Source organism: Pleurodeles waltl, chromosome 9, assembly GCF_031143425.1.
Source record: "Pleurodeles waltl isolate 20211129_DDA chromosome 9, aPleWal1.hap1.20221129, whole genome shotgun sequence".
Classification (NCBI taxonomy): domain Eukaryota; kingdom Metazoa; phylum Chordata; class Amphibia; order Caudata; family Salamandridae; genus Pleurodeles; species Pleurodeles waltl.
The window spans coordinates 464,594,920-464,883,277 of record NC_090448.1 but is presented as its reverse complement, the minus strand read 5'-3'; the positions used below and the strand labels follow the sequence as shown (position 1 = coordinate 464,883,277).

The 288,358-nt window shown below is 44.4% G+C and overlaps 1 protein-coding gene across 1 annotated transcript; it reads left to right on the top strand.

The window, feature by feature from the left end:
* Positions 1 to 54,655: 54,655 nt before the first annotated feature.
* Positions 54,656 to 251,862, top strand: LOC138259506 (tumor necrosis factor alpha-induced protein 2-like). Its single transcript, XM_069207293.1, has 12 exons — positions 54,656 to 54,756; positions 161,544 to 161,669; positions 168,511 to 169,162; positions 181,090 to 181,204; positions 185,615 to 185,737; positions 192,640 to 192,740; positions 196,239 to 196,337; positions 205,657 to 205,786; positions 220,872 to 220,994; positions 221,515 to 221,670; positions 229,157 to 229,278; positions 249,181 to 251,862. Exons 1-12 carry the CDS (start codon positions 54,741 to 54,743, stop codon positions 249,320 to 249,322), a joined length of 1,905 nt encoding a protein of 634 aa, XP_069063394.1. The 5' UTR covers positions 54,656 to 54,740; the 3' UTR covers positions 249,323 to 251,862.
* Positions 251,863 to 288,358: the final 36,496 nt, after the last annotated feature.

Genomic DNA, 288,358 nt, shown 5'->3' with positions numbered 1-288,358 from the left:
CATATTCCTCATCGTCTGATAAAGACCAATACTGATCCTCCTCAACTAATCTACCTTTCTTATTACATTCTTTCCAAAACTTAGATAATGCTGACTTAACACTCTCTCCAACTTCCTTTGTGATCAACCTCTAAATATTCTCATCCTGAGAATATTTGCTTGATATATCTATCTCCTCAGTCATAGTTATTTTATATCTTTAAATCTATTTATTTCCATTCCTTTTCCTTTCTCCCTTTTTCTTTTTTAATATACTTATTATAAATCAAACGATGTCTCTAACCTAGGGCTCCCCTAAATACTATTTTTTATTTTTTATTTTTTTAAGTCAAATTTCCTCATTAAAAAACACTCTTCACTCAGTAAATGTTCATCTGCAACGGCTCTCCGTAGTCAGAAGCCCGTTACCGAGCATCAGCACCACGTGACGTGCATATGTCGCTTTTCAATCACACAAGCTCTATTCCCCTTGAAAAGAGGAAAGGAAGAGTGTCTGATGCTCACCAATGAGTGCGCATCGCTAACTGTGTATGTGTCTCTGTTTTGAAATAAAAAGCAGAGCACGCGTCTACCAGAGTGCACGCGCCGTCAACGAGAGCACATCTCTGTAATAAAACAGAGTACGTGTCTCGTTATTGTAAAAAAATGCCAGCTCACGCGCTCCAGGAGCAATGCGTCCACTGCCAGACTATTCACGCGAGCAGCTTGCACTCGCATAAAAGAAAAAAACAACCATTTCCTTCACTTCGAAGGTAAACCGTCTCTCCTCCTTTTTTTTTTTTTAAAACACCGTTAGCGCTCTCAGTTAGACCCACAAAATAAAGGTGAAAAAAACTCCAAATGAACGTATTAAACACAACTAAAGAATATTAAATACTGAAATGTCCTGAACACCAAAATTACCCAAAAATTGGGTAAAATACTTATAATTACTCATAATATCTCATACATACATCAACATCATTAAAATTCCATATTACAACAAATCATTTCTAATATAAACAATAAGACTACTTATCTGCACAGAAGCAGCAAACAAAAGAGGAAGATGGCTGCTGCTGTGGGACTATATGGACTGTTTTGGTTCTATGTTATTGTTACATTATTTGGTTCTCAAGTCTTTAAATGAGCTGCACAGGAGTGGTGAATAAAGGCTGAAGCATAATGCTACCCTCTTGTCTTGACATAAAATCTTCCCTGACAGATTTGTGTATTGCTGCATTCCTGTGAGCTGGGTGGGACACACTGGAGGATGGAAGGAAGGGACCCTCTTTTTACACTTCAAAAGTTTGCTCTTTGATTCAGTGATAGATCACTAGGAAGGGGCCTGGACACATCTCAGGAAAGGAGATGGGGCTGTTAGGTGAATCATGAATTATAGAGCTTGGAACCTAGGACTAACCCATTGATAGACCTAACATCCAGGTATGAACTCTGGTCACTCCTATCAATTGCGTTGTAGGCAAATTAACTTAGGAGTCTTGCCTGCTGTGACAGACGTCCTATCATGAGGAAAGAAGAAAAGGAGAGGTGGACTCTTCAAAGGAAACAGAACCCCAACATAAAACTTCAAAGACTCAGGCCCTAAAACACATTTGGATGTCTGGAAATGGACTATAAGAAGGAGAGGTTGAGGCCAAAACCTTGTCATGTGCCAAGCAGCCAGATGAGCTGTGTGAGAAGGGGGAGCTTTGCAAGACCTATACCTGTGACCAAGACTGGGAGTCAAGATCTGCTATTCTCCCTGTTAGGTGAGAGGACACCACCCATGGGAACCTAAATCGCCTGCCCTGCAGCATGGAGTACCAGTGTCAACTGGCTTTCCAAGACTAGTGTGCCCTGTGAGGAAGATTAGAGTGCCGGAGGAAGTGAGGTCCAGTGGGGAGCCCCACTGAGAGTACTCCCTTGGTGAGGTGTGAAGAGAATGGCTGCACACTAATTAAATCATTGCCCTTGTGCTGGAATAGTACATCGACCCACGTATGCCAGGTAAGGGATGCCATGATCTAAGCTATGTGAAGAGTGCTGTGCTAGAAGTGCCAGGCCTGCATCGCCACACCACAATGACCCTGTAAGCCAGAGGGGGTAATTGTTGAACTTATTTAGGCCAGGGGCATGAGACTTCTGTCCACCAAGATAAGTGACCCCGTATGCCAGGTGGGGCCTCTGTAGTGAGGGCGATCGCATTGAAATAGTATGTGCCCGATTGTGAATAACGTGGCAATCCTGTATGCCAGGAGGGGCTGCTGATACCACTGTGGCCAAGTGTTTGGGTCATGGCCCAGATGAGAGGATTACTGCAATGACCGGTGGATCTAGCCCACCAACTGCACCTGACCAATTCCCCAAGGATTGCAAAGATTCCACTAAAGACATCACACTCTCCATGGTGCTCCAGTCAGGAGCCGGAGAATTCCCCCTTTTAGCGGAAGTGTAACATATGACTTACCACGTGTTGGTCAAGCGGGAGCACCCCGGATCGCTGGACAAACAGGCAGCGCTGCTCGGAGGAGAGAGCCTGCTCCTGCCGGATGCTGCCATGTGAACTGCATTTTGCCTGTATTTACCAAACAGAATCTTGACTCAGGAGTGCTCATGGAGCGGGCACTTGTTGCACCACTGAACACTTTCGTACCACAGTAAGACCAGAACTGGGCCTCTGGGACCAGAAGGACCGCCTGCAAACAGTGCTGCTGCACCATATACACTTTTTTCTAATAACTAAGGTGTCAAAGGGGAACTCTTGAGTCCTACTAGTACACATCCCATGGATGTGGTCACCAGTGAATGAGGAATAACCCCAAACAGGTTGCAAGGTAGGGAGTGGGGCAGGAATTTGCTTGACAACTACTAGAGCCCCGTCCTCCACAGGAGTGTTTTCACTTGTACTGTGTACACTTTGAGTAATGAGTCGTATTCATTTACATGTATCTACACTTTCCCCCATGGGAGTCTTTGACTGCTTGTCCACAGCTACCACTGAGAGTCAAGTGCAGAAGGGGTACTTGGCTCAGTTGCTTGGGATCCATAGTAGGTCAGGCCCCTTACATCAGGAGCTAGGTAGGAGAAGTCATTCTGAATTTGAGTGAGGCTGAGAGGAGGTATCTGGTAAGTCTGTTGAAGTTTATGTGATTGTTAAGATAAATGTGTCCTATGTAGTATAAGGCTACGTATCTGTTAATGAGGTGTTAGAAGAGTGCTAATTTGTGAATAGAGAGCCAGCAGAGTTCTTTGAGGTGCGCAGTGATGTGCGTGTGGAGTGAGAGGTTGATGGTGGGCCTGGCCTCTGAGTTTTGTATGGTCTAGAGTCTTCTGGTCAGTTGAGCATTGATTCTGGCATAGAGTATGTTGCAGCGTGCTGGTGATGAGGGCTTATGAGACAGTTGTTTGAAGATCTTCTTAACCACTGCTAGTTTATGGAAGCAGGAGGCAGAGACTGGCCGGTCATGATGAGTTGGTTGACAATTAATATTCCAAGGTTATTTGCATGGGTTGCCAGGAGGAGTATGAGTCCAAATTCGTCAGGCTACCAGGTGGAGTCTGAGAGCAAAGGGACTTTGCACTCAATTGCTACTTCTGTTTTGTCTGTGCTGAACTGGAGGCAATTGATTGTCATCTATCTGGCTACTTTTTCCGTGTATGCAAAGAAATTGGTCTGGGTGATTGGCATCTTGTCTGCGAGAGTATGAGCTGGGTATCAACAGAGTAGGATATGACGTTGATTCCATGGGCACAGCTGATGCTGGCAACTTGGATGATGTAGGCATGGAACAGTGGAACTTTTCAGATGAGGTTGTTGGAGTCCAAGGTGAAGGACTCCAGGCTCACCTACTAGGTGCAGGCTGTTAAGATGGAACCAATCCAGCAAAGTGTGGGTCCTTAAATACTGGGTTCCTGCAGTCAATGGATGAGGATCAAGTGGGAGTTGATGTTGAAGGCTGCAAAAAGGTCCAGTAGAATGTTGTCAATGGTGCAGTCTCTGCACTGTGGTGGGGCCTGAATCTGGGCCGAGTAGTGTTGAGTAGGTGGTTGGTATTGAGTTAGGTGGCTAGGCATTTGTTTATCATCTTTTCCACTACTTTTGCCAGATAGAATACCAGGGAGATAGGCCAGTAGTTACCTAATGCCTTCTGATCTGTTGAGGGCTTCTTGAGGAGCAGTGTGGGAGGTTTCTTGAGAAGGAGGAGTACTGCAGAGTATTTCCAGGCATCCTGATAGGTGGCTGTGGTCCTTTTATCGAGAGGTCAGAGGGTGATCCGTGGTATATGGACTGTATGGCCAATGCTGTTCCTTGAGTGGTGATGGTGGGAGAGGGGGTCAGGTTGGTCTTCTGGATGTTGGTTGCTCTAATCATAAGATCTGCAAGAGTAGCAGGGTGAGGTTTGGGTTAGAATTTGTTGCAGATGCTGGTGATTTTCTTCCTGAAGAATCGGGAAAGCTGGATGCAGAGGTCATGATAGGGGGTTAAGCTGGTGGAATTTGCTGCTAGAAAGATGAAGTCGTTAACTATTACAAAGATTTCCTCAGTGTTGCTGGTGCTGCTTTCAGTGTAGTCAGTGAGTGCACAGCATTTGGTGGCTCTGATATGATGATGGTAGCGTCTAATGGCAGATTTGTTGCCCTGACTTTGTTTCAAACTGCATTCAAGCTGCTTTCAGCGTTGTTTGATGAGTCTGAACTCTTCCATGTACCAGCTTGCTTGCGTTCTGGTTCTCGTGGCTTTGTTGGCTTTAAGAGTCAAGGGTGTCTGTGCAGGTGGCCATCCAGGAGTTGAATTTGGAGGTCGGTCAGGGGAGGTTGTTGTTGTGTCAAGGTCAGTCGTGTAGGAGCTTGGAAGGCCAGGATGCTTCTGAGATCTTGTTCCATTCCTGTTGTAAAGATTTGGCAATGGTGTTTCTGCAATAGTGTGGGATAGGCTTGCTGAGGTTGATGAGGGTGTGACCTGACCAGGTGATTGTTATGGGCTTGTCTACTGTGATATCACTGAAACTGGTGAAGATGGGGCAAGGAAGTGTAGTGCCTTTCACTTGCTGGGTGAGTCTGATGTTGGACAGGTCCTCAAGGTGATTGGTTGTGGTGGTATCAGTTAAGTCATCTAGGTGTTAGTTGAGGTCATCGAGGAGGATGAAGGTGTTGTAGTCAATGATGGGGGCGACAAAGACCACAATGGTGCACCCAAAATTGATGTATGGTCCAGCGGGATGCTAGATGAGATTCCTGCTCAGGGTATAGTTGGTGGTGGTGAGGAGTTTGAAGGACAAGTGCTCCATGATGCTGGCGGTGCATTCTGAGATAGTGGAGTACTGAATGGATTATTTGAAGATAATAGTGATTCTGCCTCTGAGTCTCTTTGTCCTGTCCTTTCTTGAGATCTTGTTTCTGGGCAGGAGGGGAGGTGCCATGGAGATGGTGGGGTCGCCAAGGGAGTCCACCAGATTTTTCAGGTTTTGGTTAGGAAGAACATATCTGGTGGTTTGTTTAGAAAGGGAACAAATGTTGAGGAGTATGTAGGTCAGGGAGGGGTGCAATGTGATAGGGTTCAGATGTGTGTGGTTATGTTTGTTGAGTGTGCAGGGTTTTTCAGGTGTGGGGGTTAGGTGGGTGGTGGACAGTGCAAGTGAAATGGCAGCTGGTACAGGTAGACAAGAAACAGGAGCAAAAGATTTTTGGCTGATATTTCCTGCTTCACTGCAACTAAGACACCAACGGTTTTAAGACCTGGGCCAGTATTTTATCATGTCCTAAGAGCCAGAAAAAGTGTTTCAGTTGAAAATCATCCTTAAGCCAGTTTTGTACATAAAGATTCATTTTTCTGTCTAAAACTGAATAAGACAAAAGGGAGCTCATGGTGGACAGGCCGACAGGTATTCACATGGGCACTCATCTAATCCCATTTTGTGATAGGCATCTTGTTATAAATGGGGTTTCTGGTTGGCTAGGGTATGCGCCTAAGACAGGCAGAACCCACCACTCTAATTAGGGCAAGTAGGTTACACACCAAAGATAACCTGTGCTCACCCCCTTGGTAGCTTGGCACAGAGCAGTCAGGCTTATCTCCAGAGGCAATGTGCAAAGCGTTTGCGCAACCCATTCACAACAGTGACACTATAAATATACCACAAAAGAGACTCCACATGTAATTGCCTCTATATTGTATACATCTCACTAAACCAAAGAGCGGCATGAGTCATGAAGGTTGCACATATAATGCAATTACTGGCATGATACTTGCTATTCTGGCAATGCCAGAAGCAAAATGATAGTCAACATATTCTCAGGGTGGGAAATATTATAGTACAACCAATACATCGCTGAGGGCCTGATTACAACCTTGATGGATGGGCTACTCTGTCACAAAACTGATGGATATCCTGTCAGCCGTAGTACAAGTTCCATTATATCCCATGGAACTTGTAAAACAGCGAACGGGCTATCTGTCCCTTTTGTGACGGAGTAGCCCATCCACCAAGGTCATAATCAGACCCTAAGTGTCATCGAACAGTATGAAGCACGATAACTGGGTACGTTATGCAAGGATGGCCACCTCACTCGTTTCCAGCTACTACCAGACTCAAAAATGATGTACACCACAAAACATTAGTGCAGGAAGTGTAACAGTAAAACACATATAATGCCCAGAAGGCGAACACAGATGTAGGCCCACCTGTCACCCTATAAGGAAGTTTACAATAATTCTGAGAGAGACCCTGTTGAAAGCAGGGCATCCGAGCATCTGGTTTTGGAATAAAATGCAGATGCTCCCTCTCAGGATTTAGAGTAATGTGGAGGGGGAGGGGTGAGGAGCCTTGAGTAAAATGTTTGGACTGCCCAAGTCTGAAGTACTGAGAGCAGACTCGCCCCCCGCCTTTCCTGAGGGCGTATCAGCACTGAAGTGACCACCAACATTGCCCTGGTCTGCACAGCAGAGGGGAGAGAAGTCAGGGGTGCTCCTTGGTGCAGGATTATGACTATGGCTCCAGGAGGCTCTGACTTGTCCTTGTGCTGCAAGGAGGGTGTCTCTTACACTATGCAGCTGCAACACAAGAGGCCCCTGGCACTGCTCCAGGTAAAGGGAGGAGAGTGTAGGAAGCTGGCCCGGTGTGGTGAGCATCTATGATGTTTTCACCTTATACCCGGCCCGGGTATCCCCTATTAGTGAAGTGTAGGCAGTGTCTAGAAAGCCAGGGCTCTCCAACGTTAGCTATGGATGAGCAGCCAAGACTTGTCTAGGAGACATTCAAAACTTATGCAATACCACTACAGTCACATAGCACTATCACACATAAAAGAACCACATAGTGTTAAAAAAATAAAGGTACTTTATTATGGTAACACAAATACTAGAACATTACTAGGCAGTTACACCAACTGGAGGATAGGAAACACACTAAATATATAACAATCAATGAGAAGCATAAAAAAAGCAAGCACTGGCAAAAGTATTAGAAAGTAGTGTAGGCCCTAGGGAAGGACCAAAGTATATACTAAATAAGTGTAATGCAAGATACAGTCCCCCACCCAAGGATGTGGTGAGTACCAGAGTGATCCCCCGAATTCAGCAGAGCAGAGATAAGTACCTGGTTTTCCCCAAACCCAACAGGAGGACTTTAGAAAAGGATTGTGCAAGACCCCGATCAGACTGAAAGAACCTAAAGGTGGATTCTGGCAGAAGAGGACCTGCAAAGGAAGAGGACCAGGTCCAGTTCGTGATGGAGTGTCCGGTAGTGACAGGAGCCACTACCCACACTTCTGTGGATGCAGGACTAGGTCGATGGGGGGCAAAGAAGACCAGCTGTGCAGCACAGGAGCTGAAGAGGAGTTCCTGAAGTGATGTAGATGGTGTCCCATGTTGGCTGTCAGGTTGCAGTGGATCAGTGGTGCAGGAAGACCACCAATAAGCCTTGGCAAATGCAAAAAAAGAGGAAGACGAGTTGCAAGGCTGAAGAGGATCTGCAAGGCCCAGGGGACTCAAACCAACGAGGGAGTCTGGGATGACCCTCAGCAGTTGGGAGAGTCATCAGAAGAGAATGCAGTCCCCACAGGCAACCGACTGGCAGCAGGCACAGCAAGTCGCAGTGAGGCCCACTCAGCACACATGAAGAGGAGTCCCATGTCACTGGGGCAGCAAAAAGGAGACTCTGCTTGGCAGGAAGAAGTGCTGGGGGACCGGGCTACACGAAGTCTGAAGATCCCTTGGAGCAGGAGCAAACAAGTCTTGATACCTGCAAGAGTCACGGTGCATAGGGGTACTATCCTGCAAGAAAAGGCAAGAGCTTACCATCTCCCAAGTTTGTTAGCTGGTAGAGAGGACCAAGCAGACCACTCCAGATCACCACCTGTGAAGCACTATCCACGCAGTTCCAGAGGATGGCAGATCCACGCAGCAGGTCATTGTTGCAGTTGGTGCCTGCAGATGCAGGGGAGTGACTCCTTCACCCCAAGGGAGATTCCTTCTTACTTCTTGGTGCAGGCTGAAGTCTTGTCGACCTCAGAGGATGCACAGTTGGGGAAATGTTGCAGTTGCTGGAAGGTGCCCGAAAAACAATGTTGCAAATCGGAGTCGCTGCTGGAGTTGCAGATTGTCGGTTCCTGAAAAGTCCAGTTGTGGTTCCAGTGGCCAGAAGATGAAGTAAACAATGCAGAGGAGTCCTGGTGGAATCTTGCATGTCAAATCTGAGACTCACCCAAGAGGAGACCCTAAATAGCCCAGGAAGGGGGATTGGTCACCTAGCAAGGTGACCACCTATCAAGAGGGGGCTGTGACGTCACCTGCCTGACCTGGCCACTCAGATGCTCCCAGGGGCCTCTGCACATTTTGAATTCAAGATGGCAGAATCAAGTGGCCACCTGGAGGAGCTCTGGGCACCACACCTGCAGAGGTGATGGACAGGGCAGTGGTTACTCCTCTTTCTATTGCCCAGTTTCACGTCAGAGCAAGGACCGGGCGTCCCTGGACTAGCGCAAACTGGTTTAAGCAAGGAGGGCACCAAATGTGCCCTTCAAAGCAAACCGCTGGCTTGGGGAGGCTACCCCTCTCAGGCCTTATAACACCTATTTCCAAGGGAGAGGGTGTTTCCTCCCTCTCCCACAGGAATCGATTGTTCTGCCTTCCTCTGCCTTAGCTGATCAAGCAGCAGGAGGGCAGAATCTGTCTCAGGGGTAGCAGCAGCGCGGGCTGCCCGGAAAACCCCAGAAGACTGGTAGGAGCAATGATGGGGGGCCTCTAAGGAGCTCCCAGAGTGCATGAAATCATACAACCAATATTGGCAACAGCAATGAGGTATGATTCTGACATGTTTGATACCAAACATGCCCAGGTTCGAAGTTACCATTATATAGCTGGACCTGTGTCTAGTACACTGATAAAATGACTTCCACGCTCTCACGAAGTCCAGTGTAATGGAGCTAGAATTTGTAGGGACACCTCTGCTCATACTGGGGTGCCCTCACACACAGGGACCTGCACCCTGCGCTCAGGGCTAGGAGGGCCTACCATAGGGGTGACTTACAGTGACCTGGTGCAGTAACCTGAGGTGAAAAGGTGCATGCACCTTTTCACGCAGACTGCAATGGCAGGCCTCCAGACACATTTTGCATGGGCCCCATGGGTGGCATAATACATGCTGCTGCCCATGGGGAACTCCTGGTGCCCCAATGGTCTGAGAACCTAAGTACCATATACTAGCGACTTATATGGGGGCACCAGTATGCCAATTGTGGGGTGTGCAAGGTCCTAAGCAACCAAATTTGGAGGGAGAGAGCACAATCACTGGGGTTCTGGTTACCAAGATCCCAATGACAACAGTCCAAGCATACTGATAGCAGGCAAAAAGTGGGGGTAGCCATGCTAAAAGGATGGTACTTCCTACAGGGAACACAATGTAGCACCTCGATGGGAGACCTTGTTCAGTCTCTTCCCGTGTGCCATAGGCTGTCTCATTGTGAGTGCGTGGTGCATTTGCTGGGAAGATGGCCCAGGCTAGTGGTGGCTGATCCCAGCTTCAGGACAGACCCCATGAGTTGATCAGAACACGGCAAAGGAGGCTTGGAACAGCACACTGCTGGGGTGAAGAGCCAAAGTTGCCCTTCTCAGTCCTTGCATATTGCGCTACAGGCAGATGAATCACTTGGTTCGGCAGCGAGGAGCACTATCCAACACTCCTTCCTGGGGCAGTCAAGGTGATCAGAGCCACACGCTGAGGGAAGTTAGGAGTGTTGAGGCATGTGCTAGCTTCAGAGAAATGAACAGCACTCAACACGCACTGAGAAGTAATAATGGGCTGCCCACGTGTGCTAAGAAATTCAGGGAAGGGGCTAAACAGCGCTCAGGAGTAATCCTTTAAAGCCCCGGAGATTCCTTAGTGGGCAGGAGGGACTAACCAACAAGCCCCTTGAGAACATTGATACCAGGGAGAGGAGCTGCAGACAGAAGGTGGAAACACAACAAAGCCAATAGTTCCAGCGGCAGTTCCTCCTGGCAGTACCCCAGTGCCTTGGGGGGACCACAGTCAGGAAGCAGCTGACAGCAGGGCAACAAGCAGAAAAGCAATCCATTGAGTCCTTTATGCCACCCGGCAGACAGCACGGCAACAACAAAAGTCCATATGAGTCCTTTTAGTAGCACAGCAGTCCTTCTGACAGAGGTTAAGCCCTACTTTCAAAAGTGCTAAAAAATCATGGGCTCAGAGCCCAAATACTTATCCTCAAAAATGCCTTTGTTCGGGGGGTGACTTCAAAGGGACCCTTTCAAGTGTAACACAGCCCCTTTCAACCCAGCCCTGTCTCGAGACATCAGTAGGGAGTAAATCAGCCTATTTTGTGAGGCAGGGACACAACCTACTGACATGTAAGTGCACCGCACCTCCCACTCTCCCATCCCAGGAATACTGTCAGCATGCAGATGCGCCCAACCCACCCTGTGTTGTGACTGTCTGGAAAGTAAGCACAAAGTGTAGCTGTCACTCTGCCCTAGACATGGATTGGAGTCAGGCTGCAAACCACTAGAGTTATAAGCACAGAGAAATGCCCATTTTCTAAAAGTAGCATTTCTAAAACAGTAATGTAAAATCCAAATACACCGGTAAGAAGGATTTCTCACTACCATTCCAAACATACCAAATATGCCCAAGCTACTCCTTTCAGATCAGAAATTACCACCTAAAATATGTAAGGGAATTCCCAATGCAAGCCTGTGAGAAGAGCAGCCCTCTTAAAAGAACGTCCTACCTTTTACATACACAGCACCCTGCCCATAGGGCTACATAGTGCCTACCTTAGGGGTGACTTAGATGCACAAAAATGGGAGTTTAGGCCTTGGAAAGTATTTTGAATTGCCAAGTCAATGTGGCAGTAAACTGCACATGCAGGCACTGCAGTGGCAGAATGAGACAAGTTAGAAAGGCTACTTCTGTGGGTGGCGCAATCAGCGCTGCAGTCCCACTTGCAGCATTTAATTTACAGGCCCTGAGTATATGGTTGACCACTTTACAAGGGACTTACAGGTAATTTTAATTATGTCAAATAGATGTAAACCAATCTTACCAATTTTTAGAGGAGAGAGAACATGCACTTTAGCACTGATTAGCAGTCCTAAAGCCAGCAATTAAATGGTCAGAAAAATAGGAGGAGAAAGGCAGAAAGTCTGGGACGACCCTGCAGAAAGGGTCATTTCAAACACATCTTCTCAACTCAGAACGTTAGAGCACCATGTTGTTGTTGTAGCCATCTTTAATGCAAGGAATCACCATAAATTCAAGACGCTTTGAGCCAGCCATGAAGTGTTCCACCTATGAGCACAACACACTGTTTTCAGTCAGACATCTGCGGCAATCAATAATAATAAACACAAATAGTTTCTTTTAAGGAAGTAAGTAGAAAATATCTATTAAATCAGTACAACACCAATGAATATATGGACACTGCACCATAAAGGCACTGCAATGGGATACAGTTAGGAAACAGAATAGCACAAACAACTGTTGGCCAGTCAAATGCCTGTGGAGAAGATGAACACAGGGCTGGAGCCAAAGCTCCTCTTTTCATTCTACCTTATAAAGCTCTATCTTGGTGATTGAGTTGGCTAACCAGTCAAAGCTCTCTAACCAGATTTAAAGAGAACTTTAATTCACACTCAATTAAATTCTAAAGATATATTTTCAAAAGTACAAGATAAAAACCCAGATCTCTTTAGTGCTTGTGGAACTAGAGATCTGTGTATTATAGTCTCTAACTTTCAAACAATGTAAGCCACTTCCTCTGTTTGGCTCTGACCTCATATTGTGAAGTCAATTCTTTTTGTATTTGTTACAGACTTCACAATGTAAAATCCCTGTTGGCAACTGTATTTGTCAGAGTTTACAAGGTAAATTCCCTTCCAACTTTTTTTGTTATGTAGTTATAGTTACACTTACCCTTAGCACAGCCCCTTCCTACTACCTTTGACATGATAACTGTTTCAGAAATTTGTCTCTCATTCATACCTATTGGAACAACTTAATAGGAACCTTATACAGCTGCTGACCAATTAAATGCCCATAAAGAAAACAGTATCAAAATAGGGCAAAGCTAAAGCCCCTCCCCTCGAAACTTCTCCTTAAAACTTCTGTGAACTGAAACTCAGAGCTAAAGCTGTTTGTAGCCAGACCTCAAACCAACCCGGAAACTAGTGTGCCCCACATCTTATGGGCACTGGAGAAAAGGGTATTTCCTGAAATGAACATCCAAGAGAAACAGGACGATGTCCAAACACGTAATTACATGACATAGGGGGTCATTCCAAGCTTGGCGGGCGGCGGGAGCCGCCCGCCAAGCGGGAACCGCCAGAAGACCGTACCGCGGTCAAAAGACCGCGGCGGTCATTCTGGGTTTCCCACTGGGCTGGCGGGCGACCGCCAAAAGGCCGCCCACCAGCCCAGTGGGAAACACCCTTCTACGAGGAAGACGGCTCCGAATGGAGCCGGCGGAGTGGAAGGTGTGCGACGGGTGCAGTAGCACCCGTCGCGAATTTCAGTGTCTGCTAAGCAGACACTGAAATTCAAAGTGGGGCCCTCTTACGGGGGCCCCTGCAGTGCCCATGCCACTGGCATGGGCACTGCAGGGGCCCCCAGGGGCCCCATGACACCCCTCACCGCCATACTGTTCCTGGCGGTCAAAACCGCCAGGAACAGGATGGCGGTGAGGGGGTCGGAATCCCCCATGGCAGCGCAGCAAGCTGCGCCGCCATGGGGGATTCCTCAGGGCAGCGGAAAACCGGCGGGACACTGCCGGTTTTCCGTTTCTGACCGCGGCCATACCGCCGCGGTCAGAATGCCCTTAGGAGCACCGCCAGCCTGTTGGCGGTGCTCCCGCCGACCCCGGCCCTGGCGGTCAAGGACCGCCGGGGTCGGAATCATCCCCATAATCTAACAATTAATAAGGTATTATAGAGCTGCTGGGAATACTTGTATATCTGAGAGACTTCCTTGATCTAGAAAGCCAGGGCTCTCCAACGTTAGCTGTGGATGAGCAGCCAAGACTTGTCTAGGAGACATTCAAAACTTATGCAATACCACTACAGTCACATAGCACTATCACACATAAAAGAACCACATAGTATTAAAAAAATAAATGTACTTTATTATGGTAACACAAATACTAGAACATTACTAGGCAGTTACACCAACTGGAGGATAGGAAACACACTAAATATATAACAATCAATGAGAAGCATAAAAAAAGCAAGCACTGGCAAAAGTATTAGAAAGTAGTGTAGGCCCTAAGGAAGGACCAAAGTATATACTAAATAAGTGTAATGCAAGATACAGTCCCCCACCCAAGGATGTGGTGAGTACCAGAGTGATCCCCCGCGATCAGCAGAGCAGAGATAAGTACCTGGTTTTCCCCAAACCCAACAGGAGGACTTTAGAAAAGGATTGTGCAAGACCCCGATCAGACTGGAAGAACCTAAAGGTGGATTCTGGCAGAAGAGGACCTGCAAAGGAAGAGGACCAGGTCCAGTTCGTGATGGAGTGACCGGTAGTGACAGGAGCCACTACCCACACTTCTGTGGATGCAGGACTAGGTCGATGGGGGGCAAAGAAGACCAGCTGTGCAGCACAGGAGCTGAAGAGGAGTTCCTGAAGTGATGTAGATGGTGTCCCATGTTGGCTGTCAGGTTGCAGTGGATCAGTGGTGCAGGAAGACCACCAATAAGCCTTGGCAAATGCAAAAAAAGAGGAAGACGAGTTGCAAGGCTGAAGAGGATCTGCAAGGCCCAGGGGACTCCAACCAACGAGGGAGTCTGGGATGACCCTCAGCAGTTGGGAGAGTCATCAGAAGAGAATGCAGTCCCCACAGGCAACCGACTGGCAGCAGGCACAGCAAGTCGCAGTGAGGCCCACTCAGCACACATGAAGAGGAGTCCCATGTCACTGGGGCAGCAAAAAGGAGACTGTGCTTGGCAGGAAGAAGTGCTGGGGGACCGGGCTACACGAAGTCTGAAGATCCCTTGGAGCAGGAGCAAACAAGTCTTGATAGCTGCAAGAGTCACGGTGCATAGGGGTACTATCCTGCAAGAAAAGGCAAGAGCTTACCATCTCCCAAGTTTGTTAGCTGGTAGAGAGGACCAAGCGGACCACTCCAGATCACCACCTGTGAAGCACCATCCACGCAGTTCCAGAGGATGGCAGATCCACGCAGCAGGTCATTGTTGCAGTTGGTGCCTGCAGATGCAGGGGAGTGACTCCTTCACTCCAAGGGAGATTCCTTCTTACTTCTTGGTGCAGGCTGAAGTCTTGTCGACCTCAGAGGATGCACAGTTGGGGAAATGTTGCAGTTGCTGGAAGGTGCCCGAAAAACAATGTTGCAAATCGGAGTCGCTGCTGGAGTTGCAGATTGTCGGTTCCTGAAAAGTCCAGTTGTGGTTCCAGTGGCCAGAAGATGAAGTAAACAATGCAGAGGAGTCCTGGTGGAATCTTGCATGTCAAATCTGAGACTCACCCAAGAGGAGACCCTAAATAGCCCAGGAAGGGGGATTGGTCACCTAGCAAGGTGACCACCTATCAAGAGGGGGCTGTGACGTCACCTGCCTGACCTGGTCACTCAGATGCTCCCAGGGGCCTCTGCACATTTTGAATTCAAGATGGCAGAATCAAGTGGCCAACTGGAGGAGCTCTGGGCACCACACCTGCAGAGGTGATGGACAGGGCAGTGGTTACTCCTCTTTCTATTGCCCAGTTTCACGTCAGAGCAAGGACCGGGCGTCCCTGGACTAGCGCAAACTGGTTTAAGCAAGGAGGGCACCAAATGTGCCCTTCAAAGCAAACCGCTGGCTTGGGGAGGCTACCCCTCTCAGGCCTTATAACACCTATTTCCAAGGGAGAGGGTGTTTCCTCCCTCTCCCACAGGAATCGATTGTTCTGCCTTCCTCTGCCTTAGCTGATCAAGCAGCAGGAGGGCAGAATCTGTCTCAGGGGTAGCAGCAGCGCGGGCTGCCCGGAAAACCCCAGAAGACTGGTAGGAGCAATGATGGGGGGCCTCTAAGGAGCTCCCAGAGTGCATGAAATCATACAACCAATATTGGCAACAGCAATGAGGTATGATTCTGACATGTTTGATACCAAACATGCCCAGGTTCGAAGTTACCATTATATAGCTGGACCTGTGTCTAGTACACTGATAAAATGACTTCCACGCTCTCACGAAGTCCAGTGTAATGGAGCTAGAATTTGTAGGGACACCTCTGCTCATACTGGGGTGCCCTCACACACAGGGACCTGCACCCTGCGCTCAGGGCTAGGAGGGCCTACCATAGGGGTGACTTACAGTGACCTGGTGCAGTAACCTGTGGTGAAAAGGTGCATGCACCTTTTCACGCAGACTGCAATGGCAGGCCTCCAGACACATTTTGCATGGGCCCCATGGGTGGCATAATACATGCTGCAGCCCATGGGGAACTCCTGGTGCCCCAATGGTCTGAGAACCTAAGTACCATATACTAGCGACTTATATGGGGGCACCAGTATGCCAATTGTGGGGTGTGCAAGGTCCTAAGCAACCAAATTTGGAGGGAGAGAGCACAATCACTTGGGTTCTGGTTACCAAGATCCCAATGACAACAGTCCAAGCATACTGATAGCAGGCAAAAAGTGGGGGTAGCCATGCTAAAAGGATGGTACTTCCTACATGGAACACAATGTAGCACCTCGCTGGGAGACCTTGTTCAGTCTCTTCCCGTGTGCCATAGGCTGTGGCATTGTGAGTGCGTGGTGCATTTGCTGGGAAGATGGCCCAGGCTAGTGGTGGCTGATCCCAGCTTCAGGACAGACCCCATGAGTTGATCAGAACACGGCAAAGGAGGCTTGGAACAGCACACTGCTGGGGTGAAGAGCCAAAGTTGCCCTTCTCAGTCCTTGCATATTGCGCTACAGGCAGATGAATCACTTGGTTCGGCAGCGAGGAGCACTATCCAACACTCCTTCCTGGGGCAGTCAAGGTGATCAGAGCCACGCGCTGAGGGAAGTTAGGAGTGTTGAGGCATGTGCTGGCTTCAGAGGAATGAAAAGCACTCAACACGCACTGAGAAGTAATAATGGGCTGCCCACGTGTGCTAAGAAATTCAGGGAAGGGGCTAAACAGCGCTCAGGAGGAATCCTTTAAAGCCCCGGAGATTCCTTAGTGGGCAGGAGGGACTAACCGACAAGCCCCTTGAGAACATTGATACCAGGGAGAGGAGCTGCAGACAGAAGGTGGAAACACAACAAAGCCAATAGTTCCAGCGGCAGTTCCTCCTGGCAGTACCCCAGTGCCTTGGGGGGACCACAGTCAGGAAGCAGCTGACAGCAGGGCAACAAGCAGAAAAGCAATCCATTGAGTCCTTTATGCCACCCGGCAGACAGCACGGCAACAACAAAAGTCCATATGAGTCCTTTTAGTAGCACAGCAGTCCTTCTGACAGAGGTTAAGCCCTACTTTCAAAAGTGCTAAAAAATCATGGGCTCATAGCCCAAGTACTTATCCTCAAAAATGCCTTTGTTCGGGGGGTGACTTCAAAGGGACCCTTTCAAGTGTAACACAGCCCCTTTCAACCCAGCCCTGTCTCGAGACATCAGTAGGGAGTAAATCAGCCTATTTTGTGAGGCAGGGACACAACCTACTGACATGTAAGTGCACCCCACCTCCCACTCTCCCATCCCAGGAAGACTGTCAGCATGCAGATGCGCCCAACCCACCCTGTGTTGTGACTGTCTGGAAAGTAAGCACAAAGTGTAGCTGTCACTCTGCCCTAGACATGGATTGGAGTCAGGCTGCAAACCACTAGAGTTATAAGCACAGAGAAATGCCCATTTTCTAAAAGTAGCATTTCTAAAACAGTTATGTAAAATCCAAATACACCAGTAAAAAGGATTTCTCACTACCATTCCAAACATACCAAATATGCCCAAGCTACTCCTTTCAGATCAGAAATTACCACCTAAAATATGTAAGGGAATTCCCAATGCAAGCCTGTGAGAAGAGCAGCCCTCTTAAAAGAACGTCCTACCTTTTACATACACAGCACCCTGCCCATAGGGCTACATAGTGCCTACCTTAGGGGTGACTTAGATGTACAAAAATGGGAGTTTAGGCCTTGGAAAGTATTTTGAATTGCCAAGTCAATGTGGCAGTAAACTGCACATGCAGGCACTGCAGTGGCAGAATGAGACAAGTTAGAAAGGCTACTTCTGTGGGTGGTGCAATCAGCGCTGCAGTCCCACTTGCAGCATTTAATTTACAGGCCCTGAGTATATGGTTGACCACTTTACAAGGGACTTACAGGTAATTTTAATTATGTTAAATAGATGTAAACCAATCTTACCAAGTTTTAGAGGAGAGAGAACATGCACTTTAGCACTGATTAGCAGTCCTAAAGCCAACAATTAAATGGTCAGAAAAATAGGAGGAGAAAGGCAGAAAGTCTGGGACGACCCTGCAGAAAGGGTCATTTCAAACACATCTTCTCAACTCCGAACGTTAGAGCACCATGTTGTTGTTGTAGCCATCTTTAATGCAAGGAATCACCATAAATTCAAGACGCTTTGAGCCAGCCATGAAGCGTTCCACCTATGAGCACAACACACTGTTTTCAGTCAGACATCTGCGGCAATCAATAATAATAAACACAAATAGTTTCTTTTAAGGAAGTAAGTAGAAAATATCTATTAAATCAGTACAACACCAATGAATATATGGACACTGCACCATAAAGGCACTGCAATGGGATACATTTAGGAAACAGAATAGCACAAACAACTGTTGGCCAGTCAAATGCCTGTGGAGAAGATGAACACAGGGCTGGAGCCAAAGCTCCTCTTTTCATTCTACCTTATAAAGCTCTATCTTGGTGATTGAGTTGGCTAACCAGTCAAAGCTCTCTAACCAGATTTAAAGAGAACTTTAATTCACACTCAATTAAATTCTAAAGATATATTTTCAAAAGTACAAAATAAAAACCCAGATCTCTTTAGTGCTTGTGGAACTAGAGATCTGTGTATTATAGTCTCTAACTTTCAAACAATGTAAGCCACTTCCTCTGTTTGGCTCTGACCTCATATTGTGAAGTCAATTCTTTTTGTATTTGTTACAGACTTCACAATGTAAAATCCCTGTTGGCAACTGTATTTGTCAGAGTTTACAAGGTAAATTCCCTTCCAACTTTTTTTGTTATGTAGTTACACTTACCCTTAGCACAGCCCTTCCTACTACCTTTGACATGATAACTGTTTCAGAAATTTGTCTCTCATTCATACCTATTGGAACAACTTAATAGGAACCTTATACAGCTGCTGACCAATTAAATGCCCATAAAGAAAAAAGTATCAAAATAGGGCAAAGCTAAAGCCCCTCCCCTCAAAACTTCTCCTTAAAACTTCTGTGAACTGAAACTCAGAGCTAAAGCTGTTTGTAGCCAGACCTCAAACCAACCCGGAAACTAGTGTGCCCCACATCTTATGGGCACTGGAGAAAAGGGTATTTCCTGAAATGAACATCCAAGAGAAACAGGACGATGTCCAAACACGTAATTACATGACATAGGGGGTCATTCCAAGCTTGGCGGGCGGCGGGAGCCGCCCGCCAAGCGGGAACCGCCAGAAGACCGTACCGCGGTCAAAAGACCGCGGCGGTCATTCTGGGTTTCCCACTGGGCTGGCGGGCGACCGCCAAAAGGCCGCCCGCCAGCCCAGTGGGAAACACCCTTCTACGAGGAAGCCGGCTCCGAATGGAGCCGGCGGAGTGGAAGGTGTGCGACGAGTGCAGTAGCACCAGTCGCGAATTTCAGTGTCTGCTAAGCAGACACTGAAATTCAAAGTGGGGCCCTCTTACGGGGGCCCCTGCAGTGCCCATGCCATTGGCATGGGCACTGCAGGGGCCCCCAGGGGCCCCATGACACCCCTCACCGCCATCCTGTTCCTGGCGGTCAAAACCGCCAGGAACAGGATGGCGGTGAGGGGGTCGGAATACCCCATGGCGGCGCAGCAAGCTGCGCCGCCATGGGGGATTCCTCAGGGCAGCGGAAAACCAGCGGGACACCGCCGGTTTTCCGTTTCTGACCGCGGCCATACCGCCGCGGTCAGAATGCCCTTAGGAGCACCGCCAGCCTGTTGGCGGTGCTCCCGCCGACCCCGGCCCTGGCGGTCAAGGACCGCTGGGGTCGGAATCATCCCCATAATCTAACAATTAATAGGGTATTATAGAGCTGCTGGGAATACTTGTATATCTGAGAGACTTCCTTGATCTAGAAAGCCAGGGCTCTCCAACGTTAGCTGTGGATGAGCAGCCAAGACTTGTCTAGGAGACATTCAAAACTTATGCAATACCACTGCAGTCACATAGCACTATCACACATAAAAGAACCACATAGTGTTAAAAAAATAAAGGTACTTTATAATGGTAACACAAATACTAGAACATTACTAGGCAGTTACACCAACTGGAGGATAGGAAACACACTAAATATATAACAATCAATGAGAAGCATAAAAAAAGCAAGCACTGGCAAAAGTATTAGAAAGTAGTGTAGGCCCTAGGGAAGGACCAAAGTATATACTAAATAAGTGTAATGCAAGATACAGTCCGCCACCCAAGGATGTGGTGAGTACCAGAGTGATCCCCCGCGATCAGCAGAGCAGAGATAAGTACCTGGTTTTCCCCAAACCCAACAGGAGGACTTTAGAAAAGGATTGTGCAAGACCCCGATCAGACTAGAAGAACCTAAAGGTGGATTCTGGCAGAAGAGGACCTGCAAAGGAAGAGGACCAGGTCCAGTTCGTGATGGAGTGTCCGGTAGTGACAGTAGCCACTACCCACACTTCTGTGGATGCAGGACTAGGTCGATGGGGGGCAAAGAAGACCAGCTGTGCAGCACAGGAGCTGAAGAGGAGTTCCTGAAGTGATGTAGATGGTGTCCCATGTTGGCTGTCAGGTTGCAGTGGATCAGTGGTGCAGGAAGACCACCAATAAGCCTTGGCAAATGCAAAAAAAGAGGAAGACGAGTTGCAAGGCTGAAGAGGATCTGCAAGGCCCAGGGGACTCAAACCAACGAGGGAGTCTGGGATGACCCTCAGCAGTTGGGAGAGTCATCAGAAGAGAATGCAGTCCCCACAGGCAACCAACTGGCAGCAGGCACAGCAAGTCGCAGTGAGGCCCACTCAGCACACATGAAGAGGAGTCCCATGTCACTGGGGCAGCAAAAAGGAGACTGTGCTTGGCAGGAAGAAGTGCTGGGGGACCGGGCTACACGAAGTCTGAAGATCCCTTGGAGCAGGAGCAAACAAGTCTTGATAGCTGCAAGAGTCACTGTGCATAGGGGTACTATCCTGCAAGAAAAGGCAAGAGCTTACCATCTCCCAAGTTTGTTAGCTGGTAGAGAGGACCAAGCGGACCACTCCAGATCACCACCTGTGAAGCACTATCCACACAGTTCCAGAGGATGGCAGATCCACGCAGCAGGTCATTGTTGCAGTTGGTGCCTGCAGATGCAGGGGAGTGACTCCTTCACTCCAAGTGAGAGTCCTTCTTACTTCTTGGTGCAGGCTGAAGTCTTGTCGACCTCAGAGGATGCACAGTTGGGGAAATGTTGCAGTTGCTGGAAGGTGCCCGAAAAACAATGTTGCAAATCGGAGTCGCTGCTGGAGTTGCAGATTGTCGGTTCCTGAAAAGTCCAGTTGTGGTTCCAGTGGCCAGAAGATGAAGTAAACAATGCAGAGGAGTCCTGGTGGAATCTTGCATGTCAAATCTGAGACTCACCCAAGAGGAGACCCTAAATAGCCCAGGAAGGGGGATTGGTCACCTAGCAAGGTGACCACCTATCAAGAGGGGGCTGTGATGTCACCTGCCTGACCTGGCCACTCAGATGCTCCCAGGGGCCTCTGCACATTTTGAATTCAAGATGGCAGAATCAAGTGGCCACCTGGAGGAGCTCTGGGCACCACACCTGCAGAGGTGATGGACAGGGCAGTGGTTACTCCTCTTTCTATTGCCCAGTTTCACGTCAGAGCAAGGACCGGGCGTCCCTGGACTAGCGCAAACTGGTTTAAGCAAGGAGGGCACCAAATGTGCCCTTCAAAGCAAACCGCTGGCTTGGGGAGGCTACCCCTCTCAGGCCTTATAACACCTATTTCCAAGAGAGAGGGTGTTTCCTCCCTCTCCCACAGGAATCGATTGTTCTGCCTTCCTCTGCCTTAGCTGATCAAGCAGCAGGAGGGCAGAATCTGTCTCAGGGGTAGCAGCAGCGCGGGCTGCCCGGAAAACCCCAGAAGACTGGTAGGAGCAATGATGGGGGGCCTCTAAGGAGCTCCCAGAGTGCATGAAATCATACAACCAATATTGGCAACAGCAATGAGGTATGATTCTGACATGTTTGATACCAAACATGCCCAGGTTCGAAGTTACCATTATATAGCTGGACCTGTGTCTAGTACACTGATAAAATGACTTCCACGCTCTCACGAAGTCCAGTGTAATGGAGCTAGAATTTGTAGGGACACCTCTGCTCATACTGGGGTGCCCTCACACACAGGGACCTGCACCCTGCGCTCAGGGCTAGGAGGGCCTACCATAGGGGTGACTTACAGTGACCTGGTGCAGTGACCTGTGGTGAAAAGGTGCATGCACCTTTTCACGCAGACTGCAATGGCAGGCCTCCAGACACATTTTGCATGGGCCCCATGGGTGGCATAATACATGCTGCAGCCCATGGGGAACTCCTGGTGCCCCAATGGTGTGAGAACCTAAGTACCATATACTAGCGACTTATATGGGGGCACCAGTTTGCCAATTGTGGGGTGTGCAAGGTCCTAAGTAACCAAATTTGGAGGGAGTGAGCACAATCACTGGGGTTCTGGTTACCAAGATCCCAATGACAACAGTCCAAGCATACTGATAGCAGGCAAAAAGTGGGGGTAGCCATGCTAAAAGGATGGTACTTCCTACAGGGAACACAATGTAGCACCTCGCTGGGAGACCTTGTTCAGTCTCTTCCCGTGTGCCATAGGCTGTGGCATTGTGAGTGCGTGGTGCATTTGCTGGGAAGATGGCCCAGGCTAGTGGTGGCTGATCCCAGCTTCAGGACAGACCCCATGAGTTGATCAGAACACGGCAAAGGAGGCTTGGAACAGCACACTGCTGGGGTGAAGAGCCAAAGTTGCCCTTCTCAGTCCTTGCATATTGCGCTACAGGCAGATGAATCACTTGGTTCGGCAGCGAGAAGCACTATCCAACACTCCTTCCTGGGGCAGTCAAGGTGATCAGAGCCACACGCTGAGGGAAGTTAGGAGTGTTGAGGCATGTGCTGGCTTCAAAGGAATGAACAGCACTCAACACGCACTGAGAAGTAATAATGGGCTGCCCACGTGTGCTAAGAAATTCAGGGAAGGGGCTAAACAGCGCTCAGGAGGAATCCTTTAAAGCCCCGGGGATTCCTTAGTGGGCAGGAGGGACTAACCAACAAGCCCCTTGAGAACATTGATACCAGGGAGAGGAGCTGCAGACAGAAGGTGGAAACACAACAAAGCCAATAGTTCCAGCGGCAGTTCCTCCTGGCAGTACCCCAGTGCCTTGGGGGGACCACAGTCAGGAAGCAGCTGACAGCAGGGCAACAAGCAGAAAAGCAATCCATTGAGTCCTTTATGCCACCCGGCAGACAGCACGGCAACAACAAAAGTCCATATGAGTCCTTTTAGTAGCACAGCAGTCCTTCTGACAGAGGTTAAGCCCTACTTTCAAAAGTGCTAAAAAATCATGGGCTCAGAGCCCAAGTACTTATCCTCAAAAATGCCTTTGTTCGGGGGGTGACTTCAAAGGGACCCTTTCAAGTGTAACACAGCCCCTTTCAACCCAGCCCTGTCTCGAGACATCAGTAGGGAGTAAATCAGCCTATTTTGTGAGGCAGGGACACAACCTACTGACATGTAAGTGCACCCCACCTCCCACTCTCCCATCCCAGGAAGACTGTCAGCATGCAGATGCGCCCAACCCACCCTGTGTTGTGACTGTCTGGAAAGTAAGCACAAAGTGTAGCTGTCACTCTGCCCTAGACATGGATTGGAGTCAGGCTGCAAAACACTAGAGTTATAAGCACAGAGAAATGCCCATTTTCTAAAAGTAGCATTTCTAAAACAGTAATGTAAAATCCAAATACACCGGTAAGAAGGATTTCTCACTACCATTCCAAACATACCAAATATGCCCAAGCTACTCCTTTCAGATCAGAAATTACCACCTAAAATATGTAAGGGAATTCCCAATGCAAGCCTGTGAGAAGAGCAGCCCTCTTAAAAGAACGTCCTACCTTTTACATACACAGCACCCTGCCCATAGGGCTACATAGTGCCTACCTTAGGGGTGACTTAGATGTACAAAAATGGGAGTTTAGGCCTTGGAAAGTATTTTGAATTGCCAAGTCAATGTGGCAGTAAACTGCATATGCAGGCACTGCAGTGGCAGAATGAGACAAGTTAGAAAGGCTACTTCTGTGGGTGGCGCAATCAGTGCTGCAGTCCCACTTGCAGCATTTAATTTACAGGCCCTGAGTATATGGTTGACCACTTTACAAGGGACTTACAGGTAATTTTAATTATGTCAAATAGATGTAAACCAATCTTACCAAGTTTTAGAGGAGAGAGAACATGCACTTTAGCACTGATTAGCAGTCCTAAAGCCAACAATTAAATGGTCAGAAAAATAGGAGGAGAAAGGCAGAAAGTCTGGGACGACCCTGCAGAAAGGGTCATTTCAAACACATCTTCTCAACTCAGAACGTTAGAGCACCATGTTGTTGTTGTAGCCATCTTTAATGCAAGGAATCACCATAAATTCAAGACGCTTTGAGCCAGCCATGAAGCGTTCCACCTATGAGCACAACACACTGTTTTCAGTCAGACATCTGCGGCAATCAATAATAATAAACACAAATAGTTTCTTTTAAGGAAGTAAGTAGAAAATATCTATTAAATCAGTACAACACCAATGAATATATGGACACTGCACCATAAAGGCACTGCAATGGGATACAGTTAGGAAACAGAATAGCACAAACAACTGTTGGCCAGTCAAATGCCTGTGGAGAAGATGAACACAGGGCTGGAGCCAAAGCTCCTCTTTTCATTCTACCTTATAAAGCTCTATCTTGGTGATTGAGTTGGCTAACCAGTCAAAGCTCTCTAACCAGATTTAAAGAGAACTTTAATTCACACTCAATTAAATTCTAAAGATATATTTTCAAAAGTACAAAATAAAAACCCAGATCTCTTTAGTGCTTGTGGAACTAGAGATCTGTGTATTATAGTCTCTAACTTTCAAACAATGTAAGCCACTTCCTCTGTTTGGCTCTGACCTCATATTGTGAAGTCAATTCTTTTTGTATTTGTTACAGACTTCACAATGTAAAATCCCTGTTGGCAACTGTATTTGTCAGAGTTTACAAGGTAAATTCCCTTCCAACTTTTTTTGTTATGTAGTTACACTTACCCTTAGCACAGCCCCTTCCTACTACCTTTGACATGATAACTGTTTCAGAAATTTGTCTCTCATTCATACCTATTGGAACAACTTAATAGGAACCTTATACAGCTGCTGACCAATTAAATGCCCATAAAGAAAAAAGTATCAAAATAGGGCAAAGCTAAAGCCCCTCCCCTCGAAACTTCTCCTTAAAACTTCTGTGAACTGAAACTCAGAGCTAAAGCTGTTTGTAGCCAGACCTCAAACCAACCCGGAAACTAGTGTGCCCCACATCTTATGGGCACTGGAGAAAAGGGTATTTCCTGAAATGAACATCCAAGAGAAACAGGACGATGTCCAAACACGTAATTACATGACATAGGGGGTCATTCCAAGCTTGGCGGGCGGCGGGAGCCGCCCGCCAAGCGGGAACCGCCAGAAGACCGTACCGCGGTCAGAAGACCGTACCGCGGTCAAAAGACCGCAGCGGTCATTCTGGGTTTCCCACTGGGCTGGCGGGCGACCGCCAAAACGCCGCCCGCCAGCCCAGTGGGAAACACCCTTCTACGAGGAAGCTGGCTCCGAATGGAGCCGGCGGAGTGGAAGGTGTGCGACGGGTGCAATAGCACCCGTCGCGAATTTCAGTGTCTGCTAAGCAGACACTGAAATTCAAAGTGGGGCCCTCTTACGGGGGCCCCTGCAGTGCCCATGCCATTGGCATGGACACTGCAGGGGCCCCCAGGGGCCCCACGACACCCCTCACCGCCATCCTGTTCCTGGCGGTCGAAACCGCCAGGAACAGGATGGCGGTGAGGGGGTCGGAATCCCCCATGGCGGCACAGCAAGCTGCGCCGCCATGGGGGATTCCTCAGGGCAGTGGAAAACCGGCGGGACACCGCCGGTTTTCCGTTTCTGACCGCGGCCATACCGCCGCGGTCAGAATGCCCTTAGGAGCACCGCCAGCCTGTTGGCGGTGCTCCCGCCGACCCCGGCCCTGGTGGTCAAGGACCGCCGGGGTCGGAATCATCCTCATAATCTAACAATTAATAGGGTATTATAGAGCTGCTGGGAATACTTGTATATCTGAGAGACTTCCTTGATCATGTGTGCCACCTCAGCCAGCAGTATCATTTTAGCCACAAACGAATTGCATTCCGGGACATATGGTTTCATTTTTCAACATTGTAAGCATGAGCTCCAAAAAACTAAAATGCAAAATGCTGTTGGATAAAGTACAAGACTGGCTGAAGGTGTCACTTGTCAAAGGGAAATGGGTAAATGCACGAACAAAAAAGTAATATGAGAGATGCAAATAAGCCTACATCTATGACAAACTGCTCGGAATTTTAGAATAAAAGAATAAAACAAAAAGAAATCATGTAAACCCTTCAGCTGCTGGGCCTTCCCCCGCACCCACCCAAGTCCCCCACCCACCCTCTCCCCCCCAGTGCTGAGCCCTTTTTTGACTATTTGGGGAAGTTCACGTTTAGGCCCCCTTAGCTTTTTGTCCACATAAGCTATCCATGGCAAATTTGAGCTGTTTTCTTCCAACATCCTGGGGATTATGAAATGAACCCAGAGTTTCTGGATTCCCTGAATTATCCTAAATACAATTAAAATTAGTTTTTAGGGGGGAAATGGGAAAAAGTGCTGCAGAAAAAAGCATCTGCTTTTTCTCTGCAAATGGTATAAACAAAGGGTTTGTTGTGCTAAAATCACCATCCTCCCAGCTTTCAGGAACAGGCAGATTTAAATCAGAAAAACACATTTTTAAACACAGTTTTGGCATTTTACTGAGACATACCCCATTTTTACTATTTTTTGTGCTTTCAGCCTCCTTCCAGTTAGTGACAGAAATGAGTGTAAAACCAATAGTAGATCCTGGACAGCGAAATATTTCTTAAAAGTAGACAAAATTCTGAGTTCAGCAAGGAGTCATTTGTGTAGATCTTTCTAGATTTTCTTATGGAAAGTAACAGTTGAAATAAAAAAATATTGAAATTGAGTTGAAAAAACAGCCATTTCTATCTATGTTTTCTCATGTAACTATGGCAGATTTTTTAGAGCAATATACGGTTATGTCGGCTGGGGATATATAGAGCTTGCAGATTCATCAAGAACCCAAAGTACACAGACCCCATAAATGAGCTGCACCTTGTAATGAGTTTTCATTGTGTACCGGGTACACATCAATTCATTTGGTAAAATATAAAAAGTGAACAATAGGTATCAAGGAAACCTCTGTATTTCCGAAATGGGCACAAGATATGGAGTTTAGAAGCAGTGGTTATTTGCACATCTCTGAATTCAGTGCTACCCATACTAGCAAATGAAATACAGGGCATTTCTCAAAATGACTTCTTTCTTACACACTTTCTTACATTTGGAAGGCACAAATGTAGAGAAAGATAATTGGTACTAAAACTTGTTCTTCTATTCTGTGTTCCTACAAGTCTTTTGATAAAAAGTGTACCTTACTTGTGTGGATAGGCCTAGTGCCCGCAACAGGAAACACCCCAAAACACAATGTGGACACATTAAATTTTTCCACTGAAAACTGACGTGATTTTGGCAAAGTGCCTAGCTGTAGATTTTGGCCTCTAAATCAGCCGGTATCTAGGGAAACCTAGCTAATTTACAAATTTTTTAATACTAGACACCAAGGGAGAATCCAGAATGGGGTGACTTGTGGTGCTTTCACCAGTTCTGTCACCCAGAATCCTTGCCAAACCTCAAAGTTTGTCTAAACAATACATTTTCTTCACATTTCAGCAATAGAAAGTTCTGGAATCTGAGGCATGCCACAAACGTCCTCCATCCAGCATTCCCCCTAGTCTCCCAATAAAAATGGTACCTCACTTTGGGGGGTAGGCCTAGTGCCCATGAAAGAAACGCCCCAATGCACAACATGGTCAAATCACATTGTTCCAATGAAAACGGACGTGTTTTCTGCAAAGTACCTAGCTGTGGATTTGGGGCTCCAGTTCGGCCGGCACCTAGGGAATCCTAGCAAACCTATACATTTTTACAAATTAGACACCTAAGGGAATCCAGAATGGGGTGATTTGTGGGGCTCCCACCAAGTTCTGTCACCCAGAATCCTTTGCAAACCTCTGAATTTGTCCAAAAAAACTCAACTCATTTTCCTCACATTTCAGAAATGCAAAGTTCTGGAATCTGAGGGGAGCCAAATACTTCCTTCCACTCAGCATTTTCCCCAAATCTCCCGATAAAAATGGTACCTCACTTGTGTGGGTAGGCCTTTTGCTCATGACAAAAAACGCCCTAAAACACAATGTGGACACATCACATTTGTCCAATGAAAACGGACTCGTTTTTTGCAAAGTGCCTATCTGTAGATTTTGGGCTCTAGCTCAGCCGGCACCTAAGGAAACCTAGCAAACCTATACATATTGTAATAAAACTAGGCACCTAGGGAAATTCAGAATGGGGTGACTTGTGGGGCTCTCACCAGGTTCTGTCATGCGCAATCCTTGGCAAACCTCAAAATCTGTCTAAAAAACACATTTTTTTCACATGTCAGTAAGCAAAGATCTGGAAACTAAGGTGAGCCACATAAGCTTCCTTCCTCCCAGTATTCCCCCTAGTTTCCCAATAAAAATGGTACCTTACTTGTGTGGGTAGGCCTAGAGCCCGTGAAAGGAAACGCCACAAAACACAACATGGACACATCACATTTTCCCAATGAAAACAGACGTGTTTCGTGCAAAGTGCCTAGCTGTGGATTTGGGCCTCTAATTCACTGGGGTCCTAGGGAATCCTAGCAAACCTATACATTTTGTTAAAGTAGACACCAAGGGGAATCCAAAATGGGATGCCCTGTGGGGCTCTTATCAGGTTCTGTCTCCCAGAATCCTTTGCAAACCTCGAAATTTGTTTTTAAAAAACACGTTTTCCTCAAATTTCAGCGATGCAAAGTTCTGTAATCTGAGGAAAACCACAAACTTCCTTCCACCCAACATTTCCCCAAGTCTCGCAATACAAATTGTACCTCACTTGTCTGGGTAGGCCTATTGCCCACGTCATAAAAAGCCCTGAAAGACAATGTGGACACACCCCATTTTTCCAAATAAAACAGATGTGTTTTATGCAAAGTGCCTAACTGTGGATTTTAGACTCTAGCTCAACCAGCACCTAGGGAAACCTCGAAAACCTATACATTTTGAAAACCTAGACACATAGGGAAATCCAGATTAGGGAGGCTTGAGGGGCTCTCACTAGGTTCTGTCACCCAGAATTCTTTGCAAACCTCACAATTTGGCTAAAAAAAATATTTTTCTCACATATCAGTGATGCAAAGTTGTGGAATTTGAGGGGAGCCACAAACGTCCTTCCAACTCAGCATTCCTCCTAGTCTCCCGATAAAAATGGTACCTCACGTCGGTAGGCCTAGTGCTCGTGACAGGAAATGCCACAAAAAACATCGTGGACACATCACATTTTTCCAAAGAAAACGGACAAGTTTTTTGCAAAGTGCCTAGCTGTGGATTTTTGGCTCTAGCCCAGCTGGCACTAAAGGAAACCTAGCAAACCTATACATATTTTAAAACTAGACACCTAGGAAAATCGAGAATGGGGTGACTTGCGGGGCTCTCACTAGGTTCTGTCACCGAGAATCCTTTGCAAACCTCAAAACCTGTCTAAAAAACACATTGTCCTCATATTTCAACGATACAAGCTTCTGGAATCTGCTGGGAACCACAAACTTCCTTCTACCCAGCATCTCCCCAAGTCTCTCAATAAAAATGGTTCCTCACTTGTCTGGGTAGGCCTAGTACCCGCAACAGGAAAAGCCCCAAAAGACAACGTGGACACATCACATTTTTCAAATGAAAATGGATGTAATTTTTGCAAAGTGCCTGGCTGTCGATTCTGAACTCTAGTTCAGCCAGCACCTAGGGAAACCTAGCAAACCTATACATTTTTTTAAACTAGATACATAGGGAAATCCAGAATAGGGTGACTTCTGGGGCTCTCACCAGGTTCTGTCACAGAGAATCCTTTGCAAACCTCAGGATTTGCCTAAAAAACAAATTTTTCTCATGTTTTAGCGATGCAAAGTTCTGGAATCTGAGGGGAGCCTCAAACTATCTTCCACCGAGCATTCCCCCCAAGTCTCTTGATAAAATTGATACCTCACTTGTGTGGGTAGGCCAAGTGCGTGCAACAGGGAAGGGCCAAAACGTACTGTGGCAATAATGATAATTGAGGTGAGTGTACTAATTAGTCCTGGGATCTGGAACCATTTAGGGAAACCTACCAAACCCAGACATTTCTGAAAACTAGACACCCAGGGGAGTTCATGGAGGTGTGGCTCCTATGGATTCCCCAAAGTTTTTGTTACCCATAATACATTGCAAAGGTGAAACGTTGAATATAAACATTATTTTTCCTTGTATTTCTGTTAAGTAAACTACAAGAATATGCATAGATCCACCAACATCTTACCACCTAGCATTCCTCAACTTTTCCCAATAAAAACCCTACCCAAGTGATGTGCCTGGGCCTACTACCCATGACAGGAATGGATCACATAAGGGTAAATGGTAGTCCTTGCATGAAGGCTACTGTTGACCCTGGAGTGATCTATTCCTGATGTGGACACTAGGCAAAGGCACACAAGTGGGGTTCTGTTTTTATCAGGATAAGCAGGAAAATACTAGGTGGTAGGAATTATGTGGGTCCCTGCACAATCCTGTAGTTTAGGTGACAGGAAATCAACATCAAGGAAAAATTGTGTGTTTTTAATCAAAGTTTTACTTTTGCAGGGTATTCTGGGTAAGAAAACTTTGTAGAATCCACACATTGCACACCTCCATAGACTGACCCAGGTGTCTAGTTTTTAGAAATGTCTGTGTTTGGTAGGTTTCCTTATATCGCCACCAAGCCTAGTACCAAAGACACAGGTCTTACAAAACCAGGCTGTTTTGTGATAAGTGATTTTGATGCCTCTACAAAACATTTTGGGCCATTCCCTGTCGTGGTCACTTGCCCACCCACATAAGTGAGGCAACGTTTTTCTCTGGAGACTTAGGGAAATGCTGGGTGGTAAGAAATTTGTGGCTGCCTGCAAATTCCAGGACTTTCCTTCATGGAAATGCTAAGGAATATGTGTTTTTAAGCAAAGCAGAGGCTTCTGGGTGAAGGAAAACAAGTGAGACCACATGACTCCTGCACCCTTGGTCTCCCCTGGTACTTGTATGTTAAAGATACTCCACCACTCACACTGGTTGGTTTTAGCACATCCAGAAATTATGGTGTCAAAGCATGAATACTTATCAAAGTATCTGAATATTGAAACTAAGCCTTCTGAAGGTGAACCATAAAGCCACTTCACCGCACCAACCCCTTTATGGTCTATTCACACGCCATTCACACACAACACACAACACTTTCATACCGTCGGCCACGGGCACAATCTAACCAATCACTGCACTCACATCAACTTACCGCTGCCAGACAAGGGCCCATGACATTCATACGCCACAGGATGGAATAGGTTTCACTACATTTTACCACCTGTCAAGTAACCGCCTACTTCTTCCTGAACATTACGAAGGCATGCATCAGGAACCTTTACTAATGGCTCCCATGACAGCCGCATAAGGCTCAGGAAGACATGTTTTTCATGCGCCTTTAGCACAATCATTGTGTTAAATCCAAATCCTTCCTGTTTGTGGAGCCAAGTTGGAGGTTTCTGAGTATGCCTTGTGAGGCCTATGCTTTGAACTTAGCAGGCATATCTACCTTTGAAACTAAGGCAGACATGCTGGAGAATATTCACAACGTTCTCTAATGAGAACGTCATAAACTATAAAAGAGGGTATAGTGATTGGCACACCGGGTAGTGCATGAGAACGTAGCATATGTCCCAGCCACCATTAGGTACACTTCTGTGACTGTAATGCACTTATTATACAGCAAACTGAACATCTACTAAATTCTGATGGAGGATGAACATGGTAAGCAGGTCAAACACTGACCCATATGTGTCATTGTCCTTCAGTGCCAGCGTGGCACAAATGGGTTTGAATCCATAAGTGTAGATGATGTGCATCTGTACTACATTTACTATTTGCGTTCTACCTGTGCAATATCCCTAAAAAAGCACACCTATCATAAGATTTTCCTACCTGTTCATGTCTCTTGCTCATCAGAGTCCTGACTAATCCTGTATAATTGCAAAGTGAACCTATACTAATGCCTTCCACCATTAGCTACTTGAAGCTCAAAAAAACTTCCAGTTTGTGGATGCAAGCTGTGGGTGTCCATTTATGCCTTGCAAGGCCTATTCCTCAAATTGAGAGAGGATATCTACCATTAATATTAGGGCACACATGATGGTGAATACTACCTAAGGTCTCTAAAGTAAAAAGCCAAACAAATATTGTGTGTGACTCATTCACCAATACCTCTACTTTTGCTTTGAAAGTGAAGCTACAAATTGAGTTTGCACACTTTCAAACAAGTAGAAATTCTGGTGAATATGTCCCACAAGACATTTGTTTGACTTATTACACTTACTCTGGTTCTCGTTGGCAATCAGGCTGGTGCTTGTGCAGCATACGTAAGTTCCCTAACAAGCACTTCAAAATTCAGTCACACCTTTAACATTTTGCCACAAAGGGTACTCTGTGACAATGTGGCATATGTTCTGTCCATTAGTACGTGCAGTGTGGGGACTAAAATGCACGTTAATCGAACGGAACACTTACCACGTTCTGACGGCGGATAAAGGTATCGGGCAGGCCATAAGGAAGTCTATGATTTCATGAAGTAGATGAGCTAAAAAACTTTGGCTGATTGCTTAACAAAGCAGTAGTCCATGCACATTCGGTATCCATGCACAGCCACTGACAGGTTTACCCAACAGGAGCTCCACCTCAGTCAATTTCCCGGAACTTTGCTTTAGTATGATACAACGTAAAGCAAGAAGGGAAACAGAGGCCTGGCTGAGATGGGCACCAGGGACAATAATAACAACTCTGCTGCCGCTTTCCATGCTTTTAGCACACATTACAACAACAACATGGACAATCCTTTTGGGTGTTTTAGGAATTCAATCAGCAAAGTGCTGCTCTTACAGCCTTGCCACATCCTCCAGAACATTTGAAGTGGAGGCTGCTGCTTCTGTAGATGCAGTGAGGATTTCAATCACAGACAACTGGAAGTCAAGGAAAGACATGAGTCTTCCTGTGGTTGTCTGACAATAAACAACATACGCACTGTATGCTGCCATCTGGATCAGGTGGGTAAACAGTTTCTTGTCCCAGGGCGAGTTTCATGACACACATTGTATGGTTAAAGAACCTAGTCGTTCTTGTCCACTCTGCCCATGTACTTATAGTAATCAAGTATACAGGTGGGCTTGTGGACTTCGGCTATCTGACCCCAAACTGTGATGATGGAAGTGCTTTCATCATGAATTGTAGTGAGCACATACACATCATGCCTATCTCAGAACTTGACTGCAACCAGTTCGTTGGAATGCAACACAGTACTCTGGGATTTCTGGAGCTTCTTGTTAGCAAGCTCCTGTGGGATTCTTTTGCGGTTACAACGGACTGCACCACAGGCCACAGTGAAGCTTTGTAGAGCTCACCGAACAGCTCTTCTCCTGTATAGAAATTGTCCACATAAAGGTTATATCCTTTGTTAAGGAGTGGCTGGACAAGTTCCCATACAATCTTCCCTGTGACCCCTAATGTGGGAGGGTAAACTACAGGATTTAGCGTGGAGTTTTCTCTGTATACACTCTCAAGCTGTACACATAGCCAGAAGAGCGCTCAGCCCTTTTGCTTGCAATGTACTTCCTGAACAGAAGCTGCCCTTTATACTGGATCAAGGACTCATCAACTGGTATATTCTTTCCAGGAGTATAGATCTCTGAAAACTTAGCAGACAAATGTTCCACGACAGATCAAATTTTGAACAACCTGTCAGGGTCTGGATGGTCCCAGGACAATGCAGCAGAAGTGTAATTGAAATGCAGCATGTGCTGCCATAGCAAAAATCGATCTCTGCTCATGTACAGTGTGAAGATGGGGAGTACCCAAACTGTGCAAGTCGTCCAGTAGGACTGCAAGGTGGGTTTCTGTACTAACCCCATTTTGAGCGAAAGGCCCAAAAATATCTTCAACTCTGCCAGGAAAGTCAACTGGCGAGCCCTAGAACAAGGCCCTAGAGCGCCTCCATTTTCCCTCTGGAGTTGTTCTGCATGCAAATTTGTTTGCCACTCAATTTGCTGAAGGAAGTCAACATCCAGAAAGAGATGGACTTAGTCGACTGGCAAAAAGTTGACTGTATCGACTTTACATCCAGTGTCACCAATAAAAGATGGAATTTGTGGCTGATCTAAATTGGGGGGTCTGCCAAGAGAGCACTCTGTCTGTGCTTCCCGCCACACTCACCTGCTCTCTGGGTTGGGCTAACCCACTGTTGTTCCGCTGCACAGACTGTGCTTGCGAAGGGACAGCATGACTCCCTCATCGTCTCCCTCAGAATCACTGGAAGAGGTGTCAGTGGATGGGACTTCTCCAACTGAAAAATCACTCCCAGATTCTGCTCCATTGTTCTCTCCCTCAGATGCTGTCTCAGTCCCTGATCCTGCCTCAGAGCTGTCCGCCATAACCCGAGTTACGGCTTCAGCAGCAGTTATACAATGAGATGCCATCTCTGCTACTGCCTAAACTGTCCATCTAAAACACTAGCCTACGTATGTGGAAGATATGGTCACAAAATTGCTAGTGGGTGTGTGTGATGTGTGCAACAGTAAATGTCAGTCACCTTACCTTCGCTTCTTCCCCCAGTAAGCAGGTTCTCTGAAGACACTGAAAAAAACAAAAAAGCAACACTATTACTTAACCTTGCCACATACCAATCATCACAGCCTTTATTGCTAGTGGTGCCCAGTGCAACAAGTGTTTTTGCCACTTCCCTTCCCATGAACTTCTCCTTGGATTCCCTTACTACCAACCAACAAAATTGCCCTTATCTCTCCATAGCCCTCTTTTCATTTGTTTTAGAGTGCAGATAATGGCTGGCATTATTAATCCACTCAGCTATTCACATAAAATACAGATCTGCTCTTTGCACTAGGCATATAAATCTTCTGTGCTACTTTATGGCGTCAAAACTGCCACTATCCAAAAGTCTGATCCCTTTCTCTAGCAGGAACATAATCATAAGAGTTATCTTGACATTTGTTTTACTACCTAGAAGATATATATATATATATATATATATATATATATTAATTCTTCAACAGATGGACTGATAGCCATCTGACGGCTGCACCGATCCCATCACGTATCTCCCAAGTCTCGAAGTCAATTAAGTCCAAAGCGCTCGTATTTAGTTCATGAATTTATTTTTCTTATACAGGTAATTCAGAGTCCCAAGTGAGATGTCTGTCAACGCGTTTCGGCAAAACGCCTTCTACTGGACAGTGATATATATATATATTACCTAGTGGCAGTCGCCACTAGGTAGTTATAGTTAGGACCTAGATTCTGTAGAAAGAACAATTTTTATTTTGCTAATAACTATGACTCTGTTTGATAAATCTTCAAAAAAAATTCAAAACTTATACTTTGCTAACTTCAGCTTCAGTCTTGAAAGTTTTGTGGTGATCTGTCAAGCTGGACTAAGAAAAAGGGGGGGCTCAAAATGCGTTTTTCCCATTCATTTTTCAATAGGACCTTTAGACACAGCTACAGCCTGCTGAAATGAATTACACCAAATTTGACATGAAGCTAGATTCTGTTCTACAGATCACAATTTTGGTGACTTGGTGTAAATCCATTCAGTAGTTTTTGAGAAATTTAAGGCCAAAATATATAGATATATAGGGACGAGGATCCTCCACGGATCCAACCGTCCCCGTGCTGATATCTGATTGACTGCCAACACTTCAGCAAGGAAGTGTTGGCAGCCACATTGGGACTTGGTCTCAGCCGAGTTCCAGGAAAAAAAAAAAAAAAAAAAAAAGGGTCCAGGGTAAAGTCACCCTGACCCCTTAGAATTGTTGTTGAGTTCTGAGGCACCCCGCCAGGGCTAAAAAACATATTTTTTTATAAACATCAGAAAAATGCACAAATGGATCCTTGGATTTTTCCGAGATTTGTTTTTTTAAAACATGGTCTCCAACACTTTTTTTTATTTGTCCTCGGGTGGGCCCGGTCTGGGGGACATCATAGAGGAAGGGGGCACACGGGCCCACCCTTTTGGGACTTTAATAAGCCCCTGGGACCTCCCCGGGGCGAATGTGAAAATAGGAGCAGGGGCCACGCCCCCCTGTGCCCTGATGACCACCACCCCCAGGGCAAATCTTTAAAAAACTAAAGGGGGTCCCTATGGGACCACAAAGCCCCAGGGGCCACCAACCCCTTGGGTAATTTTCATTGGAGGGGGCCACACAGCCCCCCTCGTGGAGCCACTGATGGCCCTGGGAACTGCCACCTCCCAGGGCCGGCTCCTGCTATGTCCCAGGGTGCTTACCACCAGGACTTAGCTGTTTGCTGTGGCTTGGCTGCAGCGCTGCAGTCAAGGCTCAGCAAACACTTGGGGTTTTGACAGCGGGACCTTTAAATCAGGTCCTCCTGCCAAAATACGAAGTTTCTTCTCTGTTCCCTGCACACCTGCAGGAGACAGAGATAAAAAGCTTCAGCAAGCAGGGAGCTGCTGTCAAAGCAGCTCCATGCTCGCTCAAGCATTGGCACTGCAAGGGAAGCCTTAAGGCTTCCCCCGTGCTGGCAGATAGCCCATAATGGGTTAAAAGAATGAAGAAACAACCATAGAGCATTGGGGGTTCAAGTCCAGCTGGACTCTTCTTTTTTTTTTTTAAAGAAAAAAACATATATATATTTTTTTTAAATAACACATAGGGGGTCATTCTCTTCCCCCACCAAAATACCGCTCCGCGGTCGAAAGACCGCTGAGGGTATTTTGGGATTTGCCCTGGGCTGGCGGGCGACCGCCAAAAGGCTGCCCGCCAGCCCAGGGCAAATCATCCTTCCCACGAGGACGCCGGCTCAGAATTGAGCCGGCGGAGTGGGAAGGTGCGACGGGTGCAGTGGCACCCGTCGCGTATTTCAGTGTCTGCATAGCAGACACTGAAATACAAAGTGGGGCCCTCTTACGGGGGCCCCTGCAGTGCCCATGCCATTGGCATGGGCACTGCAGGGGCCCCCAGGGGCCCCGCGGCACCCCCTACCGCCATCCTGTTCCTGGCGGGAGACCCGCCAGGAACAGGATGGCGGTAGGGGGAGTCAGAATCCCCATGGCGGCGGAGCGCGCTCCGCCGCCATGGAGGATTCACAAGGGCAGCGGAAAACCGGCGGGAGACCGCCGGTTTTCCGCATCTGACCGCGGCCGAACCGCCGCGGTCAGAATGCCCTGCGGGGCACCGCCGGCCTGTCGGCGGTGCTCCCGCCGACCCTGGCCCCGGCGGTCTCTGACCGCCGGGGTCAGAATCACCCCCATAGATTTTTGAGTTTAAATGACACACAAATATCTCATTCAAATCCTAATAAAATCTCTCTTTCTCCTTCACTTTCTTTCTCTCTTTCGATCTCTATTTCAATCAATTTCTCCCACTCACACACCCACTCAGACACTTACGAACTCGCTCGCAGACCCACTGAGGCACTCCTGCAGCTACTCACAGACCCACTCACACACCCACTCACAGACCCACTCAGACCCTCATGTACTCACTCACAGCCCCAGTCAGACCCTCACGCACCCACCCATAGACACACTCAGACAGTTACGCAACTACTCACACACCCACTCAGACTGTCACACACCCACTCACAGACCAAGTGACACCCTCATGCACCCACTCACAGACCCGTGCACTCTGATGTAACCACTAAAACACTGCTATACACACTCTCACATACAGACAATCTGACAGCCACTCTCACCCCCAGAAGCACCCTCTCACACCTATTAATATACCCAGAGAGGCCACGGACAACTCCTGTTGCGTACAGCCAAAGGGCAATATGCAGCATGGGGTTGGGTGGGTAGTGACTGGCGGCAGGCCACCACTGCACATGGGTGAAGGGCGTGCACAGTGTAAGATTGGGTGGCCATAGGGGGTTGGCCACTGGGCCTGGCCACAGGCCAGACCCTCTGGCCAACTGCTGTCATACACAGCCGAAGGCTGTGCGTGAAAGTGGTTGGATTAACATTTAGGCCGTTATTATGACATTGGCGGTAAGTGCCGCTTACCGCCGTGCTGACTACTGCCAACATACGGCGGCGGTATACCACTACGCATATTATGACCCACACATAGAAATGCGGCACTATACAGACACCCACACAAGTCCGCCACGCCAAAGGTCAGTGATACCAAAACCCACACCGTTACGCCAATAGAAATACGCCCACAACATTATGACCCACGAATAACCGCGGCGGACATTCAACCATGCTAAACCATTGGCAGTACATACCGCCGTCCTCAAAATACACACACACATACAAAACAACACCACATTGGTCAATATAAACTACACACACCTGACATACATACACACACCACACCCACACACCCACACCAATATAAAACACATACCCACATTACCCACAACCCTTTACCACTAAAAACAATTTACAACAGAGAGAGAGACACGTCAGGAGCACCCACAGAACCAGAGCCGCAGAACACCATCACCCATACACCATCCACAAAACCTCACAGCACACACCCCAACACATCACCCCACACACGCTCACACACACCACACACACTACACCCATGGCACCACAAAGACACCCCAGTTTATCTAAGGAGGAGCTAAGGGTCATGGTGGAGGAAATCATCCGGGTAGAGCCACAGCTATTCGGATCACAGGTGCAGCACACATCCATTGCTAGGAAGATGGAGCTATGGTGAAGAGTGGTGGACAGGGTCAACGCCACGGGACAGCACCCAAGAACCAGGGAGGACATCAGGAAGAGGTGGAACAACCTACGGGAGAAGGTGCGTTCTGTGGTTGCAAGACACCAGATAGCAGAACAGAGAACTGGTGGTGGACCCTCACCTCCTCCCCCATAACTAACAATATGGGAGGAGCAGGTTTTGGCAATAATGCATCCTGAGGACCTGGCAGGAGTAGCAGGAGGACTGGACTCTGGTAAGACAAATCTTAACTACTTCCCCCCCACCTGCAAGCCATCACATACCCCCACCCCTACCCTAACCCCCATCACCCCACCACCTCACATACACTCCACCATCACAACCTGCCCCTCCCAGTACCCAGCACTGCATGCAACAACAATGCATGGACACCACTCACAGCCCTGCATGGACAACCATCACCACAGCATGCACAGTAGTGACAATCACTTAGCCAACCAAATTACAACTCACACAGGCCAAAGCAGCCTTGGTAATAACAACCATAGAGAGAAACACACCCATGCACAAGATGTCACATGCAGTAACAATAACACTGCATTTACATACCCACAGGACCCCCACACAACGTCACCGGAGAGGAGGTGGCAGCAACATCCAGTCCCCCCACGAAGAGGTCCACAGTGATGACAGCAGCTCTGCATGCCTGGATAATGATGACCAACTTGGCCCATCAGGGACCTCTGGACAGTCGGTTACCCAGGCACACTCCCATCCCACCACAGAGCCTCCCCCCTCAGGAAACACCAGCACAGCATCCACCCAGCGGGCCCACACCACTGTCCCCAGGACACGTCGATCAGCAGTGTGTCCACCACTACAGGGATCCCAGGCAACCCCACAAACACAGGAAGATCAGGGACCTTGGGTCAGTGGCAGTGGGTACACAGTTCAGGGGACAGAGGCACAGGACAACAGGGAAACTGGGAGGACTGCTGTGAGACAGGGGGAGGACAGGCCCAGGGATCTGACTCTCCACGAGGCACTCACCAACATCCTGCGAGCATACCACCATTCCAAGGAGATCATGGGACAGATACTAGCCAAGTTGCAGGAGACCCAGTGGCAACAGGAGGGACAGTACCTGGGGATCAGGGAGGACCTGAAGGACATCCACACCACCCTGGTCACCATTGCAGGGGTGCTGGCAGACATGGCCAACACCATGAGGGAGGCAGTGGCACACCAATGGGCCCCTGACACTAGCCACACCGATGAACAGCGTTCCACCTCTTCTGCCGCTAGTGGACAGGAGGCCCCACCATAGGAACAACAGGCCACCAGCATCCCGCCCCCTGCACAAGGAGAGTCACCCCGCAAACGGTCCCTGCAATCCAGGCAGAAGTCAGAGAACATTGCCAACACCCCTGCCAGGAAATAAGACTCCCCTGATTGTCACCCTTGTGTCGCACTCCGTCACCCTGTCCACCTTGAACTAACATTGCTCCCCTTCCCCTTCCTATGCCCCCTTGGACAATGCACCTGTGTATCCTGGACTTTGCTCCACCATCACCCAAGCCCATTGCACATCCCCATTTACTTCTCAGCACTAGGAAATAAACACCCTTGGAAAAAAAAGTATGGAGTATGTCAAATGATTTAAGGATGTATTTTTTTAACAATCAGTAGACATTGCAAAGAGACTGTATAGTGATGTATACATAGTTATGACATGTAATGTGCTGCAGTCAATACACCAGGAGCTCCAGGAAAGCATAAATATCTGCAAATAGACATGTTTAAGGGTACAATAAGTGGCCTTTGTAGTGGGAACAGCAGCCAGCCAGAGAAAATTCACTTCACAAAACAGCAATCGAAGGTGAGGTTACAGTGCCTTACCTATGTGTCACTGGAAGTACTGTTGTATTATAGCTGTTCTGTTGTCCACATCCTCTTCCTCTGCCTCCTCTTCGTCACTGTCCACAGGCTCCACCGCTGCCACACGACCATCTCCAGCCTCATCCTCCAGCAGAAAAGGCAACTGGCATCTCAAGGCCAGGTTGTGCAACATGCAACGATGATCTGGCAGACCTTCTTGGGTGAGTAGCACAGTGATCCACCTGTCAGATGGAGGCACCTGAACCTGGCCTTCAGGAGGCCAACAGTGTGCTCAATGATCCTCCTTGTTCGCCCATGTGCCTTAGCGTAATGTTCCTCTGCCCTTGTCCTGGCATTCCTCACTGGGGCCAGTAGCCATGAGAAGTTGGGGTAACCAGAGTCACCTGTAAATATTGAGAGATACCTGTTAGCCAGACACTCACCCATAGGGCCAACCCCACACCCATATACCAACAGACACTGGGTGGGGACCATGAGCTCACCTATTAGCCACACCCTGTGCCTCTGGAGTTGAGCCATCACATATGGGATACTTCTATTCCTCAGGATAAAGGCACCATGCACAGACCCAGGATACTTTGGATTCACATCGGAGATGTACTGGTCCGCCAGGCACACTATCTGCACATTCATAGAGTGAAAGCTCTCCCGATTTCTGAACACCTGTTCATTTCTCCGGGGGGGAGGACAAAGGCAATATGTGTAAAATCAGTAGAACCAATGATGTTGGGGATATGTCCCGGTGCATAGAAGTCAGCCTTCACTGTGGCCAAATCCTCCACCTGGGGGAATACGATGTAGATGCCCATGTGTTTCATCAGGGTAGACAACACTCTGGTCAGCACGTTTGAGAACATAGGCTTTGACATCCCTGCTGCCATGGCCACTGCCGCTTGGAAGGAGTCACTTGCCAAGCAATGGAGCACTGATAGGACTTGCACAAGAGGGGGGATCCCAGTGGGGTGACGGATAGCTGAGATCAGGTCTGGCTCCAATTGGGCACACAGCTCCTGGATTGTGGCCCTATCAAGTCTGCAGGTGAGGATAATGTGCCTGTCCTCCATTGTTGCCAGGTCCACCAGGGGTCTGTACACGGGGGTATGTCTCCTTCTCCTATTCATCCTCAGCAGTTGAACTCTAGGGTGAAAAACATTGAGCAGATGGTCATATTCAAACATATCCTCAGAGTAAAATGCCTTGCATGTTGTGACAGTAAGAGTATGTGAACATGTAGTTCCGTAAATGTGCCTATGTCTGCTGTGTGATTCCCCCCTGAAATGGCGGCCGCCTGACCTGAGAGGAGGGACAAGTGGAAATGAGGTAATTCTGCTGACGTTGTGCGCCGTTGCAGGAGGTGGTCGACGACCGCCGTGCAACACCTCATTGGTTATCATTGGGCTCTATGGGTTCCAGTAGCCAATGGTGATGTACGCCGGCGGTGACGGTACGCACCGCCACGGACGTGACCGCCATTTTCTATCTGTTCATTCATTTGCTACCTGACCTCCAACAGGAGAGGACCTACACTGCAAGTGCTGCTGTGACCTGTGTCTGGAAGCGACCATGGTTCGAGTGTCTGGGGAAAGGGCCCCCGCCTTCACTTCAGAGGAGTTGGAGAGACTGGTGGATGGGGCCCTACCCCAGTACCGTTTACCTTATGGTCCTCCAGACAAACAGGTGAGTACACTGTGAGCACGATGCATGGGGCATGAATGCATGGAGTGCTGTGTGTGTAAGCCTCATGTAGGGGGGGTGGCTGAGGGGTCCTGGGCAGAGTGCTGCATGTATGGTGGTCAATGTCTGTGCGTAAGGGAATGGAAGGGATGTGGTGGGCCATTATTGTAACAGGCTGGATGGTATGACTAATACTTTTTTCTATATCTCTTTTTCTGCAGGTCAGCGCCCATCAGAAAAAGGGTATTTAGCGTGCCATCACCAAGGACGTGCGGACCCTGGGGGTCTTTGACAGGCGGAGCACCCACTGTCGCAAACGGTGGGAGGACCTGCGCCACTGGGCAAGGAAGACGGCGGAGGCACAGCTGGGGATGGCCTCCCAACGAGGAAGGGCTGCCCGTCGTACCCTGAGCCCCCTGATGTTCCGCATCCTGGTGGTGGCCTATCCGGAGTTGGATGGGTGCTTGAAGGCATCACAACAGCCACAAGTGAGTCAGTACAGTTTCAGAATCAGAAAATTGCACTTGTTGAGGTGTTAACTGGTTGGGGGATGTGGGTCTGTGGGTGCTCCTGGGCCAGGATGAACATGGAAGGGTAGGTTCCATGATGGGCAGGTTCTGATGCACTCCAACCCCAAATATGCTAGTGGGCATCTACTACTGGGCAGGGCCCTGTGGGTTTACGCTGTGCTGCTATTGGAGTTAGGCATTGTACTCTATGGCTTGTTGACTAGCATTGTAACTGGTGGTGCATGGCCTAGTGCATAGGGCTGTTCCCTGTGTGTTGTGTACACCAACGGTGGTGTTGTTGCTGGCTTTGACCAAGTATATCCTCTGTCTCTTCCAGACCCCTTTTTGTTTTGTCACCCTGTCCTTGTGTGCATTAGCATCATCTAGGAGGAGCAGAGGCACTGGCGACGGAGGGAGCTGCATCCCACATGGTTCATGAGACCGAATCCACCGACGGTGAGGGCACCAGTGGGACGAAAGGCGAGGGGAGCACCACGGTGGAGGCAAGAGGGGACAGTTCGGAGAGTGACACCTCCTCCGATGGAAGCTCCCTGGTGGTGACAGACACCTCTGTGGCCACCCCAACTACTGGTACAGCCGCCACCCCCTGTACCATCACCACCCTCTCAGCAGCCCCTCAGCGTGTTTTCCGTGCCCGCTCACCCAGGCGGGTAGGCATCTCCTTCGCCCCAGGCACCTCAGGCCCCACCCCAGTCAGCCCTGCTGCCCTCAGTGAGGATTCTATTGAACTCCTGCGATCCATCTCTGTTGGACAATCAACCATAGTGAATGCCATCCAGGGGCTGTCAGGGCATTTGCAACAAACAAATGCATTCCTGGAGGGCATTCACTCTGGCGTTGTGGCCCAACAGAGATCATTCCTGGCTCTGGCCAACTTCCTGATGGCAGCCATTGTCCCTGTCTCTCGCCTCCCCCCTCCAACTTCTTCCATCCAGTCCCATTCCCCTCAACCCCAGCCTATCCCAAGCACACCTTCAGACCAGCATGCACCCAAATCAACACACAGATGTGGCTCAGGCAAACACAAGCACCACACTTCATCCCACAGGCACTCACACAAGCCCCATCCAGATGCAGCCACATCAACACCCACTGCCTCCACTGTGTCCCCCTCCTCCTCCTCGTCCACCTCCCTCCCAGTAGCGTCTCCACTCACACCTGCATGCACTACATCCTCATTCACAACCTCCATCACGCCTATCACTACAGGCCCCTCACTGTCAGTCACCACCCCCACATCCATGCACACGACCCCTGTGTCCTCACCCACTGTGTCTGTGCCCCCTCCTCCCAAAGTACACAAATGCAAGCACTCAGACACCCAACAGCCATCCACCTCACGACAGCATCCAGCCCATGCACCTGCACCCAAACACAGCAGACACCTCCTACTACCACTCCCTCTTCCTCCACTCCCAAACCTTCACCCTCTTCCAGCCCCAGTGTCCCTAAAAAGCTTTTCCTCTCCACCCTTGACCTATCCCTTGCCCCTGCCCCCGTCCTTCACTTTGGGCCAGGGTAGTCAGGACCCAGGCTAGCACCTCAGCCACCAGGTCCATGGTCACTGTGGTTTCTGCATCCACTGCAGTTGTGAGAGGCACCGTGAAGACAGCCATCCACACAGCCAGTGTGCCTGCACCAGCTGCCAAGGGCAAGGAGGCATCACCAGCTGCTGAATGGTTCCATTCATAAAAGTTTTATGAATGGAAAAAAAAAAAAAATACAATAAAAAAATAAAAATGTTAAATACATGGAAGGGAAAAAGTTAAATGCAGGAAGGGAACACCAGCTGCCAATGGCAATGACAAAGGCACAGGCGCCGCAGGCAGGATGGATATGGAGCCTGGTGCTGGAGCAGCATCTGGGCAAACAACACCAGCCATGGCACTTCAGCCGTCCGAGGCTGCGGGGGATGGGCTGGAGCCCCCCCACACCACAGGCAGCGCTGCTGCCAGCACCGCCAACAGCACTGCCACCGGAATCACTGCCAGCACCACTGCCAGCACCGCCACCTGCACCGCCACCAGCACCACTGCCAGCAGCAGCAGCCCCGGTGGGCAGCCGTCCGAGGCTGCAGGGGAAGGGCTGGAGCCTCCCCCCACCACTGGCAGCACTGCTGCCAGCCCCCCAACGCCACCACTGAGCAGCCGTCACCGCCGGCGGGCAGTGTGTAGTCGTGCCTCCATGGGCTGTAGTGCGTCCTGGTCCCTGCAAAAACTGTAGGTGTGACACCCAGGTGAGGGACTGTGACTTTGCATCCTCCAAGACCTGCATCACAGGGCACAAGGACCCCTCCAGAACCAGTAGAAGAAGGCATCCACTCACCCCCTCCTTGCCAGGATGGAGCACACAGGGCACAAGGCCCCCTCCAGAACCAGTGAAAGAAGGCATTCACCACCCCCTCCTTGCCAGGATGAAGCACACTGGGCACAAGCCCCCCTCCAGAACCAGTGGAAGAAGGCATCCACTCACTCCCCTCCTTGCAAGGATGAAGCACACTGGGCACAAGGCCCCCTCCAGAACCAGTGGAAGAAGGCATCCACTGGAGAGACTGTGGCCTTGCACTCCCCAGGACCAAGCAGTGGGCAAACCACCCACTTGAGAGTCTGTGGCTTTGCACTCCCTGGGACCAAGCAGTGGGCAAACCACCCACTGGAGAGACTGTGGCTTTGCACTCCCCAGGACCAAGCAGTGGGCACACCACCCACTTGAGAGACTGTGGCCTTGCTCTCCCCAGGACCCAGCAGTAGGCAAACCACCCACTCGAGAGACTGTGGCCTTGCACTTCCCAGGACCAAGCAGTGGGCACACCACCCACTTGAGAGACTGTGGCCTTGCTCTCCCCAGGACCAAGCAGTAGGCAAACCACCCACTCGAGAGACTGTGGCCTTGCACTTCCCAGGACCGAGCAGTGGGCAAACCACCCACTTGAGAGGCTGTGGCCTTGCACTCCCCAGGACCAAGCAGTGGGCAAACCACCCACTTGAGAGACTGTTGCTTTGCACTCCCCAGGACTTCGCAAAGCGCATGTAGCCCCCTCCAGGAGCAGTGACGTTGTACCATCTTCCGGCTGAGGTGCCCCCCCTTCCCCTTCTCCCTGAGGTGCCTGTGTGTTTTTGACCTGATGCCCCAGCAGTGTTCTCTCCGTATTGAGGCAGGAGTCAAGTGGGGCCTTGGCCTATGTGATATGGCCCGGTGGGCCACGTACATTTTGGACTGGGCAGTGTCCCTCCATTTGTATATATTGTAGATACTGTTTTGTGCTTTGAGGACGTATTTCTCAAAATGTGTATTACACTGACTTTACGCACTTTCTTTTGTCCTTGCGTTATTCCTGAGTGGTACGGGTGGATATGTAATGTTGTTGCATCAGTTTGTGTGTATGGTGTTGTGGGTGGGGGTGGGGGTGTTGTGTGTTGCGTGTGTGTGTCACTCTCTTTTTCCTCCCACCCTCTCTTGTGTGCTAGGTGCGGTACTCACAGTGGTCGTCTTCACCACCGTTCGTGTTCCTGGTGTAGGAGGAGGTATATCAGCATGGGTAACACCTGTAGCTCGGGCTCCATGGGGTCGTGGTTCTTCCTTGAGTGTCCAGAGGTGAGCCATTTCCCTTTTGTGTAATGTTTCCGCCGTGCTTTCGATGGCATTGGTACCACCCCGGAAAAGCTGGCGGATTGGCTTGTTGTAATAGGGTGGGCCGTACATTATCTTCCGCCTTGCTGTTGGCGGATACCGCCGCGGGTTGCTACCGCCGTGGCGGTCGGTGTGTTAAAGTGGCTGTCTGTGTGGGAGGTTTACCAATGGCCTGTTGGCGGTATTACAGACGCTTTATCACCGACCGCCAGGGTTGTAATGAGGGCCTTAGTAATGAAATTAACTATACGTTAAGAAAACCATAGAAATTCACTGAAAAATCAAAGGTTACAGGGACGTTATAGTTAGGAAATAGAATTTTTTTTAAACATAGAAATTCACTGAAAAAAACAAAGGTTAGGGGGACGTTATAGTTCGGCTCACATTTTAAATGTACGATACTGTAGAAATTCGCCAGTTATAGTTATAGTTATCTCAAGTAACTATAACTTGTGCCTTTAGGTAATTATGACTTGCTCTCTCGCCATCCACAGTTTTTTTGTCAAAAATATTACTGCAAATATGACATTGATATTATCAGTGATGGTATCAAAGATGCCATAAGTGCCATAAATTGTGGGCAATTAGCAGTGCATGGCGAAGACTTGAGTTATAACTACCTTAAGGCACAAGTTATAGTTACTGCACTGTATGGCACTCTACTCTATACCACTCTATGCCACGCCACTCTACCTCTACTCCACTTTACATCACTGTACCCTGCACCACTCCACTCTATGCCACTCTACTCCACTCCACTGTACTCCACTCTACCCCACTTTATGCCACACTACTCTTGTCCACTATAGTTTATGCAATTCTACTCTATGCCACTCTATGCTACTCTACACCACTGCACTCCACTTTATGCCACTTCACTCCACTCCGTGCCACTCTACTTCACTCTATGCCAGTCAACACGACTCCATGCCACTCTGTGCGATTCCACTCTACTCTACACCACTCTACGCCACTCCACTGTACTCTATGCCACCCTACTCTATGCCATTATACTGTACACCACTCCACACAATGCCACTCCAAGGCACTCCATGCCACTCTACTTTACACCACTTTACTTTACTTTACACTACTCTACTGTATGCCACACCACTTCACTCAATGCCACTCCCCTCTTGGTGACTCTACTCTACGCTACTCCACTCTATGCCACTCCACTCTACTCTATACCACTCTGCTCTATGCCACTCAGTCTCTCCACTCTACTCTACGACACTCTACTCCACACTCCACTCCACACTCCTCCTCTTAATGATACTCCACTCCTTTCCATGCCACTGTACTGTATGCCACTCTATTCGACACTATTCTATTCTACTACACTCACTGCTCTTCACTCTATCCCACTCTACTCTACACCACTCTACTCTACACAATTGCTGTAACCTATGCCACTCCACTTTATGCCACTCCTCTCCACTCCATACAATGCCACTCTACTATGCCACTCTACTCTACTACTGTACTCCATTCCACCCCACTCTATGCTACTCTACTTTACACCACTCTACTCTATACTTCTCCATGCCACTCCACTCTATGCCACTCTATGTCACTGCACTCCACACTATGCCACTTCATTCCACTCTATGCCACTATGCTCCACTCTACATCAGTTGACTCTACTATGCCACTCTATGCCACTCCACTCTACTCCACACCACTCCACTTTACTCTACGCCACTCTACTTTTTGCTACTCTACTCTACAGTACTCCACTCCACACAATGCCACTCTACAGCACTCTATGCCAGTCCACTCTATACCACTTTATTCTAAACCACTAAACTCTATGCCACTGCATGCCACTATATGTCACTCCATTCTACTCCATGCCATTCTACTCCATTCCACCCCACTCTATGCCAGTCTACTCTATGCCACTCTACTCTACACCCCTTTAAACCACCTCTCTCTATGCCACTCCATTCTATGTTACTCCACTCTACTCCATGCTACGCCTTTCCTTATTATGCCAGTCTACACCACTCTATGCAACTTCAGTCTACACTATGCCACTCTATTTAACTCTATGCACCCTACTCAAGTCTATGTCTTTCCACCCCATTCTACTGTGCCAATCCACACTTCTCCCCTTCATGCCACTCCACTTCCCTCTGAGAACATATCTGCCCCCTTTTCTACTTTTTCTACTTCTGACGAATCTTTTTAGGAGTTCTGAGGGATAAGGAGAAGCACAACAATAATTCCAGTTACTTTATAGTGTAACCCATTCGTCACACATTGAATGTCAGAGACGGAAATTAAAGTTCAAAAATGTTATTACAAATTCAAAGCCAGACTTATATAAATTAGCCTCTGAAACATACTATACAAGTATAGAATTACTAAAGGCGAATCAAAGCGTCTAATCTGGTTAAATCGTACAAGCATAAGACATACCAATAATTCAGTGGCAGCAATACAAAATATAAGAAAAAGTACTTGATGATCGGAGTCCAGATTACGATCCTCCTGTCTAATCATTGAAATTGAATTAAATCCAAATATACTAATCAAATGAAGGTAAAACCTAAAGATTTCTCTGGCAAGGTAGGGAATAGAATTATAATCAAAAGTGCCAGCATAACAGAATCCTCAGTGAACGTTCTGCGAGAGAAAGATGTGCACAGGATATAACCACTTCAGCCAAAGTGAAGTATAGAGATTTGTACCCCTCTGAGTCTCTAGGGCTACGCTCTAGTCAAAGAGTAAAATGGTTCTGCTTCGCCTAACTGAACACCACTTTAGACCTTGCAGAACGTTCAAGAGTTTACATCATTATCACCAGTAGTTTTCCACCTTCCACACACAGTTTTGAATTTGAAACTCCCACTAGACTTTCATCTCACAAACCAAATAGCAGGATGACCTTAGTTGCCTCCTTTGTCCAGGAGCAAGAGGAGAGTTTGCCTTCATATTCGCTAGTTAGCACTTCTTATCCTTGCCAACATATCCTCTCATACCCCTTAATCTCCAACCAACAACAGGCCTTTCATTAACTGTAGACCTGAACAGACTCACCTGCAAATAAAGAAAATGCAACACGAGCAAAACTCAAAGTAGAAGGTTAAACAAGAAGACATATATCAGGCCTTCTTAAGCCAATTAAACATAGAATTCAATGCATATTTGAATACATAGCTATATGTGCAATTCTCTTCATAAGTACAATAAATGATGAATAACTGTAATGATAGAACATTTAACTATGATACCATAATCCCAATACATTGAACATAGGTGCATATTTGTTATTTTCCAGTCAATAAGTGTAATCACAAAACACACATACAACTTCTCTACCTTTCTACATATAAGTACACCTCAAAAATATAACTTTTTGATGCACCACAAAAGCATGAGTACATTTGAACGCATAATATATATGTAATTGATTACATGTTCAGGTCACTTCTGGAATGCATAAAGGCACAGCCAAGTTATGCTCTCTCACCTCCATGCCACTGTACACCATGCCACGTTACTCTAGGCCACTCTACTCTACACCACCCTACTCTACTCTACTCACTGCCACTCCACTTTGCTCTATTCTATTCCATGCCACTGTGCTCTACACCACTCTACTGTAATCTATGCACTCCACTCTATGACTCTCCACTCTACTCAACTCAACTCTATACCACTCCACTATGACACTCTACTCCACCACACTGTACTCCACTCCAACTCTATGTCACACTACTCTCTGCCACTCTAATTTACACCACTCTACTCTACACCACTCTAAGCCACTCCTCTCTATGCCACTGCACTCCACTTTACTCCACGCCAATTCATTCAACACTATGCTACTCTACTCCGCTCTACACCAGTCTACTCCACTATGCCATTCTACGCCACTCCACTCTACTCTATACCACTCCATGCTACTCTACTCCACTCTACTCAATGTCACTCTACTGCACTCTATACCACTACACTCTACACCACTTTACCATACTCCACTTTACGGCACTCTACTTTACGCCACACCACACCACTTCACTCCACTCTATGCCACTCCACTTTAATTGGCTCCATTTTGCCCCATTCTATTCTATGCCAATCCACTCTACTCCACCCCACTTTACTCCACCCCTCTATACTACTGTACTCTATCCCACATTACTCTATGTCACTCTCCTCTGTGACAATCTGCTATATGCCACTCTACCCTACTCCACTGCACTCTATTCTGCACCACTGTCTGTGACACTCTGCTCTACTCCACTCTACTCCACTCTACTCTATGCCACTCCTCTCTAAGTCACTCTAAGAAACTCTACTGTATGCCACTCTACACCATTCTAATCTAAGCCACTTCATGCCACTCCACTCTATTCTATGCCACTCGACTCCACACAGTACCACTCTACACCACTCTATGCCACTCCGCTTGATGCCATTCTAAACCACTTTCCTCTATGGCACTTTGTGCCACTCCACTTCACTGTTCACCACTCTACTCTAAGCCACTCTACTCCAAGCCCCTCTACTCTGCACCATTCTAACACTTCTCTCTATGCCACCTTTGTCTATGCCACTCCATGCCACTACACTCTATGCTACTCTATTGGATTCAGCCTCACTCCTCTCTCAGTCTGCTCCATGCTTCTCCACTCCACTCTGTGCCACTCTATGCCACTCCACTCTTTGCCACTCCACACTGGATAACTCTATGCCACTCTATGTCATTCTACTCTACACCATATCACTCCATTCAACTCTATGCAATGCCATTCCACACAGTACAACTCTTTGGCACTCCATACACCACTCTATGCCACTCTATGCCACTCCCCACAACTCCACTCTACTCTACTGCACTCTACGCCACTCCTTTCCATGCCACCCTTCTCCGTGCCACTCTATACCATGCCACTCTGTGAGAAAATGCCTCTTTTTTACATGGTTAGCCCCCACTTTTTGCTTGGTATGTGATGTAGCCTATAGGTTGTTAGGCCAAGGCCCCTGCTAACCAGGTTTCCGGGGTCAGAGCTCTTTCTCTAAACTGTTGTCAGGCATTGGTACAATTGGAGACACCTTTAGCTGCCCCCATAAGCCCCTAGTAAATGGTACTCAGGTACCCAGGACAAGAGGTACTAAGGATAGGCCTCTGAGGACAGCAGCAGTGATTGTGCCATCATCTAGGACCATACATTCAGGTGCACCCAGCACTGCAATTGCAAACCTAAAATGCAAGCTCAGCATGGCACACTGCCTGCGTCCCCTGTCCACTATACACACCCCTCTGACAGCCCTTCCAGCCCCAAGCCAAGGTGCACAATACTGCATGTGAGGGCATACCTGCATCAGCAATATGCTTCCACTGTGTCATTGCTAAGCCTGGGACATAGTGAGTGAACACAGCGGCCATTTTAATACATGTGCTGAACACTGGTCAATACTAGTTACACAGCTACATGATGGTCACTCTGAACCCTGGGTTGTTTTTTATGAAACAACTCAGAATGATAAATCCAAACTGGTACCAGTATTGCATTTATTATCAAATGTACCCAGGGATTCAGCTTAGAGTTGCCCCCTGCAAACGTTAACTACCCTGGCATGGTTGCTAGCTGGTCACATCAAGCATGCCACCTCCAGCCACAAATCTGCTGTTCTGGGGTGAGGGCCTCTGTCCTCTTGAATGTAGAACAAAGTCCTTCCTGGGTGGAAGTGCTAATACCCCCTCCCTCAGGAACGTGCACCGCCCTGTTGGTGAGCTTCAATGGGCTTACAGCCTATGAAACTAGACCTCCAGGCAGATGGTTGCCCCCATTGCAAACCCCCACATTTGGCTGGAGCAACAGCGGGAAACTCAAATAAAGGACAGGAGGAGTGGCCCTACCTAGCATGCACCACCCCTAATGTGTTACATGTGAGGTGGACTCTCCATTTTGTTTTCCTCATCTTGAATGAAAGGAAAATAGCCAATCAGGTGTAGGGAAGTCACCTCTGCCAACAGGAAGTGGTCACTTAGTGGGTGTAGCCACCCTAAGGTAGATGACCCATTGGTCACTGTCAGGTTCCCCATAAAAATGCCCACTAAATACAGTATTTAGTGGGAATCCGTGGACCAAGAAATCAGATTCAACAAACAGAAGAAGACCAGCACCAAGAAGATCCAAAGGCAGATGAAGTGTGGACCTGCTGCACAAAGAAAAGGTGCCAAAGCTTGGCTGCTGCACCCAGGACCCGACAATCGCCGCTGAGGAGCTGCTGGGCAACTGGACTCTAAATAACCCCAGAGGAGGACCCCCAGGCTTAACAAATTCACCAGAGAACTCCCTCCAGAGTGGAGGTACCACTCTAAACCCACACGTAACCAACAAGCCAGTGAGGTCAACTTCACTGACCAGATAATAACTCTAGAACCGGATGCTGCAGCCAAACCAAAATTCACACAAACAATGGTGAGGACAAACCCTGCCAGTGTGCCAAGTTTGGTGGCACTGGGCCCTTCAGCAGCCAAAGTGTACCAATACCCTTGGTATTGGTCACCTGATTTCAGACATCAAGAAAAACAGCCCATTCGGGGCTGTAAAAGGACCAAAAGGAAGCCCTATTTGAGGGACTTCAGAAACAACCTGGACCTCCTGCCAGAGTGCCCCGTTGTCCTGCAATTTACCTTTGAACTGACCTACCTCCTGCTTCTTAGGGCATCCTTGCGCACATCTCCTGGCTCACCGATTCGCACTGCACCCGGCCACCCTGTGCCTTGCACCGAAGATCCAGCTGTGCCCCAAGGGTCGCACACCTCTTGTGACCTCGAAACTCCAAGAAGATCCCAAGGATTCACCTTTGAACATACCTGTGCAGTGCTTTTCCGAGTGGTCCCCCACAATGGCCATGCAACAGCTACGGAGACCTTTCCCTGCTCCTCCCGCTGGAACCGGGAGCCACCCAAACTTGTCTAGCTGGCACAGTCTGACCACCGATGGCCTCTACCAACCTGCAAAAGAAGAACTTGGTAAATCTAGTAAACAATTTTATGTGCATTTTGAAAGGTTATCCTCCATTGATTCCTATGGTGCGTAATAACGCACAAAATACTTTTTGTTAAACTTCAAAAATTCAAATCTTGAAAAGTACCTAACCAAATTTAATGATCTTTGTTTTAAAAATTACATAAAAATCTGAAGTATTTGCATAAATTGATCTCAAGTTATTTCTTAGAGTGTGTGAGTTGCAAGATTGTTGCTGTGAGAACAAATGATTTGCACTTCTCCAAGATTGGCCTAACTGCTCGACCAAGCTTCCATGAAATTTAGAGCATTAGGTGGTCTAGTTTTGACCCCTGTAAACCAATGTGTGGTTGTCTGGACCCCTTCACATTGTGCCTAGCTTTGCACACTACATAGAGGGCCAGCCTCCTACACACTCTACTCCACCCCACTTCATTCCACCCCACTCCATGCCACTCTATTCTACACCACCCTGTTCTATCCCACTCTACTCGTCCCGACTAGAGCTACGCTGCTATACAATATGGTTAACAGATATTGCCAAAGCCAATAGCCCTCACAAAGGCGAGAATTTTTGCCTTTGCCAATGCTTGTCGGATCTGCATTTCCTAGCCTTTAAACCTGGGTTGGCTCTGTAATTCATCCTTCTGACAAAGGTAAAATGAATACCAATGTTATTGGATGGTACTAAATGCATGAATTTGCCTGGTATTTTGTGGAGGGGTGGGGGGCTTTATAACCATTATCAATTAATGTCACACAGTATTACAATGCTCTAAATTACCTCAAATGTGGGCAGCCCTTTCGAGGGTAGTGTAAGGCTGAGCGTTTATGGCGAAGGCTGGTTGGCGTTGGGGGTACTAGGAAAAGCGCGAAATAGTTCCTCCGCGTCCATCTTTATGTTCTATTCACTCTGCAAAAAAAGCATCTGTGATTCCCCGGGCACAATTTGCCTTCTTTTTTTTCATCTTGGAATTTTTTGTTTTATTTATCTGGATGCAGGCTTGGCAGCAGAGGCCGCCAGGAGAGACATTACATAAGGGTGGGGAGGACGGGGCGTGCCAGGGAGGAGCCAGGGGTGTGTGTGTATTTATACACCGAGACACCGCGCGTGGTAGCAGAAGGAAGAAATCACAGCAGGGAGTTACAGCCAAGAGCGCCACCATGACGTCCTGTCTCAGTGAGTAACGCCGTGACAGGCTCCGGCTCCAATGTGTGCTTGTGAACGCGCGTTATACATGCACAGAGAGACGCCGTAGCCTGGTGTGCTCTGTGCAAATCCAAGGTTTGCAATGGCGTTCTGTTGACTCACTGAGCAATTTCAATACTTTCTTTTCTAATAGTGATAAACCTCGTATACTACTCTTAAAAAGTACGTTAATCATTTCGCATAGAACGATAGTTCACCACAATATGTTTCCCTTGGCGCTAAATAGTCGTGTGCTGAGCTACTTTATGTGACTGGTATGTACTGTTGAATACAGAAGATAATATGTTCAGTGAAAGTTTGTTGCTATCAGAAGAAATACGATGACAGTCGGCAGTGCATGTTAAAATACAGTACTTACTGTAGAAAATAGTATTACAATTTAACAATCACTTAATTACAAAATAATAGTTTATTTGAAATTATTCCGCTTACTTTTTTCCGCGGGCCCCAAAAACAAAATGAATACTAGTCATTCTCTGGCGGCGTCATATATCATATTATTGCTCAACTCGCATATAATGAATCCCTTATTCTCCGTATTTAAATCACGAATCCTTTTGTAGATGTAAAGGTTTAAACACCGACTCCCGCGCGAGGACTGTAAGCTGAGAGCTAGTAAAAGTGAGACACACTGTGTTTTGAGTGTTTCACCTCATGTGGTGTTCAAACGTTTTGTTGCCAGAGCAATGAAGCGCCCGATACAAGCGGATACTTTACTGTCCAGACGCCGTTCGTGTATCATATAAATAGCTACGTTCGGGACTGTGTGCCAAAGCTAAGCATGTCCGTCCTCAAAGAGCGCCAGCTCAAATCCGCGAGACCCTGGCACACTCTTACTATGTGCGACAGAGATTCAGGTGCAAGGTTTCATAGGCGACAAGATCGTGTCATCTTGACCACTCTCACCAAGCAGCTGTAATTGTGAGTAGTAGGTCCCTCACACCACTTGGACCCGGTGCAACTGCATTTACTGCACGAATGCAGTTGTCAGTAACTCCTCACAATATTTTTCAGGACGTGCATTGTTTTGAGTTACACCACTTACACCTTTCCTACCTGTTCAATGGGCACTTGTTTATAAAGGTGGTGTTGTATACTTCTTCGTATTGTATAATGTGTGTACCGGTTATATCCAAGTAAACTGAATAATACCATATCCAATACACACTTTACTGACAAAACACTGCAGTGTTCATTTATTTACTACAACAATTCAGTAATTGCCTTACCACAGTTTATGAGTCTGATACTACTACAAATTTGGATCAAATAAGGAATAATAACAATGTTCGTACACGTTGTTTCATATTTAAAGGTTAAAAAAGACTCTAAAACACACATTTCTATGATATGATAAGGTACTGTCTATTTTTTTTTGTGGTGACATAAAAAAGAAGAAAATCCGTTACATGTGTTGTAATCTGTTTAAGGCATATTTAATGCGGTATATAAATACGGATAACAAAACCTATATTTATTTAGTCATTGTTTTGATGTGTAGCGCCTGGCTTCTCTGCTGCCTTCGATAATGTATATGAAGGCTGGACCACATGCTGTGCACACATGTATCCTCCTAGTCGTAATTGGAGAGGTGATCCTTTTTACCACGGGATTTTGTTCCCGTGACGAAACACGTATTGGCTGGCTTGTTTGCATCTCAAGATATGTTTTGCATCTCAAATCATGCTGTGAAGCTATAATAATCGGATCCTTTGATGACTGCATCTTCAAGAGAACTGTTCTGCATATTAAACTTCGAAAAAATTTGACATGTTATACATGGATTGATGTACTATATTATTTGTGTTTGCACTTATACCTATGTTGTAACTGTTTTTGAGTGCCTCACATTGGTAATTTTAGTTGTTGTTTACTTTGTAAACGGTTGAGGGATGGGTGTAGTCCCTTGTGAAGGCACCATTTGGTAACTTTGTGGCCGAATTTTCATTCCTCGAGCGCCCTTTTCTCCCACTAATCTGCACCCTTTCTCTTTGTCCTCAATTCCGACAAGATGGAAGTCCTCATCTTCGGCTCCACCCCCTCCGTATGGGATGACTCCTGGTGGCCTGCCACTCTCGGAGCCGCTCCAACTCCCACAGACCACGCACGCAACCTAGAATTCATCTTGGACTCTTTATTATCTATGACCCAGCAAGCCTACGCCATCTCCTCCTCCTGCTTCAACACCCTCCGCATGCTCCGAAAGATCTACAAATGGATACCCACTGAAACCAGAAGAACAGTCACCCAAACCCTGGTAAGCAGCAAACTGGACTATGGCAATGCCCTTTACTCAGGAACCACTGCCAAACTCCAGAAGAGGCTGCAGTGCATCCAGAATGCCTCTGGACTCCTCATCCTGGACATCCACAGCCATGTCACAGACCACCTGAGAAACCTGCACTGGTCTCCAGTCAACAAGAGAATCACCTTCAAACTCCTCACCCACGCTCACAAAGCACTGCACAACACTGGACCAGAATACCTCAACAGACAGCTCTCCTTCTACACCCCAACCTGGCATCTCTGCTCCGCCGATCTCACCCTAGCAACCGTCCCACGTGTATACAGAACTACAACCGGCAGTAGATCATTCTCGCATCTCACTGCCAAAACGTGGAACACTTTTCCCACCCACCTGCGCCAGACCAAAGATCTCCTTACCTTCAGGAAACTTCTCAAGACCTGGCTGTTCGAGCAATAGCAGCACCTCCCCCATTCTGCCCCTCCTTCCTCAGCTCCTTGAGACCCTCATGGGTGAGTAGTGCGCTTTACAAATTCCTGATTGATTGATTGATTGAAGACTGGAAGCGTGCCGAGATCCGTCCACTTCTGAAGAAACCCACAGCCGACCCTATGGATCTAAAAAACGGGCAAACAGCAGCCCTCATCCTACTTGATCTTTCAGCTGCCTTCAATACACTATCTCACAGCACCCTCTGTGCCAGACTCCATGCAGCAGGCATACGCAATGAAGCCCTTCAGTGGATACACTCCTTCCTGACAGGCAGAACACAGAAAGCCAGACTCACGCCACACCTTTCAGAACCTAGACATCAGCTGTGGAGTACCCCAAGGATCATCGTTGAGCCCCATGCTGTTCAACATCTACATGACCCCGCTCACCCCTGTCATCAGGAACTATGGTATGAACATAATCTCCTATGCAGAGGACACCCAGTTGATCATCCCCCTGACTGAGAACCTCTCAACAGCCAAGAAGAACTTCAGGGATGGGATGGAAGCAGTCGCCACCTGAATGAGGGAGAGCTGCCTTAAGCTGAACTCTGACAAAACTGAGATCTGGATCCTGAGAACTTCCTCCTCAACCTGGGATGACTTCTGGTGGCCGGCAACACTCGGCAGGCCCTCAACCCCCACAGACCACACACAAAACCTCTGCATCATCCTCGACTCAATGCTCACCATGACCCGACAGGTCAGCTCCGTCGCCTCCACCTGCCTCCACACCTTCCGACTCCTACGGAAAATCTTTAGATGGATACCAACCGACTTCCAATTTTATTTGGCGCATTCTAAGGTGAGTTCACCTCGTGAAAAATGCTGATCTTCTGCTGGAAGTTAAAGAATCACTTTTGAAAGAAAATGGTTTCCACTCATGTTTTTGTACGGAAATTATGATTAGTGGTCTAGAAGCTATAATGTGGACACTTTTTCTATACATTCACAAATATCTTCCATCTCCATTTAGAAATATGTCTCTCTCATATGCTCAGTAACATCTGTATTCTATGACAGGATGGGAAGTGAGAATTATGCTCTCTGTTACCGTTGCTTTGATTAGAGAAACTTGTTAAAAGTTGACCAAAAAATCTACGATTTCTTTGAACTGTATCTTTCAGTTACAAACTTTTAACCACAGATCCACCAATCAGCTCACTCAGTGTCCATCTTTTGAATGAGCTGATTATGATGATCCCTTAGAAAACCACAGGGAGTGATTTTTGGCCCAAACTCAAGAGATCACCGTCAAGGAGCAGAAGGTTTTACTCCCACCTTTGGACCAACCTATAGAAGATGAGTCTGTGGAAGTATACATGGCAGAATCTGAAGGGTCTCAAAAGAAGTAGGTAAACTCAGATGAGTCACAGGAAAAAAACAGTAGTCTGATCTTTACTATCTCACTTCAGCAAACCTAAGAGAATAGCTGATCTGGGAGAGAAATGAAATTCACTGTCAGCTCACCTGTATCCCAGGAAGGAAAGCCTAGAAGTGATGTTTTTACCGGAAGAAATCATCCACCCTCCGTCTTCGGAGAGTATTTTACATATACATTACTGTAAATACCTCATGTACTTTATCACACAGTAATTACCATGCAATGTAATTTACCACGCATGTAATTACCATGCATACCTTTATCATGCAAGTTTTTACATCGCATGTTTCAAGTATGAGATAAGTAAGTGTAGAGGGGTAAAAACGTGGAGAGGGGGTTCAAAATGAACATGGCTGTTGGGGGTTTACTCACCTATACAAAATGTAAATAATAAGTAAAATAAATATTGTGTGGTAGGGGTTACAGTTTTAGCATGGGCGTTAGAGGATTGACTGCACCAAACTAGAATTATTATCTTTAATTAAGATGATGAAGGGTTTTACATTAAAAAGTATATTTAAAAAATGTATTTATAAATGAATACTTGAGTATTTTTGTTTTTCACTTGAATAAAGTAGTATTATTTATATACTATCGATATTTCACTTTAATGGGCAGAATGCAAAGTGTAAAGGGGACCAGGGTGGGAAGTAATGCAATATTTGGGAACAATATTATTATACAATTAATACTATAGTATTTTTTTGAAAAAATAATACTACATTATTACTATTTATAAAATATATCCAACAAAAGAATTGGCATTCAATAATAAGGAATTTTAATTTTTGGGAACAGGATGCAAAAAGTGTAGGGGCCCTTGGTGTAACTTAATACTGGTGATCAATAATAATTAAAGATGAATACATTATTATTTAAAAAATAATAGTAGAGTATTAATATTAAAAACCTATCAAAATATTTTATTTTTTAATGATGGGATGCAAAGGGTATAGAACTCAGGGTAGAGTTAATTTGGAAAGCATATTTCTAGAAAAAGAATTAAGATTTTATAACAATAAACATTTCACATTTAGGGACAAGCTGCATAGGGTTTAAGGGTCCAGGGTTGGAAGAATTTTAATATTGGTGAACACTGTTACTTAAAGATTAAAACTAAAGTATATTTTTTGATTAATTTCTTGGAAACTTTGCTCCTTTTATTAAATTCCCAAAACTGTTCGAATCTAGGCTGGCTTTTTCAATTTAGCTTTTACATGCATTGTTCCAACCATCATCAGAATTATTAGTTCATTATCCTTACTTTAAGCAGGTAAGGGGGCAGTTCTAACATTCAGTGTGGGATGTTGCTGCTCTTCTGAATCCTAACCTGTTTAGATGGCCAACTCATGTTTCCTTAAAATAGTCTAAAAGTGGTGATAATTGTTCTTCAGGTTATATAAAGTATGGTGATTGGTGATTGAAGTGTGCCTATGTAGAGATCATCAACTTGAACAGGAGTAACAAAAGCTAAAGCACTTCATTTTTAAAATGTAATATTGCAGGTTGCTCTCGGACATGTAAAGAGCTGCAAGGGATGTTTTTTTAAATTCCTTTCCAGATTGTCTGAGAAAAATTATACATGTCTCAATTTGGGTTTAGGGTATATTTTTTAATTGTAGATATCATGGCTAATTAAAAGTCTAAAATTATTTTCTTAGGGCTTTGGTTATTATGTTTTTCTTCAAGGTTCCAATATAAGTGGATGCTTGCTTGTCCAATAGTAAAGCATAGATTAAAGGTATTATGCTTAATATTAGAGTTAATAGTGGGTATTTGGTTGAACGGACCTGGTGTTAACTTAAATGTTCTGCCCAGCATCCAAATAGAATTAGTTTCTAAAAGATGGACGTGATGAAGAGTAGCCAACATTAGAATTCTTTCAGTAGAATGTAGGTTACCATACAAAAGAAAAGACTTGTTATTGAAAGTTTCTTTAAGATGGGTAGAAACATCGACATCAGAGCATGTTTTTGGTTAGGTGGTTTCATCTCTACTTGCTTGTATTTTCAAATAATTATTCTCTCCAAATTTATGGTAGGAGGTATATCTGCAACAATGTGTGTAGGTATATTTTTGGAAACCCCTTTAAAACTGAACCACAAGGTACATTGGAGGTTGATCCAAGGAATTTAGGGCCTGATTTAGATCTTGGCAGATGAAATACTCTGTCACAAAGGTGACGAATATTCTGTCTGAGGTATTATGATCTTCATAGGATACAATGTAATGGTAATACAGGGGCTGGGATATCCATCATGTTTGTGACTGAGTATTCCCCTCTGCGAAGATCTAAATGAGGCCCTTGATTTGTTGTACATTTTCCTTGCATCTATCCCAGTTGCAGATGTAAAATGGTCATGTTTTGAGCTACATTTAATAAATTTGCCCACACTTACTGGTCTGCCTCTGCAACATGTCGAAAAATAATTTACACACCCCCAGTGTACCAATGGTTCAGTAAAGGTACCCTTGAAACATAAAAGTCTGTTTGCCCTTTTAGAAATAATACATGAAGCTTTAGTCATGCTCTCCATTCTGTTTAAAAAAAATACAAAACAGGGAAAATTACTAAAAATGTGAATCATATACTTATTTTATTTAAAACAATACTATACCAGTGGTTTACAAATGTTTACCTTTTTCTTGGTGTTGCTTTCATTTTGTCAATTTTCAAGGGAGAAGCAGATGTGTTTTTTACTGTGTTAGTGTACTTGTTCATCAGATCATCACCAAATTATGTGGAATGAAATGCAAAATGCTTATTTTTTCAGATTTTTTGGAGTTTAAATTGTTTTCCTTTTTGAACCTGTGAAAGAAATAGACTGAGCGGCTTATTATGATTTTGGCGGACAGAAAACCCTGTCCGCCGAAGTCCCAACGGATAGGTTGCGGCCAGCGTTGCAGCCTCCTCACCGGGCCCATTACGAGTTTCCCTATAGGTCAGGGGCAGAAACACAGTTTCTGGCCTGCTGGCCCAGCGGGAAATGGCCTACAGCATTATTTCCGGTTTATAATAGAGCCAGAGGCAATGCTGTAGTGGATGGGGTGCACCAGCACCCATCGCAAAGTACACTGTCTGCAAAGCAGACAGTGAACATTGCGATGGGGCTTTCCAGGGGGGCCCCTGAACTGTCCATGCCAAGTGCATGAGCGGTGCAGGGACCCCCCTGGGGCACCCTGCAGCCCATCTCCATCAGCCTTTTCATGGCAAGGTTACCGCCATGAAATTGCTGGCGGAGAAGGGGGTCGTAATCCCAGCACTGCCCTAGCGGATTAGGACCACCGGCACTGCCAGATCATTATGTACACAAAATCTGGCTGTGCTGGCTTTCTGATCGCGGCGCTACTGCCACAGTCGTAATATGGTCCTCAGACCGCTGCATTGCCGACCACTACCACGATGGCGACCACCACCACAATGACCACAGAGGGTCGTAATGAGGCCCTGAATGTTTACATGAGTGAAGGAGGGGAAAAAGGGGTTATTTTGGTTTTAATTTGCTGTTAGTTGAATAGTTTTAATTGGTAACACTGATTATTACTATTTTACTTTTATTTACCTTTCTTTTAGAAAATATGTTGGGTACAATATTTCCATAAATTTCAATGTTTTTCTTGTGCTGTGCTGCAAATTTGAACTTCTTCCAGGAAAACCAATGAAGAGGTCTCTGTTCTTGTTCATTTTTTTACAATTTTGATTATGAATGACTGAAAAAGAAAAGTTAGTCTTTACAAAGTTCACCTTGTTTTGGTAAAAAAAGATGAATTAGTAAATCTGCTAAAAAAAAAAATACCCTATTAGTATTCAAGGAATGTTTAAAATGATTTGCACTACACTGTATTTTCTGTACTTGGTAGTGGTTGTTACTTGCAGGAGATATCTGTCAAAAATTGGTTTTGTAAAAAAAAAATATTTATGAGCAGTGTTTAGTTCAGTACCTGTCTGTGATGTTTCAATCAGTGCATATTGAACTTTCATGTGTTGGTAGATAGGTGACTCTCCTTTGAGGCAGTGTCTCTAAAGTATGTCCTCTTCAGTTACTTGTCACCAGAGGAACGAAGACAAAATGAATAACCGTCTTTGAATATGTATTTTGACTAGCATCTCTTTTTTCAATTATAAAACATTTTTCAGCAACTACATAAAATTTTACATATTTCTGACTGAAGCAACATTTACTTTGTTTAAAAGAAAACATGCTGTGTAAATGGTTTGACCTTACTATCATGAAAGGGGCAAAATCTTGCTTGTGTATAACATGTGTAATATAACATGTATGCTTTTAATAAAATGTAAATAAAGTGTTTTTGGTTGTTTGTAAAATGCATTTTAACCAAATACAATATGTTTCATATTTTAGACATTTTGCATTGTAAAAAAAGTGTGGTAAGAACTTGTGTGGTAAAGGTGTTTCACATAGACTTACACTACAACTCATTGTAAAGTCTTGCATTGCACAGGCTGCGTTGTATAGTCTAATGATGCAAGGTAATGCGTGGTAAAATTTGAAATTTAGTCGAAGTGGACTCCATCCTTCAAAACAGCAGCATACATTCAGACAATGCTTCATAGACCATTTGATAAAGAAGTATGAAACCCCTTCATGGTGGAATGTCTCTGAGCCACACTGGGGGACAAGGTGGATTGCACTACTGAGATAGACTCCTGTATGACCACCTTCCTAAGCAAGATTACCAAAATCTGTAAGTATGCCCTACAATGTGACTTGTAATCTTGCCAGGATTAAGAAATGGTGAATTCACTCACTAAAAGTTTAGATTTGGCTCTAGCAGCACTGGAAAACACATGTATGGTATACCCGAAAAATACTACTATGGTAGGCCTGGAGCCATTTGTCATCTGAGCACTGCCAATTTTGCAGTCTCTACAGAGAAGCCCTGTTTCATACTGATAAGATTGGACCCCAAGTTGGGGGACTTGGCGTCTATTGAGGCAGCTGTTTGGTCAAAGAGTTGAACAGATTCATGAACATGTTTTCTGTGCTAGACAAGGTACAACTGTCACTGAAAACAGTCTTTAACTAGGGATAGTTTTACTGGGAAAATTGCAGTGAAAGGTGTACATCTGGCTTTTACAGTCAGCAAGGTCCTCAATTAAAACAACACAAATGATGCAGTTGAGACCAAAATCAGTTAGCATCCTCCTTGCCTACCTGCTCCAAATAGGGCAGGGCTCACCACAGAGTAGGTTCCAGAGGAGCAGGAGCATACCAGTTTAAGCTACGAGTTGAAGATTATGGGCCTCATTATGAATTTGATGGATGGGAAAGCCTGTCCGCTAAGCTCCCAACAGGGTGCCTGCCGCCTTCGTGGCGACCACCCCCCCAGACCTATTAGAATTTTATTGCTAGTTCAGCGGGCGGAAACTGAGGTTTTACGTCCTCCGGCCTAGCAGGAAACAGGCTACAGCATTGTCTCCAGCACATAATCGAGTTGGCGGCTATGCTGTAGTTCGCTGGGTGCACCAGCACCCTCGCAAGGCAGACATTGAACATTGCGACGGTGCTGGGCAAGGGGACCCCTGCACTGCCCATCCCAAGTGCAGGTGAAACCACAGTGAAAAGGGTGGCGGAGTACAAGGTCGTAATCCGCAGAGCAGCGCTGCATGCAGCTCTGCCCCGGAGGATTACAATCTTCGCCACCACTATGCAATCGGAATCATGGATCCTGGTGGTGCTCAGACCGCCAGGGTCTTTATGTGGCGGTCGCACATGCCACAGCAGCGGCGGTAATGACCACCACCATAAGGCGGTCTTAATAAGGCCCTATATCCTTTATGCAGATGATATTGAAGGGCAGAACTCTAGAGGTCTTCCTAGCATGGAGCACCATCACCTGATATAGTTGGGTGTTACAGATGATCTGGGATGCATCTAGTAATCTATGCTTCCCAGTACAGGTGGTCCTGCAATGGCACATAACATTTTCTCAAAAAGATACAAATCAGATAGAAAAGTAAGAGACGTATTACACAAAGGAGCCATTGTTCCTATATGCTGCCAATGCAGAGGGGTTATCAGCAATGTCTTTCTTGTGCAGAAGGACTGCACATTTCATTTCGTCATCAATTGAGGGAACCTGATGCCTTCTTGCTATACAGAAGTTTCAAGATAAAGGGAATTCATCATCTGAGGTATGTTTTGGGACAGAGCAGTTGGATGATCCAACTGGACATAAAAGAATTGAATGGTACAAATGTGTCAGAACTTAGTAGCTCACACTTTTTGCCCACCAATAACATTTTGTTTTGATCAACGTCTGACTGATTTGGTGGTGTAAACAGAGCTAAAAATTTGTGGTGCTTCCTTTTAGTCTATTCTCTGCCCCTTGGCGTTTTACTAAGGCGATGAGACTAGTGTTGGAATGTACCAAGTCACAAGGGTACAGCTGATAATATAATGGGATAACATGACCATCTTATCGCAGACTTAACTAAACGCATTTTACATCTGCAATTAGCAACAGATTAACTGTAAAGTTAAGAGTTTGTTATCTGTGATTTCAAATCAGCTCTGTTACCTTTGAAGGAGATAGAGTTCTTGGGCTTCAAGATAAATTCAATGAATGGGATACTGAGTCTTCACCTATCAATCAGTAAATTACTGAACAGTATTACATTGACTATTCCACCCAATACTCTTGGGTATTAGATAATAATAAAGTCATTAAGTTTCCTAAAGCTTGACTATCTAATGCAGAGCTATCCAGAAAGCAGCAAATATGATGCTGTTTTGTCTCCTGTCCTGTAAAAAATTTCAGATATGAAATCCTTGGATGTTGACAATACTTTTTTCACACCAAAGGGGGTTACGTTTGTAGTAACCCGGAGGACCAAGTCTTATATCAGATCAGTTACTTACCAGTTCTTTTTGAATAACCCAATACTGTGTGCAGTGAACTGTCAAAATGAGTATATGGATATTATGACAGTGCTTAGACCAATAGGGCCAAAACAGCACTTACTATCCTATGTTTGGCCCTTTAAGACAGTGTAAATGGCTATGATTGCTCAGTGGATGAAATTGACTGGTGTCAATGTGGATCACCTTACAGGTCCTTCAATCAGAGGTGCCATGGTATCTAAGCATGTTATTGCTGGCATACGTTTGGAATAAATCATGTGAAGATGGACTGGTAGCAGGAATCGACATTCAAAGCCATAGTTGATGCCTATGCTTTAAATTACAAAATCCTTGCCCCCAAACCTGTCAAAGAATGCAAACATTCCTAGCTTCCCTGTCTGAAAGTTTTAATTCTATTAAGGACACATAGGTGAGGATTATTCCTACCACTAAACAACAACTAAATGTACAGTGTTATTAAATTGATATTTTAACTTACTAATGTTATTCACTGATGTTTTGCAGAACTGACCACGGTGTAAGTGTTGTAATGTAAATTTGATAAGTCGATCGACTGCAGTATTTATGTATGCAATATCAGAGTTGAAGCTTTACAGGATTAACATAGGAAATATGGCACCCTTGCTGTCTGCAGCAAAAGAAAAGAAAAGAGGTGTTAAAAGCAGGACCTCTTATGGACATGGAGTGATTTATGGTCATGATTGTAGTTTAATTATATGGTTCATTGAAGTTGTCATTTATAGTTCTTTTAACAAATTGATTAAATAAATGCAGTGGGGAGAGAGAGCATAAGCTTTGCCTCTGTGTACTTAATAGAATTAAAACTTTCGGACGCAAAAGCTAGACTATTTAGCATTCCCAACAACAGCACTAGCCTGTCTCTGGTCCCTGGTGTTCTACTGCAGCTTTACCGTGGAGTGCTAATTGGCAGCTAAAATACTAACATTAATTGTTCATGACATATAAAATACCCCTCTTAATAGACTCAGAGCAGTTCAAAGAAAAAGGGTATTCTATGCAGCAATCAGAACTAAACAAGCAAAATATGGGGTTTAATCATGTCATGGAAATTGTGGTTAATGCTCCAGAAAGGAGGACATGCTTTCTGTAAGTTCTCAACATCTTCCATATCCATCTGGAAAAATGTCTGCCTGCTGAGTGAAAACTTAATTTCCAATAGAAGCAACAGCCTGTCAGATTCTTCTCCTGTGTTCTACTGAAGCTTCTTTATAGGGTTCTAATGAGCAACTTAAAAGCAAACATTCGGTATTTATGACAAAAGTGACCCCAAACACCAGGTTGATGAAAGAGGATTCTTTAGCTGAAAGGCTTGCCATTGGAGCAGATGGAATGAGCACTAAACTATTATTGCAGATATGAATCTAGCTGTTTGTGAGCAGAACTATGGGTTTTAATGGCATGTATGGCATACCTTATTTTCAAAGGGCTAAAATTAGGTAATGTGAGTGACCCCATCCGAGTCCAACACACCCCTTTCTTAATGAGAGAGGTCACTACCTAAAATTCTCGCAGGCCTTGTCCAGATCTATTTTCTCAGACTATGCATCCTCTCTGTCATTTAATACCTCCATGGTTTTAAAACAGTAACAGTTAAGTAAACATAAAAGTATTTAAATCGTCCATTTAAAAGCCTGACTGTAGATATTTCATATGCAGAGGACAATATTTGCATACAGATCTCGTATTAAAAATGAGTTAATTTGTGCATCCTTGGGTAGTGTGACCCCTCCAGAGAAGTTGCTGTTGGACATTTTTCGTTTTACTTTCCCACTTCCTTTGGTCAGCAGTTGCCCTTTCTTCGTGCATTTGCACTGGCTTCAGAATCATTTTATTCAGAGTTAAAAATGCGGAAATGATAAAGCACATTTATAAATATGCATATTTATTGTCTATAAAAATGTGTCTTTGTACACCTTATAAATTACTACATCCAAAATAAATTAATTAAAACAAATATTAATATGAGCTAATTATGAGGGAACTATTTTAAAACAGAGTGAAACCTATTGCATACTGTATCATTTTCTCAGACTGAGAACAGTTTAAATATATAAGACAATCAGTCTGAAATGGATGATTTAGAGGAGTCATTTATGTGTGCACAGAAAAGTAAATGACTGTAAGCCCATCTTCTTCAAAAGCAGTTCTTCCACTACAGGCACAATCTGTGAGCTATGTAGCTGAACACTCTTGTTCTTCATCTGAACTTGGTGATCTTTACACACAACTGTTAGGGGGAAGAGGCATTGTGATATGTGGGTTTATACTCTCATAAGGATTCTCTCGGTACTCACTGTGAATGTTATGAGTTGATATCACCCTGCTGGGAGCCAATCAAAAGACAACACTTTGGTAGTATAAGGGTGTCTGATTTGTTTTGTTAACAGTGATTTCATAGTGGTACAATCATCATTTAATAGGCATTATAGGCATAACTATGTCATAGAAACACTAACATCATTTGACAATACTGCTTTTTTACTTCATCACACCCTTTCAACTATGCATTCTGAATCACAGGATCCTTTTAACACTTTACACTTAGATGAAATTTGAAGTTAATGTATTTTATAATTTTTGATTAAAAGTTGTGTATTGAATTAGAAAAGTAACCACTCGTTATTAATTTATTTTTCTAGGAAATCTATGGCCACTGATAGTTAATGGCATAAATAACATGCAGATGTTTAAAAAGTTAGTGGTAATCTTTCTCGAATTTAAAAATAGGAGTAAGATGGAAGTTTACCCTGATCTGTATGTCATAAACAGTGATGAAAATGATTAAAACGGAGTGACAAATACAAAAACAAAAGCTTTTCGAACTTTGCTTGGCTAATTTAGAGTTTGTCGGACAGGACTACCCTGTCTACAAAATGCACGGTTCCCCCACTCTGTTTAGAGAATAAAGAATTTCCAGTTTCCCACCAACAGAGCCTCTCTTGGCTGAGCTGGCTGAAACATTTGACTGATGGATGGCTGGACTAACATTGGGCAATTGGTCAAAGAATATCCAATTGTTCACCCTATTAGAGAGGGATACAGACATAAATTACTGCTGTTCCTGTACACCAATGAAAACCTGGCACTCCGAAATATGAAAAAAACTTTTTTTGCATGATTAAATCCTGTCCACAAAACTGCTAAAATAACTTTCCCTTTGCAGTGACCCTAGAGTGAGCATAAACTGTTGTTTCTATCCATGTACCATTCCCTGCAACACACTTTCTGCAGTCACTTCCTCTCAAACTCTTCCCTGCAACCACCACCCATCCTGTCAGTAACATGACTGGATATAGACGTGAATAGAAGTCTGGAAGGTAATGCTGTCTCTAGTCTCAAACAACCACACAAGCCTGGCACTCGACCAACAACTTGAAACATAAAAAACACTAGAGCAAGCACATTGCTAAGGCAGCTTTGCTTCTTGGCATGAGTAGAGGATGCAATGTAGTGTAATGCAGCCCTTGTACATTTGCTGAGTCTGAGTCCCAAGATGGCTGCCAGCACTTCCTGGTTGAAGTGCTTGCAGCCAATCAATTTCACCCTTAAATATGTGCAGAGGCTCCACTCAGATATCTATATTTCTCCTTTCTTTAATGACTCCAAAACTACTGAACAGATTTATACCAAATAACAAAAAGGGCTCTTTCTGGACCAAGAGCTAACTTTCTGCCAAATTTGGTGTAATTGCAAGGGGAAAATGCATTTTGAGACCCCCTTTTGTTCGGCCCTCACTTGACAAATCACAACAAAACTTTCCAGGCAGCAGCTGATGTGATTGGCATACTACTTTTGAACATTTTGTAAAGATTCGTCAAACGGTGATAAAGTTATTAGCAAAACAAAAAACACTTCATCTATAGAAACTAGGACCTAACTATAACTAACCTACCTACTGACGACCACCAGTAGGTAATATATGTGTGTGTGTATGTATGTATATATATATATATATATATATATATATATATATATATATATATATATTCCAAAGCAAATGGTCTAAAAGGTGACACACTCTTACTGCTGGTGCCAGCATAAGGGTTAAGACCCCAACCCTCATTAATTGCATAGTAAAAAGAGATGAGGCTGCAGTCCCGCAGGCTCCATTAGCCAATCTCAATTTAATAATTAAGCAGTATTACACAAGGCACCAGAACTCATTTTGACTCTTCGTCTTCTTCACAGTGGTTTGGTCTGTTCTGTGCATTCATTGTTGTTACTACCCTGGCTTTTATACATTTTTTATGCATTCTGGGATTGGTAGTCCAATGCGTATCAAACTTGAAAGCTATTGTTTCACCTGTAACTTCAACCTAATTGCTGTTAACACTCTGATGGATAACTTCAAGTCTTCATTCCCATGAGGCACAGTGCTGATTTCTGAAGCAAATCTGATTACATGTTCACCATTAATTCCACAGAGTCAGATGAATAGTCGAAACGTGTTGGGGTGTCTGGTGTAATAACGCTTAATTAATAAATGGAGATTGCCTAATGGAGCCTCCAGGAGAGCAGCATCATCTCTTTTTGGTATGATATATATATGTATATATATTTATTCTTTGGCTTTGGCACCATTTGAAGAATCTTCACAATGTTTTTAAAAGTAGTATACAAGTTACTTTAGCTGCTGTCTGGAAATATTTGTGGTAATTCGTCCAGTTGGGGCCAAGAAAAAGGGGCTGGCCCAAAGTGACTTTTCTGTATTCTATGTTTAAGGGGGTTTTGCAATCTTTTTACATGGCTACAGCCCAAACCTCTGAACAGAATTACACCTATTTTGGGAGGAAGCTAGATCTTGGTCTGCAGGTCGTGCTTTTTGTGATTTGGTGTAAATCTGTTCAGTAGTTTCGGCATTATTGAAATGAATAAATACAGATATCTAAGGAGACGGATCCTCCACAGATCCGCGGGTACTCCTGTGTACCCACAAATCCAAGCAAAAAGCAAGGCCCTGATTGGCTGGCCGCAACCTGAAATGAAAGGTGTGGCTGCCATTTTGTTTCTTGGCTACGTCCCCCATTGTAAGAAAACATAAATAAAAACACACCTATGGGGTCAGGATAGAGGTTGCCTGACCCCATAGGACACATGGAAGAGTCTCTGAGAGACCCCTCACGGGCACAAAAGTGTCCAATTTTTTTGTGTGGAAAATCCATGGATCCACCGTGGCACACAGCACGACCCTCCAGTGTAAATCTGCAATTGATCCCCGGATTCAAAGCGCAATAGAAAACAAAACTTCACCCACTCACATACTATACCCCCGCCACAGTGGGGGGGCTTGGCTGCAGGGCTTGGCCAATCTCCGCTGCGCATGGCCAAAGGCTGTGCGCAGCTGTAGTTGTATTAACACATGTTAATTGTTTATTACTTTCCATTAAAAAAACATGGAAATTTACTGAAATAAAAACTAAACCATACATTTAAAAAACATAGAAATTCAGCAGTTATAGCTATACCATGGGGTATAGTTATATTTAAATAGTTATACTTAACTATACCTCGTGCCATTAAGTAGCTTTAGGCCTCAAGTTATAGTTCCTTAACATAAATATAACTATAAGTTTAACTACAACTTCTGAATTGCTATGGTTTTGTATGGGTAAAACGTCAACCTAACTATAACATCCCTGTAACCTTTGCTTTCTTCAGTTTTTCAGTATATATATTTGTCGGTTGTTTTATTTATATATATATATATATATATATATATATATATATATATTCACTGAAAACAACAAAGGTTACAGGGATGTTATAGTTAGGAAACAGAATTTTAAAAAACATAGAAATTCACCTGTTATAGTTGCAGTTATTTCAAGTAACTATTACTTGTGCCTTCGGCCATGCATGGCGAGGGTTGGCCGCACATCCTGGCCTAGCCTGGGCCCTGCAGCCAACCCCCGTAACCACCCAACCCTGCGCCATGCACAGCCTTCGCCCACGCGTGGCAGGGGTTGGTCGCTGGGCCAGGCCTGAGGCCAACCTACCTATTACCACCTAGCCCTGCACCACTTAGAATGAAACATATTCTGACAAATTGAAAAAAATATATTTGACAAGCACAAACAGTGAGATCCCCTTTCTGAATGTACCTTACATATGTGAAGTTGAAAAGAATTTAAAAGTGAGAAATGACAACTGAAACACCTGGAGTGGAACCCTCAACCTTCTTTGTGAGAGTCTGTGACCTTAACCACCAGACCACTGATAACTCCTTAGTTTGCACTTTACATACATCTCTATGACATTTAATCTAAAGATGGTGATGGGAAAAAAACATAAATGTTCCATCACTAGGAATATTTAACATTCAAAACATGGTTAAATAAACAGACACACTGCCATGAGATACTGGGATTTGAACCATCAACCTATTTAGTGACAGTCCAAGAGCTTTACCAGTAGACCAGAGGTGAATGTTTTGCTGTGTATCAAAACGTAACTATAACATTCCAACCAAACATCTTGCTAGTGTCATGCTTTGACGTCATTGAATGGAAAGACCATTGAAATAACCACCTCTCTCTCTTTGTCTTCCATCCCATTATGGGATGAAAGAGAGAGAAAAGAGAGAGAAAGTTAAAGGACCATGGAGGGAGCCTCAGGGCCCTCGGGGGTCCTATCCAGCCCCCTGTGTCTTGCAGGCGTCAGCACGCAAGGATCTGTTTTAAATAGCAACTCCCTGCGTGCGAGGGCAATACTTTTGTCTCTTGTTAGCAGGCAGAGAAAGAGATGAAAACTATGCTTTCATCAAGCGGGCGCATTTTGATAGCTCCCTCTTGCTGAAACTAGTGTTTGCTTTAGATTGGCAGGAGTTCTCACAACTACCACCAAGCAAAAGCAACAGCTACCTCCCGAGGGTGGGTGCCGGGTGAGGTAGCAAGAGCCATTCCTGAGGGATGGCGGTCCCCATGGTCATAAATGGCTCCAGGTGGGGGGCTGCATAGCTGCCCTCCTTATATTGCATTTGGCCTGGGGAGGTAGCAGTCCCCAGAGCGGCAGGGGGCTGCATGGGCCCCCCGCATACATTATGAATTCTTTACCCCAGAATGGTGGCGGTCCTCGAGGCGGCAGGGGGACACACGGGACCCCTGCATGCATTACTAATTCTTTGCCCTGGGAGGTGGTGGTTTCCAGGGCATGGTGGGATTCCACAGGACCCCCCTTTATATTTCTATTGTAAGTTGCCCAACTTGGCTTTGGTTGTGATAATCATGATGTGGCAATGTTCCGGCTCCCAGGGAGTCCGAGGAAACGCTTTATAAGTGAAACCACTCCCATATTGAAATTTGCAAAGCCAGCAGATATATTTTGGTGCATTGTGGAACTTGTACCCAGTGTGGGAGGAATCATCTCCGACAGATGGTATAAATCCACGTGCCCCGTGTAACCAATCGGAATGTGTTTTAATGTATGAAGAACACCTGCAATATTAGACTCTTTCTGGGAATGGCATTGAGAAAGGCGAATCTTCACCAAAACGCATCTGCCCAATATATTAAATGGATCTTTTAACCCTCAGAGTGCTCCTGAATGTTCTTTTTTGAGCGTCATTGTTGGTGATATATACACACACATATATATATATATATATATATATATATATATATATATATATATATATATACACATATATATATATACATACATATATATATATATCTTTGGGTTCCTTTATTGCACAAATTTCAGTAGGCTCAAACCCATATTTCCCATGTCCCCATGGCTTTAATATTGTCAAGGCTCTTAGGATGATGCAGCATGGGGGACAATATTATGTGTCAAGGTTATCTATATTATACAGAAAAATACAAATTAAGTGACACATTTGCTGACAGTATTATTTTTCTCAATTAGAGAGAAACAAAATGTTTGCAAAATTTGCAAAAGTACTCTTATTATGTGGCAAACGGGGTATTCAACTGTTTTCTTCAAAGTGCAGCCAAAAATGGAAACACACACTGAAGTTAGACTGGTAGATGTTGTTAAACTTCTTGAATAAATAGTTATAAATCAGTAGGCAATGGTAATGGTCAGTGGATTTAGGCGATTCAGTGGCTGCAGCATTTACTGTATAGTTATGAATGTGTTCTATTTGCCAAGTAGTTGTCCACAGTACTTGCAAAGTGTGCAAATATTACCAAAAATGTTGTTTCTAACTCAAATAGATTAAAATAATACTGCTGGAGAACGTGCACATAATATGCACTTATACTGCATAGTTTGGATAATGTTGGCACGTAATTTGATACTCCATTCCAGTATATTCCTAATAGCCCCGACAAAGTTAAAGCTCTACAGAGGGGTTTGAGGGCAACCATTATAACGATGAAATTCGTATTTCACAGACAATTGTGAAATATTTGCCATATTTCACGGTTCTCTGAGAAATATGGGTTTTAGCTACAGTACAGCAAAAACACTGTTTACCTTCTGGTGTTTGAGATGTGTCACATCCTTAAATGTGTGCAGCTTTAAGATGAACATGCGTGTATTTATATATTGGTGACCTTATTGCTATGTAGTTCAGGTGTTGAGACCAGTAGGCATTATTGGGGTAGAAAACCAGTATATTCATCAATACAGGACATGATCTGCAGACATCAAAGAAGCTTGAAATCCTCTCCGCTATAGCAGTTTTGAAAAAATGTGCACCTTTCAATTTTGTATTTTTTATTTTCAATCAGAATAATAGATGCCTTGAGTATGCTGAAAATATTGAATTTGTCCATTTTATAACTGCGCTATCTTTTACGTGACCCGTTTAGAAATTGTGCACGGATGTTACACCTTATTTTTTTTCCAAACCCACGTAACATATAACGTATATGTTACGTGGGTTTGGAAAAATATAAATATAAAATATAAAAATATATATATAAATATATATATATAAAATATAATATAATATAAAAATATATATAAATATAAAAATATATATAACGAGTTACAGAACTATATATCATAGCGTCAAATGTATTCAACTGACAAGTAGGTGCAACGAAAATGATTTGACATCCTCCGTACCATTGGTTATTGCTCTTGATATAATGCCCTTCGATAATAGATTGTGTGGTTCAGAAAGAGAGGCCATGTGTAAACAAAAACAACCATACTACATCTCTTTAAATTGTTTGACTTCGTTCTTATCCAGGAGATTTGACAAGATGTGCGCAGCAACAAAACAGCCTTATAATGGGAGGAAAATAGCAAATCTGAGTTGAAGCAGGCTTTGCTTAGTGCGAGGGAAAACTAATTCCCACTGTGAATATCATGTAGGCATACAGAGTTTACCACTACCTAAACAGCTTCATAACAAAGTTCGTTCCTCCAAACTGCACCTCATAAAATAAACAGCATTCCACTTCGGCTCTTCCCTAATCTTCAGCCACAAGACCAACATCCTGATTTTAAAAAAAACATAAAGTGATTCATTATCAAGGTAAGAATGCAGAAGAATGTGGGAGTTTCCAATGCTTATGTAATGGGACTGCATTGATATGAGTGCCAGGACTCTAAGGAATCCTAGCTACATGATTGGTAGGTGGCCATGTAACCTGTCAGAGCGAAGGGAAAGATGAGAAAGTGGAAGGAACAGGACAATCGGAGGCGAAAACCAACTGGATGGAGTAAATGAGCAAGTTAAACACTGATCAGCCGCATTTCCAGAAGGAAGGAAGAGAAAGTGGGGCAGAGGTAGAAATAAGGAAATCTGACCCTCCTCGGGATCCAATGACATGACCAGAATGTTGCATGGTGCTCACGCACCCAAGGTGCACTAAATGCAAGGATAAGGGCCTTGCTGAAATCAGTTTTAGTCTTTTTGGTCAAAAGCCTAACCTTTGTATACAGAACACCGTGAATATAGAAATATGGACTAGCATATTTTAAAATCTTCAGACCTCATGCCCTTACAGATGTAACCATTCTGCTTCACACGCCATGAACAAACGAATCAGTGCTAGCTATCACAGTTGTACATCCCTCATGCCCCCAGCTCATTACACGAACCACAGAGTACATCTCCACCAAGAATCGCTGGTCTTTGCCATTGTTGAAGAAGAACCTTGCGGAAGCATGTCGCATAGATACTTCACACCACACCAGCTCTGGACCCAGTATTCCACGGAGCTTCATCCCAGCACCAGTTCGCCAACCCTCCTCAAAGATCTCAGAGGCCCAGGCAAAGCCTGGGTGCTGCAAAGGGCAAGTTCAAGCGCAGTTGAGCAGCGTCTTCATTCATCAAGCAAAAAAAAGCATTGGCAAAGCCAATAGGTCTGCCCTAGGCCGGAGCATTGGCAAATGGGTTGGGAGAGCGCACATAATAGGGAAGGACAATATGAGATCACATGATGGGAGAGGATACAGAATGGCATATGGCACAGTGTGGAGGAAAGCTTACAATTGTAGAGAGAGCAGTACTGGTGAGTGCCGGATAGGAGAGAGAATTTGCAGACAAAAAGCACAAAATGAGTGAAGACCACATAATCAGAGAGATCTGGAGAGGCATGCACAATCGGTGAGGGAAAAATGGGATATAAGAGAGCACATGATGGGAAGGGCACAATCAGCAAGAGCGGGCACCATTGGTGAGAAAAAACCATGTAGAAAAGAGACTATGATAGGAAGGGTGCATAGGAGAGAAGAGCACCAGATGGGACCATGCACAGTGTGAAAGCATATGGACAGCTTGGAGACATGAGCCGTCTTCAAGGAAACACAGGCCTGCGCCCCTATTGTGAGGTTTTTTTGTTAGACTTTTCATCCTTGGTGTGGTCTCAATTAACTTTTTGCCTCTATTCCCCAGGTTTTTGATGTGTGCTGGACTCTGATTTTGCTGTTTGTGTTACTCTGGGCACTTTACCACTGCTAACCAGTGCTAAAGTGCAAGTGCTCCTTTACAAAAGGTGTATATAATTGGCTTATCCATGATTGGCATATTTAATTTATTAGTAAGTCCCTAGTACAGTGCACTAGAGGTGCCCAGGGCCTGTAAATCAAATGCTACTAGTGGGCCTGCAGCACTGATTTGTGCCACCCACATAAGAAGCTTTGTAATCATGTCTCAGACCTGCCACTACAGTGTCTGTGTGTGCAGTTTTAACTGTAAATTCGACTTGGCAAGTGTACCCACTTGCCAGGCCTAAACTTTTCCCTTTCTTACCTGTAAGGCACTCCTAAGGTAGGCCCTAGGTAGCCCCAAGGGCAGGGTGCAGTGTATGGTTAAGGTAGGACATATAGCAATGTGTTTTATTTGTCCTGACAGTGAAATATTGCTAAATTCGTTTTTCACTGTTGCAAGGCCTGTCTCTCTCATAGATTACCATGGGGGGTACCTTTAAATATGATTAATGTGTAGATTCCCTTTGGGAGCGGATAGACATGTGGAGTTTGGAGTCTCTGAGCTCACAATTTAAAAATGCATCTTTCAGTAAAGTTGATTTTAAGATTGTGTGTTTGAAAATGCCACTTTTAGAAAGTGAACATTTTCTTGCTTAAACCATTTCTGTGACTCTGCCTGTTTGTGGATTCCTTGTCTGGGTCAGCTTGACAGTTGGGCTGTTTGGACCTCTTTCTAGACAGGGACACAAAGGGAGCTGGGGTGTAGTCTGCATTTCCTGATGAGCCACCTGTTCTAGGAGGGAGGGGAGGAGTTGTCACTTACACCTGAAAAGGCTGTGCCTGCCCTCACACAATGCAGTCTCCAACCCCCTGATGTGTGTCTGGGGCATGGCCTGGGCAAGGCAGGATTTCACAAGCAAGAGAGACTTTCCTTTGAAGTAGGCCTACTTCAAAGGGCAAAATGGGTATAAGAACTGCACCCAAAACCACAGACTTTAGAACACTTCTGGAAACCAAGAGGAACCTCTGCCTGGAGAAGAGATGAAAAGCTGAGGAAGAAGAGCTGCTCTGCCTGACTGTGCTTTGTGGAGCTATCCTGCAGCTGCTGCTTCTGCCAGAGTAAGAGGGCAAAGACTGGACTTTGTGTGCCTTCCATCTTGTGAAGATCTCCAAGGGCTTGATTTACAGCTTGCCTCCTGTTGTTTGAAGTCTCAGGGACAGCAAAGACTTCTCTCTGCCAGCACCTGGAGTCTCTGGAGAGACTGCTACTCTGCCCTGCGGTGCCCATCCAGTTCCTGTGACCCTGAATGGAGAAGCTGGCAGCCTAAAAAAGATTGATGCAACTCCGATCTGCGGCTGGGAAATAGAAGCGCTGCCGGCTCCGCGGTTGAAAATCAACGCTCGCCTGCAACGTGACTGAAGAATCGATGCACGGAGCTTTAGAAACGACACGCAATATCGCCGACGGAGGCTGGGAGATCACAACCCACGCTGCATGGTTTTCGGATCATCATGTGGCTGGATTTCTGACATAAATACCACTGTGCGTGTTCAAAACAACACAAGGCCTGCCCAGGCCCGAGAGTGCTGACCGGATTGACGCATAGCCCTCCTGCGGAGAGGAGAAACGACGCACCCGACCCGATGAAAGGAGAAACGGCGCAAGGTCTCGCTCATGAGTGAAATCGACACATCGCAAGCCCTTTTTGTCTAACACTTGCCCGTGCAGGGTTATTTTTGATGCACCCAAGGTACATTTTTACACTAACAGTGTTAGTATTTGTTTAAAACTACATGAAGACTCTTTTTGCTTTTTAATTGATAACTTGACTTGTGTATTGTGAATTTTTGTCGTTTTGGTCTTGTTTTGTTTAGATAAATATTCTCTATTTTTCTAAACCTGTGTTGTGTCATTTTGTAGTGTTTTCATTGGATTGCTGTGTGTGTTGGTACAAATACTTTACACCCAGCACTCTGAAGTTAAGCCTACTGCTCGTGCCAAGCTGCCAAGGGGGAAAGCAGGGGTTAGCTGAGGGTGATTCTCTTTTAACCTGACTAGAGTGAGGGTCCTTGCTTGGACAGGGGGTAACCTGACTGCCAACCAAAGACCCCATTTCTAACACTTTTTCTATATTAAAAGGAATTCCAGAAACTGATTAAAACAAGTGAAAGATTACATTGGGTGAAAGGTGGGCAGGCAAAAGGAAAGGTGAGAGATAAAAGTAAAAGAAGAGGGTGACAAACAAGTGAGAAGGGGAGCTTAAAATGGAAAAATTAGAATCATAGATTCGGTAAGAGAACTAAATAGAAAAGAGATGTTGGGAGAAATAAAGAAAAGCGAGAGATGGAGAGAAAAAAAATGATGGGGAGGGCAGACAGTACAGCCATAGAGTGAGGGTGATATGCACAGCAACAGAGGGGATGACTACGGAGATTGAGACGGAGGGATGGTTAGGCTTGTGCATTTGGTGCATCTACATGCAGGTCATGATAGAGTATGGGAGGGGATACTGCCTTGGCAGTTGTAAAAAGTATTAGGAAAAGGAAACCTTAGGCCTGGAGCCATGGCACTGAGGTGTGCGACTTAATGTAAGGGATGTGCACACTGTGCACAAGCAAAACTCCCTCAGTAGTAGTGAGGACAGCCAATGGCTGACCAATTTGGCTAAGGTGCCTACATGGTTGGCGGAAGCACATGTGAATGACACAAAGCCAGACTAATAAATTAATAGGGCTGACTGAAACCCCCTCTATGCCAGCTGACACTAAACTTTGGATTGCTTTGTTTTGTAAAACTGTATATTTGGAGAAGCTGTCGGCTATTGTCAACTTTATAAAACGCCATGAGAGGCATTAGGCTTATATTTGTTGGCTTTGGCAGCACTGTTTCCATTGCTATACTTTTGTATGACATTTGCGTTCCAAGATGGCCACCTCAATTGAAAGCAACATGTTCTCCACGTTGTAATGGTAAAGAATGCATGAGAAGTATGGAAAAAACTTTGCAAAATTCCCACCTTTGTGTATGAGTGCGGATGCTTGGGCAACCATGTTCGACTTTTGTTATACTTCTTGTCAAAAACGTTTGAAGATTGTCGCTCGTACCTGCGCATGCAGTGCTTGAAATGGAAAAAATAAAGTGCAGGTACTCTGTGCTTGTTTCTGAGAAGTGCCGGTACTCCAAAAGTATTACGTTTTTCTTGAGATGTGCCGGTACTCTCCCGCTCAAAATAGAAAAGTGCTGGTACTCAGTACCGGACAGTACCGGCCAATTTAAAGCACTGTGCGCATGCATACTCACGCTCGGGAGGCCATCTTTGAATACCTTGTAAACTGTAGCCCTAAGGCAATAGGCCTGGCCATATTATAATCGAGAGAGCTTCTGCATAATTGAGTTTATGTGTGTGGTTTAGAGCAAGAGTGATTGAGTGCAGGGATAATGAATGTGTGAATGAGTACATGGTGCTGTAGATGAAGGGTAAAGTGCTCGCTGTTTGTAAATAATTGAAGGGTCGTAGAGGCAGGTTTCACCGAGGTTGCAGGCAGAGGCAGCACAAAATTTCTAAAAAGCAAACTATCAATGTTATGGCAGTGCAAGCATTACACTGGTGTGCAGGAGTGTGCTAAAATACCAGCTGAGAAAAAAATAACTACAGAAGACTTCTATCAACTTTTGTGAAGTGTTGACAAAACACATTTAATGAATGCACACAGCACCATATATTTACTGACAGAGTCAGAATCGTTTAAATGGTAGTACTCGCTTAGGCACTAATAAAAAATAAAAAAAAAAACAAGAACCGCTTGGGGGAAAAAACATCTGATATACTTTGAACTATGCACACAGGTAGACTAGACCGTTCGACAATTTCTGACGGGAGCGGGTACAGGATCAGATCAGGAGCACTGGCAGCAAATCTGTTAATGTTTTACTCCATTTCAATGTAGCTTTACGTAAAAGACACTGACACAGGGTCTGGAGTAAACATAACCGTACCAACGACACAGCACTTTTTGGGAGGAAAATACATGGGGTGGGAGATACAGCCATTGCAAGGCAGGGAAGTCTTATCCTCAATGTTATAATGTGGTATACAACAACTCTCAAATTCTCAGAAAATAAACATGACTGCCCTGCCTACCACAAAATATGCACCTCTGGGCATCTTGTGTATTTTCCTCTTTATTGACTTCGCAAAAGTGTTGACAGATCTGTCTGACTTTCTTTTACAAGTTACCCAGGATTTCGGAGCATTTGGATCGAACTCATATTTTCTCCCAAGCAAGAAAATAAAAATACTCTTTGTCACAGTGTTTTATCAAAAAACAACTATTTTTTTACACAAAGAGGAGAATTTGCTTCTCAGACTGGTATTTTTATTAAGCCTCGGCGGAGTTCCAGTGCGGAAAAAGCTCTGCTGTGCTACACGGAGTTCCGAGAGCGGTGGAGTTTGGCAATAATGTTTAGTAATGCGTTCCAAAGCATGGTCATCCATTTGCCAATTGTACTTCACAGAATGAAGGTCTGTGGGTACAGAATAGAAAGATAACAGTAAGTCCGGTTATTTTTTTTGTAATATGGATTTCTTTATTTCTTTGCAAGGAATTCATATTTTTCTTAACAAAAGAGCAGAATATATTTCTACCTCTCTCAAAGTTATGCAAGGGCTGCCTCTTTTAGAGATTACGTTTGAAACGCACAATAGATATTCGTACCAAAGCGACACCAGCATTTTGTCTGTTAAAATAAAAATACCGATCTGTGGAGGAAAACTCTTCACGTATTATTCAGCACCTTTCAGAGAGTGTTTACAAAATAGTGCAGCAAGGTCCTGTTACTGCCTGAAAAGCTTAACAAGGAACACATTGAGAGCCATGATGACGCCAGCTTCTTTAAAGATGGTAGTGCAAATTGTGCAAGAGCAAAATGCTGACACTTAGATAAGGAGAGCCAGTATCTGAAGTGGGTGGACAAGTACGTAATTTGTAAATAAAAATGTGCCGGAGCCCAAAGCCCTCCTCTTAAACATGCGGCTGCCGCAATTAAATTTGAGAACACGGAATACTCAGGCGGCTTAGTCCTGGAGCCATCTCGGGCCTCTTCAATCCATATGAAGCCACTCCCTGCCCTTCGGCTCACTCTTGCAGCTTTCTGCCCTCTCCCATTGTGACGCTTTTTCGTTTTTCTTTTCCTCCATCTTTCCCATATGCTTTTGCTCGCAGCTGTAGTGTCGTGCCAGTGACGAAACTGGTCTCTGGGCACTACCATTGAAGGGAAATATGGAGGGGCGTTGAGTTCTTCTCCAATAATTTCCCCTCAGTTTATAGCCTTGGTGAACCCTGCCTCAGGTCATGTGACCGGGTCTATATAAAAAATCCAATACGGTGTCGTGTGTATTTATTCTGCCGAGTGATGTTTATCACCGACACTACATTTTGGCGACAAGGGTGTCGCGCACGGTGAACTTTGCACCCCGTCGTGGCCGCTCTTATCGCTGTGCTCGTGCCACGTGGGCTGCAGCAAAAAGCCTACCCTTGGACCACCGAGCCCCAGCCTGCTGCCACGGACTCCGCAGCTCACATCTCACATGGAGTGTTCTCCCCACCTCACCGCTTCAAAGCCTGCTGCTGTTGGCTTTCTCCACCTGGCCCCTGAGTGAGTATTACCTCACTGTTCTCGGTCTGGCCACCCCGCCCACCGAGTTTCCTCTTCAGTCTGGCACAGCCACTTGCAGTGTGTGCCGGCAGCTTCTGTAGCGAATGTCACACAACTTGCACTTCTACAGCTGGGCTCGCCCAAGAACACAGTGTTTATTGTGCTGACATGCCCATCTCTTTCAGTGCCTGCCATCTCTTACAGTGCCTGCCTTGGCAGCTGTCCTGCATTATTGCTGCTGAGCCCCACGCCGCTCCTGCTGCTCATCCTTTTGTGGACCCAGCCTACCGTCCAGGTGCCGCATGGTCACCCCTCTGCACGCCTTCTACCCAATAGACCCTCTCTCCTCCTCCACTATGTCAGTCATTCCGCCTGTTGAACTTTTGTCGTGGAGGGTGCCCCATCTTCCCAGGCTCCAAAGTGGAAGGAGTGGGTGACGAGAGTCCTGCAATTTTTTGAGGCGACAAAAGTGGAAGATGCTCAGAAACGGGCCCTGCTCATCCATTTGGGAGGGAAAGAAATCTACAAAATCTAAAAAAACCTAGTTGAAGATGCACCCAAGACTCACATCACTTTAATAGCGGCCCTCAATAGACATTTCGAGCCTATGGCCAATACTGATTACGAGCGGTTCGTTTTCAGACAAGCCTGACAACACACAGAAGAGTCTATTGACTCTTTCCACATGAGACTGCGTGATTTGGCCAGCATCTGTAGGTTCGCGGATGAAGCAGAAGAGATACGGTATACATCGACAAAACTCAGAGAACGCATTCTCGAGGAGTCCGGAAGGTCCTTGGCCGACATCCTCATGATAGGACGCACAAAAGAACTCTCAAAAGCCCGAGCGTCACATATGGAGGTGGCACTACAAAGACCAGTCAAAGAAGAGTCTGTCAACGCAATGGCTATGCCACCAAATAAAGCAAAACATTGTGTCTATAAGCCACCGTCAAGAACATGCAGCCACTGTGGCGGTCTACCACACAGGCTAATCGAATGTCCGACGAAAGGGAAGAAATGTGTTGGTTGTGGGAAACTGAATCACTTCGTCAAAGTATGCAGGCCAAGTAGAACCCGAACAGAGAATGCATCCATCAACGCGACGACAAGCAAATCCGAACACGGCAGCGACATGGATGATGACGAGCCAGAGAAACACGTCATTCACTCCCTGTTCATAATGGGGAGCACCACGCAGTCGTCAAAGAAATTACCCAAATGTCAGGTCAAAGTGGGTAATCACAACATCTTAGCAGTTGTGGACACAGGAGTGTCAATAAACATCCTTGCAGCCAACGAGTACGTTAAAATGAACCCACTCCCAACTCTAAGCAAAGCAAAGGTCAGAGTATACGCATACGGACAAAACACGCCACTAGCTCTGAAAGGAGTGTTTCATACGACCATCACCTATGAGTCTAAAACTGTCAGTACTAAGGTATGTGTGGCCGAAGAAGGACATGGAATATTGTTGGGTTGTAAAACAGCAGAAGAATTAGAGGTGGTCGTTTTCACCTTTGGTATACATCAAGAGTCAGTGGAAGTGCTCCTTACACAATACCACAGAGTATTTGAAAGGATGTGGTGTTTGAAAAACAAAGAAATAAAACTGCACATTGACGAAACAGTCCAACCAGTCGCATTACGCCGTGGGCATCACCAATCGTAGTAGCACGGAAGCCAAAGCAACCCGGTGAAGTCCACATCGACATGCGCCTTCCCAATGTAGCCATCCGACGAGAGAGACACCTAACACCCACGATAGATGACATAATTGGAGAAATAAGTGGCTTGTGTTGGTTCTCAAAGCTAGATCTCCAGTCAGGATACCACCATCTAGTGTTGTCCAAGGAATCACGCTACATCACAACCTTCTCCACACACGTGGGCTTGAGGCGCTATAAGTATTTAAATTTTGGAATATCCAGTGCAGCCAAAGTGTTTCAAAATACCATACAACAGCTACTAGTAGGTTTGCCAGGCACCATCAATGTCAGTGACGACATACTAATTCATGCGCCAACCTTAGCTGAACACCACTCCAGACTCAAGGGTGTCCTACAGAAGATACAAGAATCAGGTTTGACCCTTCACTGCCAAAAGTGTGAATTCCTAAGGAATCAAATACAGTTCTTTGGGTACGTGTTCTCTGCAGAAGGGGTAGCACCTGACCCGGCGAAGGTGCAAGATGTCAAGAACTCCCCCCCCATTCCTGTGTAACAGAAGTCCGAAGCTTCCTAGGGGTGGTCGTTTTATTAAAGATCTAGCGTCATTCACACAACCTCTCAGAATGCTGACTAAGTCATCGGAACCCTGGATCTGGGGCCCAAGTCAACAACAGGCATTTGAGACAGTTAATGACGCCCTGTCTAGCGACACCATCCTACGGTACTTCGACTCAAAGAGAGACACCAAAGTCGCTGTTGATGCTGGCCCAAAAAGTCTGGGTGCAGTGCTGTTCCAAAAGCAAGATGACGATGACTGGGCTCCGGTAGCTTTTGCCAGCAGATCCCTCACGGAGACAAAACAGAGATATTCCCAAATCGAAAAGGAAGCTATCGCGGTCCACTGGGGATGCAAGCAATTCCATATCTTTGTCTATGGCCGCCCCTTTTTGGTAACCTTTGACCACAAACCCCTCATACCTCTGTTCAAGGGCACTGCCTCCAAGCCCCCTGCAAGAATCGAGAAATGGATGCTCCAACTGCAGGACTATTGATGCCAACTGGAATACCGTCCAGGATCAGACAACCCCGCAGATTACCTCTCCCGACATCCCCGAGCAGCCTCACACCATGAAGTATGTGATGCGGAAGAAACTGAAGAATACGTCAGGCTCATCTCTGACAGGTCCAGACCACTGCCTCTTTCAGTGGAAGAAGTAGTCCGAGCGACAGCCGGAGATGAATGCCTCCAGAAGGCTCTGCAAGCCACAAGGGACAATCAATGGTTCCAAGTCAAGAGACAACACTCGACCATGACAGTATCTGCTCAGCGCACCTTAAGGAGCCTATATTACGTACAAGATGAACTAACAGTAGATGCTGAAGGGTGTCTCCTTAGAGGGTGCCGGCTGGTCCCCACATCTCTCACGTCCAGGGTAGTACAGCTCGCCCATAATGGACATCAAGGAATTGTTAAGACAAAAAATCGGCTAAGGTCCAAAGTATGGTTTCCACTTATGGATGAGTTGGTGGAAATATGATAAAAACATATGAATGGTGTCAAGCATCAGGGGAACCTAGCCGACCAACTCCAGTAGAAATGGAGCCGGGTCCTACATCACCCTGGAAGTCAGCCAGCCTAGACTTTGGGAGCCTACCGGATGGTCGGCATACAATGGTCATGATCGATTACTTTTCAAAATATCCAGAAGTCGAAGTCCTCCCCTCTATCTCAGCTGAGATAGTCATTCCCTGCATCGAGAATATCATGGCCACCCATGGACTTATCGCAGAAACCAAGACAGACAATGGTCCACAGTTTCAGAGCCGAGAGTCAGCTGGGTATCTAGAGAGTGCTCGCGTTCGGCATAAACAGATCACCCCACGGTGGCCACAAGCTAATGGTGAAGTCGAATGTTTTATGAGGACCTTGAACAAGGTGATACGTATTGCACATGCTTGTGGGCAGCCAGTAGAGCACGCAATATATTCATTCCTAAGGAACTACCGTGAGATACCTCACTCTACAACCAACAGAGCACCGGGGCATGTGGTTTTTGGGAGAGCAATCATCGACTCAATACCATACCACCAGTCCTGGGTTCCTAGTTCTGTGGATCAAGACAAAGTGCATGAACGGCGTTTGGCCAACAATAGATATGCCAGTATTCGCAGAGGAGCTCGACCATCAGACCTCAAAGTGGGTGATCTAGTACTGCTCAAAGAGCTATCCCCCGGCAGTAAATTCCGCATGCCTTTTGACCCTTCCCCGTGGCTAGTCGTGAAGCGGCATGGATCTTCAATAGTAGGTCGACTTGGCACGGATTTTTTGACACGTAATATGTCGCTGTTTAACCCCTTCGCTGCCAGGCCTTTTCCCCCTCCTGTGCAGAGCCTTTTTTTGGCTATTTGGGGCAGTTCACGCTTAGGCCCTCACAACTTTTTGTTCACATAAGCTACCCACGCCAAATTTGCTTCCTTGTTTTCCAACAACCTAGGGATTCTAGAGATAACCAGACTTTGTGGGTTCCCCAGAAGGAGGCCAAGAAATTAGCCAAAATACAGTGAAAATTTCGTTTTTTTTTCTCAAAAAAATGGGAAAAAGGGGCTGCAGAAGAAGGCTAGTGTTTTTTCCCCTGAAAAGGGCATCAACAAAGGGTTTGCGGTGCTAAAATCACCAGCTTCCCAGCTTTCAGGAACAGGCAGACTTGAATCAGAAAACCCAATTTTTCAACACAATTTTGGCATTTTACTGGGACATACCCCATTTTAACGATTTTTTGTGCTTTCAGCCTCCTTCCAGTCAGTGACAGAAATGGGCATGAAACCAATGCTGGATCCCAGAAACCGCAACATTTCTGAAAAGTAGACAGAATTCTGAATTCAGCAAGGGGTAATTTGTGTATATCCTACAAGGGTTTCCTACAGAAAATAACAACTGAAAGAAAAATATTGAAATTGAGGTGAAAAAATCTGCAATTTTTCTCGACGTTTTACTCTGTAACTTTTTCCTGCAATGTCAGATTTTTTAAAGCAATATACCGTTATGTCTGCTGGACTCTTCTGGTTGCGGGGATATATAGGGCTTGTAGGTTTATCAAGAACTCTAGGTACCCAGAGCCAATAAATGACCTGCACCCTGCAGTGGGTTTTCATTCTATACCGGGTATACAGCAATTAATTTGCTGAAATATAAAGAGTAAAAAATAGCTATCAAGAAAACCTTTGTATTTCCAAAATGGGCACAAGATAAGGTCTTGAGGAGCAGTGGTTATTTGCACATCTCTGAATTCTGGGGTGCCCATACTAGCATGTGAATTACAAAGCATTTCTCAAATAGACGTCTTTTTTACACACACTCTCTTATATTTGGAAGGAAAAAATGTAGAGAAAGACAAGGGGCAATAACACTTGTTTTGCCATTCTATGTTTCCCAAAGTCTCCCGATAAAAATGATACCTCACTTGTGTGGGTAGGCCTAGCGCCCACGACAGGAAATGCCCCAAAACACAACATGGACACATCCCATTTTTTGACAGAAAACAGAGGTGTTTTTTGCCAAGTGCCTACCTGTAGATTTTGGCCCCTAGCTCAGCCGGCACCTAAGGAAACCTACCAAACCTGTGCATTTTTGAAAACTAGAGACCTAGGGAAATCCAAGATGGGATGACTTGTGGGGCTCTGACCAGGTTCTGTTACCCAGAATCCTTTGCAAACCTCAAAATGTGGCTAAAAAAACAAATTTTCCTCACATTTCGGTGACAGAAAGTTCTGGAATCTGAGAGGAGCCACAAATTTCCTTCCACCTAGCATTTCCCCAAGTCTCCCGATAAAAATGGTACCTCACTTGTGTGGGTAAGCCTAGCGCCCACAAAAGGAAATGGCCCAAAACACAATATGGACACATCACATTTTTTCACAGAAAACAGTGCCTACCTGTGGATTTTGGCCTCTAGCTCAGCCGGCACCTGGGGTAACCTAGCAAACCAGCATATTTCTGAAAACTAGACACCTAGGGGAATCCAAGATGGGGTGATTTGTGGGGCTCTGACCAGGTTCTGTTACCCAGAATCCTTTGCAAACCTCAAAATTGGCAAAAAAACACTTTTTCCTTCCATTTTGGTGACAGAAAGTTCTGGAATCTGAGAGGAGCCACAAATGTCCTTCCACCCAGCGTTCCCCCAAGTCTCCCGATAAAAATAATACCTCACTTGTGTGGGTAGGCCTAGCGCCCGCAACAGGAAATGCCCCAAAACGCAACGTGGATACATCACATTTTTTGAAAGAAAACAGAGGTGTTTTTTGCAAAGTGCCTACCTGTAGATTTTGGCCTCTAGCTCAGCCGGCACCTAGGGAAACCAACCAAACCTGTGCATTTGTGAAAACTAGAGACCTAGGGGAATCCAAGATGGGGTGACTTGTGGGGCTCTTACCAGGTTCTGTTACCCAGAATCCTTTGCAAACCTCAAAATTTGGCTAAGAAAACACATTTTCCTCAAATTTCGGTGACAGAAAGTTCTGGAATCTCTGAGGAGCCACAAATTTCCTTCCACCCAGCGTTCCCCCAAGTCTCCCGATAAAAATGGTACCTCACTTGTGCGGGTAGACCTAGCGCCCACGAAAGGAAATGGCCCTAAACACAATGTGGACACATCCCATTTTTTTTTACAGAAACAATTGGTGTTTTTTGCAAAGTGCCTACCTGTAGATTTTGGCCCCCATCTCAGCCGGCACCTGGGGAAACCTACCAAAACTGTGCATTTTTGAAAACTAGAGACCTAGGGGAATCCAAGATGGGGTGACTTGTGGGGCTCTGACCAGGTTGTGTTACCCAGAATCCTTTGCAAACCTCAAAATGTGGCTAAAAAAACTAATTTTCCTCACATTTCGGTGACAGAAAGTTCTGGAATCTGAAAGGAGCCACAAATTTCCTTCCACCCAGCGTTCCCCCAAGTCTCCTGATAAAAATGGTACCTCACTGGTGTGGGTAGGCCTAGCACCCACGGAAGGAAATGGCCCAAAACACAACTTGGACACATCCCATTTTTTTTACAGAAAACAGAGGTGTTTTTTGCACAGTGCCTACCTGTAGATTTTCGCCCCTAGCTCAGCCGCCACCTAGGGAAACCTACCAAACCTGTGCATTTGTGAAAACTAGAGACCTAGGGAAATCCAAGATGGGGTGACTTGTGGGGCTCTGACCAGGTTCTGTTACCCAGAATCCTTTGCAAACCTCAAAATGTGGCTAAAAAAAAAAAATGTCCTCACATTTCGGTGACAGAAAGTTCTGGAATCTGAGAGGAGCCACAAATTTCCTTCCACCCAGCATTTCCCCAAGTCTCCCGATAAAAATGGTACCTCACTTGTGTGGGTAGACCTAGCGCCAACAAAAGGAAATGGCCCAAAACACAATATGGACACATCACATTTTTTCACAGAAAACAGTGCCTACCTGTGGATTTTGGCCTCTAGCTCAGCCGGCACCTGGGGAAACCTAGCAAACCAGCATATTTCTGAAAACTAGACAGCTAGGGGAATCCCAGATGGGGTGACTTGTGGGGCTCTGACCAGGTTCTGTTACCCAGAATCCTTTGCAAACCTCAAAATTTGGCAAAAAAACACGTTTTCCTCCCATTTTGGTGACAGAAAGTTCTGGAATCTGAGAGGAGCCACAAATGTCCTTCCACCCAGCATTCCCCCAAGTCTCCTGATAAAAATGGTACCTCACTTGTGTGGGTGGGCCTAGCGCCCACGGACGGAAAGGGCCCAAAACACAACGTGGACACATCACATTTTTTCACAGAAAACAGAGGTGTTGTTTGCAAAGTGCCTACCTATGGATTTTGGCCTCGAGCTCAGCCGGCCCCAGAGGGGGTAGAAATGGCCTAAAATAAATGTGCCCTTCCCCCCGGGGAGCGACCCTTGCCTACGGGGTCGCTCCCCTTGCGTGACGGCGCAAAAAAAAAAAGATCCCCAGTGCCTAGTGGTTTCTGCCCCCCTTGGGGCAGATTCACTTAAAATCGGCCGATTAGCCCCCAAGGGGGGCAGAAATGGTCTAAATACAATTTGCCCCTCCAGGGGAGCGACCCCTGCCTTAGGGGTCGCTCCCCATCTCATAAAAAAAAAAAAAAAAAAAAAAAAAAACACAAACAACATTTTTTGCCCTGGTGCCTAGAGGTTTCTGCCCCCTCCCGGGGCAGTTCGCCTAATAACAATAGGCCGATCTGCCCCCGGGGGGGCAGAAATGGCCTAAATTAAATTTGCCCCCCCACACCCTCCGGGGAGCGACCCTTACCTACAAGGTCGCTCCCCTTGTGTGACGGCGCAAAAAAAAAGATCCCTGGTGCCTAGTGGTTTCTGCCCCCCTTGGGGGCAGATTGACCTAAAATCGGCCGATCTGCCCCCAAAGCGGGCAGAAATGGCCTAAATACAATTTGCCCCTCCAGGGGAGCGACGCTTGCCTAAGGAGTCGCTCCCCATCTGTAAAACAACAACAACAAAAAAAATCCCCGGTGCCTAGTGGTTTCTGCTCCCCTTGGGGGCAGATCGGCCTAATTAAAATAGGCTGATCTGCCCCCCTGGGGGGCAGAAATGGCCTAAAATAAATTTGCCCCCCAGGGGAACGACCCTTGCCTAAGGGGTCGCTCCCCTTACGTGAAATTCACAAACAAAAAAAAACCTCCCTGGTGTTTAGTGGTTTCTGCCCCCCTTGGGGGCAGATTGGCCTCATAAAAATAGCAGAAATGGCCTAAATATAATTTGCCCCCTATGGGAGCGACCCTTGCCTAAGGGGTCGCTCCCCACACCTAAAACAAAACACAAGACAAAAAAAAAAAAAAATTATCCCTGTTGCCTAGAGGTTTCTGTCCCCCGGGGGCAGATCTGCCCCCCAGGGGGGCAGAAAATGCCTTAAAAAAAAAGCCCCCCCTGGGAGCGACCCTTGCCCAAGGGGTCGCCCCCTTATGCCAGTTTAATTATTATTTTTTTTAAATCCCTGGTGTCTAGTGGGCGTTTTGACAGCCGCATTGCTTTCAATCCGGCTGCCAAAACACAGAGAGAGACTTCAAAGGGAAGGAAATACATTTCCATCCCTTTGAAGCCTCTCTCGGCCTCCCCCACGTGATCTGAAGAGAAATGTAAAGCATTTCTCTTCCGATCGCGCTGGAAGCTGAGCTTCCAGCGCGATGGGGGAGGCTCTGTGACAAACAGCGCACGCTCGCGTGCTGATGTCACAGGGGGGTTGGGGGGGTCGTGGGTGGAAGGGGAAGGGTTTCCCCTTCCATCCCTGCCTTTGGGGGGGTGGGGGGAAGCACACAGAGGGAGCGAGAGCGCTCCCTCTGGGCTGTTTGCCGAGGACGTAATGGTTACGTCCTTGGCACAGCAGCACTGTGCCGCAGGACGTAACCATTACGTCCACGGCACAGAACTGGTTAAAAAGTTTTGCTCCTCCAATGCACCTCGTCCAGTTGAAGTGTCCTAGGAGCCAGTGGGTGGTCAGCCATCCGTGTACGAGGACAATGATGACAATGACGTTCCTTGTCGCGAGACAGTTGGTGACAACCTGCCCGACGCTTTGTCGGAAGGTACACCCGCTAACAACGAGACACTCAGCGCCAGCAGGGGAAGTTCTGAAAGCACCAGGTACTATCTGCGCAGTAATCCTGCTCCCGCAGTGAAGCTACGTGACCATGTGACTGATAGCTAGCTGTTCAAGATATCTGTAATTTATGTAGTTGTGTGTTTTTGGGAGGAATGTAGTGTCGCGCCAGTGACGAAACTGGTCGCCGGGCACTACCATTGAAGGGAAATATGGAGGGGCGCTGATTGGATCTTCACCGACAATTTCCCCTCAGTTTATAGCCTCAGTGAATCCTGCCTCAGGTCATTTGACCGAAGCTATATAATAAAGGTGGCCAGGGGGCGGCGTTCATGTGTGACGACACAAAGGATCGGAACGAGGGAGAGAAGTGGTGAAGCACATCGAACGCCCCACGCCGGGTCTATATAAAAAACCCAATACGGTGTTGTGTGTATTTATTCTGCTGATTGACAGTTATCACCGACACCACAGCAGCAAATGCTTGAGGCAGAAGAAAAACCCCCGGCCCTCAAAAACAAGTGCCGCTGCTCAGCACTGGAAACAACAAGCAAAAATTAAGCACTGGGGTGGACCCATTCCCAGATGCTGACTGCTGGCATTGGTGGGAGCAAAATGTGAATGACAATGAAAAGTACCTATGGCTGAAGAGAGCGGACAAGGCCAATTTGAATACATGTAGTAGTTAAAGATTTAAAAAATAATAAACAGCAAACTAAAGGTCTTGTGAAAAGATGGCCTGGACCATATGTAGGCAAAAGATATTTATTCCCTCGATAAAGATGTTAATTTATAACACAACAAACGATCAGACACAGAACCCCAACTGCCATTCTGCCAATTCCCTTCATTCCTTCCACGTTCTTAGAAGAAACTAAACGTATACATTCCTAAAACATCAGAAATTCTAGAAACAGAATTAAAACCCAACACATCTTTCCTCCTTACGAATTAACAAAATCAAAATATTAATAAAAACATACTCTAGGATTATATGAACAAATCAGTAATAAAAATAGAAGCGGTGGTTGGATACAGAAGAATGTTCAATAATTTAACATTACAAAATCCTGAAACTTTGTGGGAAGCCTCCTCACACCCAAAGGACTCAAATCATGTTTATATTTGAAATCAAGGTTATCGTTTACAGTGGGGTCGACACCCCCATTCCTCACACAAATATTGTTGCTACCATGTTGTGCTGAATGATTTCAGCTGCTTCTTTGTGACCTAGTTCACACAATGCCGGATGTCTAAGTGAACACTGCACAATTAATATATGTGTATGCTTGCTGGGGGAACAACTGAAATTAAGTTGAGAAACTGCTCTGGGACAAAGACTGGCAACAATATAAACATGCGTAAAGTGCGGAGCACTGGTCCCAAAAAGTCATGCACAATCCAGTGAGCCAATGGTTTAATGGGACTCACCCAAATAAGCTAGTAGCTAAAGTGTGTATGTATGTCTATTTTATGTGTTGGTTGGAGTGTGTCATGATGAAAGTTGTGCTTTCCAAAACATATAAAGCTGTCTGGCCAGATAGAAATAGAGGCCTAGAAAGATCTATTCTCATTAATTGTTTAAGTAACAGGTTATGTGCTGCTTTTTACAGTCTACCAGCACTGGCTGTGTGACATCACAATTCAAGTGTAGTATATTATTAAAATAGAGGAGTTATGTAATTCACAAATTACTGGTAATGATAGTGTACTGTACCCTGTATGTAATACCAAACACATATCAGTCATTTGTTTAAGTGTGATTCCAGACTCATTCAAGCCCGTTTGGTGCATTTTGTATGTCAGTTGAGTATCTCCGAACATGTCAACCTTTCTGGGCTATGAGATCTGCTGTAGCGTTATGGCGGCCTTTCCCTGTGGCATGTGTTTTCAGGGATGCTGTTGTTACTCACAGGTGCAGCTCCTCCGCTATGGCGGAGGAGCGTCCCCCCGCCATCAGCAGTATCTACAAAATGAAAAATAAAAACGATAATAAACAGTGTTTATTGTAGTTTTTATTTTTCAGGGCGTGGGGCCACGGGTGATGACAGGGACGGAGGGGGAGTGCACAGCAATCCCCTCAGTGCGCATGTATGTTGGGCTGGCCGTCTCGGGCTGGCCAATCACAAATGCGCACTGGGATCTCTCTCCAACCTGGTAACACAGTGCCGGTTTGGAGACAGCAGGCAGAGGCTCCTATTCTGCCTCGGAGTGCCAAGCCAGGGCACTCTGGCAAATCCTAGCACTGCTATCCTGCGAGAGCAGTGTTAGGATTGGTCGTAGGCCAGGCTGGGAGCCTTATGTTGTTGTGCCCCCCTCGCCACTTTGCCCCTACAGGAGCTTTGCTTACTCAGGTCCTCAATACGAGAGCCCCTTTAATACTATGGGACTTTTACAGAAGTTGGAATTGCAAGTTTTTTACTTTCAGTTGGAGTTGGCAACTACTGAAAGCAGCTACATGTATCTCCGGCTTTATGGTGGTGTGACTGGAGGAGTCACACCTGTTGCTGAGCTCAGGGTTGAAGGGGCGTTGTTTTAGAAGTAACTTAAGGGTTAAAAGCACCTGCTGCAGAGTTCTTGGGTGTCCAGTAGTTTTCAGGAACAATAACATGTCAAGATAACTCTGATGATTAATACCTTCTGGACAGAGATAGGAGTTTTGTATAGTGGCAGTTTTGTCTCATCATAAAGTAGTGCCAATGGTTAATGTGACTGGTGCAAAGAATGTGTGTCATGTAGATCACAGAGCCGTTTGTATGTGATTAGCTCGGTGGGTTACTGCTTTTGTCACAGAGATTATTTTGTTACTTGCGGTTCATAAATTGCAATCCTAATATAGCATAGTGAAGTATGAACTGTCATCGAAGAGCTGCATGCAAACTGCAAGGTGCAGGTTAGAACATTATACTTTTTTCTCCAGTCTTTTACTATCCTAATGTTGCAAAAAAAGGGTTTGTCTGGGTAGAAGTACATTGTTATTGGTAAATTCAAGGTCAGCCAACGTGACATGTTTGAACTCCTGAGTTTGTGGTTTTCCAGACAAAACACTTCGAAAATACACTGACATGTGACTCCTACACCTTGTAATCCTCATTGTCTTATGTAACATTTTCTATAGATTGTTTTACACACCAATGATTAATTGCCTCTGTATAATGTATGCATGGTATACACTGGCATGAATAGCATTATAAAAACAAATGAAATACATGTGAGAAAAAGGCTGTGGAGAGACAAGGGGGCACTGTTGGAGGGTAGTGGTGAGAGATTTGCTTGAAAATGTCACAGGAGGGAAGGCACTGAAAAAGAGTGTCTCACTGGGCTCCCACCAGCACTAAAGCAGGCCCTCCCAGCTCAGGGTTAAAGTCCAAGAGAAAATGAAGAATTATCAGAGGAATCAGACCCTGAGTTAACGATTAATCTGGTGAGCCCTCTGGGGCCAACTAATAATGGGTCAGATGTTTCCAGCCCCGTTGTTACTGGTGCCCCTGTATCAGTAAATCCAAGGGTGGAGAAAATTTGACTGCTTTCTGAGGCCTGAGACCTGCTATAAGAGTAATTTATTAGGGTCGAGCCTGCGATAGTATGCACTAGCATCTAGAAAAGGGCTTGGTGCCCACCCGTTGCTTAAAATTTGTTGGATTGCATGGCACTCTTCTTTACATCCTTGTGATTGGTTATGGCTGGAATATTATTATTTCCATTCCTTTACGAAGAGCATGGACCTAGCACTGATTGATTCAGTTTAAATAGTGCACGTCCATTGCTCCCACTGTGATTGAGGTACTATTTTCTTCTTTTAACTTCCAGTGCCCTGAAACAGAAGGCGCATGATTGGCATAAACATGCCCAGTGGGACAAACAAAATTGCAAAGTTGTGTTTTATATAGTTAACTTTTATTTTATTTTGCCAAATCTATTTTTGTATTACTTTGCACTCATATATATATATTCTTCTACTGCCCTGCAAACAGAAGGCGCATGACTGGCAAAAACGTGCCTAGCAAGACAAATAGAATTACAAAGTTGTATTTTCTACAGCTAACTTTTTTTTTCGCTAAGTCTACTTTTCTCACTTTGCACTCATGTTGTTTTTTGTTTTTGCTCATGGGTACTGTACTCAAAGATGAAAGATGATGATTCTCTTGTTCTAAATATTCCAAAGCAACATTATTTCTTTCCTATGTGTAAGTTTCAAAATTATGCTTCAACACATATTTCTCTGGTACACCCCAGTCCACTCCACTCAAGTTCAATCCGCCCCACTCCAATCCAAATCATTCACTCCAAACCACCAAAATCCAATCCTTTCAACCCACCCCACTCCAAACTGCCCGACTCCAATCCAAAACAATCTGTCCTACTCCAATATAGCAATCCAAAACAATCTGATGCACTCCAATTCACAACAATCTGCCCCACCCCAATCCAAAACAATCTGCCCCAGTCCAATCTATCCCACTCTAATCCAAAACAATCTGCCCCTCCCCAATTCAAAACACTCTGCCCCACTCCAATCTACCCCATTCCAATCTAAAACAATCTGCCCCACTCTAATCAACCCCACTCTAATCCAAAACAATCTGCCCCACTTCAGTCTACCCCATTCTAATCCAAAACAGTGTGCCCACCCCAATACAAAACAATCTGCCCCACTCCACTCAGCCACACTCCAGTTCGATACGCCACACTTCAGTCAACCTCACTCCATCCTAATCCACCACACTCTAATACACCCAACCCACCCCACCCCACTCCAGTCGGCCCCCTTCAATTCAAAAGAATCTGACCCACTCCAATATAGCAATCCAAAACAATCTGCCCCACCCCAATCCAAAACAATTTGTCCCACCCAAATCCAAACCAATTTGCCCCACTCCGATCCAAAACAATCTGCCCCACTCCAATCTGCCCCCTCCTTTCCAAAACAATCTGGCCCACTCCAATACAGAACAATCTGCTCACTCCAATCTAAAACAATATGCTCCACTCCAGTCCAATCTGCCCCACTGCAATCCAAGCCACCACACTCCAATCCGCCCCACTCCAGTCCAAACTAATCTGCCCCACTCCAATCCAAAACAATCTGCCCCACTCCATCTGTCTCACTCCAATCCAAAATAATCTGCCCTAGTCTATTTTAAAACAATCTGCTCCCATTCCAATCTGCCCTGTTCCAATCCAAAACAATCAGCCCAACTCCAGTCCAAAACAATCTGCACCACTGTAGTCCAAAGCCATCTGCCCAACTCCTATCCAAAGCATTCAGCCTCACTCCAATCCAAAACAATCTGCCCCACTCCATTCCAAAACAATCTACCCCACTCCAATCCAAAACAATCTGACCCTCTCCAATCTATAATAATCTTCCCACTCCAATCTGTCCAACTCCAATCCAAAACACTCAGCCCACTCAATCAAAAACAATCTGCCTCACTCCAGTCCAAAACAATCTTCCCCAAACCAATCTTCTCCACTCCAATCCCAAAAAAATCAGCCCCATTGCAAATCAAAACAATCTGCGCAACTCCAATCTGCCCCACTCCAATTCAAAACAATCTGCCCACTCCAATCAAACAATCTGCCCAACTCCAGCCTGCCCAACTCCAGACTACACTTCTCAAATCCAGTCCAGCTCACCCAAATCTATTCCACCCGCACTATCCTAGTTCACTGCACTCCATCCCAATTCACCCCACTCCAACCCAATTCACTCAACTCTAATCCACCACAGTCTATCCCACACCAATCCCATCCACCCCAATCCAATCTACCCCATCAACCTACCCCACGCCAATCCATTCCAATCTACTCCACTGCAATCCACCACAATCCAAACCACTCCAGTCCAACCCACCGACTATAGTCCAAACCACCCTACTGTAGTCCCACCCACCCTACTCCATTCTAACCTATCCCACACCAAACCACCGCATTTCATTCCAACTCTCCCCACTCCAATCCAACCCATTCCAATCCAATCCACCCCACTCCAGTTCAACACCCCCAATCCTTTCTAACCCAATTCACCCCACTGCAATCCACCCACCTCAGCCCAGTTTCTCCCACTCCAATCAAATCCAATGTAGTCCACCCAGTCCAATCCAGATCACTTTAATCCACCCCACTCAAATCCAACCAACCCCACACCACTTTAATCTACCCTATCCCACTCCAGTCCAATCCACCCCCCTCCACACCATTCTAACCCACCACATTCCACACCAGTCTAATCCACCCCACTCCAATTCAATCTATTCCACTCCAGTCTTATTCATCCCACTCTAATCCAATCCACCCCACACAATCCAATGCACCTAACCCCAATCCAATCCAATCCACCTCACTAAAACCAGTCCACCTCACACCATCCCTCTCCACCCCACTCCAGTCCAATTCACCCCACTCAATCCAACTCTCTCCACTCCAGTCCAATTCACCCCACCTCAATGCATTCTTCTTCACTCCAATCCAAACTGCCACCCCCAATCCAGAAGAACCTACCCCACCCAATCCAATACACCCCATTCCAAACCAATATTCCCACTCCAATCCACCCATCCAGTCCACCCCACCACACACTAATTCAATTCACCCTACTCTAATCCACCCCATCTACTCCACCCCACTTAAATCCACCTCACCTCACTCTATTTCAATCCACCCCACTCTAATTCAATCCCACCCACTTTACTTCAATCCACCCCACTCTACTCCAACCCACACCGCCCTACTCCAATCCACCCCACTTCACTCTTCTCCAATCCACCCCACTCTACCCCAATCCACACCACCACGGTTCAGTCCACCCCACTCTAATCCAATGCACTCCACTCAATCCATCCCACCATGCCCCAGCCCACTCAATCCAAAACACTCCATCCAATCCACTGATTTTTGTCCAATCCACTCCACTCCAAACCACCTTAATTCAACCCACACAATTTAATCAGTCTCACACCAACCCAACCCACCCCATACCTGTCAAATCACCCCAATCTAGTCCACCCACTCAATTCAACTCACCCCACTCCAATCCAACCCAACCCACTCCAGTCCTGTCCACCACACTCCAGTCCAATTCACCCTACAAATCCAGTCGACTCCAAATCCAATTCACCCCATTCTAAGAAATCCACTCCACTCCAATCCACCTCACCCCACACCAATCCACCACACCCCAATCCAGTCCACCTCAGTCCAGTCCACCACACCCCATTCTAATCCACCCCAATCCAATCCAATCCAAACCAATCCAGTCCACCCCACTCAATCCAGTCCGTCTCACCCCACTCCATTCCACCCCACTGAATTCCACCTACTCTAGTCCAATCTACTCCACTCCAGTCCACTCCACTACAGTCTACCCTGCTCCAGTCCAATTCACCTCACTTCAGTCCAATTCACCCCACTTCAGTCCAATTCACCCCACTCCAATCCACCCCACCTCAGTGCAATCCAACCTACTCCGCTCCACCCTACCGCAGTCCAAAGTCCAATCCACCCCACCCGAATTCAATCCAATCAATCTCACTCCAATCCACCGTACTTCTTTAAGTCTACCCCACTCCACTCCAATCCACCCAAGCTCACTATAGTCATATCCACTTCATTCTAGTCCACTCCACCCCACTTTACTCTTATCCAATCCACCTCACCCCATTCAATCGACCCCACTCCAATACATCCAGTCCACCCCACTCCAGCCCATCCACCCTACTCCAGTCTATCCACTCCACTCCAGTCCTATCCTGCTCCTGTCCAATCCTCCCCACTTCACTGCAGTCCAGTCCATCTCTCTCTAATTCATTAAAATCAGTCCACCGCACTCCAGTGCACTCCAATCCTCCCCACCTTGTTCCTGTCTAATCCAACTCACTCCAATTCGCCCCACTCAGATCCACCCCAATTCACTCCACCCCAATTTAATCCATCACACCCCAGTTCTGTCACTTTAGTCCAATCCACCCACCCCAATCCAATCCAATCACACTATTCCAATCCACCCACTCCAATCCATCTCACCCCTATTTCAATCCACCCCACTCCAATCTATCCAGTCCAGGCCAATCCATTCCACTCCACTACGATCTACCCCACTCCACTCCAATTCACCCAAGCCCACTATAGACCAATCCACTCCACTCTTGTCCAATCCACCCCACTCTACCCCAATCCAATCCACCTTACCCCATTTCAATCCACCCCACTCCAGTCCTTCCCACTCCAGTCCATCCCACCCCACTCCAATCCATCTACTTCACTCCAGTCCCATCCACTCCTGTCCAATCCACTCAACTTCAGTCCAGTCACCCAACTCCACTTCACAAAATCAGCCCACCCCACTCCAGTGCACTCCAATCCTCCCCACCCCGTTCCTGTCTAATCCACCCCACTCCAATTCACCCCACTCAAAACCACCTCATTCCACCCACCCCAGTCTAATCCACCCCATGATAGTCCTATCACTTTAGCCCAATCCACCCACCCCAATACAATCCAGTCACTCCAATCCACCCCACTTCAGTCCAGTCCACCCAACTCCAATTCAATAAAATCAGTCCACCCCACTCTGGTGCACTCCAAGCATCCCCACTCTGTTCCTGTCAAATCCACCCCACTCCAATTCACCCCACTCAAAACCACCCCAATCCACCCACCTCAATCTAATCCACCCCACGATAGTCCTATCACTTTAGTTCAATCCACCCACCCCAATACAATCCAGTCACACCACTCCAATCCACCCACTCCAGTCCATCTCACCCCATTTCAATCCACCACACTCCATTCAATCCACCCCACTCTACTCCAATCCACTCAACTACCTCAATACACTCCACCCTATTCCACCCCACACCCCTTCACAATACTCTCTGCCACTGACACATTGAACTCTTTTCTTCTCTACTCAACTCTACGACACTACTCCCCCATTTCACTCTAGAAATCTACTTCCCCACTCCACTCTACAATACTCCAAACCACTAACTTTTAGCCATCCTGAACAATAGCCACACTGATGTGCAACATGGCAAAAGCACATTGCCAAAGCCAATAGCTCTTGTGTATGCATGACCTATTGGCCTTACTAATGCTTGTATCTTTTGCTGATACACTTATTTACAAAGATGCTGTTCTACCTCATGCGCCCAGCAACTCCCACATACCTGCTCCTCCTTTTATCCTGTTCAATTTAGACATGTTCACATTCATTGGTCATTCACAGGTGCTCGAACCTTCAAAGTAATGACAGATCATACCCTTTGACCCCTGGCCCTACAGGCTTACTACCTATTTCAATTGTTCTACCTTTATCTCTCAGTTTGTCTATGCTTATCACCTTACATTCGATCATTGGCGAACAAAGGAAAACGCTTTTTATTTAAATTACTTTTTTATAGCTCGAGAACTCGTTTCCAAGCAATCAAATAGAAGGCATTTCTGTGCAGGCAGTAACGTGCATGGGTGGGAAGCTGACGTTTAACAACAAAAAAATACTGATTAGGTGAAAATAGAGATACGAAATTAGAGAAAGGGGAGCACATCCAGCAACCATGTAATACTGTCAACTTTTAATAGCTGGTGTTGATGAAAGGCGAGATAAAGCTTGCGACCCATTAAGCAAAACTGCATTTCATTCGCAGACACCTTTCTCATGACGAGATTTACCAGAGCTCTCGGATTCGGACTGCAAACATTTAGGGGCACAAGCCTTGGCATGTGTCATATATCTTATACCTGTGATTCTAGGTGTGTTTGCAGCCCTAGTGAACCCCTACATTTGAGTTGTACCTGTGATCAGGTACAACTCAAATGTCAGGGTTCACTAGGGCTGCCAGGGGCGGCTGGCAGCAAAATAAATTGGAGGGGTGCAAAAAGCTACAACATACACACATAACCTATCATACACACATAACATACACATATAACATGCACACAAATATAAATATAAAAAAACAACACTTACCTTACTCGAGGTCCACGTTCTGCGGCACATTCTTGGCGTGCCAATCCCACAGCCAACTCCCTCATCCAATCAAGACACTTTTCATACAGTTAATTTGAGAAGGGACCTGAAATGTTGAAAACTCTTGCTCAGGTCTATATTCCAGCTAGGCCTCTTAGATCCTCCTCAGCTAATCTGGCTAAAGTTCCAACTATGAGGAAAGCCAGATGGGGAGGAAGATCGGTAGCCTATCAAGGCGCGTTACTCTGGAATAGCCTTCCTCTCAAGCTGAGAAACAACTCTCAAGAGGTATTGTTTAGAAAAGAATTGAAGACATGGCTATTTAAAACTTAAATCTGAATAATTTTGTGTTTTTTAAACAGTATATCATCATTATGGCTGTATAAGCGCTACGAGGCCGTTGGCAGTTGGGCGCTATATAAATCTTTTTAACATAACATAACATAACATAACATAACATAACATTAAGCAGCATGAAAAAAGAGTCTTGATTGACTGGAGCAAGCTGGCTCAATGCTCCAAATGGAACTGTATGTCTGTGCCTTCTCTCCAACCCAGCTGTCCAAGACAGCTGGGTTGGAGAGGTTTAGATGCACATGCAGGTTTGGCCGTAGCAAGGTAGCTGGCCAAAACATCATGCACACTTCAAACAAAGGGGCCACTCCTCATTGCTGGCAATCATTGGCAGCAGTGACCCTCTGGCCCCACCCTGCCCTCACACTTTGTTTGCTGGCAGAAAGCATCAAAAATAAAATAGTTATAAAATAATTTTATTACCAATTTATTTTTTACACTTTCGTCACAGCAGTGCAGGGGGGGAACGGTCCCATGGAGGAACCGCCATTGCCTGTGATCTGTAAAATGAATGCAGTGGATGCAGATTTTTTTTATACAAATATTGCCCTATTAGCTTCTGTTATTTCATAAAAATTAATCCTACCAGGGTTAATTTAACAACACGAGTCACAGGAAAAAAGAACAGCGTATCAATTAAAATAAGAAAGGGTCCAAGCGGACCTGGAGAAATAAGGAAATAGTGTCATAGACTCAGGTCAGCTTCCAACTGACTTTGAATCCAACAGGATACTTACTGTGTGACCAGTGGCGGCTGCTAACTCATGAAAATGGTGGGGTGAATATTTGACCCACTGACAGGCTGTGATAAAAGCCAGCCAGCAGTGACCTTAGGCGTAACACCAAAGCTCTAAGTTGTGGTCCGTTTTAAACAGTGATTATAAAGGGCCACAATTGAGAGATTTGGAGTTGAGGCAGAATGCACTGCAAATTTCTCACAGTGCCTGCCAGTGAGTTAACTAAATTTTAAATTAAAAATAAAAAGGTTGTACTTACCTACTGCCTTAGTGCTCGGTGCCCCTCTGTCTTGTTGTCAGTATGTGGCTCCAGCACAGCCTCCCAGTGCCTCAGCTAACTCCCCTCTTCCAATCTAGATGCTGCTCTCATGCTACTTAGGCAGCATGAGAAAAATACCAGAAGTGACTGGAGCAAGCTGGTTTGACGCTCCTTCAGGCACCAGGAGTCTGTTCCTGCTAAGACAGCTCTGGTTGGCATGTTTAAAGTGGGCATGTCAGGCTGTCGCAAGCCAGCCGGCCAGTGTGACATGAACACTTTAAACTGAAGTCCCCAGGGTCACCTTTCCTCCCTGCTGCTGACCCCGCCCTCATTCTCTGCTGCTAGCATGAAAAATTAAATGGTAATACATTTGTTTTAACACTTTATTTTTCATGGTTGCTGCACTATCAGCGAGTTGTGACGCTCCTCCACCCTAATAAAAGAACCGCTGCTGTGTGTGACATCAAATTTGTAATCACTATAGAGCACAATGTAGAGATGATAGTGTAAGGTAAAGGATGGCACTCTATAACAACCTAGATCACTAGCCTCAGCATTCCACTAAACCACATACTCACACAGAAGACCCTTTCAAGATGTCTCTTACCTGGGAAACTTAACACACCAAAAGTAATTTGTTCGGATATGCGAAGTGGCAGCATGCAGGAACGTAACAAAGGCCCCAGCAGCCCCTGCAGTGCGGGGGTGCACCAGTCCTCTAAGGGATCCCCAGCCCATTCAGGGGCCCCACATTCACCCCACGGACAATGTCTATGTCTGTGAAATAGGTGAGCATCAGGGGAACCTCATCACTTTCTGCAGGGGGGGGCATCATTTTGCGTTATACCACTGGCAGCATGTCCCAAATGGGTTCACCACTGGCAGAAAAGCTCAGTGAATTACACTCACTCCTGACAACTGCTTTGATCTACAGGTCAGAATACTAGATCCTGGCAGATCTCTCAACTCAACTGAAAACTCGCCATACAAATATTTATTCCTACCAAGCATTGATTAAAAAAAAAAGGTACTGTCATTATCTCCTTACTTGGTGGATACTACCTCAAATTATAGAGTCTGAGGTACTATGGCCCAAATAACAGATCAAACACTTCTACAGGTGTAGCTTGATTCAATTCAAAATCTTTATTTGGCCTATAACGTACATAAAACACATCAAAAATAAATACAATACATTAAAACAAGGTTAAAGGAATAAAATCCTCATGGCTTCCCAATTCATATTTACTACAGTACATACAACACATTTTCTAAGATGTATGGCTCCTCATTTATAAAGTGCAGTGCTAAAAATCTAGGAGATTTTCAAGTGCAAGTATACAATGTAAGGCTGTTTTAAACCTCAAACCTTTTACAAAAGGAAGATTGGTTTCAATTAGGCTCTTCTCAACCTTTCCTAAATGCTGCAGAATAAAATAAAGTGTTGTGTGCTTTGCATAGATACACCACCTCAAGGGCAAGGGGTCGTGATCAAATCGTTTTTTCATTTCAGGAAAGGCAACTAGATGATGTGCAGTGCAGTGACAGCCTGATTGAAACATATTGATGCTGAATATTTGTCACCCACCCCAAATAAGGTTGACATCCTTCCTGAAAACCATTTGTCTTATATGGAACAACTATATGTTTCCTAACTTCTTCACACATCCTACATTCCTGTCGATAGTTTAGGGAGGAAGTCTTTTTTCGACTCTTCTCTAAAGGAAAGTTTTTTTTAGGATCTTGCTTAACTGATATATTGAACAATTGGATACATTATTTGTTTATGTATGGGAGCCATGTAATTTTAAAAGCATGGTCTAATGCTAAGCAGTCTAAAATTATATATTTAGTAAATCCAGTGTTGGTTTGAATAAATAGACTGTCAGAGCAAAAAGGGTTTCAGCAAGCGTAAGTCTTCCAAAACATTCAACCCCAACCTCCTTGTGAACTATAAACGAAGATGCAGAGGCAGGTGTACACAACAATCACCGGAGGAAAAAGCTCTCTTCAACTTAAAGAGGGTTATTAGGATCATAACCCCACAAAGCCCCTCCAAAGGTAATGGCACACAACCCTCTCGCCTTGTATATTTCAACCACCGACCGATCGAGTGCCAATTCTACATGCTAATCTAAAGACTTCCCCACATATTTGTCTCATCCTCAGGCAATTATTTGAAACCTGTTGTAAACAAGATCCTTTATTGCAGAATAAAATCCCCAATTAACAGAAAGATTTCACATTCACAATGGGTGAACCGCTGATAAAATAGGTTCTACCTTTCTGTACTTTCCCTCTACAGATCCATTGTGTAGGTTTTTGTTTTGTTAATCTTTGTTTTCCTAGCTTCCATAAAATTCCCAAAAGCACCCATCAGTCTCTGTAAACCAACAGGCGTCCTTGATTACAGGACAGCATCGTCAGCATATAGTAAAACAGGGCCCGGTCTGCAAGGTCTGAAGGTCACCGTCACCCCCCAGTAAAAAAAAAAGTGAAAACAAGAACCGGGCCAATACACACCCCTGCATGATTCCCCTCGTAATCTTAAACCGGGGTGAACATTTCCCATTAAGGCCTAATCGGACCATTGAGGACAGGTTCTCATATAATTGCACGAGAAAAACAACTATATCCCTCCGGCTCCTAAGGATAGCAATGTCGACCAAAGAATCAAATGATCTGACAGATCAAAGGCACTTCTTAAATCAGCAAAGTATAAATAAAGTGAACCTTCCTTAGGTTTTGTATTCTCTCCCTAAAGCAATTTGAGGTTAATACATTGTTCCATTATTCCCAGACCTTTCCTGTTAAAACTGAATTGTCCTCAGCCCACTCCTCCAATGTTTGCAAAAGACCCTTAACCATTATTTGGATGAGGAGAGAGGTGGGGTGATAGCATTTGGGGTCAGATTTATTTCCTTTTTAAAAGATTGGCACAATAATTGAAATAGCCCAGGAAGGGGTAATTGGGCCCTCGGCAGTCGCATTGAGTACCCTAGTCAAAATGGGGACCTACAACTTTCTCAAAGCTTTAAAAGCATTAACAGGTGTCCGCCTGGTCCTGGCGCCTTCCCCCGCTCGTATCTATTGCAAATAGGAAATCCTCCAGAGTAATAGGCAATGGTGACACAGTTTTAAGTAATTCTCTCTTGCCTTTGTCTGGTGTTAATACCTCCATATGGGGGCCAAAAATGGCGGAAAAATTACGGACCCATGAAGGAGCATTTACTGTACACCAGAACAATGTTGAATCATTAAACTCGGCAGCTTTGACCAGGTTGAATCAGGTCTCTTCCTGGAAAAACCTCTTCCTAGCTGTTCGTACCTGTTTATAATTCTTATGCAGATCTCTAATGGCTGAATAAACCCTAAGGGATCTGTGAAGTTTAGATGCGGCGTACATGAGTGGTCGAACCATCCTCGTTCACGAAATTACGTGGTCGTGAGAGTCAGGTAAGTAATACATTGAATGATATTGTTATTCACTCAGAAGCATCCCGTACGCCTATCATGGTCAATCTCCTTACCAAAACAATAACTAAACTCTTCAGGATTCAATGTTATCAGCTCCTGCATAAATCTTCCTGGGTTGATTCCTGCCTACTTGATCCTAACACCTTTAGGCCTGAATGGAGTGACATTTGTAACACATGCAGCTCCTCTGGCTTCTTGTACCTGAATTATCAAGGAAACTACTAAGGACATGTAGTTACGCACCGCTGTTGGGACAATATTAATGGACTTAACCAAATTCCTGGCAGAGGAGGAAATCAAGGCACAATCAATAATGGTAAGGGCAACCCTGCCAATAAATGAGGGGATAGGTTCCTTTGTATCTACACATCTGCTTTCTAAACGTATGAGATCATACTTAAAACGTAAGGAATTCAAAGCTTTCCCATAGTCATTATGACAGAAGTGCAAAATCCCAATCCTTTCAGTATTCGTTATACCTCCATCCCGCCTTGCAGAAAGGGGGCATTTCTGAATATTAAAATCACCTACCCCAAAAACAACATACTTACAGTGGACCACCCACAGGAGTATCTTCATCCCGGCATCTAATGCATACACAGTGTCACTACGGGTGGAATCAAAGATCTTATTATAAAACTTTAAATCCGAGAACCACATGTTACAGTCTCCATATCCGCTGCATGTTCACAGACATGCAGTCTTCAGTGTTTAAGGGTAGAAACAGGCTCTTGGTGTAGTACTGCCTGTATCTAGGCTTGTGTGTTCAGGGTTGCCATAAGGGTTGTCAATTTCTGTCACTGATACACTTATTTACAAAGATGCTCTTCTGGCGCACTCACAGAGCAATCGATGTTTACCCACCCTAATTTTTATCCCATATAGCTCAGTCATGTTTGCATTCCTGGGTCATTTGCCTGGGCATTGATTCATCAAACTTTAGGGAGCAGCAGCGGTGACACCACACAATGGTTGACTGCAACGAAATCACAGCTTTTACCTCTTGTCCTACCCTTGTATGCTTCATATTTATTGCTGAGGTGCTACCTCAGGGCAAGGAATGGCAACCTATAAATGTCAATAGGGCCTTGCATCCCTGTTGTTTGTACAAGCATTTTAAACTGGGTTTAGTAAAGCAGTGACAAAGGTACCAAACAGCAAGCCAGGAGTTGAACGTTCTACCCTTAATTACGTCCATGGCCCTGCTTATACCTTTCAGTTTCAGCTTTTTCACTCCTTACATTGATTCACATGAGGAAGAAAGAAAAATGTTATCTTCTTTATTACTGTTATTTAAAGATCTCTTTTGATAGAGCTGTAGAACTTGACTGCAACCAACCTAAAGAGAAAGGAACCTCAGAGGATAAGAGAGTAGGCTTCTGATAAAACACCAGTCAGTTTAAAGTGGAGCTATGACATATTACAAAGGGAAATAAAACCACAAACAATGTAATGCTGTCAACTTTATGTGAACAGGTGAGGTTGCTGAAAGGCAATCTAGGGCAATCATGTGATTTCTTGTGCCAAATAGCATGTGGTTCATAGAAGCCCTTCACATGACATGAATTCCCAGGTTTCGAGGGCTGCACACATTTAAGTGTGCAAACCTTAAAATTAGCCATCATTTGCAATTTTGCTTGCAGAGTTCTTGCAACATTTTCAGCCCCAACATTTAGTAACATCTGTAATCCGTAGAAGGAGTGAAGAGGTGATAGATTTTTACATAGCAATACTGGAACCTTTTGCATCTTTTTTGAAAATAAATGACACCTACCAAGAATAATTTCATCACGCATGCCACAAAAAACAGAACAATGTATATGTGCATAAAATACATTACTCCATAATAAAGGGCCCAAAACAATTAAGAACATTCTGTCTTGGATTTAGGGCAGATTTTCTATTGGCTTTGCATCCAACGGAATTCTATCTGATATCATAATAACATTCACTATCGAGCATAGTGTGGAGCACATAGCACAAGGCCCTGAATCATAATTCATTACAATATTAATCACTAAATGCTTCACTAAACTGTGTGATTTTCTGTCACATGCTATCACCAAGGAGAACTAAGGCACCATAGGTAATTTGCAGGGTAGAGTGAAACTGGGACATCTGCACAGGTTTCTATAAGTTCCAAGACATTCTATGACAACATTACAAATACAAAAAAATGTTATTAACTGTGAACCCCTTTTTAAATAAATTGTGAGAAAAGGAGGCAGGATTTGCATGATAAATTTAAACAAAATCTGTACCACAACATAAATTACTAGCCACAATGTCCACTAAACTATGTGGTTTGCTGCACACTATACACAGAGGAGGGGAGTTCAGCAAGTCACTTGGCTAACTCATAATGACCTACAGGATCAAGTTTTAATGTCCTTTTTATACACACTATGGAGCAATCAAAATCACTTCTTGTTCAATATGCAGTCCACTTAAGATTCTACATATGATTTTTTACTATCCATTACTCATTGTTCTTACCGAATCAAATTAACAGTTACCTACTTGGCTATGTACAGAGAACATAGCTAGGCCTTTGTACATACTAGCAGACATTTTGATCTTAATGCAGTCACCAGCAGAGGCTTCTTCGTTTTAACTTCACATCTTCTATCATTAAAATCCTTTATGGCTTTTTCACACAGTCTGAATGTCTTCATTACTTATTGTAATCCCCACACGTTATCTCTTCTTTCTTTATCCACCTCAGGTGAGCCTTAGTGTTCCGCTTTCAGCCTCTGAAGGCCTGAAATGGACTCAAATCAACAAGCCTTTATGCCAACACTGGTGGGTACAGAACTTCCAGGCAATACTCTCTTGACCTTATAGCTATTTATGTTCCTTCATTAATAGATTGGTTAAAGCTCCCTATAAAACTGTTAATGTCAGGATGATATAAGCCTGTGGGCCGGTGTTCAATACTGTTAAAGGTTCATAAACCATCCACTTACTTGGTTACTAATTGAACAATTTATCAGTGATTAACATGTTCATCAAACCCTCTCTCATGAATTTGCTTTTGCTAAATCCAATTACTTCAGAGACATCTGAATATGAATTATTACTACTAGACATTTGTATAATTGCAAACTACAAATGCCATCAGATTTTAAGGAGTTTTCCCAAAATGCAAAGCCTTCATACTGTCCAAACCAAAACATTTGCAGGGTAATGATAGTAAAGATAAAAGTGATAGAAGTAATAGTGGGGCTTGCAAATCTTTTCACTATCACAACATCTGGCATAACTCCAAAGTAGCCTCTCGTCTGTGTCCACAAGCAATCTGTTCTCAAAGTTTTTTAGATTTTCTGGTGGCCTTCATTGTTTAAAATAACCCAGATCTCTCTTAAGCTTTCTAAAGGAACACCTCTGGACCTTCTGAAAACAAACCTTCTGTGCGTTTACTCTAACTCTCCAGAAAGAATGCAATTCAGCTGGCAACTGATTTATCTGAAGCTAACCTTTTGTCAACATCCACATCCATGGACGTTGGTCCTCATTTAATTCACTGCCTGGATTCCAATTCTAAAAGTTGATTTTCATCTAATATATATGACAAGTTAAACATCCGTCAATTTTCAAACACCATCCAGAGAATATAGGATAGTAAGCAATCTGTGGGCATCTTTAGTAGTTGGTGCATTATTCTATATCAAAACATACATTATTACTTTGAAAATAGACCTAATCACTAATCTGTTTATACACATAAATGGCTATCACATTCAAATTAGGACTCTTTCTCAACAGCCTACACAATACTACTGCTAAGTAAAGTCTTTGCAGCCTCTAATAATGAACACTGGGCATTAGCAATAACAATTTAATTGCCACCTTGGGATTCATGTTGCACTTAGTTCATAATTATATGATTCAGCGATAATTACACATCCCTTACTCATCTAACTAATCTAAGCATAACCACACATTCCTTTTCACATTCATTGGGCCATAAACAAAGGTTTCTTTTTTTAATATAAATCTCATTTTAACAGTATGGTAATACCATTTTCCAATGATCCTTACGTAAATATTCAGTAAGAACTAAAATGCTTGCATTTGTTCATTGTTCATTGGTTATTGGCCTTTCCTCAATGGTCCTGGTCTATCCCTTTTTGTACGTCTTACCATAAATTCGTACCTGTAATGTCAGTACATATTTGTTGAAGAGTAATTTAGCATTTTTCTCTTTCTGTAGCCATAATTCTTTCCAAAATCACTAAAACAATTCTCATTTTTTCTTCATGTTCATCTCAATTTGTCCCATAGATTATCATGTAAATTTGAAAACGTAGTTAAAAACACATTTCAAACCTTCAAAACTGCAGCAAGGTATACATGTTTCCATCTCTACAGTGTACCCCCCAAAATGCCAGTAATTGTGGAAATTCTTGCTAACTACACCAGCAGCCATAAGTTAAAGAAAGTGAAGTTCCAACATACAAAGATGTACCACGTTAATGAAGCATGTCACAGGAAAAAATAATAAATGAGTAGTTAACTAAGATAATTTTTTACATAATAAGAGCACCTACCATCAACAGAGACTAAGGAGAAAACCCTCCAGGTTCAAGGCCATCTATCCAGTTGGCTGTGAAACCAGCATGATTATGTATGTTGTCATATACATAGAATTATAGAAGGTACATGTAAATAATGGGGTTATTTTCAATTAAGTGGTTCCAAGTGACATCAAATAAAAGGGATTTGTCAATTATGTTTAAAGAGGGGGTTGCATATCATGTCACTAGGGAGTTGTTGAGAGAGCTGTCTGTGATGTCACTAGGAATGCAAAGGAGTAAAGCGCCACATTATTGACAGATGACCATCACAATTGTATGTGGTATATGGCTCACAAATCCCTGCCCCCTGTGCAGCTGATGTCCTGCATAAGTTGAGCAGGTATAGAAGAGTGACATGAAGACATGCACAGCATGCCCCCATCTTACTTGGCCCTCATTTCCAGCACTACCTTAAAAACAGTATCTGGTTTCCTGCCTTCCATTATCCTTTGACAATCCCTTGAGCCATCATTGCTAGAATCCTCCCCTCAAACAAATATTCAAAGAAATGTGCCTCAGTAAAATAAAAAGAAATCTACCTGACATGTTGCCATCTACACCATCCCTTCCCTCTTTCAACCCATGCCACCCATTTTCCTCTGTCCTGTAGAGTTAGGAGCCAGATTCAGGTCTTGGGCATCTCTGAATGCTGCTGTCTGCATGGAATGCTTTTCCCTCACAGCAGGTGGCAGGGAGCTTTCTTTTGTTTTCCTTGGATCTGACCAAAGAGAGGTGGGAGAAAGCAGAAGATGGAATGGAGGATGGGGATACAATGTACCACTACTTTGATAAGGTTTCTGCACAGGCGGTCGAGGCAGGGAATTGACATGGAAATGAAGGTGCCCCTGTGATATCACAAAAGTAAAAAAACTGTGTTGTTTTTAACTATTGTGATGTTATGATAGTGAATATCTGGATTTCAAATACTATGAAAGCCATACACCATGATAATATTAACTACAGAGAACAGGGCAGTGAATATAGCACAAGGTAGGGAAGGCTATCAAATATAAATCACTAGTCACAATGCCCCACTAAACATCTTCCTTCTTCTCTCGCTCTTTCCCACTAACTCTCAAACTAAGAAAGAGAGTGAATTTGTAGGGGTTCGAGAAATTGTAAGACTTTTGAAAGATGAATGAAATTGTATGAACAACATGCAAAAATAATGACATCTCTTGAAACATATTTTTTTCTTCTTCAATTGTGGTAAACAAAATAAGCAGAACTATTTTTGTAAGAGGAAAATCCCTCATATTGCCTTTTTGCTAAACCTGTGAAGATTTTTCACTAATATTGATAACTGTAGTGTCGCACCTGCAGAGGTCCTCTTCCCGCCTCGGGTTTAGAAACCACAGGCGCGCTGTTGAGGCACCATCACAAAGCTCACCCTCAGATGTCGACTAGATCTTTGCACTTGGTGACGGAGAAAGTAATCAGAATTTGACATTCACAAATTAATAACATGACACCATAAACAATTTCTAAACACCTTGAACAATTCAACACTAAATCAAACTCCAAACTGAATAAAGTTTTAAGCTTTATTACAATCCCAAAATCAATGTCACATAAAAGGTGCACAAAACTAAGGGCCTCATTATGACAATGGTGGTAAAAACTGGCTACCGCCGCAGCGACGGCTGCCAAAAGACCGTTGCCGCGGCTACCAGCTGTCCGCCGTATTATGACCACAGGAGAAATCCGGCTGTGGCCATGCCACCGGATGGCGGTAAGGTGGCGCTGCTGCCAGCAGCAGCACCATGCCAGTACACCGCCGCCGGCCGTATCATGACCCATAATATGGCCTGTCGGTGTTCTGCTGGCGGACGCTGCTGCTGGCAGCAGCGCCCCGTCCAGTCTCATGCCAGAGGACCCCCTGACTACAGGTAAGTTGGGTGCTCCGACGGGGGAGGGTGGTGGGGGTTGTTGTGTGTGTGTGTGGGGGAATGTGTGTTTATGTCTGTGCGTGCGTGTATGCAGGTGTGTGTTGCGTGTCGTGTGTGTGTGCTTGTAGAGATGTGTGAGTGTATGTATGTTGTTCTGTGAATGTGTGTCTGCGTGTATGAATGTAAGTGTGCGTGGATGTGTGTGTGAATGATGTATGCATGCATGGATGAATGTTGGAATGGTTGTGTGTATGTGTGTGTGCGTGTGTGTGAAGGGAGGGGCGTATATGAAGGGGGTCTGGAGAGGAAAGGAGGTGGGGGGAAACCTGGGGAGGGGGAGGGGTGCAGGTAAGACCCCATCAGTGACAGGGATTCCCTGTCACTGATGGTGCCTACCGCCATGGTTTTCGTGGCGGTAAGGATGCCACGAAAACCATGGTGGTAGGCGGGGTCATAATCCCGCTGGCGGGCAAGTGATGGCGGCTAGACTGGAGAGTGAAGTCTCCAACCAGGCAGTCATTACCGCCATGGTGGTCGGTGTGGTACATTGGTGGTTTGGCTTTTGCCAAACCGCCAATGTCATAATATGGAGAAAAGTACCACCAGTCAGTTGGCAGTACTTTCCTCCATATTAACGCCAACCGCCAGGGTCATAATGAGGGCCTAAGTTATAAATATACATGAAAACCATAGGCTGACTAAAACGTCTGAAAGATTCAACCTGCTAAACATTAATACTGTTAAACACTCCAAAAGAATTATATAGAATAGCAACAATACCATGTGAACATTATGATCAGAATTCAAAGCAGACAATGGTGACATCATTAAATCATCAAAATAAGTTTTAATAATCAATTTCAGAGCTGGGTCTTTCCTATCACTAACCAAAATTGGGAGCACGTGTGGGAATGGGCTCACATATGTGGACAAAAGCAAAAAGTAAAATAAAGACACAAACAATTTGGAAAAACATCAAATTAGGGCAACTAACTTTAAATATCTGCTAGTATGCGTGACAAACTACAAAATACCACATTTAGTTATCCCTCTCCTCATGAGACAGCATACAGGATGATTCCACAGGAACGGTCACCTTCCTCCAGCATCAGTTGACAGCAGCATCAGGCTGCACATAGGACAATTCAGCAGTTCAGAATTGGTTAGCCGTAGTAATACTGAAACTGCATTTGCAATTATGACTATGATAAGAAAACTCATCAGGGAACTTAGAGAAGAGAATGGGACAGCAGACTTAGGACAGAAGTGGACATAGTTCTGGACAGCTTCAAGACAAGACTGAACTAACTCCAAGTTCTTCACTAATTAAAACATACACAATTCATTCATTGGTTCTTCAGGTGAGCACATTTTGGGTGTCAGTTTCAGCATCCTATAGAAAGCAGGGGTGCCAATAAGTTTGTAACGTTTAAGAATATTCTCAGCCGAAGTGCAATGCTGACCGAATGACTTCATATAATTCTGACAAAATATTACATTTTCTATTAATTTATTGCTGCAGTTCCTTTCTCACATCACACAATAAACTAAACTAATATTATTTCACATGAGCACTGTGAATTTCCTGTCTGGTTCAATATCTAGAACAAATACTGATACTTTAACTAAACTTGAAACATTATTTTCTCCCGCAATACAGTAGAACATTCAACATTACATTAGCAGCCTATGAAAATAATTCAGTTCAAAGGAGACAGAATAAAAAAGTAATTTTCCATTGCTGCTTGCGGAATTAATCTCCAGGCTTAGTCAAGTTAAAAAACCTAAATACACATTAATATCATTAGTATATTATCAAACCTATTGCACACCTTACAATCAAATTAAATATGCAAAGCAAATTATGTAATTAAAAACATTATTCATGTTATGTTAAAGCAATTTTACACGTGGATTTACTTTCTACACATGTGGAAATTAATTCCATTTAATTTGATAAAAGTGTGTTTAATTCATGTTCATTTAATACTCATAATATATTTTATTTCTACTGTTTCTATGTTAAAAGAATACTTTTATGTTAATATTCGTTAATAATTCACACATTTATGAATGCACAATGATTTCATGTTAAATGTGAAGTCAAAATTCAAATGGTAGGCACCAAATGTCCATCACAATTTAAATGTGCATATTTTCATTTCCGCGTTATTTTTTCTGTTAGGCTTTTGAAACTGCAGATTTATTAGTTGCCATATGCTACTTCTGTTTATTAATACATGTTGCTTTCTGTCAACTGTACAACAAAAACAGAAGAATTTTGCTAGAGTGTTAATTAAAGGAACGAGTAATTTCACAATTTCACTAACTCCAAAATTAAAACTTTTTTGCACCTCACTGGATGAAGTTATAATTTCTCCCAGTAATAATAATTTTGTTGTGGTGGGAAAAGGAAATTAAAACTAGTGCCTTGGGTGCCAATCATTTATATGGAGGTGAGGTGTCGCTTTTGAGAGAACACATTTAAAGCTTATAAATGAAAATGGTGAATACAGAAGTGTCTTTAAGGGGACCATAAGGGAGACAAAGACATTTGAAAATGTGTTGTAATTCATTATTCTGAGTCTTCGTTTTCTTTCTCACAGTACAACCACTCTGAGGTTTGTCACAATGAACAGACAGGATTTGCCAATCCTAACTAGTGAAAACAAAAATTTAGCAAAATATACCTACTCCCTTTCTCTAGCTTTTATTTCTCCAGGGATTTCCAAATATGGTTCTTCCCACATATTTTCTGAACTACTAAGCTGGTACAGACTCAGAAAGGATGTAACAAAAAAGAACAACATCGACCACTTGTAGGCAAAAAGAAGGCACAGGTGGCAGTAGCGAAGAGGTCACCAATCAGCCACAGTCTATTGGTGGACATGAGGGTGTGCAGAGAAGCCCAGATGTCACTTGCAAATGACCTCCTGGCAACCCTCCAAAAGGCTGAAAAGGAGGTAAACACACTTGAAGTGGAGCAACCCCACAGCAGACTAAAGAGAACTGTCCCAGAAGCCAGATATGTCAGAAAGTCTGTAAACCTGATCCAGAAAAAAAGCAATTCGACTTATTTAAAAAGCGACATATCAAGACAGAAAGAGAGTGATGGCCCATAGTAAATTCAAAGTATTAAACTTTACCCCTAAAGGTGAGAAACAATGCAAGAAAAGCACAGGGAGACAAATGAAACAATTAACAATTGAAGGAAATATTGACAGAAACCCACAACCATGCAAAAAGACCACATTGTCTTGCCAAAGAAAACAGAGGAGAGAACCTAGTACAAGAAGTATTATGCTGCCCAGCCTCCACTGCACCCTGAGAAGAAGGCTACTAAAATTGCATCACCTTATCTCAAATAATTTGGCCCACTGATCCCAGTAGTTGAAAAGGATCCTTAATTAAACTCACAGAGCTAGTCCCAAGAAGGACAAATCCCAAGGCAATCCCCAAGATAGACTGAAGCATAAACCTCAGCATGTTGTGAAAGAAACTCATCCAAAAGGCAAGAAGCGAGCAGCCCAACCCGTCTGGCCACTCAGAATCAGACACACATTTTAAGCATAGACAGTCTGTTTTCTTTTTGAATGCAGTAAGCCTCAACCCATGATCAACATGATGCATGCAGGTCAAAACAACCAAGCTCCATATACCACATTAAGCTGCAGGAGAGGTGGCTCTAGGAACAAAGACACTCTCAGTTGAGTGGGGCTAGACAAAAGTATCCAAGCTGATGGACAGCCAGGAGGAGAAAGGGACTGAACAAGGCCCAGCTAGATAGGCTACCATCACCAAGACGTTCACCCTGACCACCTAGAGTCCCACAGAAGCCCTGACAAAAAAATTATCATAAATGGAGAACATAGAAAAGACAGCCCAGTCTAGCCCATAAAGTGGCCACAGATCCCTATCCTAGTGAGAGCTCAACAAAGGGAAAAATGTAAGTAGCAATACAACCTGCACCGATGTAAGATATTAAATCACAAAACCCATAAACTATGTCTTCAAGAAGAAAGAAATGGAATCAGGTAAGACCTTCCACAAGCAGATTAAAAGTAGACTGTGTGCTGGTGATCCAGAGCCACCCTAAATTCCAACTCTGTGCATAAGAAATCGGAGATTGAGCCCAATAGGGTCCCAAAGGCCAGAGCCTGAGGAGCTACTCAGAGACTCCAGGCATCTGAGATTCTGATGCAACCCACAGTCACTGTTAGCCAACTGCAGGAAACTCTGGCATACATATCAGTTAAGGAATCAACACAGAGACATGAAGGAGGAAACCAAAATGTACAATCCTGTCCTGGTGCTGTAACAAAAGACATACAACGTGGAAGCAGGAAACACCAGCTGCAGAATGAGGCAGAGAGCCCTCTCCCACACTAGATATAAAAGTATTCAAACCTGCAAAACGTCAGCAGCAAGCAAAGATAGACTTGTAGCAAACAATGCACCAGACGGAAGACAGGCGGACGGACAGAAAGGCAGGCCTCACTATGAATAATGAACCAGGGCATGTATTGTTAAAATGAGAGTCAGGGAGGTTTATCAAATAAGCTATGAGGGACTCTTTCATGGGAACATCCTACAGGATCGTGGGGAGACCACATATAACACCCGTCACACTTAAGTTTTCTGCAGACCATCTACAAGTGTGAAAGATACTCCATTATCTGACACATATCAATGACCGATAAAGAGGCTTGCAGCACGATAAAAAACATGATGCTCTGGGGAACAACAGAAGTTGCAGGACACTCCGGATGACACAGTCACGTTTCAAACGTAAAGCACCATCCTGCTGGTGCAACAATGTTAATTACCCCAGAGATAAAGGTGACAAAGTAACAAGCGAAAAAGAAATGCACATGCCAACCCTGAAATATTCAACAATCCAGCAAGTTGTCCATTACAAACACTAGAAGAGCCATCAAGAGGGAGTGGAATCCCTGCATTTTTTCCCTGGACCTTGCAGCCTGGTTTAGGGTGCAGAACTTGACCAGAGACCTTAAAATGTTTGAACAGCATTTGCCACTTGCGATACAGAAAGAACCGAAGCTAAGAACACGCCAGAGACCGGTGAAAAAAGAAAGAGAGAACATACAATTAGTCATGTTCCTCTGTAGCTGACTCCAGTGGCACACTTCAGAACGGTTGAAGAGTTTACACTGTGTCACATGGTACACTTGAAATAACGGAATTAAAACTATTCAGTCAGCTAACTCACGTATTTTATGGGGACACCAGCAACATGTGGTCCATTACATGTAAATTCGCAGACCCAGCAGGATGCCTACTCCAGCCTACAAAGCCATCCCCTCAAGGCACAACATGCACAGACATACCTCAGTGTAGGCCCCCATGTGTCACAGCGGGGACATGCACACAGGCAGTGTGCAGTACCAGTGGCTAATAGCAGCAAGTCTTCACAGAAAGGCAGGGCAGGAGCCACCCTCCGGGACACAAAAGAATCCATATTGAAGGCATAGGCACTTCTTTCCATGCATCCCCGACACTAAGACAACAAAGCAACATAAAAGGCATTCAGCGCCATTGACAGATCAAGCAGCAGCAGACACCTTTGCCAACCCATGAGCGTGAACATGTTGCCTTGACCTGACATCACCGCCCACCTCAAGGCACCTCACAACTAGCAGCCAGTAGGAAAAGCAAAGTACCCAGCAGCTCGAAAGGGTGAGAGGATATCATTCCCGCTCATCAAAATCTTTCAAGATCCCCTCCATATTGAGGTTTGGCAAAGCAACAATTTGCTGGCCAGGCAGACAGGAGAGAGAAAACTTATGCGCTGCTGTCCCGGGAAAACCAGTTCTGCCCTACCCCAACCCTTCAATAGCCCCTCCCCTCTCTCCCCTGAGAGAGTGAACTCATGTCTACTGCTTTCGGGCATTTCCCATAGCCCTCAAACGCAATCACTGTTATCCCCGCAGCCAGAGGAGAAATGCGACACCGATGACTACAGGTACAAGGGTGCCTGGGGAAGATGGCCTAGGAGTGCGTGTGGGGCAAAGAGGTATGCTGAGCAGGACTGCGCTACACAATGAACATACACCAACTGCAAGAACTGACATGGGCCTGCAAGAGAAAATCCACAGAACAGCACAGGATGCACAAAATGAATTAAACTTACAACCTCTGAAGGTGGCATAGACACAGCACATAATGCACAAAGTGACTGAAACAACCACTGAAGGTGGGAAAGATGCAGCACAGAATGCATAAAGTGAAGGAAACTTACAACCACTGACGATAGGAAAGAGACAGCACAGCATGCTCAAAGTGAATTACACTGACAACCACTGAAGGTGGGAAAGGGATCCGACTGTCAATGAGTCAGAAAAACAGCATGTCAAGTAGGGACAGTCATTTTATAGACCCCTGGAATACAATGAGCTAAAGATATGGCCTATGTATATATTTTGAAAAACTTTTGCTTTTTAAGGGTAATGATATGTAAATAATGCCTCTTGAATGGGACAAACTTTATTGTTTAAGGACTGGTACAAGGAAGATGGACAAGGAAGTAATGCACTGGCCTGCTGTAGATTGAGGAGTGAACCAACTCTGTGATCCCCATTTTCTCATGATTTTTAAGAATCTAATGACACATCCGTTTCATAGTTAACGAATGGGTAAAATCCATAGGCGTCATGGCTTCCATGTTTCAAAACGCTATTTCATTTCTATACTGATGTCTTGCAGGCTATGTTACATTTAATTTTGGGACATACCACAGCAAGTTCTTCTTTGCCATCACAGTAGTTGTTTAAAATGTTTTATTTCCAGTCGTGGTACATAACTTCGACTTTCCACACAGTGTAACATGTGCTATGCGTGCAATATACTCTATCCCACAATTGAGACAGGCAGATGTCGAAGAGCAGGCATGGTGTTGTAATTTCGTCACACCGCCGGATACAAGTGTCTCATGGACATCGATTCACTAAAATGTCTTGAGTAGTGGAATAAATATTCTACACCTTTTGTCCTCCCCATGCCATCATAGTATTAACCACGCCAACCACTCTTAGACTCTCATTAGCTTAATGTTTGCTGGTAATTCTCTTGGCTGCGGGCAGGGCCGCTAGAATTATGTGACATAGGAGTACCAAATTATGTGGCAGGGTTGACTAAATTATGCGGCAAGGAAAGGCAAATTATGCATCTTAATGCAGCACATTTTGTGATAGTATTACTACATAATATTCTCATTTTTACAGCTGGTAACACTGTCTAGAAAAATATGTCATCTGTTTAGTACCAAATTTAGCACCCAAAGTATAGTGATAAGCAACTGAAAGATGACCGAGAAACCATTGGGATGGACCTTCTGCTGCTCAGGAACAGGAATCACCATAACTTTAGTAAATTTTGATCCGTTTGAGTGAGAAACAAACATTTTCTGTTAAAATCTGCAAAATGTGTAGCAGATGATGGATTATGTGGCAAATGTGCAAATCCTTAATTATGCGTAAAATGTCGCAGAATCACATAATTCCAGTACTCCTGGCTGTTAGCAAGGAGTTATAAATAACACAAAGCTTGGTTCACTATCTCTGTCTGCCAGTGCCTTCTAAACCTTGGAGACTAGGAGTAGTAAGGGTGGGGCTATGGATGCCAAACTGCAAGTGAGGTTTGGCACTTGCTATCATTGGTGGCCCCTAAATAAAGTCCATACTGATTCTGCCTTGTTTCCATGGTTCCCTGTGGTCAGGCCACTTTGTCGTTCTCAGACGTTTTTTGCCTTCATTCCACCACCTGCAGGTAGTATGCGTTAATGAGAGTCCCACACCAGGGTTTACACACACAAACTTTAAAAATCAAGCATTTCTGTAAGGATTCCGTCAAACAAGCAGCATGCACTGGAAAAAAACATCATGTGTCCTTTCTTTCATAGAAAACAAAAAGCTCACAAAAATATAAGGTAGGAAGTCAAAGTCTCTCACAGAGTTCAATGTAGTTAAAATAAGAGTTTCGGCTGTGGAACACAAGAAGTCTTTTTAGAGACGCTCATTGATACTTTATATTACTCACTCAATGTGCTTAGCCTGGAGCTTTTATACCTTAAGCCTTCTACCCTTTTATTTTACTCTCCGAATTGAAAACAGATTTACACCTGATTCCCCACTTACCCTTATGCTTGATTACTCCCACAGTTTTAGACATGTAATTGCATCCCTCAGTCTCAGAAAAGTGGACTGAAACTCTCCACCTAGCTATTATGGTGTATTTGCATTGTTTGCCTAGTTTTCTAAAATGTTCATGCAAAGTGCACTTGTTGTTATTAGGTTTCTTGTAATGCACTCCATAGAGTGGCTATGTGACACCTAATCATGCTAAAATGATAACTGCCACAAGACCACAGCTGACACAGAATCGAGGGAAAAGCTCTCCAGTTTCTGAGGTTCATGCTTGTGTCTTTTTTTGCATATAATAATTGTACTTTTATAAAGGGATATGCAGAACAATAAGTCAAAAAAATATAAAACTGGGCTTGGATGAACTATTCACATATTGACCTGGAAAATGTGAGAGCTGTGCAGTGTAAACCCATTTTTGTTTGAACACACTCAAATATAAAAGTGACTGAATCACTGGAAACGAAACACAGAACTTCTAAACTATGGCCCATATTTATACTTTTTTAGCATCGCATTTGCGTCATTTTTTGATGCAAAAGCAGCGCAAATGTACAAAATACAATTGCATTTTGTAAGTTTGCGCTGTTTTTGCGTCAAAAAGCGGCGCAAATGCGGCGCAAAAAAAGTATAAATATGGGCCTATATGCGTACACACACAGTCCCAATTGGCATATATGTGACCATCACCTTTTGTATCCTGTAGAGAGGCCAAGAAATGGATGAAAAAACTGCATTGCAAGAACTGTTAGAAACTCGCCTTGCCCGCAATTCAAGAGCTCTCAGTCACACTTCAGCATGAACATCAATGTGCACCCTGAACCCACCCAGACACTTAGGCCCATATTTATACTTTTTTAGCGCTGCATTTGCGTCATTTTGTGACGCAAAAGCGGCGCAAACTTACAAAATACAATTGTATTTTGCAAGTTTGCGCCGCTTTTGCGTCAAAATGCGGCGCTAAAAAAATATAAATATGGGGAGAGTGCACGCTATAAGACAAGTATGTGGCATGATAATAAAATGACAGAATTCCATCTAGGAAAAGGAAATACACATAGGAAGTAAATTGACATTTACCATTCAACAATAAATAAATAAAACTGCAACATAGACATGAATATACGGCTGGGGAGAGATACATTTATCCTTCTCAAAATTAGTTTTTATTTACTTATTCACACACAAGGAGAGCGAGAGACGTTCCTAGTTGCGTTCTCCTACACTAAATATATCAAGCGCAAAAGGGCAACTAGCCTATGAGGGATGTAATATATATATATATATATATATATATATATATATATATATATATATACCATAGGAATGTATTTAGTGAATGTAAAGTTATGTTCCATTTGAAAGGTATTAGGTCATTGTCTATAGTCCATATTCTAGTTACAAATATGTGAACCTGGACTGTTATGCATTCTTCTGCTAGAGCTGATGCTGAAGTGCCCTATAGTTGGAAACATTGAAACACATGAAATAGGGCAAGGTAATTCTGGGGTCGAACAAACCCCTACTGCAGACACCAGAGACACTACGCCAATTTCCGCACTTGTTCGGTCAGATCTTTCTAAGATCGAAACTAGTATCTGGCTTTCCTCCTGTGTCCAGAGTTCTGAAATTTGTATTGGGGGTGCAAATAAGAAGGGCAAGGTGATTGAGACCAATTTAGCCACGGATTTAATAGACCCCAGTAAGCATGGATATTCACCACCATCTCAGATACTCGAACTGCTCACGTCACCCCCCGATTTAGATGGTGCAAGAAATATCTTGGGCGATACTGTAGCGGGAAATCCAAACGTGACTGGTCTATATATGTCTGAAAAGGGTATAAAACCTCCCCACGGCACTCCATTTGCAAGAGAGAACCTTGTGGCTGAAGCTCCCCAAGACAAATCTGATGGCCTAGATACCATTCTTAGTTGGAATATTACAGGGTTGGAGAATAAAATGAACAACCCTGAATGGGGCAAATTTATAGACAAACATAAAATATGTCTTTTCCAAGAAACGTGGGCACTGGAGCCCAAATACAGAATTGGTTATAAAAGTTACTGGGTCCCAGCAACTAAGGTGAATTCAGGGAGACCCTCAGGTGGGCTGCTTATATGGCTTAGCTGTTCCCTTAAATGTCGGATTGAAACAATTGACTTGGGCTGCCCCGATTTGATGGGTTTATCAATACCATCCCTTAGTGAGAAACCACTTTTAATAATCAATATTTATAATAGGAGCCTGGGTAGCAAATATGAGTCCGACACATTGACTATTTTGGACAGCTTTCTCTCTTGTAAATCACCTTCCCACTTTATTCTTATTGCAGGAGATTTTAATGTCACTTTTGAACCCTATTTGCTGGCCCAGGAACTATATAAAGATGAAGATGCCTACTGGGGTATCCCCCAACTGGTATCAAGCAAAAGACCAAAAATAAATAGATTAACACATCAGGTTGTGGATATTACACTGGCACATGGCCTGCGGGCCTGCAATGGTCGTTCCCGCTCGGACCCTAATCTTCACCCTACATTCAGGCGCGGGACACAGAAGAGCCAGATAGATTATATTTTGCTTGACATTCGCTTGTGGGGCTATATGGTGGACATGAATATTGTAGAACATGAGGAAAGCGACCATGAGCCATTGATTTTATCTCTTAGGAATTTATTACCCCTACTTGAAGTCTCCTGTCACAAGACTCACGAACAACAGCTCGCACAGACTAACAATAGACGAAATGTTAGATGGGAATCCCTGAGCACCGACACAGCCATCTTGGCATCTGTGTACAGGCAGTTGGTTGGCTGATCACATGGATCGCATATCTCAGCCTTTAGAAGATAGCGGTGGGCTTATAGCAGCCCACACACAATTCTTTAATTCTCTAAAAAATCTTTTTACTAAAGAGTCTGCAAAAGAAGTTAAAAAGAAGTGCAACGCAAGGTGGTTTAACGCTGCATGCAGGGAAGCACAGCACAAACTGCTTAAAGCTTTAAGAGGAGGCCAGTTAGATCATATAAGGGAAGCCAGGAAAGATTATAAACAGGAACAAAGTAGAGCCCGTAGGAGATGGGATGAATCTAGAAGGGTTTCCCTCCTGGAGTCTGCTAAAATAAACAACACCTCGAAATTTTGGAAATTGGTGGCTGGTGCCAGTGAAGAACCTAATCGTTCGCCTGGTGCTTCAATACTCCCTGTAGAGTGGACAGATCACTTTTCCCGATTATATTCTGGGATCACCGGTGTTACTACCAGGGAAGTGAGCCATATCATGATTACAGAGACCCCCAAAATTGAATTTACCTTGGCTGAAACCAAGGCTGCGATCGCTTCACTGAAATGGGGAAAGGCCCCTGGCCTTGACAAAATACCAGGCGATCTATACAAGACAAACCCAGATATATGGGCCCCATATCTGAACCTCATTTCCAATGCGGTAACTGCAGGAGCACCTGTCCCGAGTTCCTGGATGGGAGCAGAGATAGTTCCCATCTTTAAGAAAGGTAACCCCTCTAACCCTGTCAACTACCGCCCAATCTCCTTACTTGACAACTTCCAAAAACTTTTTGCAAAGCAAATTCTGTCCCGTCTAGAAGAATGGATTCTGGAAACCAATGCCATTTCTGATCTACAAGCAGGGTTTAGGCCAGCAGTTTGCACCATAGATCAGGTGCTAAGATTTTTAACAATAAAATGGAAGACTGTGGAAGTAGGAGGGGGCAACCTTTTTGTAGTTTTTATTGATCTCAGAGCCGCGTTTGATTTGGTCCCCAGAAACCAGCTATGGCTGACACTAGCCAATATGGGTATCCCACACGGTCTCTTGAAACTTATCGCCCGACTACACGAGAATACTTATGCACAAATCAGGAGCGATAAGGATGGTGATCTAACAGAAGCAGTGGCTATTGAGAGGGGAGTCAGACAGGGGTGTGTTTTGGCCCCTACTCTTTTTCTTCTATACATAAATAATTGTATTAAGTATTTAGCAAATTGCACTAATGATTCCCCAAAGCTGGCCAGGATCAAAGTTCCATGCCTACTTTATGCAGATGACACTATCCTCCTGTCTAAATCCTCCATGGGAATCCAGAATCTGGTTAACCAGTTTGGGGTATTCTGCAGAGATTACGGGTTAGATATAAATGTTAAGAAAACCAAACTCATGATATACAGTGCCTTGAACAAGAAGCTTAGAGCAAACATAAAGATGGATTCAATTGACCTGGAGAGGGTAATGGAATACGATTACCTGGGCATCAGACTATCTGATAAGGGCAGCTGGGATGCAGCCATAAGGAAAGGGGCACTAACCATCAGCCAAAGATGTGGAGTGATAGGACGTAAGGCTTGCACAGCAATAAGCCCCCCCTGACCCTTATCTCTGAAATTTATAAAGCCCAAATCCGTGCCGCGGCCCTATATGGAGCGGAACTTTGGGGATCTCACAGACAACTGGACACTCTTCAAAGCAAAGAAAATAATTTCCTTAGACACATATCCAGACTAGGGAAGGGCATGCTCCCCCTAAGACTGGACCTGGGTCTAAATAGTATTAAAGATACAGCATACTTAAGACCACTTCTGTACTGGGTTAGACTATGGAAAACGGAAGAACTCGAACCCTTCAGTTCAGCAGTTAAAGAACTATTTCCACTTTGCTATGGATGGGAAAAAGTACGGTGGTTAAGGGAGATGAAAGCGGCTTGGGTTAAACTGAATTTATCCCATTATTGGGAGAATCCCGAGATGATTCCTGGTAACGCTAGACGCCTGATCAAAGACCGATATTGGGAAAAAATTCATGAGGAATCTCTCGGCTCAATTGGGTTAGGTCGGCTGACAGCAGAGTTTCTGCTGGTCAAGCACGAACCTCTGCCTGAAAGCTTCCTGGATCTCCCTATACCAGCCCGTGCCCTCTCTTTATTACTTCAGTTCAGATATGGAACATTGGCAGTTAACAGCTTTACGGCTTGCTGGTCGACTAATAGTCCTTTATCTGACAAATGCATAAACTGCCATCTATGCAAGGAAACTTCTGAGCATGTCCTATTTTTCTGTCCTTTGTACAAATGCCCTCGAGGGAAGTGGATTATTCGTCTGTGTAAAACACTGCCAATACAAAACCGAAACAGTGTATATAGAATTTGTAAATATCACACTTCCATGCTGATAGTGAGTTCTGTTTCAAAATTTTTGGCAGCAGCATGGAAAATCCGCAGTAGAATCATTACAGATCTTAATCCACCGGTTGAAGAACGGTCTAGAAGTTAGCGAACTAGCACCTTGTCACAATAGTCTGGGATTTTAAACAAAATCATTAGTGCGATCTATCGAGGATATAAGACTATGGGGGTGATTCTAACCCTGGCGGTCGGTGTTAAAGCGGCGGCCAACCCGCCAACAGGCTGGCTGTAAAAAATATGGGATTCTGACCCTGGCGGGAACCGCCAACACAGACAGCCACTTTAACACTCCGCCCGCCACGGCGGTACAAACAAACAGCGCGGCGGTCACCGCCAACAGCCAGGCGGCAGCCAATGTACCGCCCACACTATCACAACTCACCAATCCGCCACCTTTTCCGGGGCGGGAGCACCGCTGATAAAAACACGGCGGAAACAGACTACGGACGGGAAAACGCTCACCAATACGCACTCCAGGAGGAAGGAGGACAGCATGGAACCCGAATTAAACATCCTACCTGCTCTCGTCTACCTTCTCATCTACCACGAGTACGAAGTCCGGCGCAGACGACAACGGTGAGTACTGCACCTACGACACACGGGAGGGGGGAGGACGAAAGGTTACGGGCACACACATATGCGCCCCCCCCCCCAACTATGTACACACCAATGCAGAGCAACAAGTCACAGTGACACCACCCAAACACCCCTGAAAAATGCTAGGACATAATCAAATTTGGAATAAATATTTATGTACCAAAAAGCTCCTGAAAATTATCGTACAACCATGAAAGATATTCACAACAAAACTAATGACATACACATCAGTGTATAACTGAAGTAACAAGTCCTGCACATCCTACGAATTCATCATGTCCGTGGGCCAAAGTTTTGAGAAACAAGGGCAAAGCCCACACAGGAGACCTGAGTCCTTTGGAGAGAACACTGCAGGGGCATCAGATGTAAAAACCACAGGCACCTCAGGGGGAAGGGAAGGGGGGGGCACCACAGCCACATGAGTCCACGACGCCAGATCCACGAGGAGCCACCATGCCCACTGTACCATCCTGGGGAGTGCAAAGCCACAGTCTCTCAATGTCTCTACAGTGGGTGGGCTGCCCACCGTACCATCCTGGGGAGTGCAAAGCCACAGTCTCTCAATGTCTCTACAGTGGGTGGGCTGCCCACCGTACCATCCTGGGGAGTGCAAAGCCACAGTCCCTCAATGTCTCTACAGTGGGTGGGCTGCCCACTGTACCATCCTGGGGAGTGCAAAGCCACAGTCTCTCAATGTCTCTACAGTGGGTGGGCTGCCCACTGTACCATCCTGGGGAGTGCAAAGCCACAGTCCATCAGGTGGATGACAGTCTCCACTGGTCAAGGAGGAGGCATGGTGGGCACAGTGAACCATAAACAGTGATTGAGACGGCGGTGCCCAGCGGAGCGGTGCTTGAGATGAAGGGCCCAGCGGAGCGGTGCTTGAGAAGAAGGGCCCAGCGGAGAGGTGGAGAGACAGCGGTGTCCAGCGGAGCGGTGCTTGAGAAGAAGGGCCCAGCGGAGCGGTGCTTGAGAAGAAGGGCCCAGCGGAGAGGTGGAGAGACAGCGGTGCCCAGCGGAGCAGTGCTTGAGATGAAGGGCCCAGCGGAGCGGTGCTTGAGACGGCGGTGCCCAGCGGAGCGGTGCATGACAGGAAGGGCCCAGCGGAGCGGTGCTTGAGAAGAAGGGCCCAGCGGAGAGGTGGAGAGACAGCGGTGCTCAGCGGAGCGGTGCTTGAGATGAAGGGCCCAGCGGAGCGGTGCTTGAGAAGAAGGGCCCAGCGGAGAGGTGGAGAGACAGCGGTGCCCAGCGGAGCGGTGCTTGAGAAGAAGGGCCCAGCGGAGAGGTGGAGAGACAGCGGTGCCCAGCGGAGCGGTGCTTGAGATGAAGGGCCCAGCGGAGCAGTGCTTGAGACGGCGGTGCCCAGCGGAGCGGTGCATGACAGGAAGGGCCCAGCGGAGCGGTGCTTGAGAAGAAGGGCCCAGCGGAGAGGTGGAGAGACAGCGGTGCCCAGCGGAGCGGTGCTTGAGATGAAGGACCCAGCGGAGCGGTGCTTGAGAAGAAGGGCCTAGCGGAGAGGTGGACAGACAGCGGTGCCCAGCGGAGCGGTGCTTGAGATGAAGGGCCCAGCGGAGCGGTGCTTGAGACGGCGGTGCCCAGCGGAGCGGTGCATGACAGGAAGGGCCCAGCGGAGCGGTGCTTGAGATGAAGGGCCCAGCGGAGCGGTGCTTGAGATGGCGGTGCCCAGCGGAGCGGTGCTTGAGATGAAGGGCCCAGCGGAGCGGTGCTTGAGACGGCGGTGCCCAGCGGAGCGGTGCTTGAGATGAAGGGCCCAGCGGAGCGGTGCTTGAGACGGCGGTGCCCAGCGGAGCGGTGCTTGAGATGAAGGGCCCAGCAGAGCGGTGCTTGAGATGAAGGGCCCAGCGGAGCGGTGCTTGAGACGGCGGTGCCCAGCGGAGCGGTGCATGACAGGAAGGGCCCAGCGGAGCGGTGCTTGAGATGAAGGGCCCAGCGGAGCGGTGCTTGAGACGGCGGTGCCCAGCGGAGCGGTGCATGACAGGAAGGGCCCAGCGGAGCGGTGCTTGAGATGAAGGGCCCAGCGGAGCGGTGCATGACAGGAAGGGCCCAGCGGAGCGGTGCTTTAGATGAAGGGCCCAGCGGAGCGGTGCTTGAGACGGCGGTGCCCAGCGGAGCGGTGCTTGACAGGAAGGGCCCAGCGGAGAGGTGGAGAGACAGCGGTGCCCAGCGGAGCAGTGCTTGAGACGGCGGGGCCCTGTTCAGCGGTGCTCTTCTCCACGGCGGGCCCTGTTCAGCGGTGCTCTTCTGCACCGCGGGCCCTGTTCAGTGGTGCCTATCTTCACGGCGGGGCCCTGTTCAGCGGTGCTCTTCTGTACTGCGGGCCCTGTTCAGCGGTGCTCTTCTGCACCGCGGGCCCTGTTCAGCGGTGCCTATCTTCACGGCGGGGCCCTGTTCAGCGGTGCTCTTCTCCACGGCGGGCCCTGTTCAGCGGTGCTCTTCTGCACCGCGGGCCCTGTTCAGCGGTGCTCTTCTCCACGGCGGGCCCTGTTCAGCGGTGCTCTTCTGCACCGCGGGCCCTGTTCAGCGGTGCTCTTCTCCACGGCGGGCCCTGTTCAGCGGTGCTCTTCTGCACCGCGGGCCCTGTTCAGCGGTGCCTATCTTCACGGCGGGCCCTGTTCAGCGGTGCTCTTCTGCACCGCGGGCCCTGTTCAGCGGTGCCTATCTTCGCGGCGGGGCCCTGTTCAGCGGTGCTCTTCTCCACGGCGGGCCCTGTTCAGCGGTGCTCTTCTCCACGGCGGGCCCTGTTCAGCGGTGCTCTTCTGCACCGCGGGCCCTGTTCAGCGGTGCTCTTCTCCACGGCGGGCCCAGTTCAGCGGTGCTCTTCTGCCCCGCGGGCCCTGTTCAGCGGTGCTCATCCAGCAGGTCAAGGGAGCCAGACCTGGCCTGGACTCCCGGCTCAGTCGCCCTCGGACCGTGACGTTTCTGGACCCTTCGGGGACGGACTCCTGGCCTCCTTAGTGTCCTCCTTCCCAGCTGGGATGTGGCATGTGGGGTCCACCTTCTCCACGCTCCTGCTGCCCTTCCGCTCCTTTGATGGGGCTCTCGGGCCCTTGCCTCCCCTAGATGGTGTGGGTGGTGAAGTGGCCGCACATTGCTCCTTGGGGGCAGCCCTGTCGGTCCTCGCACGGCGGCCCTTGTTTTTGCGGGTCCTCTTGCCGGGGGGGGGGCTGGACGTGTCCTTGCTGCTGATCGATGTATCACTGCTGGCAAAGGGTGGGCTCCAGAACCCATGCACAACAGTGACACCCGAAGCTGGGCTGGTGGTGGCTGCGGTGCTCTTGGGACTCTTTGAAGATGGATGGGGGAGCTCGTCGGGGGGAAAGAGGTCAAGGTTAGCCAGGAAAAGTTTTTTAGGGCCAAGGTAAAGGGTAGGAGAAATGGAGATGGAAGTGGAGGTAGAGGAGGTGGTTGTAGGAGAGTCAGGTGTGCTGTCATTGGGTGAAGGTGCTGGTGCTGTAGGCTGTCGTGAGGTGGATGGCTGTTGGGTGGGTGGCTGCCTGCGTTTGTGTGTCTTGGAAGAGGGGGTGACAGACACAGTGGGAGAGGACACAGGGGACGTGTAAATGGCAGTGGGGGTGGTGACTGCACGAGTGTGGACTGTACTGGAGGGTGAGGTGGTGATGGAAGCACTGGCTGATGTTGGGGTGCATGCAGGTGTGAGTGTAGACGTCACAGGGAGGGAGGAGGGAGACGAGGAGGAGGGGGACACAGGGGTGGCAGTGGCTGTTGGCATGTCTGCATCTGGGTGTTGCTTGGGTGAGTGTTTGTGGGATCTGTGGTGCTTGTGTTTGGATGAGCTGCTCTTGGGTGTTGAGGTGTGTGCAGGCTGGTCGGATGGTGTGGATGGGATAGGCTGAGGAACAGGAGACAGAGAAAGGCTGGAGGCAGTAAGAAGAGGGAGGCTGGAAACAGGGACAATGGCTGCCGTCAGTGCTGAGGCCAGAGCAGTGAACGCTCGTTGATGGGCAGCCTGACCCGAATGAATGCCCTCCAGGTACGCATTGCTCTGTTGCACCTCTCTTTGCACACCCTGGATGGCATTCAAAAGGGTCGTCTGCCCAACAATGAGCGTCCTTACCAGGTCAATGAGCTCCGCACTGAGGGCAGCAGGGGCAACAGGGGCAGGGGTTGAGGTGCCTGGGGCGAAGGAGACGCGCGCCTTCCTGGGCGAACCGGCACGGAGCGAAGACTGAGGGGCTGCTGGGAGGGCGGGGCTGGTGCGATGGGTGGCGGCTGTACCTGTAGAGGCGGGGGGCACGGATGTTGCCGCCACCGCTAGGGAGCTCCCATCCGAGGACATGTCGCTTTCGCTGCTCTCACCAGCGGTCCCCGTCGTGGTGCTCCCCTCGCCCTCCGGATCACTGGTGCCCTCGGTGTCTGTTCCTGGGCCCACCGGGGCCTTGTGTCCTGCAGCTCCCTCGTGCTCCGATGCCTAATCTCCTCCGCCTGATGATGCTAATGCACACATGCACAAGAAGATGAAGAGAAAGGGTGGGGGGAGAAAAAAGAAGACCAGGTTGAGTGCATGCAATCTCAACACCGTTGGCGGAGAGGACAGACACAGGAGCCTAATGCACTAAGCCGCGCATTCGGGGTACACTACTCAGTACTACTGACTAGGACAACAGGCCAAGAGACGTCAAACGCGCACATGGGAGATGCTGGACCTTCAATGGCTGTACTTGTCACCCTACCGAGGTGGGGGCCGGGGGCACAGGGCCATGCCTAAGGAAGAGGACTATACTACAGAAAGCGCCCTGGCCTAATGTCACCCACAGCCCTCCTCCCCCACCCAGACGCCTCCACTGCGCAGAAAGATAGGAGAATGTGCTGATACTCACCCCCTTGTGTCTGCTGTGATGTCTTATAGCGCCCATCCAATTCTGGGTAGGCCACCGCCAGGATCCGGGACATCAGGGGGGTCATGGTGCGACTGGCACCCCTCCTAGGTTGGGAGGCCATCCCCAGCAGTGTTTCTGCGGTCTTCCTTGTTCCGCGGCGGATGTCCTCCCACCTCTTGCGGCAGTGGGTGCCCCGTCTGTTGTGGACCCCCAAGTTCCGGACTTCCTTGGCAATGGCACGCCAAATCTCGATCTTCTGATGGGCGCTGACCTATTTGACATGTACAGGGTGGAAAGGAGGAAATCATCAATGACCTGCATGTTAGATGTGATTGGCCCCCCCCACCAACTTTGCCAGATGGCACATGCTCTCATCTGTCGGGCGTTGCACTCCTCATTCGCCCCCCACCCCACCAACTTACATCCACCCCAATCCACACAGGCATAGCCCATTCCATGTGCACCCGGTGTACTCACTTGTTGGTCTGGAGGACCGTAGAGTAGCGCATACTGGGGGATGACCCCATCCACGAGCTTCTCCAACTCTTCAGACGTGAAGGCAGGGGCCCTTTCCCCAGTCGCAGCAGCCATTGTATCTTCCAGACCGAGGTCACAGCAGCACGTGCAGTATAGGTCCTCTCCTGTGGATGATCAGGTCTCGAGTGATTAAGCAGATAGAAAATGGCGGTCACGCCCGCGGCGGTGCGTACCGCGACCGCCGGCGCACTTCGTCATTGGCTCCTGAAACCCATAGGCTTCAATGTTAACCAATGCGGCTTTGCGCCGCGGTCTTCGACCGCCTAACGCCACGGTGTGCCGCGCCAGCGCATTGACCTCACATCCCATTGTCCCACTTCACAGGTCAGGCAGCCGCCATTTCAAGGGCCTACGTGGCTTAATTTTGACTGCGACACACAGGCCTAGGCCTTGCATTGCCACACATACACGCCTTTCAACCCATTGCCATTCTTTAACTGTGCAAGCTGTCTGTACGTACCTGTGGTTTGGCTGACTCTGTGCTCCATGTTGTCCTTCCTAGGCACCGTCCGCTGGGACTTGGGATGAGAAGGAGGAATCCTCGCGTGTACCGACCGCTGGTGGACCTGTCGACAATGGAAGAACGCCATATAATACTTCGATACAGACTTGACCGTGCCACTATCCATGAACTGTGTGCCCAGCTGGAGCCAGCCCTGATGTCCCCCATCCGCCAACCCACAGGGATTCCCCCTCTGGTGCAGGTTTTGTCAGTCCTCAATTTTTTGGCAAGTGGGTCATTCCAGACCACAGTGGCCATGTCATCTGGAATGTCTCAGCCTATGTTTTCAAAGATTTTGAGTAGAGTGTTGTCTGCCCTGATGAAACTCATGCGGAGCTACATCATTTTCCCAGAGGAGGGTGACTTGCCTACAGTGAAGGGTGATTTCTATGCCCTTGGACATATCCCCAACATCATTGGTGCCATTGATGGGACCCATGTGGCTTTGGTACCCCCAAAAGACGATGAGCAGGTGTACCGAAACAGGAAAAGTTATCATTCGATGAATGTCCAGGTGGTCTGTTTGGCTGACCAGTACATCTCCCATGTAAATGCCAAGTTCCCAGGGTCAGTGCATGACGCGTATGTGATGCGAAATAGCAGCATCCCCTATGTGATGGAGCAGCTACAGAGACAACGTGTGTGGCTAATAGGTGACTCTGGTTACCCCAACCTGCCTTGGCTACTGACCCCAGTGAGGAATCCCCGGACTAGGGCAGAGGAACAATGAGGCCCATGGGCGAACTAGGAGGATCATCGAAAGGACCTTTGGCCTCCTGAAGGCCAGGTTTAGGTGCCTGCATATGACTGGGGGATCCCTGATGTACTCACCAAAGAAGGTGTGCCACATCATCGTGGCCTGCTGTATGCTTCACAATCTGGCATTGCGACGTCAGGTTCCTTTCCTGCAGGAGGATGGTGCAGATGGTGGTGTTGAAGTAGCTGTGGAGCCTGCGGAGAGTGAAGAGGAGGAAGACTCAGAGGACGACACAGACAACAGGGACAGAGTAATAGCACAGTATTTCCAGTAGCACACAGGTAATAATCACCCATGCCATTTTACATTTCCTGAAAGCCTCCTGCATCTCAACTTTGTCGGTTTCCCCCCAGACCTATGAACATGATGTTTGATTTTCCCTTCCCTTTTCTGTGCTGTATGAGCCACTGCGTGACCTCGGCTTGGTTGGCCCATGGACTAATGCTAAGTTACCTCGGTATGTGTAATTCACAATGTTCACAATACGTAATTGATATGTAATGTGTCATACATTTGTAAATAAGACAGGCTGAGTCCTGATTGATTTCAGTGCAATGTGTGATTTATTATTAGTGCATAGATATTGGTACATGATAGTGAAACAGTGATGGGTGGGGGTGGAGTAATGTCCATGGCGGAGTCCAGTTCTCAGTCTCACAGGTGCATTGTCCATATGCCTGTGGCAGGATGGAGCAGGGGCAGTTCAAGGTTTGACAGGGTGGCAATGTGGGACAGTGGGAGGACTTCAGGGGGTATGTGATGCTGGCGGGGGACTTGACATCCTACTCTGTCGTTTTTTTTTATCTCAGGCTCCTTTTGCGGGGCGGTTGTTCTTCAGCAGGAGGTGGGGTTCTGGTGGGCTGTCGTTGTGGTGGGGCCTCCTCTCCACTAGCGCCGGCGGAGGTGGTAGGCTGTTCCTGGCTAGTGACAGGGGCCCTGTGTGATGCCACATGGTCCCGAAACGTGTCCTCTATGCGGTTCAGGGCCTGGACTATGCTCCCCATAGCGGTTGAGATGTTGCTGAGTTGGTCGCTGAACCCCATGTAGCGTTGCTCCTGCTGTGCCTGGATCTCCTGGAACCTGGCCAGTACCGTCGCCATCGTCTCTTGTGAGTGGTGGTAGGCAGCCATGATGGTGGTGAGGGCCTCTTGGAGAGTGGGTTCCCTGGGCCTCTCCTCCCCCCCCTGTCGCACAGCAGCCCTCCGAGTTGCCCTGTTTCCCTGGGCCTCTGTCCCCTGGACGGTGTGCCCACTCCCACTGCCCCCAGGTCCCTGTTGTTGTTGGGTTGGTGGGTTACCCTGGGGGCCCTGTAGTGGTAGACACACCGCTGCTTGACCTGTCCTAGAGACAGAGGCATGGGCCCGCTGGGTGGGAGCTGTGCGGTTGTTCCCAGAGGGGGTTGGGTCTGCAGTGGCCTGTGTCTGGGTGAGGGGAACCGACTGCCCAGAGGTCCCCGATGGTCCAGGCTGGTCGTCAGGTTCCAGGTCGACAGAGCTGCTGTCATCACTAGTGGCCTGTTCCGGGGGTGGGATGGACATTTCTGGTCCCTCCTGACCGGTGTGTTGTCGTTCGGGTCCTGCATGGGGTAAGAGGGTATGGTTATTGTTTCTGTGTGTGCATTAGCTTGCGTTTTATAGGTGCCCTTGTCCCCCAGTGCTGGCATTCCCTTGGGGGAGGTGTTGTGAGGGTGTTTTGTGGGGGGGGGTGATGGGTATGTGCAGTGGTCATGCTTAGGTAATGGGTGTCCATAGTTTGGGAGTGGCATGCAGGGGTTGGTGTTGGGTGGGTTGTGCTGGGGAGACATTCTCAGGGAAGATGTGTGCTGGGGGGTTGGGGGTGAGGGTGGGGGTTAGCATGATGGGGGGGGGGGTGAAGTGGTTGGCCTTGTACTTACCAGAGTCCATTCCTCCGTGTACTCCAGCGAGGCCATCAGGATGCAGGATGTTGAGTACCTCTTGCTCCCATGTTGTGAATTCGGGTGGAGTGGGTGGGGGTCCCCCGCCAGTCTTCTGCACTGCGATGTTGTATCGCGAGACCATCGAGCGCACCTTCCCCCGTAGGTCGTTCCATCGTTTGCGGATGTCCTCTCTATTTCTGGAATGCTGTCCCACCGCGTTGACCCTGTCCACGATCCGCTGCCAGAGCTCTGCCTTCCTTGCTATGGTGGTGTGCTGGACCTGTGAGCCGAAGAGCTGGGGTTCCACTCTTATGATCTCCTCCACCATGACCCGGAGTTCTTGGTCCGAAAAGCGTGGGTGCCTTTGTGGTGCCATGGTGTGGTGTGTATGAGGTGTGGGGTGGTGTATGTGATGATGTGTGTGTTGGTGTGTGGTGCTTTGTGCTTCTATGTGGTGTGTGTGATGTTGCGGTGTGCCTCTGTGTGTCTGGCTATCTATTCTCTGATGTGTCTCTCTCTCTCTCTCTCTCCTTCGTCTCTGGTTTTTGTTGGTAGGGGTTTGTGGGTGATGTGGGTGTGTGTTTTATATGGTATTGGATGTGTGGGAGTGGTGTGTGTATGTGTTTCAGGTGTGTGCCTTTCAAATTGTCCAATGTGGTAGGGGTTTGTAAAGGTGTGTGTATTTTGACCGCGGCGGGGTCTACCGCCAATGGAATACCGCGGTTGAATGACCGCCGCGTCGATTTGCGGGTCATAATGGGATGGGCGTATTTCTGTTGGCGTGGCGGTGGAGGTTTGGTCTTCTCCAGTTTACCGCTGGCCGCTGATGTGGCGGACTGCAGTGGAGGGCGGATTTTCGGAGGTTTTGCAGTTGTGGGTCAGAATGTCCGTGGCGGCTGACCGCAGCCGCGGCGGTATTGTGGCGGCCTTCTGACCGGCGGTAAGCGGCTTTTACCGCCGAGGTCAGAATGACCCCCTATATCTCTGAGCATGTTGTCTAGTGGGGCACCCCAATTGAAGTGATTCATAGCTCCCTAGCACATATAATTTTACAAATGGCAAGATGCAATGTATCTGATCAACTTATTTAAGAGAACTGACTAACTTAGGGCTCCATTTTCCACTGGTTGACTTCTAACTTTTGCAAATAGGAGCTATTGTATGTAGTTTTTTATGTTTTATTTTATGTATAAATCTGTCTTAGAATAGTTTATACGTTTTTAACAATTGATTCGTATTATTTTAGCATTTAGCGTCTTGTATAGGGTAAGATTCAGACACTATTTTAAGAGTCTTGTCTTAATTATTTATGAAACTTTTTTATGTAGTTTTATGAACCTTTTTTCTATATAAGCAGTGTACTAATTGCTAAATGTCTCTTTTTTTTATTCGATGGTCTATGGTTTTTATCCTTCTGTATGTATGACTATTTTTTTAATTTCTCAAATGGCCCAAACTTGGACCGAATAAACTATTGATTGATAGAGCTGATGCTGTTGTCAGTATGCGGAGGGGTTGATGATAAAGAAAATATATATTTGGAATATACTTTGTCCTGGATTATTCATGGAAATATGCTACGTAAATTTGTCAACAAGATGGTTATCAACCCCTGGACCCACTGACACTAAAGGTTTCCTGGATTATATCTCCATAACGACAATAATTGTGGTCTGGAATTTAGCCTAAATCTTGATTTTCGCAACTTCCTTGCGGGAGCATTAAAGAATCATTTCTGCTGCTTTTTCACTGTTTCTTTTGGTTGTCGACGGCCTACGAAACTACTTCAAGCACAGAGATTGCTTTAAACAAAAAAAGAAAGGAAGCTGTTGCGTGAGCCCACAATTTCATTGTTCTTTTTGGTTGTTGGCGACCAACAAAACTACTTCAAGCACAGTATTTACCTAAAAAAAAGAAAAGCAGCTGCATGAGCCCGCAAGCAACTGAGGCCGGCGCATGGTATATTTATTTTTAAAGGAGCACATAACTGCTCGTTATCATGCACTTTGGTGCCACACGTACCTCTTTCAAGGATTCCCAGCACGTTCATCGGAGCGCATTGTGGCAAGGCTTGTCTCCTTCTACAAGTGTGGAACGTTAAATTCTGGGGGAAGCGCTCATCGTCATGAGGTCACGTTGCATGACCTGTACATACCTCCATTTTTAGGGTCGAGTCTGCATAATTAAAAAGGGCTCGGTGCCCTGTCCACGTCACGTCAGCGTCTGTCATTGGCTTGTGGGCTTGCCTGTTAGAATCTGCTTGATTTCATTAGTGGAAGGCATGCACATGTCATGCCTTTTCAGGTGGAAAGCCGTCCTCGAGCACATGGGCCAAGTACAGAAAACATTCGAGGCTTGCTGTTTTCTGTCTGGCTCGTGGACTACTTTCGCTTGGCAGAGGTCGAGCGCTTTATATAATATCGGCCCTGTTACACAGTTAATTGCACTTTTTCGGGTTACGTACATAAATGCACTTTTGCCGATAGGTTTCATTACCAGTGAAAAGTCGGGTTAAGAGTTTACAACGCTATCAGCTCTAACACGAGCAAACGCGAGACCCCTTGCATTGCAAATGCTTGTTGTTTGTACTGGCAAAAGGGGATTGCAGTTGCTTTCAGTGCTTCCCGGCCCCTGGCACAGGATTTTAGTATATCGTGTTGTTTCTTCAACAGTAGTACACCGCACACAAGTATTTTAGATGGTTTCACTTTGTTGTCATGGACAACATTTACATAAGTTAACAATTCTGTTTCAGTTACATATACACTAGTGACTAATTCCATTTCTCAGGCATTATTATCAGTGTTAACATGGAAACTAGCTGAGCCAAATCTAGCACCACAAAGGTGGGAATTACTTTCAACACTCCCAAAGAATTTCTGGCCAATCCAGGAGACCCTATTATTGAATGCTCTGAATGGCAGGAACATTTTTTAAAGTATATTGACACATTGAAATGAAATTGTAGCATTTAATCACCTGAGAGGAAAATAATTCTTATGCATTGTTTGGGTCCTGAAGGGCTCCGAGTATACAACCAAATGCAGAAACCGGGGAGAGCAGGTTTTATTGACGTATTCAAATATGCTATACTAAACCTGGATGATAATTACTCTCCCGAGGTTTGCATTGCAATTACGAGATGGATATTCTTTAATAGAAAGTAGTCCATTGAAGACTATGTATCGGTTCTCAAAACTCTTGCTGGCCCTTGCAGATTTGGTAGTCTGCACAATGAAAAGATACGGGATCAAATAGTCATTTGCACTAAGAACAAAGGAATCCAAGACAGACGTTGGATTGAAGGGTACTCAAGTTTAAAATACATTATAGCTTTGGTGAAGAGAACAGAATTATCAGAAAGGAGTGCCAGAGTTATGTCTTCTCAATTTGGAATACCTACAGTCAATAAAATATCAGAAGTGAAATAAGGGAAAAATTTAAACCTAAAGAACACTTATGACCACACTAATTTCAATAAAAATGTCAACTAAGACAGTTGAAACAACCGAGATAAAACTACAACCTTTACCTGCTACTGCTGTGGTAACAGGGCTCATAATTTCAGGTTTGAAAAGTGTCCGGCGAAATCAGCAAAGTGTGGTATGTAGGACACTTTGCAAGGGTGTGTAAGAAAAAAGGGAAAAGGAAAGCAGAGTAGCTTGTCAAACAGAAACTGATTCTGATTCTTAAGGAATTAAATTGAAGGATTTTGAAGAGTTGCACTCTAGAAAGGAGTACAAAAAGAAAAATGCTCTGAATAGCAGAAGCAATGATAGGAATAAACCACTGCGCATTATTAATTTTTGAGGCATTCCTTTACAGGTAACTGCTGATTTAGGATCACTAATTAACATCATTGCTTGCAATATATGGGAAAACAATTTTGTAAATGTTATTGGTCCACACTTGGAACCCACAGATGTGACTCCTGAAAGTTTTGTGAAAGAAAAAATAGACATGTTGTGGTATAGGTTACTTGTATTTGATTTTAAGGACCGGAGAGCCACATTCAAGCATCATATTGCAGCTAATATTTCTTCATTTTTGGGATGGTAGACCAAAGAGCACTACATATCATACTTGAACCTAACAGACCTGAGCAAGTCCTGGCAGCATGTAACAGTGAGAAGTTGGTTCTGTTGCGTAGGCTCTCATTATTCTAATGAGACTACTGGATTTTGAGCGGCACAATCGCCCATGGTGTGGGAGACTAAGTCTAACCCACTGCAGGTGACACCTGCTGCTCCAATCCGGGTTTTGCTCCGGCTAACTAGCAGTGCCTCATCTCTACCCAAGGATAGGGATGACTGGGCAGCCGAACGCAGGACATACTTGGCTTCTCAGTGAAGTTGTGGTCACTCACGTCTCATCCGTTTCTCTCATTTACAATTCAGTCTCATATATAAATGACAAACAGAAGCAGTATATGTTTAAAAAATGAGTTTAATAAAATGACTGCATCTTAGATAGTAATGCATGAGCTGCAATAACCAAGACGACACAACATGACAGTATTAAAATTGTGATGAGAAGAGTGAAGCATAAGCGGTGGGAAGTTGGTTCTGTTGCGTAGGCTCTCATTATTCTAATGAGACTACTGGATTTTGAGCGGCACAATCGCCCATGGTGTGGGAGACTAAGTCTAACCCACTGCAGGTGACACCTGCTGCTCCAATCCGGGTTTTGCTCCGTCTAACTAGCAGTGCCTCATCTCTACCCAAGGATAGGGATGACTGGGCAGCCGAGCGCATGACATACTTGGCTTCTCAGTGAAGTTGTGGTCACTCAGGTCTCATCTGTTTCTCTCATTTACAATTCAGTCTCATATATAAATGACAAACAGAGGCAGTATATGTTTAAAAAATGAGTTTAATAAAATTACTGCATCTTAGACAGTAATGCGTGAGCTGCAATATCCAAGACGACACAACATGACAGTATTAAAATTGTGACGAGAAGAGTGAAGCATAAAAACAACGCTATCATGTTGTCACTATAATCAATGGACTAGCTTCTACCTAGGCTATGATAGAGCACAGCATGTTAAGCTCTAATTCTGCCCTTCAGGTTCCCCTGGGAAGACATCAACCCACATACCTGAGCAAAGGCCTGCAGTCTGCGTTAGCATCTGAAACTAAGCATTCGGCAATCAGCATACAGTCGTGGTTCCCTGGCTGGAATCTCCCTCTAAATTGTAAGGGACAAGGAAGTGTTTTGATAATAAAACAGCTGATGTTCTGAGAAAATGTCCCAACGTAAGGATGTGTGGTTTTTTCGAATGTTGGAGACTAAACTTCTATCACGTTCACCTCCAATGTACCGTGCTGTAGCCTTGGAAGAAGCACAGAGTGATGAAGAATGTCTTGTTTGAGAACTGAGTGCTGGCCTAGGCAAAAACAGTTAGTTAAATGGAAAATAAAGCAAGACCGTAAAAATGGTTAATGTAACAATAATAAGACGAAGCTGAATAAAATATATCTAGGTTAAAGTGCACAGGGGCCTAGTGTGTTAAAATAATGTACATGGAGCTATAACTAAATTGGCTACACAACAGTTCTAAGTGACTTCCAGGACATGTTCTATGGTAAGATTGGTCAATTGAAAGGTTTTACACACTGTATCGGACTAAAGTCATCAGCTACCCCTAAAATTCACAAAGTGCGCAATGTTTCAATCATTGTTAGAGAGGAACTCAAATGGAACTGAATAAGTTACAAAAAGCAGGTATTATTGAACCAATTGAAACATCCAAGTGGATTTCTCTGATTGTTATAGCAAGATAATCTAATGGGAAGATTCAACTTTGTGTGGATCTTAGATGCCTAAACGATAGTATAGTAGTAGGCAACTCCTACTACCTAGGATTGATGAGATGCTTTCATTAACCAGGGGTGTTAAATGGTTCTCGACCATCGACCTTTCCTCTGCATATCACCAAATTTCTTTACATCCATCTAGTAGGAGTGGCACTGCATTCTGCATACCTTTTGGATGCTGCCAATTTCACTGCATGCCTTTTGGTTTGGCCTATATGGCTCCTGTATATCAAAGACTTATGGCACAGTTATTTGGTGATATGTCGGGGATTGTGTTTTTCAGAATGACATTCTCATTATGGGATGAGGTAAACAGGAACATGATAATAGATTGGGAAGTGTGCTGAAAGTTCTGAGGTTAAAAGGATTCACAGAAGGATTGTCCAAGTACAAATCTGCAGAGAAAAATATCACCTCTCTAGGACATGAAGTAAGTGGTCATGGGATAAAACCGAAAGAAACATTAGTTGATGCAATCATCAACATTTCACTTCCCAGATCCAAGGATTATTTGAGGTCATTCTTGGGTTTGACAGAGTTTTATTTAAAATTTGTGGACACATTTTCAGATAAAGCATATGCCATGAGCGCATTATTGAAAAACAAGGTTAGCTTTAATTGGTCTAATGTGTGTCAACAAGATTTTGATGTAATTAAAGACGCCATTATCAATGCACCTAATTTACAAGGTGTTGATCCTGTTGATAAAACCATTGTAACCACTGATGCAAGTGTCAAAGGTTTAGGTGGTGTTCTCACCCCATTAGATGGAAACAGTAAGGAATTCGTTTTAGCTTTTGCTTCCAGGTCATTAACACCTACAGAGGAGGAGTACTCTGTCTTCGAGAGATAGACCTTAGCTTGTGGTAGGATTTGGAGCACTTCAGAAAGTTTTTGTGGGGCAGGAAATGTACCTTAAAGTCTGATCACAAACCTCTTAAAAGTTGTTAACCACAAAGGGGTTATTTGGAGCAACAGCGAGAACGTCAAGATTGTCAACAAGATTGTAGGACTTTAGATATTAAATCCAGTTTGTCCATGGGGCAAAGAGTTTAACAGCAGATTTCCTAAGGAGGATGTCTTTACTATTAATGGAGATTGATAAAGGTCAGTGGAGTGAATACTCTGTGGCCAACATTTTACAGGTAAATACTTTGAAAGAAAGTTTGGACCAGAATCAATAGATAAAGGCTGAAAAACAAGACAGTGTGTTGAGTGAGGTGAAATCTAAGGTGGTGAATAGATGGTGTAATGTGAAAAAATAGTGTATAAGTGATGATTTATGAGGATGGATTTTGGGACGTCAGGGATGAATTAAATATGTCAAATAATTTCCTTGTATGGGGAAGAAACAAATCATACCTCCCAGAACATTAAGGGAAAAGATTATACATTTATGCCTTGAAAGACGTTCAGGCATCATCCGAGTCAAAAGAAAACTTAAGGTCTTATATTGGTGGCCTGTTGTAAGATTTGCAAGTATATGTGTAAGTTGATGGGTAGCTGACAAATCCCCAAAAACATTTAATTCTCCTAACAAGTACATAATAATGGTGACAGACATGTTCTTAAGGCGGTTTGAAATAAGTATTACAGAGAAAGTTGACACTAAAACAGTAGAATTTCTTTTTAGATAGCGTGTTTTGAGAGGAGGATTTCCAGCATCCATTCGCTCAGACAATGGGGCGCAATTCAGATCTAAAGAAATGATTGATTATCTTAAAGCTTGGGGTATTAGTCAGAAACGTACAGTGCTTTATCAGTGGGAATGGTATCTGCTTGGCTCATTCTCAGGTTTACCTGTTCTTTTAAATTTGGGAATGCATCAAAAGCCATGCATGCTGCATGGGACAATCCACGCAACACCCATAGAAATGCTTCCTGGTGCAGAATAATGAAATGCAGTGATTTGTGCCATGTTACATTAGTCGTGATTTATAATTCATGAAGCCAGCACGGCAACTCAAGGTGGCCGTGCGCAGCTTCATAAATCTCACTTTTCATTTGCGTCGCTGTTGCACCATGTTGCAGGGTGCAAGAGTGATGCAGCAATACCTCTTAGTTCGGGGCATGAGCAATATTGATCTACATTTCTTCCAAATAATTGTATTTGTAAATATGAACATTGCTTTTTGAACATATGGTAAACAAATGTTAAGACTTTTATGCTAGGTTAATCTCAATTGTAGTGCATTTTCACAAATGTTAAAGAAAAAATTACTTGTCAACATGTAAATTTACATGACCAAAAGTTTTCCCATAATATTAATGAATTGTCTGTTTTGTTCATGTGAGAGCACGGGAGTGTGGGGGATCTACTATCTTGCTGGGCTGAACTATAAGGCAGATGTGGTAAACTGTAGGAAGACTGAGTTCCAAATACTGTTCTGCAAAAATATCACACCCAGAATATAGGCTTCCAAAATATTAAATGGGCAAGTATATAAAGGTAAGTTTGGATCTACTGGTCTTAGCTCCTTATATATGTACTTTGATGATGGATATCTATCTTGAAGGTATGTAAACGTAATCTATACTTACATTATCTAACCCTAATGATGCTTTTGTAGTTAGATTTAAGACTGTGGTATTTTTGTAGCACCATATTTTTATGCTTGATATCTTGGCATACTACCAAATGTGAATTACTTAGTCCTCAGCCATGCTTTAAAGATAGGAACTGGTGTCATGGACCCACTTGCACTGAGACCTGTGATGTGCTGTGATGAATCCTATTCCATGGGTCAGGTGCCAGAGGATCACCTTTAACTGGCATCTTCAGGAGTTTTAGGGAGAGTACTTTATAGTTTGCCTTTTGTTCCTCATTCACCCTGTTAGACATGCTCCTTTTTGTATGAAAGGTAGCAAGGGAGTAGGACCCCTGCAGATGGTTTAAAACTAAAAGCTGTGATGCTGTCTCAGTTTTAGAACCCTTGCTGAACTAATAAACCAATTATATTCTCAGAAAATATATTGCTAAATATAAAAATGAACCCAAGCACTGTTATGTTTTAGTTTGTAATATTCATTAAAACATATTAATTACGTAAATTTACGCATGTATTCAACTAGGTGCAGGCTTCAAGGAGCACTAAGAATTTACCCAAACAAATCCATCCTAATAATTTTTGCTTGTGTATTCAGTAGTCCACAAAGGAGAAGCACACATGGTACTGTATGCTTTTCAGATGGTGTTGCTCTGTGCTTTCCATGGGGTGATGGGGATTTTTGTGTGAAATGCTTGTTACCTCCTGGAGCATAAACATTACTGACACTGTGTCATGATGGTCACTTTAAGCCTGTCCTGGTTTTTCAGCTAACATCCTTAAATATCTTGTGACGTATTGGCTCATACTTATGATGTAAAAAGTGAAACTATAACGACCAACATTCTCAGTGTTGCTTGGGAAAAAATTCAGAACATTCTGCAGAATATCCCTGTCCCTACGAAATGGGGATCCAGAATAGCTATGCCTCAGGGTATTAGGAGATTCCTATAGCATGGTGGGGTGCTTCTCATATGTTATGAGCGTTTTCCATAGTGTGATTGTTGTTATGAATGTGGGCTGTCTCATGGTGTTGGTGTGTTCTCAAAGATTGCCTGGTACCTTCCATCAGTGCCTGGTGCTTCGATGAGGGCTGTACATCTATATTGGAGAACTAATGGTGAATATGAATGAAAGACACAAAGGGAAAGATTGAAATAAGAAATAGTCCAAACAGTGCAGGGGAGAGGAGAGGATATGATAGAGACTAGAGAGCACAAGAAAATATTTTTAAAAAATGGAGAGACATCACAGAGAGTGTAGTGGGATAGGAGGTCTATGAGAGAACAGCACACAAAAGGAGTGAGGTGAGTCACATCACTGAGTGCAAGAGAAGAAGAAGAAGATGGATATTGGAGCCCATAAGGGGGAATGGAGGGATAAGCAAGACTACAGCAAGAGTTGTGAGGAGATAATGTATGTGAGAATTGAGAGCATAGGGAAATAGTATGAGAAGCACCTTGCAGTATTGGAAGAGAGACAATTGCTTTGATGTCTCACTAGTAGACAGTGATGGATTGCAGTCTCTGCTGCAGTTTCCACTTGCATGCATGCATGACCTACCCATGACCTTAGACGATAGGAGCTAAATAAAAGTGTGCCCTGAACAGAGGCAAGAACTCCACATTGGTTGAGTCATGATGAGATAAAGACAGCAAATTAACAGATAGGAAACAGGGGCCTTGGTCTCCTTTCTGCAGTAGCTGCAACTTTATTGCAGCTACTGCAGAGACACCGTTCGGCATCAAACTGAGTCTCAGCAACATGAACAAACTGCTCCAAATGTAGAAAGAATAATCAATTCGCAAGACACTGCTGGCCAAACGAACATACAAGATGCATGCACAATGTGCTACGTTTCTTATGAAGGATAATAACAGGAGCGATCAAAAAGAGGGAGAGATACCTGCCATCTCAGCCATTAAAAGATTTTAAGGTTCCTCAGTGCCAGATTGTCACCCACAGACTGGCGATTGTCATACTCATTGACACAGGTGATGTTATAAATGAGAAAGACATCATTCAGTGTTGACAAGACCCAATGTCATCTCTTGTCCACATATTCCTTTACAAGTAACTAATCAATCCTACTGGAGGGTGCTTCCTGAGCCCTCGTACAAGATGATATCAACATGTGGACACTAATTGACTACTCAAGAGCAGACTATTCATATTAATTTCACACACCATGTGACATTGATAAACTCTAATGAACAAGGCTTGTGTTGCCTCAGTGGGGAGCAGATCCACCTACACGTTGACCCCACAGGTGCTCCAGTTGTACTGACTCACCATCTGGTGCCATTGTAAATCCAGTAATTGACAGGAAATGGTGCAGCTGGAAAAAGCATAGGCCCCCTCCTCCTGGGTATCTCAAAGGGTCAACAGAGACCTTTGTGTGCTTCCCTTTGCTGTTTTGAGGGTATACACTAGACGTCTACGAGTTAAGGCATGTTTTTTTATAGCAGAGCTCAGAAAAAAGGCAGTAATTGCCTCTTTGTGTTTCTGCTCTCTGCAGTCAGAAAATTTGCATTAGCTTAGAGATAGTACTATTGGATGCAAGAGGTCAGGATGCCAAGGAAGTGCACAGATCCCATCTCAGCTGCCACAGCCTAGAAAACTAGTTCCTAGGCATCTTGATCCCTGTAAGTCAAATGAGCCAGGCAACATTAGGATATGTTTAACTTCTCAATTGGGGCATCATGCACAAGAGACCTCTCACAGTCATGTTCACTGAACTTTTGGCAGACAGCAATGATTCAAAGTTTTTCCCCGGACTAGACTTAACCGATGTATATAACTAATTAGAGTTAGACTATGATTTCTGAAATTTCACTGCTTTCCGATTGCACCTGGGCTCCTGGGGACACCAATTAATTTGAAGGGCTGACTTGAGTTTTTTTCAGCAGTCAAATAAGTAGTAGGCTATCCAAGACCCCATTGTCAAAATGAATACAATAGGTGGAAGAAAACCAACAATGGACCTTCACCTCTCTAACCAACATTGTAGCCTTAATCTTGGTAACTCTCAAGGGTAAGGTCTGAAACGATGCTGCGTAACCTGGCACAATACCAAATGTTTCACACAATGTTTATAAAAAATGGTCATAGCCAAGACCAATTTCCGGTAGCAGGCATGGTTTAATGAAATGGATGACATAGTGGTACAAGAAATTAAACTATGTCACATGCCATGCTTTTTGATCCCCAGACTGATGCAACCCTGATAGCCCACTAAATGAGCCATGAAGAAACAAAGAATGGGACAAGGTCAGTATGAACTTCTGCATCTTTCTCAATAGAAGACACATCCTAGAGTATGTGAGTGAATGCTCCAAATACTTACTGTCAAATTTTTTAACGCCACCACCAGTGCTAAAATCACCCAGAGGCTCAAGAAGGTAATGAACACCCAATGGCCTGCCCATTGTAATCCAAACTGGCTGTTGCCCCAACACCCCATTATAAGGAGGAGAAATACAGGGCTTATTTCATCAGGGAGGGATTGTATACTAGTTTATATCACCCTGATATCTGCAGGCCAGGAGAGCTGCAAAATAATTCATGAATACTATTGTATCTAGATGTTATTTTACATCGACACAGAACTACAAGAGAACACTTAAAGGCTGTTCGCCAATTTCTGCAAGAGTGTTATAACATGCCTCTATCCACCACCTTGCAGCACCTGCTGCTATCCTGATAGGAAATAAACTGTAGGGATCCATCGTCAGTTGCCAATCTTGGGATCTCTTAATCTATAGTCCAGTACAAACAGAGGAGTGTTCCAAAAGAGAACTTGAATGCATGACCATAAATCTCAGGGACAAGAGATTGATCCTTCAATTGGATGAATGAGTACTGATGAAGAACAGCAGCACACAAGGTAAGTAGAAAAAAAATCTTTTAACCCCCAACCACTCAAAATTACTGAAAGGAGGAAGGCAATGTTCACTGCCTACAGGACTGGATCAGGAATAACTCACATTATAATATGTGGAATTCTGTAATCCCTGTATAAACTTCAGTCTCTGATTTCTTTGTAATCACGATTTTTGACACACCCAGTTCTGGGTTATAAAGAAAAGCGTCAGAAATTAACTATCATAAGTTATTACAGTTGAGTTCTGATGTCACAATGCCTGATGCAAGAGCCAGCATTGAGGTGAAAGGCAGGTCAGGATACTAAGCATAACTGAGCAGCTGTTTTAAACCAACGAAAACAGAATGTCTTTCTTCTTCTCTATTTTAATAGCTTACAGTTGCAAGTAGAGAGAATATGTTTATATTTTGCACTCATTAGAGGAAAACTAGACCCTTTGTGCATGTTTTTACACATTCAGAGATACTGCAGCTTTTTTTTAAAAGGACTGTCTTGCATTGAACTGGTTTTCATATCTGTTTGCCACTAATATCTAAACGTTGTTTTATGTGTTTAATTCTGCACTAGAGGTTATATTTGTATCCCTCATGTGTGCAAACATGTTCATTCTTTTATATAAAAGAGATATGCAACAAGGTTGTCAGTGGTTTGTGAGACAGGGGATGGTATGGCCATGTATTATATGGGATAAAGTACCTACTGGCGTTCATGATAAGGATATTGCAAGTCACAGTGGAGTTCCATGACCCTGTAAAGGAGCTCAGCATTTGGCCTTATTCCCCTATATGATAATAGAACTCCTTTTTGACGTACAATACCCTTATGATGTACGGCAGGTGGTGCTTTATCCCTTATATATTGTGATTATCTAGGCATGGGGAATTCCTCAGCTACCAACCTTATTTGAAGTCAACAGTCATCTTTTTAGCAACATGTTTTATGGGGAATAAGAAAGCACAGTATTTGGCACCACCTAGTGTTGTTTCAGCATTAGCTGAATCACAGAGGAATTGGTCTGGGTTTCCTTTTATGAATTAAATGCATGTTCTAGTAGGAATGTGGGGACCCAAAAACCAAGGGGCAACCTGGCAAATAGCCCTGGCTGCCCTTCCCTTGTGATGACCCTGCCTAGAGCTCAGCAGCAGAACCTGGAGAGACAGAAACAGAAACACTGCACCTTTAGATAATTTCCCATGACCTTTCCCAAAGGACCTGGGACAGCCAGAGCCAATAACAAGGTAGGAAAACCCCAGCCCAAAGGATCAGCCCAAGGGACATTGCAACCTTAACCTGAAATCTGGTGGGGAAGGGATGTAATGGCATAACATAAAGGGATCATAATGGCTCACCAGTCAGTGGACTAATTCACATATACAGGAGCAAACACTATACACCGAAGATGCTTGGTTTTATGCCCCAAGCTAAAAAAGGGGGTTTCCTGTGCAGGGATGGGATTTCTGTCCTGTAGGGATTCTAGGTGGTTAAATGATCAGAGGGCAGGTGGATGATTCGAAGGCTGTGAAGAGTTCAGAGATAATGGCATCACCAGCCCACCCTTAAGGGCCGAGGGGCCACACCTCCCGCCTTTTTCTCAACTTACAGAATGTCTGCCAGTTTGAGGAAAGTTCAGCCTGACAGACACTCTTTATGTTCAAGTCGGGCAGCCAGGTGCTATACATGTGCTAAATGCACAAGCACCTGCCTGCCTGAGGTGAACTTTGCTGGGCTGAAGATGGCACAGCACCTGTTCGGCGTGATCTCTTCAGCTTCAAAAAGTGCTTGGAGGTCCTTCCCCTCATGAAGAGGGGGAGGGTCACTGATAGCCACAGACCTTAGTATGTCAGGTTTAAGCCCTGATGTGCCCAAGGCAGAGTGTCTATCACTGACACCTTGTCACAGATTGAGGTGGGGTCCGCAACTCTCACTGACACATTCCACTCTGTGTAGAGGTAGGGACTGCTGCCTCGCCCCGATTTAGTATGTCAGTCGAGGCCTACATGCAGTTGTCAATCGAGGCCTTAGTGCTTTGATCAGTGCTTAATTTCACACATACCATGAGCATGGTTCCAGTCGCACTAGTGTTTGCAAACATCAGAAGATTGAGTTCAGTGTCATTTCAAGGCTGCTTATTTGTATGGCTTGGTACAAGGGGACTGAATACAGGGGTGTAACATAAGCTCTCAGAGCCCTGCAATGCAGGGGGGCACCTCTCCAGGAGCCCCCCCAACACTTCAGGCAGGCCCCTATTCAGGCTGAGGTCAATGAATATATGTGATATATGGGAATACAGGAGACCCTTATTCTATTCCGGGGGCGCATCATTTTGCATTACCCCATTGTTTGGCTGTGGAAGGACACTGAAGATACCAGGGCATAAATGGCAATAAATGTTTTTAAATAGCTCACAATGTTTAGGCTTGTAGATCAAATGAAGCAATGACTGTGAACTTGCGGCATCTGTAAATATGTTTATGTTCATGCCAAGGTTCTCTTTACACAGCTGTGATTATGCAATGCCTTTTACATTATGGTCACTCTCCATGTACAACTGTGCTGTTCCCTGTTTACACAATGATACTGTCTATGCAGTTGTGTTATTATATCAGTGATTGTCAATGCAGGTCTTTCATTATGTCTGACTAGGTCATTTAGATGTCAACAGGAAATTCACTAGGGGATCTTAATGCATGCATTTTATTGCCCAATGGACTCTCCATTTAGTTTTATCCTTGGTCCTCAGTCGTTGAAGTAAGATACTATGCCTGATTTCCTGTTCAGTTGTGTTAATATATAATTAATTTATAGTGCAGATTGAAACGTTGTTGACTCATATAGCCGGAATTCTGTCTGTACTTTCAGCAGGGCTTGATGCACGTGAAACTGGAATTAATTACTCAGTACTGGGGAAATATTTAAAGAAGCTATTTTATTGCATAAAGGTTATGTGTCCTGTTTCACTAACCTTGTTTATAGATGTGTCCTTGGACGGTGTTGGTGTCACTAGTTAATGATCATTCAAGTAAGTTTGTTTTGTTTGTCCTCAATTTATAAATGGCCTATATTAGTTAAGATTACCCAAGCCTTAGACCACATTGAATATGAGAGCATTGACTGCTCAACAGCTTTCCTGCTGACTCTGAATAATAATATGCTTCATAGTGTAAACATCTACATGATTATCCATGGTCCTGATAAGGGCAGGCCTCTGATCAGGTCAGGGTTCTAGTTTTCTCCAGATTCTGTTTGCAGAAGGGTTAAGATTATGGCAATGCCAGGGTACTGATTATAGCAGGGCTCTGACTATGCTGGGGGTCCCATTATCCCATGATTCTAAAATATCAAGGCTTTGATCGTGGCTGGGTTCACATTGTGCTCGGGTGTGAATTAAAACACTTCGAAATCTAGCAGTGCTTTGATTATCTCAAATGTCTGATTAAGCCAGACATTTTTTTAATAGGAGTATGTTTCTGTCATGGTTTCTGGATATATGCGTCCAGCCGTTACTTAACACTTCCAATCCCTGAGCTGATTAGTTGTCCTTCCTGAAGCGGTGGTCTAGAGATAGACTAGCAACAGATACACTATTGCCTGTTCTAGTGCCTTTAAGAATAGCCAATATAGCCCTATCTCACATGAAAATAATGTTGTTTCTTTTTACAGCCTTGCATCATCAGATTGCATGCAATCTCAGAGGTCTACGCTGTGTTCTAAAAGCTTGCATGAAAAACTCCCCTGTCCCTTTCTTTCAAGTGGCCTTCTCCTTACTGTCCTGCTTCTGCAAGCCTCCTCTCTCTGAGCACAGCCCACTTTATCACGTGCATCTTTTGGATAATCTGCAAATTGCTTAAAAAATCACCTAACCTTCTTTGGAAGCCATATACACGCTATCTAATTATATCTAATGTTTTGTGTCATCTAATAATCCCACCAATCATTTGCATAAACTAACTCAAACCACTCCCCCTCCACTAATGATGAGACATAACTCCTATTAATTCAATCCACCAGAAGAGGCTAGAGTAAAGGCATGACATGGTTTATTGAGAGCACAAGACTGAACCCAATAACCTCAGGATTCATCAGACACCTTCAGTTCCAGAGCAGCGTGCTTCCTGCTGTAAAACATTTCAATGCCTCAGAGATAGCAAGCAGTATGCAAATTAAATTACAATACAGTACAATATAAAAGACGTTTGTTAATTCCAGGGCTCTAAAAAGGGTAGGTCTGTGAATGTGACAGCACTCTCAGTACACTAGGGTTCTGATTATGCCAGAGTTGTTATCATGGCAGGGCTTGGCATATGTAAGAGGTCTATCGATATCAGGGCTCTGACTCCATACTGTGTGTGTGTATGTAGTATGTTCCATAGTAAGTTCAATGTTATGCCTGTGCTAAAATTCTTATGTTTGTTTCTTATTATGGGCCTCTGAGTTGGAACCTCTTTATTGTTCAGGCATAGCAAACAGCTACACTGCATGCTGTTACTTTGGTCCTGATTTAGGACTTGATGGATGGAATACTTGTAATATGGTGGACGGGATATCTGCCATGTTTGTGACGGAGTATTCTCCTCCGCCAATCTCTAAATCTGGCCCTTCGTCTTTAGAGAATGTTGCTTGTTTTATGTCAGAATTTCGAGCTCACAAATAGCATAGCCACAATATTAACATCTCTCAAAGGGAAAGAGATATAGGTAAGCAGAAAGTTTCTATTCTTAACTCCAAATTGTTGTACCTTAATGCAATATATGTAGTCAAGATGCTATATGTGAGGTTAAAAAATAATAAATCTATACATAATTGTATAAACTTAACTTCATGTTATTTTTGCTTTTGACATTCTGGCTTCTATATTTTTGTAGTGCAATACCTAAAAACTCACCATTCTGTTGGAATACCAAGCTTGTGATGCTGCCAGTGGCTAAGCAGCTATCTGTGGATTCAGGACACAACCAATATCATTTCATCTTCTCCACGTCAGAGACCTATGTGTTCTTGAGCAAATCGCTTCATTTATTTGCAAGGTTCAATTACCTGCTGCAATTTTGAGTCCTAAACCTTTCTATTGTACACCAAATCAATTACTGGCTATTTATATTTTACGGGAAATTAACTCTTCCTATTAAAGTCAGTCAATATTTTGAGTGCTTTGCACAAATATAAATGTTAGTTGGTTAACAAGTTGAACTTATTTACTTCTGCCAGTTATTCATCAGTTCTTGGTAGGTGTAAACTGTTTTACAGATGTGGAGCCCTCCGTCACAGATGCAGACATCTCTGCACAATTATTTTGGGACATTACTGAACGTCATAATGCATGGTTATACTTGGATGTTTGTGAACACCCTCAAGTTACTTTTCCGAATATTTACTAACATCTCACATTATCCTTTCCATTCAGGAAAGTGTCAGATCTTTATTTCAGCCAAGGGCTGGCATACATCCATGCCCAGGGTGCGAAGAGAGGTGAATTATCCCTAAATCAGTAGAGGTGTAGAAAAAGGCAAACATGCTTTTAAAGGATGCCCTCGTTTTGACAATGCCACTACTGCAGTCCCCAGCCATTGTTGCACATCCAGGTGTATCCGAAAGTAGAACCTGCAGTTCCAGCAGTGAAGCAGGCAAACAGATAGTATCAATTATGAATTTACCCTGGTTTGCACAACAGCACATATACAGGAAGTGACTGTGGACTATTTTCACTGGTTCAGTATAACCACTGAGATGCTAGAATCCTGGGACAGGTAATCTAGGACCGTCCCACCAATTGTGGAAGACTGACCTTCTTTCACAGCATATGTGCTTTTGTGGATGCCCGTAATCCCCTAGAGACGTTCATTGCCAAATAGCTGCACGTCTTCTGCATGGTTGCAACTTCCCCCTCCCATCCCTTGGTGCAGTGGATCAATAGTCTGGAGGCTTTCAGCTAGCTGCCAACTTTTCCTCTCCCACTTCAACTACTATTAACTATCTCGTCTACAAACTGTCCACGATTCCATCTAGGCAACTTTAGCAATCTGCACTGACTGTAGTTGGTATAACAATGTATTTTCAAGCTTCTGTGCATCACTTTCAAGGCACTTTCCACCCTTTCTTTAATCACATTTAAAGTTTCCCCTTGCATTTCATTCCCCGAGTAAAAGATAACAAATGTTATGTAAGTACTGTTTTAAGATTTATGCAATCCTCAGCTTGGGTCATTCGAAGGTAGGGATGAGGTGAGGCGGCAAAGTGGGCTTACTAGAGAGGAAAGGAGAGGGGACAAGATTGAAGTATGAAAGAAAGTGACTTCTGGTTTCTAGTATCTCATCGGAGTCAGTGTCAACAAAGCAATAGCACTTTGTACATAAAATTAGAGGAATGTTATTGATTTCTCTTTTTGGTATGGAGAGGACATAATTATTTTATTTCTGCATCATGCCCAGGATTACCACAAACAATGCATTAGTAAGCACGCACACATGTGGTAACCTAGCTCTCAATGAAAAACCACACCGCATATCAACATTTCCAAATTGCAACAATCTGTAAATGACGGTCATTTTTTTAAATACCCGATTTTCTATCACAACCCATCCCTACTTCGTAAAACATTATAGTGACATTCAGTTAAGGCGTACTTCAACCCTAATAATTTTTTTAACGTAATCAGAGTATCTACATTCCTGGTCATAACAGCCTGCAAAGCTTAATTTTCATTTTTCGCAATTAAAAAACGATATTGACAGATAATAATCTGAGCGTTTCATAATCAAAAGCATAAATGATTTTCCCTCTGTGTAGGAATTGCGGTTAAGGAACGAGGGAAACTGTTCCTTTCCCAATGTGTTGTCGTGTGATGAGTTGTAACAGCTGCAGAATATCATATGTCCCCAACTTGACATGCTTCAGCCGGAGCTGACAAACCCAGCCAAAAGACTGCCCACTGCAGAAACGTTGTTTAAAGGATTCGTAAAAGTTTTACGATGCTGAACGTATTCAATGTAATATATTGTCCGGGTATCAATATTTCTTAATTCCTACATATTAGACTGAAATGCCTAATCTACGAAAGGGTTTTCCAATCTATGGAAATGTGTTTTATGGGCCATGTTACCTCTTTACAGGACCAGTGGAATTATATGACTCTCCATAGTATGCAGCAGCATTGACAATGTTATGCAGCAAACACATTCAAATTATGCATTAGTTATGCATTGCCACTTTCCTTTAAAACAAATTTACAGAATAGCATAGAACATTTCACCTCATTCATGCACATATTTCACTAGGTGGTAATTTAAGAATCAGTGCATGGAACCATCAAAAGAGTTGCAACATATTTGTGATTGTTTTAAAGTCTGAGTATCCTGTTGAACTAACTGCAGCGTTAAAAATAGTGTCTTTGATGTGAACATGAATTTGCGTTAATAGTAAAAAAAAAAAGAATCAAAAAAACAATAAGACGCAAGTAATTCTACCCACCCTGATCAAGTGCGTTTAAGTGCTTAGGGGTTTTGTTTTCAGATGCAAACAAATGCCTTACCCCTGTCTAACAAAACATGGATGCTTACATTAAATGGGCACCTTTCTTTAGGGCTAATTTCAGCAATGACCTGCGAAAGCTGACTATTTACTACTTCACAAAGTGTCTGGTTTGGCATTCCACTGTGTGAAGCAGTGTTAATAGCTATGGATCAGTTTGAGCTAGAAACACAATGCTTTTGTTAAAATTTGCCTAGTGGGCACTCAAAAGCGTGTTATGTGGTGAGAATTGGCAAATTCACTTTCAAGCTTAAAATATGAAGGCTATATAATCTTGTTGCCATAGCTATATCCAATAGCAGAAACTCTGAAGAGCAAGTGATTTTAATAGGCTGCCATTATAATAATGACTGGGGCATGAAATTTACTGAAACACAACTTGAGTTTTGGATAGCATTATCTTTAAGGTCTATACAGAGCTTTCCATCTTTTACAAAGCAGGTGCAATGTACAAGAAACCTATAATGGCACTACTGGTTAGGCCACTATAAGGGCACTGCTGATCCTTTGTCCATTGTATCGCAACTCTCTGTTGTAATGGAATTTCACACTTAACGGAAACCCTTGTCTAGTGTCCCTGCCGTGCCACGGCAAGGAACAGGGATTGCAAGTAGTGCAATGAGCATTTCATGTCTAGTGTATGTGATTGACCCACCATGCCAGGGACACTGAACGGGGGCCACTGCCACACCCTACCACTGCATGACATTGACCACGCCACAACATGCACTTCGCCTCCCATCATGCTCTACAATCCCCATCATTCCACTATTACCCCAAAGCCATATTACCTCACAAAACCATATACAGTGCAAACACTACTTTTACACTGTTTTCAAGCAAAACACTTCCACTTGCGACATTGCAATGCTATATGATTCTGGTCTCAACACTGCACCGTGCAGCATTAATATTCCATAGCAACAATAATCTTCTTCCTCATAACTACACTTAGGATGCATCTTCATATTCACCAAATTAAACTATTTTTTTATTTTAAAAGTTAGGTTTTTTGGTTTTCTCAGTGTTTGTTAAGTCTGACTAGAGTGTGAGCAGAAAGACTTGATCAGTAAAAAGTAGTAGCAGTGTACTTTCCCTGTTGCATTGTAGCTTTCTAAGTGCCTGAGTAAATGGTACATTATATCAATATGTAGCATGAGACTGGACTACCTAAGCATGTGATCAAACAGTTTTGACACATTGTACCATTCATAAACTACAACTCTGTTACATGCTTGTGAAAGAACATTAGTGGCGGCTCGCCCATGAGGGCCTTCAAGCGTTTTCCACCTCACCTTTTTGCCATTTCAGTTTGAATGTGAAGCTGTCTTTGCACAACAGCTTCAAACTCTCATGCTGGTAGGGCAAACAAATATACTTAAACTGTGCATGTCTTGATTGCGAGGAGACCTCCACTGGCCTGTGATGTCCAGTTTGTGTATTTACAAACCTGCATGGAATGAGCTAAGGCAGACCTTCAAATGGGACTTATAGCTATTTAAAGGAGTGCTACTTCTCACCAATCTAACTAATGACAAGGACCATTATCATACCTGCAGTGTAATTGATAAAGCATTGCCTATAAGGTCCTATAATGTAATTCATACTGTATGTGTGTCTCCTGTCATTGCAAATGTAACAGGTTTGACCAAGTCAGAGCTGTCCATGGTGGTCCTGGGAAATGTTGTGCACATGTGGGTGAGATTGTGCGTGTCATGTGAGAGAGGATGAGCCAGAGCACACAGGTGAGAGCGTTTCTATGATTGCACATATTATAATGTAACATGTACATGTATGACTGGCCGGACTCAGGAAACAAAAGCAGCCCTGGCAAAATTGCTCAAACTAGCCTTTGTCTCTTTGCACAATTTCTCTCTTTTTATCCATCCAGCCATTCTCTCCCCTCTTCTCCCTCTCTGATGGCTTTCTCTCTACCGTAATCTCCCTCCCTCTCTTTCTCCTAGTGCCTGCAGCAATTAACCACAACCTGTGGAAAGTGACAGAGGCACCAGGATCTGCCATGAGCTTTTCAAACCAGCCTGTAAGGGCTCAGCCCACTATGGAAATTCCTGGTGGAATAAAAGGCTGGTGCTGCCCCAACTGTGTGTGTGTGGACATGCATTGGTATTTCTAGAAGGAGAGCCAGGTGTGGGCTGTGCACCACTTTCATTTGTTCTATCCCTCCCCCTTTGAGTCCTGCCACCAAAGCTGTTCAGTGTCACAGAAAACAATTAGAAAGCATGCCTTGCCACACAGATTATGATGTCCTCTCACCTTTTACTACAAATAAGTGGTTGAATAAATATATAAGATTACATGTTTACTTAAAATGTTGAAACATAACTTTATAGATATCTTTTTTTACATGCACATAGATAAAAAATGCATATAAATTCATATGCAAATATTGTAAACAAATATGCACACATTTATTTATATGCACAGACATGCACGTGCACACAGCCCTTCAAGATCACACTTTTGAGTGTGGCTTCACAAGTCTTATCTCTAGCCAAATGTCTGAAGTGAAACACATTCCCTGATTTTTCTAATGTTAGAGTGGGAAAAGTAAATCGAACCCCTATGAAGTTCAATACCTTCCCTGCTGTTGCTCAGAATGTGTGGGAATAGTAAATTTACCCCCCTCAGGGGACCAACAGTTCCCTTAATGTTGCTTAGATTGGAGTGGGAATAGTAAATCTAACCCTCTAAAGTCCAACACTTTACCTACTGTTCTCCTGAGCTTTATTGGAGTCACCTCAGGACCAGCCAGGAGTAGAATCCCTTGGATTGCGGCAGGAAGGGATCTAGCTTGGCCTCAGGGCAGTGGTGATTCAGCAGGCACCTTTGAGGGTGCACAGCTCAGACTCGAGTTCCAACGGTCTCCCAGAGATGGCTGGGTGTACAACTGTGCATGGTGCAGAGAGGTGGGGCCTAGCCCTGACCTGCCTAGGGAGGTTTGCCGCCTTAGGGGAGCCACACTGCAGGCCACAGCCCACAGTAAGAGAGGTATGATGGTTGGAGACAAAGTCTCAGTGACTCTGCTGCTGTGTGTTCTGCCCTGGCAGAAGGTGACGAAGGGGTTATAGAGAGAAATGTCAGCAGTTTAACTCACAAAGGCTTATTTTGCCTCATCCTGTGCCCTGCTGTTGGGGTGGGACTACAACCCCCAGCACTCTCTAGAAGCCCACTGCAAGGTGGTGAGGGCCAAGCTGAACTCGTGCTTATAAGCTTTTCATGAGTCCTGCGGCACAGGAGTTTATCTTGCTTCATTTTGTGTCCCGCTGCTGGGTTAGGACTGCATCCCCTAGCAGCCTCTAGAAGCATGCATTAAGGAGAAGGGGGCTCTGCTGAGCTTATGCTAATATGTGCTTAGTGAGTCCTGTGGCACAGGATAGGAAGAGGCAGGGCCACCCCCCTTGGCTCTGTACGTGGACAATGTCTGGTGAACATCGGTGTTCTAATTGTGCAGGGCTTTACCTCTGTTCATGGCAGAATCTTGTCCTTATTATACACCATTTTGAGATGGCTCTTTATTATGAGCAGGAGAAAGGCAGCCGGTCATGGAGCTAGGAAGGAACCTAGGTCTGCCTGGAGACTGAATATTGCACTTAACAGGACATTGACAATTTGATAGTGGAGGACATCCTTAATAAAAAGGAGATCTTTGACGGTGGCACAAGCACCGAAGGCCTCAAAATCTAAGCTAGCTCGATTTTTTAAAAGGAAGTCCAATTACATCTGGACAGCTGTTATTAATTCCTCCTCGGCAAATTTACAAGTAGCAGAAGAGGTAGGGGCTTTGTCTTCTTCCATTCCGCATGCCACTCAGCCAATCATTACAAATTGGTAGATTTAACGGGAAGCTTCATCAGCCACTCAACCCACTTATCTGACCTCAGTAGTCTCTTCTAATTGTCATACTCCACTACCTGACTTGGACGAAGAAGTAGATTGACTGGGAATGTCTGTCTTGGGACCTTAATGTCTGGGGGATATTAAAGCTACTGTTGATAGTTAAAGATACAAATTTAATATCGTAAGGCATCTTATCTCTGTTTTGAAATTGAAGGTGATAAATTTCCTAGAACTAAATAATGTCTTGGCTGAGAAATCCTCCACATGTCAGACCAGTAACTATCTACTTCACCAATTAGTAGAGCCTGCCTGCCCACCACGCCTGCCCAACTCTTTTACAGGGAACAGTCATGTGATTCCTGTTGCCGCCCTCTATTTACCCCAAGATATCATTGTCCATAATGGCTTGAGCTCTGGGGGAACTGGTGCAGCGAAGAATGATACACCTGTTAACATTGAGGCCAGAACAAAGGAAGAATCAACCCTCACACGCCATTCTGCCCCGGGCTTGCTAGGGTATACATCTGTTCCACACACTCTAAGCAAAGGTCATTCAGTGCCCTCATTAAGGAGGTAAACTTGTGCACATTTCCCCAAGCTGTTCAACTGGACCTTCCACCTGAGTGCCCACCCTCTGTGGTTGTATTGGTAAATGTACTCCCCCTTAAGTCAAACAGCAGCGAAAATTATCGATTACCTAAAAACATGAGTCACACTGGCTGACAGCAAGAGCAGGTGTTGATGTGAGCATTTTTGCACAAATCAACATGGTACATAGAGTGTGGTGGGTTGGACATATCCCTAAAACTCTTTATGGCGATTGTATAGTGATCAATTTCAACAATAGTTGGACTGCAGGTAGAATCTTTGCCTCTTTTGAGGGTAAGGAAGGTCCAAATGTGCGTTTGAGGTGCGGCCACTGGGGATTTTTTACAGACCAGACAATATGCATAATAATTTGAATCTGAGTATTCCTTGGCATTTCCCATCTGTGCTGAGTTACGGACAGTATGGGCCTCACCGTAAACCAACTAAGGCAACTGTTTCCACCCTTCCCCTCTCAAACAGAGTTTATGCTCTTAACATACTTGAAGGAGTGACTGGAATACTTCCTATTATTTGCAGTGCTGCAATCTTCTTGCAACGAGGGGAACTTATTCTTCTCTTGTAGCTACAGATGCCGTTGATCAGCTTAGTATTTTGTCATGGAATGTTGCTGGGTGTGACAAGAAGGTCAGTGATCAGAATTGGCTGGATTTTATCAGGCAAGATAACATACTGGCCCTTCAAAAACATGGTCAACTAGAGACACACCCTTCCTAGATGGCTTTGTTCACTTTTTTACCCCTCCTATGCCATCGTCTTCTGGACTGACCAAGGAGGGGCAGTGTGTATTTTAATGTCACAGACCTTGACCTGTCTAATGGAAATGTTAGAGAGAAACACCCCTAATTTAGGAGCGCCCCTCCTTACTTTTCCTGACAAAACAAATCTTGTGGTTTTAAACATCTATAAACCAAATTGTTAGTCTGCCCACTCTGATATCACTTCTATTAGTTTGATGCTTGAGAAATCTAAGATGTGTTCCCCAGCGCCCGGTTCATGTTTTACGTTTTTTATCCTAATAGTGGTTATGGGCGACTTAAGTATCCATCCTTTATACTGAACGTGCTGGGACCAACCTATAAGATATGCTGAAGGAGCCCTACACACTCACTTTAGTAGTGGCTGAGAGGGCCCCTTCCAGTATGGATAAGCCTTGGTGCCTCCGGCACCGCAGGGGCTGCGCGGGCCTCTGTTACACCCCTGATACAACCCCCACAAGTTCAGTGAAACCCCCTTACGTTTGCCTCCTAGCAACTGAATAGACTGAAAACCACTTAGATTGGAGACTGCTAATTCAAAGAAGTAGTAAGAGCTGCCAGAATACCAAATATGCTTGATCGATTGGGTTTTGGGTTGGGGAGAGCAGGGGAACTTGAAATATGTATTTGTCAAGTGGCAAACCATTCATTGAATTGTGGTCACCGCAATCACTTTATTTAAAATGGCTTGCATAACTTATAAATGTCGTTACGGGGATGGAAAGGATCAACTGTTGGACATACTCAGATTATAAGTGCCCCCTTATACTACCTGCTACTATAATTAAGGTATCCCAGGTTGTACCACTTTTACATTATTCCCAATGGTTAAATGGAGCTCCTGAGTCTTCATCCTGCAGCTTTGGAATGAGCTGCCAGGAACCTGAGGACATAAAACATTATTAATGGATTTTAAGGTTGCTCAGAGTGGGGATAACAGCTGCAACATTTCCTTCCGGCTGAATATTTATAGGTAATATCATAAAACTGCAAAACACAAAAGTGTATAAATAAGGTATAAACATGAAATTACATTTTCATAATACTATTTATAACCATGTTGTGTTTTTATATTTTTGTTTCACAGGCCATTTTTTAAATTGTTGTTTTCTTCCGCAACCATTGAAGTTGTTATGAAGGATTAGGCTCTTCTTGTGCTTCTTTTGACAGGCATTTATCCTTCTTTCACACGCAGGGCCTTACGAAGATGTAAAGAAAAGACTTGAAAGACACATCCTGCAACTCTTCTGTGTCGCAAGTTCATCTTCAGATCAGCTGCCAGAAATTACTATTATTGATGAGCCTAGGAGATCAATCACAGGTAGGTCTGATATTTGTTTCGGCTTAAAAATGCAATGGCTGTTATTAGCACCTTTGACTGGATGACCCTACCAAAGTAAGCACTGTCATATCCCTGGAGCTGAAGTAGGCGGTGAATGTATTCTACACCTCTTGCCATATACAAATATTCGGATTATGAACACTCCTGAAACAATCATAGTAGCGGTTGGGGAAAACATACAACTGTAATAATTGACAACTATCATGCAGATTTTCATTATTTAGTATGTATATAATATATATGTACTGCAATTGAGGTATTTGGTGTACTTCAGTAGTCCACTGCGAGGTCACAGTGTTTATGTTTGAGCACCTTGACGACCCAAAGGGACTATACAGGTGCACTATGCACATGAAAAAAGTGTTGTCCACAGTTAATATATAAAACTTTACAATGTAGCGTTTTTGACAAACCAAATGGGTTGCATTCTACAGGACAATATGGAATTGGAAGGCAAATAAATACGTTTTCATCAATGAATAAGGTGAAAGGGGAGTGGCAATTTTTCATATTATATTCATAACACACGAGGAAGAATGAATAGATTAAGTATTTTATTGAATATTTGTGTCAAGGACCAATTATTTTTCATCACGATCGATGATGAAAGAAGTCATTTTTGATTCATTTCACAGTAGCTTCCAGAAAAGCCTCAATTTATACCCTGCGTTTATTAGAGGAGCAGTGACCCATAATTAGCAGATAAGCTGCTGAAACTACAAGGTTTTTCCATATTTTTCGAATTTTAAGAGAGATCAGAGGTTTATGTGCTTCAATCGTTCTTTTTACAGACCCAGACCTACTATCTTGTCATCTGCTCCCTTCAGTTGCTATTGGTTAGAGAAATATGAGCACTCATACATTTCCAGTTTATGAATGATCAGCTTTGGGCAACTGGCTTGCTATGCTGTTTCAAAATATCACTAGAATCCCAATGCTTGTGAATGTTTATATTAAAGAGCCCCCATGCCCTCTCACCTTTTTCTGTTTTGCTGTCCCACCTTCAGATGCCATCCGAGAGATATGTGCCATGTATAGTGAGACATATGCAGGTGATATAAGATTTAGAGAATTTACAGTATTTCTGATTTATGGAATAAATCAGTACTTCATGGTATTTATTTTGCTGTCTAAGGCTATATCATAGCTTATTTCTTATCGACAGTTCCTGATTCAGCTATTCCATTCTGGGACCTTCAAGTCCTTTACAGAGATCCTTATTTAATTCAGTATGTCTTGCTCACCATTTTACAAATACCCGCAGCTGCAGGTTTTTTTTGATTCACCAACCTCTGAAGTACACTTTTAGTCTGTTTTCCATTTATTTTATTTTATGCAATTGTCTACGTTCAAAAATGTCCATCTTTTTTTAAATCTTTTCTTGAAAATTGCCTACCCCAGTGGAGCATGAAATGGTCTGATATGTTAACTACAGTAATCCAAAACGACCTTTTTATGGATCCACTTTTATGTGTGTACTTTGCTTCTTCCTTTTGACTATGATTGTATTCACTCTGTTTACTATTGAGGATATAGGCTGTAATGTATTGTGTAATAACTTATTTTTTTGGAAGGATTGTCTAAATGAATTAGAGGTACATTAATGGCTTTATGTTTTTTTTTTATCTAGTACTGGTATATTAGAAAGGGTTTAAAAAAGTTAGCTATAAATTATTCAATGGAGGCACAGGGGAAATGTATTTTCAGCTCTTGCCTAAGGAAAATAGCAGCTTCTCCTACGGCAGAGGTATTGAGAAAATAAAGCACATTTTATATGTCTTGGCAAAGTGTTTATATTCTAAAATGCACTTTTTTGCTGTGTGATGCTGTACAATGTGATATGTGTCTTAGCTGCTTGGTGCTTGGTGTTCTGTTTGAAAGGATTATTTTATATAGGGCTTGTAATGTTTTCATGTGAGAAGCATGGTTAATCCTACCTTTGTAATCAGTTTAAAATATTGATGATTCCCTAGAGGCATAATGGAGAACTAATCACCCATTTAGGGGCCAGGAACAGAAAAATACCTAAATGGTCTCAAGTGTTTCTTGATATCTCTAGATGCGGCCAACCCCTATTACACACAGCCAAAGGCCATGCGCGGCATGTGGTTGGGTGGTTATAGGGGTTGGCCTGTGGCCAACCCCAGCTGCGCTCAACCAAAGACCATGTGTGGCGGTGGTTGGATTAACGTATAGTAATGAAAATTACTATACGTTAAAAAAAGCATAGAAATTCACTGAAAAAAACAAAGGTTACAGGGACCCTACAGTTTGGAAATAGAATTTGAAAAAACATAGAAATTCACTTAAAAAATCAAAGGTTACAGGCATGTTATAGTTCTGTTCCCATTTTAAATGTAGAAAACCATCGAAATTCACCTGTTATAGTTAGAGTTATCGAAAGTAACTATAATTCATGCCCTAAGCTAAATATAACTCACGCCTTCGCCAATTCCACCCTTGATTAAATGTCACACCTAAATAGGGGAAGGATGCTACCTTGCTTATGGCCTTACCATTGAAAAGTATAGGTCTTGTTTTATGATTCAATTTCCCATACACCATATAATGGGTTTTTGTGACGCTGTTGTTAAGGCCTAAATCCCCCTTAGAATTTACAAATAAGTCAACCATAACTTTGACGATTCGCAGTACACGCCTTTAAGACAGCCTCATCCACGCACATTAAGGAAGGGACAAAGGATGATTTTATTTTAGGCATGTCCTTGCTATTCACAACTAGATGATGACTAAGGCCATTGATATATAACAAGAACAAAATGTAGGCCAAAACACACCCCTGCCTGACCCCACACAGTAGATCAAACGAGTCTGAGCATTCCCCACCCACTCCATACCTAATTGATGCCTTGGCTTCAGAATGCTAATCTCTTAGGAGCTCAGCCAGGGAAGGTGACAACCCTATAGTTACCAAGTTGTGCCGTAACTTAGACCTAACTACATGATCAAATTCACAACTAAGGTCCATAAATGCTAGAAATAAGGATCCCTGCTTTGCTACCACATCTTTACCAATTATAAGATTACGATTTAGGCATTGCTCCATGGTGCCCTTTCCTAAAGCCATACTGTGCCAGGCTCAATATATTGTTAGCACAGACCCATTCTTCTAATTGACAACTCAGGGGAGATAAATGTGGCAATATCCTCTGGCACAGCCGTACAAAACTGTTTCCCATTGACAGCCGGCCAAAAACTCATTGAATCCCCTATGTTACAGGTAGTTACTAACTTCTCCCAGGATGCCTATTTTAAATCGGCCTTCCTTGCCCTAATAGCCTCCTTGTACATTCTCCTTGCTATCTTAATATCTTCCAGGTTATGGGAGTTTGAGTTTAGTACCCATAGTAGCTGTCTTTCTGCCTCCCTGCAAGCCTTATTAAACTAACCCATACCCTTGGGTATCCTCCATACAGCCATTTTCCTCATAATATAATTGGCTGCGGTACCAAGGTCTTGGAACGCCAGCAGCACTGAATTGGGTGGTGGATAAAAAGAAAATAAAAGGTCAAGAAAAATATCTAAATTTAACTGTTTCCATCAATCTCGAAATGGATAAACTACGCCACTTTATCCTCAGGCCTTTATCCTGAAGGGTCAAATCCCGGAGGCCAGGGACTACTACTAGGCTATCTCGAATGGGGAGGGCCGACCTTGCAGTGATAGGATTGAGGTCTCTGTAACTCAACAGGAGGACTTGCACCGGGCTAATAATATCTACAAGAGACCGGGAAGCGAACAAGTAGTCGATTGTGGAACCCTTCTTTCTACCCACAAAGGTATGGTAATGGGGTGATTAATCAGCCCTTGGAGACATCAGATTATATAGCCATGCGCCACCCAATGCCTTCCATAGTCTTCTACCTCTAAAATCTGAGGATTGCAAGTCTCCGCCCGACAAAGAGTTACTATGTTAATTGCGCCCCATTTTAGCATTGAAGTTCCCTCTCAGAATAACTTTAAAACCCTTCAAAAAGCTGAGCGATCTAGTCTCAAGAATTTCAGTTACCTGAAAAAGAACTCAATCTGGTAGCTGGGGTCCCTTACTGAATTGTAAAAAATAATTTAAAAAAAATTTCACTCCTTGGGTACTACCCCCAAAGAGATCTGGATCCCAGCATGTTTAAGGGCAACAGGGAAAAATCAGAGATTTGTTGCTACATGAACCATTGTGGCCAGGCCCCCATGGGCCCTCCCCCCGTTAGTGGGTGTTGTGGCAATGCAGAAGCATTCATAACCTTCCCATATAATCCTATAGTCCATGTCTCATGCATCATTACTACCTCATAATTTGTAACCATGTTTACCCATTCAGGGTCCTGACACTTGGACCTTGCCACGCTATATTCCAGCTGAGAATCTTCAGTGTTGGACCTAAAGGTTCAACTGTTCCAATCTGCGTCACCCCCTGTGGGATATCGGATACAAAAGATATCAATCCTAATATATCCAGGGCCACATTCCAATGTTAACAAAGGAAGAAATCTATTAAACAGAGGCAGGTGGGGGTGTTCTATAGATCCTGCACTCCCCAAAATCTGGGCTTGGGGCTTAGGTTGCAAGTGCCCATAGAAGTAGCTAAGTGGGTAAAGTCAAATCCCCATTCCATTTAGCGGGGGCACCCTGGAAGCACAGACCAACCGACTTGCAAGTAATGGCAATTTAAAATTGATAACAATGCAGTCCCCACTTGTAAACTTCACTGCTGGACCAACCCTCTTTACAAACAAAATATCACAGTACTCCCTGATACTGAAATCCATGTGTCGGCATAACCAGTGGCAAACCTTGTTCTTCAGTTTGGTGGCAGTTTCCAGATTACCTGTGGTACCCCTGTCATGGCGGTCAACAGTAGGTAGTTATAGTTAGGACCTAGTTTCCATAGGAAAAGCATTTTTTGTTTTGCAAATAACTTTGGGGCTGTTTGGAAATTATTCACGAAATCTTCAAAACTAATATGACACTTATTTCAGCTACTGTCTTCAAAGATTTGGGTTGATTTTTTAAGCAGGGGCCAAGAAAAAGGGGGGGCGGCAAAACACATTTTCCCCATGCAAATTCCCATGAGGATTTTGAACACTACTATATCCCGAACCACTGGACGGCATTACACCAATTTTGGCAGAAAGCTAGCTTTTGGTCAAGAAAGCGGGGTTTTTGTGATTTTGTGTGAATCCATTCAATAGTTATAGAGATATGAAAGGAAAACATACATATCTAGGGACACAGAGGCTCCTCAAATCCCAGAGATATTGTGCTGAGATCAGATTGGCTGCCACTACTTCAACCAGGAAGTGCTGGCAGCCATTTTGAGACTCAGCTTTAGTGTAAGTACCTATAACCAGTGCCCCAAGGTAGCTATAACTAGCACCCTTGCCATACACTGCTAATTACCGCACATGTAACACCACTCCACTCATGAGAACTAAAATGTCAATGAAACATTAGCAGTCAAATTATTTAGGAGAAAATTGTGCAAGGCAGAGGTGCGAGTAATAGTTACCTTAGGACAAGAGTTATAGTTACTTGAAATAATTCTAACTGCTGAATTTCTAGGGTTTTGTATGAGTAAATTCAGAACCTAACTATAACGTCCCTGTAACCTTTGGTTATTTCACTGAAAAAAATATATAAAACCAAAAAAGTTCTAAATGTAAGTGCACAACTAATGGTGTGGAAGCATGCACAATGAACACTATAACTCACACCTTGCGCCATGTTTTCATTTTTGTTGTCCTTTTTATCACATGCCATTATCAAAGTGGTGTTCCGAGCATATTAAACTAATAAATGCACATTCACATATTCATTATTAGAATGCTAGTGTCAAATTTCTGTTTTTCACCACAGTTCAATGCAATTGACAAGAGAAAAGCACATTTCGCCGATTAACATATTGCGTGTTACATTTACTTAACATAAGGAAACAAGGGCCATATGTACGAACACATTTTCCCATAGACACAGGATTGGTAAAACCGTTTGATGCATCTGGCTCGAAGTCTCCTAATAGTGAGGAGGCCTGTTTGGTATGATTGTAACTTACTTCACCGATTTAAGCCCTATAATCCTGTTTTCACATTAGAAATCTTTTTTAAAATAAACATTGACATAATCCATATGTGTAGAGTCTACTATGCAGTTTATTGTCATTTCAGCTGCAATCATTTGAGTTTTTGCTGGTCATTCTGAAAACGAGTCTGGATTTTAATTTCTGATAGTGCAACAAACCCCTCATTACATCTTACACAAACAGTTAGTAAAATTCACATAGTGTTCACCTTTAGGGTCTCATTCTTATGGTTTATTCACTGTGTTTAGTGATAAGGTGCATGCAGAGTTAGCTGACCACAGCTTAGTCGATATAAGGCTGAGGAAAGGCTTACTTGAAAAGACTGATGATATTTCACAAGAAATTGGTTTGGTATTTGTGTAGATTGCAGGATATTGCAATGGTGAACTGGCAGAGTGAGGACTCTGTTCAAGATTTAGAATGAGTGTTTTGGGAGGTTTCGGATTAAACTGTTGTAGTGTTCAAACGTGCTGAGTTATTTAGCATGGAACGCTTTAGATTTCCTCTCCACTCATAATGGGGCCTTCTCTGAAACTAAAGTTGGCACAGTGGACTAAAGGGGTTGGTGATAAAGATAAGATGGCAGCCAGGGAATCAAAAAACATAAGCAGGAAGGCAAGAGGATGAAAATGTAGTCAATAACATTTGTATGTAATAGTAGAGAAAACTAAGTAAACAGAGAATAAAAAATTCATAGGTTTAAGTTTTATCATTTCATTTTTACAGCTGAAAATGTTCAGGATTTCATCTATTCTCGTGAATTCCACAATGCGAGTAAAAACCTAATTGTGTTGGAGCGGGAGGCATATGGAAGCAAGAGCAATGCAAACATTGAGGAGGTGACTAAAAAACAGGAGAAAGTGGCATTACTCTTCAACGAGCTTGGGAGAGAAGTCTCTGAAATTATAGGAAAATCATTGGAGACTTTGTTCAGTCAGAATGGAAATGAATCCAGAATTATTTCAGAGATCACTGAGGCTGTGAAAGCCGTAGCAGAGCAAGTCTACGAGGATGAAAAATACTACACAACCAAGGCAGAACTTAAGCCAAGGCCCAGGAAATGGAAGCAGAAATGGGCGAGAGTTATCAAGCAGTCAGTTGATAGAAGGATGAAGGAACAAGCAGAGACGCCAAGTGGCCAACACAGTTCAACATTTGCTAAACAGTTGGAACATATGGGCAAGACTATGACTTCAGACATGATTTTAGTTGTGAATCATCTGAAACCTCTTTACCCCGATATATTTGAGGTGTGTGATGTCTACGCAAAGAATTTTCATGATTATTTCTCTGCACAGCTTAACGCAATGACTGATTTGGAATTGGGAGAATCAGATGCTCTTCTTCTCCTGGTATGGTTACAATGCATCTACCCAAAGTAAGATTTTACAAATTGTTTCAAATGATGTAAATGTACTGTCAAGTATTTTTTTTTTTAGTTTATAGTAGTACAAAGTATTTCATCTTCCTGTGAGGCAGAAACAATGCAGATAAGTGCGATTTCTGTAACTATACAAATTTGAACTTCTGGACATGACAATGAATGGGAGAGCTTTTAAAACACCTTTTTCTCTCCCTGATTCGGCATCATCATCTCAGAGCGACCAAAAATCTATGGGCATGATTACGAGGCTGGAGTTCATGGGACCGCCAGCCTCGCAGTGACGGTCGGTCCGCCTCACTCCAGGTGGTCCAACCACAGCATTACAACATGGTTCCCGACAGGCTGACAGCAGTTGAAGTCATGGTCAGCCATGGTGACGCTAAGTTCAGTGCTGCCGCGCTGATCACAAGTCCGGTTTTCGCCAGCCTATTCATGGTAGGGACCAGTGCAGAGGGACACAGGGGGGCCTCTGCACTGCCTGTGCCACTGGCATTGTCAGGGCAGGCCCCCTCCTGCCCAGCACCTTCGCAATGCACACTTTCTGCTGTGTAGACAGTGCGCTTTCCATGGGTGCTGGTGTGCTACAGTATTGGCCTCGGCTCCCGTAAGGGATCGCAGACCAATACTGTAGCACTGTTCCCACCGGCCTGACCGGCGGGAAAATCATAGGGACCTGGGCAGGGCAGGCCCGCTCCTGCCCAGCACCCTCAGAATGCGCAGTATCTGCTGTGCAGACTGTGCACATTCCAAGGGTGCTGGTGTGCTACCGTATTGGCCTCTGCTCCCTTAAGGGATCGGAGATCAATACTGTAGCACTGTTCCCACTGGGCTGACTGGTGGTAACAGCATATTATAATGTTCCCGCCGGTCAGCCATGAGTTAACACGAGGTAACTTAAGAATGTGTTTGCCTCTAATGATGAGATGATACTATATACACAGGGCCACTGGAATAATTAGATTCTGTGGCTGTGGTGTTTTCCACATGATCATGGATTGCAGCATTTGCCACATAATCCACCATCTGATGTATAATCTGCAGATGTTAGCAAAAAAGACATTTTGTTTCTAGCTCAAATGTGGACTTGCAGTGGAAGGCCCAATGCAGAGGTTGCCTGGTCATCTTTCAGATGCTTATTACTGTATTTGGTTGTTAAACTAATGAGCTGAAACATTTGCCCAGACCATGTTAACATGTGAAAATACGACAAAATGAATAAATAATACTATGCAGAAAGTGCTGAAGTAGGTTGCATAGTTTGCCTTTTCTTAATGCACAATTTAGTCAAAACTGCTGCATAGTTTGGTCTTCCCCTGCCACTTAATTCCAGTAGCCCTGTCTATACACCTTGAGTCTTCATACAGCAGTATAGAATACCTCACAATGCATGGCAAGTGTTGTCCTATACACTAGACAAGACATCGATATGAAGCATATTTTCTTTATAAGGAATGACATCAGTTGATTAAGGTTATATGTGCACCAGCATGTTGCAATACTAGGTGACATCCAGCTATTCAGGGCGGTGACCAATAGATATACAGGGCTGTTCCTTGAAGGTCCCTTTAATTGATAAGGGAACACAAAACTAAGAGGGTAGAATTTATTGAATCGATTTGTAGTACAGGAGGGAATTGAAGGCAGTGAATGTGGTGCAAATATCTTACTCCTATCTTCCTATTATTTCCATCCCATGCCCATAGCATCAACAGTGATACATAAGCAAGTTAATGCAACCCTAAGTCAAAGGTAATCAAACTTTCATCAGAAGTGTGTTACTTTCCCTCCGTGTTGTTGCAAGCTAGCATCATAATCACTAAACCGGTGATAGGGAACACTTAGCTTTATTTTTGTTTCCCACCCACAAATGTGAAAGGAAGAGGAGTGAGGATCTGTGATTTATCTTCCTCCGAGAATCCAAATTTCTTGCATGAAATGCCATCAATGGTCCAGTATATTCATTAGGGCTTTTAGGTGAATGAGTTTTTGACCATCCAGTGGCTAGGGCGATGCAGGTTCCAGCAGGCTCAATAAGCCGAGGATGCCTCTCCTCACTAAGGGCCAGATGTACCAAAGGATTTTACCCATTCTGTGTCTATGGGAAGAAGCTTTCGTACATATGACCCTAAGTGTGTTGTTGTGAGGCTCGCTGTAAGTGGCAACGGGCAAATCTGGCAAGCCCCTACGCCCTTGATTAATTTAGGCTCCATATTGCTGTACCACGAAAACTTCACTTTCACTTGCCTTACCGAGATAACTTTTAGTCCACATATTGTCAATAAACGAATGACAGGAATTTAACATCCTATAGAATACGTTTTAAATTCAGTGTATTAAAAAGGACATTGTTTTCAATTAAATACAGATATGTAAAAACACAACTGATGACATTACACGTCACCTTTGTTGAAGTTATTTGTTGATCTCCCTATTGTTTTCTAATATGCTGGATAACGTCTTCTGTAGATTTATGGAGTCTTTCTAGTGTGTAACTTTATGGTTTGTTAACATTTTCCCCCCAAAATAGCAAGAATTGACAAAGCCATTGGGTCTGGGATATCTGTAGATACACAATCATCAGTGGAAAATACCTAGAGTACAACAACTGTAGTATCTTCTTGTTTTTGTTGATTTGCAATATGTGATGCTTCATGACCCATGGAGGTGCCAAATTCGTTAGTGCATGCTTTGTGTAGTGCATGATGATGACAGTGGTGCTGTTATCCTATAATCTCTTGTTAAGTTTAGGGGTGTGGTGCAGTGAAGATGCATGAAGGATAGAATGATTGAGCGTTATGGTATTGGTATGCAAAGTTGGAAAGTGGTTGGGCTGTAAGTGTTACTATTGTGGGAAATGTTTGGTGCTGTGCAGATGACTAGCAGATAACACAAACATGGCACACACAGGGGATTCCCCAGCATCTGCACCAAGGGGAGAGAGCTTGGAAAGTACCAGAGAGACCAGGTGGGAGTACAAGACAAGGATTTCAAACAGGGGAGCAGTCGAATCTTCTGCACCAATGAAGGGCATTGGCAGGACAGGGTAAACTAGATGAAAGCAGAAGGCAAGCACAACATGCACAGCTGCAATCAAAGAATGTGCGCCAAGGAGCAAGGGAGATGGGTAGAACAGGTCAACCTAGGAGGGCACACCAAACAAAGATGGCACATATGGAAGCAGTTTTAACATTTGCACTGAGGGCATATTGGCGGGGCAAAGCAGTGCAAACGTGATAGGAGAGAAACACAAATATGTCTAACATAGGAAAAGTTTGATCATCGGCTACAAGGTGAACAAGCATATGCAATGCAATAGGTCTCCCATTTGTTTGAGTTAGAGCTATTGGCAATGTAAATGTATAACTGGACTTTTATTGAAACATAAATTGGTCAACCCTACTGAATAATTTTGTCCTCTCTGCCACATAATTCCAGTTTCCCTGCATCTAACTAAAGCACTTCAATTCATCTTTTTCCTCTATCTGCAGCAAAAAATGAAAATATTGCCATTATTTATTATATTTATTTATATTACACACACATATACACATAGAAGTAGATTACAACAGTCGTGAGACAGCGCATGCGTGCTGGCTAGGCTTGACCTAAAAACCTGGACTGAGTGAGATAAAAGGGGCACTTCCTGGTCAATGCTTTAAAACAAAAGCATTTACTGCTCACTGGTGCAGGCCTGTACTAGGCTTAAGGCCGCAGCATCTTGCAGCTTGAAGCTTCATCCCGTGCAAGGCGGATATTCAGTCCTGGCAGTTACCTAGACCGTGTGGCCTCCAAAGTTATATTTATTGCTTTATCAAATACTGCTAAAAAAATTTGGTCCAAGAAGTATCTAATTGCATAATAATAATGTTATCGACATCAGCAGTGAAAAGGCTGAGTTGCCTTTAACAGGTCGTGGAAAGAGCTTGCGACTTGAAAGTTGCACTTGAGCATTTGCCAAAGTTGAGACACTTTTTGTTTACATCCAGCTGCTAATTTCCATTGGAGGTTCCCTCGTGATGCCCTAATGTCTGACTCAGACATGTGGCTTGTAGCATCCTTGGTGCAGTGGCTAACCCAGGGTGATGAGCCCGCTGCCTGCCGGCCCTTAGTGCACACTGCGGTCTCCAACTAGTCGCAGATGGCGCCTAGAGAGCCCTGGAGGTGCTGTGGTGGGAGTCGAAAGTACAGCGCTGGGTACGCCTTAATAGTGAACAAGCTTTACTCCTACATTATGCATTAATGACCCTAAAAGCGCTGAATTATCTGCTTTTACAAACTTTTGGCCTGACGAGTTAGCATTTCTTGTTCTCGGCTGTAGCCCGCTTGGGGGCGAGGTGAGCTCCGGCCAGTAAGATACTGCACTTCAGAAGCAGGATGTTAGAGTCTCCAGCATCCTGTTTGTGCCTTGTCTCGCTGTGTGATCTTGGGCAAATTGTTTCACGTGGGCCATACAGTAATGGAAAGTTGGAAAGATGCTTATAAGCTGTGATAAAATCTTATTTATGTCTGTTTAGTATCACGTCGGCTACATCCTGTTTGAATTCATAACACTTTACACAGCTTGTAAACATACAATGTATACTTAGAAATAGCATTACATACAGGAAAATACCAAAGGAAAGAAAAGTCGAAATGACAGTTTAACATCTGCTTCTTCAGAGTGTTTCTTTACATCGTGGGAAATGTGATTATAGTAGGAGGAAAGAGTTTTTCAACTCCTTCGCATGTAAACACCTAATATTTGCACGTGAATGCATGTTTAGCCTCAGCTCTGCTCCCTCAGTGAAGGGCTGCTGATATCACAGGCCTGGAAAAGTTCTGCCTGGGTCCGGCTGTCCGTATGCCCACTGCACTGTGACATGCTTAATGACTTCAGCTAAAGAAACAAGCCCACGAAACAACCAAACTGCGGGTGCTTCACTGTTGTGTGGCCATGTCTGATAAGCCGGCCTGGTACGCAGCGCAGAAAAAGACGCAGGACACAGTATTGAAGTGCGTTTCCAAAAACTGCTGCGTGAACCTCGCGGCTCTCCTTTTATTCAGTGCACGCCTTACTTCAGGCATGCAGGAAGAAAGCAAGAGCGAGCAGGCCCTGGAAAAGCCCCCCTCTGTTTTTATTATGTTTGCAGAGGGAGCTGGTGGGGGAGGAGGGACTGAGCAAGCACCCACACTGTTGAGGTGAAACAGGCAAATGACAAAAAAAAGTCCCTTACAGAAGAGATAAACAGGACATAGCGTAATTACACAGTACTTTATGCTGCTCCCAAAGTGAAAAAAGGCAGGACAAAGAGGCAGAAAAAGCAAGGATTTTTGAAGGACACTGCAACTAACAAATGAGAAGTCTGGAACTCACTTTAGTGTATACTTTAGTATACAGCAGGCCGAACGCTAACACTCAACCTAAACATGAGTGGGAGAGCAGGACAGATGAAGTTGAAGCCCGACATAAAAATGGCAGAGATGAAGGCAGTCCGAGCACCTCCTCTAAGGAAGACAAGCTTGGGCAGGACAGGGCACATTAGGTGGGAATACCGGGGAAGGGCTGCATACGTGGGGGGCATTTGTGTAAAGAAGGAAAGGGGTGAGAAGGGATAGGCAAACCATGTGTGGGTCATGTGTCGGAAGCTGGTAGGTCTCAATGATGGGGATCTATGGTGTAGACTGCATAAGAAAGACGGGACAGGGGGTCATTCATCAATGTGTATAGTAGAGTGGTGTTAGCTACACATTCACACATTCATTCAGCCTGAAATATGCATAAAAATGGAAGCAACCCACCATTGCAGAAGGGTTTAAAGGAATACATTTTAAAATGCAAGCAATGCTAGATATTTTCACTAAAACGAACACAATTAGAAAAAGGCTGTGAGAGAGATTTTAATCTTTCCAAATGAGTTTTAAATCAATACCTATTCATTGGGTTACCTTATCCAGTACTCTCTACGATGTCAGGTAAAGAAGGGCATGGCTGCCATGACATCACAAACAGGAAGTCGAAGGTTACCAGACCTTCTGTTGACATCAATAACAATTTGATTCACAGACTGGGAACTCTCGCTGCAGCCTCACTTATTCTTTTACATACCTTGAGGTAAATGAGTAGCATATTGCGAGTGATCAGTCCAGTCTGTAGGGGAATCCTCAGTCAGCTTTGAAGCAATTCCCATCTGACATAAGGACTCACTTGTGTAACAACACAGCAGTGTCTCCCACCTCCCCATGTGCCTCGCCTACTGCAGCAAACCTCTTCATCATTCTTACAATCCAACATGCCACATATTCTGATGATACCTTTGTATTCTGAAAACTCCCCACCCACTACATTTTCAATTTATGACAATCCACCTGTGTGAAAGAGGGGATATGTCCCAAAAGGGATTCCTGTACCCCCCCGTGCCCTCCTTTGCAGTTTATACAGTGACATTAGGAGGTAAAATGCTGCCCATCGCAATGCCTGATACTCTAAATTCTGAATGGCTTGCTGTGTTTAGATCCAAAATGTGTCTGGCACCTCAAATGAAGCAATGACTGAAGGGGGCGACACAGTGCTGCATCCATGTATTTTTATCATGTACTATTTAAAAAAAGCTCTGGATAAATACCCAAGGATATCTTATATCTAGACAAACGTTCAGCCAATACCATAGTGGGTTGAGACAAATGATGGAGCATCAATTGTCAATGCTTTTAAGTAATAAATCAAAAGGGTTGAGATGTAAAACTGGGGGCACGTGAGTTTCATATGACAGTGGCCTTTGTGCAAAGAAAAGAAACCTCCATAGGACAAAATTCAGATTATGAATCAATACGGAAGGCAGCAAGTAGTTAGTAAATTCAAATCTGCATCAAAAATGCCTTAAATAATTTAAATGGGAGCGTATCAACATAGGTCTGCCTGCTAAGAAAGGAAACAGTCAGAACTAAATCAATGAACGTCTAAGTATAAATTAACAGACAGACCAGTGCGGAGTCTGCATTTCTGGAAGTAAGCAAAAAAGTCTGCCACATTACCCAAAGAGGGCACATGTTATAGGCTTTATGCAGTGAAAGCCACACACTGAACATGGTGAAATTTGGCATAATAGGCCTGTACTAATAAATTTGCATACACATAAACCAAAACCGTTTCAAGAAAACATGACACATCAAATGAGAAACACTTAGGAACACCTACCTTTAACATATTCACAGATGTGAGGAGCATTGTTCTGTAACATGCTGAGTATTCAAGACTGAAAAAGTTAGCAAAGCAAAACACAACATCACAAAGTGACATTGTTGGAATATGATATATATGTAGGGACACATATGGATAGGTGCAGGATGTTATATTTAAGTTATCTGAAGAAAAAGGACAAGTGTAAATTTATAGGGCTGTTCACAAAAGTGACTTCCGATCGTGAGTAGGTTACACATATAAGTTTACTTGTACCCTTTTGACTAACTTTACTACTTTGGGCTATTCATCAATTCAGAGTGGAAAGTTACTCTACAAGTGTAGATGTACAAGCCTCTGGCCCCTGAAATAAGTGGTGTAGCCAAATGTACTAGTAAAAATTACTATTGGCAAAAGAAGCACAGCTCGCCTCTCACACTACATGGCAAACCACTGGTACCTCAACCCCCATATAAAACTCAGTCAAAAATAATATTACATTACATTTAACTAATTAAAATAATTAAAACTCTAAATTCATGTAATTAAATTACTTATAACAACTTCTTTAAATGACTTAATTATTAACATATACCAAAAAGTGTTTTTCTTTACTTTAGGTGGAAATGTATTTCTTAATTTAAACTTCAGAAAATATATTTTTTGTTTAAGTTAATATATTTAAATAAATTAATGGTTTAATTCACAATTGAGCTAATTAACTCATTTTATTGGAGTTAAGTAAGCGTTGCAGCTTCTGCTGCTGGCTGGGGGGGGCGACGCTCCTCCAGCCATATGGAGGAGCCGCCCCTGATATGGATAAGCACAGGATGATATATTTAAGTTACAACAAGAAAAAAGGCAAGTTCAAACTTACGGGACTATTCACAAAGGTAAAGTACACTTGTGAGTAGGTTACACACGTAAGTTTACTCTTATACTTTTTAGTAACTTTATTACTTTGGGCTGTTCACAAAATCTGAGTGTAAAGTTACTCAAAAGTGTAGACTTACAAGTCTCCACGCCCTGAAACAGGGATTGAAGCCACATTTACTAGTAAAAGTTACTACTGCAAAAAAGAAGTTATTCTGGCACCCTACATGGCCAGCCACTGGTACTGCAACACCCTCCCATTGAAAATAATAGAGATAAAGATTTAAAATAAAGCCCCATTAAAAATTATGTCAAATTAAATAAAACCTATTTATTATTTAATTAAAAAATATTTTAACAACTGTTTTTAAAATTACAAAATTATGTAATCATTTTTAATTTAAAGAATAAGAATATAATAAAATAACTAAATTACTTATAATTCTCTAAATCACTTTTAATACATATTAACTCATAATAAAACACATATTTTCTTAACATTTTAGATGGCAATTTACTTTTTATTTAAACTTCATACAATTATTTCTTTATTTATTTCAATATATCTAATTCACAATTATGTTAATTTACTAATCATTTTGAGTTAAATAAACTATTTTACTTCCCCCTACAATTTATCACAAGGACACTCCTCAGTCAGGGTGAAGATCCCCTTGTGGTACATTTAAGGAAAATGTAAAAAGTGTATTAAACGTTATAATAAATGAGTGATTTGTTTATCCATGTATAGTGAGGGATAGAAATTATTAAAATAGTTTAATTATATTATAAATAAAAATACTTTTACATTCATCTTAGAATGAAAGAATAAATATCGTTTTGCGTTTAGGTGTTTGTCATTATTAAATCATGTGAGGTGCTGGAAATATCCAGCTATGAGCTGGCACAATTTATTACTGTTTTTGGTAATTTTGCTGTAGTAGACTTAAAGGTGCTGTTCGTGAATAGCTGTGGGTTTATTATTTTGAGAGTGAATACATACCCCTTCCTAACACCCTCCTGTCCCTCCCTAAACCCCTCTACTCCTCCCTAAACTCTTGTCATTTAGTAGTAAGTATACCCCTTTTTCAAGTCACTCCCACTGGTCCCTCCACATTTACTACTAAGTAGTACAATTACATTTATGAAGAACTTTCTATGGAAAAACTGGGAGAAGTAGAGGTGGAGATGTATGCTTCTAAGTTTGTGAATAGCATTTTGTATTACCTCAGTAGTAATATTGTACTACTACTACTAAATGTACTAAAAAATGCAGTTTGTGAATAGGCCCCTTAATAGGGTAATGCATGATGGTACTTACCTGGAAAAGTGTCTATGAGAACTAAGATTTAAAGTGTAGTGCATATTCCTCCTGACTAAGGGCCTCATTATGGCAATCTGAGGACCTCCAAACCTACAGTGGCGATGGGACTGCAGCACGCCACGTGGTCCCACAGCCACATTATGACCCTAGCCGTCAGACTGCCACTCGACCGCTGCGACCACCAGGATCATGGATCCCAAAAGGTTGTAGGAATGTCTGAGTCATGCTCAGCCACGGCAGTGCTGAGCTCAGCGCCTCTGTGCTGATCACAAGTCTTCTTTTTGCCAGCTTTTTCATGGTAGGTTCCCCACCATGGAAAGGCTGGTGGAAAGCCAGTGCTGGAGGCCACCGGGGGGGCCTGCACTGCCCATAGCATGGGCAGTGAAGGGCCCCCCCTGCAAGCACATTCAAAATGAGCACTGTCTGCAGTGCAGGCAGTGCGCCTTCCGAGAGTGCTGTTGTGCCACAGCATTGGCCTTGACTTCCTTAAGGGTGCAGAGGGAAGCTGAGGCCAATGCCGTGGCACTGTTTCCACCAGTCTGCCCATTGTAAATGTCATGATATGATGTTCCCACTTGTCAGCTCAGCAGAAACATCATAATACGACTGGGGTGTGGGGGCGCCGGTATGATAGCCGCTTCCTTACTGTGACTTTGGCAGTCAGCTCGTCAACTGCCAAAGTCGTATTGAGGCCCAAAGTTTCAGAGCTCTCTATCGCTTTGCAATAACAGCATTAGGAGACGCATTTGGTAAAATAATTTCAAAGTGCCACACAAAGGGTTAAAAATGCTAAAATTATAGCAGTGTGCTACATATACTGTCCAAAAATGTTTGCAATTATAAAAATAAAAGAAATTGTGAAACAATTTTTGAGCATTGTACAATGATTCAAGGAATTTTACGTATACAATTCGAAGGATAACATTCACACACAGAACAGGGCATTGCTCGCTCACAAAGACATAGCTTATTCACAATGATGAAAACCAGCAAAATTGAGGATTAAGATTCGTTAAGTTGCTAATAATAGATATTTATTCATAAGATATGCAAATATGTGCAGGTGTACAGAGAGCAGTTGCTTGTCCATTGTATAAATAGACCAGTCCAGAAAGACTACGGCAAGACACAACAATATAACATGAGAGCACAGTGTCATTCTTCTCCTTTGATAGCAGGGCATTGTTGAGCCTGCATTATGAGGGACTTGGATGGTGAGAAAGTGCGTCTCATGACTTCATTTTATCAATATACGGAGGCCCCATTAATCCACACAGTTGGTTCAAAGGCTAACCAGTGAATTACTTATCTAAACATATAGGATCTAAGAGTTAATATGTGGGGATCAACTAATGAAGGCTGTTTTCATTAGGTAGAGGAGGCTGAGCACAGAATCATGAACAGAGCGGGTTTGACAACAGATTCATATATTGGCATAAATACTCATATTTGAGATAATTAACATGTTAAATCACAGAATAACATACAGAAAATGGGGGTATCAGCGAGGCTTGAAGGAAAGAGGATCAACTGCCAGTACAGAACAATAGTTTTTACCCAAGCAAAGAGGCGCGTTATAGGGAAGGCTATCCTGAAGTGTAGTCTTGTAGTGTTTTTCCAGGTTGAATGCCTTGTGGAATGTTTGTTTTTGCTTTGATCATGGTAGTTGGGAATACTAAAGGGTTCATTGCGAAATTGGCGGTTCGACCATGGGACTGCCAGAGCCGCAGGGAGGACACTACTGTCATCCCAGAGGCATTCCCCTCCCCCATTGTATTACAATGTTCCCACCGGGCTGACTGGCAGGAACACTGTACATTCACAGTACTTTGTTATTGGTCTCAGCTCCCTTAAGAGGCCCAAGACCAATACCATAGCACACCAGCACCCTCGCAATGTGCACTGTCTGCAGACAGTGCACATTTCAAGGGTGCTGGGCAGAAGGCCCCCTGACTGCCCATGCCATGGGCATGAGCAATGCAGAGGCCCCCCTCTGGCGCCCTGCACAGCCTTTCTGCCAGCCTTTCCATGGTGGTGAGAATGCCATGGAAAGGCTGGCAGAAAGAGGACACATGCTCAGCACAGCGGTGCTGAACTCACCACTGCCATGGTTAAGCACAAGTCGGACCGCCATCCGACCGTCACGAACAATGTTTCCCTGGCAGGTCCGCCCGCCAGGGTTCTATTGTGGCTGTTAGTTCACCTGGAGTGCGGCTCTCTGACTGCCACCCCAAGTCTGGCGGTCCTCTAACCACCAGAATCGTAATGGGGCCCAAAGTAATGTTTGTCTTCAGTTTGTGAAAGAAGACTGAAATAGACTGAATTCGATTTTTGATAGCATCTTAATCATAACTGGCCGTGAGAACATGGATGAACCTAACCTAATTTTTATCTTCCTGTAGGTAGCCTAATGTCTTGCTCATTTGGTTTTAGGCTCATTCAGAACTTGTGGAGTTCACCATAAAGGGAAATATTGCTGTATTTAATTTTCTGCCACATGCTAGATGATTTCTCTGTTGAAATGTCACGTCTGTTTTATCTCTTAAACATAATTTATTGTACTTTTAGTGAAATAGAAAACCATCCTGATTTAGTTCACATTGTGAACTGGGATAACTTGGGACCTCTCTTGCCATATGAAAAGGTTTCAGAGCTTGAACAGCGATATATTTCAAACGTAGAGGTAAGTGCGGAAATTCCTCTTCTTCTGGTGTTGTTTAAATGTCCAAAAGGTGGTGTACCTCCTAACGTATCTTCCTTTCACTCAGTGGCATTGCAGTTGTCCTCCACCTTTTTTTGGCTAACTTTTTTTCTGACAGTAATTTAGCTCATTGTAACCAATGCTCGTAAAGCTGGATGTATACTTATAAGCTTATCAAGCCAGAAAAAGGCTGCATTACTGAATTTACGTTGTAAAATTCACTGCACTGTCACTTCAATTACTATTGACAAAATCGATAGAAAATTGTTTGTTTGAAAATAGTGCAAGCATCATGGTTACAAAAGTCCTTCTCTGCAAAACGGCTATAAGAAATAATCAAAGAAAACAACCACGCGTGATAAAGGACTTAAGGGGAAGTGACAAAATGGGTAGGATCTCCGTTGTTTCAGCCGTGATTACACACTTTCACAGTGGGATCAATGTGCAAAACCTCTGAAAAAATGTAGATGTCCTCACCCTAGGGTTTATCCTAAGATTTGAAAATATTTGGGACTATGTAACTAGGACTCTTTATAGCAATATATGCCAATCATAAATGTTTAGCAGTGCTCCTCCTTACTAAGGCTTACTGTACAATTATTTATAAAAATGACATACATTCAAAATATCACGCTAGCACATGTAAAGCAGGGCATGTTTTATCCTGTATTTTAAAAGACTTGAAAGGTGGAGCATAAGTTTGTCAATATGCAAGGGGGGACATCAGGCCACAAACGAGTTGAAAGATTGGCAGCAAAATAAATATTGGACTTAAAGGGGGCACATGTTAATGTACAAGACGTAGTCTACAACGGACCCTTTCATCAGTGGAAGGGGCTGAAAGAGAGTTTGAGAGTATGGATTTGTATAAATGGGTCAAGTCATTTATATGTAGGGAACATGTTGGGCCACTGTACAATAGACAGACCATGGGGATGATCCACTAATACATTACAGAAAAAAGTGTAGTTACTGGTATAATAAGTTATTTTTCTATGGAGTACTATTATGCTATACACCAGGTTTCTCACAAGGAGGACAGTCTCATTTAAGATTGTATACTTATTACTGAGCTGATAGAAAATATGTTTTCCTACAAATATCTTCTACATGCCAATTACGCACTGATTTGCTGAACTTTTTAGCTCTCTTTCTCTCCACTTATGATCTCCTCTCCTCTGGTGGAGGACTACTGGCCTTATTTTGAGATTTCTGACAGGTGAGCGCAGATCTTTTTGTCTTCAGTGAAATGGACACAGTGGTGGTTCCATTGAAGGCACTTAAGCATTGCTGTGCCTACTTCACAATTTTTATTTCAAGAAACAAACCTCAAAAAATCACCTGATGCTCAGGAGGTTTTCTCACTGCATGTTGAGGCCATTAAGGGGGTCATTCCTACATTGGCAGGAACCGCCGAATGACCGCACCGCGGTCAAAAGACCGCGGTGGCCATTCTGGCTTTCCCGCTGGGCCGGCAGGCGACCGCCAGAAGGCCGCCCGCCGGCCCAGCGGGAAACCCCCTTCTACGAGGATGCCGGCTCCGAATGGAGCCGGCGGAGTCGAAGGGGTGCGACGGGTGCAGTGGCACCCGTCGCGATTTTCAGTGTCTGCTTTGCAGACACTGAAAATCTTAGTGGGGCCCTGTTAGGGGGCCCCTGCAGTGCCCATGCCAGTGGCATGGGCACTGCAGGGGCCCCCAGGGGCCCCACGACACCCGTTACCGCCATCCTGTTCCTGGCGGTGAAAACCGCCAGGAACAGGATGGCGGTAAGGGGGTCGGAATCCCCATGGCGGCGCTGAGGATTCCCTGGGCCAGGGGTAAACCGGCGGGAAACCGCCAGTTGCCCTTTTCTGACCGCGGCTTTACCGCCGCGGTCAGAATGGCCAAGGAAGCACCGCCAGCCTGTTGGCAGTGCTTCCGTAATTTTAGCCCTGGCGGTCACCGACCGCCAGGGTTAGAATGACCCCCTAAGGATCTTCCTCATTCGTGACCACCATGCTTTGCATGATGGTACCAGTTACAGAAAATGAGCGATGCTCACCTCAGCCTAAATAGAGTAAGTGAGGCAACTATAGCTATGTGATGGCCCAGTGATGGAAGAACCGGCATGTCAAAGGCTTACACCAGTGGAGCTAGCGAAGATGCTGCCAGTGAATACCTTGCCTCAATTCTAAACAGAGTGGTGAAATACAACAAGACACACACTTGGGGTAGGGGGTTGTAAATATTTATTTAGACGTAATATTATTTGAGAAATGGAAGTGTTGCTTTTAAAAAATGATGGCAATGGTGTAGAAATCCCACTGTACTAGCAGATTTTCTCAGCTTTCTGTGTGAGTCTAAATATCTGCAGAGAGTGACTTCATTAATCTTATCTGAGATGTATGCACTTAGACAGCTTTTATGCTTATGCACACCTTTTTTGACCCACAATGTACAAAAAAGTTGTGAATGGGAGACAGTGTATTTTAAGTTATGATTTTTTGCAGCACTAACAGAAACGCCACAAAATTCACAGTGAAAAGGCAATGCATAAATAATTGTTTGAGAGTATTGAAATTGAACGCTTAGCAGACTGCACTGAACAGAAAGGTTAACTTTTTTAATGAGAAGGTTGGAGGAGTGGCTCCTATTTCTAATCAAGAGAATTTGAATGGACAATGTGGTCTTCTCATACAGAATATTTTGGTAGGAAAAAAAGAGCAGAAAGGGAGAAGAATATAGAAATCATTTTATTGGTAATCCCTGAGGACTGAAATTAATTGGTAATTCAGACCGAGGAACATGTTGTCTGTGAGATATAGGTATATGCAATTGATAAGAATATGGTTTAAATCACAAGTTTATTGGTTGATTTGAAAAGCTGATGTGGTACAGCCCTTGGGAACTGTCAACTAGTACCCATTGTCTTTACCAAAGTACTGAGGGATTTAGTTTAAGAGTATAGAATTGTGAAATTCTATTTAGATTGTGGAACACAGCCATTTAATTTACACATGTGGGCTCTGACTAATTCACAAAATCTCAACCTCACCTGGATTTTTTGTTTCTGTGGTCCCAACCTTCTCCTTATTAAGGAATAGGTCTATCCATTGTACATTTTGAGACCTCAGTGCTTTCACATTTGCAACAGAACCCTAGAATACAAGCCAACAATTACAAAAGTTGAGATAGTGCTTTTAAATCGTCATGATAACCTTGTCATTTTTACATAGTAACATTTACATTGTAAACTGCTTTTATATCGATAACATTCACAATGTTATCAGATATGAGTGAAACATTTTGACCCTAATTCAGATTTGTCCAATAACGGTAACAAGAGCAGAAATATGGATTTGCACCGAATAGGCACTGCCTGACTGCTTTTCCTCTTCACAGTTGTAGTCAGGAACATCAGGAAAAATATGAAGGTAAAGACCACATAATTCTGGGTTTTGCTGCTCACAACAGTCAGTAATCTGCCGTATTATCTCATTAGCCCCATTCAAGCCTGCGGAACCTATAATGGGAAGGTAACAACCCAGGGAAAACTGCAAAGTGCAGTAGAATTTCTGAGGGTGGTATAACTTTCCAGTATCAACCTACACCTTGGAATAAGGCCCTTAGACTTAAAAATAAAGTTTCAGGTTAGGGGGTTAAAGGTAGCATCAGGGTTTAAGGTCAGAGGAGAGGTAAAGGTTAGGGTTGTGCTAGGTGTCATATGAGAGACAGGTCTTGGTTGTATTTGCCTTGGTTTGGAGCAGGGTTGTGGTTTGGGTGAGGGTTGAGGGATAACATTTGTATAGGGATAGGCCTAGGAGAACTGATGAAAAAAACATTTTGACAATAAAAGGGAGTTGATGATGAAAACCTATACAATGTGCATTGTCCATAAAGTGATATGACAGTTTCAAAATGTGAAATATACTCACGATTTGAAAGCAAGAGAAGGATGGCGGCTTTGTTTGAATAGTAGGCCATAAAAGTGCTTTGCCTAGAGTATAAACTGATGAAGTATGCAAGGCTTGAACAATTGTCTCATGCATTAAAGAATAATTATCAGTCAAATTACCAGAACCAAGAGAAAACAAAAGTTAATCTGAAATGCACCACAAAATATTCTTTAACCCTCAAGGTAGGCCTTCTTTAAACCAAAAAAGCAGTAGATTAGCGCTCTCTTTAGTTCCAAACATTGGATAGGTTTTTGTGCACCTAAGTTTCAAATGATGGATTTGAAGCACAATTTTACAGTTGTGTATAAATTCATTTAGATATTTTAGACATTGCATTGCACCTCTTAGACTTTAAAACACAACATATTAATGCGCGAAGAATTAATTAGGTCAAACGTTTCTCAACTTAATTTGTTTCCTGTTAACTTGACTATTTTTATTGTTCCATCATAAAAGGAAATAGTCGAGGCCAGGATGAACACCAGTTTAAACATGGAAGTACAGTTCTGGAATGAAGAGAAAGAGCCGATCATCTTGAATGAAGTATCTCATAGTGAACTGCCCATTGACACAATCCAGGTAAGATTAGAAAGATTAAAAAAAAATATGTCAACAAATATATAAAAAAACAAACTCTAGAACAGATATTATAACATGAAAGCCTAGCACTTTAAACAGAGTTCATTATGATATGGAGATAGATGAACACATTCGTCCCGTGAATTATTTGATATTTTCACACCAGCAAGTCTCTGTCTTCCTGGGTGTCCACCTACTTTTTTTCCATTGAATGACATGCTAAAAGTGAGATGATTTCTGGGCTAGGGGAGAGTTTTCTGACTGTATCGGTTGGGAGGGAGGACATGTCATAAGGCCAGTAATTGTATTGGAAACAATACACCAATATTAGGTGAAATGCAAGGGAACATTTCTTTTAACCTTTACATAGCATTGGAACTACACCTACTCCTTTGGATCTCTGATGTGAGCTAATCTCGATAACTGTAAGCTCTTGTGAAATAGATGTCAGTGCTAACCACCAGTGTCACTTTTTGGAATAAATGCAGCTGCTGTGCAGCTGGTGTTAGATGTTCTAGGCTGGTTGCATATGATCACCTGTGTACAGATATGTGCATTCATGATGGTGGGGGGTGGCTTTGATAAATTGTTTATGGCCTGTGCAGACCATACAATTTAACTTGGGATTAAAAAACATCTCCTCATTTTCTTACTATAATGTGAGTCTGTATTGCTTTACTGAACGTTTTTTGTGTTTTAGCAATTTTGCATTGACTTGAGCTAGAGGGGAGTAGAGCATGCAGTTCCCTGGGCTAGCAAAGGTTATATCTGGAAATATAATATTAATAATTTGCCCATGTGTTTCCACACTTTGGGTTTGGACATATTTTCCAGCCTCCCCATATACTTAATTTGGGCATTGACCAACCCCCTGGGTCAAGTTAATTACTCTGATGTCCAGCTGGTAGATTAAAGCCTCCCCTGCACAGTATGCCCATCTGGAGGGGAATAATCCTCATCCTGAAAGAGGGTAGGGAGAGAATCTGCATAAGTTAATTGCATTCAAACTGGCTGACAAGCCAGGGCATGTCCTTTTCCAAGAAACAATAGAGCGGCCAGCCATGTCCCTGTCTCCTTTGTCTTTTGGTTGAAGATTTATTGGTATGGAACCAGTTCAGCAATGGCATTTGGGGCTAGTTTTAAAGCTCTCACAGAGTTGTGATGGCCAAAGCCATCATATTGAAAAGTCCTAGAATCCTTCAGGATGGATGGGAAGGAATGGATTGGTGATATGTCATTTTGGAATAGGCAGAGGCAATGACCTTCTAGAACTTTCTAACTCACTTACAAACCAATGCACAAGGAAGAGAGGGAGACTAACATTGGGATCTGCAAGAGCCAAAGAAGCACAGACCCTTCGGGAATGAACCCCTGTCTGGAGTGATGGAACACTTGGGTGCCACTGGTGGGGTAGGGGCACACATGTAAAAAGAGCAGAAATACACCAATGTGCGCCTCATTAGCCAAATGAGGAAACAATGAATGGCATGGACACTCTCATCAAGTTAAACCCTAAGGGCAAAAGAATCCCCTAGAATCCCCTGGGTGACATAAAAATTTACATATTTGGTGCACAGTGACCAAGGAGGGCAGGTGCACTATAAATCAAGTTGCTTTAACCAAGCAATTGATGCATGAATACATCATGGTAAAATCTATTAGTGGAATTGAGCCTTACCTCCATCTGAAAAAGCCCAATTATCGGGTATTAGTTTTACTTCTTGTGTTGACTGATATTTTTTTCTGAACTATGAATTTTGTTTATTACTGTTCTTGAGCTATTGATTCTCTCATAATATATTTTTTCAGATTTTCTGGTGATGTACCTTTCAGCCCTGTTAGACCTGACAGCCTTAGGGTGGTCACCCTTAACTTTTTGCCCGCCTCCCTCCACTTTTTGGACACTTTTTGGACACTGTTTTTGCTGGTTTTAAGACTCTGCACACCTTACCACTGCTAACCAGTGCTAAAGTGCATATGCTCTCTCCCTTTTAACATGGTAACATTGGATCATACCCAATTGGACTATTTCATTTACTTATAAGTTCCTAGCAGAGTGCACTATGTGTGCCCAGGGCCTGTAGATTAAATGCTACTTAGTGGGCCTGCAGCACTGATTGTGCCACTCACGTAAGTAGCCCCTTAACTTTGTCTCAGGCCTGCCATTGCAAGGCCTGTGTGTGCAGTTTCACTGCTAATTCGACTTGGCATTTAAAAGTACTTGTCAAGCCTACAACTCCCCTTCTTCTACATATAAGACACCCCTAAGGTATGCCCTAGGTAACTCATAGGGCAGGGTGCTGTGCAGGCAAAAGGCAGGGCATGTATCTATGTAGTTTACATGTCGTGGTAGTGTAAAACACCTAAAATCGTTTTTACACTGCTGTGAGGCTTGCTCCCTTCATAGGCTAACATTGGGGCTGTCCTCATACATTGTTTGAGTGGTAGCTGCTGATCTGAAAGGAGTAGGAAGGTCATATTTAGTATGGCCAGGATGGTGACATTAAATCCTGCTGACTGCTGAGGTTGGATTTAATATTACTATTTTAGAAATGCCACTTTTAGAAAGTGAGCATTTCTCTGCACTTAAATTTTTCTGTGCCTTACAATCCAAGTCTGGCTGGGTTTAGTTGACAGCTCCTTGTGCATTCACTCCGACACACCCCAAACACAGAATACTCAGACTTACTTGCATACATCTGCTTTTTGAATGGGTCTTCCTGGGCTGGGAGGGTGGAGGGCCTGCTCTCACACAATGGACTACCACACCCCCTACTGGGACCCTGGCAGACAGGATTGAACTGAAAGGGGACCTGGTGCACTTCTAAGCCACTCTTTGAAGTCTCACCCACTTCAAAGGCACATTTGGGTATGTAAACAGGGCCTCTGCCCCTTCCAACTCAGACACTTCTTGGAGAAGAAACTTGTAACCAGAACCTACATCCTGTCAAGAAGAACTGCCTGGCTGCCCAAAGGACTCCCCTGACTGCTTTCTGTGAAGGACTGCTGCCTTGCAGTTGCCCTGCTGCCTTGCTGCTCTCTGGCTGAGGTGAAGAAGTGCTCTCCAAGGGCTTGGATAGAGCTTGCCTCCTGTTCCCTGAAGTCTCAGGACCAAAAAGACTTCATCTCTTCAAGAAAGACTCCTTCTGTGGTGAAATTCGAACCACAGCCTATCAGAAACGATGCACAGCCTGCAACGCTGTGAAAATTTCACCGCACACAGAACCGGAATGAAGCAGCCCGACTTCGCAACGAGAAGATCGATGCAGCACCAGCGAAGCATCCGGAATTTCGATGCACGGCCCACTGGATCGACGCATAGCTGAGCCGGAACGACATAGCCCGACTTCCAGAGAGGAATCAATGCATCGCCTGCTGTGCAGTAGAAAATTTGACACAACGCCTGCCGGAGCGACGCAGCTCCTGTGCCTTCGTCCTGCCAGTGCAGGAAATCCACGCACCATCCCCGGGGCACCTGAAAACCCCGCAAACCGAAGAGGATCCACGACCAAACGCCGGAAATCGACGCACAGCCATCCCTGCATGGAAACTAAATGACGTATCGCCGTGTGCGGCCCAAGAAATCGAAGCACACCCCTTTGTTTCCACGCTTCTCCTCCTCTGCAGCCCTTTGCAGAGATTTTTCACTCGAACCAGGTACTTTGTGCTTGAAAGAGACTTTGTTTGCTTTTAAAAGGCTTAAGACACTTTATATCACTTCTCAGTGATATCTCTACATTTACTTATTGCATCTTTGATCATTTTGACCTGCATTTATCCAGATAAATATTATATATTTTTCTAACCACTGTGTGGTGTATTTTTTTGGTGCTATATGGTTGTATTTTATGATTTATTGCACAAATACTTTACACATTGCCTTCTAAGTTAAGCCTGACTGCTCAATGCCAAGCTACTAGAGGGTGGGCACAGGATAATTTGGATTGTGTGTGACTTACCCTGACTAGAGTGAGGGTCCTTGCTTGGACAGGGGGTAACTTGACTGCCAACCAAAGACCCCATTTCTAACAAGCCCTTTGTAGTTATTTTACACTTCTGTATTGTTTGTCGCTTATAGTTGGAAAGTATACCTGTACTTATTTGTGTTACAAAAATCGAATGAAGTTTATGAACTGAACTGAACTTTGCGCTGGGAGTCACCCAGGACCAGCGGTGGGCCCTCCAATCACTCTATAAGAGCTATCATAAGATTTGAAAATGCTGCCCTAAGTCTCCCAAGTTGGAGTAATATGACCTTGACAGACCTATTAGATTTGTACATATGGGTGCAGGAACCTTTGTTTTTAGATTATGTGACTGCTTTGTAGTAATTTTAAGGGTATACGAGAGGCTCACATAGTGAATTGTTCCACACATTAAAGTCTCCATTCACTTAATTAGTAATAACAGAGAATCATTGCTCATATTATTGAAAGTCATTGAAGGGTGGTGCTATCCTGAGGTAATTTAATGTTATTGTGGGGTATTTTGACTTTATAATTTTGTTTCCAACTATTCCCTGAAGTTTATTAACCACAGCCCTAGATTTTATTAGGCACATGAGGGGTATTATGTTTTTGAGGTTCAGGACTTGCTGGTGCACCCCCGTTAGAGGTGCAACGAGCACTGCGAACTACAGGGTACATTTAGCAGGTTACCTGATCTCTCGGTGTTCTCTTAATGTGCACCCCATGCTGATTAGAAGGCACTTCTGAGGGTGTCACCATAGGCATTTTCATCTTCTGTTGTCTGTGGCACCACTGAGTTGTGAGCTTTAGCTCACATTACCTCCCCAAAGTAAGCCTTGGACTGCTCTGCCTCACTACTCTGAAACTACACTGACAGTCGTGTGCTTAAATGGAGTAGTTAGTTCCTAGATTAGGGCTCTGCAGGACACTGGCACAGGTCACCAGTGGCAACGGACCACAGTTGTTACTATTTGTTCCCCTATCTCCTGCCTGCTGTAGGACACTGCACCCACATTCCTAATACCTTGTTTAAATCGTTTTCAGATTATCATAATTATGATAGATGGTTATCCAATGAAGTAAATCTTGGCAGCATATTCACATGTTGCCTGTTAAGAGACCCCCCCCCCGTTGCACTGGTAAGAAGTGTACAGTAACTACAGAATGCAGTAGTTTCCCTACTAATGAAATTTGTGTCAGTGGCCCATAAGACACTATTTCTGGCCCCACTACATTGGAATCTGGTGGATTGCATTCGTCATAATGTGCGTAATGTAATTAGTCATCCACCTGTGCTTGATCAGCATTGACCTTATGTGTCATGTTTCTGAAACCCAGTCGTGGCAGACTAATGTCGTCTGTCCTGTGACCATTAGGAGTTAAACAATTCCATTAAACCTTAGCCTTTTCCTCTAAATAGACTAGATGGGTTTAATGCAGGTCTATGAGCGCTAGCAAGCACTATTAACAAATTCATAAACTTGATCTGAAGATAAACATCTTAAATGCTTAATTCCAACTAGTGCCTTAAAATACACTATCATTCCTTGCTAAAGACATCATCAGCCACCCATCAACAACTAAGTTATAGATGCATCTCATATCTCCTCTGTGTTAGCCGAATAAAGATGAATGACATCTTCAAGAATTTGCAGAATCACACAATATTCTCCACAACAGAAATTTGGGTTTTATATGGGGAAGGTGCGTAGATCTACTTTCGTGACTTGATGCTGAGCATTCCAAAATTGTAATCCTGGTGCACCATTTTATAACATTCAAAAGTGTGGCCCACAAATCTCATGTTCAGCAATACAAATGCGATCACACAGGTCTGATTAATGCCAGACACACATATAGGTCATTCTGGTTGATGGACTCACAGCCCTAGTACTAAATGTGCCCTAATCTTAGAAAACAACCAAATCACACAACCTTCAAAAGAAAACCAAAGACAATCTTCTTCAGACTGCTTTTCCTACCCCATCTCAAAACCCCAGGACTACCACTGATCCAGAAAGGGAACGCGATTATCTGGTTAGATTTGACCCCTGATGTACACAGGATCTTAATATCCACAGGAGATTTACTTTCAACTTTAAATGTAAATGTAAATCATCCACTACCTGTGAAGAGGCTTAGTTAACCATGGATAAGCCTTCTTCATTGACACAGGTGTCAAGAAGTGGCTGTCACGAACAAGTATTTTACAAATAAATAATTAAGTAAATGTATGAATTATTTCCATTTGTCTGGCATGGATCCAACCCTTCTGGACCTACCTTGCACACCCTTGACATGAACTGTTAATTGTTGACTTTCTCACACCTGCATTTTCAAGTATGAAGCAGTATGCATCCTGGTAGCTTTCAACTCTCTTAAATGGACTTTATTACAAATTAAGGATTCTTTATTTGACTGAGATACCCACACTGAACTTCTGCTCTGAAATATCCCCCTAACAGATCGTCTGGGTGTTTACCAAGTTGCAAGCGCACACCCTTTGAGAAACTGTTGTGAGTTATTATTTGGCTTTTGCATTAGTTTTACTTTCATATTTTGCGAACCTTAGCACCACGTTAGTCCCATTTGGAACTATATAAATATATAAATGAAAAATACACAACCAATCAATAGAAATTAGTGAACTGCGCAAAAAAGGCCAGAACAAGAGATATGTGCATCGACATATTAATAGTAGAAGACGCGATACAAATGCTGATTAACATTCCACATACCGAATGAAATGCTTTCCATTGATTGTGCTTCTCGTATTTTGATTGGAATGACCACGATATACATTTGTGTCACCCTTCACCCTTGCCTAGTTTCCTGCAGAGCTGATGTTTCATATGTTGGGAAACTCATGTAGCTGTTCACGTACAAGTTATTATTGCTGGAATTCTGCTATGAACTATTTCAATTCTGTTCCAGGCTCTAAATGGAGAGATTGAAGGAGCCGAGAAAGTGTCTCTTCAACTGGTCAACCGGCTCTTGCCCTTGTTGATTGAAAAGCTGGCTGGCTTTCTAAAAAGGTATGATAACCTATGTGAAAAGGCTGGTGTTCCACTTAAGAAGATGGAAACGTGCACCTCCATTTATAAGTATTAGGTTGGTTTGAAAAAGTCACGATTTTAATTTTTCAAAATGTTTCACCTTTTGAAGAATGGTGCCTATCTTATATTTTGCTTTTTATTTACTCATTTTGTGTTTTTGTTTGTCGGTAAAAAAATAATTTTGCTTCGTGGAATCTACTTATGTCGACATTTTTGCATGTTTGATACTTATAAATAGGTTCTCTCATCTCCAGAGTCTGGATTTATTTCTACAGATGCAACTTGTTTGTAACTTGACCTGGGCAAAATTGAAACTACGTCGACGTAATTGACATACTTTTGGGAATTTTGAGTTACCCTTGCAATGTGCAATTACCCAAATTACTCCATTACACCACATCGAATAATTATTCTGCTGTTTATAGAAACATTATAGCACAGTCGAACATAAAGCTGTGGCTTGGTGCATTTGTGCTTTTCATAAAAAAATATGAATGACACATATACATTTTGAAGAATTTTCATATTTTTTGTGTAATTACACAAAAGCGAGTTATGCAAATTGTGGAATCATGCGTTTATATTTGGGTGGTGTAATAAACATACCATAGATATTAAAAGGGGTACAAGACTGGAGAGGGTCTACTCTAGGGAGATGGGAAAATTATCATCAACTCTTTGGCTTCCTTCACTCAGAGACAGAACTAAGGGCCAGATGTAGGAAAATCCAATTTTGCGACTTGCAAATTGCGAGTCTGACCGACTCGCAATTTGCAAGTCGCAAAATCGGATGCAGAATGGTGTCTCAGACACCTTCTGCGACTCGCTATGGGGTCGCAAAGACCCACCTCATCAATATTCATGAGGTGGGTCGCATTTTGCGACCCCATAGCGAGTCCCTGCACTCACAGGGATGGTGGCCTGCTGTAGTCAGCAAACCTCCATGTCTCTGACTGCTTTATAAATAAAGCAGTTTTTTTTTTCATTTTGCTGCCCGTTTTCCTTAAAGGAAAACGAGTTGCAAACTGAAAAATAAACCAAGAAATATTTTTGCCGACATTCACAAAGGGGAAGGGGTCCCATGGGGACCCCTTACCTTTTGCGAATGAGTTACCACCAGTGTGACACTGATGGTAACTGCGAGTTGGTTTGTGACCGCATTCGCGGTCACAAAGCAACTCTGAATTGCGATGCGAGTCGCAAATAGGAAGGGAACACCCCTTCCTATTTGCGAGTCGCATTCCTAAATTGCGGGTCGGTACCGACTCGCAATTTGGGAATGAGCATCGCGTTCGGCCGTTTGCATGCCGCAAACTGGGATTTTTGCAGTTTGCGACATGCAAACGGCTTACTACATCTGGCCCTTAATTTCAAGAGTCAAGGTATTGAGAGATTGAATTGGTGATACGGCTTGTTAAAACGCCTCTTTCTTCTTAGATAGTGTTACTAATTATTAAGGGAAGCCTGGGGTAGATGCTGCTTCCCCTGGTTGGCCCTTAGGTATGCCTACAATAGCTTTTTCTGCCCATAGTTCCATGATGGTAGAGACAAAGACAGAAAGTGGTACAGTCTAAAAGTGTCTTATTTAATCTTTGCCCTGCCCTCACCCACTACCTCTCAAATTGTATTGACTTGATGTACATGCACACACACAACCCATTTTGAGACATATATTTTGTATGTAATGTATACGGATTTTACCTAATGTGTGAGAAGGTACAACAGTTTGATCCTAATTACCTATATTTATAGTTATACGTCATAAATATTTGTCCTAAATAACATTTATAAAATTTAGTTCCTGTTGGTATAGATATTCTATTATTAACTTCAATGAGTTGACATTTGTGTAGATGATACTTAGGAGAAGAAATGTATATCAGACGATATTGTGTCAGTGGTATTCTGGTACCACACCATATTGGCGTCTTTGAGTTCTGCTCCACGAGAGATATAACCAAAAGAGATTGTCAGTATATCCTTGTGAGATCTCAATGAGGAGAACTGGCATTTCCTGGAGCTGCCCTGAACCTCTAGCATGACTTTGGCCCTCGTTTATGGACTTCCCACTTATTGGATGCACAGATTATTCTTGTTCTGAATGCATGGACCTGACACCTAACTATGCCGTGGTTCTGAATGCATAATGTTATGTTAAAAAGTGCAGGAAGATGTTGATCAGTAAGCCTGACAGTATGTACTGTTTGGGACAATGTGGACCAGCATCTGTGGTCATAACTCTAAGACTAACCATTGGCTATGGAAGGGAGTACCTCACCTTTGATGGTGCCAAAGGCCTCTGTAGCCCTCCATGAGGGTGAGGTAAGAGTGGCCTCTCCAGAAAGTCTTTAGAAACTATACATAATCCTGTCTCCAGCAAAGATGATTCTTGAGCACCAGACAGATCTGTAGTGTCTACATCGATGCTCAGAAAGAGCAGTTTTGGTAAAGGACTGAAGGAATCCTGTACACATTCCCTGCTAAAGTTCCCACAATCCCCTGAAAATCAAAGCTCATGAGCATTCTTTATCAAATCAGGATAACTGATAGTTCATCCTCTGGCATGTAATAAATTTAGAACTTGTTCACAACTCATAGCACCCCTGCTATGTTCTTGCTGCATTGCAGTGAATCCTTTAAATTCATAACTGCAATAAACTGCACCTACGTGTGCAAGAAATCCTATGACATTATTCTGCCTTTGATAACAGACAAAAGTAAAATCTCACTCAGCGACCTTCTAGACCAATGGCCTTTTAACTTTTTAACGCCACACCCCAAAAACAATCAGTGAGCATCCCCCAAAATGAAAAACGTTTTTTCTCACAATCATTCTATACTATTAGCAGTCCTGAACAAATTTAAATCGTCAAATAGTGCAGTTATGTTCATTTATCCCTTTTGAAAATGCAATCGAATACGTGCTTATAAACATTCTCTTGTCAGCAAGGCCTCCTCAAAGGTCTAAAGTATGCATAACGTTATCCTGTATGCGAATTATGTGGAGGGGATTTGGAGTTTATTTACCCCCCCCCCACCCGCCACACACACACTCAGCTCCCCCCATCCACAACATGAGTGACTAAGGACGCTGCTGGTGTCCGTTCGGAGAGTTGATCTCTGCCACTGTTTCCTCTCTCTGATTTCACTGCGTTTGTCTCTGTCCCCAGGAACAAAAATAAATGGTCCTCTTGGCCTGAGGCTGGCGCCCCTCGCTCCCCCAGAGGAAGTAACACCGTACAGTTTAAAGACCTGTATGGCACATGCTTTTGGCTCACAAGACACCGAAATAAAAATTCGCAGTGTATTCATGCCTTTACTTTTCACCGTGGCCAGCTGTGCTGTTTCTATACCTTCTGAAACCATGTGGTTGTACTTGATAGCGTAAACATGTCGGACGCGACTACCACAGGCATGGATAAAGACGGGCTTATTTGAAGACTTGAACGTTAACTTTTGTTTATATTTTTTCAATAGGTTCAAGTTGAAGTTTGAAAAGTTTGTGGAGGAAAATAGAAATCATGCATATTTTCTACCCATTGTAATTGCCAATCTCAACAGTTCTGGCGATTACAGGTGAGTTTGACTGACTGACTGGATACTTAGAAGTTAACAACATTCATGAAATCCAACTGTTGAGCTGCTTGTTGGTTTTATTTTTGGCAGTGGAAAGATGTGCCCATGCCCTCTACACTTGGGGACCCCACCATAAGATTGTTACCCGATATGCCTATGGCAAAAACTGCAGATTTATTCTGTAATTCGTATTTGAGTACGCCAGACCAAAAGTTATCCCATCCCCGCCTGCCACCTTCCACTGTAGCCATGTACCACTCTGTGAATCCAGCCCATGGTGCTTGTTTTATTGCTAGAGCATGTTGAAAAGGGTTACTTTTTGTAATTGATCACTGCTGGGTTTTACGTTCCTGCTCACATACTCTAAAAACTCAGACCCTAATTTATACTTTCTTAGCGCCGCTTTTGCGTCATTTTTTTATGCAAAAGCAGCACAACCTTACAAAATATAATTGAATTTTGTAAGTTTGCGCCGCTTTTGCATCATTTTTTGATGCAAAAGCGGTGCAAACTTACAGAATATAATTGAATTTTGTAAGTTTGCGCCGCTTTTGCGTCAAAAAATGACACAAATGCGGCGCTAAAAAAGTATAAATCAGGCCCTCAGTCACCTCAAGGTATTTTGATGTCATGGGGACAGTACACTATTTTCTCCTCCCTTTTCTTTATTCTTCTCAATGCTATCCCACATATGGCTACCCCAGATGTATCATGTTTTCATTCCTCCCCTCTACATCTCCTTCTGCGGCGGCCCCTGACACTTTTTCTGCCATTTCACTTATCTACTTTCTGCTCTTTGTCCCTCACCTTTTGTTTACTGCAGCTTCCTCTTTTCAATGCTGTGTCCTCTTCTAAGTTCCTCCTCTCTCCAAACGTTTTTCTAGGTTCTTGCATCCTGTCTTTAGCCTCACCTTGTCCATTTTCTCTCCTCTGCTACTCATGCTTCTACTTTTCTCACTACTCTCATATCATCCCTTTGTCATTTTCCATTTCCACCCTCTTTCTTTTCTCCATCTAGGGTCCTTGCCCACGATCCTTTCTTGTTTTTTTTTAGGATTTTGTTCTGCCTGCGTTCTGTGTAGATATTTGTTTTTCACAGAAGATTTGGAAGGTCCTTCTGTCTACCCGTCTCAGATGTTTTTTCTTGGAGGTAGATTCCCTTTGTGTCACCTTTGGTTTTGCTGGCAAGCACAACAGAATACATTTTACTGCCTTGGGTCACTGTATCCAGTTGCCCATTCCCTTGGCATGTTGGCATCGGTGTCTGCTGAATCCAAGTTGATTCAGGGTTCTTCCAACAGTGTGATTTTACCTCCTTGACACCTGTTAAAAGCAGGTGGTGACCTCGTGAGGTGCTTCAGTGGTAGTTATTTATGCCTGGTATTTTTGGCTATCCGTGGTTGATTGATAGTTCTGCTTGGATAGATTTAGGCAATATAAGCAATGGGACTAGGAAGACTACCAAGGAAATAATTACTTTCCGATTATCTTGATTACTCTGGGTTCTAGTCTTCCTCATCACACTCTTTGCACCGGACCCTCTCTGACCTTTTTGGTTCTATCTCAGGGAAAAAACAGTTGTTTGCTCAAAACCTATTCTAAGGGTGGTTCCTATCTGTAGTTCTCAGTACAAGGAGAAAACAAAGAAAATGGGCTAGGTATAATATTTGTTAAGAGAATCGTTTTTAGGGTTACAAGAAGAAAATCATGATCCTTAGATTAGGCAAACCACATTTTATCCTTTCTTCCTTTCTTTCTTCCTTTCTTTCTTTCTTTCTTTCTTTCTTTCTTTCTTTCTTTCTTTCTTTCTTTCTTTCTTTCTTTCTTTCTTTCTTTCTTTCTTTCTTTCTTTCTTTCTTCTCATGATCCTATGACTCATTACCCTCGGCCCCCTCAGTTGCTATCTCTATCCTCTTCCTTCTGTCTTGTTTTACTCCTTTTCCATTTTTCGCCCCTTTATATCATCCTCTATTTTCACTGAAAATCTGCCATTTCCTTTGTTCCCTGGATCCTGCCAAAGTGCTGTTCACCTGAGGTGCACTGCTTCTGATTCATACAGATGATTTGCGTGGCACACCCTTACGTTGTTTAGACAGTTCCTCTGCCAGGAATTATGCAATCAAGGAAAATGTGCCCTCTGTCCCGTGAGTAGAATGTAAAACACAGACCTCCTTAGAATGCAATTGGGCCAGGTGTTAATGCACCTGCCGCATTAATGAAATCTATGCCCCTACCTGGCCCTCCTCACCTTTTTACCCCAGAGCTGTCATCTGTGTTTTACATGACAGGTCTCTGAATGTCTCAGCCCCTGATTTGGTATTTAGGAGCAAACAAGCTCTAGCCTTGGAGTTCCCTTTCAATTTGCTGGATTGCTTGGCTCAGGAATCTCCAACCTTTCCTATAGTAAGAGCTACGTCTGATTACTGGGGTTCAATAAGAATTCCTAAAGGCCAAGTAACTTATACTTTTCCCTTGGAGTACCACAGCCTAACTTATTGGCAGATGAGCTGTGTTACAAAAGGTTTACCTTTGGTGCTCTCAAGGATCAGTTTGTCCCTTTGTGCTTGTGTCTCATTGGCAAGCAAGACATTGGATGACACCGCTCTCATTTTGAGAGCTAAGGTCTGAACATTGGATGACACCGCTCTCATTTTGAGAGCTAAGGTCTGAACATTGGATGACACCACTCTCATTTTGAGAGCTAAGGTCTGAAACCCTTCGGCTATCTAGCTAATTGCTCGGTAGTCCTTTGAATAATGTCCACAACAAGCAAATCAGATAAATCCTAAAACATACACTGTACTTTTAAGTAGGTCCATAATTTCTAATACATTTTGCAAGGCACATGCAGACTTCGTTGCTGTCCAAAAATAAATTTGTCTCTGCAGTCAACCCCACAGAATTTACTTGTCCAAGAATCAATGTACACAAATAAATTCATGAAGAGCTTGCTTTAAAAAGCTAACGGCTCCTAAAGAAAGAAAATACAGAGGAGAAGAAAAGAAAAAAGAAAACAGAAAGGACAGAATGAAGAAAGCAAGACAAAAAAGAAGGAAGAAAGGACGTGGAGGGAAACAAAGAATAAACAAAGAGTAAGGAAAAAAATGCACATGAAGGAAAGAAAGAGAGACGAGAAAGAAAGTGAAAGAAACAAGAAAAAGATGAAGCGAGAGCACAAAAAGAAAAGAAGAAAGATTGGAAAGGGAAAAAGAGGGAGCCAACAAGAAAGAAAGAAGAAGAAGAGAGAAAAACAATGAACTATAAAGGGGAAAAGAGAAGGGACGGGAGAGAGAAAGACAGAAAAAGAAAGGAAGATAAAACAAATGAGAACAAAAGAAAAAATGGAGAGAGCGAACAGAGAAGAATGAAAGAATTGCAGAAAAGGAGCAACAAAAGCATAACTAAAGAAAGTTTGAGAATGAGGGAGGAAGCAATTTAAACATTATGACTGAAAGGAGCAAAGAAGGGAGCTGGAAGACAAGAAGGGAGAAAAAGAAAGGATAGCAAAAAGAGAGAAACAGAAAGGTGTGATTGAAATAAATAAAAGGGAGAAAGTAAGAAAGGAAAGAAGAAAGACTTATGGAAGCTAAAGCCAACATTCACTCAAACAAATTCTGAAAGCCACAAATCTTTCCCAGGCTTTGTTTTCAGTGATCAAGTGGCTTCAAAGTATTCCTCCTCAAGTGGAAGCCACTAGGTTCAATTTGAAATGTAACCATATTGCTGATTTTTTTATTCATAAAATTGAAGATATTTAGGGTCTGATTTATTTCTTGACATTGTGTATACTCCATTGCAACAGCAATAAAGTATACATAGCACCAAGATAAAGGTTCACCCGCCTGATTTTCACACCAACATCCCTTAAGTTTGATTATGGCGGTGACAAATGGCCATATGTCCATCCACCTGATTAGGCTAGGTAGACATCGAGACATATTTTTACTGTCCATCACCAACATGCAAACCCTGGTGGTAAGGAACAGCTAAATAGGAATAATGCTCCTCCTCACATGGGAGATAACGTCTGGCAAGGGGAGCAATATCTTTTTAATTTTAATCCCACTCCTGGATTTTCTTTCTGAAAATAAAAAAGAAAACTGTTTAGTGCCGGGCTCCATCATGTAGCCAGAGCCCTGCACCAAACAGCAGAGAACATTGACAGGAATTGCCGTTTTTAGAGATTGTCGGTCTTTCCCATATTAAAAAACACAAGACTTGGACTCCAAAGTATTGTCCAACTGTAGATGAGCCTCTCAATTGCATTTTCTCAGCAAAGTTCTCAAAAAGAGGTGTTCCAACAGCTGTCCAGTTTTGTTACAAGTAATATTCTTCTCAATGTGGCACAGATGGGCTTCTGTGCAGATCACAGCATAGAGTTTGTCCTAGTCTCAGTTTTAGATGACCTGAGATTATTAGCCAATTCAGAGATAGCCCTGCTGTGCTAGTATTCTTTGACTTAAGCATAGCCTTTGACACCATTAAACATTCAGTTTTCCTCACCATACTGCAGAACTTGGTATTGGTTGTTCGGCCTGAGACTTGCTTAAGAATTTTCTAACAAATAGATCCTTTTGATTGATGTTAGCCCCATTAGAATTTTTTTCGAGGCCCTGCTCATGTTGTATTCCTTAGGACTCAATTCTTTCACCATTACTTTTCAACTTTTGCCTGATTCCTCTGGCGCACCTGATTGAAAATTTTGAACTAAAATATTTTTCTCTGTGCTGATGACATCCAAGTAATTGCTAGCTTTAATAATGGAGACATCAAGTTTCCCTTAAATCTCTATACGTGTCTGGCCAGCATTCAACTCACGATAAGCTTCAACCATCTTAAGCTAAACTGAAGTAAAACGAGGATTTGGAGTATTTCAAAACCAACAACCCCTCTACCAATCAATTTTTGGCCTCTCAGTTTTGGCTCACTCCCCCTCAATGGGTCTGGCAGTTAAGAACCTTGTTGTGAAGAACCACGTCTCAATAACTTTATCTGAAGAAGGAACTACAGTGAACAAAACTTGCTTGTTCCAGCATCACGGCCTTAAACGAGTACTCTACCTGTTTATCCCTGCCCAGAAATCACAATTGTGTATGCTTATATTTCATCACATTTAGATTACTGTAACACTATGTACTTGGCAGGGGTGGCTCTTCCATAGGGGTGGAGGAGCGTTGCCCTCCCCGCCAGCAGCGGCAGCTGCAAACCTCTTCCGGAAAAACGATCATAAACTGCATTTATGATCGTTTTTGGGGAACGTGGCGTGGCCACGGGGATGACATGCACTGAGTGAGAGTGCTCAGCACTCTCCGTCAGAGCGCATCTGTGTTTGGCCGGCCGTCTTGGTCCGGACATGCACACAGGGGTAGTAGGCTGTGTTGCCGGGCTGGAGAGAGCCTGTACAGGCTCCCAGTCTTCATGGGAGCGCCCTGGCTGGGCGCTCCCAGCCAATCCTGATGATGCTGTAAGGAGGAGGCTGAGCATCATCACAGGAGCGTAGCTAAGTGGTTTTAAACAAATTATTTTGTATTTAATTTATTTAAACCCCCGCGCGCTTGTGCCACCCCTTTTCATTAGTGCGAGCCACGACTGGTACTTGGCACTACCTGCATTACTCTCCAAGAAAATGAAACAGATTTAAATTCAAATTTTTGCTTTTTGGCTATCTAGCAGTACTCAGCACACGTTTCACATTTCAGTCTTGTCTTGTCTTGACTGCACTGGTTGCTGGTGAAAAAAATAATTATGTTCAAATCATCATGGCAGGCTCACAAGGCAGTCAATTCACCCAACAGTTTTTATTTTAGGTCCCGTTTTAGGCAGTATCTTCCTAGTTGCACCTCAAGGTCAGTTTCTCATTGTAATGTAATGGTTCCTGGGGTTTAACAATGATTATCAGTAATTGAAGAATGAGTCCATACTAGACCTGGTTTTAACACCAAGATACCTTAGGAGGGTGGCAGATACACTCTACAAGAAAGCAAAAACATAAACAAGCATTGTTAGAAATGGGGTTTCTGTTTGGCTAGGGTATACACCTCAGCCAGGCAGAATCCACCCACTCTAGTCAGGGCAAGGGAGTTACACGTCCAAAATAACCCCTGCTCAGCCCCTTGGTAGCTTGGCACAAGCAGTCAGGCCTATCCCAGAGGCAATGTGTAAAGCGTTTGCACAACACACACAACACACGTGATGCAATATCCTCACCAAAAAGGAAACACAACACCAGATTATATGAAAATATACTGTATTGTACACAACACAATTATTAGACTAAACATCACATATCAGTAGTATCCTGCCACCTTAGCAGTTGTCAGAACATTACACATTAGTTACTCTGCAAACTAGCAGTAGTCACAAATAACACACAGGTTACTCAGTATTCTGCAACATAAGCAGTAGTCAGGAAACACGTTATTACACCAAAGCACGTCATAAGAATATGATAAACGCCCATAGTAGGAACATTAAAAAGCATGTGGCAAGTTAGAAAAACATATTAGCATGTCATGCCCATAACAGGAACATTTGCATACACATATGAAGGCATCCTAAACAGATAGGCAACATATAAATTAGCAAAGTCTTTAGAAAGAACTTAGATCATATGTATTGGTCCTTTAGGAAATACATGTAAAAGATGAGCTCCAAGTATGCTGCCAAGGGATTCTTCTCGTGCCCCGGGGGCAAAGAACAGCATGCTCGCTCGCGCTTAGGCCAGCAACTTCCCCCGTGCTGCAGCAGTGATTTCCTTGGCATAAAAACTAAACGCTTTTCGTAGCACACCAGCAAGGGGAAAGCGCTTCCAAGCGCTAACGAAATCCCCCACAGAGCACTTTTCCAAGCGCTAATCTCAGCCCAAAATGGTGAAGCACCCCTTGTGCTTCAGGGTGACATGCAGGGGTCAGGGGCCACAGCACCCTGCCCCTGGGGAGCAAAAGCTTGCAAGAAAAGGCCCACAGGTGAAGGGCCCGTCAACAGGTCAGCACAAGCAGTATGTAGCAAGTGGCAAGTCCTCTTTAGTGACCAAGCAGGTCACAGGTCAGCACAGCAGCAGTCGTCCATGGCGGTTCCTGGTGGGTTCTCCCAGCAGTCTGTGTCCAGTTCCAGGTAAGTTCAAAGAGTCTCCAAATTGTGGGGAAAATTCCCCTGTACTTATACTCAGTCTTACAATGTTTTGCAATGGTCAGGAGAGGAGGTTCCAGACAGTTACAACTGGTTCAGGGAGTGCCCCCTCTCTCTTTCAGCACAGGCTCCAAACATCAGTGGGGGGTTAACGACCCTATTGTGTGAGGCCAGGGCACAGCCTTTACAAATGTAGGCTTTCCCTGCCTCTCCCTTCTCTCAGCCCAGGAAGACTATTCAGTATGCAGATGCACCTCTGTGACACCTCCACCCTCCCTGTGTACAGGTTGTCTGAAAAGTATGCACAAAGCCCCAACTGTCACTCTGCCCAGACATGGATTGGAGTCAAGCTGCAAAACACCAGAGTCAGGGCGTACCTTAGGGGTTGCTTACATGTAGTAAAAAGGGAGTTCTGGGCCTGGCAAGTAAATTTAGATGCCAGGTCCCTGTGGCAGAAAACTGCACACACAGGCCTTGCGCTAGCAGGTCTGAGACAGGTTTGAAAGCCCACTTCAGGGGGTGGCGCAAGCAGTGCTGCCGGCCCACTAGTAGTATTTAATTTACAGGCCCTGGGTGTAACGATACCACTGTACAAGGGACTTATAGGTAAATTAAATATGCCAATTAGGTATAAGCTTTAGATCGGAGAGCACCTGCACTTTTAGCACTGGTCAGCAGTGATAAAGTGCTCAGAGTCCTAGAACCAACAGCGAGAGGTCAGAAAAACCAGCAGGAAGGAGGCAAAAAGACTGGGGATGACCCTGTGTAAGGAAAAAGTCCAACAAGCATGCACAGAGAGAAAAGAAAAACAGAAAAGGGAGAGAAAAAGGAAGAAAAAGGAGTAAGAAGGAGATAGAAAGGAGGACAGAGAAAAGGAGAAAAAGAAAAAAGAAGAGAAGGTATGAAAGAGAAAGTGACAGAAAAAGACAGCACTGGTAAAAAATACAAAGAGAAAAAAACAAAACAAAACAAAGAGAGAAGCAAAGAAGCCTTTGTTTGTTTTGCAGTGCGGCAAACTATTCCTGATAACATGCCCAGTAAGAGATGTACTTCAGCAGAAGGGCTAGTTGGCTAATAATTTACTTTTCCACTTTTTTCTGTTCGTTCTTCATCTTTTTTACTTTTTATCTATCCTTATATTTCAAATCATAACTTTAGGTTAAAGTAATTCTAATCCTTCTTTCTGGTTGCAAATATGAATCATATTGTCTGTGATGTTCATTAAAACTAAACGGTTTTTATACCAACTCTAAGTAAACCTGTAATTGTTATTGTCTTTTTTAATTGTCATTTTTTAATGTAGGCCTACGGCCACAACCTTTAGGGAGCATTCTTTCCTTTTCATGTGCTTGTTCTTATGCTCTTATGCTTCCCATAAAATATAAATATTCCTCGACCCAGCCTGTGAAGACCAGACCTAATGGCTTTGCTAATTATGTTTAAATGTGTACTCACAACCAACTCAATTGCATCGTGCCTGATGTAAAAAATGAGACTTGCCAAGCAAAAGACAATTTTATGTTGATATACCCACGTGGTGTGCTACAGATATACACTAACCATGCCATGCCTGCATTATTTACCTATATTCACCAAGCAACTGTCTACTCACATTTATTTCCTGTTAACTTCCTGGAACACTCGAGCAATGGTACACGTTGCTTCATAATATTGGTATCAATGCCTCTCTACCCTAGGGCAGGCGAAAACGGAATTGCGAAGTTAGGATTCATTGCTCTATTTCTTCGTTGTGTGTGTACTGAACACCTTCTGGCAAACGTGATCTTCTAGAACATCAAGGACTGGTATTTTTAAATTGTGAATGAAGTTCTAAAATGTTTCTCTCTTGGGTGAAAATTAAATTGTTGATGAAGTTGCCCTTTGCTTTATTATTTTTACTTCTAAAACATCTATAGTTGGATGTGGTGTTTTAATTGTTATTCTGAATTTTACAATCATACCCTTAGTAGAAATTAGCTTTTCTACATGGAGTAGCTTTAAAATATTTCACACATTATCAGTTTTATCAAAATACGTGGTAACTACTATCTAGCGTCAAAACATTTTAAGCGAAGACTGATAAAATCAACACAGCACATTTGCACTACATTTTCTAGACTGCAATTGAATTTAATGAGCTGTCACATTTTTTATCCATGTATTTCTGACAAATTGTTTCTTGAAATTCCAGAGACTATATCGGAACTCTTGAAAACCGCCCCATTGAAGATGAAGTAAAATGGTATGTCTGGAACATACTGAGCGACATTGAAAGGATTGGATTTGAGGCGCTCCTTCAAGACTTGTATCTAGACTTAGAGGTGCATAAACTTTGTGATTTGTTCAAAGCACAAAAGTTACAACAGTAATGAAGTTTGACATTTGGTCACTGTAGGAAAGTACCATCTTGCCTGGCATGTTACCCCCAATTTTACTGTATGTATGTTTGTTTTTGCCTATGTGTCACTGGGATCCTGCTAGTCAGGACCCCAGTGCTCATAAAGTAGGCCCTGTATGTATTCCCTGTGTGGTGCCTAACTGTATCACTGAGGCTCTGCTAACCAGAACCACAGTGTTTATGCTCTCTCTGCTTTTAAAATTGTCACTGCAGGCTAGTGACTAATTTTACCAATTCTGATTGGTGCACTGGAACATCCTTATAATTCCCTAGTATATGGTACCTAAGTACCCAGGTTATTGGGGTTCCAGGAGATCCCTATGGGCTGCAGCATTTCTTTTGCCACCCATAGGGAGCTCAGACAATTCTTACACAGGACTGCCACTGCAGCCTGAGTGAAATAACGTCCACGTTATTTCACAGCCATTTTACACTGCACTTAAGTAACTTATAAGTCACCTATGTGTCTAATCCTCACTTAGTGAAGGTTAGGTGCCAAGTTACTTAGTGTGAGGGTACCCAGGCACTAGCCAAGGTGCCCCCACATTGTTCAGGGAAATTTTCCCCGGACTTTGTGATTGCGGGGACACCATTACACGTGTGCACTACATATAGGTTAATACCTATATGTAGTGTCACCATGGTAACTCAGAACATGGCCATGTAACATGTCTAGGATCATGAAATGGTCACCCCAATACCATTCTGGTATTGGGGGGACAATTCCATGCATCCGCGGGTCTCCAGCATAGAGCCCGGGTACAGCCAAACTAACTTTCCGGGGTCTCCTCTGCAGATACCGCTGCTGCCAATCCCTCAGACAGGTTTCTGCCACCCTGGGGCCTGGGCAGCCAGGTCCCAGGAAGGCAGAACAATGGATTTCCTCTGAGAGAGGGTGTTACACCCTCTCCCTTTGGAAATAGGTGTGAAGGGCCTAGGAGGAGTAGCCTCTCCTAGCCTCTGGAAATGCTTTGAAGGGCACAGAAGGTGCCCTCCTTGCATAAGCCAGCCTACACTGGTTCAGGGATCCTTCCAGCCCTGCTCTGGTGTGAAACTGGACAAAGGAAAGGGGAGTGACCAGTCCCCTGACCAGCACCTCCCAGGGGAGGTGCCCAGAGCTCCTCCAGTGTGTCCCAGACCTCTGCCATCTTGGATGCAGAGGTGTGAGGGCACAATGGGCAGCTCTGAGTGGCCAGTGCCAGCAGGTGACGTCAGAGACCCCTCCTGATAGGTGCTTACCTTTCTCTGTAGCCAATCCTCCTCTGTGGGCTATTTAGGGTCTCTCCTGTGGGCATCTCACCAGATAACGAATGCAAGAGCTCACCAGAATTCCTCTGCACTTCCCTCTTCGACTTCTGCCAAGGATCGACCGCTGACTGCTCCAGGACACCTGCATAACCATAACAAAGTAGCAAGAAGACTACCAGCAACATTGTAGCGCCTCAACCTGCAGGCTTTCTCAACTGTTTCCTGGTGGTGCATACTCTGAGGGGTGTCTGCCTTTACCCTGCACTGGAAGCCAAGAAGAAATCTCCCGTGGGTCGACGGAATCTTCCCCCTGCTAACGCAGGCACCAAACTTCTGCATCACCGGCCCTCTGGGGCTCCTCTCATCCTGACGAGCGTGGTCCCTGGAACACAGGAGCTGGGTCCAAGTGTCTCCGACAGTCCAGTGGACCTTCTGTCCAAATTTGGTGGAGGTAAGTCCTTGCCTCCCCACACCAGACAGTAATCCTGTGGACTGTATAAACTGCAGCTGCTCGGGCTTCTGTGCACTTTTGCAAGACTTTCTTTGTGCACAGCCTAGCCCAGGTCCCCAGCACTCCGTCTTGCATTGCCCAACTCGCTGAGTTGAACTCTGACGTCGTGGGACCCTCTTTTGTTTCTCTGAGTTGACCGTCATCTTCTAAGTGCCTGTTCAAGGGCTTCTGCGGGCGCTGCCTGCTTCTGTGTGGGCTTTCCGTGTTGCTGAGTGCCCCCTCTGTCTCCTCCTCTAAGGGACGACCTACTGGTCGTCCCTGGGCTCCCAGCAGCACCAAAATCCTCAACTGTGACTCTTGCAGATAACAAGGCTTGTTTGCAGTCTTTCTGTGTGGAAACAACTCTGCATCCTCCAGCACACCGTGGGACATTCTCTGACCAAAGGAGAAGTTCCTGGCACCTCCCGTTGTTGCAGAATCTTCGGCTTCTTCCACGAGTAGGCAGCCGTCTTGCACCTTCATCCGTGGTTTAGTGGGCTCCTGCCCTGCCCCGGACACTTGCGTGACTCTTGGACTTGGTCCCCTTCCTTTACAGGTCCTCAGGTCCAGGAATCCATCTTCAGTGCTTTGCAGTCAGTTGTTGTCCTTGCAGAATCCCCTATCTCGACTTTACTGTCTTTCTGGGGTTGTAGGGTAACTTTACTCCTACTTTTCAGGGTCTTGGGGTTGGGGTATCTTGGACACCCTTAGTGTTTTCTTACACTCCCAGCGACCCTCTACACACTACACTAGGCCTGGGGTCCATTCGTGGTTTGCATTCCACTTTTGGAGTATATGGTTTGTGTTGCCCCTAGGCCTATTTCTCCCTATGGCATTCTATTGTGATTCTACATTTGTTGTACTACTTTTCCAACTGTTACTTACCTGCTTTTGGTTTGCGTGTGTATATTTTGTGTATTTTACTTACCTCCTAAGGGAGTATATCCTCTGAGATACTTTTGGCATATTGTCACTAAAATAAAGTACCTTTATTTTTAGTAACTCTGAGTATTGTGTTTTCTTATGATATAGTGCTATATGATATAAGTGGGATAGAAGGAGCTTTGAATGTCTCCTAGTTCAGTCTAAGCTGCTCTGCTATAGCTACCTCTATCAGCCTAAGCTGCTAGAACACCTCTATTCTACTAATAAGGAATAACTGGACGTGGCACAAGGTGTACGTACCACAAGGTACCCACTATAAGCCAGGCCAGCCTCCTACAGTCACCACTACTGCATGCTTCCACAGATGGTTCCTTCATGTGCTGAGCAGGAGGTTAAGCTTCCCAAGTTCCTATATCAATAGCAAAAGCCAACATATCCTTACTTACATTCAGCGGTCCACTGTTTCATTATGATGAATTTCTCAAAACTCTGGAGAGCTTCCATCTGACACTTGCCATATTTTTCAATGTGTTGACCTCCACCATACACAATTATTACAACACCTCTCTATCAGGAACCGTTGGGAAAGACTATTCTTGTTACACTGCTTTCATATGAAGGAATGTGAAATGTTTAGAGGGATTACAGCACTCAGTTTGTTAACCAGAGTGTTTGCCATTTGATTCTGTATGTTAACACCTGAAGCCCTCATGTTTTTCTTACTCAGACGTGGATCTGTCTCATATCGCTCAAGTTATACCTCGTCTGGCAGTATAACTAGAACCATATGTCACAGTGAGCACAGGCCCTAGTTTGCATATATCTGTAACACTTGGGACATCAAGGGGTAGATTTAAGACAGTGGCGCCACTTTCCTTGCACCCCTTTGCACCCCCCTACTGCCACCATGTGTGCGCCACATTTAAAATACGGCACACCATGGTGCAGGGTACAGGGCAATAGCATCAGAATTTTTGACGCTATTGATGTACTGTTCAGGAGCTAACCCTGAACAGTACATAGGGGCCCATTGTAACCAAAGGTGTGCCCCATTTTAACCCCTGCTCTGAACAGTCATTAAAAATGATAAAAAAGTGGCACAAATAAATCTTTTAGATTTCTTTGCACCATTTGTCGGCCTCCCTAACGGGGGAACGTCTCCCCCTTTATACATTATGCCTGGCGCAGGCATAATGCGGTGCAAGGGGTTACAAAGTGGCACAAAGCATGCATTGTGCCACTTTGTAAATATGGCACAGAGTTTTTGCCATAATAAATTTGCCACAATAGCGTCAAAAAAAGATGCTAAGGTGGCGACATATGGCTCAGGAGGCTCTTAAATCTGCCCCCAAATGGGGAAAACAACAGAGTGATGTAATGAATGCTTGAGTTATTCTCAGCCATTAGTGATCACTTGGCCTGCATTCCAGTCCATCATTTTTCACCCACTGTGCCATTCTAAACAGGGAGCAGCCATTTTTAAAAATCTTTCTTTGTTCTGCTTCAGTAGGAACAGTCCAGCCTGAACTGCCAAGTAAGGTACCCCCCCAGAAGGGGCACCCAAGCAACCACAGGCTGTTTTTTGCCTACTTAGGCCTTGTTTAGGGTTGCCGCCTGGTTGTGTTTTTTTTACTGGCACAACCAGCATTTTAATGTCCCGGCCTGTACAAAAATTAGCAAAATCACTTTTTCCCCTTAGCAATACATACTTTAAACAGTAAATATGAGAAAATATAACTGTAAAATATGTTCTACAGCTGCCAAAATTATCCCTGACCGACAATTAAAGTACACAAAGATAGGTAATGTTAAAAATGAATAACAAATGATTTTTTATATAGTTCTATTTAAGTACCATGTCAGATATTCTTAAATGTAAACAAATGGCTGGTATTTTTCTGTAGGAAATGTAGCAATCCTAACCTCGTTTGTGAGGCTTAGTTTGACTCCTGTGGCACACTGAGCACAAGATCCACATCTGGGTAAACATGTCACACCTAGAATGTCAAATGGAACAAACAACAAAGTGATGCAAGAAAAGCTCAAATTATTCTCAGCCACTCGTGATCACTCGTAGCTAAATTTCAGTCCGTTATCTTTTTGTTCAGTGTGCCATTCTAGACAGAGACCAGTCACATGTAAATCAGTTTTGTTACTAATCAATTCAGAACAGTTAAACCTGAACTTCCAGGCTGGGTCCTCTTCAGATGGGAATGCAAACAACCTCTTACTGGTTTTGTTCTTCTTAAGCCTTGTCAGTGAAGCACAGCTTGAATCCTGCTGCACAGTGAGCATGTGACTTATGTTTGGCCATACCTGTTGCACTTGGGAAATCAATTGGAACAAATGTGCAAGAGAAGGAATGTTAGAATTAATTTGAGCCATTACTGATCGTTTGGCCGTTTGACAGTCCATCACTGTTTACTGCGATCAGCGGAGAAGTATTGGTGGATTTGTTTAATGAGGCCAGACGGAGATGCCACGTGGAGATGCCCTTCAAGCTCTGAATCACTCTCATTTCGTATGCAGTGATGGGGCATCAGTCCTTAGACTTGTAGGATCCCTAATCCCAGCTCTTATTTTTCTGGAGTGAAAAAACAGGCATAGTCATCTGGCTTAGAAATGAAAGTGCACGTCACCTAATGACTTAGCTACTGCTTGTTTTTGTTTCCAACTGCAATATTTTGTACATGGTTTCACTTACCTTTGAAATCAAGAAAACTAAAGTATTTTTTTTTCTTTGCTCATGATCTTGATTATGCCCTAGTAGAACGGCGTTGTGGTGACTTCATTCTTTCCCGATTAAAGGATGTGATGGAATTGTTTCGACCATCATTTTACCGAGAAAGGTCACAACAAACATAAATCACTGGGGACGTGGGGGTAGGGGACGGGCTGTATAAAAATGCTGCCTGCGCTTGATTTTACTGACTGTGCTTACAATACACTTTCCTTGAGCGCCTCCTGTATGGCGAAACACAAGATTTGATTTACAATATTACAATTTCAAACATGCGGCGCTACAAAAACCACTAAACGCAGAGGCTGGCCCGCCCGTAATTCTGCAGGAGGGAGCAACCACGTCGAGCAACTGCTGAAATACTGCCCAGTCTGCCAAATAAAGATTGGATTAGATTTAGAACACAGTCTGTGATATTCAAAGCTGTCTATAAACAGCCCTGCGTGCGTCTTCGGAGTTGACGTGGCCTATTCCGTCTCAATGTAAGACGACACTGGACAGTGAGACCTGCTCAGCCTAGCATCACGTCGCCCGCCGCCGTGTGTGCCACAGGGTGACCACCTGGCATTGAGGCAAATTCTGGACAGGACTGTAAAAAATTCTGGACAAAGGGTCAAAATTCAGGACAAAAATTCAAGAACAAACGTCAGTTCTACAGACACACGGAAGTTAGGCCATGCCTCACTATGTTGTCAGTGCATTTTTTTTATTTTTTTTTAAACACATCACTACTTATTCACTGTCGTCTTTTTGTGATTGCTTCCTGTTATGCTACATTCAGGGGTCACATTATGTCCTTGTTCCGTAGTAAATGAATGCCCTCCAGTACTGCAGCAAGGTCATCACCCCTACCCATATCTACCCTTGATGAGAAAGTAACAGCAAGATTTTGATTATGTATTTGAACATTTTAAAACCCTTGGCAAACAGTTTGTGACACATTAAAGTAATTAACTGTATGTTAGTTTAAACAAATAGAACAAAAACATCTGGCTTACCCCAATTGCCCATGGACTTTCACCCTAAACAAAAATCAAAGAGGCAGTGCAGATGGTGTGGGCGACAACCTCACACCTAATGTCAGGATGTGAGGTACCCACAACTTGTCTGTAGTCTCACAGCACTAGAGTGTATGTATGGGACTCTACATTTATCTCAGAAATGGGAGCCCGGCCTACCAATCAAAGATAATAAAAGAGGGGGATGAAATCGAGATCAAATGAGAGATCCACTGCAACTGATTCAAAGGGTTGTTGCTAAAAACTGGATACATAAGGAAGAGAAGAACAAGGTGGGACAATTTCTAAAATCAGACAAGATGGGTCCACCAAGACTAACTGAAGGTATTGGTTCCTAGGGAGTTGTCTCTGCACACAGGAGAGAAACAGAAGAGGCAATGTCAGGTGGTTAACCCGTTCTGTGCCCAGGACGTAATGGTTACGTCCTGAGGCACAGTGCTGCTGTGCCCAGGACGTAACCATTACGTCCTGTGCACAGAGCGAGCGCTAGCGCTCCCTCTGTGGGGTTCCTCCCCACCCCCCAAAGTCAGGGACGGAAGGGGAAGCCCTTCCCCTTCCACCCCGACCCTCCCAACCCCCCCTGTGACGTCAGCGTGTGAGCGCGCGCTGATTAGTCACAGGGTCTCCCCCGAACTTCCAGCGCGATTGAAAGAGAAATGCAAAGCATTTCTCTTTCAATCCCATGGGGGAGGCCCGGAGGGGCTTCAAAGGGAAGGAAATGTATTTCCTTCCCTTTGAAGTCTCTCACAGGGTTTCAAAAGCCGGATTGCTTGCAATCTGGCTTTTGAAACCCCACTAAACACCAGGGATTTTTTTTTACTGAAACTGTCAAAAGGGAGCGACCCCTTGGGCAAGGGTCGCTCCCAGGGGGGGCATTTTTTGGGGAAGGCCTTTTCTGCCCCCCTTTTTTTTCTTTTTGTTATGTTTTCTTTTTTTTTTTAGGTGGGGAGCGACCCCTTAGGCAAGGGTCGCTCCCCTAGGGGGCAAATTATATTTAGGCCATTTCTGCCCCCCTTGGGGGCAGATTGGCCTATTTTGATGAGGTCAATCTGCCCCCAAGGGGGGCAGAAACCATTAGACACCAGGGAGGTTTTTTTTTTGCGTGAATTTCACGCAAGCGGAGCGACCCCTTACGCAAGGGTCGCTCCCTGGGGGGGGGAATTATTTTAGGCCATTTCTGCCCCCCCTGGGGGGTAGATAAGCCTATTTTGATTAGGCTGATCTGCCCCCAACGGGGGCAGAAACCACTAGGCACCAGGGATTTTTTTGTTGTTTTTGTTTTACAGGTGGGGAGCGACCCCTTCGACAAGGGTCGCTCCCCTGGAGGGGCAAATTGTATTTAGGCCATTTCTGCCCGCTTTGGGTGCAGATCGGCCGATTTTAGGTCAATCTGCCCCCAAGGGGGGCAGAAACCACTAGGCACCAGGGATCTTGCTTTTGCGCCGTCACGCAAGTGGAGCGACCTTGTAGGCAAGGGTCGCTCCCCTGGGGGACAAATTGTATTTAGACCATTTCTGCCCCCATTGGGGGCAAGTTGGCTGATTGTAGGTCAATCTGCCCCCAAGGGGGGCAGAAACCACTAGGCACCAGGGACCCACACCTCTGTTTTCTTTAAAAAATGTGGATGTGTCCACGTTGCGCTTTGGGGTGTTTCCTGTCGCGGGCGCTAGGCCTACCCACACAAGTGAGGTATCATTTTCATCGGGAGACATGGGGGAACGCTGGGTGGAAGGAAATTTGTGGCTCCTCTCAGATTCCAGAACTTTCTGCCACAGAAATGTGAGGAACATGTGCTTTTTTAGCCAAATTTTGAGGTTTGCAAAGGATTCTGGGTAACAGAACCTGGTCCGCGCCACACAAGTCACCCCATCTTGGATTCCCCTAGATCTCTAGTTTTCAGAAATGCACAGGTTTGGTAGGTTTCCCTAAGTGCCGGCTGAGCTAGAGGCCAAAATCTACAGGTAGGCACTTTGCAAAAAACACCTCTGCTTTCTTAAAAAAATTTGGATGTGTCCACGTTGCGCTTTGGGGCGTTTCCTGTCGCGGGCGCTAGGCCTACCCACACAAGTGAGGTATCATTTTTATCGGGAGACTTGGGGGAACGCTGGGTGGAAGGACATTTGTGGCTCTGTTTTCTGTGATATGTCCACGTTGTGTTTTGGGGCATATCCTGTCGCTGGCGCTAGGCCTACCCACACAAGTGAGGGGAACATAGAATAGCAAAACAAGTGTTATTGCCCCTTGTCTTTCTCTACATTTTTCCCTTCCAAATGTAAGACAGTGTGTAAAAAAGACGTCTATTTGAGAAATGCCCTGTAATTCACATGCTAGTATGGGCACCCCGGAATTCAGAGATGTGCAAATAACCACTGCTTCTCAACACCTTATCTTGTGCCAATTTTGGAAATACAAAGGTTTTCTTGATAGCTATTTTTTACTCTTTATATTTCAGCAAATGAATTGCTGTATACCCGGCATAGAATGAAAACCCACTGCAGGGTGCAGGTCATTTATTGGCTCTGGGTACCTAGAGTTCTTGATGAACCTACAAGCCCTATATATCCCCGCAACCAGAAGAGTCCAGCAGATGTAACGGTATATTGCTTTCGAACATCTGACATTGCAGGAAAAAGTTACAGAGTAAAACGTAGAGAAAAATTTATTTTTTTTTCACCTCAATTTCAATATTTTTCTTTTTCAGTTGTTATTTTCTGTAGGAAACCCTTGTAGGATCTACACAAATTACCCCTTGCTGAATTCAGAATTTTGTCTACTTTTCAGAAATGTTGCGGTTTCTGGGAACCAGTGTTGGTTTCATGCCCATTTCTGTCATTGACTGGAAGGAGGCTGAAAGCACAAAAAATCGTAAAAATGGGGTATGTCCCAGTAAAATGCCAAAATTGTGTTGAAAAATTGGGTTTTCTGATTCAAGTCTGCCTGTTCCTGAAAGCTGGGAAGATGGTGATTTTAGCACCGCAAACCCTTTGTTGTTGCCCTTTACAGGGAAAAAAACACAAGCCTTCTTCTGCAGCCCCTTTTTCCCATTTTAAAAAAAAAAACGAAATTTTCACTGTATTTTGGCTAATTTCTTGGCCTCCTTCTGGGGAACCCACAAAGTCTGGGTACCTCTAGAATCCCTAGGATGTTGGAAAAAAAAAACGCAAATTTGGCATTGCTAGCTTATGTGAACAAAAAGTTATGAGGGCCTAAACACGAACTGCTCCAAATAGCCAAAAAAAGGCTCGGCACAGGAGGGGAAAAAGGCCTGGCAGCGAAGGGGTTAAAGAAGCAACACCCATCCACCTTGGCAAACTCTTCTGGTGCAATGGTCCGCTGTTCGGGCTTGTGAAGGGTGAGCAGGGGCCAGACCCCTTGCAAGGTCGTGCAAGGCAATTGTCCGCTTTGTCCATGTCTTTAAATGGTTTTGAAATTGAGCAAAAGCCAAACTAGTGATCTGGGTTACAATCTTCAAAATATTTGGGTTTTAATTTGCACGTACAAAATGTAAGAATTGTAAAATGTAATTCGTGTTTCTTTAACATATGGCCTGGTTTTCCCCTTTATATACAATTAGATAGCAGATTGAACTGGGAACCAGTTACCTTTTGATACCTAGTCGTTAATATCTACCATTCTCCCACTGATTTGCAGGATGGAAATCTCAACAGAGCGTCATAGTCCCTCCAAACCCAGTTTGCTTGTTGGTCTTCTCTTCTGCTTTTTGTAGTGGGCCACTTGGCACTAGTGAAGATGGTGTGTTACCCCAGTGATAGTATTATTTTGCAAATCTTCCCCTGCTCATCCTTCATCAGACATGCCACACATCTGATTTGGTCACCGCTAAATAACTCTTTCCACTCTAAAGCTACCCATGACTGCGGGTGGATTAGGCCTTCTGGACTTATAACACTATTATTCAGCTGCACAGGTCCAATGGGTGGCTTGCTGGCTTTCTGCCCACCCCACTGCATGAGATGGGGTTTACTAGTAAAGACTTATAAGGAAGGCTTAATGCACTGCTCATTGTTTACTACTGACCATTCTACGGATCACCATCTGGGGTTATCATGCACAGCTTTCTCTTACTTTGCTTGAACCTGTAAACTCACTGACACGAAGAAACTCTATGCTCCTCCTCTACCTTTGCTAAGCCTTCCCACATGCACAGGACGGCTGTGCTCAGAGCAACTCCATCAGTGGCATGCTGCAGGTATCTTAAAATTGGAGGATTTGTTTCTAGAGGGCGAGCTACTAAATTTCCAAACACTTGTGGCAGTCTACCAACTTCACCCCAGTCAACTCCTTACTTACAACCACCTTAAATAATCATGAAATGTCCTATTTCATGTCTACCACTTAGCACTAACCCTACATGAGGTGTGCCAGAAGCTCTACACCATAATAACTGGTGGCAAACTGATAGAATGGGTGTAAAGACCTTTCCTGCAACATAGAAACCACTCCAGGTCTTCTTGTCATACTACGTGGGTGATTGATACGGCCAAACCTCTGCAAGATATGGACTGGACTAAAATACTGGACTTTCCCCACAAAGTATCCCACAGCTGTCACTTTAAGTACATTCGTAGTGCTTCCTTGTGAATGCATTCCACCTGTTGCTTGCCATTGGCCTTGTGGTTTGTAACTCACATTTTGTTGCTTTCAATTTGCTGGCTTTATTTGTTTTAGGCTATGCAGCTTGAGTTTGACCCTTCCCTTGTTAAAACCTTATATACAATATCCTTCATAGTGCTCTCTTTCTGTCTGTGAAAAGGCCTGTAAATCTTGTTCTTATCTCGTCACATTTGCTGCGCATTAAAAGAACAAAGTCAAATGTCAGGCTCTGTCCTTGGTGGGATCTTAGTGTTTACTTTTCTTTCTCTGACTTCAAAGTGAGAGGGTTTATGCGACAATCTTGCTGGAGACTGGGGTTAGGAAAGAGTTTTTTCTATCACATGACAACATTTAAATAAACTTCAGAATACATCAGAATTAGGGGTACAAACAAAGCATATTTTTGTTAATTCTGAACTGTGGTGGCAACAAATACCTTTATATGATTAAAACAAATCATTGCATTAGGTTCATGCAATTTCCACACATCATCGCCTGTGCACAGTATAGTTTGATTTGAAAAACTGTATTATCTCTGCAAATGTAATGGTCATTTCAATCAAAAATGTGCTGTCAGTAATGGCAGTGTGTTACCACACCATGCATACTCCACTCTGCTCTGCACCACTCCACACCAGTACACCCTACTCTGTATCACTCCACTTTATGCCACTCCATGCCACTGCACTGCACTCTTCTCCATTCTGAACCACTCCACATTATGCCACTGCACTCTATGCTGCTTCACGCTATGCCTCTCTACTCTACTCTGTGCCACTCTACGCCAATGCACTTTACACCTTTCTACACCTCTGCTCCTCTACATGCTATACCACTCCAGTCTAGGCAACACCAATCTAGTCTGTACAACTCCACTCTATGCAACACTGCACTGCACGCCATGGCACTCTAAGCTAATGCACCCTATTCTAGTGCACTTTACTCTGTTGCACTCAACTCTATGCCCCTGCACTCTACATCAATACACTGTACATCACTCTAATCTACTCTGCACCTCTGCACACTATGCCACGGCACTCTACACCACTTTACTCTATGCCATCACACTCTATGCAACTCCACTCTACCCTGCACCTCTCCACTCTAAGCCACTTCACTCTTCTATGAAACAATCTACTTTATGCCACTGCACTCTGTGCCACTGCATTCTATGCCACTGCACTCTACCCTGCACCTCTCCACTCTATGCAACTGCGCTCTACTCTGAAACAATCTATTCTACCCCACTGCACTCTATGCCACTCTGACCACTGCACTCTAGTGCAATGCACTCTACACCACTGCACGCTGGCATTCTACTCTGCAGCACTGCACTGGCTGCCACTATACTGTACACCACGCTACTCTGTACTACTACATTCTGCACTAGTACACTCTATTCCACTGCACTCCACGCCACTCTACTCAGCCCTATGCCACTCCATGCCACTACACTCTAAACAACTGCACGGTATGCCACTGCCCTTTACTCTGCACCACTGTACTCTATGCCACTGTTCTCTGTACCACTCCACACCACTTCACTGATACTCTACTCTGCAACATTGCACTCTACACCACTCTACACTACTGCATTCTATGCCACTGCACTGCACTGTGCATCACTGCACTCTATGCCACTGCACTCTAGGCACTATACTCTACTCTGCACTGCACCACTCTACAATACTCTACTCTGCACCACTCTACGCCACTGCACTATATGCCACATAAGTCTACTCTGCACTCTATGATACTGCACCACTCTGCATTACTGCACTGCCTGCCACTCTTTTGTATGCCACTCTACTCCACTGCACTCTATGCTACTCTTCCCCATGCCACTCTATGCCACTGCACTCTGCGCCAATGCACTCTAAACTTCTGCACTGTATGCCACTGCCCTCTACTCTGCACCACTGTACTCTATGCCACTGCTCTCTGTGCCCCTCTACTCCACTTTACATCACTGCACTGACTATCTACTCTGCAACATTGCACTCTCTGCCGCTATACTGTGCACCAATCTACTCTGTACTACTGCATTCTGCGCCACTGCACTCTATGCCACTCTACTCTGCATCACTCCACTCTACGTGACTGTACTCTACAGCATTATACTCTACTCTGCACTGCACCACTCTACACTATGCCTCTGCACTTTCTGCCACGTGAGTCTACTCTGCACTCTATGGCCACTGCACCACTCTAAACTACTGCACTCCCTTCCACTCTATTGTATGCCACTCTACTCCACTACACTCTATGCCACTCTACTCTGCATCACTCCACTCTACAGCATTATACTCTACTCTGCACTGCACCACTCTACACTATGTCACTGCACTTTCTGCCACATGAGTCTACTCTGCACTCTATGGCCACTGCACCACTATAAACTACTGCACTCTCCTCCACTCTATTTTATGCCACTCTACTCCACTGGACTCTATGCCACTCTATTCTGTAGGAACTCTACTCTGTCCACCCCACTCCATGCCAGTGCACTCTAAACCACTGCACTCTATGCCAATTCACTCTAAACAACTGCAATGTACTCTGCACCACTGGGCTCTACGCCACTGCTCCTATGCAACTCTACTCCAGTATGCCACACCACTATGCCAGTAACTTTTAGCCATGTTGAACAGCAACCACTCTGGTGTATAGCATGGCTAAAACACATTGGCAAAGCCAATAACTCTTGCATAGATGAGACCTATTGGCTTTGCCAATGTTTGTTAGTACTATGAGGTGCTGAGGTCCCTAAAAGAACTGTGAATATGCAAGTCCTTATTTTAAACATGCATTCGACGCCTCGTCAGGTTAGTAAGCGCTGTATAAATACAATTACATCATAATATAGGCTGTTACAAAATGCGCAAATACATTTTGGTTAAATAAAATAAAAGTGCTTTTCAAATACGGATTTAAATAATATACAGTTTGTACCTAGTACTAACAATTTTTTTAACACTCCATTAAAACCACACACTCCACAGCTCAACTTGGAACACCATTACAGAACATCTCTAAAAGAAAATAGCTTTGCCATCAGAAAGCTTCAAGTGGCTCCTTTGGTGAAAGATAATGCAGGTTTTCAAGCCCCTTTGCATTTGCAGATTTACTAGTTGCCCACATTTGCATTTCTTTAGGGAAGGAAACAACCTGGCAAGAAGGTCTGTTTCTTATCTGTCTGCCACCCCCCCTCCCTACCTCCTTCAGATCACAGGAGACTCCCTGCCTTTCAACCCAGTTGGGGAAACTAATCTGCCCGTAATTTCGCACTGCCGTCCGTTGTTGTTTTGGTGAAAGGCTAAAATTCGGACAGTCCGTGAAATTTACGCCAGAAGACCACAGCATCACACTTAAAAACTGCAAACATTTGGAGGCTTCTGTGTTTGGTGAGAGCTTCCTTGTTCTGTATGGACCCAGTGGTTTTTATTGGTCCTGTCCACTGTAGGTTTGATTCATTACAGCAGTACCCAGAATCCTCTCCGGGTCTGGACATACAAAGACTAATGCCTTTCTCTCTCATTCATACACGCACTCCTGTGTCTACGCGCTCAGTCTCTGCAGCTCTTACCTTAGATTTTGTAGAAACAAAACAGGAAAACATTCACAGTTGTTTCTACCCGTGCTTAAATGTTGGTGTGGGTGGAATTGCGAAATTATTTTTTTCGTTAAAGTTCATGAAATCTGATGAAAATGGCATGAAATGTCCAGAAATTTCACAAAATGTACTTGTTTCTATCACGCGTAAGAACAGGTTTACCTCTTGTTAATAATTCACGTGAGATTACGGCCGGAGAATGGCTAGTGGAAACAATGTCTCCCACAAAACATGTTCTACTCAACCAAGAGTACCACCGGCAATAGTTGTGCATTTTTTGCAAGGTTTTGCGTGAGTTAAAACAGTTTCATCTGGGGCATACTTTAAAGTTCATAACTTTCATTTTCACTCATGGTGTACTATTGGCTTATACAACTGACCATTCTCTTTCCTCCGCAGCCTTATTTTAAAAAGCTTTCTGAGAAAAATGGACTTTGCAGTAATGGAAATGTTCTTCAAATTGTTAAAATATCAGACGAATACATTCCAAAATTCACAACTCTCAAAAGTTGCTATTATCAGGTAAGAGCAGAAGTTGGCGAAAGTTGTGATGTTTTTAGAGTTTCTTGTAGCCTACAAACCATTAAGACTAACTGAATAATCACAATGTGGACATGTTAGTCGGACGAAAATTAGGTGTTTTAAATCATGCTTTGCAGGTCTCCAGAAAGGTTACTGGTTGTTTGCAGGGCTTAAATTTCACCAATTTATTGTGTTTTGGGATTTTCAAATAGTGAGAACCAAAGTTTACAGTTACATTTGTAAACAAAGTTTCATACTTAACGACCTGCTTTACCTAGTTTTCCACCCAGACAGAATTTGACCATTGGTCATTGTTTTTTCTAGCATATTTTCATACCGTGCTAGGTTTGTGGTCCAGGACATAGAGGTAAAAAGCACTCACTGAATAATTTGTTATTATTTAGCTTTTAGAACAGTTTGCACAGGCATTTTATTTTGTGTTCGTCATATTTTAAGAAATAATTTGCAATTGGGCACAGGCTAACACAGGAAATGTATTTCCTTTCATTTTTGTCAAAAGGAAATTGTGGAAACTATTCATCTTTATTTGGTCAAAGAATACATTACTCGTATAATGAAGAAGAAAGTCAGCTTCAAGAGCCCTGAACAGCAGAAGATTCTTGCAAAGCAAATGTTTGAAAATGCATCTATGATCAAAGAATGCTGCATGACCCATGTAAGTTTCATCCAATTGTATTTAAGGTCACTAAGGGGTAGTTGAAAACTTTGAGTGGTGCAGGCTCTTGTGAGCGTGTCTGGCTGCAATTCAGGGCTGAATGGCTTCCAGTTTTGTGAAAGAGAACCGGAGCAAGACTGAAGTCTAGATAGTGTGAAATTGTCAGCCTGTCTGACCCAGCACCCTGTGGCCTGAATTCTAGGGTATAACCCCTCTCCCAAGTTCCAGGGCCCAAAAACCTTGGTGTCATCTTTGAGCAAGATTATTTGAGGACAAGGTCCAGAAAGAACGGTCTTCCAGGTTTTGTCTGCCAAGAGCACGTGTTCATTATCAGTGCAATTATTTTCTTATTCCTTGACCGAAGCAATCCAGTCCACATGGGTTTGTCTGGTGTATGTGTTCGTATTGGTATAGCACAAATCTAGCTGAGTAGCAATCATTACAAATTATTGGGGTGTTGGAGACAATACGAGTGTACAACAATTTGTTATTCACAAATTTGAGTTACTCACTGACATTACAATTCAAATACGTACAATTTTATCATATTTCACACTTACCTAGGAATTTACGCACACAGAGATTTGCCCAGAATCACATGATCTTTAGTCAAGTGCCAGCCCCAGGACTGAAACCCAGATCCACAGGCTCTAAAGTGTGCAGCTTTGCCATAAGCCTGCATCTCTCGACTCTGGAGCAGAGGGAAGGAAACCTGAAGAGGTTGCAGAACGTAGCAGAACATTTTTGCACGTGGGCTGTGGAAGTTTACTGATGGAGCAGTATACCAGCATGCACGGCATTGGCTGCTTATAAAACAGCGAATCTAGTTTAAGGTGCTCTGCTTTGTTTAGCAAGCAGGCTTCAGATCTTGATCTGTTCTAATCTGATCTTCTCAAGCGTTCGAACCTGCTCCATCACCAAAGTCATTTTATCCGAATCTTGCGACATAACCATTACTGTTCCACAACATTGGAATACCCCCAACATAGTTTTCCCATATCCATATTGATGTTTCAGAAAGCCTGAAAACCCTACCTTTTCTGTCAGCCTTCCTCTGATTCAGAATACCATCTCGGTTGCACTTCACACACTGTTGGCATAGGATGATAAATGAGGCCTTTTGTATCCATTAGTGGACGTCTCAACTTTGAACAATGACTACTTTCAAAACTAATTTGTGATCCATACTAACTTCATTCTCAAGTGTCATGAGGCGTGCTCTATCTGTCCTAATCTGAAGGAAAGATGCTGCAATCCCCTGGCTTACTCATGCCTTGAACAGAAGTCATTTTTCACTGCCAGCTAAGGATTGTCAAGTCGAACTTCAATTAGTCCACTGGTCATCTGTTGGAGTTTTTTTAAACCAAAGGTCAAAGCAGGCGTGTTGTTTAAATACTGAGAAGCAATAGTGAACCAAAACTAAAAGAAAATGTCTTAAGCAAGGTCATGAATAGTAATTTCTTTAGAGACATTATAGCTTTCCATTTCGGATAATCATAACACTCAAACAGAAGACGTGAAAAAGCCAGTACTTGAAATCGCCTCTCCCGCTACCAGACGCACAGAAGTAGTAAATATACTTTGAATATTTTAATCTAGTCATCATCAAAGTTGCATACCTTTAGTTTCATCCTCAAGAAATATAACGAGAGTGGTTTATTAAATAAAAGTATGTAAATTGCTGTAAATCATACGCTGACAAAAATGCTCGCCAGCCAGTTCTGATAAACCTACTAAGTATTCCCACTTTCATGTGTTCCGTAATAAACATCCGCAATTAAGCAAGGTCTTGAAAAGGAGGAACGCTGTTTCGCAAGTGCTATGAGGGAGGAGTTCTCTCTCTCATTTCTCAATCATGTACAGAATAGGCTGGCAAAAATCCATGGCTGTAAATCATTCTGTTCTTCTAAAGCTCTTTAGTTACGGTGCTACAACCTTCCAGGAAATGAAACTGGCATGACAGTGCATTGGCTGTTTTTTATGACCAAGTCAGCAAAAAGGTTTAGGAATAAAACCTCATGTTTGTGAGAATCTTTTTCGAGGGCCTCCCAGGACATTCATACGTCCATGGGCCCCTAATGTTTAAGTGAAGTCGTTTTACCTCTCGTGTCCTGTGTGCTTTATATCAAGGACCCTCAGACTTTGAACCATTTTAGCGCTTGACTCTCAGGCTAGTGAAGGAGACAATTCGAAAGGCTGGCTCAGGAAGGTGTTGTGGATCAGAAACTCAGCAACACACAACGCTAACACTCAGTAAATCAATGCCAGCCAGTGGTTTTACTTAAAACTTTAAAATAAGTTACTGCACATACAAGTAAATCATTTGCATTAAACTACAGAAATACACAATAGTTCTAATGAGATTACCAATTTATAACCCCTCCTAAAGGGAGCTTGAGAATCAGCTTGGTGCAAATCTTCTACCATAAAGATTTGTTATAAAATTCAACTGAGCTCAAAACCCCGTCAATTTGCATGCCTTTAAATTGTAACCTAGAAAATCAGCAATAATTCCTATACAGGGCTATTAATTTTGACATTAGCTTTCAGCTTCAAAGGTTAGACATATGGGTTTTGTCAAGATATTTACAATTTAAACTAAGGCCACGCTGTTTCTGACAGTACATTTCCCAATGGCATAGACAAGCATCCTCACTTTCAATTCACCATAAGGTAGAGACCTAGAGAGACCAACCATTTTCTAGGCTGACTTTAAACAATAGCATGCACATTAATGTCTGGCCAGACCTAGAAAACAAGGTAAATATTTATGGGAGGTCTCTTTTAGCCAGACTTAATTTCTTTATTCGAGGGTCAGGAGTTCTAGCCAACAGTCGAGTCATTACTTATGAGCCCCTGGTTGCTTTCCTTTGAACTTTTCTTTTACAGCATCTGTACTGGGCTTTATATTTCACCTACTGGGGTTTAATAATTCTAGCACTGATGCCCTCTCTCTCCATGGTATGGCACCAAATGAACAAGCATTTCAGGCGACACGATTGACTACTAAAGGTGAGTAGTCTTGTTGAACCCACCATAAAAAACAATGTTTTGTCGTCTGCAGGGGGCAGTAAGGCCAGCTGTTCCACTCTCCCCATGTGCTTTTTCTTGTTTCTTGAGGCACAGCGAGTGGTAGTTAGATCAGGAAGAGCTTCAGGGGGGTCTCCTACTTGTAGCTAATGTGGTGAGGACTGACAAACAACTTCTTTTGTCCCTACGGCTCATGAAGGACACTGGTGGTTTCCCCCACAACTACAAGAGACAAATGACATAAAGTGAAGGATTGCATAAAGGTAGCCTGGGAAGCCAAAAGAGAGCAATTCTCTGGTAATAAGTGATCACACCCAGGATGTTTTTCTGTTGGCACATGCCCATGGCCCATGATGCCCACTGGAATCATAGAAGGTGCTGCAGCCAACATTTGTTAGCATCTAGGGATCTCCTGTCCTGAAGATTTATTTGAGGATTCCTTCAGGCCTTCACAGCCTTTAGCACCACTACTTCCTCTCCTAGTAAAAACAACAGCTTAGCTGTAAAAAGCTTTGGGCTTTCCTTCCTGCCCAACTTTTGTGATCTTCTCATCTGCAGCTCTTCATCAGCAGCATCCATAGGCTCCCAGTCTTTTACAGAGTGATTGCGAGTAAAGAAAGAGTCTCCATGCTCACTAGGCACGCCAGCAAGACCTGTCCAGCACTAGCCTACAGGGCTCTATCTTAGAGCTAATACCTCTACACTAGGTCTGTGAGTGAGTCTGAGAGGAGGGGCTCCAGCCCTACAAAAAGTGCAAAATATTCCAGGAGTATGAGTCGGAAGTGTGTGCACCCCTCTGGTCCCTAGCATGGGTCACTGTGTCACTGCTTCATCTTCAAATCTTGTGAGGCTCCGTCTCGGCTTTTCCTGCCCTCATAGGGTCTTAAGAAGGGGGTAGAGTGTTCAAAGACTGGTAAAGCATCACTTATACTAAAGAAAGCAGATTCGTTTGTGACCTGTAGCAGTTTAGAGTTCTGGGTAAAATACAAGATGGTAGTCCTTTCCAAAATCAGAACACATCATCACATTATTTTCCAAGTGGTCATCTGCTGGACACCAAAGACAGAAGCATGAACTTTCCAGATTGTCAGAAAAGGAGTTTCCCTTACCTTATTAAAGATGTACTGAAATATTGATATGTAATGTGGTTGAGCACAGTAATTAACACATTTTGTACGAGGTAAATCTGGACTTAGATGCGAATTCCAGCCACATCAAATGGTATAAAAGATTGAATTTACATAAGGTAATTCTGGCCTGAGATAAATTCCACGTAGAGGAAGCTGCTTAGAAAGTTTGTAAAACAACTTAAATGTAATTTGATCAAAGTGAAAATGCCCACACATTTTACAGTTTACCAAAAGGAATGGTTCACTTCCTGTCAGTTGAGAAGCTTAAACTGGATCCCTTCTGCTACAGTACTACATGAACACAGATGCCATAGTCTTCTTTGTTCAACCTTCACATGTGGATAAAGATGTGACACTTGACATTGAACCTGGCCGGTACCCCCTACCCTAGCTGCCTACAGAAGCTGACCTTGTTTAATGGTGTGCATTGGAGGTTACAGCTCCAAAACATTGTAAACCATTTTAAATCTAGTATTACATTGCGGGACACTTTTATGGGGTTCTCACTCTAAAGAAGTGGTCCAAAAACATAGATTTAAAAACAAAAAAATAAGGGGTTTTCACAGGCAAAACATCTCTCCTCAAATGCATTCCTAACTCCCATGCCCACGTGTTCTTCAATTACGTTTTTGCCTTTTTGGTATGAAGCTATTATTCTTCATTTTCATTTTAATTCCTCGTCATGTCTTTCAAATAGCAAACAGCATACAAAATACACGACCAAATTGTCACATTTAAAATTCTTCAAGGATGTGTTTTCAAATACAGAAGAAATGTTGAAAAACCCAAATCTTCACAAAGATTTCAATCCATGGTGCAGAGGAGAGCACCTTGGGAATTTCACATCGGAGAGTTTCAAAATTGAAAGGTAACATTCCCCACCACCCAAGATTTCTACTCATTATAGAGTAAACTTAAGCCATTGTCTTAAAGGAAGAGCAAATAAGGCCACACATATCTGGAAAGTAAGCACTACAAATTAAAGGGTTTTAGGAGTTTGCATCAATGAAGCAATGTCAGTGCTTTAAGCTGTACCGTTAGGCCAGCAGGAAGGACCCCTTTACATGTTTTTTGTCTTCATATTTCTGTAATCCAGTTTTATTTTTTCGATTATATTCTCTTCCTTTCTTTTCTTTCTTTATTATTTGCCTTTATTCCTCTCCCACTCACTCTTTATGCTAGCCTCTTTCCTCATCCCTTTGCCCTTCCTCTTCTTTTATGTCTTTTCACTTCTCTACTGCTCCCAAATTTCACCACCTTCAGTGTATATATTTTATAAGGATCCAGTCACAAAATAAATCGAAATAAGCACTGGCAGAGCCAGTAGGTCTAGCATTAGCGGCCTTGTATTTGGCTTTGGCTATTCTTGTTTTGTTCTGCCATGGTTTCTTGAAAAGCTTATTGTCAGGGAAGCAACTGGGTCATTATTAGTCTACAAAAATAAGTGGCTAAAGGCAAAAAATGTCATTGGTTTAAAAAAAGCACAAATGACCATAGTAGTCCCAGATTCTGAAAGGAAGTACTTTGTGTGTTGATGTGCTCCTTGTGAAAGGGCAGCATGCTCTAACTCAAAGTGAAGTCAGCCGGTGACTGAAGTGTGGTAACCTACTGCCCCATGATGCATGATGCAGTAGCTGGAAGAAAAATGTCAATTACATAACAGACTAAAGGATGAAGTCTGGTTGAAAACACCTATAGGTATGTGCCTAATCATAGTAAAATCAAAAGGTCTTGGCTAACACCAGACCTAAAAAAGCCAATCAGTTTGACATTGGCTGCCAGCCTCCTGCCTTTGCTAATGCTTTTTGTAATATTTGGCAAAGACAGATAGAGAGACTTGCAAGGACAGAGAGGCTTATAAAGACATATAGAGTGACTTGAAAAGACAGAGAGGGTTGTATAGATCGATAGCTAGTGTTGTATTGATAGATCGTGTTTTGCGCAGAGAGATAGATAGATAGATAGATAGATAGATAGATAGATAGATAGATAGATAGATAGATAGATAGATAGATTTACAAAGGTAGATAAACAAACAGAGTTGCAAAGGTATATAGATAGAAAAATATGGTTGCAAAGATAGATACCTAGAGCTAAAATTAGTAATATAATATTTAAATTTCAAATAAACAGGACACTGGAAGCACACTAGAAAGCCATGCAAGCTTAATTGGCTTATAAATATAACCACATACACATGCACTAAATGCTAGCTAGAATGCAAGCAAGCAGGACATGTAGACTAAATTATTTTACAGATATAACTGTAGTCCTCAATTAAAATATGCAGCACCATGGCATACAGGAGTGCAGTTTTAAATGCATTTCACTGAGCACACCCTAAAAAACTAGCTTCACGAAGAACAGTTTCAAATGGACATATTTTAGTATGCTGTGAAAAAGCATCAGGCAGATAAAGGCCACACCAAAAGAAAGTTACAACACCATTAGCGGAAGACAGGAACATATAAGGCTGGATTGTGCCCTTTGCTCATCATGGACAAAAAGACTGTCACTGAAGGGAACTATCTTTAGTAAAGATGTGCTTCTTGTGAAAGGCCAAAATGCAGTCACTCAAAGTGAAACTATCCACTGGCTGAAAAGGGCTAAGCCACTGCCCCATGTTCTAAGCATGTAGTGGGCGGTAGCAAAATGTGCATGACACAACAACAGACCAACGGATGAATACAGATGGCTGAAATTCCCTTTATATGAGTATATTATATACATTTTTTTTAAATCAAAGGTCCTGGCTAATGCCAAACCTAAAAAGTACTGCTGCAGCAGTTTCCTCTTTTGGCTTCTTTTGTTGATTAATTACATTTCTATTTTCTTCTACTGTATGTTAGTTGCAACATCCATGAAATCTAACACTAATCTAATCCGACTTGTCAGACTTGTACTTGACATCACTGATCTATGTTACACAGCAAATTTCCCCTGCCAAAACCTATGAGTGATTTCAAATTTTGGACGGTTATTCTGTAAATTTCTAAATCCCGTTTTAATCAAGTTGTATTAATAATCTACTCAGTCACGTCAACAAGGTGTGTCCCTCAAATTTGGGCTAAAAGTGAAATTCTTATTTACTCTGCACTTAAGTCTTGGAATGCTAGATAATGAATTCGTAATTTTATGGTTCTTGTGTCACTAAGCAATACGTTTTTAGTCAAATTACACTTTATAAATAAAAAATTACAACTGAAATTACAAAATGTAAAAATACAAAGGAATCATAACAAAGAGGTACACTTCTAAATTGATTTTATATCTTTTACTCAAATATTTTGTTGCTGATTGTTTTTCTGTTTTTTAATATATTTCAGGGATCTCAGGCAAGATATTTAAATGATGCTATCCCCAAATTGGCAGAAATCGTCAATCTCCAGGACATAGATGCTATCAAACTCGTGGTTGCTTCACTTGCACATGAATACCCTGATATAAGGTGAGTATTACACGTTTATTGAAACTACACAAAGAGTTTGGTGGCCTACAAAAATAATTTCATGTATTGCTTCACACCATTTGTTTGAGTTAACACAAATCGTCTGTAACCTACTGTAATAATTGAATTTGCTCAACATGGAAAGCTCAAGAGTACTCCATCATTACCCCTGATGTGATACCAACTCTTTTATGCTTATGCTTTACTTATACTTCTGATTTTTAAGGTGAAAGTGGAATCTATTTTGACTAACATCAAACCATTAAGGCACAGGGTTTTTGTTTTGCATTTTACTCCACCGTGGAGTTTAACCTGCTCCTCTGTATATCCATTTACTCCCACTTTATGCAGCAAGAGGACTAAAATCTACAACGAAAATAGAAATAGTATACATATGTATTTTGTGAAGTAGTGAAGCTAGAGCAAAGTTTGGTTTCCCTGGATTTAAAAAACTAGTAGTTTCACCATTTCACGGAAATTATGTTTTTTTGTGAATTTCTGTTGTTATTTTAACTCAGAGTACAGTATCATTACCACACCTCTGTGTTCTCAGGTGTAGGACTCCTTACTATTTACTTCAGCTCCTCCAAATGCTGTGACCAGCAGGAAAGAGATGCACTCATAGGTGCTGTGATTTAGTCTTGTTTACTGTTGTTTATTGCTGAGTCATCAAATCCACCATGTGTACCTCATGCATTTCAGCTACAACAAGCCTTGTTCAGAGGTAACGAGTGCAAATGCAAGAGTCCCATTTAAAGTGCAAAGTGTAAACCTAAATGACCAACTTCCTTAAAATATACAAAGTGCAAGTTTCCAGGTGCACATTACTGAAATGTGTTCTTAGTGTTTATAAACAATGATCATAAACTGATAATACATATGTTAATGTTCTATATAAGCTCATTGATCATCACAACCTCATGGCCAGACATCACTGTGCATAGTTTCATAAAAGTATCTGTATCGACTAAAAATTCAAGTCCATGTGGGAATACCCAAACCAAACTGGGGCAAAGCTCAAATTAATAATACTAAAAAAGTGCAATGTCAAATATCCTGTTTGTTAATGTTCCATCTAAGCTCACATACAAGACGAAATCTTGTATTCAAATATCATTGCAGAAAGTTTCCTATCAGTGGCAATGTCGAGTACTAAATCATGCTCAAGTGGGCGTACAGCAAATCAAACTCTGGTAAAACTTTGATTGATCACATTCAGTAACATGTCCACTTCTAAATTGTCAGGTGTGATGGCAACAACATATGATTGGTACTAGGAACCCATGAACAATCTATTAGATTGACTTTAAAGTTGATTCAGGCCCGAGTTGACAGACAGCTAGGACTTAATGTTCTTTGGGAGAATCCAGCTAAAGCTCTATTAGGCCCAAGTGGCTTTTGATAGACAATTACCCTGCTGCTAGTGCAAACCTTGATAGGAGATTTAGGCCCTCATTACGACCCAGGCGGTTGGTGATAAAGTGACAGTAATACTACCAACAGGCTGGCGGTAAGTACCGCCAAACTATCACCATGGCGTTGGTATCTCCGAAAGATGGCCAATGTACCACACCGACCGCTAGGGCGGAAACAACAGTCACCAGGCGGAAGACAAAGTTCCACCCATCATATTATAACATGCCAAACCACCACCTTTTCTGGGGTTAGTACCAACCACATCAAAAGCCTGGTGGAAACAGAGCTCAGAAGTCAAAGGACACTCCATTTGAGACACAGGGAAGAACCACGCCGTCATGGAACCAGAACTGCAAGTCTTTCCGATGATCTTCTACGTTATGCTCCACACGAACACCAACGCGGGTGAAGACGACGACAGTGAATACAGCCGCCTAGCACACCAGGGAGGGAGGAAAACCAGAGTGACACCCACATGCACAACACACACCCCACACACACACACCATATACACAACCAGCTGCACAAGACAACAATTTATCCCCGAAAATTGCCTGAATATTGCAAGGACAACAGGAATTGACGAAAGTGATTGTAATAAGATCAACATCAAAAATAATAAGTCAATGTGGCAATGCAACAGATATGTACAAATGTACAAAAAAGGGACACTGCCCAGTCCACAGTTCACAGGGGCCACATGGCCACAGGGCAAGGTCCAAGGCCCCACTCAATCCCTGCACCAATACGGAGAGAAAACTGCAGGGGCCTAAGTTGTAAAATAGGCAGGCACCTCAGGGGGATGGGGGGCACCTCAGGTGGATGCGGAAACAAGACAACTGGTTCTGGAGGGTGCAACATGCCCTGCGTTTGGTCCTGGGGAGTGATGAGCCACAGTCTCTGGAGTGGGTGACTTGCCCACTGGTTCTGGAGGAGGCAACATGCCCTGTGCTTGGTCCTGGGGAGTGATGGGCCACAGTCTCTGGAGTGGGTGACTTGCCCACCCTTTCTGGAGGGGGCAACATGCCCTGTGCTTGGTCCTTGGGAGTGCATAACTACAGTCTCTGGAGTGGGTTACTTGCCCACTGTTTCTGGAGGGGCCAACACGCCCATTGCTTTGTCCTGGGGAGTGCAATGCCACAGTCTCTCGAGTGGATGTCTTGGCCACTAGTTCTGGTGGTGGCAGGCTGCACAGCAGCCCATGGAGGCTGGATCATATGGCGTCCACAGGTGGTGACTGCTGCACTGTGGTGGTGGTTGTGGGAGGCTCCTGCTCAGCCAATGCACCCTCTGATGGCTGCACTGTGGTGGTGGTTGTGGGAGGCTCCTGCTCAGCCCCTGCACCCTCCGATGGCTACAGTGTGGTGGCAGTTGTGGGAGGCTCCTGCTCAGGCCCTGCACCCTCCGATGGCTGCACTGTGGTGGTGGTTGTGGGAGGCTCCTGCTCAGCCCCTGCACCCTCCGAGGGCTGCACTGTGGTGGTGGTTGTGGAAGGCTCCTGCTCAGCCCCTGCACTCACTGATGGCTGCACAACCATGGCTGGCTTTAGGGGCTCTGTGACAGCTGCTTGTGCAGGCTCCTTCCCCTTCTTCCTGGCTGGTGTGGGCTCCTTCCCCTTCTTGCTGGCTGATGCAGGCTGGTGCAGGCTCCTTCCCCTTCTTGCTGGCTCATGCAGGCTCCTTCCCCTTCAGTATTTGTGGCATGGAATAATTTCCACCACAAGTAGGTGCTGCTGAAACTGGGCCCGTGGACTGTTTGGCTGAGGTGCTTAGCTGGGTCCTTGATACCTGGCCATACGTGCAGGACGGGGGGAGGGGAAGGGAAGAGGTCAATCTGGGAAAGGAAAAACCTTTTAGGGACATTGGGATGGGAAGAGGAAGAAGTGATGGGAGTGGAGGATGAGGGAGTGGTGATTGGAGGTGTTGGTCTGCTGGATCTGGGTTCAGGTGTATGGGTTGTATGCTGTTGTGAGGTGGATGGCTGTTGGGTGTCTGAGTGCTTGCGTTTGTGTACTTTAGGAGTGGGGGACAGACACGGTGGGAGAGAACACAGGTGACGTGTGCATGGATGTTGTGGAGGTGTCTGCCAGTGAGGTGTGTGTTCTGCTTGGTGTGCTGATGATGCAGGTAGTGGATGATAATGTAGTACATGCAGGTGTGAGTGTGGACGTAACTGGGTGGGAGATGGAGGAGAAGAAGAAGGGGGAGACAGTGGAAATAGTGGATGTTGTTGTGTCTGCAACTGAATGGTGTTTGTGTGAGTGCCTGTGGAATGAAGTGTGGTGCTTGTGTTTGCCTGTGACATTCTTGGGTATTGTTTTGTGTGCATGCTCGTCTAGCTGTGTGTTTGGGATGGGTTGGGTTTGAGGAGAATGGGAAGTGGAAGTTGGAGGGGGGACGGTTGAAACAGGGACAATGGCTGCCATGAGAGAGGAGGCCAGAGCCTGGATCGATCTCTGTTGGGCCGCCAATCCTCTGTGAATGCCCTACAGGAATGCATTAGATTGCTGAATCTGGGCTGCCAGCCCCTGGATGGCATTCACAATGGTTGATTACCCTACAGAGATTGATCTCAGGAGGTCAATAGCCTCCTCACTCAGGGCAGCAGGGCTCACTGGGGCAGGGCCTGAGGTGCCTGGGGCGAAGGAGATGCGCACCCTCCTGGGTGAGCGGGCACGGGCAACTCACTGAAGGGGCTGCTGGGAGGGTGGTTCTGATACAGGGGTGGTGGCTGTAGCTGGGGTGGTCACAGAGATCTCCGCCACCACCAGGGAGCTCCCATCGGAGGAGGTATAAGAGTCTTTATTGTCCCCTCCAGTCTCCGCTATGGTGCTCCCATCGCCCTCCGTCCCACTGGTGCCCTCAGCGTCGGTGGACTCTGCCACCTGGGTCCTGTGGGATGCAGCTCCCTCCGACACTGGTGCCTCTGCTTCTCTGCCAGACGATGCTAATGCACACATGGACAGGATGACAAAACAAGAAGGGGATACACTGGGTCAATGACTTCATCAACACCACTGTTGGCGTACACAGCACTCTCACACACAGGGAACAGGCCTATGCACTATGGATTGCACTACCAGTGATATTGCTAGCCACCAAGGCTTGAGGAGGAGCACACACCGCCAACTGCAGCACACCTGGGACCCACTCAGCCTTGACCAGTAGTGAATGCTAACAAGCTAGGTAGGCAGTATTTCCCCTTCAGACCCTTAGCCACCAGCGGACCTACACTGCTATGTCTGGCCTGGCCTAGGGGCACCCACTGACCCACACCCACCACCCGAATACCACCCCTACAGGTGTTTCCTTCAATGATGGCCACTGTACTCACCCCCTTGTGGCTGCTGTGTTGCCCTCAAGCGCCCATCCATCTCTGGATAGGCCACCACCACTATGCGGGCCATTAGGGTGGTCAGTGTTTGATGGGCACCCCTTCCTCGTTGGAAGGCCATCCCCAGATGGGCCTCCGCAGTCTTCAGTGCCCATTGTCTCAGGTCCTCCCACTGTTTGTGACAGTGGGTGCTCCGCCTGCCATAGACCCCCAGGGTCCGCACCTCCTTGGCGATGGCACAACATATACCCTTCTTTTGATGGGCGCTGACCTGCAGAGGCAATACAGACAGAATAACACCATTAGATAAACAGTCCAGCCTGTAACACGAATGACCCACCATGCCTGTTTCCATCACTATTGGCACACAGATAGTCCAGCACTCAACGTGTACCCACCCAAGAGGACATACCTCTCCCCTTACACGATGCTTTCACAAACACCTCCATGCATTCATGCCACATGCATCGTGCCCACAGTGTACTCACCTGTTGGTCTGGAGGCCCATACAGCAGTCCTTACTGGGGTAGGACCCCATCCACCAGTCTCTCCAACTCCTCTGGAGTGAAGGTTGGGGCCCTTTTCCCGGTCACACAGGCCAAGGTAGGTTCCAGACACAAGTCACAGCAGCACATGCAGTGTAGGTTCTCTCCTATGGAAGGTCAGGAAACAAGTGAGGAATCTGATAGGAAATGGCGGTCACGTCCGCGGCGGTGCATACCATCACCTCCTCCGTAGATCAGCATTGGCCACTGTACCCCATCGGGCCTAATATTAACCAATGAGGAATAACACGGCGATTCCCAACTGCCTCCCGCCACGGTGCACAACTTCAGCGGCATTACCTCACTTTCACCTGTCCCTCCACACAGGACAGGGGGACACCATTTCAGGGTGGGGCAGGACTATGGAATAATGCTGCGTCACAGGATAAATAGGCACATACTTGACAAATCACACTGTCCCATAACATGTTTACAGATTGTGGACTACTGTTGTGGCTCCATTGTTCAGTTTGTGACAGCCTCCTCACTCTTTTGTCCCTTAGGTAACTACCGCTGCAGATGAATAGGAGATGGAGACATACCCCTGTGTACAGACCCCCGGTGGACTTGGCTACACTGGAGGACAGGCACATTACCCTCACCTATAGACTGGACAGGGCCCCAATCACAGAGCTGTGCACCCAATTGGAGCATGATCTGATATTTGCTATCCGTTATCCCACTGGGATCCCCCTCTTCTGCAAGTGCTATCAGATCTCCATTTCCTGGCAACTGGTTCATTCAAAGTGACAGTGGGCTTGGAGGCAGGAATGTCACAGCCAATGTTCACAATAGTGCTGACAAGAGTGTTGTCTGCCCTCATAAAACACATGTGCAGCTACATTGCATTTCCCCAGGTTGAGGATTTGGCCACTGTGAAGGCCGGGTTATATGCAATGGGACATATTCCCAATATAATAGGGGCGATTAATGGAACACATATTGCATATGTCCCCCCCCGGCCAGAATGAACAAGTGTTCAGGAATCGTAAAAGTTTCCACTCTATGAATGTGTAGATGGTGTGCTTGGTGGACCAGTATATCTCCCACGTCGATGCCAAGTATCCTGGGTCAGTGCATGATGCCTTTGTCATAAGGAATAGCAGCATCTCAAATGTGATGGCCCAACTACAGAGGCACAGGGTGTGGCTAATAGGTGAGCCCTGGTTCCCACCCAGTATATGTTGTTGTATGCCTTAGGTGTTTGCCACTTGTGATAGTGTGTGGCTAAATGTTGTCCCTCAATATTTGCAGGTGACTCGTTACCCAAACCTATCATTGCTGCTGACCCCTGTGAGAAATGCCAGGACAAGGGCAGAAGAATGTTATAATGAGGCACATAGGTGAACCAGAAGGAAAACTGAAAGGACCTTTGCCTCCTGAAGGCCAGGTTCCGGTGCCTCCATTTAACATGTGGATCCCTGTGCTACTCATCCAAGAAGCTCTGCCAGATAGTGGTGGCATGCTGCATGTTGCACAACCTGGCCCTCAGACGCCATGTCCCTTTTCTGCAGGAGGAGGAGACTGGAGATGCCCCTCTGGCAGCAGTGGACCCTGTAGACAGTGAGAATGAGGAGTCAGAGGATGAGGATGTGGGCAACAGAACATCTGTAATCCATCAGTACTTCCAGTGACACACAGGTGAGACAGTGCAACTTTACATTTCTATGACTTTGGTTGTATTCTGTGTGGCATTGACATGCTGGTAGTTCCCACTTCTATGCCCACTTACTGTTACCTCTGGCTATTCATTTTGCAGATGTTGGTGATTTGACAAATAACCCTGGTGTGATCACAACAGCCAGCTACAGTTCCTTGATTCTATGCTCATTCTATGTACAGTTCATTTGCAATGGTTGTATCTGTTTCAATCAATACATATTTGAAATACATGACATACTCGAAATCGATTTTTATCCAAGGCTGTTTATTATAGTGCTAATATATAGAGGGGGAAGTGCAATGGGATGGGGTGATGATGGAGAAAAGTCCAGGGTATTGTTTCAGTCTGTTCGTAGCACAGGTGCATTGTCCAAGGGGACATAGGAAGGGGAGCAATGGCAGTTCAAGGTGGACAGGGTGACTGAGTGGGACACAAGGGGGACAATCAGGAGAGTCTCATTTCCTGGCGGGGGTCTTGGCAAGTGTCTCTGGCTTCTGTCTCGATCTGCGGGGTGGTTCACCTTCTGCAGGGGTAGGGGTGCTGGCTGGCTGTGGGTCCTGTGGTGGGGCCTCCTGGCCACTAGCGGCAGCAGAAGTGGAAGGCTGTTCAGATGACTGGCTAGTGGCAGGGGCCCGCTGATGTGACACTGCCTCCCTCATAATGTTGGTCATGTCTGCCAGCTCCTCTGCTATGGAGATCAGAGTGTTGTTGATGGCCTGCAATTCCCCCTGATCCTCTGCTACTTTCCCTCCTGCAGCCGCCTGTTCTCCTGCACATTGTCTAGGATCTGGCCCGTCGGGTCCTGAGAATGTTGATAGGCTCCCGGGATCTCAGAGAGTGCCTCCTGGAGAGTCAGTTCCCTGGTCCTGTCCTCCCCCTGGTGCACAACAGTCCTCCCTGTGTCCCTGTTGGCCTCTCCCTCTGTCCCCTGTAGCGTGTGCCCACTGCCACTGACCCCAGGTCCCTGGTTGTTTTGTGTGCGAGGTGTGGCCTGGGGTCCCTGTACAGGTGGGCACACTGATGACTGACCTGTCCCGGGGACACAGGTTTGGGGATGCTGGGTGGGTGCTGTGGTGCTGTTTCCTGATGAGGAGGCTCTGTGGTGGTCTGTGACTGGGCTTGGGTAACCGGCTTTCCAGTGGTTTATATTGATGGGCCAGGTAGATCATCCAGATCCTGAAGACCAGAGTTACTGTCATCACTGTGGGTCTCTTCAGTTGGGGGACTGGATAGGGCTGGCATCTCCTCTCCAGTGACATTGGCTGGGGTACCTGTGGGGATGTAAATGATGTGTAATGGTAAATGTGTATGGCATATTGTACATCCCTGGCTTCCCCTCTATGGTTGGTGTTGCCCTGCCAGCTTTTACTTGTGTATGTTGGTGTATGGTGGGATTGTTAGTTCTCTATGCTGTGCATGTTTTAGTGATGAGTGTCCATGCAGGGCTGTGAGGGGTGTCCATGCATTGGTACAGCATGCAGAGCTTGGCATTGGGATTAAAGAGATGTGATGGTGGAGTGTGTGGGATGTAGTGGAGTGATGGGAGTGAGGGTATGTGATGGCATGCAGGTAAGGGGATGATAGTAGTAGAGAGTTGACTTACCTGAGTTCAGTCCTCCTCCGGCCAGGCCCTCAGGATGCAGTATTGCCAAGACCTGCTCCTCCCTTCCTGTGAGTTGTGGGGGAAGAGGTGGGGGTCCACCGCCAGTCCTCTGGATAGCGAGCTGGTGTCTTGCTGCTATGGACGTAGGTCGTTCCACCTCTTCCTGATTTCGTCCCTTGTTCTGGGGTGCTGTCCCACAGCATTGACCCTGTCCACGATTCTCCACCATAGCTCCATCTTCCTGGCTATTGATATTTGCTGCACCAGTGCTCCAAATAGCTGTGGCTCTACCCTGACAATTTCCTCCACCATGACCCTTAACTCCTCCTCAGTGAAACGGGGATGCCTTTGTGGTGCCATGAGTGTTAAGTGATGTGTGTTGGTGAGGGTGTGTTGGGTAATGTGTTGTGGTGTGTGAAGTGGGGTGTGTGAGGGATGTATGGGTGTATGTGGTGTGTGTTTGTAGTTGTGTCAGTGGTCCTGCTGTCAGTCTCGTGCCAATGATTTGTAATCGTAAAGGGTTGTGGGTAATGTGTGTGTGTGTTTTATAGTGTGTGGTGTGTGTATGGGTGTCAGGTGTGTGTTGTTTGCATCGTCCAGTGTGGTGATGTTTTGTCTGTGGGTGTCCATTGTGAGCACGGCGGACTGTACCGCCAATGGTTTACCACCGTTGAATGTCCGCAGTGGTGATTTGTGATTCATAATGTGGTGGGCGTTGTTCTGTTGGCGTAACGGTGTGGGTTTTGATACCACCACTTTATCACTGACCTTTGGGCTGGCGGATTTGTGTCTGTGGACGAATTTTGTCGGATTGGTGTGTGTGCGTTATAATATGGTGAACGGATACCTGCCGCCGTGGTAAGTTGGCGGCAGTCAGCGTGGCAGTAAGCAGGATTAGCCTCCAGGGTCATAATGAGGGCCTTAGTCTTAAGTGATACCTTCTTGCGCTCATCTATGAAAATTACCCCCAATTATAGCGCAAAACAAATTCTGTTGGAAACACCGTGCAATTTCTAACAAATGCCCACTTACAATCATCTAGATCAGCTTCATGGTCATCTGCAATAAAAAATAAAATAAAAACACTCTTAAATGTAAAAATTGATAAGATCGAATAAAATTGATTCCTGATATTAAACAAGCAAGATTGACCAGTAGATAGGAATTAACCTAGATGTACTGCCAATTGTTCATTATAATTAAAACCCTTCTGTGTCAGTGTGTTCAATTCAACAATGTCCTGGACTCTATCTATGTAGTTTAAGTGTTCATACTTTGCTTCTCAAATTAGGTGTCACCTGAAAAATGGCACAAACTGAAATAAAGCACTCCTGACAAATGTACCAGGTTGAAAAGCCTGGCAACAAGTTGCTGTTTGTCATAGTTAGATTAGTAAAAGCTTGCATATGTTGAGGAATACAAGTTTTCATCTGGTGAATTGTAATGCCAACGTATAGCTTGTCACATGGTCATTTCAAAACATATACTGTAAAGGTGGTGTTAGACTTGACATCCTTGGCGTGGTCTTCCTTAACTTTTTTCCTCTGCTTCCCAGGTTGTTGATATGTGCTGGAGTCTGTTTTTGCTGTTTTTGATACTCTGGGCACTGCTAACCAGTGGTAAAGTGCAATTGTTCCTATGTGAAATGTATGTGTAATTGGCTATCCCTGATTGACATATTTGATATACTAGTAAGTCCCTAGTAGAGCGGACTAGAGGTGCCCAGGGCCTGTAAATCAAATGCTACTAGTGGGTCTGAAGCACTGTGCCACCCACATTAGTAGACCTGTAAACATGGCTCAGACCTGCCACTGCAGTGTCTGCAGTTTTAAACTGCCAATTCGACTTGGGAAGTGTACCCACTTTCCAGGCCTAAATCTTCCCTTTTCATATATGTAAGACACACCTACAGTAGGCCCTAGGTAGCCCCATGGGCAGGGTGCAGTGTATGTTAAAGGTGGGACATATACTAATGTGTGTTACATGTCCTAACAGTGAAATACTGCTAAATTCAGTCTTCACTGTTGCAAGGCCTATCTCTCTCATAGGTTAACATGGGGGCTGCCTTCAAATATTATTAAAGTGTAGATTCATTTTGAGAGCAGATAGAAGTATGGAGTTTGAGGTCCCCGAACTCACAATTTAAAACACATATTTTAGTGAAGATGGTTTTTAGATAGTTAGGTTGAAAATGCCACTTTTAGAAAGTAGGTATTTTCTTGCTAAAACCATTCTGTGACTCTGCCTGTTTGTGGATTCCTTGTCTGGGTCAGTTTGACAGTTGGGCTGTTTGTGAATCCCCTCTAGATGATGAGACAAAGAGAGCTGGGGTGTAGCCTGCATATCCTGATGAGCCACCTTTGATAGAGTGGAGAGAGGAGTGGTCACTTACACCTGAATGGGCTGTGCCTGCCCTCTCACAATGTAGTCTCCAACCCCCTGGTGTATGTCTGGGACCAGGCCTGGGCAAGGCAGCATCTTGTGAACAACAGAGCATTTTCTTTGAAGTATGCCTATTTCAAAGGCAGAAACAGGTATAAGTATCGGACCCAAAACCCCTGAAAATTGGATCACTTCTGAATTCAAGAGGAACCTCTGCCAAGGAGAAGAGCTAAAGAGCTGAGTAGTTCTGACCCTGCATGTGGCTGTGCTTTGTTGGGCTATCCTGCAATTGCTGCTTCTGTGTGTAAAAGGGGACAAAGACTGGACTTTGTTGTATATCCCTGCTTGTGAAGAATCTCCAAGGTCTTGAACTGAGCTTGCCTCCTATTTTGAAGTATCAGCGCAATCAAAGACTTCCTCTGCCAGCACTTAGACTCTCTGCTGAGACACCTGCCATGCCAAGTGGTGTCCTATCCAGTCCTTGGGCCCTTGAAAGGTGAAGTTGGCAGAACAAGAGCTGAAAATTCACGCTCAGAATGCTTTGCGGGGAAATTTTCGATGCACCATTTACAACGCAGCTGATAAATGACGTGCTGCAGGCTTCGCAGCTAAAATCGACCCTCCAGCTGCATCGCGGCTGGGAGATCAATGCATCGCATCTGGATAATCAACGTGCAACACCCCCTTGTGTCTGCTGATAATGACGTGAACTCAACGCAGCATGGTTTTCTAACACTGTGGCTGGATTTTCCACGCATCGTCGTCATCGTAGACCTGCATGGATCCGAGATGCCATGTCCAGAAATCGACGCATCGTGTTCTGGCGAGAGAGAAAAATGGCTCATCGCTGACCTGACCAGAGAAGAAACGACGCACGGCCTCACTTCTCAGTAAGGAATCAACGCATCTCTGACTTTTCCTTCACACGCTCGCCTGTGCAGCTTTATTGTTGATATAAACCAAGTACGTTGTGCAAAATTATAGTTTCCATTGTTTTCTATGGAGTAAAACTCTTATTCTTTTAAAAATTCATATTTTAACTTGTGTATGTTGCATTTTTGTTGTTTTGGTCTTATTTGATTTAGATAAATAGAACATATTTATGTAACTGGATGTGGTGTCCATTTTGTAGTGTTTTCACTGTATTACAGTATGTGTTGGTACAAATAGTTTACTCATTGCTTCTGAGTTAAGCCTACTTGCTTGTGCCAAGCTACCAAGGAAGTGAGTGGGGGTTAATCAGGTGTGTTTCTCCTTTGCTCTGACTCGAGTGCGGGTCCTTGTTTGGACAGGGGGTAACCGGACTGTCAAACAAAACCCCTATTTCTAACAGGTGGTATTGCAAGACAGAAATTTGCTGGGTGGAAATGTGTCATCTATTCGTACAAAACTTGCAGCACCCACACCAAGAAGCCTCTTAATGTGTTGGATGATGTTTTTCACTGCTGGTTTGTACTCTGTAGCGGCATTTGTGTTCAGGTATCTTTCAATATTGGCTGTGTCTAAATGTGATGTTGGGATATTCCCCAGTGAAATTGGCCACTGTCTTCTCTTTTAAAAAAATCTTTCAGTGTTTCCTCAAAATTGCCCAGATGTTATTAGCTTTGTCATTGTACATGATGTTATATCCAACATACTTATCCACAACGTTGGTACTTAGAAAAGCCATAGGTGCATTAAGCAGATCTTGCCTGGACACCTTATCCACGTTTGTTACTATGGCTTGCTATGTTTTTTCAGATTACCTACTTCTTTTCTTAAAACATGCCAACAAGCTGGATTTTTCTTTCTCGTATCTTGATCAGTGCTACTGTTGTGTCTGGCACAAAAAACGTTCATCATTATGGATACTGTGTATAAGAGCGGGTAGGTGACTAGGCATGTAGCATCAAGTTGGCAGCCACACGTTTTCTGAAGAGACTGATACAGAGTTGCAAAGTAAATGGATCTCGAGGTCAAGAGAATCCACTTTCTTTATGCTGATGTTAAGAGTTAAATGTAGGTTCAACTTATTATCATTTAACCTCTCCACAAATGTTTTAGCCAGTCGTTGTGAACCTCTCCAAATAACAAAATGATTGTCTACATAACAAATCCAGAGTAAAACATGTTTACAGTACAACTCCAGGTTTCTAACAAGCTGCTCCTCCCACCAGCCAAGGAATGGAATAGCATAGCTGGATGCAAAGCAGGTCCCTATCGCTCTACCATGGATTTGTCTGTACTAAACTTTCTTGAACACAAACAATTGTTAGATTGACAAAAGTCAATCATTTTGACTAACATCGTAGTATAATATAGGTAAAATACTAACTTTACCCTCAGAAAAAGGCTACATTCAATAATGTCAAGGTCATGTTTAATGCTAGTTTATAGGTTACTAACATCCAATGTAGGAGGAACCAAGTCACTTTTCCATGTAATATCTTTTATATTGAATTAATGAATGTACCAATTTAAAAAGCATAAAGCCTCTCCAAAGGAGTGTCCCGGGGCCGCTCTGCATGAATCAGATCAGCCACTCACAATAGGTAATATGAAAAGAGATGTGTTTTTAGATCTTTCCTTAAGCAAGCTTCACACTGAATAGTTCACAAAGAGAGTGGAAGTTTGTTCCATGCCTTAAATGCCAACACTGAAAGGAGTGACCTCCAGATCTGGGCAAACAAGCCTTTGCAATCTTCGCAAACAGAGCTGAGGCAGATCAAAGAACTCTAGCAGGAGTATAATGAAAAATTCTCCTGATATAAGAGCTAAGGCCTTGGCTGAAAAAGCCTTGATGGAAGAAAATTAAGGCATTAAGGCTTTGAACAAGACCCTTTTTCTTAATGGGTAACAAGGGCAGGTCCTGCAGATAAGGAGAAACTGAAACCCTCCTTGATAGGTCCAAAATAAACCCGGCTGTCACGTTTTGGACTGCCTTAAGTTGCCTGATCTTATAGTTGGGCACCCCAATATACAGGCAACTAGAGTAATCAACCCTCTGTGGGATCAGAGAATGGACCACTGCCCTGCAGGACTTGACAGGAAACAAGTCCAGGAATTTCCTAACCAAACAGAGCAGACCAAAATATGTGCTGGATGCTGAGATTATCTGTGTCTCCATAGATAACGATTCTTCATTTCTTACTTCCAAATTCTTATCTGTCATGGCCAGGGGAAGGGGGAAGAGTATGGAAATCCTGAGACCTATTATGATTGGTCTAGATGCCTTTACCGAGCGGGAGAATCTCAGTTTTGTCTGTGTTGCATAGGAGGAAACCTTTCTACATCCAGCTTAAAAAATCCAACAGACATGAAGCAAACAGGATTTTATGGGAGGTCAAATGATAAAAGGTGAGAAGCAATTGTGTGTCATCTGTACATGATATTGTTGCCACCCCATGAGATTTAATTAGAGTGGCAAGTGAAGCCAGGTAAACATTTACCAGGGTGGAGCTTAAGGAACAGCCCTGTGATACTCCAGAGGTAAGTGTCTTCAATGATGAAGATTGAGGTGCTAGCCAGATCTCTTATATTCTACCCTCAAGGTGAGTCTTAAGTTAAAGCCACCCTGAACCCCCAATGCCTATATTTGCAATCCTCTGCAAGAACACATGATGGACACTCTTCCCCTCATCCAGTGAAAAAGCAATGGTCTTAGACACTTCAAGGACGGCCATTTCCATGCTATGATGAGGTCAGACTGGATGAGATGGAGAACCCTGCTAGTTTCTAAATATTCGGATAATTGGGTGTTAACCACTTCTACAATTTTTGTAACCAAAGATAACAGTGAAATAGGCTTGTAGATGGAAAGAAGGTTTGGATTCCAAGACTACTTTCTTAACAGTGGGATTAATTTAGCCCTTTTCCAGCATGCAGGAACAGATGCTGTTCCCTTGAAATGATTGAGAAACACAATAAGCACTGGAGAAATAGATGTAGCGAACAACGCAAAAAAAAAGATGGCGGCACAGGATCCAAAGGTGTGCCTGAACAAAAGGTGATCTATAATGCCAAACAGATATCCATCAAAGAGATAGGCCCAAACTTATTTAGCTAAAGGTGCCAGTTGATTTAATACCATGGTCCACAGTTTGCCATTGATCTCTGCCACAAACAGGCATGACCAAGCATCATAAATTTCAAAAATCTTATCTTCAAAAAAGAACGGGAGTTGCTCACACCAAGTATTCAAGGTCTTAATGGGAGGGGGTTTCAAGATAAAGGATGCAAATAAGCTTTTATGATTTTGAAAAATGTCAATGGATTAATTATTTACAGCGTCAAATCAGGATGGACGTGTAGAGGGAACATTTGGTAATATTTATGACCTTATGTTATTCTTTATAGTTTATTTATATCTGACTTTTTCCCGCAGAACTATACTTCTGGTGCTACTGTCTCTCACGTTGTTTGCACAGTTTATTTTGTAGCCCAGAGCACAGTTGAAAGCCAGGGGTCCGCAGGGCCACTGGATTTACAGTGAGTTACCTTGGTGGGAACAAGAGAATAAACTGATCCCAGCAGCCACTTATTGAATACCATAGCATCCTCATCCATATTCCTCAAGAAACCCTTTTAGGAGGATGCACCAAATAAGTGCATATTGGCTTCCTTCATTTTACTCCAGAGCTTCACTTCATTTAGGCCATGGGTGGTAGATACAAAATTTGTTGTCACTGCCTCTCAATTAAACGGGATCATACCATAAGAAGGAGAGGAATGCAATAAAGGAATGCATAAAGGCCGATTAGAAAAAATAGGGTCAAACATGTGGCCACTTCAATAAGTGGGAAACTTAACAAATTGGGATAGATTAAGAGCCAGACGGGTTTCAACCAAGGCCCTTCCAGCATTAACTATGGACATATCCACCTATAGATTAAAATCGGCAAGCACAGTCATTTTAGAATACTTATCAGTCATAGTACTCAGTTCATCGTCCCATGATTCCAGGAAATCAGTGGTCGGACCAGGAGGGCCGTACACAAAAATCCCTGAAAAGGTGAATTGAGGAGCAAGTGAAATACAGAAGCCCATGCCTTCAGCATCTCTCAAATTAGAGAGAGGATACTAACTAGACTTAAAATCCCGATGAATCACCGCAGCAGCCCCTCAGTTTTTAACCAATCCGATCCCTTCAGTATACGGCAAGTTCACAAGCTATTCCATGACAAATATCCAGACCTGACTCTTGCCATAGCATTGGTTCAGGCATCTTGATTGGCATACTCAAGCAACTGTGTGATAGAAAAAGCGTTTACCAATGCTGCTTTAAAAATAGATTGATGTTACTGCCTGCTATTCTGAGTATCCAGTGGTTAGTACCTAAAGGCTATTCTTGATGAGCAAATCAATTAACAGTACAGAAGAAGATTAAATTAATGGCAAAACAGACATATACCAAATCAGACAGCAAAACTGACTTATACCATACACAATATGGCGTACTTATATGACATACTTATACCATAAACTTGCCATCCTCCAGGAGATGCCTCCTAGAGCCAACTTTAGAAGGTTTCAGTGCCCAAAGTTCATCAATCGACAAGCAGCTATAAGACGCTAAAACTAGACTAGACCTGCCATTGTGGCTGTTTCTGGATGCAAGCCAGGTATGGACGGGTGCAGACACTCAAGTTTTTGGCACTCCTTGTGTGCTTTAGCAGGGCATCCATGCTGCAGCACTCATTAAATAGGCTGAGAAGTGAGTAGGAAGAACAGTTAGAGCTCAGGCTAGCTAAAATGCCACCTCTTGATGTTCTACTCAGCCAAAAAAGAACACTCTGCTCTATAATCCCACCACAGAAGCGAGTAGTTCACTGGGGAACAGAGCCACTGATGAATAAACAGCAGAAGACCCACTCAGAGGCAAAAAGTAAGTGCCAGAGTAATGCCTCAATTCACTATACATGCAACATTGGTTTCACTATCTCATATTTTCTTGCTAATACTGATAGAGCAATCAAGTCAAGTCGCCTTGAGGAAATCTCCGCTATCTTTGATGTGTGGGGGAAATGCAGTAATAAATGGTCTATGGAAAAAATCTATGTACTCCGAAGTATTTTGTGACAAGCTTTCTCTGGGTGAAACAATAGGCTTCCCCAGAGGATTCTGTTGATCCTTATGTGTTTTGGGTAGAAGATATACAGGGAGTGCAGAATTATTAGGCAAGTTGTATTTTTGAGGATTAATTTTATTATTGAACAACAACCATGTTCTCAATGAACCCAAAAAACTCATTAATATCAAAGCTGAATATTTTTGGAAGTAGTTTTTAGTTTGTTTTTAGTTTTAGCTATGTTAGGGGGATATCTGTGGGTGCAGGTGACTATTACTGTGCATAATTATTAGGCAACTTAAGAAAAAAAAATATATACCCATTTCAATTATTTATTATTACCAGTGAAACCAATATAACATCTCAACATTCACAAATATACATTTCTGACATTCAAAAACAAAACAAAAACAAATCAGTGACCAATATAGCCACCTTTCTTTGCAAGGACACTCAAAAGCCTGCCATCCATGGATTCTGTCAGTGTTTTGATCTGTTCACCATCAACATTGCGTGCAGCAGCAACCACAGCCTCCCAGACACTGTTCAGAGAGGTGTACTGTTTTCCCTCCTTGTAAATCTCACATTTGATGATGGACCACAGGTTCTCAATGGGGTTCAGATCAGGTGAACAAGGAGGCCATGTCATTAGATTTCCTTCTTTTATACCCTTTCTTGCCAGCCACGCTGTGGAGTACTTGGACGCGTGTGATGGAGCATTGTCCTGCATGAAAACCATGTTTTTCTTGAAGGATGCAGACTTCTTCCTGTACCACTGCTTGAAGAAGGTGTCTTCCAGGAACTGGCAGTAGGACTGGGAGTTGAGCTTGACTCCATCCTCAACCCGAAAAGGCCCCACAAGCTCATCTTTGATGATACCAGCCCAAACCAGTACTCCACCTCCACCTTGCTGGCGTCTGAGTCGGACTGGAGCTCTCTGCCCTTTACCAATCCAGCCACGGGCCCATCCATCTGGCCCATCAAGACTCACTCTCATTTCATCAGTCCATAAAACCTTAGAAAAATCAGTCTTGAGATATTTCTTGGCCCAGTCTTGACGTTTCAGCTTGTGTGTCTTGTTCAGTGGTGGTCGTCTTTCAGCCTTTCTTACCTTGGCCATGTCTCTGAGTATTGCACACCTTGTGCTTTTGGGCACTCCAGTGATGTTGCAGCTCTGAAATATGGCCAAACTGGTGGCAAGTGGCATCGTGGCAGCTGCACGCTTGACTTTTCTCAGTTCATGGGCAGATTTTTTGCGCCTTGGTTTTTCCACACGCTTCTTGCGACCCTGTTGACTATTTTGAATGAAACGCTTGATTGTTCGATGATCACGCTTCAGAAGCTTTGCAATTTTAAGAGTGCTGCATCCCTCTGCAAGATATCTCACTATTTTTGACTTTTCTGAGCCTGTCAAGTCCTTCTTTTGACCCATTTTGCCAAAGGAAAGGAAGTTGCCTAATAATTATGCACACCTGATATAGGGTGTTGATGTCATTAGACCACACCCCTTCTCATTACAGAGATGCACATCACCTAATATGCTTAATTGGTAGTAGGCTTTCGAGCCTATACAGCTTGGAGTAAGACAACATGCATAAAGAGGATGATGTGGTCAAAATACTCATTTGCCTAATAATTCTGCACTCCCTGTAGAATAGGTATGGTAGGATGTTTACACTTCAAGTATTTATCCTCCTCACACTCAATGAGACCACAATCTCGCCATTTGCTATTAAATCCCAATATTTATTACGGGGTGCCAGTACCTCACTGCTATTTACCTTTGTGTAACAATCTAGGTTACTCAATTGGTTCAACCGTCATTCAAGTACATTTCTTTAGAAAGCGCATTACTTTCTTTGTCAGAGGACCTGATAGCAATTCCCAATCTTAGTAATCCTTTACATTCTCTTATATAAATATAATCATTTTCAAATAAATATTTAATTCATTTTGTAAATGTATTAAATTAAAAGATTTATTTACAAAGAAATCCCACCAGGAGTGGAACATTTGTATCTACTTATTATGTTTTAAACTTTACAAAAAGGGATGTATAGAATTTATTTAAATGTATTTATTTATGTTTTCAAACACTAGTTACATTTATTTTTAATTAAAATATTTATTAAAATAGTTTACCATAAAATAATATATAATATTAATAATATATTTGTGTATTTATTTATAATGTTTTAATGTTAAATACATATATTTCTATATTTAAGAGCTAAAAAAGATTAATAATAAAGATTAATAAATAAATAATCAATGTAACATTATTTCCTATGAGGTTTTGTTTTAAGTCCCTGCCTCCATTTTCTGTGATATGAAGTTACAGAACAAGTGTTTGGCCATGTGAGCTGCTGAACGTACTTCTACTCTGAGCTGCAGTGCATTTTCTACTGTTTTGTGTCCTTTATGGTTGTTGTAACTTTGGTTCTACCCCCCAATTTAGAAGGTAGACATTTGTAAGGGTAAATGTACACACGTAGGTAATTTTACCTTTGGGAATGAGTCCCAATATCTTTACAATTTATTATACTGCAAACATTTTTTCAATTGTTTACCTTTTTATTTCAATTCTCCAACCTATCCCCCCTCAAGCTTTGTTTCGATACCTCAACTGATGAGGTTTCTTTCATCCATCCTTTTTTAACCGTTTATTTTTCTTCAGGTCATCGTCTTGAGTGACTATTCGACCATTTGTTAAAATAATCATTTTTCAAAATGCAATTAATCTATTTCAATTTACTAACTTGGAATTCATCAAGTTATTAAATTATCAAAGTCGCATAAATGCCTATCATGCTAGTACTTTAGTTTATTATAACTCTCATTAAGTATATATGTTCCTCGCCAACTGCTCAGACTTTTTTTAAATATAACTTGTGTTCTTACAATCCTTTTATAGCAAAAGTCAAGTTGGAGCTGTCCTATACGTCAAAGGGAACCTAAAAAGTAGTGATCTGAAGTCAATTCTGAACATTCTGGATATTGGAGAAATACTGGACGATGATACACCAAAGCTATTCTCATATATAAAGGTTTCCTGAGGTTGTACCATGAATCAATGCGACATTTGAGCCTAAACATCAACAGGGCACTGCTTGCAAGTGTACTACGATTGTAACTGTGACAGTACACAAGAAATATCCAACACTTGCCATTCGGAACGGCCCTGAAATCCTTTTCATTTTCACCATTGCTCTATCTGTGCTTAGGTGTCTCTTTCTGTGGTGTTTATAGCTGTAAATACCAAGTGACTGATTGACTGAAATTGCTTCCCCAAAGAGCATTCCCTGCAGTGTCAATTGGAGTCTCAGTGCTACTAAACAATGTTTCGGAGCCATAAGTGGTGTAGATTAGGAGAATATAGAATGTTTTCTTAGCTAAACAGTTACATATAGCTAGTTTGTGGAAATGTGTGCAACTGGTATATTTTCCGTTGATCTGTAATTACATCAAACACATCAGCATCTTACAATGCATCCAGTCATAGTGCTTTGAGACAGAGTGATTGAGTGTAGATGTCTTTAAAGCCAATACTCATACTGAGTTGCCTTTGGGGGCTATCATAGTGTAATTAGTTGGTTTGTTTGGCATGTATTAAGGATAAAGGTTTGTTCTAGAGCAAAGAAGCCTTCAAAAATATTTCTCTAGCCTAATAGTAAAGTGAGTGACAACTACTCCTGTTTTCCAATTCGCATGAGATTCTCTTGTCTAAGGGTACTAGTACTGTCAAAAGTGAACCCTGAATGTGCCTTTTCTTTTTAATTTAAGAGCAGCAGAAAGACAAAATGGAGGTTCATGGAAATGCAGTACCATTCATGCTATGTGAGTGAGCAATAGAGCCTTCACCAATCTGGGAAGTAGATTGTGGGAGTCTTTGCTCGTTGGCCATACTGTGTTAGAGAACCTGATGCAGTTGTCCAGGCAGTGGTTGAAAATACCTAGCTGCCGTGACAGGGACCAATATAGTTCTAAACGAGAAAATGGGCATAAAGAAAAAAGTCAGAATCCAGAACCATGCGATGATGCCATTAGTAGCTGCCGAACAAGAAACTGTCTTTGTACATTTGCCAATGGCCCTCTGTGCTTCTTGCCCCTATCACTACCCATCTTTCTACCTGTGCCCCATTTAGGTGGATACACCTCACTGGGTTGGAAAAAGGAGGATTTAGGGCAGGATTCTGGGTAAAAACTAAGGGATCCATGTCAGTAGCTGTCCATTCTGTTTTCTTGCGAATTAAAGATGCTCATGAGCTTTAGTGAGTTTTTAAAAACTGAATAAATAACCCTTTGTTTAATACTATACTCAACAGGTCCATAGAGGAGGGACTAAGTCAACAGCACAGTGCGATGCAGTGTTTCTTTTTTTGTGTTTTTGTAACTGCCATGTTTCTTTGTAAGTAGATCTACAGCATATGCAAATGTTTTTAGAGCATGAGACGCCAGAGAGTCTATTTTGCCATGTAAATTAGATGGCAGGTCAATATTTACTTTTCTTACTAACACTTTCATACTAGTAAAATACGAATGTGTGTCCGTGATACGTGGTACGTTGGAATAATGTAGTTGTTTGTAAGCTATTTTTATTTTTCTACAGAAATAGGTACATTTTATATGGCATGTTTATTTAAAATGCTGCACTTTGTACACATAATGTCTATAATTAGTTGTTGTCTTTTTCCGGTTACTAATGTTTGACTTTTTTTTTAGCAATGTTAGGGCATTTGCCACTAGGAGGACTCCGAGCAGTGTGGAGGCAGGAGTTTGAGCTCATCTGTATCAAATTGAGCAATGTTCCCGTGAAATGTACATCCTTTCTTTATACCGGTGCACATGGTAATCCTTGACAAGGGATAGTAATAGGTTGTAAAACAGAGGAGAACAAATGACCCCTTTGAGCACTGCCATGTTAGATTTTGCAGATCCAAATCTAAAATGCTGCCTCTTCTACATAAGCTATAAAAAGATTAAAAAAAGACTCGAAAATCTAACAAAGCCGCCTGCCAACCATTTATGGATCTCTAAGTGTAATGAAAATAATACCTTATTTTTATATGGCAGTGATTACCACTGTTGAGCCACTTCTAAGTGCTGTAAATAGAGGTGCTGCTATTAACCACATTCATGAACATTAGTTTGCTGACTTCAGAAGGATCAAACGCTGAAATGGCTTTGCTGAGGGTTGCACTTGTTCCCACAAATCACCACATATTTCAGGAGCAACCATTTAGCTCAAAGAACGGTCCTGCTGGCCGTGTAGGCAGCAATTGGGTTAAGAAGGTTTCCAGATAGCACCAGTTTTCATACAGCTACAATGCATCACCCACCACCCACTACCAAGGGTGCCACTAAGAAACAAAGTCGTTAAAAAACTGTTTTTAAAGGCCAAAAGACATTGGGTTTCTCTCAAGCAAAAGTGTTTCCAAAGGTAGGCATTTCGTCCTTAATAGCCCTGGGAATAACCCAAGGTGCAGAGAGACTACGCAAACTGTGCACTGGTTATGGCTTATGTGTGAACTGTACTGGAATGCATATTTATAAATATTGTGATGCTTTATGATAGTCCTCGAATAACTGATTTCTTAAACATATCCTGTACTCATGTGATGATTACCTAATTATTAGACGAATCTAAGATCCACCAACAACATTGGGACACCATCCCTTATAGAACCCATAGTTACTTGGAACATCCAAGGTGCATATTTACAAGCCCCTAGTGCCACAGGAGCATCAATTTTTGAGCACTGTGCACTGCGTCGTATTTACAAGGCAGTGATAAGCCACTTTTGTGTTTTAACGCCACCTTGTAAATACGGTCCTTTAACACACAGCTCTTTGTGTGTAAGGGACATGGAATGGGTGGTGCTGTGGGCATTCCACAGTAACACCCATTGAATTTTGATGCTGTCCCAGATTTACGAGAAACCTGAGGCAGCCCCAAAATCAAACGCATTCTGCAGCACACATAGAAGGAGCAAATCGCCATTAAAGATTGTTTTGTGCAGGAAGGTGTCCCTTTCTGCACAAAAACAGTCTCCCCTCTGGGCATGCTTGGTGATACAGACCTTTTGGGCAGAGGTCACAACATGAGTCAAACAAACCGTGGGGTACCAGCATCAGGTAACTGGAAATTGGATTCTACTACACATAGCAGAGGAAGAGCCAATACCCAGATATGGTAGGATATGGGCGATGCTTGCATTTGGGGTGGCCAAGCAAAACATTGAGACTCTGGGGTACCCAGCCCCCCCAACGGTGCAGCAGTGGGAGTCAGACCTGGACTGGTGTCAAGGGGCAGAGAGGGTGGTGTATCAGAGCCGGGGGTGTCCTAAGAAATGGGAGACAATATGGGGACCCTGGATCCCAGCAAGTGGGCACATGAGGCCTCAAACATCGCACCTGTTCTCACTGGGTGATGCAGGGGATAACCAATATGATATGATAAGATATGGGGGAAGGAAAAGTGCCTGGTCCATAAAAGCTCCAAAAGATGTCAAATTTGGGTATGCATGGCAAATGAAACTGATGTAAACCATAGCGGCTATGCTGAGCTGAACTGCCATAGTTATTTATGTACAATGTACCTTGAGCTGTGTTAAATAAAAAGAATCTTAAAAAAAAAAAAACAGTTTCTCTCACAACACAGCCATCCTTGCACCATGGCGCAAGGGTGGCTGCATTGGCACTGGGCAGCTAATTTGGTGCTGGGAGAAACACAGGGATGCGCCATATTCTTTTAAATATAGTGCATCCCTGCATTTTAGAATTGACGCAGCACAGCGCTGCCAATTTTGGCTCAGCGGCCACACTGCGCCACTTCTAGTAAATATGCCCACAAATTTGCAAACCACCTGGAAGGACTTAGGGCCTAATTACCAGTCTGGCGTTCACTAGACCACCAGACTTGCGGTGGTGCCGCCGCTGCTGTGGGGGTCCAACTGCCACATTACAACCCCTGTGGTCCAACCACCAGGGTATCGCCATCTCCACTGGGATCGGTGAGGCCTGACAGGCTGACGACACATGCAGGTTGTACTCACAGCCATGCTGATTATAACTTTGTTCTCCCCCAAGCTTTTCATGGTGTTTTCACCACCATGAAAAGGTTGTCAGAGAACAGGTGCAGGGGGGCACTGGGGAAGCCCTGCACTGTCCGTGGCATGGGCAATGCAGGGGTTCCCCTGCCCAGCACCCTCCTAATGCGCACTGTCTGCTGTGCAGACTGTGCACATTACAAGGGTGCCGGTGACCCTTCAGGCGGCAGAATTGCCACCGGCTTGATTACAAGCAGGCAACAATGCTTTTGCCACTTTCCCGCTGGGCTGACCGGCGGAAACCTTGGCTTCAGCCCGTCAACCTATCGGTAAAGTCATAATGGGGCTGGCCCAGCGGTGTCACCCTATCAGGAGCTTGGCAGACGGGTGTTCCCATCTGCCAAACTCATAGTCAGGACCTTAGTCTGTAGTAGTTTTCAGGACTTTGAATGGTAGCCATTGCTCAGGTCGAAGGTTATCCAGAGCGATCGTGGACCTTTGACTATTTGACCAGAATTAATGTACCCACATATGATCTATGTGTATGCTTGAATCTTTGTGCCTGGCAACAAGAAAAGAATCCTGACTAACTTTACTCTTTGAGTATAAAAAATTCGAACAATGGTAGAAACATCGAACAGGATATTTAAATGAATATGGGACAAACAAATGACTCTTTTATTATTATGTATTCAGTTTTTGAATTAGCAATTAGAATGGGGTGGATTAACATATATGTCTAAGACAAACCTGTATTTTGAAGATATTTATAAGGTTGAGAGCTCTTTTGAGTTGTCCCAGCGGTTACTGGCAGTCATGGCTCGCGCGGATAACAGGGGGTTGCGCCCCGCGCGTGGGAGGGGGTGAGGGGACATTTAAAACATTAAAAAATAATAAATTTAAAAAACGTACCTTTGTTCCGTGCACCACTCCTCTCCTCCGTCTCCTCATGGCTGCAGGCACAGGCTCCCAGCCTGCCCTGCTGCCAATCCTGACGCTGCTTGAGGCAGGCATACCGGGAGCCTGTGCAGGCTCACTCCAGCCCAGCAACCGTGTTACTGGGCTGGAGAGAGCCGTGTGTGCATGTGTGTTCGGCCAGCCTGAGATGGCCGGTCAAACATACATGCACAGTGAGGGGAGTGCACAGTGCACTTCCCTCACTACTCGTCACCCTATATGCCCCCTTTAACAAGGAAAGGATAATAAATATAGTTTATTATCCTTTCCTTGTTAAAGATTTGCAGTGGTTGCTGCTGGCGGGGGCAACTCTCCTCCGCCCAAGCGAAGGAGCCGCAACTGGTTACTGGGCTAAGACTGCATCATCCAGAGCTGTTTATCACTTGTGTCATGGGTATAAACTTACTATATGTTTTAAACCTGATCTCTAAGTACACCCCTTCAGCGCTTGACTCTTAAGAGTAGTGAAGTTGAAGCTGTGTAGTCCACGGCTTATTCAGAGAGGTAGCATGGATAAGAGACTCAGAACTCAATTGCCACTGGTTGGCAAATTATATATCACTGCCCAGCCAGGAGTTTGATGTGTAAAAATGAAAGTACTTCAATCTTATCACTCACAATAAAAAAACATAGATTACTGTCCACAGTAAGAGGGCGGTTATTCAGGCATTAATGGGAGCAGTACCCTCACTATGTTAGTGGGCAGTCTTTTCTAGTGTGGTATACTGCCCCATGCCTCCATGTGGGGAGAGCGTTATGATGCTTGAAAGTGGATATTGCCCGGTAATTTGGTCACAACCCAAATCTTCAAAAATACACTTGTCTCCCCCCTGTGGGAACAATGTCCCAGTGCCTTTCACAGTGAAGTTTGTGATGTCTCTGCACGGGTACTGCCTGTGTGTGCCGCAGGGAGTGGATGTCACCCTGATCCGATTGTGTGCACTAGACATTACGCCTGAGGAAATTTTAAATTGAACAGCAGTAATTTACATAATTTGGGAATTTCGCTTTACATTTGTTAAGTGAAATTCCCAAAATTACTCCATGGCACCACTTTGCATATTTATGCAGGCATTTTCAGTAAAAATATACAGCAAAGTATACGATTTCCTGTACAAAATTAACAAGAAACACACACAAATACAGTTGCTAGTGGCTGTTCCTTGCAGTGCTTTGTGTAAATGTGTCCTTGCTCCAAAAAGTGACGTCAGAACGCATTTCTGGCTAAAATATAATGCTAAAATGACAGATTTAAATGTCACGTAATTATCCGTAATTTTATGTATTTTTGCCAAAATGTTGCATAATTATGTGAAAGCAAATTATACAGATTTTGCACACTCTTACTACTAGGGATGGTACACAAAGTGAGGATATTTTAGTGAAGGTGTCGGCTCAATCAGCAGAGTTTAGGCTTCATGCTGTGTTCTGCCCATAACTACAGGTAGGTCAGAGCAGTGCTACGACAAGTCTGGTGGAGGTGTGCCGGCAATCAGAGCACACTGTTGCAGAGTTCTTTCTGCACGGGTCCTCCTCAGGCCCAGTCTCAAATCTTTCCAAACAAACTGGTGCCCACCTCAGGGCATAGTACTTAAACTCCGACGAGAGTGAATTGTTCTCATCACATTGAGGTTTTTGAAAATCTGAAATTCTGACCATGTCAGTGATTGCCCAATTGCAGGAGCCTCAGTTCATTAGGTCTTCTAGGCTCAAAGTCTCAAAGTGGAATTCTCTTTGGCATAAATTCCAGGACATGCTCTTCACTGTCAATGTCACCTTCACAAGGAAGACACATTTGGGTGCACATTTATACTTGTTTTGCGCCGAATTTGCGTAATTTTTTTAAAACGCAAATTGAGTGCAAAGCTAACTCCATATTTATACTTTGGCGCTAGACCCGTCTAGTGACAAATTTATGGAGTTAAAGTCATTTTTTGGACGTGGAAACCTACTTTGCATCAATGAGATGCAAAGTAGGTGTTCACGTGCAAAAAATGATTCTATGGCCTTAGCGCCATATTTATCCCCACGTGCTAAAATCACGCACGGGGAGGAGGGGTCAAATAATAGTGCACCATTATTTAACTCCTGGGTCAGGGCAAGCGTTAGGGACGTGGGCTTATTTCCATGATGGAACGCCATGGAATAAGCCCACAGGTATCCTCCCAGGCCCCAGGGATGGCCCCACCCACACCAGAGGGACAGCGGAGGATGGGGGACCCCATCCCAGGTAAGTACAGGTAAGTATTTTCTTTTTTTTTAAAGTTCTATTGGGGGCCCTGAAATAACCCCCCCTACATTGCACTGGTTGCAATGACCATGCCCAGGGGACTGTGCAGGCCATTGGGGTGGTGGGCATATCTCCTGTCTTTTCGAAGACAGGAGTCATGTGGTATGGTTGGTTTTGTGTCAGAAAATGATGCTAGGCTGGTTTGAGTCATTTTTTTTTACTCTAACCTGCCTAACGTCATTTTTTGGTGCAAAACCCCTTTCTTCCACACCACCAGCCCCTCACGGCTAACGTCATTTTTTTTTACTCTAGCCTACACTTTGCACCGGCTTGCACCATTCCATAAATATGGTGCCTAGCTGGTGCTCAGAAATGGTGCAAGCTGGTGCAAAACGTTTTTGTGGAAAAGTGCGTTACTGCAGTTTTGCACCAAAAAAATATAAATCAAGGTCTTGGTCCTTTTAACCCTGACTGCAGCCTCTGGATGCAGGTCAAGCCCACGTTGGTGTGTCGGCCTCATCTCAGCTCCTCAGATCTTCTTCTGAGAAGCATCTTCTTCATTCAGTGACATGTCCAGTGCCCATACTGAGCATTCACTCTGCTCTCTCCCTCAAAGTAGGATGAAGGCAGCTCTTCTGGAAAGTTCATTGAGTTGTCCCAAGGGTATGGGTCCCGAACCTTGAAAGAGGAGCTGGCTTTCAGTATCCCAACCATGGAGCTCATAGAAATCTCTTAGTCACCATTGATATGACAATAGACTTTTGGTCAGGAAATGTTGGCACACTGATGGAAGGTTCTGCCTCACCTTCATATCAAAGTGGAAGGCAGTCTTTGTGTATTCCAGCAATTCAGTTCTGTGAATGGGTCTGGACAGTTCTGCACTTTTGTGAATTCCATGCAGACTCGTTCTGCCATAGTCTCTCTGAAAAGTGAAAACAGTTTTATGAAGTGGCATTTTACCACTTCATAAAACTCTGAAGGGCCCACTATTAGATCCAATAGTGAATGTAGTAAAGGCAAAGCTTTGACCAACAATACGTTATAGAATGGTAGTCATGCATGGCACAGATGCCCCTCACTTGATGACATTCTAACACACATATAAGCAGCTGTTCCATTTGCAGAGGTCAGACTCTCTTGTACATGCTCGATTAGAATTTAGTTTATCAAACCACGTTATAGCAAGGCAATTGGTCTATTTTTTTTTCTATAAGCTTAAATCAACGAAGTCCGACTCATACAGTTCTTTGCTCTGGGATGAATTAATGAAAGAGCCATTCCGACACTCCAGCTCGCCTTTGGAAAGAGCATTAACAAGTTTGGAAATGAGGGACCTTTAAAATGCCCCAATTACTCTACCAGTTTTTTAGAAATATCTTAGTAGGAATATGAGAACACTGTCGTGCCCACAGGATCAATCAATTTTAACTAAGCGATCCCACGCTTGGATGGTTGTAAATGAATATAATGTCTTAGAAGTTCAGAATATTTCTCTGCCGGGTATCAGAGTCACATCAAGCATAAATTCATGCAATATTGACTAGGTGACTTCCCAATCTCCTATTTCTCAAAAAGATCTAAGGAAATGGAATATAAATTATGTAGCTTATGCAAAAAAGCAAACATCTAGTTAGTTCCTTTAATTTGGATATGCTCAGACCTCATGAGAGAAAGACAGAGCCTTTCGTGGCATTTTTTTTAATGAAAGGCAACTTCGATCATTTCAACAAACTACCTTCGGCACTTTCCAATCGAATGATCCCATTTTAAATATAAATGTGGTGAGATCCTTGATGTAGATTGAAAAGAAACTAATGGTATAATTATTGTGCATAGATGATTGATGGCCCTGTAAATGTTAACAATGGGAAGAAAAGATGCTTAAGGAATGACCCCGATTGATGAAATATATGATGTTAACCGACAAATGTATAAGGTGCTCGGTGTGTCTGTAGATTCCAGCTGTAGGAAAGAAAGATGTCTGAGTTAATATTTTAATTTACGAAAATTATTAGGAATGTGTTTTATTATTGTTTAACGTATGCGCTAAGCATTGTCACGTTATATTTATTTTTATGGTTGTATATAATACATGCAATGTTTTAAGTAACTAAGCATGAACTAAAGATTAAATATATCTATTTTCTTTTACCATTATAATTTCTAAACCAGTTTAGGTAGCTGAAGAAATCATACAATGCATACTAAAGCACCTGTGAGGGTGGATTGGGCTTTTCAGGTTTAATTCAACAGTGTCCTTAAAGATTTACATGTGACTTAGAACCTCACACAGTGTGCTTATTAAAATCCAATACAAATAACTGACTGTCTTGGATAAGCTCCTAATTACCGGTTTAAGTCTGCAGAATGCTGCATCATAATACACATTTTATTTCAAAGGTTAGTTGAATGAAGCCTATCAGATGTTGTTTTTAGGGTTGAGCCTGCGTTGCATGCGCTCGCGCATGCGTATCGCAGCGAGACACATTTGTATTTAGAAAAGGGCTCGGACCCCTGTCAACTTCACGTCAGTGTTTTTTATTGGTTCGTGGCCTTGCCTAATAAAATCTGCTTGCTTTCATTAGTCGAAGGCAAGCATACGTCATGCCTTTTCCGGTGGCTAGCCCTCCTCGAGCACAGCGACCAAGTACAGAAAACATGCGAGGCTCGCTGTTTTCCATCGGGCTCGTGGACTACTTTTTCTCTAATTTAGGAGCCCGATCTCGCTTGGCAGAAGTCGAGCGCTTTACATAGTTAATTTCACTTTTTCGGGTTGTGTACACAAATGCACTTTTGCCCGATAGGTGAAAAGTCGGGTTAGGAGTTTACAGCGCGATCAGCTCTAACATGAGCAAACGCGAGACCCGTTGCATTGTAAATGCTTGTTTAATGTTGCAGGTGCAGAGGCACACCCCGTTGTTCTTATTTTTTAACGAATACAGGTCCCTATGTACGAAGCTATTTAGCATTTCTTAACTGACCGAATTGCTAATAGCCTTTCCTAATGTACAAAATTTAGAAACGTGGTTGCAAATTGTGATTTCTATCCCATACCAATCAAATTTTGCAATTATCAAAATAGGAAATCGCAAATAGGGATTTCCTATTTGCGATTTCCACGCCGCATGTACATAACATTTCCTAAATGCAAAATGGGCATTGAGGAAATGCTATTACCATTTAATTCAATCTGATGATATCCAGGTGCAAATTTAAAGAAAGGCACCCAAAATGCAGTTTCGCCATACCATAGCTCGTGCACTAACCCCGAGGGCATAGCAGTGTTTTACACGAGCACCACTTTCTTTTTAATTGGATTTAAGGAAACCTTAGGCCCAGAGGTATGTATGTATTTGCATTTCCAAATTTGCAATTTTCTAATATTGATTGCAACTCCGAAAATTGCAATTTTCGTACATTCCAATTTGCTTTTCCTAAATAGCGATTTCTTAGGATTCGCTACTTAGGAATTGCAAAATGGAAGTTTCATGCATATGGCCGATAGTGCTTTTAGTGAAAGGGTTGTTTTACCTCCTATGCCTAACATAGCTCCAGCAATGTTCCGTTACTAATTTTAACCGCTGAGATAAGGCCTGATCTCCGGGCCAAATGTCATTCTTAGTTCTCCTTCTCAGATTTGCTTTTGGCAGCGTAATGTGCAAAGATGTACATTTTTCCATGTGTGAGAAATTGATATCCAAAGCATCTTTATATTCTCCTAAACATGGGTCTAGCAAACATCAGGAGTGAGTGCAGGTAAAGCAGCTTTACACTCGACGAACCATGATGTATTTAAAAAAAATCAACTAACCAAGGTATCTTGAACATCTCTGTAACCAACAGTTTCTTCAACATATGCATGCACAGCTTTACTAGCCAGCAGAAATCAATATTACAGGAAAGATGATGAGGTTAAATGTATAATAAAATAAGTCCAACAAAAATATCCTGCAGAAATCCTTTGTCAAATCTAGCATTGACCAAGAGTCACACTCAGCCCAGTAGTGCTTAACTAAGTATATAGAGGAGTCCATAAGATACACATACATATTTACAAAAAAAGAATATTGCTGATGAATGTTGATAATGTTACATTGTCACTAGGACTATTGAAGCTGTTTCCCAGATCAGAAGAGAACCCTCAGCCTTCAAAGGGGCTCAATATCGAGAGCAAAAGCCACCTCTCACCCCGTGGCTGCCCCATTACCTTTCCTTCGTGAACCATGAAGGAGGAGCCACCTGCTTGACCCTGAAGCCATAATCGACTGTGACTGCCTCACTGCACCGCTCCTGCAGATCACAGTAAGACAGTGCATCTCGCGTACTGCCAGAGCTCAGGAAGACACACTGGGCTCCAGAACACTTCTTCCGGTGGCTTTTGGGTAACACTGGAGCAGGGCCAGCAGGCTTTTTGAGACTCACATGAACCTTGCATATTAATGCCATAATGATCTGAACTTTCAGGACCAAAGTAAGTCTTTGTTGTGCATTGCTAGTGCAGGTAGCACCTGTAGGGTCACCTCCAGTAAACTGCCACAGACACATTTGTTAGTGTAGATGAGGAAGAAGGAGGACCTGGGGGAATACTGTCTAGGACTACACTACAGCACAAGAGCTGAAGCGGTTGTACTTGAGACAGTTGTTTAAAACCTATGGTGAGTTGTGCTCCAGGGGCATCAGGCATTTGAGGCCACTAGCCCCACTGTTGGGCCTAGTAGACCATGCTTGCCCCTTGGCCCTCTGAAAGGGGTTGAGACAGGCTGCATCTTTCCTTTTTTACTTAGTTGATCATTGTTAGAAATTGGGGTCTTTGGTTGACAGTCAGGTTACCCCCTGTTCAAGCAAGGACCCTCACTCTAGTCAGGGTAAAAGAGAATCACCCTCAGCTAACCCCTGCTTACCCCCATGGTAGCTTGGCAGAGCAGTAGGCTTAACCACAGAGTGCTAGGTGTAAAGTATTTGTACCAACACACACAGTAACTTAAAGAAAACACTACAAAATGACACTACACCGGTTTAGAAAAATAGGAATTATTTATCTAAACAAAACAAGACCAAAACTACAAAAATCCAACATACACAAGTCAAGTTATGAATTTTTAAAGATTAAACTCAAAAATAGCGCTTAGAAACAAAAATGCTTCAATGAGATGTTAACACAGCGTCGTGACGGAGTCGTTCCCAACAAGCCGACACCAGCGGCGCCGGACACGGAGTCGTGTAGACCCCCAAGTACAGTACCTTTGGTGTAGAGTGAAAACAAGCCGAGGCGCGAAGTCAGGAATCGCGGCGTCTGTGCAAAACGTTGAATCCGTGCACTTCAAGCGGCGTCAGTCACGACGTGGTGCGGCGACTTCCACGGAGTCGCGGACTTCAGCGGGGCTGCTGCAGCGACGGGCCTGCGAAGAGTGTCGCGTTCCAGCAAAGGTCACGGCGTCAGGTGCAGGCGGCGTCACTGGATTCAGCAGCGGCGTCGGTCCGAAGTCAATTTCCTTGGATTTCCACCAGCTTTCCTTTCAAGGGCCCAGGGACTGGGTAGGGCACCACTTGTCAGAGCAGGAGTCTCTCCAGAGACTCCAGGTGCTGGTAGAGAGAAGTCTTTGCTGTCCCTGAGACTTCAAACAACAGGAGGCAAGCTCTAAATCAAGCCCTTGGAGATTTCTTCACAAGATGGAAGGCACACAAAGTCCAGTCTTTGCCCTCTTACTCTGGCAGAAGCAGCACTGCAGGAAAGCTCCACAAAGCACAGTCACAGGCAGGGCAGCACGTCTTCCTCAGCTATCAGCTCTTCTCCAGGCAGAGGTTCCTCTTGGTTCCAGAAGTGTTTCTAAAGTCTGTAGATTTGGGTGCCCTTCTTATACCCATTTTAGTCTTTGAAGTCACCTTTCTTCAAAGGGGACTCACACCTACTTGTGAAATCCTGCCTTGCCCAGGCAAGTCATCAGACACACAGCAGGGGGTTGGAGCCGGCATTGTCAGAGGCAGGCACAGTCCTTTCAGATGAGAGTGACCACTCCACCCCTCCCTCCTAGCAGAGATGGCTAATCAGGAAATGCAGGTTACACCCCAGCCCCCTTTGTGTCACTGTCTGGTGTGAGGTGAAAAACAACCCAACTGTCAAACTGACCCAGACAGGGAATCCACAAACACTGCAGAGTCACAGAATGGTTTAAGCAAGAAAATGCTCACTTTCTAAAAGTGGCATTTTCAAACGCACAATCTCAAAATCAACTTTACTAAAAGATGTATTTTTAAATTGTGAGTTCAGGGACCCCAAACTCCACATGTCCATCTACTCTCTAGGGGAATCTACACTTTAATCATATTTAAAGGTAGCCCCCATGTTATCCTATGAGAGAGACAGGCCTTGCAACAGTGAAAAACGAAGTTGGCAGTATTTCACTGTCAGGACATATAAACCACATTACTATATGTCCTACCTTATCCATACACTGCACCCTGCCCTTGGGGCTACCTAGGGCCTACCTTAGGGGTGCCTTACATGTAAGAAAAGGGAAGGTTTAGGCCTGGCAAGTGGGTACACTTGCCAAGTCGAATTTACAGAGTAAAAATACACACACAGACACTGCAGTGGCAGGTGTGAGACATGATTACAGGGTTACTTGTGTGGGTGGCACAACCAGTGCTGCAGGCCCACTAGTAACATTTGATTTACAGGCCCTGGGCACCTCTAGTGCACTTTACTAGGGACTTAACAGTAAAACAAATATGCCAATCATGGAGAATCAATTACATACACATTTTAAACAGGAGCACTTGCACTTTAGCACTGGTTAGCAGTGGTAAAGTGCCCAGAGTAACAAAAACAATAAAATCAGAGTCCAGCACCCATCAACAACCTGGGGAACAGAGGCAAAAAGTTAAGGGAGACCACGCCAAGGATGAAAAGTCTAACATGTGTCCCCCCCAGCTAAAAGTGGGGAGCAACTACCCAACCTCATGGGAGTTCTCATCACTAAGGCGGAAGAACCTGGACAGACCATCAGCATTGGCGTGCTCTGTACCAGGACGATGTTCCACCGTAAAGTCCATCCCCTGTAGGGAAATGGACCACCTCAACAGTTTTGGATTCTCACCCCTCATCTGCATTAACCATCTGAGGGGCCTGTGGTCGGTCTGAACTCGGAAGTGAGTCCCAAACAAGTAGGGTCTTAGCTTCTTCAGTGCCCAGACCACAGCAAACGCTTCGCGTTCTATGGCGCTCCACCTACGTTCCCTGGGTAGTAACCTCCTGCTAATGAAGGCTACGGGTTGATCTAGGCCCTCTTCATTAAGCTGTGAAAGTACTGCTCCAATACCATGCTCTGAGGCGTGTGTTTGCACAACAAACTCCTTGGAGTAGTCAGGTGCCTGTAGCACAGGTGCTGTGCACATGGCAGCCTTCAGGGCATCAAAAGCGTTCTGGCAAGCCTCTGTCCAGATCACTTTCTTGGGTTGCTTCTTAGAAGTCAACTCAGTTAAGGGGGTAACAATGGTACCATATCCCTTAACAAACCTCCGGTAATATCCTGTGAGACCTAAAAAGGCTCTCACTTCAGTCTGGGTCTTGGGAGGCTCCCAAGCCAGAATCGTGTCAATCTTAGGCTGTAGGGGTGCCACCTGGCCACTCCCCACCTGGTGTCCTAAGAACACCACAGAACCCTGCCCTACTTGGCACTTGCTCGCCTTAATAGTGAGGCCTGCCTTCTGCAGGGCCTCTAACACTCTCCAGAGGTGTTGCAGGTGTTCCTCCCATGTGGAACTAAACACAGCAATGTCATCCAGGTAGGCGGCACTGAACTCATCCAGTCCTGCCAACACCTGGTTGACCAACCTCTGAAAGATGGCAGGGGCATTCTTCATCCCAAAGGGCATCACATTGAAGTGGAAGTGCCCATCTGGGGTAGAGAATGCTGACCTCTCCTTTGCCCCCTCAGTTAAGGCAATCTGCCAGTACCCAGATGTTAAATCAAACGTACTGAGGTACTTGGCAGCTCCTAACCGTTCAATGAGCTCATCAGCTCGGGGGATGGGGTGTGCGTCAGTCTCGCTGACCGCATTGAGACCCCGGTAGTCCACACAGAACCTAAGTTCTGGAGTGGCACCAGGAGCAGCAGCCTTTGGGACCAAGACCACTGGGGTGGCCCAAGGACTGCTGGAGTGCTCAATAACCCCTAGGGTTAACATTTTGGAGACTTCCTCCTTAATGCAAGCCCTGACCCTATCAGTCACCCTGTAAACCTTATGCTTAACAGGTGTACTGTCCCCAGTGTCCACATCATGTGTGCACAGGTGTGTGACTTCTGGGATCAGGGAAAACAGCGAGGCGAACTGTCCCAGCACGTGGCGACAGTCCCTCTGCTGTTCCTCAGTCAGGGAGGGGGAGAGGATCACTCCCTCCACAGACCCATCCTTCTCTCCTGCAGACAGGAGGTCAGGAAGAGGCTCACTCTCTTCCTCCACCCCGTCATCTGTCGCTAGGAGCAGGGATAGCTCAGTTCGCTCAAAGTGTGGTTTGAGGCGGTTGACATGTAGGACCCTCAAAGGGTTCCTGGGGGATTGCAAGTCTACCAGATAGGTGACCTCGCTCTTTCTTTCCACCACCTCAAAAGGCCCAGTCCACTTATCTTGGAGAGCCCTAGGCTCCACTGGTGCCATGACCCACACTTTTTGTCCAGGCTGAAACTCAACCAGAGTGGCATTCTGGTCGTACCACCGTTTCTTATCCTCCTGGCTTGCTTCCAGGTTCTCCTGAGCGAGACTCCTGAAGCGGGCAGTCTGGTTTCTTAGTGCCAGCATGTAGCTAAATACATCCTGGGGTGGTTTACTAGGAGCTTTCTCCAAAGCCTCCTTCACCAGACTGAGCGGTCCCCTCACAGGGTGGCCATAGATTAGCTCAAAGGGGCTAAAGCCAAGTCCCTTTTGAGGCACCTCCCTGTAAGCGAACAGAAGGCATGGCAAGAGGACGTCCCACTTACGCCTCAAGGGCTCTGACAGGCCCTGAATCATGCCTTTCAAGGTGCGGTTGAATCTCTCAACCAGACCATTACTTTGGGGGTGGTAAGGGGTGGTGAACTTGTAGGTTACCCCACACACCTTCCACAGAGACTTCATATAAGTGGATATGAAGTTTGTACCTCTATCAGATACCACCTCCTTGGGGAACCCCATGCGGGTAAAAATCCCCATCAAGGCACGTCCCACCACAGGGGCAGTGACCGTCCTTAGAGGAATGGCTTCTGGGTACCGCGTGGCATGGTCCACCAAGACCAGGATGAACCTGTTGCCCATGGCTGTCTTGGGATCCAGAGGCCCCACAATGTCAATTCCTACCCTTTCAAAGGGAGTACTGACTACAGGTAAAGGTTGGAGGGGAGCTTTGCATTTCCCCCCACTCTTGCCACTTGCCTGACAAGTCTGACAAGACCTACAATAAGCAGCTGACTGCTTGTGCATCAAGGGCCAGTAAAAGTGGGAGACAAGCCTCTTATAGGTCTTGTCCTGCCCTAGATGTCCTGCCAAAGGCACATCATGAGCCAAACCCAGTAGGAAGGCCCTGAAGCACTGGGGTACCACCAGCATACGAGCTGACCCAGGCTCAGGAACCTTAGGCTCACTGTACAGGAGGCCATCCTCCCAATAAATCAGGTGAGTACCTGGCACCTCGTCAGTCGCCTGGGCTGCAGCCTGCTGCCGCAGCCCCTCAAGAGTAGGGCACTCCTTCTGCGCTGTGCAGAATGCTTCCCTGGTGGGTCCCCCTTCCTGCTGCCACTGCGACAGCTCAGGGACCTCCCCCAGTTCAGCCACCTGCGCCCCTGTAGGTTCCGGGGCGTCACCCTCAGGCTCCGCCTCCTCCCGGACCGTGGGAACCTCGGGGGACGGTTTCCCGCGCCCCCTGCCCTTCCTCTTCTTGGTGGTCCCCTGGGCCACTGTTTCAGGTTCCAGGGGCTCCTGACTACCCTGATTGGCTGCCATAGACCGGGTAGATACACATACCCACCCAAGCAGACCCAACATCTCCAAGTGAGACCTGTGTTCCACCTCCTTCCAAGGGGAATCCTCCAGGTCGTTACCTAGCAAACAATCAACAGGCATGGTTGGACTCACAGCTACTTTCCAGGAACCTGAGACCCCCCCCCATTCAAAGAGAACCTGCGCCACTCTGCAGAGGCGCTCAGAGTTGTCTACCGCAACTACTTGGTGAAGTACCCGGGGATCAATCTGCTCTTCAGACACCAGGTGACTCCTCACTGTAGTCACACTGGCTCCTGTGTCTCTCAGAGCCTCCACCCTCTGTCCATTGATGGTCACCCATTGCCTGTACTTCTTAGTGTTATCAGGCACTAGGTTTCTCTGGACCATCTCACTGTCCCCTAGTGAGACAAGGGTCATTTCTGCTGGTTCCCACCCACCTGAAACCAACTCCTCCCCAAGCGCTACACTGGCCAAACCCTGGGACGGTGCACCAGTGGGTGCCGGTGTACTTTTGGGGCATTTGGGGTCCCCCCTCACATGACCCACCTGGTCACATGCATAGCACTTACGTGGGGGACCACCTGCCACTGGCTTCCCTTTGGACAACCATGGCTTCTTTTCACTGGGCGGTTGGGAATCCTTACTCTGGGAATCAGTTTGGGGCCCTTTAGAGAACTCCCCCTGTTTGCCCTTACCCCCCCCTTTCTTCTGAGAGGGACCCTGCCCACCCTTGGCGTGGTCTCCCCCATACCTCTTTTGGACCCTGGTGCTCTCCCAGCGGTCCGCTTCCTGCGCAAGCTTCCTGGGGTCAGTCAGCTTGCTGTCAATGAGGTGCTGGCGCAGCTCTGGAAAACATAAACTGTACAAGTGCTCCCAAGCGATTAAATTGTAAAGCCCCTCATACGTGTTTACCTTACTGCCCTTCACCCAACCATCCAGTGACCTGCAAGAAAAATCAACACATTCCAACCATGTTTGGGATTCCTTTCTCTTGTAGGATCTAAACTTCTCCTTGTACTGCTCAGGGGTGAGACCATACCTGGTGAGTAAGGCCTCCTTCATGACAGGGTAGGTGAGACTCTGAGCATCCCCTAAGGCCGTCAGTGTGTCCTTCCCCTCTGCCTCAAAATGCTTCCACAGGGCTGCCCCCCAATGAGCTTCAGGGACCAGGTTCATGTGGAGAGCTGACTCATAACCCTTGAACCACAAGTAGATATCATCCTCCCTCTTATAATCCCTCACAATGTCTTTTGGGATGGGTACCCTTCTCTCAGGCTGCACTGTAGGATTGCTGCCACCATCTCTACTGGACTGGCTTCTATGATCCATCTCTTTCAAGCTAAGCTCATGAGCCATTGCTAACTTCCTCTCCTCAAGGGCTAGCCTCCTCTGCTCCAATTGGTACTCCCTTTCTGCCTGTCTGTCCTGTAACTCTTCAGGTGTCAGACCCTTGGAGGATACACTGCTACTTGCCCTAGAGACTCTTTCCCTGGGAATAACAGGCCCCCCCAATATACCATTATGTACTGATTGCTCTCCCTCCTCATCCTCACCCTCCTCCTCATCCTCAGTGTGCCCTCCAGTGCTTCTGGTTGTCACCCAGGCCCTCAGCGCCTTTTTCAGCTCATCCTTCTTGGAAGAGCTCTTAATGGGACAACCAAAATTTTTACAAAACTGCTTTAGCTGAGCCTTGTTATAACTATCCAATTGCTTCAGGTCAAAAACAGCTTCAACTGGTGCATCTCCAAGTAGAGACATGATAAAAGGTTAAAAGAGTGCAAAGTTCCAAATGCAGAAAAGCAAGTTCTCAAATGAAGTTCCAGAAAAGTCAATCACCGGATCAGCGAAAAAGGAAACTGAATGCAGAGCAAAAACAGTCCAAATAGAGAAAAACAAAAATCACAAGACTAGTAGTATGTGGTCACGTAGTGGTCTGAACTCAAAACAGTAGTGTACACTTAATCACTGTATGTCAAGTACAAATACAAGTCCAAATCCCAACCGCTGATCACCAATGTTAGAAACTGGGGTCTTTGGTTGACAGTCAGGTTACCCCCTGTTCAAGCAAGGACCCTCACTCTAGTCAGGGTAAAAGAGAATCACCCTCAGCTAACCCCTGCTTACCCCCATGGTAGCTTGGCAGAGCAGTAGGCTTAACCTCAGAGTGCTAGGTGTAAAGTATTTGTACCAACACACACAGTAACTTAATGAAAACACTACAAAATGACACTACACCGGTTTAGAAAAATAGGAAATATTTATCTAAACAAAACAAGACCAAAACTACAAAAATCCAACATACACAAGTCAAGTTATGAATTTTTAAAGATTAAACTCAAAAATAGCGCTTAGAAACAAAAATGCTTCAATGAGATGTTAACACGGCGTCGTGACGGAGTCGTTCCCAACAAGCCGACACCAGCGGCGCCGGACACGTAGTAGTGTAGACCCCCAAGTACAGTACCTTTGGTGTAGAGTGAAAACAAGCCGAGGCGCGAAGTCAGGAATCGCAGCGTCTGTGCAAAACGTTGAATCCGTGCACTTCAAGCGGCGTCAGTCACGACGTGGTGCGGCGACTTCCACGGAGTCGCGGACTTCAGCGGGGCTGCTGCAGCGACGGGCCTGCGAAGAGTGTCGCGTTCCAGCGAAGGTCACGGCGTCAGGTGCAGGCAGCGTCACTGGATTCAGCAGCAGCGTCGGTCCGAAGTCAATTTCCTTGGATTTCCACCAGCTTTCCTTTCAAGGGCCCAGGGACTGGGTAGGGCACCACTTGTCAGAGCAGGAGTCTCTCCAGAGACTCCAGGTGCTGGTAGAGAGAAGTCTTTGCTGTCCCTGAGACTTCAAACAACAGGAGGCAAGCTCTAAATCAAGCCCTTGGAGATTTCTTCACAAGATGGAAGGCACACAAAGTCCAGTCTTTGCCCTCTTACTCTGGCAGAAGCAGCACTGCAGGAAAGCTCCACAAAGCACAGTCACAGGCAGGGCAGCACGTCTTCCTCAGCTATCAGCTCTTCTCCAGGCAGAGGTTCCTCTTGGTTCCAGAAGTGTTTCTAAAGTCTGTAGATTTGGGTGCCCTTCTTATACCCATTTTAGTCTTTGAAGTCACCTTTCTTCAAAGGGGACTCACACCTACTTGTGAAATCCTGCCTTGCCCAGGCAAGTCATCAGACACACAGCAGGGGGTTGGAGCCGGCATTGTCAGAGGCAGGCACAGTCCTTTCAGATGAGAGTGACCACTCCACCCCTCCCTCCTAGCAGAGATGGCTAATCAGGAAATGCAGGTTACACCCCAGCCCCCTTTGTGTCACTGTCTGGTGTGAGGTGAAAAACAACCCAACTGTCAAACTGACCCAGACAGGGAATCCACAAACACTGCAGAGTCACAGAATGGTTTAAGCAAGAAAATGCTCACTTTCTAAAAGTGGCATTTTCAAACGCACAATCTCAAAATCAACTTTACTAAAAGATGTATTTTTAAATTGTGAGTTCAGGGACCCCAAACTCCACATGTCCATCTACTCTCTAGGGGAATCTACACTTTAATCATATTTAAAGGTAGCCCCCATGTTATCCTATGAGAGAGACAGGCCTTGCAACAGTGAAAAACGAAGTTGGCAGTATTTCACTGTCAGGACATATAAACCACATTACTATATGTCCTACCTTATCCATACACTGCACCCTGCCCTTGGGGCTACCTAGGGCCTACCTTAGGGGTGCCTTACATGTAAGAAAAGGGAAGGTTTAGGCCTGGCAAGTGGGTACACTTGCCAAGTCGAATTTACAGAGTAAAAATACACACACAGACACTGCAGTGGCAGGTGTGAGACATGATTACAGGGTTACTTGTGTGGGTGGCACAACCAGTGCTGCAGGCCCACTAGTAACATTTGATTTACAGGCCCTGGGCACCTCTAGTGCACTTTACTAGGGACTTAACAGTAAAACAAATATGCCAATCATGGAGAATCAATTACGTACACATTTTAAACGGGAGCACTTGCACTTTAGCACTGGTTAGCAGTGGTAAAGTGCCCAGAGTAACAAAAACAATAAAATCAGAGTCCAGCACCCATCAACAACCTGGGGAACAGAGGCAAAAAGTTAAGGGAGACCACGCCAAGGATGAAAAGTCTAACAATCATTTTGTCACCTGTTACCCTTTATGGGAAAGCAGTTTATCGGGGGTGAAGGAACATCCATTCGTGACCTCAAAACCGCAGGCTGCCATGGGTATTGGAAATTAGAAGTAGGATTTTTACCAACAATTTTTTCTTCTCTGAAGGTATAGCTTCTTGGAAGGTACTGCACCAAAGGGCTCTGATTAAGTGCTAATCTGCCCATAAATGTTGTTCTGTATGGTTGGCTGGCTCATTATCAAGCCAAGAATATCGAACTGCACATATTTTGATTCCAGAATATCGACTACTGACATATAGGGGGTGATTCTGATTCTGGCGGGCGGCGGAGGCCCCCCGCCAGAATTCCGCCCCCATTATACCGCTCCGCGGTCAGAAGACCGCGGAGGGTATTATGAGTTTTTCCCTGGGCTGGCGGGCGGTCTCCAAAAGACCGCCCGCCAGCCCAGGGAAAATCTCCCTTCCCACGAGGATGCCGGCTCGTAATCGAGCCGGCGGAGTGGGAAGGTGCGACGGGTGCAGTGGCACCCGTCGCGTATTTCAGTGTCTGCAAGGCAGACACTGAAATACTTTGCGGGGCCCTCTTACGGGGGCCCCTGCCGTGCCCATGCCATTGGCATGGGCACAGCAGGGGCCCCCAGGGGCCCCGCGACCCCCCCTACCGCCATCCTGTTCATGGCGGCTTTCCCGCCATGAACAGGATGGCGGTAGGGGGGGTCAGAATCCTCATGGCGGCGGAGCGCGCTCCGCCGCCATGGAGGATTCCCCCGAGCAGCGGTAAGTCGGCGGGAGCCCGCCGACTTGCCGCTTCTGACCGCGGCTGAACCGCCGCGGTCAGAATGCTCGTGGGAGCACCGCCAGCCTGTTGGCGGTGCTCCCGTGGTCGGTGGCCCTGGCGGCCACCGGCCGCCAGGGTCAGAATGACCCCCATAGTCAAGTGGAATGGCATGGCATGGCATGGCAAGCAAAATAACTGATGGATTAAACCCAGATCTGTGACCGGGGATGAATGTTTGATTTGCTCTGCGTTCCGTCCATCTTCTGTTGTTTTTGCATTTGTTGACCCAAGTGGGAATAGTATGGCCAGACATGGGTCCCGTGCTTGCTATGCCACCAGACTCAAGCTAGCCTGGTTGATGAAGGGTGATACCCTGAAACCGGTCCCAGAATGCTTTTTTCTGGTCCAGGGAGGACCTAGCCTGGCAGTTTGGGCTGGACTGTTCCCCTGGGGAACAGGGTCAAGACTGATTCGCGTATGGCTGGGTCCAAGCTGGAATGGCAAGGCAAGCAAAAAAACTGATGGATTAAACCCAGATCTGTGACTGGGGGTGAATGTTTGATTTGCTTTTCATTCCGTCCATCATCTGTTGTGTTTGCATATTGTCAAGTTAAGCACACACAATAATATATAAATTTATTTTTCTCACTATTCCTAACATCACTTCTACTTAGCTTGACAATATACTTATAATAGATATTGTGGAGTCAATATAAGAGCAGATCTATATTTAAACTTCACTATTATGGTAAAACAAAAAATAATGAGTACACACACAGACGACCTAGCTTAAGCATGCACTTCCTTTCCATTCAGAGATGCTTAGATGGAATTAAAAGTGACTGACCAATGATGATTGAACAATGGTGTTAAACACCAGTGCTTTGGAAGCAACACATACTCAGAGGTGCTGAGCATAGAATAAGTAAGCTTTATTAAACAGCTGAACCTGTCTTTTTGTGGTTTTCAGTTACTTTGGTTTGGGCCTCAAAATAGTGATTTGTGGGAAAAGGAGAGGAAAACATGTGGAAGAGTCTAAATTAGGTCCAGACAGAATTTAAATTATGCACCACGTAACATAATTATACTGGTGTTCACATTGAAATTATAGTACAGCAGTGCAGGAACAATGTGAACAACCAGAACACGAGCAGCTGTTGTTCACTCTAATTGTGTTGTTTCTGCTTTCTTTAGCACAAAATGAGTCCCTGCATCAAAAAGGACTCATTTCATGCTAAAACAGAGCTGAATGACAGATTTGCATTTTGCATAATTAAACACAATTTCACATTTTTTTCATAGACATTTTGCATAATAACGTGAGTGCAAGTTGCTTGAATCTCCCACACCATTAGTTTAAATCACTAACACCCTCATGGCTCAGTGAAACATTCTTGACACTCTGCAGGTGTAATCTCTCTGAGACTGCCAGTACAGCGTCTGTGTTAGAGATGTAAAAGTGAAGACTACGTTCTAGAACTCTGTGATGTCATTGTGGGCTTAGTTTCTTAAAAACTGATGTCTTCCTACAGCTAAGATCATTGCAAATATAGGGTTTTCATTATTTTTATGCTGATATGTCAACTTTATCTTCATTGTATCCTCTCTTCATTACAGATCTGACATATTAGGACCTAGCAATAAATGTCCATAAACTTAAATTGAAGGCTCCATTGGTGTTGTGCTTGCAATTAAAAACATGTTTTGTGTACTAAAATAACTGAACCTTATTTCTATTCCTTAGGATTTTTCTGAACCAACTTTTATTGACAGATACAATGCACATCACAATACGATGGAGTACATATATGGGTATGATTACAATTGTCATTAAGGGCCTGATTTAGATCTCGATGGAAGGGTAACTCTATCAGAAACGTGATGGACATCCCGCCTGCCATATTACGATCTCCTCAGGATATAAAGGGATTGTAATATGGCAGATGGGATATCCGTCACATTTGTGATGAAGTATTCCCCTCCACCAAGAGCTAAATCAGGCCCTTAGTTTGGGCTCAAAACTGAAGTCAAGTTTAAGGATGAGATCAGGTTTACGGAGGACCAATGTGGCCCAGTGCCATAGGCCAGGGTATTTGTGTGTATTCATTGTAGTGTCATTTGGTCTTTAAGGGAAATAAACAACACCAGCTATCTAAATAAAAACTAGTCCCCATTTCTACCTCCTTGGAAACTTAAAAATGCAGCATTATCAGACCTGGAAGTCTAGGGTGCAAGTATCTAATTTCAGGTCTGTGGAGTCAGAGGGTTGGGGAAAGCAGTACGCAAGAATATGGTACCATGGGGGGGGGGGGGGTGATGTGATGGAGGGGGGACTGGGACATTTGGGTGGGAGGAAAGGGATGGTTGTGTGTGGTAGATGTTGAGTGTCAGTGTACATGTGAGTGGCTAGGGGGCAGGGTGTTGGCTCTGATCTGGAATGTGAAGTCATTGAGGATCATGTCCCAGTAAGTTGCTGGGAAAATTTCTGCATCTCTTATTGTTCCTCCTGGCAAGGTGCAGTGCTCTCTGCTTGCACCCAGTTAATAACTTCACCATGCCAGAGCGGAACAGAGGAGGGAGTGGCCGACTTTCACTTCATTGCTGTTGCCCTCTTGGCCAGTAGAAGTGCAAAGTCAGTGAAGCAGGTCGTAGCTTTGCCAGTTGTAGAGCTAGGAGTCACGCCTAATAAGCACGTCTGTGCAGTGTCAAGACACTCATTGCCCATGGCTCACAAGATGTCAGTGAGGATAATGTCCCAGTAGCGTCGCAAGGGCCTGTGGGTCCAGAACATGTTGATCATGTCCCCAGCTCTGCCCAACATCTAGGATACTCTGCTGCAATGAGTGGATAAATGCAATGTAAGTGTCAGCTGTGTTAAGTAGGCCCTATCAAGAATACAGAATTGGATATACCTGAATCAGGAGTTGTGGAGAATCTTGCTAGGATATTTCAATGTCTTGAACCATTCCGTGTCATGGAATGGCTGTCCCAGAGAATCCTCCCACCTAGATCTCAGATAGAAACATGTCATTAGACACCTACCATGGCCTATTGAGTGCAGCTTGTGGAGCAGCTGGTGTTGGCCCAATTCTATGCCCCAGACCCCAATGTTGCTGTAGTGTTGCCCAAAGGGCCCTGTAGGTTATGGAGGTTCCCTCTTGCGATTTCTGGAGATCTCAGAACTCCTGGAAAGGCATTGGCATATCCTCAGCAAATAAATTGGAGTGTGTTTTGATGCCATACTCCTCCCACAGCCCCACCTAGCAGCCACTCATCCTGTATTCCCCAAACTGTAGACCCTGGACCGATAGCAATGGGGTGTACGCTCTTGTGGGTCTGGCTCCTGGGAAGACCCTTCACAGGCAGTCTCGAGCTGTGTGTAAGACAAGTGGGTGGGGGACCTCTAATCTGGTGGCTCATGAGGTGTCACGTTGCCAAAAGGCCCTTGCAGACTTCAGCTCAAAAAATTCCTGTCACTTCCTTGTGTTGGCCCGCCAGCCAGAGGGACACCCACTGGAGCTAGGCTGACAAATAGTAGTGTGCAAAGTTTGGAACTCCCATGCCCCCACCCCCAGAGTGGGTAGTTGTAATTTACCTAGCACTGCTCTTTTTTGTCCCTTGCCCCGTATCAGGTCAAGCAAAATAGAGTCTAGACATCAGAGGATGTGTCCAGGGATCAAAACCCAAAGCTAGGCTAAGTAGTGTAACAGCCGGGGTCTCATCACCATTTTGGACAGGGCCACGTGGCCCCCTACTGACAGAAGTAGGGTCACCCAGAATGAAACCTGGGATTGCAAGAACCCTGTCTCCCTGCTGCTGTTTCCCTGTATGATAAATTGTAATCCCTAAGTATTTTAAAGTTTGTGGAGCCCGAGTGAAGTTATCAGTACCCATCTGAACTTGCAGTGCTGGGAGATGTTCTGTAAACAGGAAAAAAGGGATTTAGGGCCAGATGTATGAATCTGGCCCCTTGCGATTCGGTAATTGCGATTTTTAAGAAATCGCAATTACCGACTCGCAAAGGGCCATGTATCACATTTGCGATTCGGTAATTGCGATTTCTTAAAAATCGCAAATGCAATTACCGAATCGCAAATTGCGATACTGGCCCCATTCGCAGCTATGGGCCTATTGGCCCATAGCTGCACATTTTTTGCATTTCGCAAATTGCGATTTCGGAAACAGAAATCGCAATTTGGGAAAAGCAAAGGGCCAGGGTGCTGGGGGCCTAAGGCCCCCTCTCCTGCACCCCATTTTTTTTTTTTTTTGCACATGTAAAGTACACACATGCCAAAAGGGCATGTGTGCTTTACATATCTAATTAAAAAATGCAGTTGTACTGCATTTTTAAATTTTGCACCAGGTTACCACCTGGTTGCAGGTCATGGTATTTTGCAAATGCAAAATACCATTCTGCGAAAAATCACAATTTGCGATATTTTGCAGAATTGCTTTGTGACCTGGATTTTGCGAATCGCAAATTGCGATTCGCAAAATCCAGGTCACAGTGCCGAAAATCGAAATTTTTGCGATTTTCATTTTTTGGTCTGCGAATGCAGTTGATGCATTGCAGACCCTGATTTTGCACTCGCAAACGGCCGATTTCGCTGTTTGCGAGTGCAAAATCAGATGATACATCTGGCCCTTAGTGTAGTTTACTTTAAGGCCTGAGATCTCACAAAGGGTGGTTAGGATGGAGGAAAGGCAAATCAGTTCCCTATTGATGTCTCATAGATAAATGATCAGGTCATCCCCATAGAGGGAGTCAGTGTTTGTCTGAGTTCCTAAGGGGATACTCCAGGATCTGCCCCTGGCTGCAACCACACTGCCAGGGCTTCTATCACCAACACAAACAGTATAGAGGAGAGCACAACCCCTGACGGCTTCCTCTGTTAATGGAGTAGGCACCCGAGATAAGGAGACCCATCTTTGCTCTGGCCTGGGATGGAAGTATATAAGGCAGATCCAGCCAAGGAGGTAAGGGACATATTTTCGTTCCTTAGTTCTAGATCTGTTAATATAGTAGTTAGGTCGAAGTTGATATGGGTAAAAGACATTTTAACTCTTTATCCATCAAATTTCATCCATTCCCTTAAACTCATGACTTATTGTGACTACACTCTAGTACACAAAAAAGTAATATTGTAAAGCTTGAATTAATTTCATCCAGTGATAATTACTTGGGCCACCTCCGATTCCATGGTTATTTTGCACATAATGGCAGTTTGGATCATGCCATATGCAAATCAGACTCGTCTCTGTTCCTAATGGAACAGTCAAGTCCAGCCTGAACTGCCTGGGTCAGGTCCCACATGCACCAGAATTCTAGCAACTCAAGACCAGCAGTGCCCTTAATAGGGCTCATCAGTTGAGTAAAGCTTTGTTCTAGTGGCACAGTGTGCACATGACCCAATTATGGACACACCTGTCCCATCCAGGGAGTCACACTGAAGTATACAAAATAGTGGTGGATGGAATGCTTGAATTAACCTCTGCCACTGGTAAAAACATCGGCCTGGATCGCAGTCCATGGTTATTTTGCACAGAATGCCACCTCAGTTTGGTTACAGCCATATGCAAATCATCTTGTCGCTGCCCGATAGGAACAGCCCAGCCTTAACTACCAGGCCAGATCTCTGTGAAAAGGAACACAAGGAACCAAAGATCCGTTTCACCTATGTTCGGGCTCATCAATCAGATATAGCTCGGTTCAAATAACACAGTATGCACAGGACCATGTCTGGGCATACCCCGTCACAATGAAGTGTGCAAAAAAGTAATGAATGGAATATTTGACTTAATCTCAGCCAACGGTATTTCCTTGGGCTGCATCCCAGACCTCTTTCTTATTTTGTACATCATACTACCTCAGTTTGACCCCACCATATGGAAATCAGTCTTGACTCTTCTCCAGTGGGAACAGTACAGCCCCAACTGTCACCGTGCAAATTCTTCAAATTCTGCCTTTCTTTTCTGTGAAATCTCAGGATCCACTTTCTGTCAGGAAATGTACAGCTACCTGAAAAGTGTGATGGACAAATATTTTACCATCATTGGTCTTTCTGCCCTAAAAGCAAACGACTGTTGCCCCCTCCCGGTGAAGTTTTTCATAGAGCTGGCTACAAGAGATTGATGACTTTGATCCACAGGCCATCAATATGATGGGAAGACTTACCACTACATGCAAAAGAACTCACTCAACTCTAATTTGTGAAAAAACATGTTTTTGAACATTTAACTGTAATGCACTTTCTTATTTTCATCTGTGGTCCACTTTTCAACCCATCAGCATGCTGCCAGTGCTTAGTATTAACAAGCATTTGAAATGTCAATTGTGTCTCGGCTCTAAAAGGCCAATTGATTGGCTTTGTCTGTCCTTTCATCCCAATGCCACTGTGAACAGAAATTAAAACATATGCACATGCATGGCTGCCACGTTTTTACTGCTTTCCTAAGGGCCAGAAGGTTGGAGGAGGATTTAATGGCAATTGGTAGATTATTCCAAGCAAGCATTGCTCCCCTGAATAAGCTTCTGCCACTCTGTGCCTTGCACTTAAAGTTGGGAACCACTGCCAACCTCGCCAAGGAAGACCAGAGGGTCCTAGCTGGAAAATACCATTGGAAGCTTTGTGTGAAAAAAGATGGGCCTAGATTATTAACTGCTTTGTAAGCAAAACAGAGTGCTTTAAAGACAGTTCTCTGTCTTAGGAGAAGCCAATGCAATTTCTTAATATGGCTAGAGACTGAAACATATTTGGGCATATTTATCAACAGCCGTGCTGCAGCATTCTGCAGAATTTGTAGTTTGTTCAATATGTGCTGTTGAGCCACTAGGAATAATCCGTACCAGTAATCCAGTTTTGCCATGACTAAAGAGTTCACCAATAATTTATGTAGGTGCTAAGGCATATAGGCGAGGATCTTTTTTAGTGACCTAATGATAAGAAAGGCAGATGAGGTCACCGCATTGACATGCTCAGTGAAGGACAATTCGCTATCAATGAGGACACGTAAATTTTGAGTCTTCTACATGGGTGCCGGGAGAAAGCCCAATTCCTGTTGCCACCAGGAGGGGGTCCAGAAAGAGGTCTAGGACCCAAAAAGCAACACCTCAGTCAGACCAGCGTTTAAACTCAGACAGTTCTTATTCATCCAGGGGTAAACATCCAGTGGCCACATGTAGCAAAGTCCGATATTGCGACTCGGAAATTGCGAGTCTGTCCGACTCGCAATTTCCGAGATACAATATCAGATGCAGAACGGTGTCTCAGACACCGTCTGCAAATCGCTATGGGGTCGGAAAGACCCACCTCATCAATATTAATGAGGTGGGTCGCATTTTGTGACCCCATAGCAAGTCCCTGCACTCACAGGGATGGTGGCCTGCTGAAGTCAGCAGACCTCCATGTCTGTGACTGCTTTTTAAATAAAGCAGTTTTTTTTCATTTTGCAGCCCGTTTTCCTTAAAGGAAAACGAGTTGCAAAATGAAAAACTTCCGAAACCATTTGGTTTCGTTTTTTCAGAGTAGGCAGTGGTCCATAGGACCACTGCCTGCTCTGAAAAAAACCTTTTTGGCGACATTCACAAAGGGGAAGGGGTCCCATGGGGACCCCTTCCCTTTTGCGAATGAGTTACCACCAGTGTGACACTGGTGGTAACTGCGAGTTGCTTTGCGACCGCATTCGCGGTCACAAAGCAATTCTGAATTGCGATGCGAGTCGCAAATAGGAAAGGAACACCCCTTCCTATTTGAGAGTCGCATTCACAATTTGCGAGTCGGTACCGACACGGAATTTGTGGATGAGCATCGCTTTAGGCTGTTTGCATGGCGCAAACTGCGATTTTCGCAGTTTGCACCATGCAAACGGCTTCCTACATCTGGCCCCAGGTGTTTTACAGTCGCAAAACTTGGACTCAGCCCTCATGTCATTATCGGACAGAGTGACTATGATTTGAATGTTATCTGCATATGAAGTAAGGACAAAGCCCTGGAATCTGATTATGTCAGCACGAGGGCTGATATAAACATTGAAGAGGGTGGGGCTAAGCGAGAATCCCTGTGGGACCCCGCATGGAAGAGAAAATGAAGCTGAAATGAGAACACACAGATTTCCCTACTGCTCCCAGTCAGTGAGATCACAAGTTGCACTCCTGACTCCAATTTTTGCAAGGCGCTCCATCAGCAGCCCTTGATTAACCATATCAAAGGCTGCCGACAGATCTAGCATAATGAGAACAGCTCTACCACCTTGATCAAGCAATAGTCTAATCTCCTCTGTTGCCTTGATCAGTGCTATATCCATTGCAAAAGCTGAACTGTGTATCGTCCAAGATGTTATTAGAATTGACAAAGTCCATCAATTGTTTGTTGATAATTTGTTCAACGATTGTTGCCGGTAAGGGTAGACGGGTTGTAGGGCGATAATTATAGGTGTTTTTTGGATCCAAATTAGGCTATTTTATAAGGGGGAGTATTGAAGCTTTCTTCCATACTCCTGGAAACGAACCAGTCTTAAACATGAGTTGGAAAATATTGTGCAGTAGTGGAGCAATGTTCTTAGCAGCCAATCTCGCTACTCTAGGAGTATAGGGGTCTTTAGGAGACTCAGATCTCACATTGGTTAATAGGATTATGATTTCCTCCTTAAAGGTTAAGGAGAACTGACTGAGTTGCTGGTCAATCTCAGATCTTATTGTACTGCCAGCACCAACACCGTGGGTTGGCATTAAGATAAAAAGTTGTCATACACAACTTCCATTTTTTGTCAGAAGAAGATGGCCATAGAGTTGCAGATTGATATTTGAATGCATGTTAGATGGGAAAGTGGCTAATTGGGTAACCATTTAGAAAATCTCTTTGGTCGAATTTTTTGCAATCTCAATTTTATATGTAAAATAAGCGGCTTTCTGCTTTATGATTGCAGCTTTATAGTCTGCTAGACATCTCTTGTATTTACTTTTTTCACCCTCATTATAATTGACTCTCCTTCTTCTCTCTTGGCAGCTACAAGTTTGTTTTAGAGCCCTGAGTTAATTGGAGAACCAGGGGACCGATGGACTACCTCTCTTTGGTGTTATCAATTTTACTGGTGCCTGTGCCGTGGCGGCTGCATCAAGCCACTTTGTGTAGTCAGAAACAGCTATATCAATGTTATCTGTAAAGGGAGGTAGTGAGTCTATAAATACTTTGTTAAAACTGTCAGGTTGGATTTTACTCCAAGCTCACACAGGTATCAACTTGGGGGAGCCTCTGATCTGGACTTTGAGAGAGTAGTCCTTATATCAAATAAAATGGCCCTATGATCCGTCTAGGTCATATAAAGTATTCTAATGTTGCCCAAATCAGTATTATTTGTGAAGATACCATCTAGGCGTGTCCTGCAGAGTGGGTGGAACCATCTATGATTTGTGGAAGACCTAGGCCTAACATGGTCAGTAAGAGGGATGCTGTCTCATTATCATCTATGGCCTCCAGGTGAAAGTTAAGGTCACCCAATACTGTATAGTTTGAGTCCAGGATGTTAAATTCAAGAAGATTTTATATTTCCTTTGCGAAGGCATGTCTAGGTCCAGGAGGTCGATTAATAACCATACCACCAGAGGACTGATTATTAGTACGTTTTATAGAAAAGACAAGAGGTTCACACATGGGTGGTGCTACTGAGTGGCATTTTATTGCTAACTCAGTCCTATATGTATGGCAGTAAGGCCTCATTTGCCCTGTCTATCCAATCTTTTGATAGAGTTCACAACTGAAAGAGCTTCTAGGATATCAGGGGTGGACACTGAATCAGCCTATGTTTCTGTGGCAAATACCACTGCAGTATTAAAAGTGTTCAGAGGTAGATGGAACCCTGTAATATGTTTACCTATCAAGCAAGTGTTAATTAATAGGCCAGTGAAGTTATCTCTAATTAGTTTTATTAGGGACTCCGAGTCTGAACCTAAAGTGGCCGGGGGTAGTGAGTAGAGTTGTTGCGCAAGATTGTTGAAACAATTCTCGTTTAAGCCAAAATCGTCATGCTGGCAGAAGCATTTGTCAGGGGTAAGATTTCTTCATTCTTCTTAATTGTGTAACTTACAATGTAGCAGAAATTGTATTGAAAAACAGGACATACAGGGACCAAATTGGGGTCTGCAAAAAAGAGTTAAATGTGCAATAATCACATTATGCCATATTTCAAACCTTCCGAAATGAAGCAACACCACATTACATCATGGAAAAAAGCTAAGGGATGGTGGTGCTTACTCTGCATATGCATGCGAACATCGTGTTCAAAACACCATTATCACTAGTTAAAGCCCATTTGTGTGCATAGAAGCCTTTATATGTGTTTATAATGTTGAGGAATGGGCGAAATTGTGAATTTGTTTTCTTGAGTAATGGGTGCAGTTTTCATGAAAAATAAAGGCCTTGTTCCAATTTGGCAGCCTGGATACTGTCACAAATGTGACGCATGCCCCATCTGCCATATTTTAAGTGCATTATAGCCTATGGACCTTATAATACAGACTGGGTATCAGTCACGTTTTGACAAAGCTGGCCGTCTGCCAGACTTTAACAAAAGGCCAGTGTGAAAACTGTAAGGGCCAGATGTAGGAAGGAAGCAATTTGCGAGTTGCAAATTGCGAGTCCTTCCGACTCGCAATTTGCAACTCGCAAATTGCTATGCAGTACGGTGTCTCAGACACCGACTGCAACTCGCTATGGGGTCGCAATGACCCACCTCATGAATATTCATGAGGTGGGTCGCAAATTGCGGCCCCATAGCGAGTATAGGCACTCGCTAACATGGAGACCTGCTGTAGTCAGCAGGCCTCCATGTTAGCGACCTGCTTTTCAATAAAGCAGTTTTTTTTTTTTTTAAATGTAGCCCGTTTTCCCTAAGGGAAAACGAGCTGCATTTCAAAAAATCCGAAACCTTTTGTTTCGTTTTTTTCAGGGCAGGGAGTGGTCCCTTGGACCACTCCCTGCCCTGAAAAAATATTTTGGGGTCCATTCACAAAGGGGAAGGGGTCCCATGGGGACCCCTTCCCGTTTGCGAATGGGTTACCATCCACTTCAAGTGGATGGTAACTGCGACTCCATTTGCGACCGCATAAGCGGTCACAAATGGAATTGCATACCATTGCGAATCGCAAATAGGAAGGGAACACCCCTTCCTATTTGCGATTCGGAAATGCATTTTGCGAGTCGGTAACGACTCGCAAAATGCATTTCTGCATAGGAAACACGCATTTGCGAGTCGCAAACGGCAAATTTTGCCGTTTGCGACTCGCAAAGTGCTTCCTACATCTGGCCCTAAGTGAGGGTATGCCTTGTATTCAACAATCTCTTAAGATACTGGTAAGAGGTTGATTTGAGCAGAAGATGCCTCATGGCAGCAGTACACAACCGTTTCAATATTCCTGCAATACATTTTCTGTTCAAACCAGTCTCCCATGGGCAAAAAGTTTTTTTTTAGCTCACCAATTCTCTAATGGGGGCACTTTTATATTGGTGCCTGGGTCTATTTTCTTCCCCAGTCTGATCCTATGTACATTTACTAGACACAGTTTTTCTTAAGGAGATAAATGTGCACTGAATTCCTGGCATTGTACCCAACGCCCCCCCAAAAGCCACCCACCCACCCGGCGGCCTTCCTATCCTCCAGCCGAGTACACTTAAACGTCTAACTCGGTCAGTGTTTGTAACGGATATTCACTCTCATTAGGAGGACAGGAATGTAAAGTTAGCCTTTTAGCTCTGTGGATCATGTCAGCTTCCACAAATTTGCTTGTGCGTATTGAAGAAACCTCAACGTGCACAACATGGAGGACCCTTAGGATAACCGTTGTTATGATAATTACCAGAAATAGGTGAAACATTAATTTCTTTTGTACAGCTACTTAACCAGGTACTAAATAGTTAACTAAACCCATTGAAAACTGCCCGTTGCCCGCCTTGGTGACACTGTTTTTGAGTAATTCTCACTTGTTATTATGTTTCACACTTCAGCTCTCTCCCGACCATGCCTGCGGAGAGGGCTAATTTTGGATTGGTGTAGGGGTAACGTTTCACGCATGCTTGGCAAGTTATGCTGTCAGTTCACAAGTTCAACAGCACGACCTTTAATTAACATAGACAAATGGGTTCCTGTAGGAAAAATTGTACCACACAAAACCAGGGTAGGAGTTTCAGACAAGAGGGTATGTACACAACCACATGTGACTCAACAGCTAACTTTATTATGTACTAAGTAATGACCAGGGCTGTGCAAAATGTGCGCAATTTGCTGTTGAGTAATTATGCGAAATTTCAGAAAAATTATCTGGACTTATATTTTACCTCAATATGCTTTCTCACGCACATTTTAGATGTGAGGATGCATTTCACGTTAAAAATGTGGCAATATAGACAAGCGCGGTAAACAGCAGCTGATCATGTTCTGGTAATTCACATTGTTCCTTAGCACTTGTACTAAATTTTCTCACGTTCAGCATAGCATAATATCTGGAATTTTGCATTTCAAGTTTAAAAAAAAATCTAAAGTATGATACTATTACAATTCCTAACTATAACTTCACTTTAAACTTTCTGTTTTTCTAAAGTGAGATGTCCATTGCGGTGTTCGGCATGGAGTTGGGCATGGCGTCCTGCCGCAGGCTGTCATGCAACAATAAAAAGGGTGTCATTTTAAGTAGGGCAAAACTACTGGCTTTGCCAAAGGATCGGAACACTAAAATCGAAACTGGACCCATTGGCTTTATAAAGGGGTCAGCACATCAACATATACAAAGGTGACCTATTGGATTTATCAAAACATTCACCAAGAACTATAACCAAATACATATTTTATAAATTCAAATAATTCAATTTAACATGCATTGGTAAGCCAAAAGTTCTGGCACCAGTTGCCAACCTTTTGGCTTTGTCTAAACTTTTTTCTTTTGTACGGCTTTTGTAAAAGTTTACTATAATTACCATTTTTATGGCAGTGCATTTCGCAATAATGTGCACCGTTGGTGCTAAAGATAGGTGCAATATGTGAATAATTACTAATGTTTAATGTGTTCACATTTGACCCTCTCTATTGCCCTTTGAGCAGCATCATCTCTACATCATTCAATACTCGTTAATAACTGGACAAGCGAACACCTCAGTATAAAGCAATTAAACTCAAAAGCAGTCAGATTTTGTGAGCTCACAATGGTATTTAATGGAGAAAGCCTTTGGGGTAGATTTAATAAAAGTGGCGCTGTATCTAATGCATGCCACTTTTCTTGCGCCCCTTAGCGCCCCCATAACGCCACAATGTGTTCGCTGTATTTAAGATACAGTGCACCATGGCGGTAGTTAGGGAACCAGCATCCAAAAATGTTATGCTAGTTTGGCGCTTTGCAGGATTAGCATAAAAAATGTTGACGCTATTCCTGCAAATCACATTGAGGCTCATTATAAATAATAATGTGCCTCCTTTAAATGCCTGCTCTATGCACACTTCAATAATGCCACAAAAATGGTGCAAAGAAATCTAAAAGTTTTCTTTGCACCATTTTTTTGGTCCTCCTTAACAGGGAAGTGCCCCCGTGCATACATTATGCCTTACACAGGAATTACAAAGAGGCGCTATGCATGCATAAGGGCACTTTGTAAATCGGGTGCAGTGATTTTGGCCTTGTGGGGTCATATTAGCATTAAAAAAAATGATGCTAACGTGGCGCAAGGAGGCGCTAGGCCCTCTTAAATCTAGGCTTTAGTCTTGATGACATGCCAGCCTGCCACTGACAAAATAGAAAACAATCTGAGGAGAACTTCTGACCTCTGAAACAAATGGTCCTAACAAAAAAAGAAGAGCAATAAGTGATTTCTGTGAAAAATGTGTTTAGAGACCTATCAGGTTGTGCTTGGTCTGGACACAGGATGAGCTTCCTTTTTAGGCTCATTTTTGTGATGGTACATAATTAAGGTTACCACCTCTGTTGACACAAAAAAATATCGGCCAGTCAAATCTGATTGAGCTATCCATTTGGCTCCTCAAAAAAATATATGGACATATCTGTCCCATTGCAACAGATGTTTATCAATGAATCCCATAAATTCACACAGGGAGTGCTGACAAATACATTCATTCGTATAATCCAGGTCACCAGCTTGCAATACTCATGTCACTGGGAAAAGGGGATTAACAGCTCTTTCAAAACACAGCGTATTCGCCTTTGTAATTGCCCTTCATATGCAACTCTGCAAGGACGGAGACCTCCAGACACTGCCCATTTGAGTGCTCTCTGATTAATGGGTGATTTATCTCTGAAATCTGAGCTCCTTGATCTGGCTGTTTGAAAGCAAGATCCTCCCTGAGAAACACATGAGACAGGACTGTGGGGAAAAGCCCAGAGCCTATACTGCATGAAGACAGGGGTGGCTCGACTAAAGATCAGCAGTGATAAACCTTTAAGTAGTGCACTCTAGCGGGGCACAAGCTATCCAGTGTAAATGTTACACCTGGAGAAACCTATCCACGTTGTGTAAACCTGACTTGCAATAAGTCTCCATTAGCAGACTACGAATGAAACACATTATTATAATAAATCATTACAAAGCTGCCCGGGCCATCCTGTTGTGTTGCTAATAAAAATAAAAAAAAACTACCATGAGAATTAAATGAAATTTAGTTGGTTAATTAAAGCAATTTGTGTGTAGAAACTGTTGCTGCATTTCTCTGTATTACTCAACAGAAACGTTTGCTGAACCACATCTGTACTGTAGTGGACTAGTTTTTAAGTGGATTTGCACATGTGCAAGACCAATTGATAAAGAGTGCTGGCTTAAAACCTCTGTAAGCTAACTCTAAAACTAATAATAATGATTGTCACAAAATATTTTTAATAAAGCGTTTAAAAAAAAACATTGAACATGTCTTTGAATCTTAATTACCAATTTTCGCACCACAAAGGGCAGCCATACAACCAACCAAAATGGGTCCCTGCATTATAGCTAAAGAACATGATAAGCTTTCCTGGTGTCATGGATTCAGTGATCCAGGAGACTTGCTGTATTTTTCTTAATGTTGCTTGGGGCTGCTGTGCTCCCTGAAGCCCTCCGCTACTTTATAAAAATGGTTGGTGATGCCCCTGCCCCTTCCTAGAGACCCCCACTAGGATCCAAATATATATATTGAATGATCTTGCAGGGCATTACAGGGTGCACCTTAGTTTGAGCAGTAAATAATAGATCAGCCGATGTTGACGCTCATTTATTATTGCTTTCTATCATTACAATTTTTTTGGATAGGTGTTCCGGTCCCACCTTTAATACCCACACTTTGTAGTAACTTTACAGGTGGAGTGGGAGCCCCAAGACCCCCAAAACAACGTAGGATGCCAGCAGAAGTTAGGTATTATTTTAAAGTGGGTGCCCAGTGCCCTTCCAGAGCACCCACAACATGCCAAATGCTGGGAACCATGGGGAGGAGCCCCAAGCCTCTGCACCCCTGCAGGATCCCCAACCAGCACCAAAACTGAGTGTCAGCAGGTATCGGCCAATATTTTAAAGTGGGTGCACATTCAAGGCACCCACAACATGGCCAAATGTTGAGGGCTGCATGGGGAGCCCCAAGGCCTCCACAAACACTGCTGGTTCTTTAGCCAGCAACCACACTGGGTGCCAGTGGAAGCAGGCTCCGTAGCTTTGCTACTGCCTGGCTGGAAGTAGGTATTACTCTTCGCCTGCTGGGCAGGAGCTAACTTGTGTTACCTGCCCAGGAGAGTGCAGAACCCTCGCCAGGCCCAGGGAGAGGAAAGTATCACTACAATGCCCCCTTATGTGTTTGTTTTTACTTTTTACCAGGGCAAGGAACTGAGTCCCCAGTTCCTAAAGTGACAGCCACCACATCTTTGTTGATGTGATGGCAGCCAACGAGGTCTTATCATTAGATCTGCTGGATCCACAGCCTTTCTATACACTTTTGAATATAGTTTTGAAACTTAATTTGTCAAAAACAACTGAATGGATTTGCACCACTTCACGAAAAGCATGCTATCAGGGTCACAATCTAGCTTTCTGTCAAATTTGATCTAGTTTCATTCAGCTATCTTTATGGTATCAGTGTTCAATTATACTATAGACAATTGCATTGGGAAAATTAGTTTTGGGACCCCTGTCACCCTTTTCTTGGCCCGCTTCATGGATCACTCCAAAAATTTCCAGGTAAAACTTGAGATGGTGGAGACTTCTTTGAGAAGTTTCATGAGGATTTGTCAAACAACGCAAAAGTTAGTAGCAAACCAAAATATCGATTTTCTATGGAACCTAGTGCTAGTTCTAATTACAAAGTAGCAGTTGCTACTAGGTAAAAAAAAAAAGAATGACTCAGACAGAGTGTTTTACCCTTGAGTGGGTAGTGGATCCCCCCCTGGAAGTCTCGGCACGCAAGGCACCTTTTCAGCCTCAGTGTACAGGCCCTGAGCTGAGTGGCCAGTCTCAGGTGACCACCCATGTACTACAAGGGAAGAGAGTGAAAAAAGACTGCTAAACTCTTGGGGCTGTTTCCCCCACTCTGAGAAACTTCACAGACCCCTGGACGGCCTGTGGCCTGGCTCTTGACGCTGACAGCTGTCAAAGGCCTTTGTGGGTTGTTGTCCTTAAAGGCAGAGTTTTCTTTGTGTTGGTGAGTGGGACAGAAGTCTGATCCAAAGGGTAGAATGTACCACCTCACTTTGTTGGCCATGATGGTACTAGTTGCCTGCTACAATACATCTGTGAGCAAGTTAAGTCTAGGTGCTGTGCAGATGGGGCCCACAGGTGAGGAGAAGGATTCCCCCATGGGTCAACTCAGTGGCTCAGGAGAACGCAGACAGAGGGATCCAAATGAATTCGGAAGGCCTGTAACTGACAAATGCCTCTGCAATAGAGAACCATAGTCCATGTTCTACCACCTAAGCAGGGAAGCCCATCAAGGTATTGCTTAGTCTACCCTGGCTT

Coding starts and splice junctions, on each gene's coding strand:
- LOC138259506 (XM_069207293.1), top strand. Junction 181,205..185,614: donor GATATATTTCAAACGTAGAG/GTAAGTGCGGAA, acceptor CCATCATAAAAG/GAAATAGTCGAGGCCAGGAT. Junction 229,279..249,180: donor CATGAATACCCTGATATAAG/GTGAGTATTACA, acceptor ATCCTTTTATAG/CAAAAGTCAAGTTGGAGCTG.